General features: G+C 39.4%; 3 protein-coding genes, 1 non-coding gene and 1 pseudogene across 12 annotated transcripts; 2 read left to right on the top strand and 3 right to left on the bottom strand.

Annotated features, from left to right (window-relative positions):
• Window positions 1–5,486: 5,486 nt before the first annotated feature.
• Window positions 5,487–71,905, top strand: DDX4 (DEAD-box helicase 4). Of its 6 annotated transcripts, none has more exons than XM_024981227.2 (22): window positions 5,487–5,605; window positions 6,574–6,724; window positions 13,904–13,964; window positions 29,750–29,827; window positions 35,115–35,192; window positions 37,030–37,080; window positions 40,493–40,552; window positions 43,901–44,002; window positions 44,945–45,025; window positions 46,328–46,375; window positions 48,218–48,265; window positions 48,369–48,416; window positions 48,976–49,118; window positions 49,734–49,886; window positions 51,708–51,862; window positions 54,432–54,561; window positions 55,952–56,118; window positions 60,638–60,783; window positions 67,791–67,890; window positions 68,667–68,937; window positions 70,446–70,556; window positions 71,205–71,905. In XM_024981227.2, exons 2-22 carry the CDS (start codon window positions 6,653–6,655, stop codon window positions 71,289–71,291), a joined length of 2,190 nt encoding a protein of 729 aa, XP_024836995.1. In that variant the 5' UTR covers window positions 5,487–5,605; window positions 6,574–6,652; the 3' UTR covers window positions 71,292–71,905.
• Window positions 71,906–77,590: 5,685 nt separating this feature from the next.
• Window positions 77,591–151,090, top strand: IL31RA (interleukin 31 receptor A). 2 transcript variants are annotated; one of them, XM_005221496.5, is made up of 15 exons: window positions 77,591–77,821; window positions 98,775–98,852; window positions 104,855–104,972; window positions 106,158–106,327; window positions 112,580–112,731; window positions 118,843–119,008; window positions 125,821–125,900; window positions 129,278–129,494; window positions 134,715–134,897; window positions 135,896–135,997; window positions 136,823–136,969; window positions 138,859–138,999; window positions 141,619–141,712; window positions 143,314–143,395; window positions 144,713–151,090. In XM_005221496.5, exons 2-15 carry the CDS (start codon window positions 98,798–98,800, stop codon window positions 145,157–145,159), a joined length of 2,154 nt encoding a protein of 717 aa, XP_005221553.1. In that variant the 5' UTR covers window positions 77,591–77,821; window positions 98,775–98,797; the 3' UTR covers window positions 145,160–151,090. The 2 variants fall into 2 exon arrangements, with proteins under 2 accessions (XP_005221553.1, NP_001179492.2); NM_001192563.2 differs by lacking the exon at window positions 77,591–77,821 and having other exon boundaries at window positions 98,798–98,852; window positions 144,713–145,159.
• A 25,500-nt stretch (window positions 151,091–176,590) lies between these two features.
• Window positions 176,591–238,371, bottom strand: IL6ST (interleukin 6 cytokine family signal transducer). 3 transcript variants are annotated; one of them, XM_002696322.7, is made up of 16 exons: window positions 238,138–238,371; window positions 218,519–218,597; window positions 210,983–211,288; window positions 209,964–210,084; window positions 207,214–207,380; window positions 206,507–206,661; window positions 203,072–203,231; window positions 195,481–195,563; window positions 194,619–194,829; window positions 193,870–194,052; window positions 191,371–191,472; window positions 191,038–191,184; window positions 190,616–190,756; window positions 185,702–185,798; window positions 182,314–182,395; window positions 176,591–181,386 (listed from the first exon to the last, which is right to left on the bottom strand). In XM_002696322.7, the coding sequence occupies exons 2-16, from the start codon at window positions 218,580–218,582 to the stop codon at window positions 180,649–180,651; spliced, it is 2,757 nt and encodes a 918-aa protein (XP_002696368.3). In that variant the 5' UTR covers window positions 218,583–218,597; window positions 238,138–238,371; the 3' UTR covers window positions 176,591–180,648. The 3 variants fall into 3 exon arrangements, with proteins under 3 accessions (XP_002696368.3, XP_010815071.2, XP_059734853.1); XM_010816769.4 differs by lacking the exon at window positions 238,138–238,371 and adding an exon at window positions 234,904–238,043; XM_059878870.1 differs by lacking the exon at window positions 218,519–218,597.
• Window positions 185,805–190,607, bottom strand: LOC104975244 (GTP-binding nuclear protein Ran-like; annotated as a pseudogene).
• Window positions 231,237–231,315, bottom strand: MIR2359 (microRNA mir-2359). The gene has a single exon (NR_030951.1). It is a non-coding gene; the product is annotated as a microRNA mir-2359 (primary transcript).
• Window positions 238,372–243,793: the final 5,422 nt, after the last annotated feature.

The following is a 243,793-nucleotide window of genomic DNA, read 5'->3' as shown; positions in this document are numbered from 1 at the left end:
TTGGTTTTTTTTTTTTTTTTTTCATTTAAATCTTTTTTAGAACATCTTTATTTTTATTTTATAGCATCAGTAATATGTAATCAGGGAGAAGGCAATGGCACCCCACTCCAGCACTGTTGCCTGGAAAATCCCACGGATGGAGGAGCCTGGTAGGCTGCAGTCCATGGGGTCGCACAGAGTCGGACACGACTGAAGCGACTTAGCAGCAGTAGCAGCAGCAATATGTAATCATAATTTTCTGATTTTACAATGCTTCCATTTTTCTTTTTTTTAATTTAAATTTATTTATTTTAATTGGAGGCTAATTACTTTACAATATTGTATTGGTTTTTGCCATACATCATCAACATGAATCCACCATGAGTGTACACGTGTTCCCAATCCTGAACCCCCCTCCCACCTCCCTCCCCATACCATCCCTCTGGGTCATCCCAGTGCACCAGGCCCAAGCATCCTGTATCCTGCATCGAACCTGGACTGGCAATTCGTTTCTTATGTGATATTATACATGTTTCAATGCCATTCTCCCAAATCATCCCACCCTCTTCTTAAAGAGATGGGAATACCAGACCACCTTACCTGTCTCCTGAGAAACCTGTATGCAGGACAAGAAGCAACAGTTAGAACTGGACATGGAACAAAAGACTGGTTCAAAATCAAGTATGTCAATGTCAAGGATGTATATTGTCATCCTGCTTATTTAACTTCTGTGCAGAGTACATCATGCGAAATGCCAGGTTGGATGACTCATAAACTGGAACCAAGATTGCCTGGAGAAATATCAACAACCTCAGATACGCAAATTGTACCGTTCTAATAGCAAAAAGTGAAGAGGAACTAAAGAACTTCTTGAGGAGGGTGAAAGAAGAGAGTGAGAAGGCTGGCTTAAGATGCAACATTCAAAAAACAAAGATCACAGCATCTGTTCCCATCACTTCATGGCAAATAGATGGGGAAAAAATGGAATTAGTGCCAGATTTTTTCTTTGGCTCCAAAATCACTGCAGACAGTGGCTGCAGCCATGAAATCAAAAGACACTTGCTCCTTGGAAGAAAAGCTGTGACCAACCTAGATAGCATATTAAAAAAAGCAGAGACATCAGTTTGCCAACAAAGGTCCATATAGTAAGAAACTATGGTTTTTTCAGTAATCTTGTAGGGATATGAGAGTTGGACCATAAAGAAAGCTGAGCACCGAAGAATTGATGCTTTCAAATTGTGGTGCTAGAGGAGACTATGAGAGTCCCTTGGACTGCAGAGATCAAACCAGTCAATCCTAAAGTTAATAAACCCTGGATATGCACTGGAAGGACATTATATTGATACTGAGCCATCAAGAAAACCCCTGGTCACTTCTTTGAGTCTCATATTTTTGTGTGACTCCTGTATGTATGAAATTAAAGTTGTTTTTCTCCTTTCGTTTAATGTCAGTTTAATTATTGGGCCAGCCAAAAAGCCTACAAAGGAAGAAGGGAAAATTTTTCTGCCCCTTCAACTACATAGGTGGATGTTTCAGTCTGCTATTGAGGGATTTTTGACTTATTTCTGGTTAACTTTTAGTTTTGCAGTTAATAACTTTGTGGAAACAGTGACAGACTTTATTTTGGGGGGCTCCAAGATCACCTAAGATGGTGAATGCAGCCATGAAATTAAAAGATGCTTGCTCCTTGAAATAAAAGTTATGACAAATCTGCTGCTGCTGCTGCTGCTAAGTCGCTTCAGTTGTGTCCAACTCTGTGAGACCCCATAGATGGAAGCCCACCAGGCTCCCCCGTCCCTGGGATTCTCCAGACAAGAACACTGGAGTGGGTTGCCATTTCCTTCTCCAATGCATGAAAGTGAAAAGTGAAAGTGAAGTCGCTCAGTCGTGTCCGACTCTTAGCGACCCCATGGACTACAGCCTACCAGGCTCCTCCGTCCATGGGGTTTTCCAGGCAAGAGTACTAGAGTGGGTTGCCATTGCCTTCTCCATGACAAACCTAGACAGTGTATTAAAAAGCAGACACATTACTTTGCTGACAAAGGTCCGTCTAGTCAAAGCTATGGTTTTTCCAGTAGTCATGTATGGATGTGAGAGTTGGACCATAAAGAAGCTGAATGCCAAAGAATTCATGCTTTTGAATTGTGGTTTTGGAGAAGACTTTTGAGAGTCCTTGGGCTTCAAGGAGATCAAACCAGTCAATCCTAAATGAAATCGATCCTGCATATTCATTAGAAGGACTGATGCTGAACTGAGGGGCCAATACTTTGGCTATTTGACATGAAGAGCTGACTCATTAGAAAAAAACCCTGATGCTGGGAAAGATGGAAGGCAAGAGGAGAAGGAGATGACAGAAGATGTGATGGTTGGATGGCATCATTGATTCAATGGACATGAGTTTGAGCAAGCTCCAGGAGATGGTGAAGGACAGGGAAGCCTGGCGTGCAGCAGTCCATGGGGTTGCAGAGTTGGACACAATTGAGCAACTGAACATGAGATTTGTCCTTTTATATTTTTGTTAGTGTATCTTTGAGATAAATTCTAGAAGTAGGATTACAGGATCCAAGGGTAAATACACATGTGATTTTGCTAGATGTTGTCAAATTCCCTTCCCTCAAGGTTTAGGGCATGGAACATCCCCAACAGTGATATAAGAGGGTGCTTGTTACCTCGAAGCTTCTTGAACAGAGTTCATTATCAACATGTGCACTGAATGTGTCTAATATATACTAAGATATTAAATAAAAACACTAAAATGACTATCAAAATTAAAATTGTCTATGAGTTGCCTAAAATCAGTAGTATGAGTACCACACATTCATAAACACTGCCTTAGCCATTACTTGAAAAATACAGATATTTTGGCCTCTCTGAACCTTGCTTGGTATGCTGAAAACCCTTGTCCAAGTTGCTTTCTTCCTTAGAAGTTTCACTAGTACAAGATGTGCTACCTGTCTGAGACATTATAACCCACTCCACCTCGTTTTTGTGTTGATTTATAGGGCTCCAATCTGCAGTATTTAATTCTTTTTAGCCTATTGTATGGTTATGTACATAATAAAAGATTCTCAAATATTTATAATACTTAAAGATGAACATCTAATTCTCCCCCACATGAGGTAATCCATTTTTGTACTGTTTGTTGTTGTTCAGTCAGTAAGTCGTGTCTGACTCTTTAGTGACCCCATAGACCGTAGCCCACCAGGCTCCTCTGTCCATGGGATTTCCCAGGCAACAGTACTGGAGTGGGTTGTCATTTCTTTCTCCAGAAAGTCTTTGGACCCAGGGATTGAACCCACGTCTCCTGCATTGGCAAGCAGGTTCTTTACCACTGAACCACCAGAGAAGCCCCATGTACTACTGGTAGATTAAAAGAATTTTTAATAGACTTGACATGGCGCAAGGCACAGTACACATCAATTAAAAAATCATAACTTGAATAATGTGGAGAGAATGCTAAGAACATAAAATCTATATCAGTCATATTTATATGCAGTACTTTGAACTAACTACATTGATTCCAAACTGAGAGACAGCTTTGAGGAAACTCTTGCCCTACCTTATTATAAGGGATTTAGGGAATTTGGAGAAACATTACATAAGCTTTCCAGGGAATCTTTTGAGATAAGAATGTTAAGGTTTAAATTTCATTGGTCATTGCCATTCTTGTCACTAGAATGTTGCTTGAGAAGCTAATTTTACCTGGAACATTTAGCATAATACCTGGCATACAGTAGGTGCTCATTTAAAGCCTCTTTAACTTATGAATGAATCTCTGCCTTTTCCATACATTGTGATTTATTACCACCAGTAACTTAGGATCTGTTAGTGAGAATAAGAAAATAGAATATATTTATACTGGCTTGATTTTCTTGGGACACCCATTAAGGAGCAAGTGTTTACTAAACCGTGCTTGTCTTTTTTTCACTGTTTATGTTCAAGTTTTGAATTGCATGATTTTTATCCATTGTTTATCCTTTACTCAATACTGAACTTCAGTTCTCATCAGAATGAACTTTTTCTTAACTAGGAGCTCTCAAGGATTATATTGTTTCATAAAGAACTATTTCATTGCAATACCTGAAAGCACAAAAATTTCTTCTAGAGTTAATAGTGGAGAATGTTTGCCAAGTGTTTTAAAAAAATATGCTCATTTTAGAAAATATTTCCAAGCTTTCCATTCCTAAAATAAAAAAGCTAGTTGGTTATCATTCTATCTACACAATTTCATATTTTATTTTCACTTAATACATATTTTCCTACAACATAAAAATTTTCGAAAGAACATTCAATTCAAAGTGAGTAAAAATACATCAGAGGACCCTGTGTACAAATTCAGAACATCAGAAAGAGTGTTGGTAGCTCTCCCTCATACATATACAGTTGAAAGTATAAGATGCCTCAAGTAAAAATTTTTTAAATAGAAATTTTTAAAATGAAAAAATAAAAATTATAAAAAATATTCTGGTTTCACTTTTGTTAAATGTAATCTTTTAAATTCACCTTGATAATAGTCTGACAAAGTTTGATGCTAACCAAATAAATACTTTTTAAGGATTCAAAGAAAATAAGTATTTTTAATTAAAGAGACCAATAATGATGGTTCTAGAGCTGGAAAGTGTAAAGTGTTCCATAAAGTACTTCAGCCTCTATTGAGTGTCAGACTGTGTTGGGACTTACATTTCTGAACTATTCAGGAATTTATTAAAAGATTCAGAGCATGGAAAATGATGAATATAAAGCCAAAAATAAAAATGGCATTTTTCCAGTGGTGTGTTGTTATGCCTTTTGGAAGGATAGGAAAATATGGAAAGATTTCTCTGACTTTTTGTGGGCCAGAACACTAACTGGTTGATGAGTGTAAGTCTGAACTACCTTCGGACACCCTTAGGTTTGGCCAGTAAGTAGGGCTATAAACAGGTGGGTCACAAATCTAATGAACGACCTTCACCAGCACAATTTATTTTTCCTTTCCGGATCAGAGGGTGCCCAAAGAATTCGACCTCTAGCTCTTTAAGACAAGTTACTGTCTTCACAGCCTCCTAGGTATCAGCGTGACAGTCTCATAACTTCGGTCTGGGAAGAAAAAGAAATACACCACCACCCCCGGCCTCAGCCATACTTTGAGGTACCTGGGAACCCCCTGGATGTGAAGCAAGCGCCTCAGAAATAGAGGCCAACTGCCAGGGACTGCAGTAGGCAAAAAAAGGAGAGAAAACTTAAAGAGGTAGGTAGGAGGACGTTTTAATTCCTCTTCTATTTTAAACTTTGACTTGCAGTGCTTACATAGGAAAATTCTATAGCCTCTCCAGATTGAGGACCCCGCACAAGCATCCAGAGAAAGTGACCCACGATCAACCTTGTACCCCCAGGCCTAACGGGCCACTCCGTCCGGAACGTAATGGGTCAGCCGACAGCGGCCTCGAACGCGAACGCGTAGGGTAGGAGAGGCGGGAGATGGGGGCGGGACGACATGGCTGCCTGACGCTGATTGGCTGATGGAGTTCGTCGCCTGGTGCCATTTGTTGTTGGATAAGCGCACCAGACGCAGTCTGCGTCCTGCACGTGCAGCCGTTTAAGCCGCGTCAGCGCCTGTGAGGACCCCGGGAGAGCAAGCCGCGGAGAGGTGAGTAGGCCGCCGGCTCTTTTCCCAGTACAGGAGTCATCCCAACGCTCTGGCCTTCCTAGTAGTAGCTGGACTTCGGGCCAAGTGAAGAACCGTTGGGGTGGGTAGGGGTTTGAAGCTGTCCTTTGGGGTCTTTCTGCTTCCTGCCGGAGAGTCCAGTAGCACGGTGCGTGTCCGAAGTCTGGAGTTGAGGCCTGCAGGAAAGGCGAAGGAGCATTTTTGACCACCTGGTGCTACACCATCCGTGTTCAGAGAACAAGACTCTCAGAACACGGATGGTTGTAGAACTATTCGTGTATACACTTTCTTTCGCGAAAGTAGTTGTTTGTTGGAGACATTTGGGCCACCTAATCACCCCTTCCTTCCCTGCCAAACTTCAAGGCCTTGATCCCTGGTCAATCTCCCCCTCCCCGCCAAAGAAACTAAATAAACCCCACGCGAAATGTCGTACCCAGTTTTGAAGGGAGAAACCTTGAGTAGTGTCTGAAAAATTTCCCCTCCCCCTTAATATTCAGTAAGACGTACTGGGAACCCTTCGGTGAGAAAATAAATTCTGTCAACAGATTTTGGGGAAAAGCCTAGACTTCACCGGAACATGGTGATTGCTAGAGTGATTAGATAAGTGGTTCAACTAATTTTTTAAGGTAAAAAATTGGAAGCGCTCAGTAGTGTCCGACTCTTTGCGACCCCATGGACTATACAGTCCGTGGAATTCTCCAGGCCAGAATACTGGAGTGGGTAGCCATTCCCTTCTCTAGGGGATCCTCCCAACCCAGGGATCGAATCCAGGTCTCCCACATTGCAGGCGGATTCTTTACCGTCTGAGCCAAAAGGATGAATATAAATGGTCTCTCTCGGTAAGAAACAAAACTTTAATTGCTCTTTTTGCAAAAACTTCTGGGGAGGATCAACAGTTAATTGTGTAGTTTGGAGGTATATGTGTGAAAAGATGGTTTATGCTTTTAAAGGTACAACTGTGATCTCTGATTCTGACTGAGCCTAAATGTGCATGTTTGTATTTTTATAAAAACTGAACTGGAAGCCACCATGGGAGATGAAGATTGGGAAGCAGAAATAATCAAACCTCATATATCTTCCTATGTTCCTGTATTTGAGAAGGTAATAAAATTTAAAGTTTGTAGTTATTGAATGCTACAGATTTTATCAAAGTTGAAAATCTCTGTGGTGAGAAAGTTCATCTGTGGTGAGAAGCATGCTGTGCTTCTCCACCTGATGGTTATTAACTGTCTTATAGGGAATGATGAAGCATGCTAAGCCTCAAATAGAAGAAAACAGTCTGACGTAATGTAATAATTAAAACCTAAAACGGGTATAATATTATTAGCAACTTAATTTAAATCTCAGTGATTTAGAACTTATTGTGGGTGAAAGCAAGCTTGTGTTAATGTGGTTGAATGTCTCAGATATAGTTGTATAGAAAATGGAAAAATAAAATTCGTTTTTGGGTGGCAATTTGAATTCTGAAAATTGGTTTTATACAAGCAGGGGTCTCAAGTTGAAAACATTAGGCTGGTTCAGATGGTAACATCAGTTTGATCTTCAGATGTACAAATCTGCAGATCTTTTTCCTCAATAGCTTTTGAAAAGTTACACTGTAATTTAGGTGAGGGGGTTATGGAGTGGGTTTTTGGAATTTAGTTGTGACTTTAAGATGATGAACAGAGTCTACTTTGGAAAACAGTATATTTAATGGATTGCTTTTACATAAATTTTATCTACTTGAAAATGTCTCCAAAGGTCAAATTGTTTTCCTTTTAGGATTTCCAGTTTGTATTTATGTTAGTCAGTTCTGACACTTTCTATTTCAAGTGATATCTTATAGAAATTCTTAATTTACCCCAAAACATAAAATTTAATTCTTTGTCTGTCTTGAATTTGGTCTGTTTGCATATAAAGTTTAGATTAAAATACCTAAAATGTTAATCTGAATTTATAATGTTTCTTGCTTTGGGACTTGTTTTAGAAATAACATTTTTTTTGTATGTTATCTTTTTATAGTCTTCTTTATGTTACAATATCATAAAAATACTGTAAGACCAAAAGAGGTGAAACATTACCTAACAGTCTCGCTCACTAGCACAAATGCTCTGTTGAGGTTTTAGTAAATTTTCTACTGTATTTCCCAAACACATTTTTATATGGATTGTAATGATTGTACATTATAGTAATTTTTGATTTCAGCTTTTTCACTCTTCAGCACTAGCTATCCCGTATTACTAACTTCCTAAAAATAATTTCTTATGGTTATATAGTATTTAATGGACTAGAACTACCATAACATAATTAATTTTCTGTTGGTAGAAATTAAAGTGTTATCTTTGCACTGTAGTATTGTCATGAATATCTACAGTTTATTATTGGGGAGTATTTTTTTCAAAAATTGAATTACTTGGTCAAATAATTTTTTATGGTTCTTTTTTTCCCAGGTTCTTGGTAGATTTGTTCTAATAACACAGTTTAACTCACAAGTACAGATGTTCTTCCATTTGTACCAAAGTACCGTTTGGACTTGTCTAATTTTTACTTTTTCTTACTCTGAGATTTTGTCTTAACTAAGTATTATTCAAATGGTATACTGCACTGTAGCATGTTGTGCATGGTTATTGCAAAGGGTGTCTGAAATTGAGGATGGTCAACTGTCAGGCTTCCAGATTTACCTTTTGGGAGTCTTTGTGCTATTCAGTAACATACTTTGTTTCTTGATATTGGTCATACTGATTGAATATTAATTATGTTAATATTTCTACCTTACGATTCCTAGTACATATCTGTGTGGGGCCAATTTGTAGTAAATTTTTTACATTTGTCCACAAACTTAACATCTGATGCTAGATGTGCAGTTAGTAATTTGACCTACTTGACTTGAAGGAACATGATGGCTTTGTTTGCTTGTCTTCGTTGAATAAGCTGTGTAGAAGCTAATGAACATATGACATTTTTATGTAGGAGAAATCTGAGGTCTTTTCTTCAGCCTGTTTTCTTTTAAAGGCACCATTTGATTGGTTGGTCTAATTGGGTTTCTGTTTCAAGAAGTGACTGGGTTTCCCTTTTGTTCAATTTGTATTGGCTGTGACATCATCTTGGATTGGTAATAATATCTGTGATCAGCCTTTTCTTAATTTAAAAAATTGGGAGTATATTTGATTTACAATGTTGTGTTTCTGCTGTACAGCAAAATAGGTCAGTTATACATACACATATATTCATTTTTTATTTTGTATTCTTAATATAGGTCTTTAAAAAGTATTGAATAGAATTCCCTGTGCTATGCAGGAGGTTCTTATTATGTGATAAGCCTTTTCTGAGTGCTTCTAAGGATCCTTCTAAGGAGATTTAGTATTAACACAAACTTACATAATTTTGAACTAACAGGTTGCTCTTCTGGTAGATTTTAGAACTTCCCAATGCTAGTTTTTGAAGTGAATGTACCATGCGGGGATAGAATAATAAAAAAATGTGAGGTTGAGAAATATTTGGTAATCTAGCAGTTACAGTAGTCCAGAAATGGTTAGGCATTTGCACATTGTGTGCACACTTGTTGGGATGAGAGATGAAATGGATGAGCGTGATGAGTGTAAAAGTATACTGGGTTTGCTTGCTAGTTGTAATATTTCTTACTAAATGACTGATGAGTCTACACACTCATCTCTTCTGTCTGATCTTTTTGCCATTTTTCTGGTGTATTTCAGAAGGCATATACTCTTGTAATTAAAGTGGAAACTGCTCAAGATAATTAGTCCATCCACAATTATTATTTTGAAATTTATAATGTTTGAAATAATGTTAAGTTTTAAAATTTATAAATTGGTTCACTTGGATGAGTAAAGAGGTTATAAAAGTTTTATAGCTAAGTGTTCTAAAAATAGGTAACGTTAAGACCTAAGACTCATTCAACAAGTTTTTTTGAGCCTTATTAGATGCTGGAGCTAGTGGTGAACATGATAGATAAGGGGCTTGCTGGCATGGATGTTGTATTTTACTGGAGGAGACAGAATAAGCACATTAAAAATCACATACTAATAGTAAAAAGTATTAAATAATAATTTAATAATAATAGTAATAAGAGAATCAGGAAACTCTCTGTGTGAGGGAGAGAGGAAGAGTATTGGTATGGGTAGATTTAGATCATGTGGAGGGGAAAATATTCCTTGAGACTATGACTCATGAGCTGGAGACCTGAAAGAGTCCCAGTAACACATGATGTGCAAAGATCCTGAAGAGGAAACAAACTTGGGGTATCAGGACAACAGGAAGAAGTACAATGTATTAGTTGTCTATAGATGCTGTAACCAATTATCACAAACTAGATAGCTTACAGTAACAGAAAAATTTCTCTTATAGTTCTGGAGGCCAGAAGTTAGAAACCATGGTCTCAGCAGTGCTATTTTCCTTCAGTAGGCTCTTGGAGAGAATCCATGCTTCTTCCAACTTCTGGTGGTTATAGGCAGCCTTGGCTTGTGGCTGCATCTCTTTCTGTTGTCTTCACTTGGCCTTCTCTGTGTTTGTGTTAATACCCTTGGCCTTTCATAAGGACACTTGTGATGACATTTAGGACCCACTTGGATAATCCAGGGTAATCTCTTCATTTCAAAATTCTTAGTTATATTGGCTAGAACTTTTTTTTTCCAAATAATATAACACATATTTCAGAAATTAGGGCTTGATATCATTGAGTGTGATATCATTGAGTGGACATTATTCAATCTCCTATAGCTAGTATAGAGCTATTTGAAATCCTAAAAGATGATGCTGTGAAAGTGCTGCACTCAATATGCCAGCAAATTTGGAAAACTCAGCAGTGGCCATAGGACTGGAAAAGGTCAGTTTTCATTCCATTCCCAAAGAAAGGCAATGACAAAAAACTACCACAGAGTTGCACTCATCTCATGCTCTAGCAGAGTAATGCTCAGAATTTTCAAAGCTAGGCTTCAACATAAACTGAGAACTTCCAGATGTTCAAGCTGGATTTAGAAAAGGCAGAGGAACCAGAGATCAAATTGCCAACATCCGCTGGATCATAGCAAAAGCAAGAGAATTCCAAAAAAACACCTACTTCTGCCTCACTGACTATGCTAAAGCTTTTGACTGTGTGGATCACTTCAAACTGTGTAAAATTCTTAAAGAGATGGAAATACCAGACCACCTGACCTGCCTCCTGAGAAACCTGTATGCAAGGCCAGAAGCAACAGTTAGAACTGGACATGAAACAATGGTTTGGTTCCAAATTGGGAAAGGAGTACGTCAACGCTGTATATTGTCACCCTGCTTATTTAACTTATATGCAGAGTACATCATGTGAAATGCCAGGCTGAATGTAGCACAAGCTGGAATCGAGATTCCCAGGAGAAATATCAATAACCTCAGATATGCAGATGATATCAGCCTTATGGTCGAAAGCTAAGAGGAACTAAAGAGCCTCTTGATGAAAATGAATGAGGAGAGTGAAAAGGCTGGCTTAAAATTTAACATTCAAAAAACGAAGATCATGGTATCTGGTCTCATCACTTTGTGGCAAATAGATGGGGAAACAATGGAAACAGTGAGAGACCATTTTTTTGGGGTTCTAGAATCACTGCAGATGGTGACTGCAGCCATGAAATTAAAAGATGCTTGTTCCTTGGAAGAAAAGCTATGACCATCCTAGACAGTATATTAAAAAGTAGAGACATTACTTTGTCAACAAAGATCCATCTAGACAAAGCTGTGGTTTTTTGAATAGTCATGTATGGGTGTGAAGTTGGACCGTAAAGAAGGCCAAGTGCCAAGGATTGATCCTTTTGAACTGTGATGTTGGAGAAGACTCTTGAGAGTCCCTTGGACTGCTAGGAGATCAAACCTGTCAATCCTAAAGGAAATCAGTCCTGAATATTTTGGCTACCTGATTTGAAGAGCAGACTCATTAGAAAATACCCTGATGCTGGGAAAGACTGATGGCAGGAGGAGACGGGGATGACAGAGGATGAGATGGTTGGATGGCATCATGTGACTCAATGGACATGACTTTGAACAACCTCTGGAAGATGGTAAAGGAGAGGGATGCCTGTTGTGCTGCAGTCCATGGGATCGCAAAGAGTCGGGCATGACTGAGTGAGCAACAACAAATATCGAGTATGGCTAAACTATAGTAAGATGGAAGATTTATAGTAAATGAAATCTGAGAGGGAAAGAGAAAAGGAAGAGAGGGAGAGGACCCTGGAGATAGAGGTGGACATATAGTTGATAGAACTAGATGGGCTGGATATGGGGAATGCAAGAGAGAGTGATGCTAAGTTTTTTTACTGAAGCAAGTAGATAGATGATGGTGCTCTTTATTGAAATGGAGATGATCCAGTTTGGCAGGGAAAAAAATCAAGAATTCTGTATTTGCAGTGTTCAATTTCAGAGGCCTAAGAAAAGGGTACCCTACTCCAGTACTCTGGCCTGGAATATCCCATGGATGGAGGAGCCTGGTGGGCTGCAGTCCATGGGGTCGCTAAGAGTCAGACACGACTGAGCGACTTCACTTTCACTTTCCACTTTCATGCATTGGAGGAGGAAATGGCAACCCACTCCAGTATTCTTGGCTGGAGAATCCCAGGGATGGGGGAGCCTGCTGGGCTACCGTCTAAGGGGTCGCACAGAGTCGGACACGACTCAAGCGACTTAGCAGCAGCAGCAGCAAGAAAAGATTTAAGTAAGGATACTAGTCAGTAGTTGTTGTTTAGGAGAGGGATCAGAGCTGTAGGTACAAATTTGGGATTTATCTATTTTAATAGGATTTAAATCTGTGAAAGTGGGTAAAGTTGGATGGAATAAAACAGAGAGCTCTGCCATGAACTGTGGGACACTTTGACTTTAAAGGTACGTTAGCTGGGGAGCTGGCAAAGGAGACTGTGGAGGGAATGGCTATGGGGCAAGAGGAAAATCTGGGAAGTATGTGTTCCCTAAGCCAGAGAGGGAAGTAGATAGTCTGTTGTTTCAAATGCTGCTGAGAGCTCTGGCAGGATGAAGCTTAAAAGTAGTAATTTTATTACATAATATGCTTACTATAAGCTTTTTGAGTGCAGAGGTGAGGATGGAGGCTAGCAAGAGTAGCTTGAAGGAAATATGGAATGTGAGAAAATAGAGGCAGCAAATGTAGACAAAATTTTTTGCCTACAATGGAGCAGATAAATGCTTATTTCTTATTTATTTCTTATAAAAATTACCTTATTTTTAAGGTAATGAAAAATGTTAAGGATTTTTATGATGAAAGATGAATTCTATTGAAACAAAATTTTTTTTTTTTCCAAAATTTTCCTTAGAATGTATGTGGGATGTTAAATTCCATCTTCTGAAGATTGTTTGGTAATAATAATTTTTCAGTTGTTTGGTACCAGGGTGTTTCATTACTTTTTATCAGTTATATGAAGCTGAATGTTATAACACTTATAAAACTAGCCCCTTTGGGGGCTCTATTCATCCAGTAGTATTTTGGATACTAGAAAAGAGAAAGTCTTCAGTGTTTCACTTTAAATCGGGAAAGCTAGATTACTTTTCTTGTTTGTCTTATTGTCTATGGTAATCATAAATTGGAACTTTTTACTGTAGCAGTTATCAAAATCCCAAGCCATTTCAAGGATTTTATTGTATGTTTTTAGTAAGTTAGAAAAATAGTTGAATGTCTTTTGAGCTTTATAAAGGTAGTTTTTAAAGTCAGTGTCTTTTGTGAAAGAAATTTGGGAGCAAAAGTATTACCTGAAGATGTTAATACCTACCTTGGTGCACTCCCTCCAGCTTTAGGTTTATTTAAAGAAACTTATTTGACAAAAAAATCGTAATTTTTCTAATTCAGTCAGTTAATTGAAGTGTTATCTGTAAACTTTAGGTCACTTTTTGTGCTTAAATTATTGAATTTGATTTTGAAGAATTTCAGAGCTCTGTTCAAAAGTTTTGCATTTAGTATCAGAAACTTGTTTGAGAGGAAGCAGACTGTTACATACCTAGATGAATTGAGGATGGCTTTTTTCCAATAAAACTTTATTTATAAAAACTGGTGGCCCACCAGATTTGGCTTGTGGCTATAGTTTGCTGACCATTGTTTTAAGTGATATATTAGTATGCTATACATACAATTTTAAAGTGAAGGTGTTTTAGAGTAGTTAATAAAGGAACATGCAGTGACCCAGGAAATCTTACATTCTTTAATTGTTTTGTTCTGGACAAAACCCAGTTGTTAAAACTTTCTAGTATTTATGAGATAGATTACTCATTTTTATTATTCAAAGTAGAAAACTAATCTTTTCTTTTTTCTTACAGGATAGGTATTCTTCTGGAGCAAATGGAGACACTTTTAACAGGACTCCGGCTTCATCGTCAGGTATGTGTTAAGGCAAAAATGCAGAACTGTTTTTAGGTTAAGGGCTTCATGCATTGGATGAGAAGCAGACTAGTAGATACCTTGTCAAGGATGTCTTTAAAATTTTCTAGTGAGACATTCCGGAGAAGGCAATGGCAACCCACTGCAGTACTCTTGCCTGGAAAATCCCATGGGCAGAGGAGCCTGGTAGGCTGCCGTCTATGCGGTCACTAAGAGTCGGACATGACTGAGCGACTTCACTTTCACTTTTCACTTCATGCATTGGAGAAGGAAATGGCAACCCATTCCAGTGTTCTTGCCTGGAGAATCCCAGGGATGGGGGAGCCTGCTGGGCTGCCGTCTATGGGGTCGCAGAGTCGGACACGACTGAAGCGACTTAGCAGCAGCAGCAGTGAGACATTCTGGCTTGAATATTTTGGGTTGGGAGCCTCTTAGAATTAAAGGAAGGGAGAGAAGAAAGAGTGTAGTATTACAGAGTGTATCCTTTGATTTAGTGGGTTTGCTGTAAAACCTTTGCCCAGCCTGGAAGTTGCATGTTTGGCTTTCAGGCTGCTATGGGAATTGTCAGGATTCCTGATATGAGGCAGTAGGAGAGTAGACTCAGGTGTTGAAGCAGGTTACAGTGATGGTGACTTGTCAGGATAACAACTATTTAAACCAAACTCATATCAAATTAATATGCATAAATCCCTTGCATTTCTATACACTAACAATGAGAAAATAGATACAGAAATTAAGGAAACAACCCCATTCACCATTATGTCAAAAAGAATAAAATACTTAGGAATAAATTTACCTCAGGAAACAAAAGACCTATATTTAGAAAACTGTAAAACACTGATGACAGAAATCAAAGATGACAGAAATAGATGGAGACATATACCATGTTCATGGATTGGAAGAATCAACATAGTGAAAATGAGTGTACTACCCAAAGCTATCTGTAGATCCAATACAATCCCTATCAAGCCACCAATAGCTTTTTTCACAAAACTAGAACAATTAATTTCACAATTTGTATGGAAACACAAAAAACCTCAAATAGCCAAAGCAATCTTGAGAAAGAAGAATGGAACTGGAGGAATCAACCTGCCTGACTTCAGACTATACTATAAAGCTACAGTTGTCAAGACAGTATGGTACTGGCACAAAAACAGAAATACAGATCAATGGAACAAAATAGAAAGCCCAGAGATAAATCCGTGCACCTGTAGACACCTTATCTTTGACAAAGGAGACAAAAATATACAATGGAGAAAAGACAGTCTCTTTAACAGGTGGTGCTGGGAAAACTGGTCAACCACCTATAAAAGAATGAAACTAGAACACCTAACACCATAAACAAAAATAAACTCAAAATAAATTAAAGATCTAAATATAAAACCAGAAACTAAAACTCCTAGAGGAAAACATAGGCAGAACACTCTCTGACATAAATCACAACATGATCCCTCTGTGACCCACCTCCCAGAGTAATGGAAATAAAAGCAAAAATAAACAAATGGGACCTAATTAAACTTAAAAGCTTTTGTACAACGAAGGAAACTATAAGCAAGTTGAAAAGACAGCCTTCAGAATGGGAGAAAATAATAGCAAACAAAGCAACTGATAATCTCAAAAATATACAAGCAGCTCAATACCAGAAAAATAAATGACCCAATCAAAAAATGGGCCAAAGAACTAAACAGACATTTCTCCAAAGAAGACATACAAATGGCTAACAAAGACATGAAAAGATGCTCAGCATCACTTATCAGAGAAATGCAAATCAAAACCACAATGAGGTACCATCTCACGCTGGTCAGAATGGCTGCTATCAAAAAGTCTACGAACAGTAAATGCTGGAGAAGGTGCGGAGAAAAGGGAACCCTCTTACACTGTTGGTAGGAATGCAAACTAGTACAGCAACTATGGAGAACAGTATGGAGATTCCTTAAAAAACTGGAAATAGAACTGCCATATGACCCAGCAGTCCCACTGCTGGGCATACACACTGAGGAAACCAGAATTGAAAGAGACACGTGTACCCCAATGTTCATTGCAACACTGTTTACAGTAGCTAGGACATGGAGGCAACCTAGATGTCCATCCGCAGATGAATGGATAAGAAAGTTGTGATATGTATGCACAATGGAATATTACTCAGCTATAAAAATAACATACTTGAGTCAGTTCTAATGAGGTGGATGAAACTGGAGCCTATACAGAGTGAAGTAAGTCAGAAGGAAAAACACCAATACAGTATATTAATGCATATATATGGTGGAATTTAGAAAGATGGTAACAGTGACCCTATATGTAAGACAGCAAAAGAGACAGATATAAAGTACAGGCTTTTGGACTCTGTGGGAGAAGGCGAGGGTAGGATGATTTTAGAGAATAGCATTGAAACGTGTATATTACCATATGTGAAATAGATGACCAGTCCAAGTTCAATGCATGAAACAGGGCACTCAAAGCTGGTGCACTGGGACAACCCAGAGGGATGGGATGGGGAGGTAGGTGGGAGGAGGGTTTGGAACAGGGGGACACTTGTACACTCGTGGCTGACTGATGTCAGTGTATGGCAGAACCCACCACAATATTGTACTTAAATTGATGCTTTTGAACTGTGGTGTTGGAGAAGACTCTTGAGAGTACCTTGGACTGCAAGGAGATCCAGCCAGTCCATTCTGAAGGAGATCAGCCCTGGGATTTCTTTGGAAGGAATGATGCTAAAGCTGAAACTCCAGTACTTTGGCCACCTCATGCGAAGAGTTGACTCATTGGAAAAGACTCTGATGCTAGGAGGGATTGGGGGCAGGAGGAGACAGAGGATGAGATGGTTGGATGGCATCATCGACTCGGTGGACGTGAGTTTGAATGAACTCCGGGAGTTGGTAATGGACAGGGAGGCCTGGCTGGCTGCAGTTCATGGGGTTGCAAAGAGTCGGACACGACTGAGCGACTGATCTGATCTGATCCAATTAAATAAATTAATTAAAAAGTAAAATATTTAATTAAAAGATAATATGAGCCTCTTTGGGATCTGAAAACTAACTTAGGGAGGTCCTTGGCAAATAAGAGAAACAAATCAAGATAAGGGAGCTGTTGTTTTTCCCGTCACTTGTCTCCATTTTGTTCACCTACATTTTTTTATAAAGTTGAGAAGATAGCTGTAAGTGGTAGGACCTGGGCTAGAAAATTAAACTCATGACAGTAGTCTTTGATTTTGTTGAAGTTCACAGCAGGCTGATATGCTACTTCTAGTATTTTTTCAGTTAAGAAATACATGTAGCAACGAAATTTACTGTATTAACCATTTTTAAATGTACTGTTCAAGTGATATTATGTACCTTCATGTTGCTGTGCAGCCATGACCACCATCTACCTCTGAAACTTTTTCACCTTCCCAAACTGAAATTTCATACCCAGTAAACAATAACTCAACAATCACTCCTCTCCTCAGCTCTTGGCAACCATTGTTTACTTTCTATGAATTTAAGTTACTATGAATTTTCTGAGTCTCTGTGACCTTGAGTAACTACTTCTTTTAAGTCTTACTCTCATGCAAGAAAGGGGCTTTCTTGGTGGCTCAGTGATACAGAATCCACCTGCCAATGCAGGAGATGTGTGTTTGATTCCAAGTCAGGAAAATCCTCTGGAGAAGGAAATGGCAACCCACTCCAGTATTCTTGCTTGGGGAATCCCATGGACAGAGGAGCCTGGTGGGATATACAGCCCACGGAGTTGCAAAAGAGTCGGACGTGACTTTGGGACTAAAACAACAACTAATGTAAGAAAGAGGGCCTGGTGACACCAGGTAGTTTCATTTCTCTCATCAAAAATTTGTGAATGAAGTAAAACATTTTTATAGTTAAGGGAGCTACTGACTCACTGAAGCCTGTCCTAATGTGAAAAAACCTGTGGAGAGGTAGTTTATAAAATGTAAAAGGTGGTGGGTTGTTGAGAGATTTCGTCAGGTTAAAGCAAATTTAATTCCCATGTTCACCTTAAGTTCAGAGTAATCCTCTTGATAGAAGGAAGTCAAGTTTAGATGAAATATTTTTGTTGTTGTCAAGATACACTTATCTTTTGTAAACTTTTAAATGCAGCAGTTTAATGTAGAATATCCTGATTCTCAAAAGTTTATGAAATTGCTGCCTGCTGAAACCCCAGGAAAAGGCTAATAACCATGTGTAGGTACTTGAAGTATTCAAAGAAGAAAATTGGGTGAAAGTATTCTATACTTAACATATCTATATGCATAGATCATTGTGTAATCAAAAGAAACCTTGTTCTGTGAGGTGTCAAAGATAACTTTCATAAAGGAATGAAAGTTTGAATCTATAGTACATTAAGGTGTAACGTTGTAGTGAAGTCATCAATAAGCTAGATTGAAATGGCCACCAGCTAAAAATGTGGACTTTTCTTAGCATTAGATCTTGAATGTTCAGACTAATGAAGTAAAATCAATAATGAAAAATATAGCTTGCTTATTTACCTTCTGAATAATAAGTACTTTGGTATCTCTATTTTTTTTTTTAGTATATTTCTTTTATTTATTTTTTAAATTTAAATTTATTTATTTTAATTAGAGGCTAATTACTTTACAATATTGTATTGGTTTTGCCATACATCAACATGAATCCGCCACGGGTGTACACATGTTCCCAATCCTGAACCCCCCTCCCTCCTCCCTCCCCATACCATCCATCTGGGTCATCCCAGTGCACCAGCCCCAAGCATCCTGTATCCTGCATCGAACCTGGACTGGCAATTCGTTTCTTATATGATATTATACATGTTTCAATGCCATTCTCCCAAATCATCCCCCCTCCCTCTTTTTTAATTGATTTCTTTTTCATGAAAATAGATTTTCTTATTACAGAAATACATACCAGGGCAATGAATGCTATCCTAAGTTACTATCTAAATATTCTTATTGCAAAAAAACAAAAAAAAAGAAAAAACTTAAATATAGTGGTGAAAAGAAAGAAAATAATCTGAAATCTTGACTTCCAGGTTTAACCACTTTTGTTAAACTCTGTTTTGTTAAAGTCTGTTGACTCTGATATTTTAGATTTCTTTCTTTTTAAAAAAAAAAAAATTTACTTATTTGAGTCTGCTCTGTTGCAGCGTGCGAGCTTCTCTCTAGTTGAGACGTGTAGGCTCAGTAGCTTTTTTGCCCTGTGTCACGTGGGATCTTAATTCCCCAACCAAGGATCGAACCTGTCACCTCCATTGGAAGGCAGATTCTTTTTATTATTATTATTTATTTTAATTGGAATCTAATTACTTTACAGTATTGTGGTTTTTGCCACACAAAATACCAGACCACCAGGTTCATCTGTATTGCCAATTATTGTAGTTCATTTATAATTATACTCTGTTGTGTGGATATACCATATATTTAATACTCTGTAATACAGTATAGAACACAATATATGTAAAACTCTGTTGTGTGACTGTACCACATATTTGAATTCTTTTTTTAATGTACATTTGAGTTGCTTCCTTTTTTGTTGTTATGAGCAAAGCTACCATGAACATCTCTTATTTTCCCTTGTTTGCTAAATATATGGTTTAGGTTATGAATGGTGTTGAATTGTATTATGTACTTTAATCTGTGGAGATATACTTTTTAATCTGTTAATGTTAATTAATTACCTTTTTAGATGTTCTGATGATAAACACCCTTGCATACTGGAGTAAACTCAACTTGGTCATACTGTTGTACCTGTTCAGTTTACTATTGGGATTGATTTGCTAATATGTATTTTTGAGATTTTATATCTGCCTGCTGCTGCCAAGTTGCTTCAGTCGTGTCCGACTCTGTGTGACCCCATGGACTGCAGCCTACCAGGCTTCTCTGTCCATGGGATTCTCCAGGCAAGAACACTGGAGTGGGTTGCCATTTCCTTCTCCATTTTATATCTACTCATGAGTAAAAGAGGTTTAATTTTCTTCTGTCTTGTCATATCATAATTACTATGGCCTTGTGGAATGAATTGGGGAATAATTCCTCTTTCTATTTTCTGGGAGAATTGTATAATGTTGGAATGATTTGTTCTTTGAGAGTTCGCTAGAGCTCACCTGTGAAACTACATTTAAATAGGTTTGATACAGAGATTTGAGTACTGGTTCACTTTCTGTAGGACAGTTTTTGTTTTTGTTTTCTTGAGTCAGTTTTGGTGAATCAGAACTTTGCTGTTTGTCTTTTTTAGATTTCAGATGTAAGTGATATATTTGTCTTCATTTTTCTGACTTGCTTCACTTAGTATGTTATTCTCTGGGTCTGCCTATGTTGCTTCAAATGGCATTATTTGTCTTTTTTTAATGACTGAGCAGTATTCCATTGTGTGTGTGTGTACATATTCTTTGTCCTTTCCTCTGTTGCTGGGCATTTAGATTTCTTCCATATCTTGGTTATTGTAAATAGTGCTTCTGTTAACATTGGGGTACATAGGGGTGTATGTATCTTTTCAAATTAGAGTTTTCTCCAGGTATATGCCCAGGAGTGAGATTGCCAGATCATATAGTAACTTAGTTTTTTAAAGAACCTCTGTAACGTATGGAGGTTTTCCATAGTGGCTGCACCAGTTTACATTCCCACCAACAGTGTAGGAGGGTTCCTTTTTCTCCACACTCTCTTCAGGATTTATAATTTTATGACAAACCCACAGCCAACATAGTGGTTTATTTTCAGGACCTTTTAGTGATAGCCATTCTGACTGATATGAGGTTATGCCTCATTGTAGTTTTGATTTGCATTTCTCTGATAGTTAGCAGTGTTGAGCATCTTTTCATGTGCCTGTTGGCTATCTGCATGTCTTCTTTGCAGAAATGTTTGTTTAGGTGTTCAGCCCATTTTGTAATTGGGCTGTTTGTTTCTTTTGTTATTGAGCTGTTTGTACATTTTTGAAATTAATCCCTTCTTGGTCCTTCTCTCAGTCTGTAGTGTGTCTTTTAATTTTTTTTTTTTTTTATGGTTTCCTTTGGCGTGCAAAAGCCTGTAAGTTTTGATTAGGTCCCATTTGCTAGTTTTTGTTTTTATTTCTGTTGCCTTGGGAGAGTAACCTAGGAGAACATTGGGTAAGATTTATTTCAGAGAATGTTTTGCCTTTCTTCTCTTTTAGGAGTTTTTAATGTGATTTTAAAAAGAATTTTCATTACTTTTCCCTTTCTGATATTTCATTGTACGTGTTAAAAAATGCAACAGATTTCTGTATGGTAATCTTGTATCCTGCTACCTTGCTGATTTTATCAGTTCTAGTAGTTTTTGTGTGGAGTTTTTAGGGTTTTCTATATATATTATCATGCCATCTGCATATAATGACAGTATTACCTCTTCCTTTCCAGTTTGGACATCTTTTATTTTTCTTATCTCATTGCTGTGGCTAGGACTTCCAATACTATGTTGAATGGAAATGGTGAGAGTGGGCATACTTGTTTCAGATTTTAGTAGGAAGGCTTTCAACTTTTTGCTTTTGAGTACTATGTTGGCTGTGGGTTTGTCACAAATAGTTTTTATTATGCTTGGATATGTTCCCTCCATATCCACTTTGGTAAGAATTTTTATCATGAATGGGTGTTGAATTGTAGCAAATGCTTTTTCTGCATCTGTTGAGGTGATATGTGGTTTTTGTCTTTTGTCAATATGGTGTATGTGTTGAACCATTCTTTTGACCCTGTGATGAAACCAGCTTAATCATGGTGTATGACTTTTTATGTGTTGGGTTTGATTTGCTAATACTTCCTTGAGAATTTTTGCATCTATATTCACCAGAGGTACTGGCCTGTAATTTTCTTTTTTGGTAATGTCTTTGCCTGGTATCAGGGTGATGGTGATGTCATAGAATCACTTTGGGAGTGTTCCTTCTCAGTCTTACAGAAAAGTTTGAGAAGGATTGGTTCAAGTTTTTCTTTGTATGTTTGGTAGAATTTTCCATTTAAGCCATCCAGTTCTGAACATTTGTAGGGAACTTTCTTTTTTTTTTTTAGTAATATTTTGGTCCCTATACTTTAAAAAAATTTTAAATTTAGTTTTTAATTGAAGGATATTTGCTTTATAGAATTGTGTTGGTTTCTGCCCAACATCAACATGCATCAGCTATAGGTATACATATATCCACTCCTATTTGAACCTCCCTCCCAATCCCATTCCTCTAGGTAGTTACAGAGCCCCAGTTTGAGTTCCCTGAGTCATACAGCAAATTCCTATTGACTGTCTATTTTACGTAATGGTAATGTAAGTTTCCATGTTACTGTCTCCATACATCCCACCCTCTCCTTCCTCCCCATATCCATGTCCATAAATCTGTTCTCTATGTCTGTGTCTCCATTGCTGCCCCAAATAATTTCATCAGTACCATCTTTCTAGATTCCATGTATATGCATTAGTATAAAATATTTGTTTTTCTCTGTCAAACTTACTTCACACTGTATAATAGACTCTAGGTTCATCCACCTCATTAGAATTGGCTCAAATGTGCTTCTTTCTGTTGCAGGGAGTTTTTAAATTACAGTTTCTATTTCACTTCTAGTGATCAGTCTGTTCAGATTATCTGTTTCTTCTTGCTTCAGTTTTGGTAGGCTGTATGTTTCTAAAAACTTGTCCATTTTTTCTAGATTGTTTAATTTATTGGCATATAATTGTCCATAGTATTCTCTTATGGTTTTTTGTATTTCTGCAGTATTGGTTGGTATATTTCCCCTTTCATTTCTTGTTTTATTTCTGTCCTCTCTCTCTCTTGTTCTTGGTGAGCCTGGCCAGAGATTGTGCACTTTGTCATTTCAAAAAACCAGGTCTCAGTTTTATTGATTTTTTTTTCCTATTTCTTAATATCTATTTTAATTTATTTCCTCTTTGATTTTTATTAAATCTCTCTTCCTTCTGACTTTAGCTTTTGTTTGTTCTTCTGTTTCTAATTCTTTAGGTAATAGGTTAGGTTACTTGTTTGAGAGTTTTTCTTGTTTTGTGAGGAAGGCCTGTATCACTGTAAACTTCCCTCAAAGGACTGCTTTTCCTGTATCCCATAGATTTTGTATATAGTTATGTTTTCATTGTCATTTGTCTCAGGGTATTTTTAAAATTTCCTCTTTGATCTCGTTGATCCATTTTTTTTTTCTTAAGTAGCATGTTGTTTAGTCTCTGAATAATCACTTTTTTTCTTGTTTCTCAGTGGTTGATTTCTGACTTCATGCCATTGTGGTCAGAAGAGATGTTTAAAATAATTTCTGTCCTTTAAAATTTGTTGAGGCTTATTTTGTATCCTTCAGTTCAGTTCAGTCACTCAGTTGTGTCCTGACTCTTTGCAACCCGTGAATTGCAGCACCCCAGGCCTCCCTGTCCATCACCAACTCCTGGAGTTCACTCAAACTCACGTCCATTGAGTCAGTGATGCCATCCAGCCATCTCATCCTCTGTCGTCCCCTTCTCCTCCTGCCCCCAATCCCTCCCAGCATCAGAGTCTTTTCCAATGAGTCAACTCTTCGCATGAGGTGGCCTACTATGGGTCTAACCTAGAGAATGTTTTAATTGAAAAGGATGTGTAATTGAAAAGAATGTGTAGTATGTGTATTTGGGGGATGTAATGTGACTGATTTCAAATCAGGAAAGGAGTACGTCAAGGCTGTATATTGTCACCCTGCTTATTTAACTTACACCCTGCTTATTTAACTTACACCCTGCTTATTTAACTTTTATGCAGAGTACATCATGTGAAATGCCAAGCTGGATGAAGCACAAGCTGGAATCAAGATTGCCAGGAGAAATATCAATAACCTCAGATATGCAGATGACACAACCTTATGGCAGAAAGCAAAGAACTAAAGAGCCTCTTGAAAGTGAAAGAGGAGAGTGAAAAAGTTGGCTTAAAACTCAATATTCAGAAAACGAAGATCATGGCATCCAGTCCCATCACTTCATGGCAAATAGATGGGAAAACAGTGGAAACAGTGAGAGCCTTTATTTTGGGGGGCTCCAAAATCACTGCAGATGGTGACTGAAGCCATGAATTAAAAGAGACGCTTGCTCCTTGGAAGGAAAGTTATGACCAACCTAGACAGCATATTAAAAAGCAGAGACATTACTTTGCCAGCAAAGGTCTGTCTAGTCAGAGCCATGGTTTTTCCAGTAGTCATGTATGGATGTGAGAGTTGGACCATAAAGAAAGCTTAGCGCCAAGGATTGATGCTTTTGAACTGTGGTGTCAGACTCACAAAGAGTCTGAGCATGAATGTCCTGAAAATACCAATTAAGTCTAACTGTTCTAATACGTCATTTAGGACCTCTGTTGCCTTATTGATTTTCTGTCTGGAAGATTTGTCTACTGATGTCAGTGAGGTGTTAAAGTCTCTATTATTGTATTCCGATCCATTTCTCCCTTTAGGTCTGTTAGTATTTGTTTTCTATATTTCGGTTCAGTTCAGTTGCTGCTGAGTTGTGTCCGACTCTTTGTGACCCCATGGACTGCAGCATGCCAGGCTTCCCTGTCCATCACCAACTCCCAGAGCTTACTCAAAGTCATGTCCATCGATCAGTGATCCCATCCAATCATCTCATCCTCTGTCATACCCTTCTCCTCCTGTCTTCAATCTTGCTCAGCATCAGGATCTTTTCAAATGTCAGTTCTTCGCATCAAGTGGCCAAAGTATTGGAGTTTCAGCTTCAGCATCCTTCCAATGAATATTCAGGAATGCTTTCCATTAGGATTGACTGGTTGGATCTCCTTGTAGTCCAAGGGACTCTGAAGAGTCTTCTCCAAAACCCCAGTTCAAAAACATCAATTCTTCGGCACTCAGCTTTCTTTATAGCCCAGCTCTTACATCCATACATGACTGCTGGAAAAACCATAGCTTTGACTAGATGGACTTTTGTTGGCAAATTAATGTCTCTGCTTTTTAATATGCTGTCTAGGTTGGTCATTGGCTTTTCTTCCAAGAAACAAACATTTTTTCATTTCATGGCTGCAGTCACCATCTGCCATGATTTTGGAGCCCCCCAAAATAAAGGCTGTCAGTGTTTCCATTATTTCCCCGTCTATTTGCCATGAAGTGATGGGACTGGATGCCATGGTCTTCGTTTTCTGAATATTGAATTTGAAGCCACTTTTTCCACTGTCCTCTTTGATTCTCATCAAGAGGCTCTTTAGTTCTTCTTTGCTTCCTGCCATAAGCGTGGTGTCATCTGCATATCTTAGGTTATTGATATTTCTCCTGGCAATCTTGATTCCAGCTTGTGCTTCATCCAGCCTGGCATTTCGCATGATGTACTCTGCATATAAGTTAAATAAGCAGGGTGACAATATACAGCCTTGATGTACTCTTTTTCCTATTTGGAACCAGTCTTTTGTTCCATGTCCAGTTCTAATTGTTGCTTCTTGACCTGGAAATAGATTTCTCAGGAGACAGGTCAGGTGGTCTGGTATTCCCATCTCATTAAGAATTTTCCATAGTTTGTTGAGATCTACACAGTCAAAGGCTTTGGCCTAGTCAATAAAGCAGAAGTAGATATTTTTCTTGAACTCACATGCTTTTTCAATGATCTTGAGTTATTGGCAATTTGAATATTGGCAATTTGAATATTGGCAATTTGATCTTGGGTCCCTCTGCCTTTTCTAAATCCAGCTTGAACATCTGTAAGTTCATGGTTCATGTACTGTTGAAGCCTGGCTTGGAGAATTTTGAGCATTACTTTGCTAGCATGTGAGATGAGTGCAGTTGTGCAGTAGTTTGAACATTCTTTGGTATTGCCTTTCTTGTGGATTGGAATGAAAATTGACCTTTTCCAGTCCTGTGGCCACTGCTGAGTCTTCAAAATTTGCTGGCATGTTGAGTGCAACACTTTTCACAGCATCATCTTTTAGGATTTTAAATAGCTCAACTGGAATTCCATCACCTCTACTAGCTTTGTTCATAGTGATGCTTCCTAAGGCCCACTTGACTTCACGTTCCACTCTAGGTGAGTGATTACACCATCGTGATTATCTGGGTCGTGAAGATCTTTTTTGTATATAGTTCTGTGTATTTGCCACCTCTTCTTAATATCTCTGCTTCTTTTAGGTCCATACTATTTCTGTCCTTTATCGAGCCCATCTTTGCATGAACTGTTCCCTTTAGTATCACTCATTTTCTTGAAGAGATCTCTAGTCTTGCCCATTCTGTTGTTTTCCTCTATCTCTTTGCACTGATCACTGAGGAAGGCTTTCTTCTCTCTCTGTGCTATTCTTTGGAACTCTGCATTCAAATGGGTTTATCTTTCCTTTTCTCCTTTTTCTTTCACTTCTCTTCTCAGCTATTTGTAAGGCCTCCTAAGACAACCATTTTGCCTTTTTCCATTTCTTTTTCTTGGAGATGGTCTTGATCACTGCCTTTTGTACTATGTCAGGAACCTCCATCCATAGTTCTTCAGGCACTCCGTTAGATCTAATCCCTTGAATGTATTTCTCACTTCCACTCTATAATCATAAGGGATTTGATTTAGGTCATACCTGAAGGCTCTAGTGGTTTTCCCTGCTTTCTTCAGTTTCAGTCTGAATTTGGCAGTAACAAGTTTATGATCTGAGCCACAGTCAGCTCCTGGTCTTGTTTTTGCTGACTGTATAGAGTTCTCCATGTTTGTCTGCAAAGAGTATAATATTTTTATATACTTATATGTTTTTACATTTATAAGTATTTTAAATATTTAAATATAATTTTAAATATAAAAATTTATATTTATAAATATGTATATATTTATATAAATTTAGATGCTCCTATATTGAGTGCGTATGTGTCATTGAATGTAATATCCTCTTCATGTATTGATTCTTTTATCATTATGTAGTGTCTTTCTTTAGCCTTTTTATGGCTTTTGTTTGGATATCTGTTTTGTTTATATGAGTGTTGCATCCCCCACTTTATTGTCATTTTCATTTGCATGAAATACCTTTTTCCATCTCCGTACTTTCCGTCCTTTGTCCTGGAGTGTCTCATTGGTTTCTTAAAAGAACTAGGTTTTGGCTTTATTGAGCCACTATTATATTTCTGTTTCCTCTTGCATTATTTGTTGTTTTTAACATTTTTTTAAAGATATATTTATTTTTATTTATGTATGGCTGTACTGGGTCTTCATTGCTCTGCACAGGCCTTCTCCACTTGTGGTAAGTGGGGGCTACTCTTGATGCAGTGCATGGGCTTCTCATTCCAGTGGTTTCTCTTGTTGTGGACCACAGGCTGTTGATGCATGGGCTTCAGTAGTTGCAACTCATGGGCTCTAGAGCTGGCTCAGTAGTTGTGGCGCACAGGCTTAGTTGTCCCCCCTCATGTGGGATCTTCCTGAACCAGGGATTGAACCTGTGTCTCCTGCATTAGTGGATTCTTTACCACTGAGCCACCAGGGAGGTCTGCTCTTACCTCTTTTTTTTCTCCTTTATTCTTGTGTGATTTATTTTGTTGTTTTTCTAACGTTCTTACTAGTTGAGATGGATGTTTACCTAATTAATTTTCAGTTCTTATTGTATAAAAATTTAATTTCTGATATATATCATTTTATCATACAATTCTAAGTATTTCTAAAGTTCCATTGTAATTTTTCTTCTTTGAACTGTTTTGTATAGAAGTGTTTTAAAAATATATTTCCAAATGTAAGAGAATTTTAAAATTGTATAATTGAGTTACACTATCATATTAATTTTCAGTATATATAGTGATTTGCTATTTTTATAGACTATACACCATACAGAGTTAGTATAAAATATTGACTATACTCCTTGTGCTGTATATTACATCCCTGTAGTTCCTTGTAACTAGTAGTTTGTACCTCTTACCTCCCCTTCACCTATTTCATACCTTCCTCACCCTTCTCCCATGTGGCAAACCACTACTTCGTTTTCTATATCTGTTCATCTTTTCTGTTTTTGTATATCTGTGGACATGTTTTATTTTTTAGATTCCACATATAAGCAAAAATATACAGTATTTGTCTTCTAGTAACTTTTAATTTGATTGCATTGCAATTACAGAATTTTGTGTATGTGATACTGGTTTTTGAAATTGTTGAATTTACATTTTGGCCTTCCATGTGGTTGGTTTTTATGAACATTCTATTGAAGAATGTCACTTGTTTGGTGTTTTTAGTTCTGTGGATTTTTACAGTGTTCTGTGGATGATTGTAATTTATCTGTTCTCCTTTGACTGTTTTTCTTGGCTGTTATAGACAGTGCTTATCAAAACATTTTTATGTGTATCTGTGTTACCGTGTGAGTATATCCACAGGAAAAATTATACTAGTATATTTTCAAAAAGTATTTTCTTTTAAAATTAGGATCAAGATTGATCTAGTTTATAGTTTCAGTGTTGTATATGATTCTGCTTGTTTCCCTATGTCCTTGACTAGTCTTGGTATTAAAAAAAATATTTATTGGAATATAGTTGCTTTACAATGTTATGTTAGTTTCTACTGTACAGTGAAGTGAACCAGTTATATATATATATATTTCCACTTGTTTGGATTTCCTTTCCATAGAGCAATGAGTTCCCTATGCTATATAGTAGGATTTTCATTAGTTACCTATTTTACACATAGCATCAATAGTATATATACATGAATCCCAGTCTTCAGTTCATCCTTCCCCCCACCCCTGCCTCTTGGTATCCATATATTTGTTTTCTATGTTTGTGTCTCTATTTCTGCTTTGCAAATAGGTTCATCTATACCATTTTTCTAGATTCCACATTTATGCATTAATATATGATATTTGTTTTTATGACTATTCATTCTCTATGACAGTCTCTAGGTACATCCATGTCTCTACAAGTGACCCAATTTCATTCCTTTTTATGGCCGAGTAATATTCTATTGTCTGTGTGTACCACATCTTCTTTATTCATTTCCTCTGTTGATGGAACTTTTGCTTGCTTCCCTGTCCTGGCTTTTGTAAATAGTGCTGCAGTGAACATTGGGGTGCATGTGTCCTTATGAATTATGTTTTTCTCTGGGTGTATGCCCAGTGTTGGGATTGCTGGCTCATATGGTCCTTATGTTTTTAGTAGTTTTTAGGAACCTCCATATTGTTCTCCATAGTGCCTGTATCAATTTACCTTCCCACCAACAGTGTAAGAGGATCTCTTTTCTCCCCACACTCTCCAGTATTTGTTGTTTGTAGACTTTTTGATGTTGGCCATCCTGACTTGTGTGAGATGATACCTCATTGTAGTTTTGATTAGCATTTCTCTAATAATTAGTGATGCTGAGCATCTTTTCATGTGTTTGTTGGCCATCTGTATGTTGTCTTTGGAGAAATGTCTGGTCTTCTGGTGGTGGTTTAGTCACTAAGTCATGTCCAAGTCATGTCCAACTCTTGCAACCCCATGGGCTGTAACCTGTCCATGGTATTCTCCAGGCAAGAATACTGAAATAGGTTGCCATTTATTTCTTCAGAGGATCTTCCCAGCCCAGAGATCTAACCTAGGTCTCCTTCATTGCAGGCAGACTCTTTACCAACATAGCTATGAGGAAAGCCCATTTAGGTCTTCTGCTAGATTTGTATTAGCAAACTGTTCAAGTCAGTCATGGTTGGGAAAAGTACATTCTTCTTTTGATTTTCAGTGTCTTTAATTATGACTGAGAGTCAGCATTTTTTTTCTTTTGGAGGACTACCTATTCTTATAGCCCATTTTTCTACTAGTCTACTCATCTTTCTTATTGCTATGTAAAATTCCTCCTATGCCATGTGCACGGCACATTTAGATGGTTTAAAGCTTACTTACCACCAGGATAGTTTTTTGTTATTTTGACTTGCTTCACATGTTACTTACTTTAGAAATGGGTGATGGATCATCTCGAAGAGATCATTTCATGAGAAGTGGATTTGCCTCTGGGAGGAGTTTGGGAAACAGAGGTAAGTATCTTTCTTTAATCATCTATTATAATAGCTGAATAGTGGAATGAATAGAGGCTTTTATGGTTGTTTCAGTTCAGTTCAGTCACTCAGTCGTGTCCTGACTCTTTGCGACCCCATGAATCGCAGCACGCCAGGCCTTCCTGTCCATCACCAACTCCTGGAGTTTACCCAAACTCATGTCCATCGAGTCGGTGATGCCATCCAGCCATTTCATCCTCTGTCGTCACCTTCTCCTCTTGCCCGCAATCCCTCCCAGCATCAGGGTCTTTGCCAATGAGTCAGCTCTTCGCATGAGGTGGCCAAAGTACTGGAGTTTCAGCTTCAACATCATTCCTTCCAAAGAACACCCAGGGCTGATCTCCTTTAGGATGGACTGGTTGGATCTCCTTGCAGTCCCAGGGACTCTCAAGAGTCTTCTCCAACACCACAGTTCAAAAGCATTAATTCTTTGGCTCTCAGCTTTCTTCACAGTCCAACTCTCACATCCATACATGACCACTGGAAAAACTATAGCCTTGACTAGATGGACCTTTGTTGGCAAAGTAATGTCTCTGCTTTTGAATATGCTATCTAGGTTGGTCATAACTTTCCTTCCAAGGAGTAAGTGTCTTTTAATTTCACAGCTGCAGTCACCATCTGCAGTGATTTTGGAACCCCCAGAAATAAAGTCTGCCACTGTTTCCACTGTTTCCCCATCTATTTCCCATGAAGTGATGGGACCAGATGCCATGATCTTTGTTTTCTGAGTGTTGAGCTTTATGCCAACTTTTCACTCTCCTCTTCCACTTTCATCAAGAGGCTTCACTTTCATCAAGAGGCTTTTGAGTTCCTCTTCACTTTCTGCCATAAGGGTGGTGTCATCTGCATATCTGAGGTTATTGATATTTCTCCCGGCAATCTTGATTCCAGCTTGTGCTTCTTCCAGTCCAGCGTTTCTCATGATGTACTCTGCATATAAGTTAAACAACCAGGTGACGATATACAGCCTTGATGTTCTCCTTTTCCTATTTGGAACCAGTCTGTTGTTCCATGTCCAGTTCTAACTGTTGCTTCCTGACCTGCATATAGGTTTCTCAAGAGGCAGTTTAGTGCAAGGTAAATCTGATATAACTTAGTGTATAGTAGACTTTGTTGGGATGATGAATTTTTTTTTCAATACCAGTATTCTTTTCACTGTTTTACTTTTTAAGATAGTAGAAAATAGTTGAATTGATTAGATGGGTAGATTGATTAAAGAGAGTTGCTTCCTAGAGCAGCTTCCTAGAGCTTCTGCTTAATGTGTTGATGGTTTTTGTTCCCATTTGGCATGGGAGGAATGAGAGAAACTCCAGAGACTAGAATGTGAAGGACCTCTTTCTTAAGTTTTATGTTTCTCATGAAAATGCAGTATGTGAAACAGTTCTGTTAGCTCGCTAGTATTAAGAGGTTGTTTTTTCAAAATTCAAAGTTTTTATTGTCACTTTTAGAACAACCAGCACTAGATTTGACAGAAAATGACCCAGCAAAATACTTTCCTCCATTCCATTTTTAGATTTGTTGTTAAAATGCTGAAAATATTCTCACTGTATTTTAGTATAGTGCAACAAAATATTATTAGAACCTCAAATGGTCATATGAATTTTTAAATAAATTTCTTTTATGGGATGCCGTAAGCTAAGGTTAATAGTTTTAAATATACATGATACTTATTCTTGAATTTATTAAATGTTAGTTTTTGAAAAACTTTGGTATTTCTATATGTTTTTATTCATTGGCAACTGAAAGTTGGTCTATGGTATTTCATTTGCTACTTGGAAAACTTAATTTTTTAAGATAGAGTTAACATAAGTGTGAATTTTATGCTTTGACATATTCTACTAATGAAATTTGTTGAAGATACATATATATTTTTTTTGTTTTTAAGCCTGCATATTAAGTAAGAAGCATTAATGTTTTGGACCATGTAGTTGTACTTAGAGAGTCAAGTGTGTATTTTGTTTGCTACTACTAAGAAGTAACAAATACCTTAATATGACACTCAGGGAACTACTTAATATTTGGATATATTTTAAAATCCTAATTTAGAATGATATTTTTTGATACAGACTTCTAAACATTGTTGAATAGAGCCTTTTTAAATGAGAAAACCATCACTGAGATTTTACTATGAATTGTTATATTGTAGATTTAAATACATTAAATTTCTGATCAAAACTCTCTGTGAACATTGATACTTTAAAAAGTTATTTTTGAAAAATCTGAAAAAGGATGAATATATGTATATGTAAACTGAATCACTTTGTATACCTGAAACTAACACAAAATTGTAAATTAACTGTACTCCGATAATATTTAAGAAAAGAAAAAAGTTATCTTTAATACTGCATATAATCCTGGAAATTTATAGAAGAACCACACCTATCCCAAATGATTCAGTTTAACATTCTAGTTCGTTTCAATCTCTATGGTATTTTTTTTCACAACTTGGATATATCTAGTAACGTGGTTCTAAAATTGACTTTTAATTACCTAACATATATATTGACTAGCTTTTTATCTTCTGTGAAGTATGGCCTGAAAAGCCTTAGCTTTCTGAATCACATGCTTTTTTAGCATCTGATAAAAATACTGATAGTTGCATATACACAGTTTTACATGTGGCATTAGGAGTTTCACAGATCTCTTAGCTCCTCTGTATTAGGATATTACAGATGTAGGGAAGATAATTTGTGAAAGTAACAAGATAATGATAATTATCCCAGTGATAATTTAAAGTGGCTATTTATAATGTTTTGGGTGCTTAAGTTTATGTTTTAAATAACTGTGCTGCTTAGCATAGAAACTCTGCCCTCAAAATTCTTAATTTAGTGGTAGAGAAGCACATGGAAAGAAATATTGCTTAAAAAGAGATACACATAGTATGCTGTGGGAATGTGATTGATGAATTGATTACAGTTGGAGGACTGAAGGAGGACTTCACAGAAGAGGTGGGTTTTGAATCAGGCTTTTGAAGAGTGAAAAGAATTTTGCTAGGAAAAATAGGAAAGCAAGGAATGTCATGCTGAAGGAATAGCATGTAGGAAATAGAATATATTAGAAGTTCACAGTGTGGAGTATGGGAAGTTGTTTTACGAGTTAAAATGTTGGGTGTTCAGAGTTGTATCAGTCAGTTCAGTTCAGTTCAGTCGCTCAGTCGTGTCCGACTCTTTGCGACCCCATGAATCACAGCACACCAGGCCTCCCTGTCCATCACCAGCTCCCGGAGTTCACTGAGACTCACGTCCATCGAGTCAGTGATGCCATCCAGCCATCTCATCCTCTGTCATCCCCTTCTCCTCCTGCCCCCAATATCTCAGAGTTATATAGTGGGATATTGCCGGGGTCCAGCCCCGGTGGATCCAGGGAATTTGAAGCGGGGACGGCGTTGGCGAGGATCAGGAAACAACTGCTTAATTAAACTTTAATTAAGGATATAAAGAGTAATGGAATAAGGATAGCTCAGTGAGGAAATTCAGTGGAGAAAAGAGGCTGAATAATTCAGCCAGAAGGTAAGAGAAAGAACGACATGGTGAGACCAAGTTTCGGTGAACAAGGCCCGCACTTTATTTTCCAAAGTAGTTTTTATAAGTTATGCATAGAGGATAATGGGGGAAGGGGTAGAGTCATGCAGCAAGCCAGGCTTTCTTCCTGCAAACTTATCATATGCAAAAGCTTAGGTGATTTGCATCATCTTCTGGCCCGGAGGCCTGTTAACATTTTAAGACCCTTTCTTCAGAAAACTTATTTTTCTCTAAAGGTGACTGGTCAGGAGCCACCCTCCAAAAGCATTAGATAAAGTTGCATTCCTACAGAGCAAAGGTGTGGTGGGCTATAACAAGAAAAAGAATTAACTCAAGGGTCCCAGGTTACAAACATTAAAGCTACTACTTACACCAATTATATTAATCAATACACTGCCAGGGACACAGCAGGTAAGGGATATGGAAACTTAACAGCAAACATTGGCCCAACAAGTGAAAAACCCTTCACCAATACAATTTCTAATCAATCTTTTAACTACTCAAAGGAATCTGTGTTTAGACAGTTTAGAACATCTCCTGCCTCTCACAGTTGGGAGGCTCTGAACAATCACATGTTGCCGGAAAAAACCTATTCATGCAGGCTAGAGGACTTCCAAAGGAGTTTGTAGGTTAAACACTGTCACACCCAGGAATTATTAACTGGAGCTGTAAGCTAACTCTTTTTTCAGAGAGGTAGTGGGGGACAGCCCCCCGTAAAGTCAGAGGTGTAGGTGAAAGCACAAAGCAGAAAGTAGGCAGACTCTGGTTTTGGGTGTAAATGCTCGAAAATTTCCAGGGGGACCCCTGAGGCTCGATCCCGCCTTTGCGTATGCCGAGCCTCCTTCCTCATGACCTTTGTCATGGGCAGAGTTCCTCACACTGGCTCCCAGCAGTGATAGAATTCCAGTTGAGCTATTCCAGGTCCTGAAAGATGATGCTGTGGAAAGTGCTGCACTCAATATGCAATATGCACTCAATATGCAATATGCTGGCTCCCGGCAGGATATAAAACTAAGAAGGTTGATATAGGGAAATACTATGGAGGAGTGGGAAATAAAAGGAAATGGTATTAGCATTTTTTTGTTATTATATAGCTCTTTCTTAATTCTAATTTTAAAAAGTAGATTGAGAGTGATTTAAGTACTGGAAAAATGAATCGGGACTTCCCTGGTGGTCCAGTGACTTAAGACTCTATGCTGCCAATACCAGGGGCCCTGGTTTGATCCTTGGTCAGGGAACTAGATCCCATATGCTGCAACTAAGAGTTCTCATGATGCAACTAAGACCTGGTGCAGCCAAATAAATAATAAATATATTTTTTTAAATGAATAAATAATAATTAAAGGACAAGAGTATAGAATTTTCATTAGCAGTGACTTTCACATAGAGGTATGTGATCTATCTAAATAGCTGGATCTATCAAGGTGAGGTTTCAATATATAGAAAATCAGAGTTGAATAGAGTTCAATTGTAGAGTTGAATTTCCTGGTTAAAGTTCTCTAGTAAAATAGCAACTAGTTGAGAGCTGTATTTCAGCAATAGTATATTTACATTTTTAGTTTGGTATAATGTAAGAATTTTTAAAAAAGAAGTTGCAGGTATATTTTAATTTTATAAGTTCCTGTAATACTCTCTCCTCATCCTTGTAAGTTCCCTTACCACACAGATTCATTTAATTCCTAGTTATTGATGACACACTTGATTTTATACTTTAAAAAGTTTTAATTTTATCTGAACTTTTTCAGATCCTGGTGAGTCTAATAAAAGAGAGAATACGTCCACAGTGGGTGGTTTTGGAGTTGGAAAGAGTTTTGGAAACAGAGGTAATCTGCTTATGATGTCTTTCAATTGAAACTTAAGTGACACCTTATAGTCTTTGAGTTCTGTTTCCTTTTAAGTGTGTGCCTTTCCCAAGAATTTATGGAGATCACAAGGGAGTGCTTTCACTTTCCTAATCATAGTTTTTAGCAACACTTTATGCTGCTTTGGATGTGTTTGCTATTCTGTTTAGTTCTCTTGTTTTCCTTTTTAATAACCATGCTACTTGCTGCAGCATCTCGTCAAATTGCTTTACCCCACAGGTGAACCCCACGTCTTTTCTCCTGTACTCATGATTTCCTTGCCCTGCTTCTGCAACAAGAGATCTATCTTACACTTCCAGGGGTGAACCTGAGTTTCCATCTGTACTTGAACAAAGAACCAGTGGTGGTGGTTTAGTCGCTAAGTTGTGTCTGACTCTTGCGACCCTGTGGACTGTAGCCTGCCAGGCTCCTCTGTCCATGGGATTCTCCAGGCAAGAATACTGGAATGGGTTGCCATTTCCTTCTCCAAAAGAACCAGTAGAAGTTTTGAATTTGCATTTTGTTTCTAAAAAAATTTAAAAACTATAAAGTAGAACTTACATAGAGTTTAAGATCAAAACCAATAGTACGTAGATGGAAGACTTCTCAAGCATTTTGGAGACTTAGCACTTGACTTTTCTGGGAAAGGTGTATGGAGGGAAAGGGGCAATTGTAGAGGGCAGTAGAATGTAATCCTTTTCTGAACCAACTTCAAAGATTGCAAATATTTAAATGAATAAAATAACCAAAAAATCTGTTTTGTTATATATAATCTTTTTGTAGGGGCTGTCTTTATTTTGAAATTATATATCTGCTTAAGGAAAAAGTGTTATCCATTCATATATAGAGGCCATATGGCCTCTATATATGGATACTTACTTTTTTATATGCTAATTATATATTAAATGTCTCTGAAGTTTAATGCTGGAACATGAGATTTTGTTGAGCCTGAGATGTTAAATGACTTAATATGTAGACACCTTGCATATAAATTTAATGTCTGTCAAAGAGTAATTGATTGGTCTCTGTACTATTGAAGCTGTAATTTAATATATTTTATTTAAATTAGATCATGATTGATAGACATTGCATATTGACATTTAAGTTACATTATCTGAGTAACTTGTAGTTACCTAGGTACCCTGAGTATCACTTCAGTAAAGATCATTTTATTAAGACTAATATTTTTTAAAATGTATGAAATATTACTGATGGATGCTTTTAAAGTGAACTTTAGAGCTACATCTATATGTTCCAGAGATGCATACATCTAGACACAAGGTTTTATTCAATGAGAAATTTGAAAGCAGACTTTGGTGAAAGATTGTTTTTAAAATTTTATTAACAGAAGTTGGCAGAATCTCCTTGATACTGAGAAGGGAAAAATGATATGATATTGGATTGTAATTTAGTTGTCCTCCAGCAGATGAGAGTATAATTCATAAAATTCATAAAAATTTGATATTTTGAATAGAAAGTACATAGTGGTTATAGTGAGATAGGCACACGCATACCCATGTTTCACTCATGTACATATGGAGGAATATGTAACATTTTAGGTTATATAAGATTGGCTGGTATTTTAATCTTAAACTGACACAAGGCAGAAGTTGGCATACAATGCATATGCACTCATCACTATTTATATATATAGTTGTATGTGATTTATACAGTTTTAAAGGGACATCATAACTGTCAGTCCCTGTAAGGTGTGTGTTTCTCTGTTTCTCTTTCTTCTGCAGAAGAAATTGGTTTTTGGTCATTTGATTTAGGTAATTGTTTTCAGAAATTTGCGAGTTTAATTTTATGTTTTGTGTAGGTTTTTCAAATAACAAGTTTGAAGAAGGTGATAGCTCTGGTTTCTGGAGAGGTAAGTTCACTGTTTTTTGTAGTGACTTAAGAATTTAGCGTCTAGAATACATGTTAAGGAGAAAATATAATTAAGTATCTTAATCTGTTCCAGCTCTGATTTATTTAAACACAGTTTTATAAAGCAACTATCAGTCAGTTCAGTCGCTCAGTCGTGTCTGGCTCTTTGTGACCCCATGCACTGCAGCACGCTGGGCTTCCCTGTCCATCACCAACTCCCAGAGCTTGCTAAAACTCATTTCCATCCAGTCAGTGATGCTATCCAACCATCTCATCCTCTGTCGTCCCCTTCTCCTCCTGCCTTCAATCTTTCTCAGCATCAGGGTCTTTTCTAATGAGTCAGTTCTTTGCATCAGGTGGCCAAAGTATTGGAGCTTCAGCATCAGTCCTTCCAATGAACATTCAGAACTGACTTCCTTTAGGATTGACTAGTTTGGTCTCCTTGCAGTCCAAGGGACTTTCAAGAGTCTTCTCCAATACCACAGTTCAAAAGCATCAATTCTTTGGTGCACTCAGCTTTATTTATGGTCCAACTCATATTCATACATGACTAATGGAGAAACCGTAGCTTTGACTAGATGGACCTTTGTCAGCAAGGTAATGTCTCTGCTTTTTAATATGCTGTCTAGCTTGGTCATAGCTTTTCTTCCAAGGAGTAAGTGTCTTTTAATTTCATGGCTGAAGTCACCATCTGCAGTGATTTTAGAGCCCAAGAAAATAAAGTTTGTCACTGTTTCCATTGTTTCCCCATCTATTTGCCATGAAGTGATGGGACCAGATACCATGATCTTCATTTTTTGAAAGTTGAGTTTTAGGCCAGCTTTTTCACTCTCTTTCACTTTCAATAATAGGCTCTTTAGTTCCTCTCGGCTTTCTGCCATAAGGGTGGCTTCATCTGCATAGGCAAGGTTATTGATTTTTCTCGCAGCTGTCTTGATTCCAGCTTGTGCTTCATCCATGAATTCTTCCGGCCAGAATACTGGAGTGGGTAGCCATTCCCTTCTCCATAGGATCTTTCCAACCTAGGTCTCCCTTATTGCAGGCGGATTCTTTACCAGCCGAACCACCACGGAAGCCCCAAAGCAGTATCAGTTCAGTTCAGTTGCTCAATTGTGTCCGACTCTTTGTGACCAAAGCAGTATAGGCAGAGCCTTAACCAAGAATTCAGCCTTCCTAATCTGGGCTGTTGTCATCTATCTTAACTAATCTATGAAGTACAACTTTTGAATGCTGTGTTACCTTAAGAAAAAGAGGATAGTAGAACAAGTCAGGAAACAAAATTTCACTTTATATATAAATACAATTTGGGGCATGTAGGTACTTATTCAGACTCAAATAAGTATTTACAGTGGAAAAGGATTCCTGAGACTGGATCACTGCTAAAATCAAAGACATTTATGTGGTTTGAAGGTACTGACACTCTGGTTTGGAGGAATACAGAAAATGGTGAGAATAGAGTATTGTTAGCAGAAGATAGACTACAATAATTAATAATACTTTCCCAAGAGAACCTGATTGAGGAGATTTGAGTGAGGCCCTGGATCCTGTATTTAAAAGCCTCCCTGCTGACTCTGATGCCTCTTTCATTTGGTAACCACTGATCTATGGAGTCTTTATAACTTCTCTGCACACAGATGTATAGTGTATTTTGTGGTTATTTTTCCCGTATCTTGTGTCCCTTAGCTGGTCCAGTATAGTAATAAGGAGCTCAGATTTTGGAATCAGACACCCGGGATTTGAGACCCAGATCCTTCTCTTCCTGTCAGTTGTATTATTTTAAAAAAGCATGTTTAACTTTGTATTTCTTTTTTTCTGTTTATAAATTGAGGATAATACCCACCTCATAAGGTTTTTGTGAGGATTTAAAAAGTTAAAATAGAATTCATTTAGAAGAGTGTCAGATGGATACTGTTTTATGTGTTATTATTACATTATTTTTCTATAATTAGTAGATTATAACTGATCTTGGGATCATTATCTCATTTTTGTTTGTGCTTAACTTTATTTTTAACTCTACAGAGATTATTTTTTAATAACTTTTTATTTTGAAATCATTTGACTCAAGAAGTTTCAAAAATAGTACAGAAGATTTCCTTCAGCTTGCCTCTAATGTAATTGTACTCCTCACCCAGTTTCTCCTAATGTCATTAGCCTATTTTAATTCCCAGTGTGGTCAAAATAACTGTAAGTTTGTTTGAGGAGAACAGTTGGCCAAAGGTTATGTGAGGTGGGTTTTCTTTCATATATGACAATAAATGTTAGCTACCATCATCATTATTCCAGATGATGATGAATTATTATATCATCAAATAATAATTCCATTATTCCAGATTATTCTAAGAATCTTTGCAGAATTCTTTCTTTCCTCTTCAACCCCCTTGTATGAAATCTTTGCTTCTGAGAAGGTTGTCTTGATGTTAAATGATTCTTTAGGAATATTGTCAATTGTTGATGTCAGCTCAAATAGGAGCCTGCAACAAGAGCTGTGGGTCATTGTTTATTATAAATCAATATTAATTGAGTAGATTAGTACTTTTGTACATAAACAACTGATAGCTTTTAATCTGTCGAGCCACATATGTCATCACTGGGACCTAGTTCTCTGGCACTAAATGTTAGTGATATGTACAAAGATTCCTTGAAACCATCTTGGTATTTTCCAAATATGGGTTTATTGGAATCTTCTAGAAAGCTTAAAGTTATTACTGAAAGTTATATCAATAAGGTATAATTTTTTAATTTAGAAAAATTGTTCATTCCTGGATATCACTCTGCACATTCAAAATGAATCTCTCTAGGGTGGGTTCTGATAATTTATTTTTAACCAACTTTCCTGATAATTTTTAGTCATCCTTCAGTGTAGTGATCCTCATACTACTATGTATAAACTCTGGTAATGTTACTTAATAATGTCACTAAGGACAGAAAGCCGGGATGTCCCCAAATGCTTCCATTAGGATGGATAGGGAAAAGTTTGCATATATTAAAAAAACACTATAATGCCTCAGGTTTATTAAGAAAGACAATTTACAGATTAATGATGACATTATAAATACAATAGTTATGCATTTCTGAGATCCGTTTGACTACTCAACTGTTCAGATATTTCTGAAACTGTTTCGTGACATTTATGAAATTCTTATTTTTTGGCTGTGCTCAGAACTTGACAGATAACATGCTTAACATTTAGTATTTAGGTATATTAGGTGATTTTTAAAAAGAATTGACTGAATAATGTGTTTGTATTTTGTTGTTATGGTGATTTTAAAATTTAAAATTTTGTTCATATGTTAGCTTATGAATATATTTTTTCTCAGTAATTTCTCTTGTGATAGTACTATTTAGATACTACAGTAATATAAATACTGCAATAATTATTTAGATGCTATTCACATGTTAAATTTTTATTCAAGAATCTAGTATTGACTGTGAAGATAATCAAACACGGAACAGAGGGTTTTCCAAGAGAGGCGGTAAGGACCATGTTTTGGAACAACTTGTACTTAAGACAGAAATTAAACTGAAAAATTGATTTTGGAAGAGCTGAAAGAAAAATTCTGGTGGTGAAAACCTTTCAAGAAAAATACTTTGGCATATCCTTTATGCTGTTAATATTTGAGTTAATATTCAGTAGGTGTCTCTCCTTCTGCTTTCTGATGTCACTCGATTTGTCTTTTCCTAAGACCTCCAGAGTGTTCTATGAACTACAAAAGGTGGGACTGTGTGAATCTTGGTCATTCACAGTATAGATAAACTGGGATGTCTTTGTCTCTGAGTAGGAACATTGGAGATATGGGGGAAGGGAGAAGTTGTAGATTAATTACCATACTTGCTAATCCTGCCTCTGCTTGAGGTGAGATGGTATAAAAATTATAGTGCTCAGTTCTGGATTATCTATAGGCAGACATGTTAAAATAGCAACAATATCCACGAAAAACCACAGTGAACTTATAAAATTGCTACAAGTGTGCAAATATATTTATGATAGAACTTTAGTGTTTGGAGCTGCACTAGATACATCATAGTTTTTGCTGCAACTTGGAGATATCGTTTTCCCTTGCCTATTAGATGATTGGCTCATTGAATAGATCATTGAATAGCAGGCCTTCCTAGTGAAGCTGAGACTTGCTGTGGATTTCACTATAGCCTTGGATGAGTTGTGAGGGGCGGTGGGTAGGAATTTGGTGGTGAATCAGTTCAGTCGCTCAGTTGTGTCTGACTCTTTGCGACCCCATGAATTGCAGCATGCCAGGCCTCCCTGTCCATCACCGACTCCTGGAGTTCATTCAAACTCAAGTCCATCGAGTCGGTGATGCCATCCAACCATCTCATCCTCTGTTGTCCCCTTCTCCTCCTGCCCCCAATCCCTCCCAGCATCACAGTCTTTTCCAATGAGTCAGCTCTTCGCATGAGGTGGCCAAAGTACTGGAGTTTCAGCTTTAGCATCATTCCTTCCAAAGAACACCCAGGACTGATCTCCTTTAGAATGGACTAGTTGGATCTCCTTGCAGTCCAAGGGACTCTCAAGAGTCTTTTCCAACACCACAGTTCAAAAGCATCAATTCTTCGGCGCTCAGCTTTCTTCACAGTCCAACTCTCACATCCATATATGACCACTGGAAAAACCATAGCCTTGACTATATGGACCTTTGTTGGCAAAGTAATGTCTCTGCTTTTCAGTATGCTATCTAGGTTGGTCATAACTTTCCTTCCAAGGAGTAAGCGTCTTTTAATTTCACAGCTGCAGTCACCATCTGCAGTGATTTTGGAGCCCAGAAAAATAAAGTCTGCCACTGTTTCCACTGTTTCCCCATCTATTTCCCATGAAGTGATGGGACCAGATGCCATGATCTTTGTTTTCTGAATGTTGAGCTTTAAGCCAACTTTTTCACTCTCCTCTTTCACTTTCATCAAGAGGCTTTTTAGTTCCTCTTCACTTTCTGCATAAGCTGAGTCTTTAATGGCAATTGTAGGGGGCCCTGCAATGATGGGGCGGACATTTAGTTAAGAAATAGACTCGTCTTTTAACATTGCTCTCCTTCCCCCTTTAACAAGGAGTTTTGACACTAATGTTCCTAAAACATAGCTCTTTTGGTTTTCTGCAGAACAGTGGCTATCTTTCTTACTATTCAGTTTTCTTTAAATCATTTTAATTCATATTTAAGTGCAGCAATGAAAAGCCAGTTGCAGCTCTTTGTGCTTGATCCTGACTTATTGACTAGTGTAGGTTGTCTAGTAGGGTGTCCCTGATTGCTATTTTCTTTAGATGTATACATTTGAAGGTAGAAAACTTGTGTGTGACACGGTGGTCACTCAGTAAATACAGATGTGTGTGTAAATAGAACCTTATCTAAGTTTATGTTGAAGTATCATGTCATACAGGAACAGGTTGGTGCATATGTCATAAATGTATACAGCTCAGTGATTTTTCAGTAACTGAAAACACCTGGGTTCTGTGTTTTCCCAAGCACGCAGATCAGGAGTAGAAACTACTAGATCCTCAAAAACCCCTTTCATGCTCATTTTTAGTCATTAGCACTGCCCTTCCAGTTAATCTCTATTCCGACTTCTAGTAGCATAAATTTTAAAAAATTTTGTATTTAATATAAATGAAATCACATAGTATATAATATTTTTGTGGTTAGCTTCTTAATTGTGAGATTGTCTTATTGTTGGTTGCAGTTGAAGATCATTATTGCTATATAGTGTTCTTTTGTTTTCCTGTTCTGCTAATGATGTGTACTTGGATTTTGTACAGTTTTGGACTGTTCTGAAACTACTGCTCTGAACATTCAAGTACATTTCTTTTGGTGACACTTGTTAGTGTTTGTCTTTTTGACTATAGTCATTCTAATGGATATAAAGTGGTATCTCATTATGATTTTTTATAATTGACATATAGTTGATGTATAATATTTTGTAAATTACAGGTATCAAAACATAGTGATTCATACTCCACTTATAGTTATTATGAAATGTTGGCTGTATCCTCTGTATTGCACAACATATCCTTGTATCATTGTGATTTTGATTTGCATTTCCTGATGACTGTGATGTTGAGCAGCTCTCCATGTGTATATTGGTCATTTGTATATACAGATCTTCCAGATAGAAAATCAGTAAGGCAACAGAGATCCTGAATGACGTATTAGAACAGTTAGACTTAACTGATATTTTTAGGACATTCAGTTCAGTTCAGTTGAGTCACTCAGGCTCTCTGCGACCCTGCGGACTGCAGCACACCAGGCTTCCCTGTCCATCACCAACACCCATAGCTTGTTCAAACTCATGTCCATTGAATTGGTGATGCCATCCAACCATCTCATCCTCTGTCGTCCCCTTCTCCTCCCACCTTCAATCTTTCCCAGCATCAGGGTCTTTTCCAACAAATCAGTTCTTCACATCAGGTGGCCAAAGTATTGGAGTTTCAGCTTCAGCATCAGTCCTTCCAATGAATAGTCAGGAGTTATTTGCTTTAGGATTGACTGGTTTGATCTCCTTGCAGTCCAAGGGACTCTAAAGAGTCTTCTCTAACACCACAGTGTTTATAGGTGTCACTTTTTCTTTTTAGTCATTTTTAGGTTTTGTTCGCAAAGCAAATAGTGGATTTAAAAAAAAAAATAATACCTTTTATCTATTTACTGGTAAAGTTGAGCATTTATAGGTCAAATACAGCATTTCTCTTTAGTAACTATCTGTTGATGGCTTAAAATATTAAAGTCATTGAATTATGCAAGGCTTAAATTAACTTGGCCACCGTGTCCCCAAGATTTCTTTGTTGGTTTTTGTGTCGTTTGTGTGTTTGTGTTTTAATATTATAGGTTATCAAGACGGAAATGATTCAGAAGCTTTAGGATCGTCCAGAAGAGGTGGAAGAGGTAGTTTCCGAGGTTGCCGTGGAGGATTTGGTCGAGGAAGTCCAAGTTAGTAGTGGATTGCAAATAGTGTCCTTCATTTATTAAAGAAATGATTAAAAATAATACCTATCACATATAAGATTGTTATGACTATATGGGGATGGTTTAGTATAGTGGCTGGTACATAATCACTTACGCTATGTAAAATATTATTTTGTAGACACATGTAATTCCTTAGAGATTAAATGAGAATATGTGAATCTTTCTAACAGTTTGTGTGATGCAGTTCTTTAATATTACATGCTGTGAAGCATTTCAGAGCTTTGATAAAGATGGCTGACCTTACAAATAAGTGGCATTCTGATGACTCAGCCTCCCATTATACCTTCTTATACCAGTGTGATTTCTACCTAAATTTTTCCAGTCATCTTTCCTTGGTGCTAAGATATTGTCTCCTGAGGTCACTTTTGGAATGCATATCTCTCTTAACAGAGGAGAACAGAATAGTGAAACTAAAAACATAAATGATTTAATAATTTAATAGATGTGTAGCAGATTAGTGAATTGTCACTTTTTTAAAAGTGAAGAGATCCAGAGGGTTGCTGTTTAAGACTGATAAAGTTTGATTTGAGTGCAGTGGGTACCAAGGGATGCTATTCTGGAGAATAAGCAGTAAGATTATGTAATGTGAAATTTTGAGGGACAGTAACAGTGCTGTTTTTCAAAGGTAATTTAATTTGCCTATATCATATTTTGGTGTAGTATTAGCTCTGACTACTTTTATAAGATAATTTTAATAAAATTTTGAGAAAGTAATTTGTAATAGAAGGAAATAATTTATGGAAAAATCCTTCTGTGTGATACTTCAAAAATACTATGATTCCTGTTAAATTATTTTATCTTGCATCTTTTTAATTTCTGGTACCATAAATTGATTTTTCTCTGTTTACTGCATGATTTAAAAGTTTTAAAAGGTAACATAATCTAAATTTTTATCTGGAAATCTAGATAGTGATTATGAACAAGATGAGGGGACCCAGCGCTCTGGTGGCATTTTTGGTTCTAGAAGATCAGCATTAAGTGGTGCAGGTGAGAAATAGAATTTATTACTGAATGTGAATCATTTACATTTGCTTCTAGCTCTAGGATTATTGAACCTAATATATATTTTTAAGTATATTAGATTGGCTCATGATTATCTCTGCTTTTTAGATTTGTAGGGAAAAAGAACGTGGACAGTTTTCCCTCCCTCATAAAATTTGTGCTCTGTGAATTATTCCTTCTTTCTTATCTACCAGTTAATTTGAAATATAAATTATACTTTTGGTTAGAAGAAGGAAAATGAAGTTTCCTTTGGTTTCAAAGAAAGGATTCTGAGGGGATTTGAGGAGAAAGTGAAAAAAAAAAAAGCATTCTGTTAATGAAAATGTTTAAAAGTAGTTAAATGAACTGTAGTATTAAAAAGAAATGAGCTATCAAGCCTGAAAAGACATGGAGGAGCCTTAAATGTGTACTGTGTGCATGCTAAGTCACTTCAGTTGTGTCAGATTCTTTGCAACCCCATGGACTGTAGCTCACCAGGCTCCTCTGTCCATGGGATTCTCTAGGCAGGAATACTATAGTCGGTTGTCATGCCCTCCTCCAGGGGATCTTGCCAACCCAGGGATTGAACCTGCGTCTCCTGTGACTCCTGCATTGCAGGCAGATTCTTTACTGCTGAGCCACTGGGGAAACTCTAAATATGTGCTACTGAGTGAAAGAAGCCAATCTGAAAAGACCATATACTATATGATTCCAGCTCTGTATGACATTCTGGAAAAGGCAAAACAGTAAGAAGAGGGGTGAAAAAAAATGAGTGGTTGCTAGGGGTTCAGGGAAGGGATGAACAGACAGAGCATTGAGAATTTCTAGGGTAGTGAAGTTACTTTGTATGATACTGTAATGATGGAGACATGCCATGATATACTTTTGCAAACATAAAAAACACTGTGCAGTACCATGAATGAGCTGTAATGTAAACCGTGGACTTTGGGTGATTATGTTGTGCCAGTATAGGTTTATCAGCTGTAACAAAATACCTCTCTTGTGGGGAATGTTGATTATGGGGAGGGGGGGAATATGCAGGTGTTAGGACTGGAAATATCTGGGAAGTCTCTGTATTTTCCCTTTAATGTTTCTGTGAACCTGAAATTGCCCTAAAAAATGAAGTGTTTAAACAAAATGTTCAAATGAGAAAAAGATTTTAGTTAAATATAGAATTAGGAGATGGGTGGATTAAGGGTCTAGGAATCCTGAGAAATTACTCAGATTTCTCAGAAATAGCTATATGTTTTATGTGCTTGAAGAGGAGCTGTGTTTTCTCTGAATATTCTGTGAAACAATGCCTTACAGGTAATGGTGACACTTTCCAAAGCAGAAGTGGTGGTGGAAGTGGACGAGGTGAGTTCTTATTTGGTTTACCTGTAAGTGGTTAAAATGACTGTAGTCCAAGTTTAATTTTTGAAGTTAAAGGTAACTGTTGCTGCTTTTATACACACTTCGAGGAGTATACATTTGCACGGCTAGTTTGGAGAAGTTGTTCTTTTGTTGTTTAGTTGCTATGTTGTGTCTGACTCTTGCAACCCTGTGGACTATAGCCCACCATGCTCGTCTGTCCATGGGATTTTCCAAGCAAGAATACTGGAGTGGGTTGCCATTTCCTTCTCCAGGGGAAGCCAGTTGTTTACTACTACTCTTTAATCCAGCAATTCCATTGTATACTGTAGGTATATATGCTTAATACATATAAAAGGATGTTCACTGAAGCTTCATTTATAATAAGTGAAAACTGAAAATCACCTAAAATTCATCAATAAATAACTGTTTAATAAATAGCATAACCATAAAATAGGAGTTACCATGCAAATGTTAAAGATGGAGATGTAATCTGTGTTTACAGATTCTTATATTAAAATAATCTTCCTTATTATGAGATAATTAGCTTGGTATAGGGGGTAAAAAAAATTCAGTATAGATAATTTTATACTATTAAAAAAATCTCAGAGTTAAAAATGCTTAAATTTCATATAAAAGTTAAAATATTTTCCAGACTAGTAAAACAATAAAGCTTGTTTAATATCTCTGAAAAATTCTGAGATCATTATTAGTCTGAGAGCATTCATAGTGGCAATTCCCTTGAACCACTTTTCCCTGCTTCACTCCTTCAAATTCTTGGTTTCTTCGGTGCAGAAAAAGATTATTAATGGCTAAACCATATTTTATACAAATTATTAGATCTTGTTTGAAAAGGGGTTTGAAGACCTATGGACATACAGGATAAGAAAATTAGAGAGTACACATATAAAAATGCTATATGTTAGCCTTTCAAATCTAATGCAGTCCTTATTCTTTTTGTGATAGTATCTGAAAATGGCACAATCAATGACTCCTTGTCTAGAAACCAGAAGGGTAGCATGTGGAAAAGAGTTAACATGATAGGCCTGACTGCTCTTCTTGGAAAGTCCTTCTTACGAGACCCTTCCCTGACTTCTGGGAACTTGGATTTTGGGAGGGGTCTCAACACCCTTAACCCCACAGAGTGGTCCACTGTGCCTAAATGGTTTGTAAAACAATGTGGTTTATAATGAATACCCACTTTTCTTCTGGGAGTTGGGACATTTGGTACATGCCAGGCAGAAGGTGCCTGCCTGCTTTATCAGCCCCTCATAAGAACCCTGGATATTGAATCTCTAATTGATTACTCTGGTAAACATTTTCAGCATGTTGTCACAAGTTGTCCTGTATGACACCAGTGGGAGTGACTCTTGAAATCTTGTACCTTGTCTTCTCTGGCCTTTTCCCCATACCCTTTTTTCCTTTGCTTATTTTGCTCCATATCTTTTCTATGTAATAAGTCACAGCCATAGTTATGACTGTATTCTAAGTCCTAGCAAATCATAGAACCTATAGGTTATAGTGGGGACATCTCAACAGAGATGGTCTTTTAGTTCCTGTTAGAAAATATATTCCTTTGTTGAGGAATATAGGAATAGGAAAGAGACCTAACAGCTTAAAAAAGAAGATACTAATATGTTATAACATTGTAACCTGCATAAAGTCAGCATTTTGAATGCTAAGGGAACTTAAAATATTCAGGATTCTATTTATCTTAATTGTCTCAAATATTATTTGTTTGAAGGGACCATCCATGTTTAGAACTTTTTCTTTTTGAAGACAAGCAACAAAAATAAAGATATACATAGTCTTGTATATTGACTGACTGTCACTGTATTTCTTTAATAGGTGGTTACAAAGGTTTAAATGAAGAAGTAATTACAGGCTCTGGAAAGAGTGAGTTTTACTTTAGATAAGGTATTTAATTTTTATAGTGAGTATTGTTTTACCCCTCAATTTTAAAAAACATTTGTCTTTTTTTGGTTTGATTCTTTTTAAGATTCTTGGAAGTCAGAAGCTGAAGGAGGAGAAAGTGGTGACACTCAAGGTATATTAATTTTTGTGTGATCCACATAAATGTATATTACATTTTAATACAAATGCAGACTATTTAAAGAGATAACTTTAAAAAGTTTGAAGTAAAAACTTTAATGGTAAACATTGGGAATTTTTTTGTAATTTTATTTATTTACTTTTGGCTGTGCTGGGTCTTCGTTGCTACACAGGCTTTTCTGTAGTTGCGGAGAGTGAGGGCTCCTCTCTAGTTGCGGTCTTCTCATTGTGGTGGCTTTTCTTGTTGCAGAGCATGGGCTCTAAGGTGCACGGGCTTCAGTAGTTGTGATACATAGGCTCAGTAGTTACAGCTCCTGGGCTCTAGAGCACAGGTTGCACATGGGCTTAGTTGCTCTATGGCATGTGAGATTTTCCTGGGGCAGGGATTGAACTTGTGTTTCCTGCATTTGGCAGGTGAATTCTTTACCAGTGAGCCACCAGGGAAGCCCAGGAATTTGCATGTTGTTTTAAATTTGAGTCTGTTGGTTTTTGTCTGTTTTCTCTTTAATTTTTATTCTAGTCCTTATAATGTAAATTTTATTTTAAATTCTAAGGACCAAAAGTGACCTACATACCACCTCCTCCACCTGAAGATGAGGACTCCATCTTTGCACATTATCAAACAGGCATAAACTTTGACAAATACGATACTATTCTTGTAGAAGTATCTGGACATGATCCACCACCAGCAATTCTGGTCAGTGCAATAATTGTTTCTGTAATGCCTGTGAGGCAAACTTTGTTTTTTAAAAATTTGGTACATTTCTTTAAGTTGATATTAAAAAATACAAAATTTCATCTTTAGTATTCAATATCTTAGGTTGGAAATTTAGAATCATATCTAACATCTGTATTAGAATTAATTGCTGTGTTGAAAGGGAGGGTACTATATTTCCTCCCCACCTCCTCAAACTAGGATGGAAACTTGATTTAAATTTATTAAAAAGGATACTTTTCCTGAAAATTCAATATTTCTGCTTTCTATGTATGTGAGAAAGTGCATCTTAGGGGAGTGATTTTCTAAGGAGTGAGGAGCCCAGAATCCCCTGTTGGTAATGAACCATTTTTATTGATCAGAGTTATTTGTATCTCACAGGTTTTAAGGGGGCTGAACAAGTTTTTAGAGCCATTGTCTATATGGAATATTCCTTAATTCTATCAAGTAATCGCATAAAGGTTCTAGATATTACTTTTGAATATGTATTATATAAAGTAGAATTAACAACTTGAAACTAATTCAAATGGAATATGTTTATGAAATGACTAGTGTATGATACATGGAATTTAACCACTGCCCCCTGATTTTTTTTAGACTTTTGAAGAAGCTAATCTTTGTCAGACACTGAATAACAACATTGCTAAAGCTGGTTATACTAAGCTTACTCCTGTGCAAAAATACAGTATTCCTATTATACAAGGAGGACGAGATTTGATGGCTTGTGCTCAGACGGGCTCTGGAAAGACTGTAAGTCACTTCCCTACTTATATTTTGCCCAGTATTCAAACTGTCACTTTTTGAACTTTGGTTCTTCCCAAGTAGATGATTTTAGTGAACTGTCATAAATACTCATGTTTTTGCGTCTGGTTTCTGGTTTTATTGAAGTTTGTGTACTTTTGAAGAAAGAATTTTTAACTATTTCTAGAGTAGTGTTTTGCAGTTCATAGATGTTTAATCTCTAAATGTATTCAGCTCCTTCTGTGGGACTTAATATTAAAAACAAAACAACTGAGAGTCAAAGCACCGAAGGTTATAAGACCTTTGATTATAAGAGCAAGGGAAAAAATAATTTATGTAATGTAAAGTTTTCCCCATCATTTCATGGCAAATAGATGGGAAACAAAAAGTGGAAACAGTGACAGATTTTATTTTCTTGGGCTCCAAAATCACTGTGGATGGTGACTGTAGCCACAAAATTAAAAGATACTTCCTCCTTGGAAGAAAAGCTATGACAAACCTAGACAGTGTAATAAAAAGCAGAAATTTACCACTTTGCTTACAAAGGTCCTTATAGTCAAAGCTAAGGTTTTTCCAATAGTCATGTATGGATGTGAGAGCCTTAAAGAAGGCTGAAAGCCAAAGAATTGATGCTTTCAAACTGTGGTGCTGGAGGAAGCTCTTGAGAGTGCCTTGGACAGCACGGAGATCAAAGCAATCAATCCTAGAAGAAATTTGCCCTGAATATTCACTTGAAGGACTGATGCTGAAGCGCCAGTACTTTGGCTGCCTGATGCAAAGAGCCACCTCATTGGAAAAGACCCTGATGCTGGGAAAGATTAAGGCAGGAGGAGAAGGGGGCGACAGAGGAAGAGATGGTTGGATGGCATCACCAACTCAATGGACATGAGTTTGAGCAAACTCCGGGAGATAGTAAAGCAGCCTGACGTACTGTAGTTCATGGGGTCAAAAAGAGTTGGACACAACTTAGTGATTAACAACAACAGTGTGATAGCTATACAGTTTTGGAGTCGAGAATGAGAAATAGCTGTATGTATTGTTGTTGTCTGTGTATAGTACCTGGTCCTTAGTATGAAGTGACCTCTGGTTATGCTAAAAGAACTCTGATGGGACCAAGTTGGTCTTAGGAATAAACTGTGAGATTTGTGAATTAAATAGGGCTCCATGAGATGAACATTAAAGATTGTCATTTCCAGGATCATAGTCTTACCTCATACTATATTAGTCTTAAAAATCCTCCATAGTAGAGGTGAAAGGAAAATAAGTGAAAATAAGCTGTACAATATAGCAGCTAATGTGTGACTTAAATGTGGTTTTGGAGGTAGATTTTAGTGTCTTATTTAATAAGAAAACTGTAGCACAAAGTTTCTCTTGCCATATGTAACTTTTACAAGGGTGATACGTCTAGTAATCCAAATGAATGCTTTCCCAATTTTTGTTCTGCTTTGTGGACCACTTTTGTCATGCATTCTGATTTTATTTCTACCTCAAAAGGAATCATTTAGAATAAATGCTACATTCCTCATTAACCTCTCAAAATAAGTTAATGTTTGTTTATTTAGAATCTTCGGTTGTGTTTTTTTTTTTAAAGCACAAAAGATAGTTTCATAAGATAGATTAACTTTATCAAACATTTTATATTGTATAATATGAACATGATGACCAAAATGTTAGAAACTCATTGAAATAAAAATTATTTCCCTTTGTCATTTTAAATTTATCAAAAAGATGAAAGAAGAAGCTAAAGGATATAAAGACATGAGGAATAGGTTGCCATAGGGAAAAGGATGATGCCCTATAAATTTGTAAGTTATGCAATTTAACTTCTAGGCAGCTTTTCTCTTGCCAATTTTGGCTCATATGATGCGTGATGGAATAACTGCCAGTCGTTTTAAAGAACTGCAGGAACCAGAGTGTATTATTGTAGCACCAACTCGAGAGTTGATCAATCAGATCTATTTGGAAGCCAGAAAATTTTCTTTTGGGTAAGTACATCTGGAATGCCACTCACAAACAAGTTTTTCTTTAGAGAATTATTGTATTTATTTTGGGAAGAACTCAGTACATGAAGAAGAATGCAGTCCTATAATTTAATTTGGTGTTACTTGACTGAAGTTGACTTTTTCATAATCTTATTTATAGAATCTATTTTTAAAAATGCTTATTAAAAATTAGATGATGATAGAAGTAGAATGATAAGACAGTGGACATATTCATGTGTTTTCTGGTAGTTTTTAAGTATATGTTTAAAAATGAGTTTACGGTGTTCCTAATAATTTTCTGTTCCTAATAATTTTCCATGTGTTAATGTTTCTTTAACACATAACTTAGTAAAATGGATAACTGCTTATTTAACAATCAGACCTAATTTTTAATGACTGTAAGATTGTCCATGTGTTTGTATTTTATTTCTCTATTTGGGAGATTTAAGTTGTTTCTAATTTGGGGCTACTATAAATAAAAGCAGTTCTTGCTTTAATGAACAGCTTGCTTATAAACTTTTTCTACTTTTATGTTTTAAGTATTTTATTAGAGTAGATTTAATAGATTTAATGTTAAAGAATATGAAGTTATTTTAAAGCTTGCATTCTACCAGCAGTATTTGAAAATGCTAACTTCACTATACACTTTGCCACTATTTGGTATTATATTAGTTATCTGTTGCTGCTTACCTTAAAACCTAGTTGCTCAAAACAATACATATTATTATCGTACAGTTTCTGAAGGTTAGGAATTGAGGAACAGTTTAGCTGGGTGTTTCTGGCTTGGCATCTCATGAGGTTGCAGACAAGATGTCATTTAGAATTACAGTCATCTGGCTTTATTGGATCTGTCTGTAAGAATGGTCATCTCTAGGAAATGACAGCTGGCTTCACTTAGATTGAAGAGTCAGTGAGAAAGAGCAAGGAGGAGGTTTCTGTGACTTTTTAAGATAGTTGCAGTCACTTTTGCTGTATTCTGTTCATTACTAAGCAGGTCACTAAGTCTAGCTCATACTCAGGACTGTATGATTTGCGAGAACTAGCTCAAAATGAAAATACAAGGTTATTTGTTAAAAAAATTATGATGAATTTTAAAGCAGCAAATAGAATATTAAACCAGGCTCAGGTCTTTTTTAAGCATAGGACTCTGTATGACTGCACAGGTTGTATACCTATGAGGCCAGCCTTGCACACATCTTTGGAGGAGGGGAGTTAGGATCTATATTTAAAGGAAGGTGTATTGAAGATTTTGTGTACGTATTTTAAAATCACTACAACTATCTTCATGTTTTCATTTATTTGGTTATTGAGAGGTTGAACTCCTTTTTGAATGCTTTGTACATTTTTCCTGTGAATTATCCATTTGTTGTCTACCCATTTATCTGTTGGTATATTAGTGTTTTTCTGTACAATTCTTTAGAGCTTTCTATCTAGAACCTTCACCTTTTATTTTGTATAAATCAGTTAATTTGAAATTAGAGGAGAAAAATTAAAATTCTTTTAATGTTAAGCTTGACAGATCTTTTGTAAGAAGTAGATGTACATTGCTTATATCAGTGTTTTATTTCTTAGCCCCATGTACTGTGTTGCTCTTCGAGCTCTTAAATCAAGTAAAAGATAAAAAGTTTTTTTTTTTTTAAACAATAATGATATTTCAGATAATATGTGTACACAAAATTGTATTAGTATGTGGATATTTGTTGGAACATTTTTGTGGCAAAAAACTGAGAAGTATCTAACTATCTTTAATCCTCCTCTTCAAAGTTTGCACACTATTACCAGTTTTATGTGAAATAGTATAGAAAGAGCTGGTGCACATGTATGCACTTTAATTCTCCTCTCAACAAATCTTAGCATACTAAGCTTGGTTGCCACCCTTTTAAAAAAAATGGTATATGTTGGAGCTAACACTTACCATAGAACTGTACTCCTCTTTATAGATGCTCAGTTCTTTTGTAAGGAAGGCCTATAATTCTGTTTTTTATTGTTAGACAATTAGATAGTTTTCAGTCTTTCGATACTAAAAATCATGTTAGCAGTGATTATATTACACAGTCATATTTACCCATTTGTGGGGACATATCTGAGGGAAAATCCTATATATGAATTTATTGGGAAAAATAAGTTTTAAAATTTTAATAGAGACTAAAATTGTGAAAGGGATTGTATCAGTTTATCCCCCTGAGTGCCAGTTTCCCTACACTGGCTTAACATGGCATTATCACACTTGAGGGAAGATTTTGTTAGACTTCATTTGTTTTGCTTTTTTGCTTTTAAAAGTAATATTGAACTTAAAGTGTTTAAAAACCATTTGTATTTTTAATGAACATTTGTTCATGTTGTTGGCCCGTTGTGTGGGTGTTGGTTGTGTTTATCATTGTTTTTGAAGAGCTCTATCAGACAAGTTGCAGATATTTTTTTTACTGCAGCTTTTCAACTTTCGGGGAAGAATTGTAAAAGAAATGTTGAATGTATTAGCTCTTTCTTTATGTATTTCATTTTACATCTCATTAAAAACAAATGACTAATTTTCAAGCAACTAGAAAATGACATTTATGTTTATTGTCAATAGGACTTGTGTAAGAGCAGTTGTCATATATGGGGGAACCCAGTTGGGGCATTCAATTCGACAAATAGTACAAGGCTGTAATATATTATGTGCTACTCCTGGGAGACTGATGGATGTCATAGGCAAAGAAAAGGTAGGCTCTAGACAGATAACAAAGTTGTGAGATTGACTAGTAATTGTTTTGTTTGGGAAAGAGAGAAACTTGTGTAAAGATATGTATGTTCATTACAGTACCATTTGTATATTAGGCTCCCTTCTGATTCCTTGAATGCTTTCTTATATAAATCTTAATACAAATAAGTAAATAGTATTTTCCATTTTATACTTGGGAAAACAAACTTTTAGTGAGATTATGTAATTTATTTTAATCTCTAAATTAGCTCTAGTAAGTGATAGGGTTAGAATCTGGATCTGATTCCAGAATCCATATCCTAGACCCACTACTCTGGGAGGAAAATGAAATCAATGCTTTTTTCTAGTTTCATGTATGTCTTGAGGAACTCATTTTTTTTTCCTGGAAGAAAACCTTTGTGGCATCAGTAATTTTGTCTCCTGTTTTAAGTGTGAGAGTCATATTATCCAGGATTGTTAAGTTTCTGTCTTTGGAGAGAGATTTTAGGGCTATTTATTTTCAATATTCATATACCACATCATTACATCTCTATATCAGTATTTTCAGTTCACTTTCATGACCCTGCTTTGCTTTTTAAAGACTGTTCTCTAAAGGGATTATTAAAAATACGCTCTTTTTGCAGAAAGGAATTTTTCTTTACTTATTAAGAATATCCAGAGAAATTCACCTTGATTCCCTCCTTGTTTCCCATCTTCCATGGGGTAACAAAATCACTTGTTTTCTTTTTGCAAATATGTGCTTCTGTTTTTAGCACTAAGTATTCATGATAGGTAAGAAAAGTTTCCCAGTTGTTCCTGAGTGATTAGAGAATCAGGGATTTATTAAGGGTTTAAAGGAGTTAGAAATAAATTTGTCAGTTATAGGCCATTTGATAATGTCATGCTATTAAGAAATTTTATTTCTTACATTGAAATAGCCTGACTTTATCAGATAATGTAGTCTAGATATGTGTTGTCTAATACAGTAGTCACTAGCTACATGTGGATATTTACATTTTAACTGATATAAAATTAAAAATTTGTTCTTCAGGCATGCTAACTACATTTCAAGTGCTTAATAGCTGCATATGGCTACTGGCTAATAGTGAAGATATAGAATTTTTAAGTAATTACAGAAAGGTCTATTGTGTAATACTGATCTAAATGTTTTGTTTTTTTTTCAGTTTTATGAAATGTTTTATAACATAAGACAAAATTGAGAACTGAAATGAACACTAATACTATTACCTATCCATAACAGTGGTCTCATCATTGTATGCATTGATTTCTAATCTTCATCTTTGAGAATATATTAATAGTTAGACTTGATGAGAATATTTTCATTTAATATATCAACTACTATACTAATTAGTATGCATTCTTTGCTCTAACCCTTGAAAATATCCTAAAAGATTGGTCTCAGACAAGTCAAATACTTAGTTTTGGATGAAGCTGATCGCATGCTGGATATGGGTTTTGGACCAGAGATGAAAAAGTTAATTTCCTGCCCAGGAATGCCATCAAAGGAACAGCGTCAGACCCTTATGTTCAGTGCAACTTTTCCAGAAGAAATTCAAAGGTAAATTTTTTCTTCCTAGAAGTAGCTGCTATGTACTAAAATGCTTTTACAGCAGGAGAACTAATGTGAATATCTTATTCCTGAGAGATTTACTTTTTAAAAAAATTTAGGATTATAACATAGATAGTTTAAAAGTATTTCTAAATTTACTATATTTTACTATATTTTCCCTTGTTTCTTACTTTAATTCCTGGCTTTGCATTAGCATCGCATCTTATTAGAGTGTGTGCGGTTGTGTGAGAGAGAAAATGAGAGCACGTGGCACCTAGCTAGGATTTAGTAAGTGCTTACTAAATAAAAATATTTTTATGGTGGTGCCCCCTCTTCGACCCCAAATTATAGAACTTAGGGGAATTGCACTTGTATTAGGAAATTTATGTACTAATTGTTGGCAGATATTTGAGTATCATAAATACACTGTGTGTTCTGTGAGTTCTGAGGTTAGCATGACATACTCCTGCTAGAATGGTGACTCTTCTTTCTGCCTGCTAATCCCTTGGCAACAGGGAACCTGAAGTACCCATACAGCAGCTCTAGCTTAAACAGTTCAGTAAAACTCCTGTTTTCTCTGGTGGAACTGTTAAGGGAAGTCGCTCAGTCGTGTCTGACTCTTTGCGACCCCATGAATTGTAGCCTACCAGGCTTCTCCGTCCATGGGATTTTCCAGGCAAGGGTACTGTAGTGGGTTGCCATTTCCTTCTCCAGGGGATATTCCTGATCCAGGAATTGAACCCGGGTCTCCTACATTGCAGGCAGACGCTTTACCTTCTGAGCCACCAGGGAAGCCCCTTTGGGAACCAAGACCTCCAGTACTTGTAGTCAGTGCAGTAAGCACAATTTCCTGTGTGGGTCACTGGGAGTCATGGTAAATGGGCCACTCTAGCTTGGATCCCTTGGTTCCCAGACCCATATACTCCATAAAGATCTTTGGTTCCTACTGAATGATTGCTTTACTATCTGCTTTTAAATGTTACAAATTGCCTATTATTCCATCTGAAGTCCATTTTTCGCATTCTGCATATTCCCTGAACCATATCCTTGGCTTGCATTTCTACCTGTATGTTCTCCCAAATTTATTACCTATAATTTTTTGATTGAAGTATAGTTGACTTACAATATTATATTACTTTCAAGTGTACAACTTAGTAATTTAATATTTTATAGAATATATTCCATACAAAGTTATAAAATGTTAAGTATGTTCCTTATGCTGTACATTCTGTCTTTGTAACTCAATTATTTTATACCTAGCAGATTGTAACTCAATCCTCTTCACCTATTTTACTACTCTCCTGGCCCCCTCCCTTTTGGTGACCATTGGTTTATTCTCAATATCTGAGTCTGTTTGTTTTGTTATATTTGTTCCTTTGTTTTATTTTTTAGATTCCACTTATAAGTGAAAATGTACAGTATTCTTTCTGACTTCTTTTACTAAATATAATTACCTCCAGATTCATCCATGTTATTGAAGATGGCAAAATTTCATTATTTTCTATGGCTGAGTAATATTCCATTGTGTGTGTGTGTGTGTGTGTGTGTGTGTACCACATCTTCTTTATCCATTCATTTGTTGATGGAAACTTAGGTTGTTTTCATATCTTGTCTGTTGTAAATAATGCTACTATGAACATTGGGATACATGTATCTTTTCATTTTAGTGATTTCATTTTCTTCAGATATTTACTCAATTGTTTCCTGTGGTAGTTTTATTTTTGAATTTTTTGAAAAATGCCCATTCTGTTTTCTCTAGTGGTTGTACCAGTTTACACTCTCACCATCGGTGCATGTGGATTCTCTTTTCTCCACATCTTGCCAGCCCTTGTTGTTTCTTGTCTTTTTGATAATAGCCATTCTGACAGGTGTGCAGTGATATCTCATAGTAGTTTTGATTTGCCTTTCCCTGATGATTAGTGTTACTGAGCACCTTTTCATGTGCCTATTGGCCATCTGTATGTCTTCTTTGGGAAAATGTCTATTCAGGACCTCTGCCCATTTAAAAAAATTGGGTTGTTTGTCTTACACTATGAAAGAAATCATGAAGAAACCCAAAGACAGTGTACTGATTGGGAGAAGATACTTGTAAACAATATGTTCAATGAGGGGTTAATATTCAAAATACATGAAGAACTTGTATAAGTAAATATCAAAAAACAAACAGCCTGATTATTACCTGTATGTTTAATCTCTCTCCTCAGCGTCAGACTTTTAGATTTAACTCTTCAGGATTATTTTTCCTCTTATATGAATTACCAGTAACTCACGTTCATCAGGTACAAAATTGAACCTCTTCTTCAGCTCCCTCTTTTTTTCTTTCCAGTTTTCCTTGTTGGCTTCAAGGTCTTTCGAAACCAAAGTCGTTTGAAGCATGTTGATTCCTCCCTCATACTCCTTTAACTCTGCCCTTCAAAAGTATTCAACTTGGCAGTTATCTCTATAATATTGCAAATTTGTTAGTTTCTTCTCTGTTTAGCACCTTATTTTAGGTCCTTTTAAGTTCCCCGCTGCTTATTGATAGTAGCTTTCTAATATGTCTGTAGTTTGACTTTTGGGCTGTTAAAATTGCAAAACTAAGTCTCATCTTTATCGCCATTTATTTAAAATAAATTCTCCCATGTCTTTCCATTTCCACAGACTAACCAACTTTTAAATGGTTTTATACATGACAATTTTTGCCTCATTTGCCACTTTATTCCTTGGAATGATTTCTGGCTTATTTAGAGTATTTCCTATTGGCTGCTGCTGCTGCTAAGTCTCTTCAGTTGTGTCCGACTCTGTGCGACGCCATAGACGGCAGCCCACCAGGCCCCACCGTCCCTGGGATTCTCCAGGCAAGAACACTGGAGTGGGTTGCCATTTCCTCCTCAAATGCATGAAAGTGAAAAGTGAAAGTGAAGTCGCTCAGTCATGTCCGACTCTTAGCGACCCCATGGACTGCAGCCTACCAGGCTCCTCCGTCCATGGGATTTTTGGCTACGCAAGCCGAATTCTGTTCCTCTTCATTATTTAATCCTTATTTCTTCTTTCCTTCTGCATAGAGTGCTTTTCCTTAGTCATCACTATTTCATGTTCTTGCTTGCTTCTTCCTTAGATCAAGCTTTAAACTTGAAGACTCTTAATAGACATCATTTCATCCATTTCCTGCCAGTCTTATAAAGGAACCCTCTTTCTTGTGAAAGAAATTATTTAAAACACTTTTCAGTTTTCTTGTAACATAGTAAGGTTCAATCAGTGTTAACTGTTATAGCACTAGCTTACTATAGTAAAGCATTAAATAATTAAAATATGTAAATATTAAACTAAAAATATTTTTAAGTTATAGTAATTGCTTTTTATAGCTATATTTATGCTGAGCAACACAGGCAGAGATCATCATGTTCATCTTTATACACACTACCTTATACCACATAGGCCAGGTACTGTGTGTCTATATTTTAATACATATATATATATATATTTTAATATATATACTTAGTATATATTTTAATGAGTGTAAAGGATGATTGATAAGAATTTTAGATAATGTCAAGGTTTGTGCCTGGATGAAAGGGTTCTTGACTCTAGAAGTAGTATATGAACAAGAAGTTTTTCTTTTATGGTAAGAGAGCAGATGAAGGAAAAGAAGCAACAGTGATTTATTAAGATTCTAGATATGTGGAGTTTGAACTATTTTCTTGATATGCTAGGAAATGACTAGAAAGTAAGAGATTGCTATGTAGGAGAGAGGAGGACTGCTCCATGACCTCCTCTTTTTTCCTCCCAAACTTGCTCTATAATCGGCAGTTCCCCTTCTCCCCACCCCATGTTTCTGTGATCTAAAGCAGGGCTTCTTCATTATATGTTGTCCGTGAGTTGTGTGTGTGTCAGGATGTTGATACCCTCAAACTTTGGGGAGATCATCTGCAGCTTGGTGTGGCCTAGCCCCTAGTCTGTTCACCTGGTCTCATTTTTTTCAACAGTTATGCTCTACAGATATTATCATTTTCTTTGTTTGTCATGATGTGAAAAGCATTGACTTAAGATCTGGTTTGCTCAGAATATTATAGTTCATTTGAAGTACACTAATTTAACAGCTCATATTTTCAGGAACCAACTCTTATAAATAACATATATGAAGGCATTGAATGAAGAACAGAATTTTTGCTGTAGGTTTGCATTTTAATCTTTAATTAAAAAATTCCTGCTTGTTGTAGTCTGATGGTTTAGCATACTTTTGTTGTATACACATTTTATATAGTTTCGTGTGGTCAGGGCTCCACTTGAAATTACTTACCCATCATTTGACACAGACTTTTACATTCGTAATAAGTGTTTTGCAAAATGCTAACATTTTACAATGATACTTGAAAGTAATTCTTGGATGATGTAATATCTACCATCTCTTATTATGACTGTTATAATCTGGTTTATAAATGTTATAATCTGGCTTATAAATGTTGAAGTAACACTTGCAGGAATTCAGTGAATATTATTAGTATTAATGGAAGAGAATAAGTTAAGGAATACTCTTTTGTCTTTCAAGGTTGGCTGGGGAGTTTTTAAAGTCGAATTATTTGTTTGTTGCTGTTGGACAAGTGGGTGGAGCATGTAGAGATGTTCAGCAGACCATTCTTCAAGTTGGCCAGTACTCAAAAAGAGAAAAACTTGTTGAAATTCTACGAAACATAGGTATCTTATGTTGATTATCTTTTGTCATGATTTTGATTTTTACAAAAATTACTTTTAGAAAAGACTTTAAGCATTATTTGGCATGAGTTAAATAAGTTTTCACTGTTTCTTCTTCCTCTAAAATTCTTTTACCAGAAAATCAAATCATAAGAAAATTATATAGCAGTATAGTTGTTTTTCTTCCATAAATGTTAAAAAAAAAAATAGGAAGAGTTTGAGACTTTAACAATGCTTGACCAAAAACTATTCCAGTAGAAATATATATGTTTTTGTTTTAGAAAATAGAAAGGATTAGTAACATATCTTTACCTCAAGCTCTATTTACTCCACTAAAAGTAAGATCTTTGTTGTATTTCTAATTCCCAGTTTTTGCTCTCTAAGGCTTCCTGTATTCATATATTTAAAGAATTTTGGAGCTAGAAGGGACTTTAATGGTCTAATTCTATTCCTTACAATGTTAATGAGAAACTCTATCCCTCCCTTCAAAAAAGCTAGTTTTTATGGAAAGTTGTATTTCTTTGTTTGATTGAGATAGCTTTAGTTTATGCCTGGAAATAAAATTTTATAATATGGCCATTTTAATATTTTTTTTGTTGCCTCACAGGCTAAATGTATCATATGGATCCTTTCTCCTCATCCTCCATTTTAAGTGTCTGTTTCAGTTTGAAGTCAATGTTAGGAATGGGGAATAAAAAGGCAAGAAGCTGTCTTAATTTCCAACAATAAGAAGTTGATTTAGAAATGCTTTTAAAAGGCTTCTAGTCTTCAATTTTTTCTGAGTTTTATATAAAAAAAAACTTTAAAAACCAAATATTCATCTTGAGTTTGAGAAATGTTATTAGTTTTACTTCATGATCTGTTTCATAGCAGGTACTATTGCATGCAAAATAAAAATAATAATTGTTGTGGGCCATATACTATTCTGATTGTTTTACATGTGTCCACTCATTTAATTCTCAAAACAACCTTCTGAGGGTGAGGTTTGTTACCCTCATTTTAAGGTTGAGGGCACTGAAATACAGAGATGTCAAATAACTTGCCCAGTATAAATTGAAGTTCCAAATGCAACAGGAGATAAGTAATACATGGTTTTGCTGAAGTTAGAGCACATTTCTAGTATAGTTATCTTAAGACTTTTTATATATGAATTTATGAAATGAAGTTTGAGAATAATTCTGCTGAAGATAGTGTTTCAAAAGTTCTGGTTTCCCTTTGGGAAACCTTTGAGGTCAGCATATAAGCACTGTTGGTATACTTCTGTATTAATTGAAAGGTTAAATGTTATGTAGTTCATAATTTATTATTCTTGGTTTCTTTTTGCTTTGCATAGAAATGTTATGCTGTATATCATATTTTACGTATTTTTGTTCATATAAATTTATCTCTTTTTCTAATCATTAACTTAAATCTGGTAGCTTTCCTCTTTTGCTTTTAAAATGTATAGGTTTCATTATTTCATAGTAGTATACCAACTGCCTTTTTCATAATTTTAAATGAACAGGTGTCAAAGATTTTATTGAGCTCATTAATTACAAAGGGAACTAGTAAGATGTTATAGCCAGTTCAGAGGAGAATTCAAAGAACACATTTATGTGTAGGATATCAGGAAGACTAAGATGAATTTATAAATAGATGCAAAATTAATCAGTATCCACAAAGCGTAATAATCTGTTACATTTGAGGGAAGATTTTCATTTGTATTTTTATCGATAAGAATCATTTGCATTGCTCTCAGTTGCAGTAGAGGTATAAAACCGAGGTAGTAAAAGGTACAGACAACCTTGAAGGGTATGCTAGTCAGTATCAGCTTTGCTCATTTCAGAGTCTTCAACAGTTTTTTCTGACAACCTGTATTCCCACATAGCCACAATAATCTCAGATTATTCTTGATCACAAGAAAGGCTGATCTCATTATGTTTGGCCTATTTTCATAGGTGCAGCAAGACTGTTCCATAACAAAGGCCTCTTCAAGTTTGTTTCACAAATCTAGAGCTGTACAATATTGAACAACTATGAAAGTCACAAAATTAACTTCTAGATAGTTTTCATAAGAAATCTGAGATTGAAGTTGTAAAGGTCTCTGAAGAATAGGAAACTAAGTCTAAAATACTTTTCATATATCATTTACAGTACCTAGAAATTTAAGTGAATTCCTCTCTTCTAATTTCCCCAGATTTTTAATGTAATTGATTCTTGTTTCATTGAATCTGTCTGCAGATTCCATCTGCTTTTGGACTATAAACAGTTCTAGAAATTATCCTCAATCCAGTGATCTTTGCAAGTTGTCAAAATGTCAGTTTCCAGCCTTCTATCTTGAGGTATCAATAGTTTGAAGTGCCTGAAACAGTCCTTTTCCCACAAGACTTGGAGTCTGTTCTTCTTCACTGATGATAGAAATTCTCTGGTTTATAGAAAGTCTTTGGACAAGCATCAAAACAAAACAGAAACTGTCTGTAGTTGACAGAGAATGGTTGTGGTTATTAGTGATCATTGTTAAATACGAAAGATGTGATGAAGGCTGAAAATAAGAATAAATCTACAAACAAATTTGGTTGTATGGAGCAGTGTACCTCCAAGCCTCTGAAACATACAGAAAACCTGTTTAGAGTTCTTTCATAAGTGTCTTGGTCAGTGTTTCTCCTGAAGTTTAAAAAAAATATTATGAACAGCAAGAGAATTTACATAATTCTAGGGACTTCTCATAAAGTAAACAGTTTTGAAATGTATGAATAACATTTTTACCTATGCATTTCAACCTAGGGAAAGCTTAATGTCTTCTGATACAGCAGTTCTTACCACACAACTCCTGAAAGTAATAACATTCTATACAAGCTTAATTATTTTTAGCCTCTCTTTTATTTTATATGGTAAAATAAAAAGCCTGTCTTTTCCCTGGGGTTCTCTGAGAAATCTCAGAAGTAGTTTAGGTGGATTTCTTCTAAATTTATCAGTTCAGTTCAATCATTCAGTCGTGTCCTACTCTTTGTGACCCCATGAACCACAGCATGCCAGGCCTCCCTGTCCATCACCAACTTCCGTAGTCCACCCAAACCCATGTCCATTGAGTTGGTGATGCCATCCAACCATTTCATCCTCTGTCGTCCCCTTCTCCTCCTGCCCTCAATCTTTCCCAGCATCAGGGTCTTTTCCAGTGACTCAGCTCTTCACATCAGGTGTCCAAAGTATTGGAGTTTCAGCTTCAACATTAGTCCTTCCAGTGAACACCCATGACTGATCTCCTTTAGGATGGACTGGTTGGATCTTCTTGCAGTCCCCGGGACTCTCAAGAGTCTTCTCCAACACCACAGTTCAAAAGCATCAATTCTTCGGCACTCAGCTTTCTTTATAGTCCAACTCTCACATCCATAAATGACCACTGGAAAAACTATAGCCTTGACTAGATGGACCTTTGTTGACAAAGTAATGTCTCTGCTTTTTAATATTCTGTCTAGGTTGGTCATAACTTTCCTTCCAAGGAGTAACCATCTTTTAATTTCATGGCTGCAATCACCATCTGCAGTGATTTTGGAGCCCAGAAAAATAAAGTCAGCCACTGCTTCCACTGTTTCCCCATATATTTGCCACGAAGTGATGGGACCGGATGCCATGATCTTCGTTTTCTGAATGTTGAGCTTTAAGCCAACTTTTTCACTCTCACTTTCATCAAGAGGCTCTTTAGTTCTTCTTCACTTTCTGCCATAAGGGTGGTGTCATCTGCATATCTAAGGTTATTGATATTTCTCCCAGAAATCTTGAACTCAGCTTGTGCTTCCTCTAGCCCAGTGTTTCTCATGATGTACTCTGCATATAAGTTAAATAAACAGGGTGACAATATACAGCCTTGATGTACTCCTTTTCCTATTTGGAACCAGTCTGTTGTTCCATGTCCAGTTCTAACTGTTGCTTCCTGACCTGCATATAGGTTTCTCAAGAGGCAGGTCAGGTGGTCTGGTATTCCCATCTCTTTCAGAATTTTCCACAGTTTATTGTGATGCACACAGTCAAAGGCTTTGGCATAGTCAATAAAGCAGAAATAGATGTTTTTCTGGAACTCTCTTGTTTTTTCCATGATCCAGCAGATGTTGGCAATTTGATCTCTGGTTCCTCTGCCTTTTCTAAAACCAGCTTGAACATCTGGAAGTTCATGGTTCACGTATTGCTGAAGCCTGGCTTGGAGAATTTTGAGCATTACTTTGCTAGCACGTGAGATGAGTGCAATTGTGCGGTAGTTTGAGCATTCTTTGGCATTGCTTTTCTTTGGGATTGGAATGAAAACTGACCCTTTCCAGTCCTGTGGCCACTGCTGAGTTTTCCAAATTTGCTGGCATATTGAGTGCAGCACTTTCACAGCATCATCTTTGAGGATTTGAAATAGCTCAATTGGAATTCTATCACCTCCACTAGCTTTGCTCGTAGTGATGCTTCCTAAGGCTCACTTGACTTCACATTCCAGGATGTCTGGCTCTAGGTGAGTGATCACACTATCGTGATTATCTTGGTCGTGAAGATCTTTTTTGTACAGTTCTTCTTTGTATTCTTGCCACCTCTTCTTAATATCTTCTGCTTCTGTTAGGTCTAAATTTATAGTCTGATCTTAAAAAAACAAAATCAAAAGTTGTCAGAAGAGAGTTGAACATTTTACTAGTGTAAGATTACTTAGTTCTTAGGTAGTAATTTAATTGAAGTGACAAAGCATTTAAAAATTAGAGTAGAAGGTAACGTGGTTATAAAGAACAATAGATCTTTCATAAAGGTCTTTTTCTCTTTAAACAACCAAAGACATGATAAAGTCAAAAGATTCTCTGCTATATAGGCTGATTATAAGGAAGAGAAAGAAGAACCTTTCATATTGTAAGTAAAGGCATTAAACAGTAAATCAGGAAATAGTTCCATGCTAATTGCTTGAATTTGTTAAAATTTTAACACATTTCATCTTTTTTTGTTGGGGGCGTGGGGGGCTTTCCCTGTGGCTCAGTGGTACACAGGATACCTTCAGTGTAGAATACGCAGGAGATGTGGATTTAATCCCTAGGTCAGGTAGATGCCCCCTGGAGGAAGGCATGGCAGCCCACTCCAGTATTCTTGCCTGGAGAATCCCATGGATAGAGGAGCCTGGCGGGATTCACACTGGGGAACCAGGAAAAGATGAGATCAAGGCTTTAAGCTGCATAGTAGTATTATGTACCTGACTATATCAAATGAATCAGTTTTGGCATTGGGCATCTTGATATATGATCTCCAAAACTGTTGAAAGATAATTTTTGACAAAATCATTACTCATTAATAAAATGACTATGTCTCAAGGATATAACTCATTTATTACTGTAGGAATCAGTCATTCTCTTGATTTCCTACCTGGTTTTCTGATATCTGAGATTAAATATCACCTCTAAAACCTTCCTTTTTTGCAGTCCTACTATCTTACTTAGGAAATTCCATTCAGTATCTTGCCGGGAGAATTCCAGGGACAGAGGTGCCTGGTGGGCTATAGTCCATGGGGTCACAAAGAATCAATCGGACATGACTGAGCGACTGACACTCATTCCAGTTGTTCAGACACAAAAATATGAGGCATCTTTGATTTCTTTCTCCAGTGTACATATCTGATCTGTCAGCAGAGTCCTCTTGTTTCTGTCTAGCATCAAACTATATCAGAACCCATCAGTTGCTAAGTTAAAACAAAGATCAGATCTACTTCTTGCCTCCAAACCCAATGGCTTCCCTCCTCAAAGTAAAGATCTTTCAGTGGATTTCAAGGCACTTCATGAAATGGCTTCCATCATCCCTCTCCAAATCCTGCTGCTCTCCATTGCTTACCCTATTCTAGCTGCACTTTGCTCATTACTCATCCCCACACGTACCAGACATGGTTCTACCTCATTGCCTTTGTTCTTGATATTCCCTCTGCCTAGAACGTAAAAACCAGATGGGGACCTCTTTTCTGGTTTGTTTGTTTGTTTGTGAGCACGTAAAGAACACCTATACCTTAGAACCTTTATATTTGTTCTTACCTCTGACCTATAATATTGTTTCTTCAGATATCTGAATAGTTCACTTGTTTAGTAATATCTGTCCTCAGATGTCATCTAATTAGAGAAGGTGCATAAACCCATTTGGCCCTTTATTCTGCTAAATTTTTTTCTTTTTTAGACTTAATGCATCATATTTGTTATTTACCTCTCCACAATGAGTGCAGATGCTTTGTTTTATTTGCTGTGTTTTCAGTATCTAGAATAGATACTGGCATCTACTGGGTGCTAAATGTTTGTTAATAAATGGAGACAGCTGATAGGGACATGGAGGAGTGGGATTACAAAAAGTAACACCCTGTTACTTCTATTCAGGCTATAGATTATTATCTTTCCTCTCTAACATTTTATAGAAAATTTCTTGGTGTGGAAGAGTCTTTGGCTCATGCTTATATTTAAACCAATTAACAAAGCTAACAAGTAAATATTCTTTAATGTGTTAAGACCCTGAGATAATATCTTATATATCTATATATATAAGATACTTTGGGGATTAAGGGGTTTGAATTGAGATAATGTTGAAACATAGAATATTGTAGAGTTTGTCAGCCCTGGGTTGAATGCTATTATTATGAATGCCTCTGGCAGTCAAGGTAAAATAATAGATTCTATAACCATGGGAAGAACAAAGGAATTTATTTATAGAGAGGGAAATGAAGGGCTGGAGCCAAATTTGGAACTGCTAAGAGTTGGCAGGTAGATATCATTTATCTTTCCCTAAGTCTCTACTTATTGGTTGGCCTATGAAGGCAAGGGGCAAGCGGTCGTTTTTCTTTTTTTTTAGTCATAAAGTAGGAAAAAGTCCTTGTCTCTCTATCTTTGACATTTATCCACTCAGGAAATATTTGAATTGCTCTTACCTATCAGGCCTGAGTTTAGGTGCTGGGAATACAGTGGTGAATAAGACAGTTTCCTACTCACCCTATGCTTTTTTTTCTTTTCCTAATTTTGTAGTTTGAATGTTTCATTGTCTTGTAGGTGATGAAAGAACTATGGTCTTTGTTGAAACTAAGAAAAAAGCAGATTTTATTGCCACTTTTCTTTGTCAAGAAAAAATATCAACAACAAGTATTCATGGGTGAGTAGATTATTATGATTTCCTAGTAAGGAGGTAACTTCTATTTGTCATTTGTTAAGAAATGTTGGTATATTTAACTAGTAAAAAATCCTGGAATTAGGATCTCAAGATCTAGCTATTATTCTTCATCTTTAAGTTTTTATAAGAACCAAGTGGCTGGGATGGATGAGTTAGAAGTATCTTAAGTTCCTCATCATGATTATCAAGCAGTCTCACTTAGTCTCTCTAATCCTTAGATCTAGGTGCTTATTCAGCTAATCTATCCAGTGCTTGGTATTTTTTTCACTGGGCCTCAAAAATGTCATAGTAACACAACTTCATTGGCACTTTACTAGGAGATCTAAAATATTAATTGGTGAATATGTAGAATTCCGAGATTATACTTTTAAAAAATCAGGAATTTTTGAGAAAGGATTTGATCAACTAGTTGTGTATTTTTTGTCAAAACTAGAAACAGTTTATTAGTTGGTAAGATTTGATGTTTGTCGCATTTGAGTCTGTATTTTGGCTGTAGGTATTAGCTGTCACCTTCATCTGCAAATGGAGTTAATTGTCCTAACCTCAAAGTATTATTGTGAGAATTAAATGATGACTTACAAGAAATTAGTATAATACTTTGTATGTAAGAAGTAGACATTAATGTTAACTGTTGCTATTTTTGTTTTACTGTTATCCATTGAACTTATCCAAAAAGAAATCTATCCATTGAACTTTAATGGTTGTCTTTAATAGTTTTCTTAAGGGCTATTCTAATACATGCTTTGTTTTCTTTCAAGTGATCGTGAACAGAGAGAAAGAGAGCAAGCTCTTGGAGATTTCCGCTGTGGAAAGTGCCCTGTTCTTGTTGCTACTTCAGTAGCTGCCCGAGGGCTGGATATTGAAAATGTTCAGCATGTTATTAATTTTGATCTTCCTTCTACCATTGATGAATATGTTCATCGAATTGGGCGTACTGGTCGTTGTGGAAATACTGGCAGAGCTATTTCCTTTTTTGATCTGGAATCAGATAGCCAGTTAGCACAGCCTCTAGTGAAAGTGCTATCAGATGTAAGTTTTTAATTTTTAAAACTGAATGGATAGTGTTCTTACCTTGTCATTGAAAGCAGACATTTTATATGTATGGATTTTCAGTTCAGTTCATTTGCTCAGTCGTGTCTGACTCTTTGCAACCCCATGGACTGCAGTATGCCAGGCTTCCCTGTCCATCACCAACTCCCAGAGCTTACTCGAACTCATGTCCATCGAGTTGGTGATGCCATCCAACCGTCTCATCTTCTGTCATCCCCTTCTCCTCCTGCCTTCAATCTTTGCCAGCATCAGGGTCTTTTCCAATGAGTCAGTTCTTTGCATCAGGTGGCCAGAGTATTGGAGCTTCAGCTTCAGCATCAGTCCTTGCGATGAATATTCAGGACTGATTTCCTTTAGGGTTGACTGGTTTGATCTCCTTGTAGTCCAGGAGACTCAAGAGTCTTCTCCAACATCACAGTTCAAAAGCATCAATTCTTCAGCACTCAGTTTTCTTTGAAGTCCACTTCTCACATCCATACATGACTACTGAAGAAACCATAGCTTTGACCAGACAGACCTTTGGTGGCAAAATAATGTCTCTGGTTTTTAATATGCTGTCTAGGTTGGTCATAGCTTTTCTGCTTTTCTTCCAAGGAGCAAGCATCTTTTAATTTCATGGCTGTAGTCACCATCTGTAGTGATTTCGGAGCCCCCAAAAATAAAGTCTCTCACTGTTTCCATTGTTTCTCCATCTGTTTGCCCTGAATTGATGGGACCGGATGCCATGATCTTAGTTTTCTGAATGTTGAGCTTTAAGCCAACTTTTTCACTCTCTTCTTTCACTTTCATCAAGAGGCTCTTTAGTTCTTCGCTTTCTGCCATAAGGGTGGTGTCGTCTGCGTATCTCAGGTTATTGATATTTCTCCAGGCAGTCTTGATTCTACCTTGTGCTTCATCCAGCCCAGCATTTCACATGATGTACTCTAAAATCCCACGGGCGGAGGAGCCTGGTAGGCTGCAGTCCATGGGGTCGCTAAGAGTCGGACACGACTGAGTGACTTCACTTTCACTTTTCACTTTCATGCATTTGAGGAGGAAATGGCAACCCACTCCAGTGTTCTTGCCTGGAGAATCCCAGGGACGGGGGAGCCTGGTGGGCTGCCGTCTATGGGGTTGCACAGAGTCGGACACGACTCAAGCGACTTAGCAGCAGCAGCATATAAATTAAATAAGCAGGGTGACAATATACGGCCTTGACATACTCCTTTCCCTATTTGGAACCAGTCTGTTGTTCCATGTCCAGTTCTAACTGTTGCTTCTTGATCTGCATACAGATTTCTCAGGAGGCAGGTCAGGTGGTCTGGTATTCCCATGTCTTGAAGGATTTTCCAGTTTGTTGTGATCCACACAGTCAAAGGCTTTGGTGTAGTCAATAAAGCAGAAGTAGATGTTTTTCTGGAACTGTCTTGCTTTTTTCGAAGGAAAAGTAAACATGTGAATCTTTTGAGACTTTATGCATGTTGTTTATGAAGTTAATTTTTTTTAAGGCTCAACAGGATGTTCCTGCATGGTTAGAAGAAATTGCCTTTAGTACATATGGTCCTGGCTTCAGTGGTAATGCAAGAGGAAATGTGTTTGCATCAGTCGATACTAGAAAGGTTAGTTGAGGGGGAAAATTTAGAAATTGGCTTTTAGTTATTTGCTCTTTGTAAATGTTGTGCTTAATATTGTGAAGTAACTATAACAATAAGTTAAGCCATTATTTTTCATGCCTGGAAGATTAATGTTTCTCTAAATATTTTATGTACATATATAGTTTTGGTCTTAAAGGGAAGGAATTTAAGATTTATGCTCAAACACCTTCTTTTCACATTTTAAATTCTAATTTGGGATCTTCTGAGATTTTGTAGTAATTATTTTTTGAATTCTGACCACATTATAAGTAAGATAAAATAATAGCAGTGTGGTTGCATATCTTTTCTATTGTGTCAGTTTCTAGGCAACATAATTTTTATACAGAAACAGTGGGCATACTGGTCATTAAGTATTTCTGCTTATTCGTTGAAGTGAAGAGCTTTGTTTTTCCAGTTGCCAAAACTATTGGCTTACATTTTTTCTTTAAAAATTCTGTGCAATTTAAACTTCCTAGGTTGATATGGACCTTTTTTCAAATGGATTGGATTCAGTGAGAATGAAATTTTTTGTTTGGGGAAGAAATGGTAGAAAGCTTGAGTCCTTACTATCAGTCTAAGTAGTGTAACTTTAACGATGCATAAAATTAAATGTTTGTTTGTTTGTTTTTTAAGAATTACCACGGCAAGAGCTCTTTGAACACAGCAGGGTTTTCTTCAACACAAGCTCCTAATCCAGTAGACGATGAGTCATGGGATTAAAACGAAAACAACCTGCAAGTTTGTGGTACAGTTTTGATGCAGAGAAGAAAGTAGTTTTGATTTTTGATTTTTTAAAACAGAAGTATGAAACCTTGCATCTCCTATCCTTCTGTTCTTACTCCCACCCTTAAGAAAATCCTTACTGACTAGTTCTGTGAAATGCTAAAAGTTACAACGTTGCAGTTACTAATACAAATGGTGTTAACCAGAAAGATTAAAGCATTCTAAATGTCTTGCCTATTTCTATTGTATTCTTCAAGATTTTAGACATATTTCATGTCTAAATGCCATGTCTTAGTATAGTGTTTATTGATCCCACAGCAAACAGGATTATAGGGTACACTTTTGGTTAAAAATTATTGGGTTCTATTTTTACTTATAAGGAGCCTTTAAACAATATGTGTCACTGAAATGTAATGACATGATTTTCATGATAGAAACAGTGAAAGACAAGCTTTTAAAAGCAGTTTTGATTTTATATCATCAGATATGTGATGAACATGCTTTAATGTTTGCAACGTGAACTCTGTACTCAATGATACAACTGTTTGTATTATATTTATAATATACAGACTTCTCCTTAAAAATAAAGGATGAAACTCTTTTCCCCCTAAGATTTCCAACAGCACTTTTAATTTTTCTTGTTACAGATTATAATTCTCAACTCTCGTATTTTGAAATTTTATTTGAGTCTTGTGAAACCAATGAAGTGAAAAGCCTTATATAAATTGCATATGTATAATATATATTAATACACAGATGCAGTAATGAAAGTCATTCTTTGAGCTCAAACTATATCAACAGAAACAGTGTTGTTCACTCTTGCCATAATTAACTTTTTGATATTTTAATATTGAGGGTGAAAACTTTTTTTCACTTACCATTACATATCTTAAACTTACTGTGTCTACGTGTACCCTGATGTTCATCGCAGCACTGTTTACAATAGCCAGGACACGGAAGCAACCTAGATGTCCATCGGCAGACGAATGGATAAGAAAGCTATGGTACATGTATACAATGGAATATTACTCAGCTATTAAAAAGAACGCATTTGAATCAGTTCTAATGAGGTGGATGAAACTGGAGCCTATTATACAGAGTGAAGTAAGTCAGAAAAAAAAACCACCAATACAGTATATGAATGCATATATATGGAATTTAGAAAGATGGTAATGATTACCCTATATGCTAGACAGCAAAAGAGACACAGATATAAAGAACAGACTTTTGGACTCTGTGGGAGAAGGCAAGGGTGGGATGATTTGAGAGAATAGCATTGAAACATGTATATTATCATATGTGAAATAGATTGCCAGTCCACGTTCGATGCATGAGACAGGGTTCTCAGGGCTGGTGCACTGGGATGACCCTGAGGGATGGGATGGGGAGGGAGGGTCAGGATGGGGAACACATGTACACCCATGGCTGCTTCATGTGAATGTATGGCAAAAACCACCACGATATTGTAAAGTAATTAGCCTCCAATTAAAATAAAGAATAATAATTTTTATAAAAAAGAGGGAAGAAGGGGAAAAAAAACTTACGTGTCTAGATTGTTAAGAAATTCTTAATAAATCATTAAATAAATGAACCAAAATATTAACATAAAACAAGTTAGACATAAATACAGGGGGACAAAACTAATCAGTTTCAAGTGTTTGTTATTATTCACTTAAAATATCCAAAGCAGCATTTCCTGAACATGTATGTCTTGTTATAGGAATTTGGTTAATAAATGAGGCATCACAAATTAAAAGAGGAATGGAACATTCAACAGATTCTGCTGGGATAACTAGATGCCTACCCCCATGCCATATGAAAAATCAGCCCTGTGTGACATGTAAAAATTACAACTACAAAAAAATACAGTTAAAGATTAAACCTTTGACTTGGGAATGAGAGTTGACATTAAGCTCAAAGGACAGAAATCATGAGGGAAACAATGAATAGATTTGATCACAATAAAATTAGTTGCTTATATAAAAAGGGTAGACAGACAAGGAAAAATATCACTAAGGTAAGCAAATTGCTCTAAGAGTTTATCCAAAGTTAAAGCAAATTGGTCTGTGGAATATTTATAGTAATTGTCCCTAGAAACACAGAGGTGACAAAATTGGAAAAACAGTAAAGGAAAGATAATTAGACTATGTTAACTGGTCCATGCAGAGAACAAATTATATAATGTACACCCTATTGATTTTCAGTTTTAGAACCAACTTGTAGAAAAAACAAGAGGGCTTTGTTACAGAATGCAGATGTTAACTTTGGAAATGGAAATGTATAGTTTACAGATGTTGCGATGTAAAAACAGAAGTAGGGTGCCTTTATCATCTCACAAAGTGTGAAAGCGAAAGCGAAGTCGCTCAGTTGTGTCTGACTCTTAGCGACCCTATGGACTGCAGCCTACCAGGCTCCTCCATCCATGGGATTTTCCAGGCAGGAGTACTGGAGTGGGGTGCCGTTGCCTTCTCTGACAGCCAGGGACTAGACCCCCTTTTAATTTTCTTCCAGTCCGTGTGGTAATGGCCTTGAGATGAACAATACAGAGGGACTATCACTTTTACATGGACATTTCTGGATGCACGTTTAGAAGCAGCACATTACACTAGTTGGCTGCAGTTCTCCTCTCCCTACAAATCAGTGTTTCTGCACCAGTTACGGACCCAGTGGTATTACAACAAGTTATACTAATCAGGGAACATGGCTCTCTGCAGACCTGGGGAAGATTTCCCTCCACAGTAATGAAACACCCTGGAATATGTCCGTTTAGTAAGGAAAAAAAAATGTTATGCTTAGAAGCATTTGAGATTCTCACATCTACCTGCTTCTCAGTGTCACCTGTGAGACTCCTAAAACAAAGCCTCCAGGCTTCAAGTGAAAACCAGAAATCCCTGCAGTCTTTTCTAGGAAACCGCAGCTGCAAGGCAGACCTGGTCATAACTGGCAAACTATCGTCAACATACCGTCCCCCCTCAGACAGAAACTTTGAGACCCCTAAAAGCTGTTCTCCCCTTTCTGCTTACACAGCACAAATCTGTGAACTACCTGCACAGTAAAGTTACCAATTTTTTTCTTTTCTCTTTTTATCTACTATAAGATGATGGATGCTAACTAAACTTACTACAGTATTCATTTTACAATACAGTATAAGCAAAACCATATGCTATATGCCCTCTGCTTACACAGTGGTATATATTAACTGCATCTCAATAGAACTGGAAAAAAGTTACCAAGGAAGGGAGAATGAGGTGAGTGGTCTTTACCACAGTCAGTAGACTGTGGGATGTGGAATAGCAATTTAGAAAGGGAGAGGCAGCAATATTGCTCTATTATATAATCCTTCTACAGAATTTTATTTTCTAGTCATATGTGTATCTGTCACTTTGATATTTTTTAAAGAAAATTTTCAAATCTATACTCAGAAATAAGTAAATGAACACTTGGATATTTATAGTTGGTTTGTTATGATGGTAGGATTATGTGTGACTTTCTCTTTACATTTGTTTCAGTAATGCTCTGATGGTAAATTTGATAAATCAAGCATGACTCAAAAAAGTTGTAAGGCAATCAGGCTATGACCAAGAAGCTCTTTGAGGAAATAAAAAAAGAAATGACCTATAAATTCACTTTGTAAACAAAACTGGAAGAAACAAGACATACAGACAAAACAACTAACGATGCAAACACTTTCATTTAGCCTTTCCCAGAAGTGAGATAATAATATTGTTAAATACATCCTATTTACTTTTTTGTTTGCAGGATCTTAGTTCCCCCAGTGAAGGATCAAACCCAGGTCCTTGGCAGTGAAAGCACGGAATCCTAACCACTGGATTCCTAGGGAATTTCTGTTGCTTATTCTTTTTAACTAAACTCATTTTGACTTGTCTGTACTTTGTGTATTTGTCTAATGGTATCTAATAGTATTAATAACTAATACTGCTGCTGCTGCTGCTAAGTCGCTTCAGTTGTGTCCGACTCTGTGTGACCCCATAGACAGCAGCCCACCAGGCTCCTCCGTCCCTAGGATTCTCCAGGCAAGAACACTGGAGTGGGTTGCCATTTCCTTCTCCAATGCATGAAGTGAAAGGTGAAAGTGAAGTCGCTCAGTCGTGTCTGACTCTTAGCGACCCCATGGACTTCAGCCTACCAGGCTCCTCCGTCCATGGGATTTTCCAGGCAAGAGTACTGGAGTGGGGTGCCATTGCCTTCTCCGAATATCTAATACTATCTAGTACTAATATCTAATACTATCTAATAAAATCTAATTAGATACTAATAGTATCTAATAGTATTACTACATACCCAGATATATAAATAACTATACACTGATAATCCATAGTTCGATTGTCTTTTCTCTTTTTGGGAGAAGAAATATGTGCTTTTCATCATATTATTTTCTGTGTTCAAAGTTAGTGTCTGGAAGCTAGATCCCTAAAGATGTTAATGTTCTTAAATTTTATAATGAGTGGACCTTTAAATTCTAGAGTATTTGGTGTGCTTTGCAGATCATACTTTTCTGACTCTGGGAGTGTATTGTATTTCTTTGATAATTTTTCCTAGATTTTCTTTGTTCTTTATGGAACTCCTGTTGATATTAATCAGATGCTAGAACTACAAAATTAATCTCTAAGTCTTCTGTATTTCATGTTTTTTCATCTTTTTGCTTATGTTTTGGTAGAATACTGTCTTTAAATCTTTTTATTTTTTAGCAATTATATTTTATTTCCAATAGCTGTCTTATTTTCTTTTGTTCTTCCAAATGTTTCTTAGTAGTGAATTTTCTACTTCACTAAAGCTTGTTTAATCCCTGGAATTTAACCTGAGAAATCATTTTTCTTTTTTTACATTAAGCATGTGTTTTCCTGCTGCTTGACATCAGAAATCTTTAGCCTTTATCAACTTTAATTTTTTATGGTATATAGAATGCTGCTGCTGCTAAGTTGCTTCAGTCGTGTCCAACTCTGTGTGACCCCATAGACGGCAGCCTACCAGGCTCCCCTCTCCCTGGGATTCTCCAGGCAAGAACACTGGAGTGGGTTGCCATTTCCTTCTCCAATGCATCAAAGTGAAAAGTGAAAGTGAAGTCTCTGAGTTGTGTCCAACTCTTCATGATCCCATGGGACTGCAGCCTACCAGGCTCCTTCGCCCATAGGATTTTCCAGGCAAGAGTACTGGAGTGGGTAGCCATTGCCTTCTCCGATACAGAATGCTGGCTTTAGTCAGATTCAGTAATCTGTTCGTTTTTGTGCCTTTCCTGCCAACCACTAGAGTCTAGTGACCTCTCCTCTATCTGTTCATTGAGGCCTTCTCTCAAGTGAGTGCCTAGTCACTTTTCTCAGTTGTGTCCAACTCTCTGCGTCTCCATGGACTGTGTATCCTGTCAGGCTCCTCTGTCCAGGTAATTTTCCAGGCAAGAATACTGGAGTGGGTTGCCATTTCCTATTCTGGGGATCTTCCTGACTGGAATTGAATCTGTGTTTCTCCAGTCTCCTGCATTGAGAGGTGGATTGTTAACCACTAGTGCCACCTGAAAAGGCATAGGTTAAGATGTGAATAATAAAGCTTAGATTTTCTTCCCTTGAATTCTTTGCATTTTAAAGCTTTGCAGAGTCAAAGGTTGTGGCCCAAACTAAAGAAGCTCAAAATGTAGAATGTCAGGCATCAGCTGTACAAATAAAGGTTTGGGAATAGTGGTGATGTTAGAGAGTAAAGATGAAGAGTGGTCCTGATTTCATACTGGGTACATGACCCGTCCAGCCCATCTGTCCGTTAGGGTCTTGGGTAGAGTAGTGATTGTTTTCTGATTTAATTTTTCATCATTGATAATACAGGGCAGCAGCACTGGACAGAAGTTCACCCCTTCTTTACACTTTACACCCCTGGCTTTACATTTTGTGCTGTATAATCTCTTTACTAGTCCCCTAACTGGGGAGAAGAGAGCATTTCATTTTGTTTTGTGTACTCTATTGATTTTAAACTATGTTTAAAATGGCTATGTTAAAAATTTCAGTCACACACCAGTGTGCGTGATGCTGTGGTCAGCACTTAACGTTCAGTGTCAGCTTTAGATTTCCCTGCCATGCCTCATGCAGAACCGGGAACCTAGTACCTCCTTAGGAAAAGCCCACAATAGACTTGTATTATGTCCCACGATGCTGGTGGTGAGGAAAAGTGCTCTTTTACTATCCGACCAGCAGAGAGCTCAGCCTCGGGGTCAGACAAATGTGAACAATCAGACAGCTGTGTGTGGCTGTGGTCACCTTGAAACTGCTGGTGCTGGGAAGCAGCTTTGCCTGCATCCCGGCTTGGTCCCCGAGGCAGCTCTGAGCTGGTGGTCCTTCCTTTCCCGAACCAGGGCAGTGCTTTGCTCTGCCCGCTGCCGGGAATGACAGCTACTGAGGGTGTGGGGGCGGCGGGAACCGTCCCCTGGGGCGGAGCCGGAGGTTGGCTTCCTGGGATCCCAGGGACTGGGATAAGCAGATAGGACAGCGTCCTTGCTGCTGAGAACTTGCGCTGATCGCATCCAAGTGAGTGTGGGGCGTGCCTGCGTGGTGGGCTGGCGCTGCTGTACTCTTAGGGTTCTCCCTTTAGAATCGCGGTTCCTAATCACTTTAAATCACGTTGGTTTCTGACTCAAGTTTTTACTTGAAGTTTCAGGGGATTTATCTGTGCTGTGCTTAGGCGTGTGCTTAGATTTCTCTACCTGTGTAAAATCCATCCATAGACACAGCAAAAAGGCCAGGGAACCAAAGATTAAATGACTCCTGCTTTAGAGACAGTTGGTGGTTCCCTGAGGAATTTCTTGTAAGGAGAGGACTTCGGGGGATGGGGGCGGGCAATAAGGTGAATGTGTGCTGGAACACTACGGATGCTTGAAATTGAAGTGAGCAAATGATTTGTCCTAGAGTTTGGGGTTTGGCAATTTAGGTTAATCCTTTAAGTGCTTCATTAATTGTTTGGCTATAATTTAGGAATTGCCAAATTGTCATAGTAGGGCATTGAAATCTACTTCTCTGTGGGGGATTTTGCATGTAAGAATTCCTTGGAATTCTTAAAAGGAATTCTTAAAAAAGGTTTTGTTTTTCGTTTTTTCCCTTTTATCAGTGTTTTCTGGATTTGGAATCGTGTTTTTGTAGAATTCTTTTTCAGCATTCAAGAACAAAGCCCAATTTTTTTCTTTCCTGTGTATATGAATTTATTATCCCAAAGTCTTGGCTATCTCTATTTAACCTGATTTTCTTCTTAGTTTTGGCAGAGGTTCACCATGTGAGGGATATATTCTCAACAGATACAAAAACAGTTTAAAATACTCAAAAACTTTTATGTATAGGAAGAGACATGCCTGTATAACAAGGTGGGTATGCTGCTTCATATTAAAGAACTAGTTGGAGTAGCCTTAACATTGGTCTTATTTGATGACTAGGGTGGTACCTAGCACTATCAGTGATCTGGTTTATCCTTCAGTTTGCTTTTACATAAAAGACAATAGCTGGAGGTTTCTTCATCCAGTGTGCATCCAGTGAAGATGCTACAGTCAGTGCATGCAGTTACAGTAAAATACTTTTAAAAGAGGCAGCTCCGTGAAAGAATGCAGAGTATCATAGCCATATGCTGGTGCCCTTATATTTTAATGTTCATTTTACTCTAATACAAAAAATCCCCTACATACAAAGAAATTCTATTCCAAGAGCACATTTTTAAGTCTGATTTGCTTATAAATCCAACAGAGTTAGCCTAGGTACCCAAGCAGAACAATCGGCTACAGAGGACTGTACTGTATTGGTTTATAATACTTATCACACAAATAATACATTAAAAAACAAAAAACATTTTTAGTCTTACAGTGCAGTACCTTGAAGAGTATAGTAGTACAGTGCAGAAGCTAGCATACAGGAGCTGGCACTGAGTGAACAGGCAAGAAGAGTTACTGACTGGAAGAGGGAAGGGAGATGGGAAATGAGAGACCTGAAGGATCGTCAGCAATAGGAAACAGAGGGCAAGCTGCAGTTTCACTCATGCCTAATGTTGATGGAACGCATGTTTGCATCCTTCAGAGTTAACAATGTGAAGGTTTGTATTAGGGGACATACTGTATTGAATTAGCTGATATATCAATGATCAAGAAGTTTTTTCCTGAGAAGCAGGGATCACATTTGCAACTACAGTGTTTTAGTTGCTTATAAATATCACAGGGATATGAGTGACACTTGTTAATTGACCATTTATCATCTCACTATATCTTCATCTATTAATTGTTTCATCAGTTTTAGGATATTCTGCCACTTGAGATTTTTCATTATAATCTACAGATGCTAATCAGCTAATGTATTTGTGTTAGTTAAATGGCAGGTTCTGACAGTTTTATCTTACCATGTTTGTTCTTCAAGTGGATTATCTTACTATGTTACCAGTTGTATGGGATGATTGAAAGTTTGATTTCAATAATTTATTTCAGTTCTATAGACAGAATTGTTACTGCTGTAGTGCCACAAATTAAAACCATCATTTGAAGTATAGAATGTTTTGGTGCCAAAATCAGTACAGTTCAGTTCAGTCACTCAGTTGTGTCTGACTCTTTGCAACCTCATGGACTATAGCATGCCAGGCTTCCATGTCCATCACCACCGCCCAGAGCTTACTCAAACTCATGTCCGTTGAGTCAGTGATTTCATCCAACCATCTCAACCTCTGTCATCCCCTTCTCCTCCTGCCTTCTATCTTTGCCAGCATCAGAGTCTTTTCAGATGAGTCAGTCCTTTGAGTCAGGTGGCCAGAGTATTGGAGTTTCAGTTACAGTATCAGTCCTTCCAATGAATCAGGACTGATTTCCTTTAGGATGGACTGGTTGGATCTCCTTGCAGTCCAAGGGACTCTCAAGAGTCTTCTCCAACACCACAGTTCAAAAGCATCAATTCTTCAGCACTCAGCTTTCTTTGTGGTCCAACTCTCACATCCATACATGACAACTGGAAAAACCATAGCTTTGACTAGGCAGACTTTTGTTGGCAAAGTAATATCTCTGCTTTTTAATATGCTGTTTAGGTTGATCATAGCTTTTCTTCCAAGGAGCAACTGTCTTTTAATTTCATGGCTGCATTTGCCATCTGCAGTGATTTTGGAGCCCAAGAAAATAAAGTCTCTCACTGTTTCCATTGTTTCTCCATCTATTTGCCATGAAGTGATGGGACCAGATGCCGTGATCTTAGTTTTCTGAATGTTGAGTTTTAAGCCAACTTTTCCATTCTCCTCTTTCACTTTCATCAAAAGGTCTTTAGTTCTTCGCTTTCTGACATAAGGGTGGTGTCATCTGCATATCTGAAGTTACTGATATTTCTCCTGGCAATGTTGATTTCACCATGTGCTTCATCCAGCCCAGCATTTCACATGATGTACTCTGCATGTAAGTTAAATAAGCAGGGTGACAAACTACATCCTTAACATACTCCCTTCCTGATTTGGAACAAGTCTGTTGTTCCATGTCCAGTTCTAAATGTTGCTTCTTGACCTGCATACAGATTTCTCAGGAGGTAAGTCAGATGGTCTGGTATTCCCATCTCTTTCAGAATTTTCCACAGTTTGTTTTGATCCACACAGTCAAAGGCTTTGGCATAGTCAATAAAGCAGAAGTAGTTGTTTTTCTGAAACTCTCTTGGTTTTTTGATAATCCAATGGATGTTGAGAATTTGATCTCTGGTTCCTCTGCCTTTTCTAAATCCAGCTTGAACATCTGGAAGTTCACGGTTCACGTACTGTTGAAGCCTGCCTTGAAAAATCAGTACAGTTGATCATAATACAGATACCATGGATAAATTATGTAGCGAGAGTGATGTTACTGACATATTTAAGCTAAGTAACAACAGTCTTCTTGTAGTTTTCTCATTTCTTTATGTATTGGATAGGAAAGTGAACCCTACTCAAGTCAGAAGACTAAGATTAACCTAAGTTTGAACCTGAGCTCAACATCTTATATTTGTGTGCTTTGGGACAAGTTAACTTTTTAATCATTTTATTAGAAATACGATTTACATATTTTAAAATGCACAAACCTTTAGTATATGGCTTAAATTTTTATTTACATATACTTAAAACCATTGCGTGAATCAAAATGGGTAACATTTCTATTACCCTCTTGCCCCTTTACATTCGACCCCTTTACCCAGAGGTAACCACTATTATGATATTTATAACCATAAATTTATGTTTGTTCCTGAACTCTATATAAATGGAATCATAAGCTCTCTTTTTTGTTGGTTTTTTCAACATAGTATTCGTGAGATTTCTCCATGTTGTGTATCAGTTCTCTCTTATTGTGTGGTGTTCTGTCATATGAATATACTATAAATTGTTTTTCTAATTTCTTGTTGATGGGCATTTGAGTTGTTCCCCGTTTTTTACTATTGTAAATAAAGCTCCTAAGTATATTCTGTAAGTCTTTGGTGAACACAGCTCTCAGTTCTCACAGGTGTGTACGTAGGAGTGAAATTGCTGGATCACAGGGTAGGTATGCGTTTAGCTTTCTTAGTAACAGCAAGAGTTTTCCAAAGTAGTTGAATTATTATTATTATAGCTACCAGCATTGTAGGAAGATTGTTCAATTTGCTTCACATCCTCACCATTATTTGTTATTGCCAGATTAAAAATTTTGGCCATTTACTGTGGTTTTAATTTACGTTTACCTGATGGTTAGTGATGTTGAGCACCTTTTCATGTGCCTGTTGGTCATTTGTTTTATTGTTTCTTCATCTGTTTACATGTCTACCCAATCACAGTCTTGGCAGCAATACACCTGGGAGTCATACAAGGGGGTGGAGAAGAGATGGAATCAAGGGTTGGGGTGTTATCTTACTGCTTCATGATGGCACCAAGAGTTGTGAACTGGTATATTGTTAGCCTTTTGAGTCACTGATTTTATCTACTAGGATGACACTAGCTGCTTTTTAGAAACCCCCAGAACTTCAGTGACTTAACAAGATGGAGATAGGTTTTTGCTCGCCTAACTGTCCAGGGAGGGTGCTCCTGCAAGGTAGGTATTTAGGACTCCAGGCTGCTTCTGTCGTGTGCCTCTACTATCTTTGGTACATGGTTTCCAAGGACTTTATGCTTCTCTTCATCAAGCCAGGAAAAGGGAAGGAGTGGGGCCAGGGGAGGGCAGAGGTGGACAAGAGGAAGATGTTTATGAATTAGGCAAAGAAATGGCATATAGGTCTCCTTTCCTATTCCGCCGTTGAGAACTTAGTCACATCTAACTGTAAGGAGGCTAGCAAGTGGCAGAGTGGGGCTTTGAACCCAGATATTCTGGCCCAAAAGTCTGTTTGCTGAAACTCCAGTCTAGCCCATCTCCAGCTGCTGTGTGTATGCTCAGTTGCTCAGTCGTGTCTAACTGCGATCCCGTGGACTGTAGCCCACCAGGTTCTTCTGTCCATGGAATTTTCCAGGCAAGAATACTGGAGTGGGGTGCTGTTTTCTACTTCAGGGGGTCTTCCTAACCAAGGGATCAAAACCACGTCTCTTGAGTCTCCTGCATTTGCAGGGTATTCTTTACTGCTGCCTCGCTGGTACGGGAGAGACATATGTGATCAATATATCCCAAATATGATTTCAGTATATAATCAGTATAAAAATTAAGGTATTTAAAATTTTTGTACTGAATGTTTGAAATCCAATATGTATTTTTATAATTGCTTCATATCTCAATTTGGAAGCTGTTTTCATTGGAAATACTTAGTGTTTAGATTTTATAAACTATGATTTTTCCTGTGGTCATGTATGGATGTGAGAGTTGGACTGTGAAGAAGGCTGAGCGCCGAAGAATTGACGCTTTTGAACTGTGGTGTTGGAGACAACTCTTGAGAGTCCCTTGGACTGCAAGGAGATCCAACCAGTCCATTCTGAAGGAGATCAGCCCTGGGATTTCTTTGGAAGGAATGATGCTAAAGCTGAAACTCCAGTACTTTGGCCACCTCATGCGAAGAGTTGACTCATTGGAAAAGACTCTGATGCTGGGAGGGATTGGGGGCAAGAGGAGAAGGGGATGACAGAGGATGAGATGGCTGGATGGCATGGCTGACTTGATGGACGTGAGTCTGAGTGAACTCCGGGAGTCGATGATGGACAGGGAGGCCTGGCGTGCTGCGATTCATGGGGTCGCAAAGAGTCGGACACGACTGAGCGACTGATCTGATCTGATCTGACTGAATATAGTAAATTATGATTTACATACCCAATATAGATTCACATACTCAAGTTGTTTCGGATATACTTAAGTTTCCCAATAGCTAAATCAAGTCTCAAGCTTTAGATTGAGTAAAATAAAATTTTAAAAATTCAATTTCTCAGTTGTACTAACTGTGTTTCAAGTGCTCAGTAGCCACATGTGGTTAGTGGCTAAAACTCTCTTAGCAACAGTGCAATTCTAAAGTCTAGACTAAATTCAGACTGTAAGCTCTAGGAAGGCAGAGACTTTAGCCTGGCACTGAGAAAGTGCTAAAGAAATATTTATGGTTTGAAAATAATGTCATCCTATTCTGAAGTTGGTAAGAGTTGAAAGTGAGGTTTAATAAATAATTTAATTGAGTAGCTGGGAGGAAGCCAGACTTCCAAAGCCAAGTTTTGTCTCAAAAATTTAATTATTCTTAATAAGCATTTAGTGTATGCTTATTATATATAAATATAGCATTTATTTTTATTTATATATTCATTATATAATATACATGTTTTTAAATATATATTTTATATATAATATATTTTAATTATATATAATATATAAATATATATTCCCTTCTGGAGAAGGGAATGGCAATCCACTCCAGTATTCTTGCCTGGAGAATTCCATAGACAGAGAAGCCTGGTGGGCTACAGTCAGTGGGGTCTCAAAGAGTCAGACATGACTGAGTGACTAACATAAATACAGCATTTATTTATATATAGCATTTATTATTATTAAATATAGCATTTATGCATGCAGTGATTTAGGCTACAATGGCTATACATTTTTGGAGGATGTCTTTTTCTACTCCACTGGCTGGCAGCTCTGGTCAAATTGCATGTTAATAGGCACATAGTGGATTAGCTAAACAACTATGGAGGAAAATGTTCAAAGTTGATTTTTCTGCGATTCATTGGTTTGAATTTGGGGAATAGAAACTAAAGGAAAATGAGGTTAAAACAAGGTTCAAATTCTGAAAAATCATACGTCCTATTTCATGTTGCTCTGCAGAGGAAACTATTTTGTTGTGTTACAGAGGCATACACATGTAATTTAACAACAACAACAAAAAATGTTTTTTGAAAAAAAAACATGAAAAAAGAACTATATTCTTTGAGAATAGGAGTTTTATATATTAACATCCATATGTTTTTCCCACTAATTATCCAGACTTTACTAGTTCAGTGCTCTACTCAAGTCACACTTCTTTTGCAAAATCTTCCTTGGTTACTGTACTTAATAGTGCTTCCTCCCATCCCATAACTCATAGACTCAAATATTTTGTTATCCAAATATATATATACAGTGTTGGGAATTGTTTCTCATTTGACTCACGTCATGTCATGTCTAGCCATCTCAACTCAGTCATCTCAGTATTTAACAAGTAACAGTTGCTCAACATGTGCTTGAGTACACCCAAAAATGACAAATGGAAATCCTGACTGACAGACTTCTTAAGGACCTCTGACTGTTCTCAGGCTTTGAGTTCAAATTGCTTTTCTGCATTCTGCTTGACTTGAATAGTGAGAACAGTTCAGCTGAGCTGGAGAGAGCTAACTGCCCAGTGTTGGAGTACTGCATTAAACAGGTCAAAATGAAAGTGAGTCAAGTCTTTAACCACTTATGGCATTTGTATAGACAGGGGTCTGAACTAAAAGACTCCCTCTGTTCCACTTCTTCCTGTGGAATGGCCTCCTTGTTGAGGGTCGGATGGATCAGCACAGATGTTGGGGGTTGTCTCACTGTTTAGGGAGCCCTGAACAAAAGGCAACTGCAGACTTATGGACCCAGAGGCTGGGAAAAGGAAGAAGGAAAGGCTAGGAGTGGGAAAGTACAGAGTCAGGGTCTAGGAAATTGTCTTCTAGTTTTTTCCCATAAGAAGACTTCCAAATAGAGGTGCCTGGGCCAGAAATGCAGATGTGTATAACAGCACCACCATCCAGGGGGACCTGAATCCTTGTCTGCAACAACTTTCAGAGATGGTAATGCATTGTGTTTTGATTTTGTATCAAATCTGATATGGGGAGGAAACCTTTGATGTGAAGTCCACCAAGGAAAGTCTTTGTAATTGCTTATGGTCAGGCCTAAAAAATTGGTGTTTTCTTGGCTGGGACATGGACTTCTTATTTATGAAATCTGTCCTCAGGACCTCAAACTACCCTTATCTCTCTAGGGTGGACATTTCCCAACATTTTAATATCTTTGAAATCAAGATGTATTTTATAATTGATGTCATCCAGATAACAGTTGTGATCTAATTGATGCTTTGGGATAAAAATCCAAAAAGTACCAGCATACTCAGCCCTAAAAAGGAATGAATTTGAGTCAGTTGTAGTGAAGTGGGTGAAATTAGAGTGAAGTCAGAAAAACAAATGTCATTTATTAGTTCATGGAATCTAGAAAAAAGGCACGGAAGAACTTATTTGCAGGGAAGGAATGGAGCACAGAGCTAGAGAATGGACTGTGGCCATGGGGAAAGTAAGGGTGGGAAGAATTGAGAAAGTAGTGTTGACATATATACACTATCAAATAGTGAGAAGTTACTGGATAGCACAGAAAGCCCAGCCTGGCCCTCTGTGATGACCTAGAGGAGTGAGATGCGGGAAGGGAGGGAAATATATATGTGTGTGTATGGTTTGTGTATGTGGTTTAGTCACTAAGTTGTGCCTGACTCTTGTGACCCCATGGACTGTAGGCTCCTCTGTCAATGGGATTTTTCAGTCAAGAATACTGGAGTGGGTTGCCATTTCCTTCTCCAGGGGATCTTTCCAACCTAGGGATCGAACCCGAGTTTCCTGTGTTGCAGGTGGTCTCCTGCATTGCAGGCAGATTCTTTATCGACTGAGCCACCAGGGAAGCCCATGTATTTGTGTGTGTGTGTGTGTGTGTGTGTGTGTATCAGTTCAGTTCAGTCGCTCAGTTGTGTCCGACTCTTTGTGACCCCGTGAATCGCAGCACGCCAGGCCTCCCTGTCCATCACAAACTCCTGGAGTTCACTCAAACTCATGTCCATCGAGTCAGTGATGCCATCAGCCATCTCATCCTCTGTCGTCCCCTTCTCCTCTTGCCCCCAATCCCTCCCAGCATCAGAGTCTTTTCCAATGAGTCAACTCTTCATATGAGGTGGCCAAAGTACTGGAGTTTCAGCTTTAGCATCATTCCTTCCAAAGAAATCCCAGGGCTGATTTCCTTCAGAATGACCTTTTCACATCATTGTTTGGCAGAAACCAGCACAACATTGTAGAGCAATTTTCTTCCAATTAAAAAATAAAAGTACTAGCAGATGGAGAGCAAGAAAGCCAAGTAGGAGAATGTGGAGCTCACCTCCCCTGATGAACACATAAAAATACATCTACAGGTGAAGCAATTCTCACAGAAAAACTGGAGACTGGCAGACATATAACCAAGGCTGTTAGATCCAAACTGAGTTGCATAGGAAGGGAAGAGAAGTGGTCAGGTCAGGACCTTTGCCCCTGGGAGAAAGCACAAAAGAGGAGCAGGATTCTGTGGGCTTGGAGAGCCTCCCTGATGAGGAAACAGTTTGAACCATACATTGGGTGTCTCAATCCTGGGGTCTGATACTGAAAAGACAAGTCCCTTTAGTTGGTGTGAAAATCAGTGAAACTAACAACTGTTAGGAACCTAGGCTTCATTCATGGAGAACATGCACATGCTTGCTTACTCCTGAAACAAGGCAGAGGATGCAGATTGAGGCTGCCTGGAACTTAGTCTGGTTTCCCTCAACCACCCCAGTGCATGCCTCAGTCCATGCCAAGCACCCAAGCACCAAAGAATCCAGAACATTAGTAATAAGAATGCTGACTGAACTAAGGAAAAGAATAGATGGACACAATTTTAATAAGGAACTAGAAAATGAATAAAAGAGCCAGTCAGAACTGAAGAATACAGTAGCAAATGAAAAACACACTTGAAGGAGTAAACAGCAGACCAAGGATACAGAAGAACACAAGTGATCCAGAAGACAGAATAAGGGAAATCATGCAATCAGAACAGGAAAAAAACGGGTGGTTCAGGTGGTGAAGAGTCCACCCACAGTGCAGGAGACTCAGGTTCGATCCCTGGGGAAGGAAATAGCTACCGACTCCAGTATTCTTGCCTAGAGAATTCCACAGACAGAGGAGCCTGGGGGGCTACAGTCCATGGGGTTGCATAGACTCGGGCACGACTGAACAACACACACACACATACAAGAAAACAGAAGAACACAAGTGATCTGGAAGACAGCATAAGGGAAATCACCAAGCAGAACAGGAAAAAGAAAAAAAAGGGAACAATTAGGGGACCTGTTGGAAAATAGCAAGTATACTAATATTCACATTATGGGCATCCTAGAAGAAGAGAGAGAAAAATGTGTTGAAAATGTAATTTGACTCAATTGTGGCTTAAAAATGTCTGAATCTGGAGAAGGAAACAGATATCTAGGTATGAGAGTCACAGTGAGTTCCCTAAAATTTATGAACTCAAAGAGACCCATACCAAGATAAAATAGCAAAATTTAGAATTTTAAAGGCAGCAAGAACAGACTCATGTAAAAGGGAATTCCCATGGTCATCAGCTGATTCTTCTGCAGAAACTTTGTAAGCCAGAATGAAGTGGCATGGTTTATTTAAAGTATTAAAAGGGGAAAAACCTACAATTTAGGATAATCTGCCTGGCAAGATTATAATTCAGAGTTGGAGGAGAAATAACTTCTCAGACAAGTAAAAGTGAAAAGAATTCATCAATGCCACACCAACCCTAAAAGAAATGTTAAAGGATTTTCTATAGGTGGAAAGAAAAGGCTGCAAGAAGAACTTATAGGCAAGGAAAAATCCAATTAATAAAGGCAAATATATAGTAAAGATTGTGAATCAACCACTTAAGTAAGCTTGTGTAAAGATTAAAGATTTAATTAAAGAATTAAATTCTAAAATCAACCATAACTATAATAAACAGTTAAGGGATAAACATGAAGATGTAAAATATGACATCAGAAATACAAAAATGCAGGGGAGAGGAGTAAAAAAATGTAAATCTTTTAGAATGTGTATGAACTAAATGACTACCAGTTTAAAACAATAGATACAGGCCAACATATGTGAACCCCATGGAAACTACAAATCAAAAACCTACAATAGATATGCAAAAAAGAGAGAGAAAAGGACGTAAGCATACCACTGAAGCAATCAAACCATGAGAAAAGAATCTAAAGGAAGAAGAAAACAGAATAACTGCAAAAACAACCAGAAAACAAGTAACAAAGTCGCAGTAAGTGTATTTAAATGTCAATAGACCAAATGCTCCAATCAAAAGACAGGGTGTCTAATTGGATAAAAAATAAGACCCCAAAGCTAAAGACACACATGGAATGAAAGTGAGGTGATGGAAAAGAATACTTCCTGAAAATAAAAATAGCAAGAAAGCTGGGGTAGCAATACTCATATAAAACAAAATAGGCTTTAAAACAAAGACTGTAACAAAAGACAAGGCCATTATATAATAATAAAAGGATCAATACAATAAGAGGATATAACATTTGTTAATGTGTGTGTACCTTATATAGGAGCATCTAAATATATAAAGCAAATATTAACAGACATAAAGGGAGAAATTGACATTGATAATAGGTGACTTTAACACCCCCATTTACACTGGTGGACAGATCATCTAGACAGAAAATAAGGAAACAGTAGTATTAAATGATACATTAGATCAGTTGTGCTGAATAGATATGTATAGGACATTCCATCCAAAACCAGCAGAATACACATTCTTTTCAAGTGTATATAGAACATTCTCTAGGGTAGATCATATGCTAGGCCACAAGTTTCAACAAATTTAAGAGGATAGAAATTACATCAAGCATCATTTTTGACCACAATAGTATGAAACTAGAAATCAACTGCATTTTAAAAAATGGGGGAAAAAACCCGAACACATAGAGACTAAACAATAAGCTACTAAAAAACCAGTAGCTTAAAAAACCAGAGTCAACAAAGAAATAAAAAAGGAAATCAGAAATTACCTTGAGACAAAAATACAACTTTCCAAAATCTATGAAAGTGAAAGTGTTAGTCGCTCAGTCACTTCCCACTCTTTGCAACCCCATGGACTGTAGCCCACCAGGCTCCTCTGTCCATACAGTTCTCCAGGCAAGAATACTGGAATGGGTAACCATTCCCTTCTGAAGGGATCTTCCCAACCCAGGGACCGAACCCAAGTCTCTTGAATTGCAGGCAGATTCTTTACCACCTGAGTCACCAGAGAAGCCCAAAATCTATGGGACACAGCAAAAACATATCCAGAAGAGAAGTTTAGAGCAATGCAGACCAACCTCAGGAGACATGAAAAGTCTCAAACAACCTAACCTACTATCGATAGGAATTAGAAGAACAAAGCCTGAAGTCAGTAGAAGGAAGAAATAGTAAAGATCAATCAGGAAATGAAATAGAGCCCCCCTAAAGGAAAAAACCAATAGAAAAGATTGATGAAGGTATGAATTGTTTTTTGAAGAAATGAAAAACAGAATTGATTAGGCTTTAGCCAGTTGCCATGTCAGGCTCTTAAACATCTCTACCAGAAATATGTTATTTTTATAATTTTTCCATTTACTTTCAATGTACTGCTAAAACGTTCCTTTCTCTTACTTTCTGGGATCCATTTCCCTTAGGGCACAATTAATGGCTCCTCTTTCCCATTTCCTGTAGCACTTTATACACACCTTTAACAGCACTTGCCACTTTGTTTTACAGTGCCTTGTTTATTCTTGCCTGGAGAATCACATGGACAGACGAGCCTGGTGGGCTACAGTCCACAGGGTCACACGGAGTCGGACACGACTGGAGCGACTTGGCACAGCACAGCACACAGCACCTTTGTTTATGAGTCTGTTTTCCCACCTAAGTTGTGAATTTTTCCTAGCTGGGACCTCTGCTTTCCTCACCTTTGTTTCCACACTCTCAAGCATAAGATCTGACACTGACTTTTGTTTGCGGAGTTGAGTTGAAAGGCTGGAATGTGTAGATTTCATCTCTCCTCCTCCAAACTCAATGTTACTTTCTCCCAGTGTATTAATTAGCCATTCTAGCCAGCACTGTCTCCTACTGTGCTCTGTCCCATGCTTTCTGTCATATGCTCAGATTGACTTTAGCCCCTATCAGTAAACTCCTGCTGCCATAGCTTCAGTGGTCCCTAAAAGTCCAAGTTGCCCTCTTCCTTCAGTTGACATTTATCTTCTCTGTTGCATGTGTTACTTGTGGTAATCATGTTTTATAAAGGCACCGTGGACACAGAGTTAGTGAACACTGAACACCTCTCCCTCATGGAAACGCAGGGTTCAGTTCCTGTGAACCTCTGCTCACGACATTCGTGCCAGATATTCAGCACATAACCAGGTTGTATATGTGTTTCCGTCTAAAGGCACCTAGTTCAGTGTATATTGTTGGTGCATCAACCTCGAAGTCACAGCCAACAGCAGTGTAACTCACACCTGAACAAAGCTTGTCTAACACACGTATGACCTTCTGCTTAGGACCACTAGACAGCACTTGAGCACTATGCTTGAGGGCCATTTTAAATGGCAAAATCGCCATCAGAAAGCACACGAAAATGTGAAAACGGTGGCACTGAACAGATCATGAAAAGAATGTTTGTATAGTACAAGAGCAGTGTTACTTATTCAACCTCCGCATGGAATGTATGCTTCTTGCCACTGCTCACGTCTGTGAATGACCATGACATAGCTCAAGTACTGATTTTGGGGACACAGTGAATTTTAGAGAGTTGGTGAATTTGCAAATATGAATCTATGGGTAATGAGGATGGATTGTGCCCCCGTAGTGTCTCATCTTCTGAAATTATGAGATTCACGCCACACATCTTGCTTCTTGGTGGCCTCCCTTTTAGGTGTTTTTAGGTTTCAACTCTCTCATGTTTCTTAATTCAGCTGCCACTTGACTCACTTCTCATACTCCAAAACTTTTTGACCTCTCTTATTGCCATGTTTTGTTGTCTCTTCTCCCATTTGTTATGTTTTGTGTGACTTTGTAGCTTTCCTCTACATTTACCATAATTTTCATGGAGTTATCTGATAGAGCAGAGAGAAATGTATATATCCGATCAACCATGGAGTCAGAATTTTATTGTATAGCATCATTAGTCAGGTGTTATATGTATAATAAGTTTACTAAGTATTTGTTGAATAAATTAAAGAACTGCTATTTTTATGCAAAAATTTACCTGTCTTAGAGAGTACATTAAAATGGGATTTTTTAGTACCTCATAGTTTACTAGGTAAAAAAAAAAACAAAAAACTTTCTCCTCCTTACTTTTGCTAAACTTTCCTACTTAGTAGAACATTGCCTAAGGAAGATGGGAAATAAATTTAAATTAAGACATATATGGGGACATCCCTGGTGGCACAGTGGATAGGAACACCACCAATGCAAGGACATGGGTTCGATCCATGGTCCAGAAAGATTCCACATACCTCAGAGCAATTTAGCCCATAAGCTGCAACTCCTGAGCCTGCCTGCTTCAACTACTGAAGCCCAAGCGCCTTTGCTCTGCAATAAGAGAAGCCACTGCAATGAGAAGGAGTAGCCCTGCAACAAGGAGTAGCCCCTTCTCATCACAACTGCAGAAAGCCCGTGCAGCAACAAAGTGCCAGCACAGCCATAAATGAATAAATAATATGTTTAAAAATTATTAAATAAAAAAACATTCAGCTGGAGAGCGTATCTTATTTTAAAGCTTAGGTTGAGTTTCTTTCCTTTTGCATAATAATTTTTTTCCATATAGAAGAGATTTCTTTATGATTTTGTCAATTACAAAAAGTTATAAAATTGTAATGCCTAAAGTGATCCCAGAAACCATCAGATTTAACCTTTGATTTATCGGATACTGAGAGTCAGGCTGTCTTGGTTCAGTTCCTGGCTCTACTATTTGCTTTGGACAAGTGTCTTTTTCTGGCCTCTGTGTCCTCATCTATAAGATGAGAGGAAAAATATTACTGATGTCATAGAATTGTTGTGAAGCTTGAGATAATTTCAAGTTCGTCGTACTGTGACTGACACGTGGTAAGATCTCCATATATATTTAATTATCATATTAAGCCTCTTAATTAGTAATTTAGCTGGCTTCCAGCTCCCCAGTTTAGTATACTTAATATTGGGTTGGTCAAAACGTTTGTTTTTCTGCAATACTGGATGAAAAACCCAAATGAACTTTTTGGCCACCCCAACACATGCTTAGGAATTATAAATCTCTTTCCAAGTTAGCGACCATTATTTTCTCTCCATCTCCTTCTTTTAAAGATAATTGCATGATGATGTATTTCTGAAGCTAAACATACTCTTCGCATTTCACCCATTACAAATGCAGGTGGCATCTGTAAGGACTTCCTGTATAGAACATTTTAAGTTTAGTCATTCCTTTTAGTTGTTCATGGCACTTTCAGATGGCACTTTTTCCTGTAAAGTTGAGTGGTCGCACAGAAGCAGATTTTTTTAAAGTTACAATAATGCACTCCACTTCCCAGCATAAGTGGGTTAAGTGCCACCCTGGCTTGGGCTGGGCTTAAAAGCAAAGGAAAAGCCCTTGGACCAGAGAGGAAACACTTGCATAACTGTGTTGATAAATTACAAACCACGCTCCTTACTCTCACTTGTGCTGTGGAAGACAGAGCACCTTTGATGTGGATCTTTTTAAACAGCAGAACCTCTGTGGGATAGCACCCCACACAGGAAGGTGAGTATCAGGCCACAAAACCTGATAATGCAAAAACTTGCGATTTGGTCCCTTCTTCTATTATATGAGGGTTTATTTCTGCTTTCTTCAATAAAGTTGTTGGTCAGAACTCGCTGCATGACTTACTCTGTAGTTAGACTGGTTATTGATGGTACAAGGAATCTAATTTTCTGGCAGTAAATCTTTTTAAAATGCTGGCTCTAGGGTGGGAGATGGTGGAGGACAACGATCAGGGGCTGGGGAAAATATAGGAACGTTAAAGGTTTATCTTTCTGGGAACTTGAGGCTGTAGAAAATTAGACCTAGGAGATTCAGAAGAAAATCCCTGTGTGTAATGGCATTTTGTGGCAGGAGAACTGAGAGAGAGTAAATCACTAATAACTACTGATTGATTTTGATGGAAAGAATCTAGGCTTCAGAATAAGACAAGCATAGGTTTGAATCCGGCTATGGGGTCGCAATGAGTCGGACACAACTGAGCGACTGAATGGAAAAGGAAAGTGAAGTCACTTACAAACTATGGGAGTTTCGGACTGATTACGTGATACTGTGAGCCACAACATCCGTATCTGTAAAGCAGGGGTAATAATACCAACTCTGCAGGGATTTTAGGAAATACAGATGTAATTTATGTAATGCAATTAGGACTTTGTAGACTCTTACTATTGCATCATACTTGTGTTTTTACCAGTCTTGCTGCTGGCAGTCTCAAAGTATTCATTGTGTGAAAGCAGCCTGAACCTCAAATGGGTTTATACTCTGAAACTGAATGCAGTTTCCTGAGAACCCTTTTTAAAAATAATTGAGATATAATTAACTTACTAGCTTCAGGTATACAACATACTGATTGAATATCTGTATGTAGTGTGACATGATCACCACATTAAGTCTAGTTAAGGTAACATATATGGTGGCACTAATGGTAAAGAACATGCCAGCCAGTGCAGGAGACATAAGAGATGTGGGTTCTATCCCTAGGTTGGGAAGATCCCCTGGAGGAGAGTGTGGCAACCCAATATTCTTGCCTGGAGAATCCCCATGGATAGAGGAGCCTGACAGGCCCCAGTCCACAGAGTTGCAAAGAGTTGGCCACGACCGAGGTGGCTTAGCATGCACACATATCACTATACATAGACAAAACTTTTCTCTTGTGATGAGAGCTTTTAAGGTCTACTGCCATGAAAGTGAAAGTTGCTCAGTCGTCTCCAACTCTTAGATACACCATGGACTACAGAGTCCATGGAATTCTCCAGGCCAGAATACTGGAGTGGGTAGCTGTTCCCGTCTCCAGGGGATCTTCCCAACCTAGGGATCGAACCCAGGTTTTCCACATTGCAGGCGGATTCTTTACCAGCTGAGCCACAAGGGAAGTCCATACATAGTTACAAAACTTTTCTCTTGTGATGAGAGCTTTTAAGGTCTACTGGCCATAGCAACTTTCAAATACACAGTACAGTATTATTAACTAATATTAATATATTAGTCACCATGCTGATAGCTCTTAATCTCATCTTGGATAAGGTACATAAGCATTTCCTCACCCAAAAAGAAAAGATACAGTTAGTTTACTAGGCTGAAATTGCCAATATTTGACTGTTTTAGACTTATGAAAATAGCAGTTTTGTATAATTCAACCTAAAAGTATGTTGCTATCCCTAGAATTTACTTATTTGTCCATCCTTTAAAAACCCAATCCCATACTCTGCAAAGTTTGTGGCACAGAATGGGTATCAACACACATTAACTGAGTAAATGTATGAATGAATGAATGAATGAAAGCAGGGTCATATAGCAATATATTTGTGTGCACGCGAAATCAGGTAAAACAGCCTCCAGGACACAGCCTTGAGTGGGAACTGAAGCTCCAAAGGACAGCCTGTGTGTGGGGTGGTGGAGGTGTTTGTGTGTGTGTAATGGGAGATTTCTAGAGAGTAAAACAGCCGTGCTATTGCTTCTGCTTGGGTGATAGGAGACAGAATGTGGAGAGGAAGGGATAGTTTAACATCAGCTGGCAAGAGCCGTGTCTCTTCCTTTGTGTTCTTGTCTCCAGCTGCTGCTGTAGCCAGCAATAATTGGTTGGTTTCACTTCCAGTCATTGTACTCCTAACAGTAGCTACTACTTTAAAGATAAGACACTAAAAATTACTCAAGTGGCATCACTTTATGTTCTGAGTCCTTTGGTTGAGCATGGAATATTCATAGTGTTGTTTGAGAATTCCAGAGCTCCTGTTGTATTCAAATCAGGCACCACTAATGAGAAGGTGTATATTTCTAGGAAGTGCCCCCTTAGTGGGGACAGTTATTCAAAGCTGCTGCATTTTAAAAGTTAGCGCTGATGAGTCAGGCAATGAAGGTAATAGTTGAATGGTTCTCCTGAAGAGCACAGGATAATCTTCGTGAATTTTCTATAGCCCCCAGTCTTGCTGCACCCAGAATTGCTCAGATTTGGGGAGGCTGATTACCTCGTGTAAGACTTCATGAGGCTGGTATGTTAAACAAAGGAGGGTAGTCTTTTCTAATTACTAGAAGGCTTACATCCTTTGTTCAGGATCTGAGCTTCTGCTAAATTATTAATAATCAGAAACAGCTTCACAGAATCAGAGCGATCATGGAAATTTTGGGTTTTGAGATATCTTGCATCAAGGCTGTGGTGAAGTCTAATGATTGTCCTGGTATAGAGTACAGCTGACCCTTGAACAACATGGATTTTAACTGTGTGGGTCCACTTGTAAGTGGTCTTGTTTTCAATAGTAGATACTGTCGTACTCCACTGTTCATGATTGGTTGACTCCAAGGTTGTAGAACCTCAGATGGGGAGGAACTGTGTGTATGGACAGAAGGTATGTGAGTGGATTTCTGACTGTGTAGAGAGCCTATGCTCCTAACTTCGGCATTGCTCAAGGTCAGCTGTATGTCACTCCAGCAATGGAAAACTTCATAATTTCCTTCCATGGATGCTTAGTCACTCAGTTGTGTCCGACTCTTTGTGACCCCATGGACTGTAGCCCGCCAGGCTCCTCTGTCCATGGGATTCTCCAGGCAAGAATAGTGGAGTGGGTTGCCATTTCCTCCTCCAGGGGATCTTCCTGACCCAGGGATCGAAACTGCATCTCCCGTGTGGCTGGCAGATTCTTTACCATTGAGCCATCAGAGAAGCCCAATGAACACAGATGAACACTGCCAACTTTTTTTTCTGTGACCTCTCCTTTTGTTCCCATAGTCTCCTTCCATTTAGGATACATTTAGTTGAATAAATTCCTGCAACTAAATGACAGTGTTAATTTTTCAGATCCAACTCTCTTGAGTTTACACCCAGGCTTCCTTGGAAGAAGTTTGGAGTAAACTCAAGTTCTTCAAACATTCTTGATTTACTCCCACAGTTAACTAGGGTCACCTCTGTGCACACATTTTGCTAGTTGAACTCTCAGTTGAACTTATTTCTAAGTTCCTGGGAGGTACCTCACATTTGTTCACTTTTACTACCAATAAGCAGTGATGAGTGGTGGTTCTCTGGTGTGTGAGGGGAAGTGGAAAAGGCACTGGAGGACAAACAGGTGTTAGGGCATTGTCATTCAACAAAGCTTATTGACTTTCCCCAGTCATGAGCTCTTTCCTCTCTTTGGACATTCTGTGCTCTCTCTGCACTATTGTAATTACAGCACTTACCAGGTGATATTTGCTATTACTATCCATGCTGTGTTGCTGCAAGTAGATTAGTGGTTCTCAACCCTTTGTTCTTCTACAGCTTTGTCCCTGGGTATAATTTAGTACTGTTAGTACTGCTGTTTTTTTGTTAAGGCTTTAAAAATTCACAAATAATAGGTGAGTATTCTCACTGTAAAGTAAAGAAGCAATAATTACAATTGATTAAAATATTTTAAGTTCAAAATATTCAATATTTAATATTGATAAGATTTTAAAATGCAAAACCCTGTATTGGAATAACAATATGAGCTTTAGCACCTATAATTGTTTATTTATTTAATCATTGAGACTGTCAGCATCATGTCTTTAATAATGTCTTCATGACTGGGCCTCCCTCCCTTTCCAGTATGCTTTTAAAACTTGTAAAGGCATGTTTTTTGGCTAAGAACTGGAGAAAATTAAGACAACATTGTGAATAGTTGGATGCTAAAAAGTGCTATTACTGGGAATTCCCTGGTGGTCCAGTGGTTAGGACTCCGAGCTTCCATTGCAGAGGGCATGGATTCTATCTCTGGTCAGAGGACTAAGATCCCACATGCTTCAAGGCCAAAAACTAAATAAATAAATAAAATTCTATTCAAGGCCAAAAAAAAAAAAATTCTTTTGCTGTTATAATTAATTTTCAAAGAACACATTTATTCTTCATTGAAAAATTTTAAAACTTCCTAAGTTTTATACTCATTTAAATCAAAATGGTTGTTTTGGGAGAGATTAGCCACAGCTCTTGAGTAACAGGCATTAACTATTGCTGTTATGTAACTAGTCTTTTATTGTTTCATAATGGTATTTCTATGGATCCAAGTTCTCACTCAGCTTTATTTTGCCTTAGGCACTTTCAGTTCGTTAGGTGTTTCAACTGGTTTGTGTGTGAGAAAATGTTATCCCTGTGGTTTTTGTCCAGAAATGCGGCATTCAACTTTCCCTAAAATGATTCATTTTGCTGAAAACTCTCCTTTTCCCCCCATAATGATATGTCAGCTGAAAATGTAGCATCATTTATTTCTTTCTGAAAGCGAGGTATTGCCTTTACATTTGCTTTAATCCTTAGACTATCTCACCATCTCATCTGGGATGACGTGAGGAGCCAGCAGCCTTGTTATTCTAATTATTCCACAAACAATAGTGAATGTCTACCAGGTACCAGGCACTGCCTTCAACACTCAGGCTTCTCAGAGAGAGAAGCTGCACTCTTCAGAAGCTCCCTATCTGTAGAGAAGCCAGCGGGTAAACTACTAAAGACCATTCTGAGTGCTGTGTGCACAGTACAGATGGCATGGAGGGTGGGTGGGGCACAGAGGCCGACTGGCGGGCTGAGTCCATCTGGGAGTTCAGGGAAGGTGCTTGGAGAAGGCTAGCTTTGAACTGAGTCTGGAAAGATGGATCACTTTGTCAGGAATAGGGAAGAAAGGACATTCTAGACAGAAGGAACCACATGGACAAAGCATGGAGATGTGAAATTGCATGGTGCTTTTGGGAAATTACGAGATGTCTTGTTTAGCTGGAGTGCTCAGGAACTGAGGCAGAGACTGGAGGACAGTACTGTTTTTCTGGAGTGTATTCTTGCTGGCTGGTGTACTTTTTGTATTATATAGTAGAATTAACTGTGGACAAAAAATTGACTGGGGTAATGGAATAATCACAGAGGGATCTATGTGATGCTAACCAAATAAATATAACAAAATAGAATGTAATTCAAAATGTATAAAATAAAATACCTTTCCTCAAAATTCCCAGAATCTGTTTATCACTAGAAACAGAGATGTTGAGGAGAGACAGGAAGCAAACTAACTCTTGACTGATGATATTTTCTGTTCTCTTTCCAGCCTCCCTGCATTATTTGGGAACAATGTGGGCCTGGACACTGTGGATGCTCCCTCTACTCTGCAGATTTGGCCTGGCAGGTAGGTCAGCCTGTGCCCTTTTATGGATTATGCGATTCTATTTGCCTTTTTTGGATAAGAGTTGTTAACTTGAGAACAAAGGGGCAGCTGGACATGGGCATTCATGGATGAACGGGGGGATTTGTGAGCTCCCTAAATTTGTGTGGGGTTGTATGTGTGTGTTGATGTATACTTATGCATGTGCAAGTTTGGCAAGATGATCTATCATATTTTCAAAGGGAGATATGACCCTTTGAAAGTCAAGATTCACTGTTTTAGAGTAATAGTAGGTGATTATCTTGGTGATTCCTGTGTGAAGTGTGCATTGGTTCATATAGGATGCACACATAGAAACATATATACATTTTCACACTATTTGCCATAAATTCCAAGGGTATAAAGGGAAATGAAACAACATCACTACAATGATCCAACTCAAAACTATGGGCCTAATGGCCATATAATACCTTGTAGATCTAAGATGTTTTACTTAGATCACATATTATGTTAAAGAAGATAAGACCAGATTAAAAGAAATGGTGATTGAGCACTGGGAATGTAGACAAGGCATATAGTATAAATATCGGTCTGGTCAGGCTGCTATATAACAAAATACCACAGATTGGATAGCCTAAACAACAGAAGTTTATTTTCTCACAGTTTTGGAGACTGAAAGTCCAAGGTCGAAGTGTCTGCAGAGTTGATTTTCTCTGACACCTCTCTCCTTGACTTGTTGATGACCATCATCTTGCTGCCTCTTCATGTGGTCATCCCTCTGTGTATCTTAATCTCCTTTTATAAGGACACCAGTGAGATTGAATTAGGACACATTGTAAAGGCCCCATTTTAGTTAATACATCCTTATATGCCCTGTTTCCAAATGCAGTCACCTTCTGAGGCACAGCAGAGAGAGGTAGGGCTTAAACATATGAGATTTGTGGGGAGGGACACAATTCAGCCCATAACGTCTCATAATCGGAGGTCACCCAGAAGGCAGTTGTGATCCAGAGATAATGAGAATGTCTTCCAGACCTCTGGCATGGCCTGGCCCACCTTGCAGGTCCCTGGGGTTATACTTGTGACACTCCAGAGCTTTGTAGGCATTATAGGCAGGGAGGGCCGTGCGTCTCTGTCTCATTCAGTCTCTTTTGGCCATCTCAGAAATCCCCAATTGCTTCCAATTGTCCAATTTAAAGTTCTGCTTATAAGCATCATAACACCTTTCCCCTCAACTTGTCTTTTTCAGTCTTGTATCTCTGTCTTCTCTTACTACCTTTCATTACTACCTACCATTTCCTGTATAACTGACTCTAGTTTCCATACTACTTCCCTTCTAGACAATTTTCCCCTTGGTCTCAGCCTTGCCCTTCTTTTACTTCAAGACACCGTTCACAACAAAATTTAACTTTGCAATGACACCAAAGTGTTATGAGCGTAGAGAGGAAGAAGGGAGATTGAGAAGATCTTTTTAATTTTGAAAAATGTTCTTTTTGCATATAGGAAATTCGCTGATAAGCAAGAACATTCTCCTGGTCCTTCTTAGAGAAAAGTTCTGAATATTGCTGCTTATTTCTAAAAATAGGGGAAATAGTTATTTCTAGAAATGTGGCAATATGTTTATATGCTTTTTCTTAACATGTGGAAGGATACATATGTGTGAGGGGCAAACGTAGCCTTTAGTCATCCACGTGCAAAAAAACATTCTGTTATAGTTTTAAATTTATATAAAAATTGTGAAGATAGTACAGAGAATTTTATATACCCTTTATCCAGTTTCCCTTATTGCTAATATTTTATAATAGCATCATATGCTTGCTGAAATAAAGAAACTGGTATTAACACATGACTATTAAGCACATTCCAGACTTTACTTGATTTCACCAGTTTTTCCTTAATGTTTTCTTTCTATTCTGGGATCCAATTCAGGGTAGCATATTGCACTGAATTGTCCTGTCTCCTTAGTCTCTTCTGGTGGATGACAACTCTTTAGTCTTCCCTTTTTTCTCATGACTGTGGCAGTCTTGAAGAGTTCTGTGAGTATTCTTGGGGTTTTATGAAAAATAGAACAGAGGTAAAATGCCCTCCATTGCTCTATCACAATTACGTAATGTTTGTGACAGTCTTTTGATGAAGAGTTTATATTCTAATTAGAGGTAAGTTGAAGAAGACTTAAAATAGGCACACAAGTTGCCAGCAGGTAGGCAGGACAACAGATGTATAAGCCTTGCTACTCACTGGCAGTTCTTTACATAAGTCAGGGCAGTTCAGATGTATGGGATCCACAAGAAAGCAAAACTGAAGCTATTTGTTGATCTGGCTTTCCTTTTTTATTCCAGTTCCCCTTGGCACCCTCATTTGTGATCAAACAAATCTACAATGCCCTGAGATCATATGCAGAGTTAGGATGTCATGAGAACATAACAAAGAGAAGAGGGAAAATTACTCTTAAATGAATTCTTCTCCCGAGTCCTAAAATCTTGGATTTTCAGACACGCTATTTTTCACATGAGGCAGGGAAAGTTGTTTATGCAGTGAAAATAAACAAGCCCAAAATCTTAGTGCTTAAGACAGCAAAGTCTATATGTCCATCACAGATAAGCAGGACCTAGGCTGATGGAGGCTGTACCAGCCTAAGACTCATTATCTCAACATGGATTTGCAGGGTGTGCAGGGTAGAGGGAGGAGAAAAAGGATAATAATGTAGCAGCCCTTTAGTCTCCTTTCATGTCAGGGGCCAAAGAAGTCACATTGCTATGCCCAATTTCAAGGAAGAAAGGAAATATAATCTTCCCCTATGCCCAGGAAGGGGGAATACTGATGAGCACTGGAAATGTTCCTGGGCATTCATTTTATTTATCATAAATCTCTTCCATAACACCAACATAGGGGATCAGAATATGCCACCCCAAAATATACCACTTTCGCATAAGGATTTATTTTGGAGTCAATTTATTATTTGGAGTCAAAAGAGAATCAACAGATGCAGAAGTGAAGTCTTTGTGGAACTTCTTTTATTTGTTTAAAAGAAGAAACTTCTGAAAAGTGAGGACTGCTATAAATCTCCTCTCCTGGAGGAGTTTTATGACCATGAGGAAGACAGAAAATCAGTGCCAGGATGGATCTGCACATGTAAACCCTGCTCCATTAGTGTCTCCCATATATTTACCTTTTCACAGTCTGCTACCCTTGAAAACCTAAGTTCATTTTCCTTTGTCCTGTCAGTTCTCTACAGATTTATTGGTTTTGTCTTAAGATGCTTTACCAGCCCAAGTTCTAACCACCCCTTTAAATGACTCTTTATTGAGTTTTTGCCTGTGTAATTTCACTGCATGCATTAATATAATGTTTTTCTCTTGTGAATCTGTCTTTTGTCAGTCTGATTTTACAGGGCCCTGGCTGGAGAGCCTAGGAGAGTGAAAGGAAACAGAATTTTTTCCTTCTCTATACCAATATCAAGTGGCCTGTCCAAGAATATTTCTGTCTTGCCGTGTACCAAACAGTGAGAGTAAAACAAATGTAACTCCTTAAAAAAAGCTCAGGTGAAGAGGAAAATCATTTTTAGAACTACTTTCTCTTCTGATATCTGATAACACTGATGGTTCTTGTAACCAGAGGTTGGATTCCCCTCTGACTTATGGTTTTTATAGGTATTAATCAAAGCTTCTGAAAGAGCTGAAGAGAGATATTCAAGGAAGAATAGTAAAGACCAGAGTTCACCATGGTTCGATGGGGATATGTTTAGATCCACAAGGATCTATTCCTGTGCTGTGCTATGCTAAGTCACCTCAGTCGTGTCCGAGGCTCCTCTGTCCATCTATTTCTACGCTGGTTTTTTGGGTGGCTGTCTTTGGAGTCAGCCTGTGCAAGGCAGACCGAGAATGAAGGTGGAAATAAAATGTGACTGTAGGGGGCCATAATGAGAAGAGTACAAAACTAAAGACTATTCTGAGTAGACAGGGAAAGACATCTTATTTCTTTGTTTTCCAGCCAATGATCAACTTTGATATCCTGCTAAGAGCTCATGTGCTGGTATGAGTGAAATGGAGGTGGAGGGCAGGCTAGCTTTGGATGACTATTTGTAAGGAAATTGGCCAGAGGACTAAAGACAGACCCACATGTATGCACAAACACACACAGCCAAGATCTCTGAGCCAGAGAGTGAGTCAGTCAGTGTAAAAGCAATGTCCCTGGGGACATTGTTGGCTAACCGTTTGCTCACCCTCTTAGAGGATTTTGCCTGTCCCACTGACAGTTGTGAAGTGTGTATCTGTTAGTATTCTGCTTGCTGTCCTGAGGAATCCTGAGGGAGTGTTTTCAAGCTGTGTGGGCTCTGAGGAATTACTGGGCTAATTGGCCTACCTTCTGATCTCCACTTACCATGTAGTAGTATTTGGTTCAGGTCAGTTAACTTTGGTCCTTTAAGCAGTTGGACTTGGAGATCACCAGCTTTTTCATGGTTTTCAACATGCAAGTAGCATAGATAGCAAGTCATTGACTTAACTGCTGACTAGTGGGTCTTGTCGGGATCAGGCTCATCTGAAGGACTCAGAGGAAGGCTTCTCAGAAAAGAGCTGGAAATGTGGCCATGACATGAAGGCCCCCTTGCTCTGCTTCACTCTTGTTTGTCTCTCCCAGGGGCTGCTTTACCTATGTGGACAATTCTCATTTCTTAGACCACAGTCTCCCACGTTGCAGGCAGGTTCTTTACCATCTGAATCACCAGGGAAACCCATGAGTGAATATACAAATCCCGAAACTCCCAAATCTAAGCAGTGAATACAACCCATTCTGAAACTGTTTGTTACTGACTTCCTATTAGAAGGTGTTACCTCTGGAAGAGTTGAAATGTATGCATTAGTCAGATATGCAGATATATTTTATAACATGCTTATTTTCTAGGAATAAGCTAATCAGTTTTCAAAAAGTCCCTGCTCCCCTGGAAAGCCAGGCAGGGCTGAGGAAGGGGACAGCACAGGCAGCACTTACATTTGTTAGCATTGTCTCTGTTTCTTCTGATTTATAGTGTTTTTCAGCTGATTCAGCCTCTCTGGGGTAACGGTGCACAGTTCCATAGTTTCTGCCTGTCCCCCTACTCCTGCCTAGGGTGGTGTCTGGGTATATGAGTGGGTTTACGTAACTTCAGAGTCCTGGTCTCCTAAATCTGTGTGAGCAAGTCTTTGTTTCCCTCTGGACGTTCTGCTGGGGTCTTATCCCTTCTCTGCTATCTGCTGCTGGGCAGCCAGCTTTGCATGGGCTTTGGGGTATCATTGCCAAACCCACTCCTGAAGTTCATGCCCCAGCTGTTTGCCTGTGGTTGACATCCCCCTGTGCACAGAAGCCTCTTCATCTGAATCCCAGCCCTGATTTACAGCTATATCACCCTGAACGTGCCTGATCTCTTCTGAATCCCAGGCCTGGACCAACCCCACACATCTACACCCGCCCAGAGTTCCTCACCCTGAGATACTGGGGACTTCTGAATCCCTGCCTGCTACTCTCACCTGTTCAGAGCTTATGTGAAGATCTTCCCCAGCCCTCTCTCTGCAGTGCTAGGACTTCCATATCATGCTGGAGTTGGTGCTGAGTGGTACATGAGGCTCCGACTAGACTTGCTATGCCTGGTGAAATAGGCCACCAGCCCAAACGACCTTGGTTCTTCAGACTCATGCGTGTTTGTACTGTTGCACCAAGAACTGACATCCGAGTTCTTTGCTCCGTCTTATTTTCACTACCCTGCTCCAATATTTTACTTGCTACAAGTCATGGACTTCTTACTTCTTATCTGGTAGGAACTTCCTTGAATAAAAATATAAGAAGTGTTTTTTAAGTCAAAATCTAGCTGTTTAAAGGGAGTAACTGCAGAGATGGAGTTAGATTCTTTCCATGGCCCTGATAAGGAGAACCTATTATACCTAGTAACTTACCAAGAAATTCAGCTTTCGATTAATCTGTTTTCATCAAACTCATTAATGCTGGCAATGTTTATCATGCACTAAAATTATTGTGTTTGTGTATTTTTCTAGACCTGCCAGCTAAGCCTGAGAACATTTCTTGCGTCTTCTACTATACGAAAAATTTTACTTGCACCTGGAGTCCAGAGAAAGAAGCTAATTCTATATCATACACAGTCAGGAGAACTTTGTGAGTACGGGAGCTTGTGTGTCGTCAGGGAGAGTAAGGGGAGGAGGCAGAGGCTCCCACTTTAACTCATGACTCAAGTCACTTAGACAGTAAAATGTTTTCTCAATTATAGCTTCTAGATAACCATTATTTGTATCCAGTGGCTGGGGTGATACTTGGTTATTTGCAACCATACTGATAGGATCTACAGCTAAGAGGGTGGGAGGATGCTTGTATAACCATGACACAACATTACCCTGTAGGCCATTTTTGCACTCTATGATAACCATGGAAAATGCTGAGATCCTTTCTGCTTTCAAAATTCCATGATTCTATATTTCTCTATGTTCAGTCTCTGCTCCCTCACCCCTGCCTTTGCAAATCCTTACACAGTGGGCCCCCTCTTCTGGTCTCAGCCTGTTTCATCTCCCACATAGTCCCCAGAGGACTCTAGCAATACCCACCTACTTGATTCCTACCAATATGTGTAGCTGTTTTCATTAAGTTACAGCTTGATAGGGTTTAAGTTATCTATCTAAGAAAATAATTGTAATGAGTTTTCTGAAAACATTGTACACCAATGGCAAAAAATTAAATCTGAAAAATATGAAGAATATAAAAAATCACCCCAAATCCCACCACCAAAGGTAACAATTTTTAATATTTTGATGAAGACCTTTCTAGACACCTTTAAGAAGAGTTATATAAATATGTAATTTCATATTAATGTAATCATTATTTACATAATATGCATCTTGCTTTTTTTCACCATTAATAGAGTACCAGGCATCTTTCCATATCAATAAATATAGTTGTATTAAAAACTATCATTTTAAATTCTATTTATGTATCTACTGTAATTTATTTAACAAATTCTTTTTATTTTTTTCTTTTAAGAATAAGTTCTCAAGGTTAGAATCTGAGATTTTCAAGAGCCTATTCATTATTTCTTACCAATAGGAAATGCATTATATGAGTGTAACTTCTGATGGACTTACAGGGTTCCCAGGGAGGTCTCCATGGTAACTTTTCCCTCTCCTTGAAGGTGAGGAAGGAATCTGGAGAGATAAACATCAATTTCTGGACTATACAGTTCTCAAGAGAGACCCAGAAGGAAGCTACCAAATACATGCTTAACATATTAAATATGCTTATGTTTCTAAACTGCTGTACTAAACTCATGCTGAATCATTTTTTCCTTCAAAGGTGTTATGTACGTGAAAATGATACTTGTAATTCTACAAGTAAAGCTGGTTCTTCATGCTCTTTTTATTCAAGTTTAACACCACCAGATATTTACATTATTCAAGTGGAGGCTAAAAATGCATATGGCATAATTAAATCTGATATAACATATTGGGACTTAACTACCATAAGTAAGTGTCACTTTATATTCTTATGAACTTTTTAATTAAAATATACCCTCTTCTTCTGTTTTTTAAAAGAGATATCTGTAAACTCAAAAGTAGATTCACATCTCAAGCACATAGGTGTATGTTATAGATATATGGAAAATTTGTCTTCTTTTGAAGAAGGAAAAGAGAGGTAGGGCCAGAGGGAAGAAGAAAGGAAGGAAGGAGGGACCTGACCAAAAAAAAAAAAAAATGAATGAGAAGAGACATTTTGCTGGTCCTTGATTTTCTCTTGCAGTTTGTACTATCAATTATATTAGAAGAAACAGTATATTATTGCTCCTGTAGGAGAAAGTAAAACTCTTATTTTTAAAAATATCTCACTGATTGTTGCTTTCAAATTCTTTTTCAAAGAGTCATTTTTACTATTTAATTTTAAAATAACATCGTTTGTGAGATAATTCACATGTTATAAGATTCACCTTTTTTGTTAATTTATTTATTTTTAACTGGAGGATAATTGCTTTACAATATAGTTTTTGTTTCTGTTTGTCTCTTGAACCTCCATCCCATCTCCCACCCCATAGATTCACCTTTTAAAAATGACAATTCACCAGTTTTTAAAAATCATATTCACAAAGTTATACAAATATCACCAGGATCTAGTTCCAGAAACTTTTCATCACCCCTCAAAGAAACTTCATGCCCATTAGCAGAAATCCTTAATTCTACCTTCCCCTTGGTCTCTGGCAGTCACTAATCTATTTTTCTGTCTTTATGGATTTACTTATTTCTGAAAATTCATATAAATGTAATGATACAGTATAGTCCTTGTATCTTATTTCTTTCACAACATAATGTTTTCAAGGTTCAATCCATCTTGTAGCATTTATTCCTTTTTATAGCTGAATAATAATCCATCATAGGGACATATCACATTCTATTTAACCACACATTGGTTGATAGACATTTTAGTTGTTTCCACTTTTTGGTTATGAATGCTGCAATTATGAATATTTGTGTACAAATTTTTGCTTGGATATAGGCTTCAATTCTCTTAGATGTATACCTAATGAAATTGCTGGGTCATATAACTTAGTCTTTAACTTTTTGAGGAACTGCTGAATTTTACCAAAATGGCTATACCATTTTACATCCCACCAGCAATTTATAAAGTTACCAGCTTCTCCATATCCTCTTCAACACTAGTTATTGCACTTTTTTTTTTTTATTATAACCATCCTAATGGGTATTAGGGGACTTCCCTGGTGGGTATTACATCATACTTCACTGTTCTGATTTGCACTTACCAAATGATTAATGGTATTGAGCATCTTTTCATGTGCTAACTGGCCATTTGTACATCTTCTCTGGAAAAATGTTAATCCATAACCTTTGCCGATTTTACAAATATGTTGTCTTTTTATTATTCAATTTTAAGAGTTCTTTTTGTGAGGGGCTGTAGGGATCAAACCTAAGCCCCTTGCAGTGGAAGAGTGAGTCTTAATCACTTGATTGCCAGGGAAGTTCGAGTTCTTTATATATTCTGGGTATCAGCTCCTTATAAGATATGTTTTGCACATGTTTTCTTTCTTCCTGTGGGTTATGTTTTCAATTTCTTAATGATATCCTTTGAAACTAAAACATAATTTAATTTTGATGATTTTATTATAATTTATCTATTTTTTCCTTTATTGCTTGTGCTCAGGAGTCAGAACTAATAATCTAGTGCCAAACCTGAGGTCACAAAGATTTTACTCTGTTTTCTTTTAAAGACCTTTATAGCTTTAGCTCTTACATTTAGTTCTATGATCCTTTCTGAGTTAATTTTTGAACAAAATAACAAACTTTGTATTCCTGAAATAAATCTCACATGGTTGTAAGTGTATAATCCTTTCTATATGTTGCTGAATTTGGATTGATAGTTTTTTTGTTGAGGAGTTTTTCTTCTATCTTCCTAGGGGATATTGGTCTCTTGCTTTCTTTTCTTGTGATATCTTTGTATATTTTTGGCATCATGGAAATATTGGCCTCACAGAATGAGTTGGAAAGTGTTTCCTGGTCCTGTTTTTTGAAAGGGTTACAGGAATCAAGACCATCCCCAAGAAAAAGAAATGCAAAAAAGCAAAATGGCTGTCTGAGGAGGTCTTACAAATAGCTGTGAAAAGAAGAGAAGTGAAAAGCAAAGAAGAAAAGGAAAGATATACTCATTTGAATACAGAGTTCCAAAGAATAGCTAGGAGAGATAAGAAAGCCTTCCTCAGTGATCAATTCAAAGAAATAGAGGAAAACAATAGAATGGGAAAGTCTAGAGATCTCTTCAAGAAAATTAGGGCTATCAAGGGAACATTTCATGCAAAGATGGGCTCAATAAAGGACAGAAATGGTATGGACCTAATAGAAGCAGAAGATATTAAGAAGAGGTGGCAAGAATACACAGAAGAATTATACAAAAAAGATCTTCATGACCCAGATAATCATGATGGTGTGATCACTCACCTAGAGCCAGACATTCTGGAATGTGAAGTCAAGTGAGCCTTAGAAAACATGACTATGAACAAAGCTAGTGGAGGTGATGGAATTCCAGTTTAACTATTTCAAATCCTAAAAGATGATACTGTGAAAGTGCTGCACTCAACATGCCAGCAAATTTTGAAGACTCAGCAGTGGCCACAGGACTGGAAAAGGTCAGTTTTCATTCCAATCCCAAAGAAAGGTAATACCAAAGAATGCTCAAACTACTGCACAATTGCATTCATCTCACATGCTAGTAAAGTAATGCTCAAAATTCTCCAAGCCAGGCTTCAGCAATACGTGAACTGCGAACTTTCAGATGTTCAAGCTGGTTTTAGAAAAGGCAGAGGAACCAGAGATCAAATTGCTAACATCCGCTGGGTCATCGAAGAAGCAAGAGAGTTACAGAAAAACATCTATTTCTGCTTTATTGACTATGCCAAAGCCTTTGACTGTGTGGATCACAATAAACTGTGGAAAATTCTGAAAGAGATGGTAATACCAGACCACCTGACCTGCCTCTTGAGAAACCATATGCAGGTCAGGAAGCAACAGTTAGAACTGGACATGGAACAACAGACTGGTTCCAAATAGGAAAAGGAGTTCGTCAAGGCTGTATATTGTCACTCTGCTTATTTAACTTACATGCAGAGTACATCATGAGAAACACTGGGCTGGATGAAGCACAAGCTGGAATCAAGATTGCCGGGAGATATATCAATAACCTCAGGTATGCAGATGACACCACCCTTATGGCAGAAAGTGAAGAAGAACTAAAGAGCCTCTTGATGAAAGTGAAAGAGGAGCGTGAAAAAGGTGGCTTAAAGCTCAACACTCAGAAAACGAAGATCATGGCATCCCGTCCCATCACTTCATGCCAAATAGATGGGGGAACAGTGGAAACAGTGGCTGACTTTATTTTTTGGGCTTCAAAATCACTGCAGATGGTGATTGCTGCCAGGAAATTAAAAGATGCTTACTCCTTGGAAGGAAAGTTATAACCAACCTAGACAGATAGTAAAAAGCAGAGACATTACTTTGTCAACAAAGGTCCATCTAGTCAAGGCTATGGTTTTTCCAGTGGTCATGTATGGATGTGAGAGTTGGACTATAAAGAAAGCTGAGCACTGAAGAATTGATGCTTATGAACTGTGGTGTTGGAGAAGACTCTTGAGAGTCCCTTGGACTGCAAGGAGATCCAACCAATCCATCCTAAAGGAGATCAGTCCTGGGTGTTCATTGGAAGGACTGATGTTGAAGCTGAAACTCCAATACTTTGGTCACCTGATGCGAAGAGCTGACTCATTGGAAAAGACCCTGATGATGGGAAAGTTTGAGGGCAGGAGGAGAAGGGGACTACAGAGAATGAGATGGTTGGATGGCATCACCGATTCAATGGACATGAATTTGGGTAAACTCCAGGAGTTGGTGATGGATATGGAGGCCTGGCATGCTGCGGTTCATGGGGTTGCAAAGAGTCAGACACGACTGAGCGACTGAACTGAACTGAAAGATCAGTGGTAATTGGTCTTTAAACCTTTGGTACATCTCACCAGTGTAGGTATCTGGGCCTCAGATTTTCTTTTTATGAAGTGTTTTGACTTGGGTTTCTTTTTAAAACATTTTTAGGAACTCCCTTTGAAAGGCTTACATTACAATGCTAACATTGGCTCTGCCTCTTGTCGATGGGCCTAAAAGGGGCAAGGTTTTTCACTTTGTAAACACAAACTTTTATTTTATTTTTATCTTTTGGAGAAGGCAATGGCACCCCACTCCAGTACTCTTGCCTGGAAAATCCCATGAACGGAAGAGCCTGGTAGGCTGCAGTCCATGGGGTCGCTAAGAGTCGGACACGACTGAGTGACTTCACTTTCACTTTTCACTTTGATGCATTGGAGAAGGAGATGGCAACCCACTCCAGTGTTCTTGCCTGGAGAATCCCAGGACAGTGGAGCCTGGTGGGCTGCTGTCTATGGGGTCGCACAGAGTCGGACACGACTGAAGCAACTTAGCAGCAGCAGCAGCAGGATCTTAAGGAGATACTTGCATTTCCATGTTCATTACAATATTATTCACAATAGCCAAGATATAGAAACAACCCAAATACCCACCAACAGAGGCATGAATAAATAAATTGTGCTATACACATACACTGCAATTACTGTAGCTATTTTGGAAAGCAAAATGACATTTTGTGGAAAGTAGCCCTAAAAATGTTTATGTTGTTTGTTGTTTAGTCACTAAGTCATGTCCAACTCTTTTGGAACCCAATGGACTCTAGCCTGCCATGCTCCTCTGTCCTTGGGATTCTCCAGGCAAGAATACTGGAGTGGGTTGCCCTTTCCTTCTGCAAGGGATCTTTCCAACCCAGGGATCAAACCCACATCTCCTGCACTGGCAGGTGGATTCTTTACCACTGAACCACCTGGGAAGCCCCAAAATGGTTATACTTTTTAATTTAATCCTTCTGTCCTAGGGGATCTAAGGAAGCCATGAGAGATACACACAAAGATACAACTATTATCCACTTACTTGTTCACTTAACAAATATCTGAAATTTGCTAAGTACCAAGTGTTAATCAAAGGCCTTGTGATTGAGACTCAGCTTCTGTTTTCAGGGGGGCTTTAAAACGAGAAATTGGAAACACTATGTACAGTACACTAATAGAGAAAGTGTCAAATTCTGTTTCTCTATAAGAGAATATTATGAAGCTTTGAAAACATGTTTTGAAAAATTTCAATGCAAAGGGATGTTCGCTGATTCCGTAATGTTTTTCATAAAGACAAAAGATTTATTTAGCATAACATCAATTTTCTTTTAAAAAGTACAAATTTTTGTATAGGTAAAAGCCTGGAAATACACCAAAATGCTAATAATGATGATCTCTGGTTGATGGCAAGGAGGGCATGGTAACCCACTGCAGTATTCTTGCCTGGGGAATCCCATGGACAGAGGAGCCTTGTGGGCTATAGTCCATGGGATCACAAAGAATCCAATATGACTGAAGTGACTTAGCATGCATGCTGGTTGATAGAATTATGATTGACTTAAAGTTTTTCTTTGTAGTTTTTCTATATTTAAAAAATTGGGGAGGGGGGCACTTCCCTAATGGTCCAGTGGTCAAGACTCTGCCTTCCAATGCATCGGGTGTGGGTTCAATCCCTGGCCAGGGAACTAGATCCTACAAGCTACAACTATGAATTCTTATGCTGCAACTTAGACCTGGCACAACCAAATAAATAAATTTAAATAAATAATTTTTGAAATGAGCCTATGTTACTTTTATAACACCCCCCCCCCACCTTTTTCAAGGAGAGATTTAGGGTGAGAATGTTTGTAGTGTTCAGGGGAAATGAAGGTGCTTTCTACTGAGCACTTCTTCATCCTGGGGGTCAAAGACAGAGAGATGGGGAGAATAGACAAGAGGAACCACCCATTCTCTGGTCATGAAGTTTCTTTCTTTTTACCTCCCTTCTGTTTGACAAAAGATCTGACCCAGTCGGTAAAAGGCTGATTTGTTAAAAAAAAAAAAAAAAAAAAGAAAGAAAGAAACCCACAGAAATATAGCCTCTCCTCACTGTACATTCTTTTTTGAAGGGGTGGGAGGTAGCAGCATTCTTTATGCCCTGCTTTCCTACTGCCTTTTGCGTACACTAAATCATAGAATATGCACTATGATTTCCTTTGCAATTCTGGGTGGATGTTATTAGCACTTTCTGGTCTTTGTGCAAATACAAAAACTGTATGATTTTTATTTTCAGCTAAAATCGAGCCACCTAAGATTTCCAGTGTGAAACCAGTTTTGGGCCTCAAACAAATGGTTCAAATAAAATGGACACAGCCCGTGTTGGCACCTAAGTCATCTACTTTAAATTATACACTTCGATTCAGAGCAGTAAATAGTACCCACTGGGTAAGTTATGCCATTATAATGTTTCTAAGAGAATTGTTGACATTTGTTGCCTGGAATCATTTTTTCCATTTTCTACATTTAAGAGAGACAATAGTGAATACTTTTCTCCCCAGTTTCCTATTTGGGCCTTTTAGATTGGAAAAGTGTTTTACTATATGCATCTTTATTTTTGCATTTCATTCTGTTTTGTGTCTAGCTACATTGGTTCTTGAAAGTCTATAGCTTGGGAATTTCCTTTTAAATTGTTCTAAGCTTTGTGATCTATAGCACATATTTAGAAAGTGAACAAAACATAAATATTGCATTTAACAGATTAAGTCAGTGTGCATGTAAAAACCACTGATATAAAAAATAGCATGCTGTAGCCCCCTGCCTACCTTTTTCTGATGACACACTCCTCCTGCCTTTAGAACTCATGATTATCCTAGTTTTCATAGTAATTACTTCTTTGCTTTTTATTATGGTATTACCATGTAAGCCTGCATCCCTAAGCAATGTAGTTGGAGACAGTATATAAATGGAATCTATATATTTTGTATTTTCTTTATGTTTGACTCCTCTCTCTCAATATTGTGCTTCTAAGATCCATTCATGTTTTACAGTGCTGGAGTTTATACATTTTTATCCCAGTGTAGTCTTCTGTTGCATGTACACAATGGAATCATGGCTTTAATTTTCACTTACCTGACTTTTAATGAGATTATATGTCTTTTCATGTATTTATTGGCCACTTGGAATTCTTCTTTGTGAAATATTGATTTAAGCCTTTTGCACACTTTTTTCTGTTGGATGATCTGATTTTTTAATTGACTTACAGGAGTTACTTACATATTCTGTTTATGAGTCTTTCATTTTTTATGTGTCTTGTAAACATCTCTCACTATGCATCATGCCTTTTCACTTTCTTAATGGTAACTTTAGAGGAACAGAACTTCTTAATATGAATAGTGTCAAATTTTATCAACCTTTTCCTTTATATTTATTGTCTTTTGCATCTTGAGAAATATTTTCTTACCACAAAATTCAGAAATAATTATCATATTTCCATAATGCAGTTTGATCTTATATCAACTTTCTATTTCTAACCAACTTACATTATTCACTCTTAGCTTCCAGCCAATTAAATCACTTAAATCTTTGACTTTCCCCTCAACACACAAAAGATTTTCTAGTAAGAACATTTCCACTGTCTTATAACTTATCCCTTTTTAACCTAAAATGCTGATGTTTTATTTCTTCCTATTGAATTTATTCAGGTTGGACTTATCCATCATTTTGGCCTATTGAGAATCTTTATTCTATTACCCAAAGCCTGTAGGTAACTTTCTACTTTATAACTTTTCAATAAACCTTAGAGTTAACTTTTTACTTTTTAATTTTTTTAATATCTTCAGATATGATAACACTTTTATACCTTCATCTAATCATTGATCAAAAAGAATGACTATATCAGAGCCCATCCAAAGATATCAGCCTCTACTTTGAGCTAAAAGAAGCTCATTTACTCAGGCTTCTTTGAATATAGAAGGCCACCACAGTCATTCAGCCTCCTCTTTTCATCTTGGCCATGAGGCCATCACTAGACTGTTTCCTTTAGTGAAGCCCACCGTACTATATCTATTGCATCCTCCACTAGACTAGGACTCTTTCAGAAAAGAAAATTGGTTAAGTTTCACTTGTCTTATATTCAAGTCAAGAGAAATAATGAGTTCACTCTTCCTCTCAGCTTCTTTTCTGTGCCAACTCTGGATCCATTCTACTAGAACTGACTATAAGAACATAAGACTCACTGATTGGTAGTTTCTGGAACCCAGAAAGGAACCCCTAAGTAGGACACTCCCCAGCACAACATAAGCTCATCTTCATACCACATATCATGGGCTCAGTGAATCTGAGGAACTTCTGTGTGATCTACTGTCTAGCAACCCTTGGTTTCTTTTGTCTGATCCCAGAGTCCTGTGACTACTTTATAAAATCCAACAAGAAAAATAAGCCAGGATCTATATTCCCCTGGAAAATTACTAAACCATTTACAATACGAAGTGAGGGCAACACATGCAAGCTACTTCAATCCCTAGCATCCTGTACCCCACCTCTTTGATAAACTTACCTGCATCTGTACTTATCTTTGCCTCCCTCCTTCCAATCCCCTGGAAGGAAGAGGTCCTTCCTCCTGCTAACCTGGAGAAAGTGGGAAGGAGAGTGGAATGTGCAACCAGAATCTCTCTCCTTTCAGTTCTCAACCACAACCAAGTCTAATCAGTTCTAAATCCAACTAAACCAATCCAGTCTTGTCTGGATGGTTCTCATCCCATTGTCAATGGAAAAGGTCTAAATTCTTAACCCTCCAAGGCCTGGCCCCTCTCAACCCCTCCAAACTCATCTTCCATCTTGCTCTCGCTTCTCTAGTGATTCTGAATTGCTAGTTTCCCTTGCGTCATGTCATTTCATTATTCTGTGCTTCTGCCTAGAACAGCTCTCTGCTTTGTACATCTCCTCTTGGCCTAAACCTTGCTAGATCCACTCGTCTCTCAGAACTCTGGTCTGACGTATTTTCTTCTGGGAGTCTGAGAGAGGTGCTCCTCCTCTGTCATTGCACTTAACATAGTCACTTAAACTCATCTCTCCCCATATTTGATGATAAGTTCCTCAAACACAGAGACCTTGATTTTCATCTTAGTTTTCTCATTGCCTGCCACATATGCTCAATAAATGTTTAATTAAACTAAACCACATAAAAACTAATTTCAAAATCCCAATATGTTCATATAACAAAACTCATATTTGTGTGATGCTAATATATGGGTTTGCTTCCCAGGTGGCTCAATGATAAAGAATCCTACTTGCCAATGTAGGAACTGCAGGACACTTGTTTTCAATTCCTGTGTTGGAAAGATGCCCTGGAGGAGTAATGGCAACCCACTCCAATATTCTTGCTATGATAATCCCATGGACAGAGGAGTTTGGTGGGCTACAGTCCATGGGATCGCAAAGAGTCTAAGACTGAGCACCCATGCACACAATATATGGGTTACAGAGTGCTTTTTTATACTCTAAGCTACTCAATCCTTGCAAATATCCTATAAATTGTTGTTGTTTAGCTAATAAGTTGTGTCTGATTCTTTGAAATCCCATGGACCATAGTCTGCTTGGCTTCTCTTTCCATGTGATTTCCCAGGCAAGAATGTTGTTGTTCAGTTGCTCGGTCGTGTCCGACTCTCTGCAACTCCCTGTGAATGCAGCACACCAGGGTTCCTGGTCCTCCACTATCTCCCAGAGTTTGTTCAAACACATGTCCATGGAGTTGATGATGCCATCCAACCATCTCATCCTCTGTCACCCTCTTCTCCTCCTGTCCTCAGTCTTTCCCAGCATCAGGATTTTTTCCAGTGAGTAGGCTTTTCACATCAGGTGGCCAAAGTACTGGAGCTTCAGCTTCAACATCATTCCTTCTAATGAATATTCAGGGTTGATTTTCTTTCAGATTGACTGGTTTGATCTCCTTGCTGTCCAAGGGACTCTCAAGAGTCTTCTCCAACTCCAGAGTTCAAAAGCATCAATTCTTCGGTGCTCAGCCTTCTTTATGGTCCAACTCTCACATCCATATGTGACTACTGGGAAAACATAAGCAAGAATACCAGTGTGGGTTACCAATTCCTTCTTCAGGAGATGTTCCCAACTCAGGGATTGAAACTGTGTCTCCTCCATTGGAAGGTTGATTCTTTACCACTGAGCCACCTGGGAAACCCCTCCTATAAATAAGATATCACTATTCTTCTTATTGTGGTTGTTGTTTAGTCAGTAAGTTGTGTCTGACTCTTTGTGACCCCGTGGACTGTAGCCCACCAGGCTCCTCCTCCATGGGATTTCCCAGGCAAGAATACTGGAATGAGTTGCTATTTCCTTCTTCTAGGGATCTTCCTGACACAGGGATCAAACCCACATCTCCTGCATTTGCAGGTGAATTCTTAATCACTGAGCCACCAGGGAAGCCCCATTATTATTACAGATTAGTAAATTGCAATGTAGAGTGCTTTGGTCATCTGTCCAAGATTTGTAAGTTACAGAGTTGAGCTCAGGTTTTGTGAGGCCAAGTTCAGTCATTCATTTGCCCATACTTTAACCTCCAAACCACCTTCCCATGGCCGTAGTGTAAAGGGTTTCTACTTTTATAAAAGGGAACCATGTAAACACTCTACCAAAGGATTTCAAGACAGTTTTAAGAATTTGATTTAGGCTTTGCTCCAAAACTTCTGACTCATCTCTTAACACATAAACGCTTGGAATAAGCTAGGACTTGGCACAAAATACAGGTTGTTAGAAACAAAACTGGTGAAGTTAATTAGTGTTTTGGTAGGAGTCCATTGCTTGTACTGAGTTCAGGAAATTTTAGATTTAAGCCTGTATATAGAGGATCAATTGATCTTGGACCCAGTGAGGACCAAAGCCATATAGCCTGGAAAAAAGTCACAGTAAAGAAGCCGTAGAGGAGCACTCTTTGGAAATTTAATTGCATTTTTTACTGCCCTGAGGCTAGGGCTTGAAAGAACAGGTTTGCATAGGTACTGTGAAGAGAGCTTTCTGATTGTGAGGAGAACCAGCAAGAGACCAAGCATGTGCTGAGAATACTAGCAAAGCAGAAGGAAAATTTTGAGAAATTAAAAACAGAAGAAGAATATTATGTATTTTAAAAAGCATGAAAAGTAAAATAGAATATCATTAGACTCCCTTGCATGTGTTTTATGGCTTAACACTGTTTTTATTTTGATTTACGCCTGGAGAGTACCATGTGGTTGACCTTCTCTCAAAGGTCTTAATCTGGTTTTAACTGAGTCCCATAACTGAGGTCAGTTGGGGAGGGTACTTCCCCAGAGATGATGAATTGTCCCAAGATATGTTCCCAACAGCCCTGTTCTACCACTGCAACGTCTCCAGGGGCTTTTGCAGGAAGGTGCTCAGGGAACCTGGGGTTCAGCAGCAAAATTGCCCTCAGGCCTGCATGCTGCTTCCTTGCTCTGATGCCATCTCACTAGACTGGGAGTTCAGAACCGTCCATCTGCAGCTGGGATGCTCAGCTGTTGGCCACATAGGCACATCCTCATTTTGCCCCAGTTTCCTTTAGGCCCAGCACCTATAATTGTGTACCTATTTTCACAGCTGTTGTTGTACACGTAAGCGATATCCGGACTTCCTATTCTTGCCAGATTCTATGGGCTGGTGTGCATCCTCACAAAGTAGTCATGTCTGTAATTATAGTTTATTTTCATTAATAAGCTCAATATAAATATATATAAACCTACAGCTTAAAGTTCATGCTGTAGCAACAATGATCATTCTCAGTAAGACATAGCTGAATTTCTAGTTTCTTGTGGAGAGTTAAGTCCAGAGGGACTTTTATAGAAAGCAACACGCTCATTTACTAACAAGGAAACTGAGGTCTAGAAAGGGGAGGTGGTTTATTTGCCTCTCCCTGTTCTTCACATTGAGAGAGTGTCAAAATGAATTTATTTATCTAGGATACTGAGATCTTTAGCAACTTGAGTGATCACCCAAAGACCAATCATTTGAAATGGGAAGTTTGAATAAAAGGAAAGAGTCTGAGAGTGAGGGGAATCTGTGCTCCGATCCTAGTTCTGCTGATTATAAATGCTGAGGTAGTCCATAATCACTTAACTTGTCTGGGTTTCATTCATGACATGAGTTTGAATTTAATACTCTCAAGGTGTCTTTTACATGCTGTTCCTTGAGATCTTATCTCTACATATTATTGTCACCTCCAGAAATTAAACTGAGGCCCGTATTGGGTGCCAGGACTCCACTCTGCATCTTCCAGAACAGCAAGATTCACTCACATCCAGTCCAGAGGCAGGAATCTCTACCTCACAAGCTTAGAAACAAGAAAGGGGAGGGGTGGTGGTTCTTGGGGTAACTCACCTCTATTTGATGCTAACAGTCTCCAGGCATGTGTAGAAGTTTATTTATGAAAATTAAAAAAGTTGAAATATAATGCTGCTAGCTCAGAAAGGTAAGAGAAGGTTGGGAAGTAAAGAAGAAAAATGGAAAGATAACATGTGGTCTCCCATCCAGCTCAAGGCTGTCTTTGTCTTTTAGATGGAAGTCAACTTCACCAGAAGCGGTAAGAATGAAGAAGAAGCATACAACCTCACAGGGCTGCAGGCTTTTACAGAGTACGTTGTAGCTCTGCAGTGTGTGGTTCACAAGTCAAGGTTCTGGAGTGGCTGGAGTCAAGAAAAGATGGGAGTCACTGTGGAAGAAGGCAAGTTGGTCCCTTGTGGTTTCTTTTTTGCCTGCTCTGGTTTAGGGCAAACTGAACTGAGCCTTTGTGGATTTTGTCAAGTACTTTGCCGTACTTGGGAATCATGGAATCCCACAATCCCAGAGCCAGAGAGTCTGTACAGTGCCCCTCCACAGGGCATGCATGGCACATGCTTGAGCCTACAGGATAAGCTGGCCCTCCCCCGATGATGTTAGTGACATTAGCAGCTTTTGCCTTGAAGGCAAAGGACCATATCTTGAATACTTGTATAAAGTTCTTATACTATGCTTGAAGTAGTATAATATTATTTAAAGATGTCCTATGATAAAGATTGATGTTGCAAACCCTGAGCTACTGCTATAAAATAAAGGTATAACTAATGAGAAAAAAGGTCACATCTTTAATTATAGTGAAGGAAGGAAGGAGAAGAGGATTGTACCTTGATTGAATGGTTACCATGAGTCAGGAATGGTAATTAAGAATACTATTGGGTTAGCCAAAATGTTCATTTGAGTTTTTCTATAACCTCTTAGGGAAAAACTGGAATGAACTTTTTGGCCAACCCAATTCTTCAAATCTGTGGGCCTCATATAAAATCCAGCCTGGCTGCGGAGTAACTTTGGGCAAGATACACAAACTCTAAGACTCAGTCTCCTTACTAATTTTTCCCCTTTTCCATAATGAACTATAATTTATAAACTTGAGTTAATAGTGGTACCTATTTTTTAGTATTATTTTAAAGATTAAATGAGATAATGTGTTTAGCCCATAATCAACATTCAGTAATTGATAGATTTCCTATTAGTGTTATTAATTCTCCAAAAAGCCCTATGAAATATGTAGAATCACCTCCATTTGCAAGTGAGATAGATGAGATGTTAATTTGTTCAGGGTCATTCAGCATGTTACCATGCTCTATAAATCAGGAGCCTTGCCCAGAGCCTGACCCCAGTAGATGTTCAATAAGTGTTTGATGAATGTGTTAGTTTCCTGTGGCCACTGTAACAAATTGTGGGTGTGTGTGTGTGCTCAGTTGTTCAGTCATGTCCGACTCTTTGTGACCCCAGGGACTATAGCATGCCAGCCTCCTCTGTCCATGTAATTTTCCAGGCGAGAATACTGGAGCAGGTTACCATTTCCTACTCCACGGGATCCTCCCAACTCAGAGATTGAACTCCCCTCTCTTGTGTCTCCTGCATTGGCAGGTGGATTCTTTGCCACTGCGCCACCTGGAAAGCCCACATTTTTTATTTTTCTCTTCTAGTTCTAGAATTCAAAGGTCCAAAATCAGTTTCACTGGACTAAGGTCAAAATGTTGTCACAGTTGGAGATTTTGAAGGGAGAATATATTTTCTTGCCTTTTCTACCTTCTAGTAGCTCCCTGTATTCCTTGGTTTGTGGCCCCTTCCTATGAACAAAGCATATTACTCCAGACTCTGCTTCTGTTATCACATTACCTTTTTCTCCTCTTCTGTGTCAAATCTGTCTGCTTCCTTCTTGTAATGACCATCGTGATAACATTTAGGGCCCACTGGGATAATCCAAGATAATCTCCCCATCTCAAAATCCTAACCCAATCACATGTACAAAGTCCCTTTGGCCATATAAGGTAATGTTTATAGGTGATAGAGATTTGTACTTAGATCTTTGGTGTTTGTTTTTCAACCTACTACAATGAATGAATGACTGATTAAATGAATACCTATCAAGGGCCACACATCTTCTGAAATATGTCAAAGAAACAGAAAAATGCTGATCATTCTAACCTTCTGAGGCTTTAACTTTGTTTGAGACATGTTGGTTCTAGACCATGGATTTGCCCCCACCCCACCTCTGGGCATGATTTCAGGCCCTTCTTAATCAATCTTACAACAAGTCCCTCACTGGTCTTAGGCAACATGTGGGGTCAGCTCCTGTGTTCCCTGGTCTATATGGCAAAAATGTATTCCCCTGGATCCTGGTTGAGTTTCCCATGACAACCAAATTAGTGTTAACAGATATTTGGCATGTTTGCCCATATGATCATATGTCTGGGAATAATCTGATGCCTTCTGAATTTCGTATCTCCCACTGGAGATGTTCATGCTTAGTCTGGACTACTCACTGGTGGATGTAGTTACAACAAAGATTCATGTGACACACATAAAGGATTGGGCTGGATGGCCTCTGAAGTCCCTTCGTACTCTGAGATTCTATTAATCTATGGCATTCAGGCATCCAAGCTTCCATGCTCAACTGTAGGAATACAGAGAAAAGTAATAAAAAATTTATAATCATTATGTGTTTATATGCTTAGAACAGTGCCTTACAAATGGTAAGTGCTATATAAATTTTAAATAAATAAAAACACGTGCATGATTAAAACAAAACTAGTCAAGTTGTGGACCTAATGTGAATTTTTGATTAAAATTTATGCCGTATTTGGGAGCACTCTATAGACATCATCTCAAATAATCCAATCTTAAAACAAATATACTAATACTTAAAACAAATACCAAACAGCACATAAATTGTACAATATAAAATGGTCCAATGGTTATAATCTGTTGGAGTGCTCAGTTATTGCTGTCTGTGGCTTGGCTGATCCCTATCTTTTAAAATATTAGGACGAAATGCAAGCAATATCCTTGTGCAAGTTGCCCTCTCCCTCTGCTACACCTTTTAGCAGGCAATCTTGGAGAGTGAGTTCTACCCTGGGATTGACCTTGTTTTGTACAGTTCTCCTCCCTGTAGCTGTCATTCTGCTTAGAGACCTAGCATCATTATGGTTCAGTGTCTTAAGTTCATCACAGTCCAACCACTTGCTAATGTCAATTTAATACACTTCTTTCATTGCTATAAATTAGATTTACCATTTCAACTGATTTATTATTTCAGCTTGCTTGGCTAAGATTGACCACCAAACACTAGATCCTAGTGTTCTCTGTGCCCTGTGCTAATTAAATAAAATGAACATCTGTTAACATTACCACTGGACAATTTTTGCTTTTCTTAATTTTTTCAGAATCCCAGAAGAAACTAATGAAAATGTACCCACCCCAAGCAAATCCTAATTTATCCTCTTCTAATTCATAAAATTTTTCCCTGTTTCACAATGAAATGCCAGCTGTTTTACACACACCACCTCAAACCTTTTCTAATTTGAAAATTTCTGTTTTAAGTAGAATATGAGGTACTCTTCTCTTTTACATTTCAATATATTGATTATTAGGATTATTTACTCACATTTAAGCATGTAAATATATGCTACATGAAACATGCATACTACATGAAACAGCCAATTCATTAAAAAAGACCCTGTTACTAGGGAAGATTTAAGGCAAAAGGAGAAGAGGGCAGCAGGGGATGAGATGGCTGGATCACATCACCAACTCAGTGGACATGAACTTGGGCACACCTCGGGAGACAGTGAAGGACAGGGAGGCTTGGAGTGCTGCAATCCTTGGGATCACAAAGAGCTGGACATGACTTAGTGACTGAACAGCAACAGGAAACAGATATAATAATATTCAATTCCTGGCTCTGTTACTTAAAAGTTATATTGGGCAATTGTCTCACTTCTTAACACCTCAGAAGAGGAAATAGTAATATTGATGTACCTAATTATAAGCCTGTGGAGGTTAGATGAGATGATTCAGGTAAAATGCTTAGTATGTGACACTTGCTAAAAGTGAGCGATTCTTAGTGTTATCTTCAGCAAAGGCAGTAGAATGTGTCTAAAGTACTGATTGATGGTGACTGTGGGTATTTCCAGATTGTAACTGGAACAACAGAGCAGCAAATTCTTACTACATCTGTCCAAACAGTTGATGCCTTGGAATATGTAAACTCCAATATGTAATTAGAGAAGGAAACGGCAACCCAGTCCAGTATTCCTTGCCTGGAGAATCCCATGGACAGAGGAACCTGGAGAGCTACAGTCCATGGGGTCGCAAGAGTCAGACATGACTTAGTGACTAGACCACCACCACAAATATGTGAATATTTTGGCAAATTTGTAAAAGCTTAGTATTATTCTTTCACAAATACAGAATTATTACTTTTCCCCATTTGGTTAAACTGCATTATTAATTTATTCATTATCAATTTATGATCATGGAAAATTGACTGTAATACTTGTAGAAGAGGGTTTTTCAGATGGCTCAAATGGTAAAGAATCCACCTATGAATGCAGGAGATGCAGGTTTAATCCCTAGGTCGGGAAGATCTCCTGGAGGAGGAAATGGCAACCCACTCCAGTATTCTTGCATGAAAAATTCCATAGACAGAGGAACCTGATGGGCTACAATCCATGGGGTTGCAAAGAGTTGGACACAATTGAGCATGCACACATAATGGTAGAAAATGTAAAAGCTAGCCATTTGTTCTACTAAAAGTTGCATCTGTAGGAAGTCTACATCAGGAAGACTGTTTCTCTTTGGAACACATCTGCAGGAAATAGTGACCACAATGAAAGGAGAAAATACCTGATTAAATTCATTCATCAGCACTGTCTACCACCTACTAGAACTAAGTGGCTGCCTATGGGGTAAATCTAAGTAGAATTTTACTCTTTCTAATCAATGACTGGAATGATTAATTATTTAATAATCAGTTTATTTTTGTTTCTGTCTATGCTTCAGATGAGTATTTGGAACTGGCTTGTAATGAAAACTTTGCCTTTAGGTTTCTTCTTTCTTATTTTCAATATTATTATCCCAGAGTCTGACTTCCATGTAACTGGAACAGAGAGACTCTGCAAGTAAGAGATGGATTGAGAGTCTTTCCAGTTCTGTGGGTCACCTATGAAGGTCTCATGACTTCGTAGCTTTGTGCTGAGAAGAATGTCTTCTGGGAAGAACGCTGTCTTTACTTACAGCTCAGGCTGTAACCTGTTGACAGGCTGAAACCTGTTACTCTGTGTCTGAGAAAGTTGAGTCCTGACTGTCCAGTCTCTTGATTTGGTAATGACCTTTGGGAAAACTCCTGGCAGAGCTTGTATAACAACATTTCAATGGAATGCAGATTGAGTCATATAGAAAGTTTAAATAGTTTCAATTTCCTTGTATGGAACTTACATGGAATTATAGTAGGTCTCATTGGGAGACTTGGAACCTGGCAGTTAGACTGTTACCCACACTTTGGCTTCTGCAGGCGTAGTTGTAGAAATGTCACCCTTCATTGATGACAAGACAGGTCATTGACTTAATTGCCCTTTAGTGCACATTTCTACATTATGAAGTTGTCTTTAATTAGGGTTCAGTATGTAATTTCACTTTAAACACTCAATTACCTGAATTAAGAACAAAAAAGTCCCTAAAAATAGTCTCTCAATACTAAAATAGTTTAGATCTTGGCCTGAGTGGCAGACCCCATTTTTTGGAGACTGAATTACATTCTTTTCATCCATGTGATTTCCTCAAAAAAAGATTTAGTGTTCATCAACTGCAGCTTCAGAGACATTTCCTCAATTTCATAAATTACAGGCCAATAGCCTTCTGAACAGTTCTTTAGAACCTTGCTTTCCTCTCTTGACTAAAGTGTATGTGTCATTCTTTAGTCAGTAGCTCAGCATTTTGAAATTTCAGGCACATGTCAGAAGGTTCAACTATAAATTACCAGTGGCCCACTTTGTGCCAAAACTCCTTGAGACAAGATATTTGGGAGATACAGTGCAGAGGTCAAGTGTAATAGAAGTTGCTCTCTCTCCTTTTTTTCTTATTTTAAGCTTTGTCCCTGAATAGGTAGATCATCAGAAGCTGACACACTTGAACTGTGCTGTCTTCAGGTCTTGTTTTTCCCTGGAGAAATGCATGGACCTAGCTTTCACATTATGATCTTGCATTTCATAGAAGACAACCATGAGAAGTGTACACCTGCCATATTTTTGTACTTTTGTTCAACTGTGATTGCAGACATCAGGTTTTAGGTTATCTTTTGTCTTTTTTGACTGGATCTACAAGATAATTCCATTTATGAATTTAATGCCCATAGCCTGAAAAAACTTGCCTCTTCACAATGATTTCTATGTGTTCTTTATTTCAGTCCATAAGGAATACACAACTAAATTTTATCTTTTTTACTCTTCTTGCCTGGAAGATTAGCATTAAATTTAGAGCTAACAGAGGGGCTTAGGAAAGATTATTTCTCTGCTTCTTTCTTCTTTGATTTTTTTGTTGTGCTTTATAACATTGTAAGTGTGTGGTTTCATCTCTTTGGGGAGTAGATATGGCATAAATTATATATAAAATCTCTTTAGCAGTTATCTATGTTATTCCTAGCTTTCATGTATGTGAATGGTAGAGGGCAGGAGATGTCATATATCAATCCAGATTTGAGTGATAAATTATATTACAGTTGGATCTATTGTCGTTTTATTTTAGCTTACCTTAAGTCATCAGATCCAAGAGCAGTTTTATTTTATTTTTTTAATTTTTGCCCTACATGATTATGGTTTTATTTTTTTCACAAAATACAAAGCTTTTCACCACATTATAGTAGTGTTCTAATACAAGAAAATCCCAACATTTTCATTGCAGGGGAGGAGTGATTTATATATAGGATATTAATGTTATTTTGATCTTAATTTATTTTGATATTAATGTTATAATGATCTTTTGTTATTTTTGACTTTTGGTTGATTCTAGTCCTTCAACCACAGCATGAAGACATCATTGCAACGAAGTCTTCCACTCTCCACATTACTCCTGCTGGCCCCCTCAAGCAAATCCTCCCCAACGGCATTTTCTAAACAGACAGCCTCACTAATCTCACCATATTCTGCTACAGCTCCCTTCTGTCTCTGCTGAACACCTCACTCTTATTCTTTACAGCTCCACATGGCCTGGATCTATGGAGAGTCCTGAGATCAGACAAAGTGGATGGAAAAAGGCCAGTGCAGCTGTTGTTGAAGGTGACCTCTCTCTGGGTTATTTATTTATAATTCTGTGTAAAAGCCTTGGTCTCTTATACCTCTAAGAAATGTGATCGTGGACATTTTACCTCCTTAATTTCCTTCCCTAGAGGCTTTGATGCCCCAAATCTCACAATGATTTCCTATCTCAGAAAAGCCCTGTATGTCATTTTGTAGATGTCCTGAATGTGCAATGCAGACCCTGAGCCTTCTTCTTTGATCTGAAATGTTAACACTTGGAAATGTTAACACCTGAGACAGGTACAAAGTGTAAGTGTCAGTGCAGGAGGCACCTTGACCTTCTGGAGAAAACCGTCGCTGGCTGGCCTTCACTCCAAGGCAATGTAAAATTATATAGCCCCCACCCCCACACTGGAGAAGAGCACTGGCTTGGGGGTGAGCTTACTAGTGTTCCTGAGGTCATTGCACAGGTGCCCCCCAGGGCACTGGGATAGTGGGGTGCAAGGATAGAACAGGGGCCAAGTGGGCCTTTGTAGGATGGAGGCCTCGGAATGAGGAACAAAGGAGGAGCCAGGTTAGTACAGAGGACACGAAAGAGGGGATGAGAGGTGATGGTAGAAAAAAGGATAAAAAAGGAGGGGAAGAAGGAATCAGTAGGAAAGGAAAAGGGCAAACAGAGGGGAAAAAAACAGCCAGAAAATAGGAGAGAGGAGGTGGGGGAAAGAAGAGAGGGAGGAGAGCAGTGAGATGCCCTGATTCTTTGGTGTGTCTCCAGATTTCTCAGGAAATACTCATTGGGTTAGCTCATACTCAAGTCTGGGCAAGTTTCAAACGCTCTTGAAAATGGGGAAATCACCCTGCTTTTTCCAAATGACATTCCATTCCCAGTTACCTCAGGGTTGGAGCATCCTTCTACCTTTCTCCTCTCCCCACCCCGGGGACAAGAAGGACACCCTCAGTGGCAGCAGACAGGGGAGAACACAGCCTGTGGTGTTGGGAAATCTCCAAGAATTGATCCCAGATGTTGTCGAGTTCTTTCTCAGTCAAGTGAGGAAACGAATTACTCTGTCAACATAGTTCTGAGAAGGAAAGTGAACCAGGGCACATCCTGTGTGTGGCCAGACCCACACAGGTCAAGTGGGCCAACCTGGGAAGTAGGTGAGATGGACTTTGATGCCCTTCTTCTTCTCCCCCTCGCCTGGGGACTGGTCTTCCTTTTGCTTCTGTAGAGTTTTCCAAGAACTAGAGCTGCTTAAAAAAGAATGAGCTAAAATCAGATCGTGGTGATGACTGCACAACTCTTGACTATACTAAAAGCCAGTGAGTTGCACACTAAGTGAATTTTCTGGTATGTGAATTATATCTCAATAAACTATGATTTTATTATAAAAAGAGAATGAGTTATCATGAATTATAAATGCCTCCCAGTCATTAGGAAGATTTTTAACTGACTTCTTACGTCATGGGAGGTGTAAAGGAAATTCTCAAACCAGATAGACAGTGGGAAAAAGTGACTTCTGAAGTCCTTCTGACCTTATAATCAGTCATTCTGCTCATCTCTGTGTGTTATCAGTAACAGAAAGAGAAAAACAGGAAAGCCCTCTAATTCCTGAGAAATATTCAACATACTGATCTCTAGCAAAACATGGACTCAGGTTCAAGGCTGAAAAAAAGAGGTTGGCCTGGAGCCCCTGGGGTCACCTTCATTTCTCACCAAGGATTTGGTCTGGTAGGGTAACCTTGAATGTTCTAGTCCTCTTAGCTGGAATGTCTGGTTGGGGAGGCTAGCTCTCTCCTTGGAGAGGGTGGTATGGAGATAAAAGGACAGGGTACTCTCCAATCCCTGGACATTTCCAGGAAAGAAATGACCCAGGGCCAGAACAGACTTGGGATTGGCTCAGAGGAAATGCCTCAACTTTTAAGTTTTTGCTTCTCTGTCCATTACCAATATCCACTGAATCATAGAAAAAGCAAAAGAATTCCAGAAAAATGTCTGTATCTGTTTCTAGACTACACTAAAGCCTTTGAGTATTTGGATAACAACAAACGATGGAAAATTCTTCAAGAGATGGGAATATTAGACCACCTTACCTGCCTCCTGAGAAACCTGTATGAAGGTCAAGAAGCAACAGTTAGAACTGGACATGGAACAATAGACTGGTTCCAAATTGGGAAAAGAGTGTGTCAAGGCTGTATATTGTCACCCTGCTTATTTAACTGATAGGCAGAGCACATCATGTGAAATGACAGGCTGAATGAAGCACAAGCTGGAATCAAGATTGCCAGAAGAAACATCAGTGAACTCAGATACGCAGATGACACCACCCTTATGGCAGAAAGTGAAGAGGAACTAAAGAGCCTCTCGATGGAAGTGAAAGAGGAGAGTGAAAAAGTTGGTTTAAAACTCAACATTCAGAAAACTAAGATCATGGCATCTGGTCCCATCACTTCATGGCAAATAGATGAGGAAACAATGGAAACAGTGAGAGACTTTATTTTCTTGGGCTCCAAAGAGCCCACTGTGGATGGTGACTGCAGCTATGAAATTAAAAGATGCTTGCTCCTTGGAAGAAAAGCTATGACAAACCTAGACAGTGTATTAAAAAGCAGAGACATTACCTTGCCTACAAATGTCCAGGTAGTCAAAGCTATATTTTTTCCATTAGTTGTGTATGTATGTGAGAGCTAGACAATAAAAAAAGCTGAGCACCGAAAAATTTATGCCTTCGAACTGTGGTGCTGGAGAAGACCCTTGAGAGTCCCTTGGACAGCAAAGAGATCAAACCAGTCCATCCTAAAGAAAATCAACCCTGAATATTCATTGGAAGGACTGATGCTGAAGCTGAAGCTCCAATCCTTTGGCCACCTGATGTGAAGAGCTGACTCACTGGAAAAGACCCTGATGCTGGGAAAGATTGAGGGCAGGAGGAGAAGGGGATGACAGAGGATAAGGTGGTTGAATGGCATCACCGACTCAGTGGATCTGAGTCTGAGCAAACTCTGGGAAGGAGTGGAGGACAGGGAAGCCTGGCGTGCTGCAGTCCGTGGGGTCGCAAAGAGTTGGACATGACTGAGCGACTGAACAACAACCTCTCCCATTTAAGACAGAGAGAAAGATGCTGCCTAAAGGAATAAGGACTTATTTGCTTGCATTGGTTTGGGCATCATGCTAGTTTAGCTTTGTGGAATTAGACTTCTATCAAGGGTTGATACCAAGAGACCATTTATAAATCACCTCTTATGGCATTTGGAGGGTTGACATGGCACAGGTATGTTACTCATCCCAGAGGGATCATCACAGGGTTATAGTGTAGCACCTAATATTGCCTCCCTTCTCTGATTCCCACCATTCATTACTGTCTCAGTGACTTTCTTTCTTTGCTGTTAGCAGTAAATTTTGTTTCCTTTGTGTTCAGAAGGCAAAAGGAGCCCCAGTCCTGGAGAAAGTTCTTGGTTACAAAATACAGTATTTTCCAGAAAACAATAGTAACCTCACAGAGACAATGAACACTACTAACCAGCAGCCTGAACTGTACCTGGGAAACCAGACCTACTGGGTCCATGTGAGTTCTTATAATTCTCTTGGGGAATCTCCAGAGGCCACCTTGAGGATCCCAGCTATTGATGAAAAGTGTGAGTATGACATAAACTTCTTATTTAGATGCCTAACCCCATCTGATATGCCAAGGAGTTGTCCCTGTCCTCTCAATGGTTGCTGTTTTTTTAGCATCAAAATGAAAATGAAGTAAGGACATTTTAGGTTAAGGTGGGGTGATCATAATCTTCAATGAATTAATGAGCCTCTTGAAATACTTTTCTTTTGGAATAAAGCCTGTGTTGAAAATCAGAGATTTCGTAAATCATACGAGACACAGTCATGAGCCTAGAAGTTCTATGTGCAGCGTGTATTTGTTTTATTCTGAGTGAATATAAGCTGGATTGAGCATTATAAAACTGTCAGATCTGCCATGTTTATCCTCAGTGGCTAAAAGATGTCTTTCGAGATCTTCCCTTCACGTTGCTGACCATATCCCAGTCTTGATCTGTTCCCTCTCCTGTTTTCTTCCTTTTCTCCCTCCCATTTGACTACCTAGTTAGGGATATTTCTGATGTTAATTGTTGTTGTTGTTCAGTTTCTAAGTAGTGTCTGACTCTTTGCGACCCCATGGACTGCCCCATGCCATAGGCTTCCCTGTCCTTCACTTTCTCCCTGGAGTTTGTTTGGATTTGTGTTCATTGAGTTGGTGATGCTATCCAACCGTCTCATCCTCTGCCACCCTCTTCTTTTGCCTTCAATCTTTCCCAGCACCAAGGTCTTTTCTAATGAGTTGGCTGTAATGTTTATTCTTGCCAATAATTGCTCATTACACCTTTAATTAAGTAATTTTAAAAACGTTACTTCCATGCAAACTTATATTTTATATCCTGTTTTGGAATAAAAGAGCTTCTTTGAGTCTTATTCAAGGAATTGCAGGCAATCTATTTCCTCTTCCTGGCTTTATTTTCTCTATAGATCTTATTGCTATTGTTCAGTTGATAAGTCATGTCTGACTCTTTTGCGACTCCATGGGCTGTAGCCCACCAAGTTCCTATATCCATGGGATTTCCCACTCAAGAATACTGGGGTGGGTTGCCATTTCCTTCTCCAGGGGATCTTCCTGACCCAGGGATCGAACCCTCGTCTCCTGTGTCTCTGCAACAATGTGCAGGAATGACAGTGTTGGTTGCAACAGAGGCCTGCAAAACCTAAAATGTTTACTATTTGACCCTTTACAGACCTCTTTGCAGTTCCCAGTCTAAGACATCTAAGAATGTGATGTTTTACAGAATTTTGTTTAACAGAGTCACCTGGAGAATAGTTATAATAATAATTGTAAGCTTAACAATCATTAGGTGTAATCATCCAGCATTGTCCATTAGGATATGTCAGACATTGTGCTAAAATGATATGGTTCAATCTAATTTTAGCCTCAAATGACCCATGGGATAGGTGCCATCAGGTTTTCTTTTTAGTTGATGAAGCTGTGATTCAGGAAAGCTTAGTAATTTGCCCAAAGATCTCTCAGGTGGACTCTAAGCACAGGTCTACATGATTCCAAACTTGTCCAATATATTTTATCCAGAACCGTGGACTTAGTAAAGTGACTTAGAAATCTGATCACAGCTGCTGTGTGACACTGAACGATTATTTTCCTCTGTGGACCCCTATTTTCCTATCTTTCAAATAAAGAATTGGAATAGAAACACCTTCAGGTTCCTTTTGGCCCCAAGACAAGAAGCTCTGCTTGTAGGAGACCTTAGCCAGTAGACAGCTGTGGAGTGCTCTGAGGCAGGACATGGCAAAACATGACCAACTGTCTGAGGAGGAGGTTGGTACTGAGTTGAGGTAGGGTTCAAGTTGGGCTGGGATGGTGGGCAAAGATGAAGCACTTCTAGCATCTGAGAATGGTATTTGATGGACCCAGAGTGACTGACTTCATGCAAATCATAAGAAATTAACGGCTTTTGCAGTCTAAGTCCCTTTCCTCTTTTCTCAAGAGGAATCTATTTCCTACCACATCTGGGGGTGTATTGTGTTTGGAGAAATTGCCCAAAAAGTGACTATTGAGTGATGGAGGCAATTAGTCGACATTCAGTAGAACAATGACTTGGAAACTTCTTTCAACAACCCTTAATGCTGCCAGGCCCTTTCCTCTTGCTAGGCTGACTTATGGCTTATTCCACATCCTCTGTGGTCCAGAATCTGTGCTTATTTCTTAACTCTTTAGACCTGACTTCTGCTCCTCAGAGTTCCAATGCTGCTAAAGAGAAAGAATGTGTGGTTAGCAACCAACACGCACGTCCATCTTCAAATTGGGATGTTTGTGCAAGTGGTTTATTAATCAGAAAAGGAAGGAAGGCCAGGAAAGAGGAGGAAGAGGAGGCTGAGCCAAAGATGCTGATTGATTTTCCCAGATATTCCCAAGAAAGCACCATAGACTAGGTGACTTCAAACAACAGAAACTCAACTGCCTCATTGTTCTGCAGGCTAGAAGTCTAAAAATCAGGCATTGGCAAGACTGTGCTCCCTCAAAAACTTCCAAGGGAGGATCCTTCCTTTTTATTCCAGCTTCTGGAAGCCCCAGGCTTTTCTTGGCTCGTAGCAGTATAATTCTAATCCAACTCATTCCTCACATGACCAGCTTCCTGTGTGTGTCTGTCTCTGCATTCAAATTCCACTTTTAAGGAGACCAGTCATACTGGGCTAAGGACTCTCATCTTATTTTAGCTACTTACACCTGCTTTCCAAATGAGGTTACATTCTGCAATACCAAGAATATCTTCTGCAGGCACACAATTCAACCCATAATGGTTCGATCTGAGTTGACAGTCCTGGGGAGGGTGGTTCCAGCCTGACCCTGCACAGGAACTCTGAAGTTTGTTACAGCTCAAAGTTATCCTAAGCAGGCAACATATAAAGACAGCAAAAAGGCATCAGAGGGGATCGGTTGGCAGTTTATTCTCTAAGTCGTGTCCAACTCTTGTGACCCCATGGACTATAGCCTGCAGGCCCCTCTGCCCATGGGATTCTCCAGGCAAGAGTACTGGAGTGGGTTGCCATTTCCTTCTCCAGGGGCTCTTCCCAACCCAGGAATTGAACCCGGGTCTCCTGTATTGCAGGCAGATTCTTTACCAACTGAGGCGATCAGGGAACACTAATGTTACCTGCTTCAAGAGGCTGAGTAAGTTTCCAAATGCTCCAATAATGACTTTCAGCTTGACTGAAACAGTGACTAAGGATGCTTAGAGGCTATGAGCAGAGAAGGGCAGGGAGGAGAGAGCTGGGACGCTAGGGCTTCGGTGGGGTTGATTTCCTGGCTCTGTGCTGCTTGCCCCACTCTAGCTTCACAATTTCCCCACGTCTCAGTTGCCCTTCCTCAGAGCTGCCCTTTCAAGTTGACAGATTTCTCCGGCCTAGCTTCTAGACCAGATGCTGGAGTCTCTCATAAAGGCCCAGTATGGGGAAAGGACTCCTTCCCATCAACTGTGAGCTTCAAGAACAGAGGCTCCTAAATACATACACAACCCTCTGGGGCTTGTTGTTGTTGTTTTCCTTTTATTTTAAATTAATTTTTATTGGAGTATAGTTGATTTTGGAGAGGGGAGCTTCCTTGGTGGCTCAGATGGTAAAGAATCTGACTGCAATGCAGGAGACCTGTGTTCAATCCCTGGGTCAGGAAGATTCCCCTGGAGAAGGAAGTGTCTACCCATTCCAGTGTTGTTGTCAAGGAAAGCCCATGAACAGAGGAGCCTGGGGGGCTACAGTCCATGGAGTCGCAAAGAGTTGGACACGACTTAATGACTAATCTACACACAGCTGCTTTACAGTGTTGTGTTAGTTTCTGCTGTACAGCAAAATGAATCCATTATACATATTCACATGTCCCCTCATTTTTAGATTTCCTTCCCATTTCTTTGGCTTCCCTGATAGCTCAGTTGGTAAAGAATCCACCTGCAATGCAGGAGACCCTGGTTTGATTCCTGGGTCGGGAAGATTCCCTGGAGGAGGGATAGGCTACCCACTCTAGTATTCTTGGGCTTCCCTTGTGGCTCAGCTGGTAAAGAATCCACCTGCAATGTAGGAGACCTGGGTTCAATCCCTGGGTTGGGAAGATCCCCTGGAGAAGGGAGCGGCAACCCACTCCAGTATTCTGGTCTGGAGAATTCCATGGCTACAGTCCATTGGGTCCCAAAGAGTTCCCATGTAGGTCACCACAGAGCACTGAATAAAGTTCCTTTTGCCATAGAGTAGGTTCTCATTAGTTATCTATTTTATTTCATAGTAATGTATTTGTTGCATAGGCATAGCAGAATTTAGTACCCACTGGACTCTTATGCCAAATCTCTATACTTGCCTAAGTTTCCAACTTCAAGATGCATTTTGGCTTTTTTGAGGGACTCCATCTCCCCTTCTGCCCTCATCCAGGACCATCTTTGATGTTTATTTAAACATGCTTCCTGTGGATTCCAATTCTAGAGGCTCAGGGTTGTTGCAGGTGGTGAGGAGTAGAGGAGGGGAAAGCCACATGCTGTGGTCTTCTGAGCCCCACTCCTTCATGCCCTCCTTCTCCTCCTTCCCTTCCCACATCTCCAGTAGTCCTCTCTTCTGCATGTCCAGAACACTTTCAATAAGGGAACTCTCTGATTCTGATTAGATCCCAGGTACTAGGTTTGAAGCCACATGTTCAGCTTTTCTACTAAAGAACACTGTAGGCTGTTTCCTCACCTGTCCTTTTGCTAGGTCTGCGGGGAATAGAGTCATTTACCTATTGGCCCACATCTAGGTGCTTCAGCTGAGCGTGTCTATCTCCTTCTGCAGCAGATACAATTCTTCCTACCTGAAGATGGGACTGCATAGACAGGTCATATATAGCACCAGTTTAGATGGTCAAAATTTGAAGCCATCACCCTGGTATGATTTCAGGGTCACCAGCTTCCAGCTTCCCAGTCACAAAATTATAGATGCCTGAAATTCTACCTTTAGAGATCATTCTTTGTCTCAGGCTTACTTTCCTTTTGACTTGCACAGACCCCAGAGCTGCCCAGTAATTCTTAGTCATCAACTGTCTAGTAAGATTCTCTGCTGGCAACAGGCAAATATGGGGAAGATAACAAAAGGCACTTCATCAAATATTAAGAGTAAGGAAAAGGGATACAATAAAAACATTAAAAACAGCATCCTAGTGGAAGGTGGCAGTGGAGATCCTGAACTTTGACCTTCTTTACACTTTGGGCAGTGAACAGATGTAAATGTGGTTGGTGCATCTGGAGGATGAGTTCGGTGTTGTGAAGCAGTCTTTCCTCTCCTTTCAGTGTTCCACTGCATCGAGGCCATGCGCACCTGCCTCACTCAGGACCAGCTGGTGGTGGAGTGGCAAAGCTCTGCTCTGGAGGTCGATACATGGATGGTGGAGTGGGTCCCAGACTTGGACTCAAAGCCCTTGGCCATTTCCTGGGAGTCTGTGTCTCACGCCAGGAACTGGACAATCCAGCAAGGTAGCCAGTGCGGACCCCACAGGTTCTTGCTGTGTAGGATTCACTTTTGTTTTCACCAGTTTTAAAATCCTTAATTTTTGGCTTCATACCTGTAAATTGTGAGTAATAGAATTTGACAGGCTAGGGCAAGCTTAGTGACGTGTGCTTCTTGGCATTTCCCAGCAGTGCTGAAATAAGAAGCCGTGAGCATCAGACTAGGCAGCTGACGTGTTTCCAGGCGGAAAGCACCATCTTTGGTGGTGGACACCCACCATCAGAGAGCTCTTCCCAGATACCATGATCATGTGGATGCAATGTGGAAATCATGTGATTGCGTGGAAACACCAGACTTTGTATCCCATCTGTCCTACTCAGGGTTCCTCCTTCAGTTCTGGCTATATGTTTAGGTTCTAGGGCCCTTCCACAAGTGACTGATACAGAGAATAGCCTTCTTTTCAAGAAAGTCCCTGCTCCATATAAGACACATAAGTGAGGCTTCACTCTCCCAGTCCTATCACTCTGACCATTTTTTAATACTTAGAAGCATCTATATGAAGAATTATACTTATGTAGGGAGGCAGACAGACAGAAGAGCTAGAATTTATGGTAGCTGAGTTCTCTAGGGTGATATGCTATTGAAAGAAGAATTAAGTTTATTCTGTGGTGCACCCCAAATGATGTAACAAAATCAGTGATGAAGGAGAGCCTGGATCTCTTACTTCTCCTTTCCTGGGTGGCTCAACCATTTTGTCAGAGTGGTGCAGGTTTGGTTCTAAGAATTGGTTTCAAAATGTTAGAACCAACATAGATATTAGAGACCATCCAACCTAAGTCCCTTATTTTCCAGATGTGGAGACGATAGGGAAATAAAAGATCTTCCATAAGTCATAGGTCATAAGTCAGTCTAGCATTCCTTCTTCTATGCCGTGCTCTGCACCTAACGCTTCTTTCTCCCTCCCTCCTTCTCTCTCTTTCCCTCCCGCTGCCCCACTCCCTGTCTACCTCCCCTTTTTCTACAGATGAACTGGAACCTTTCTGGTGCTATAATATCTCTGTGTATCCAATGTTGCAAAACCGAGTGGGCGAGCCATATTCCATCCAGGCTTATGTCAAAGAAGGTGGTATGTATGGACAGGGTTCCACTGGGCAAAGGCAACTCTGGGGCCTGTCCATCCTTTACCCAAGGCTGCGAAGGCCTGCAGCTTGTTCACAGTTGCTTTCGTGCTCATCCGTGCTGCACATTTAGCTTGTAGTAAGCTATGTATACTTATTACCGTTTGTAGGAGTTGACACAGTTGTGGTCAAAGTATGGAGTCACTGAATTTTGAAGCTGTGGTGGACATTAGAGATCATCAAGTCCAAGTCCCTCATCTCACAAAAGCAAGGTTCAGAGAGGTGAACCAACTTGCCCAAAGTCACAAAGAAACAGCACTAACAGCTCTATAACCAGAAAAGACCAAGCTAGGGACCCTAAGAGTTAACTGTAACTTGGAGACGCTAAAAAATTATAGTTGATTGTATAGCAATAAGCAAAGGTTTTATTGGTGAACCACTCAGACTTTACTTCTACCTTTTTGGAAGTTAACATCTTCCAGATTCAACCTTAGGAAATATATCCTGTCACTCAAAGATAGCTCACGGAGGCATAATCTTCAACTGTTTGATAATAGCTATTACACGTATGGATGAGAGAGCTGGGTGCCAAATAGTGAGAGGTCTATGAGCAAGTACTCTTTCTCTGGTCTTTGACTCTGCTTCTCTTCCTGTTTGAGAGGTATGATTCCAGACAACAGTTTTCTCAAGACAAGTTGATTCATCATTTCCCTACTCTGCCCCGCCTCCCACCCCCAGCACTGATTACAGTTTGAGGACTGGGCAGAGACTTCGTAGGGGAAGGACCTGCTGGGGTGTGATTCGGTATTCATTTGTCTCCCCGTCCTATAAAGTTCCATCAGAAGGTCCCGAGACGAAGGTGGAGAACATTGGTGTGAGGACAGTCACAATTACATGGAAGGAGATTCCCAAGCGTCACAGAAATGGTTTCATCAACAATTACACCATATTTTACCAAGCTGAAGATGGAAAGGAATTCTGTAAGTGAGCTTATAGTCAAGCTGAAAGAACCCTGAGCCCCAGATGGATGCTGCAGTAGACCTGCTCTCGGGGTAGATCCTGTGGTGGGTGCCCTTCCATTTTGCAGGAATCACGTAACTTCCTTGAGATTCTCTGAAAACAGAGTCAAGGGTGTCCATCTCTTGAGTTTTTAAGAGTCAAATGAGATTGAAATGACTGTACCTGAGAGTCCTGTAGGCACCAGAGAAATTGATACCTTTTGTGCCCGTCAGGCTGTGAACAGTGGGCCTCCAGGGAGCTTCTTGACCTTTCCTCCAGAATGGGACATGCCTAGATAAAGGCTAGAGGGGACAGACCCTGTTTGGTGGCATTTGCTTCAGTGAAGGACCCTTTACAATGGCTCCTACCGTCCACTGCCTTTTCTTGCATCTACAATATTGCCTGACGTCCTCAATTGTGGGCTAGGCCTGGGTTTTTGTTTCGGCTAATTTTTTTTGCTGTTATGGTAAAATACATATAATGTAAATTCTACCACTTCAAACATGTGAAAGTATACAATTTAGTGGCACTAAATATTAAGCATCCATAATGTTGTAACCATAACACTACTTATTTCCACTCCAAACAGAAACCGCGTACCCATCAATTAGTCACTTCCTTACCCTTTTCCCACAGTCCGTGGCAACCAGAAAACTCCTTTCTGTTTCTATGGGTTTACCTATTCTGGATACTTCATATAAACAGAATCATACAATATGTGACTTTTTTTTTTTTTTTTTTGGCCTGGCTTCTCTCACTTGGCATAATGTGTTTAAAGTTCATCAATGTTGTAGCATGTATTAGCACCTCATTCCTTTTTATGGCTGAATAATATTTTATTATATCAAGAAACATTTTTTTGTAATCCATTCATCAGTTGATAAAACATTTTAGCCACTGTGATTAATGCTGCTGTGAACATTGGTGTATAAATATCTGTTTGAATCTCTGCTTTTAGTTCTTTGGGGGTATATACTAGGATTAGAATTGCTGGGTCATTTGGGAATTCTAAGTTAACTTACCGAGGAGCCATCAAACTGTTTTCCATAGCAGCTACACCAATTTACATTTCCACCAGCAATAAATTAGAGTTCTAATTTCTCTACATCCTTATCAACACTTGTTATTTTCCATTTTTAAAAAGTGTCGCTGTCCTAGTGGGTATGAAATGCTATCTCAATGTGGTTTTTAAAAAATGTATTTATGTTTAACTGAAGGATAATCGCTTTACAACATTGTGTTGGTTTCTGTCAAATGTCAACATGAACCAGCCATATCACTGTGGCTTTGATTTGCACTTCCGTAATAACTAACGATGTGGAGCATCTTTGATATGTGTTTTTGGCCATTTGTATATCTTCTTTAGAAAAAGTCTTTGAATCTCTTTGCTCATTTTTAAATTGGGCTGTTTGTCTTTCAGTTGTTGAGTTGTTAGGGGTTTTTTTTTTTTTTTTAAACATTCTGGATACAAATTCCTTATCAAATGTATGATTTGCAAATATTTTTTCCCATTCTGTGAGTTTTTCACTCTCTTGATAGTGTCTTTTGATGCACAAAAACTTTTAATTTTGATGAAGTCCAGTTTAATCTTTCTGCTGCTTCTGTGCTGGTATCATATTTAAGAAGTCTTTGTCATATTCAAGTCCATATAGATCTACCCTATGTGGTTTTCTAAGCATTTTATGGTTTTAACTCTTATATTTAGGTCTTTGATCCATCTTAATAAGCTAATTTTAATGGATAGAGAGATAGGAGTGTGAGATCGCCAAGCTTGGAAGCACAGGTTCCAGTGCTCTTATTTGAGCTCCAATAAAGCACAGTTTTCACTTGGGTTTGGCTGTGGTGTTTGACTTCTGTATTTTTCCTTTAGCCAAGACAGTCAACTCCAGCATCCTGCAGTACGACCTGGAGTCCCTGACACGAAAGACCTCTTACACTGTTCAGGTCATGGCCAGCACCAGTGCTGGGGGAATTAATGGCACCGGGATAAACTTCAAGACATTGTCAATTAGTGAGTACTCCTTTAGTCCCTGGGAATATCTCCTTGGTATTTCCTTTAGGCCAGTCACAGATGGTGTTTGCCAGGGGCAGGAGGAAGCCAAGTGAAAGGGCGATGTAAGAAGAACCATTTGTTCTCTGACTCACTGGCCTTCCAGGAAAGCATATGAGTGATGGGAGGGAGAGCTGAATTTGGAAAGATGGTTCGTTTTGCTTCTTCCTCAGGGGTGGCCCCAGATCTTCATAGAGAGGAGGGATCAAGTTAATGCCAACTTTACTGACACTTCAAACCAGCCCCACCTGAAGACTGTCCCCAGTTCACAGTCAATCCCTGTGTGTCAAACAAGGAAAAACCTTGCACCATTGACCCACTTAATGTCACATTTGTGGAGTCTTTTGAGTAAGAAAGTGCATAATATGTTCTAGTAATCAGATTTTATATTAAAAATGGGAGCAAGAAAAATTTAATAAATACAACAATAATGTAAAATATAATATGATTCATATGATGCTTGTGGGGCTATTCAAGAGGGAAAGAAGATGGGCTGAGAAGGGAGATGAAGGAGAAAGAAGGAAGGAAGATGAGAGAAACAGGTTAATTTTTCCAAGTCTTTGAATGACAGGTTTGATTGTAAGGATATACTAACACTGTTCTTACAAATGAAACTTAAAAGTGAAGGAATATTGCAAAATTTCAATAAAAGCTAGAAATAGTCTAAGTATTCTTGGAAGTCCCTTATTTATCATGTTTCCAAGAGAAGAAAAGCAGTTTATGGTTCTAGAAAATGTGGGTACAGTATGTGTTTCTACACAGAAAACACGTTCGTTTTTTATTGACTGAAACATTGTCTTTAGGGACTTCTTTTTTGATATTGCTCTTTAAAATTTTAAAAAATCATGTTATATTTTTACAACACTAGGCACAAATTGCATTATCTGGTGGAATTTCTCTAGGGGTCAACTTGAAGGCAAAAGTCTACCTTGGAGCCTAGAAGTTTCTTACCTTTGGTTCTTATAGATCTCCCTGCTTCTATCTTTGATCCTCTACCATCTGTTTTCCACACAGCAGCCAGAGTTTAAAATCCTAGACGCCCTGCTTAATCCAAACTCCTTCCTATAGCTTTTAGGACCCTTCCTAATCTGTCCCTTCCTGATCTCACCTCCCACCACTTACCATTTATGTTCCCATTTATGCTCCTGAATCTGCTCTTTTTTCTGCCTGGAATGCTTTCCCCAAAATGAACATGGCTCATTCCTTCTCATTATTCACATTACCTCAAATTTCACTTCTCCCAAAAGCCTTCCTTTGCTACCCTATCTAAAGGTGCTAACTCCTATCCTACTTTACCCTAGTTTTTCTCTAATAACAAAAATAATTTTAAAAACACCCATTTTATCTGAAATAATCTTACATTATTTATTGTCTGAATTCTTGTACCAGAATGTAAACTCCATGAAAGTAGGGATTCCTGTGTTTCTTGCTGTTTATTTTATTACTCAGAATAGGGTTTGCCAAATTATAAGTGCTCATAAAATGTTTATTAAATGAATGAAATTGGAGGATGAACCTGGGGAACATAATTTGTCAGTATTATTCATGGAGAGGAGAAATGAAATGAATTTGAATTAAATTGAAAGAAAATTGACAAGGAATATGTTGCTAAAACTATTGGTTCATTTCAGTTCCATTCAGTCGCTCAGTCGTGTCTGACTCTTTGCGACCCCATGAATCACAGCACGCCAGGCCTCCCTGTCCATCACCAACTCCCGGAGTCAACCCAAACCCGTGTCCATTGAGTTGGTGATGCCATCCAACCATCTCATCCTCTGTCGTCCCCTTCTCCTCCCGTCCTCAATCTTTCCCAGCAGCAGGGTCTTTCCAATGAGTCAGCTCTTTGCATCAGGAGGCCAAAGTATTGGAGTTTCAGCTTCAAAATCAGTCCTACCAATGAACACTCAGGACTGATCTCCTTTAGGATGGACTGGTTGGATCTCCTTGCAGTCCAAGGGACTCTCAAGAGTTTTCTCCAACACCACAGTTCAAAAGCATTAATTCTTTGGTGCTCAGCTTTCTTTATAGTCCAACTCTCACATCCATACATGACCACTGGAAAAGCCATAGCCTTGACTAGACGAACCTTTGTTGGCAAAGTAATGTCTCTGCTTTTTAATATTCTGTCTAGTCATAACTTTCCTTCCAAGGAGTAAGCATCTTTTAATTTCATGGCTGCAATCACTATCTGCAGTGATTTTGAAGCCCAGAAAAATAAAGTCAGCCACTGTTTCCCCTGTTCCCCCATCTATTTGTCATGAAGTAATGGGACTGGATGCCATGATCTTAGTTTTCTGAATGTTGAGCTTTAAGCCAACTTTTTCACTCTTCTCTTTCACATTCATCAAGAGGCTCTTTAGTTTTTCTTCACTTTCTGCCATAAGGGTGGTGTCATCTGTATATCTGAGGTTATTGATATTTCTCCCAGCAATCTTGATTCCAGCTTGTGCTTCCTCCAGCCCAGCATTTCTCATGATGTACTCTGCATAAAACTACTAGAAGGAAATATTAATCTTTGATTTTTGTCAAGAAAGTAAGGAGCTCAGCCTACTATTGACTTTTGTTCTCCTTTTCCCAAAGGTGTCTTTGAGATTTTTCTTGTAACTTCTCTGGTTGGAGGGGGCCTTCTTATTCTCATCATCCTGACGGTGGTATATGGCATCAAAAAACCCAAGTGAGTTTGGAGACAACAATGTGGGCCCTCAAAATCAGGGATGGAAATGGGGTAGAAGGCACAATGGGTGGAAGAGGGCACTCTGCCATTTAGGCATGTTCATTCATTTTTTGGTTTTTCACATAGCTACTGAATTTATCCTGTGCCTTACACTGTGGCACATTGGAATTCTAACTGGAGCAGAGGACCTCCACCCCCACAGTCCCATGCACCAGGCCTAGGACTTTTTGAAGCCAGGGAAGTGCCAGCTGCCTCACAGGCTTTATCTGCTATGTTCTGCAATTAAGACTAGAGCTGGGGAGAAGATCCTCTCTCTCAGTGTCTAGTGGGGACCACTGGCAGCAGCAAAGGGTCTCCAGGTGGCCAGCTTCTCTTCTAGGTAGAGTGGGGAGTTGGGGCACTGGCTAGCACATGGCCAGCATAGACTGGTCCTTGCTAGTTACACAGTGTTGGAGGGCTGGCTGAAGGCCCTTTGTCCTGCCTGCTCTGGCCACTGTAGGGAAGGAAGCCTGTCTTCAGGGTCTTGTGCTTTCTCTGCCGGGGGGTCTCATTCTGCCCTGAGGGTCACGGGCTCCCTGTCTGGTAGACCTCTCTCTCCAGAACTGCACAATTGTGAGCCTTCTCTGCCAAGCTGCGCTCACGTGTGCATGTGTGCTAAGTCACTTCCGTTGTGTCTGACTCTTTGTGACCCTAGAGACCTAACTAGGGACCATAGCCTGCCAGACTCCACTGTCTATGGGATTCTCCAGGTAAGAATACTGGAGTGGGTTGCCATGCCCACCTCCAGGGGATCTTCCCAGCCCAGGGATTGAACCCACATCTCTAATGACTCCTGCATTGGCAGGTGGGTTCTTTACCACTGACCTCACCTGGGAAGCCCAAGCTGTGCTTAGATATGGTCAAACTAAGTCAACCTCAGTTCCTGTGGATTGTAACTGAATCTTCAGCACAAATTCTTGGACATTTTGCATACCTAAAAGCTCCCAGGTGGTGACGATGCTGCTGGTTGGGAACCACACTTTGAGAATCACTGCTCTAAAATATGGGTATCTTTTATAAGACTTAGAGTGTTACCTTTCTTGGGGAATAAATCTCAAACAAATGGCTCTGTGATAGTGTGATTCCCTGCACCAGGACCAGGGTGTGGAGACACAGTGGCAGGAGAGTGGGAAAGAATAGCTTTGGGGAATAGTCTGGGGAAAGGTCTCCCTCCATCACGTCCCACAAATGACTTGCAGTTTCACCCCCCTCCCCCAACAAAGTATTTTGTTTTCTCAGTTTCCCTCAGGAGGCTGTGAGCTTGCCATTATTCAATAGGGAGCCGCACAGTTCCCCACGTGTGTATGCGGGCTCAGTCGTGTCTGATTCTTTGTGACCCCCATGGACTGTAGCCCACTAGGCTGCTTTGTCCATGGAATTTTCCAGGCAAGAATATTGATGTGGGATGCCATTTCCTTCTCCAGGGGATCTTCCCAACTTGAACCTGGGTCTTGCGTCTCCTCCACTGGAAGGCGGGTTAACACTCTTTTGGCTTGGCCATGCAGTACAAGTAAAATGCTTCTTGGACTCACTTCCTGTTTTAAAATCTTCTCTCTTATTAGCAAACTGAAGCACCTATGTTGGCCTGATGTTCCCAACCCTGCTGAAAGCAGTATAGCCACGTGGTGTGGAGATGATTTCAAGGTAAATGCTCCTGTTTCTATTAAGGAGATTGTGAGCAGGCTGGTTATGGGAGGTGGACAGGATGATGCGGGTGGGGAGCAGTCCTGGGCTGAGATTTGCACAGGGTTCACACAAGGGGAACTCGAGGTTTAAACATCCCAGGGGATGGCTGGCAGGACAAGTGGAATCAGCCTTCCTGGAACAACTTTGACCTCAATCTTTGGACAAGAGGAAAGGGCTTCACCAGGCTCATAGAACCTGGTGTTTGCTGGGCATAGAACTGGTCCTATAAAGGATGCCATAGAAGAAAGACACTGGCCTTGCCTTTAAGGACCTGACTGTCCAGTTAGAAAGCAGGAGAGCTGAGCTATAAGGTTGGAGGCTGTTGAAAGAGCAGCCAAGAGCAAATTAATCCAGAAACCACCTGGGGACTGCTTATGTGAGTTTCCATCCAAAGGCTGGGGCAGGGTGCGTCAAATTGTTCTTCTCAGATTGGAGAAGTTGGCAATGGGTATTCTCGTGAGTTATTCATAATAGAAAGTTTCCTTTCACATACATTTTGAAAGTGAAAACTGTTCTGAAATGTTTAAGGTTTAATTTCTTGGTTAAGTAGAAATAAGCCCAATCAAGCATAACCTTTAAATCCTTATTATTGAAGGACTATTTTCAGTATCCCTTGATGCAGGAATTTTTAGTATTAGCCCTTATTTCCACTCAGAAGACTTTTTTTCTTAACATGGACATTAAAATTATATTATTATTTAATTAAATTTTTGTTATTTCTATTTTCTTCTCTCATCATTCATATATTGTCCTATTTCATTTTCCACTGATCAAAAGTTATTAAGAGAGTAAATTAATTCATCGGAAGTATTGTCTGATGTCTAAAATGTTTTTTGAATTATCTGAGCACCCACTTAATCACTCAATATATGCCAGGCATTGAACTAGGCTCTGGGAATGCAAAGAGGTCTGACCCTGCCCCTGCCAGGAAGCCATCTTTGATTTTTCTGGTGACATTGGGGAAGTCATTTGTCTTTATGACTGTGGTTTTTCCATCTGTAAGAGTTTTAATTTTGATGCCTCCATCTCCACTGGGATTTTGTGAACCCATGATTATATGAAAAATAGCTTTGGGCTCCCTAGAAGAAGAAATTATTTGAATATAGTGTGTTCTTCTCAGGAAACGGGCCACTCTTGCCAAGCTCCCGTGGAGGGGACCACTTAGCAGCAGCAGTGCAGAGGTGGGCTTTGGGTGTCCCAAGCCCAGTAGCTTTTGTCTACATCATGTGTGGCCCCCAAATGAATACTGGGGGCGTGTCTCTCTCATTTTCCCAGGGTAAGCTAAATCTGAAGGAGTTTGACGACTCTGTGAACAGAGAAGACGGGATTCTAAAACCATGTTATTCACCCAATGACTTTATTGACAAGCTGGTGGTGAACTTCGAGAATTTTCTGGAAGTGGTTTCCACTGAGAATCCTGGAAAGGGTTGCGAAAATATCTTGGGAGGAGAAAAGAATGAGTACGTGGCCTCCCCAAACAGGCCTTACTGTCCCACTGTTTCAACCGAGATTCCACCCAGAGGGCCCCAGTGCCTGAGCTCTGGGATGCTAGAGGGGACCTGCCCAGAAACCAGAGAGCGGCTTCTCCCTCCCACCCAGGGCTGTGGGCCAGACCATCTCTGTGAGGAAGGAGCACCAAACCCATACTTGAAAAATTCAGTGACAACCAGAGAATTTCTCGTGTCTGAAAAACTTCCAGAGCAAATCCACAGAGAAGTCTGAGAGCTGCCGTGGCTTGAATCCCGCTGTGTCTCAGTGTGGGTGACACACAGAGGGGGAAGGTACGGCTACAAGAGCTTTCTTGGCATCGTCCCATCCTGCTTGTGTTAGAGAAAGCCTTGCACACCCCCAAACTTGGTTGGTACAGATGTGGAATTTGCTTGAGAAGAAAGGATGCTGATCAGCCTGAGCGCTGCAGATGAAGAACAATTTTGTTGTTGTTGTTGTTCAGCTAACAAGCTGTCACTGAGGCCCCTGGCAGATGGACTTAGAGGGACAGTAGACACTGGAGGCAGACGTATGTGGCCTTCCCGAGGAATTGGACCTTGGGCACGGCCTGTGCTGGGGCTGCTCCTCACAGCTCCAGGAGAGACTTTCCCCGTTGCCAGAAGACTGTTGTTTAGTTGGCACTTGGGTGACCTGCTGGGAGGCGAGGGGCTCTCCCATCACCTTGACTTCCCTGGCTCTAGGTTCCACTCTGAGGCAGCCATGGCGTCGCTTTAGGTCGCTTTAAATCTCTCTTTCAACACAGAGGCAGCAAGTGGGGTGGCCTTCCAGATGAAGTGCCTGAAACGCCTCATTACCCTCATTAAATCTTAAGTGTCTGCAGCAACAACCAACCCAGGACTCTTGCCCTTGGTCCACTCCACGCCTGCAGTGGAGGATGGAGGAACAAGGAAGGGCCTCAGCAGGGCGCTGGGGAAGGGACGCTCGCCTGGGCCAGCAGGTCCGCCCCGCTGTCCAGGTCATAGCCCAGCCCCGCCAACAGTTTCCAGGGGCCCCTGCTGCCCCTCTGTCTGTACCCAAGCCTGGGAGTTGAAAGGCACTGTAGATGGAAGTGGCTTTTTGACAGGGACTCTGGTCCCTCATGCTGGCCCGGAGCCCAGGAATGCTTACGGAACACATCCTGCAAAGGCCTCTCCCCAGAAGCAGCCAGGCAGGGCCTGGGCACGTGTAATGCTTAGTAACCATGCTGCTCCCACACCGGGCTCCTCTGCCTTCACCCGGCAAAGCCGGGAGCCCACAACCTTGACTGGAACCTCTAGCCCAAGGGCTGATGGCAGACCCCTGGGAACTTGCGGCTGGCCCTGGGCTCACACCCTGCACACAGTGGCTTGCTGGTGTTGGCGATGGCTCGTCTGGCCATTGCGGGAGGTTGCTGAGAGCCTGGTGAGGTGGGGGCAGTGGGGCCTGGTGAGCCCAGCATTTGCCAGATAGAAAGGTTGACGGTATTTTCTCCAAGAGAAGTCTATGCTTGTGCTCCACAAGCAGTGTCACAGACTTCACAAGCCACTGACTCAGGTGTGCAAAAACATTGCTTTACTTTCCTATAGCCAAGATTAATTTCCAGTGCCAGCCCCTGACCTTTAGAAGAAACCACCCAAGTTAGAGATTTTGAGTTGCCTCGGGTTTGGAGCTCGGGCTCACCTGGGATTTCAATGCCCCGTCCATCCTGGGACTGGCTCTGAGTGCCAGCAGATATTCAGGGGAATGTGAGGTCTGCTGCCTGACCCCAGGCAGGGACGTGCCCTCTTCCCTATCCCTTGCCACTTTCCTCTAATCACTGCGTCCTTATCATGGGCACAAACAAGCATGCTTTCCCAAAGCTGCCTCCTCATTAAGTCTCCAGTGTCTACAGCACCCCCAAATTCCTCAGTCCTGGTTCAGAGAACGGTGACCACTGACAAATCTAGGAATAAAGGATGCCTGGGGCAGGCGCTGGGAGCCTATGGTCCGGGAGCAGAAAGGGACCAAATGAAAGGGATTCTCAGCTGTGGAGGGCGCTCTCTGCCCTGACGCCTCCCTCCCCAACCCTGTTGTTATGTGGGCATTCCTGTGAACTCCCTGTCTCCCAGAACCCCAGACTGGCCCTTTCCACCCACCTCTGATCTCTGGGCTCACAGGAGGCCCTAGCCTGGTACCCCGCATTCCTCTCTCTTCTGAAAAACCCTCTGCTGCCTCCAGCTGAGGGGCAGGGAGTGCCAGTGAGTCCCTCTAGTCTTTTTCTCACACCCTTTTGAACCTAAAGTCCAAGAGTTTGATGGTGAGGAGAGAGAAAAGGTCACAAATCAAAGTGGGTTTCAGGGATGAAGCCATTACCCTTGCTCTCCCTCCCTTAACCATTCGTTAACACCTGAAGCTTCTGATGAATAGCTGGCAAATACCACGCCCTGGAGCTTCCCAGGTGGCAATACGGGTAAAGAACCTGCGTGCCAATGCAGGAGACATAAGAGATGCGGGTTCAATCCCTGGGTCAGGAAGATCCCCTGGAGGAGGGCACAGCAATCCACTCCAGTATTCTTGCCTAGAAAATTCCATGGACAGAAGAGCCTGTCCGGCTTCAGTGCAGTGGGTCGCAAAGAGCTGGGCACGACTGAAGTGACTTTAGCACGCATGCACCACACCCTTGGCCCTTCCTCTGTTTCATTCCCTTTCTCACTTTCCTTCTTGCTGCCTGTCTTCTGCTCCTTTTTTCCCCACCATTCCCAGCAGCTTTGCATCTTTTTAAATGCTTCCTTTTTTTCCCCTCTCCCATTTCTTATTTCTTTTCTTTTTATACCTTTCTCCCCTTTCCATTAGCCCCCTTATAACATCTCCAGATTTACTTCTGCTAGCTTTGAGGGCTAGGAAATTTAGAGCCCTCTGTTTTGTTCTAGATGGCCCAGGGTGGTTTCGCAGGAGTCAGTGTTTCCTGCGAGGAAAGGGGGCAAGTTTCCCAGGAAGGCCAGCAAGCATGCTGAGCAGCACAGCTCTGCAGAGCAGGTCACGGGCCTGGCCTGGGAGAAGCCGGCGGGGGCCATCCTCTCCTGGAATCTGGTCCCGAACTGTCCCTGCTCTAGGGTCCTGCCCTGCCTCTGTGGCTGCAGATGGAGAGGGCCATCTGCGTTTTTTCCTGTTGCTGTCAGAGAGATACTGAGAAGACACAAACAGGACAACTTGTTTTATCAAGCTCATTAAAAACTGATAAAATTCTCCTTAGAGTTTTCTAGGGCTCTGGGAACCATGCAAACAGCTACATTAGTGCCGTTACTAGCCTTTCTTTTACAGTAATATCAGAAAAAAAGTTTAAAGACTGGCAGAGAAGCGGTTAGTGGTTCAAAAAAGAGAGATGGTACCTTCATTCTTTCTCTGCAATAAAACACAGAGTAACACCATGTGAGGTGGGGTCCTGGTGGGGATCCTGGTGGGGGTGGGACTTTGAAAGAGGCAGAAGATGGGCAGGTCCCACCACCCTCAGGGCTGCTCCTGCCTCGTGTGGGGAAAGCCTGTGCTGGTCTGCCCAACACCTGCCAGTTACCCCCCACACCCCCAGTCCCTTCCCCAGGTCTCCAGTGGCTCTTAGCTATTGCTGCTGCAGCAGGCATGCTTCAGCCCAGGTGCCTGCCAACTGGCCCTCGAGCCCAGTCTGGGCTCTGTTTTTGAAGGGCCCATGAGCCAAAAATTATTCTTACATTTTCAAAGACTAGAAAACAAAAATTAAATGAAGAATAACATTGAATGATATGTGAAAATTCTACAGAATTCAGTGTCTACTGATGAAACTTAGTTGGGACGCGGTCACACTCATCTTTTATGTATCATCTCCAGCTGCTTTCTGCACACAGAGACAGAACTGAGTAGTTGTGACAGAGTTTCTTCCATAGAGCCTTAAATAGTCACCATCTGGTCCTTTATAGAAAAAGTTTGCTGACCCACCCCTGTGAAGCCGACAGACACAGGGCTCAGACTGCACAAAGCGTTTTAACTTTGAAGTATCCGCTAAGGAAAAACAAAATCAGGCTGTGTCATTCTGGAGGCACATTCTGTGTCATCCTAATTGGATCAGGACAGACCTCTTAAAAGGGCACATACTCCCTGGCTCCCCGCGGCCCTCATGATCTCTGCCTGCCTCTGCCTGTGGCTAAGCTGGAGAGTTGTGGCTTTTTAGCGGGCACTCCAGTGGTTCTCAAGCCAGGTCATTTTGTCTCCCATCCTCGACTGTCAGACATTTGGCAATGCCTGAGGGTGCTGCTGGCATCAAGTGGGTAAGAGCCAGCAAAGACAGTGGTCACCCTACAATGCACAGAACAGCCCCCGCAACACAGAATCATGTGTCTCAAGGCATCAGTGGTGCCGAGGCGAGAAATCCTGACTGAGCTAGCCTCTGCCCTGCATCCATAGCACTGGCCACAGGGCCGCTCAGTGCCCACACAGAGCTCTAGGGGTCTCCCTTTTTTATTTTTTTATAAATTAAATTTTGTTTTGGACTCAACTTTACAACAGCAACAAGAACAAAAACCTCAATGGCAATTATTTATTTCATTCTTAATTCATTTCTGGTATGATCTGTGTCCCTTAAATGAAATACGTTTTCATTTAATTACAAGTGATATATTGATTCAGTTGGAGTCTTCCTTTACTGTCACTTATTATTTCATGTGTAAAATCTCATGTATGAATGCAGTTCATAGTGGCCACGCTGAACCTCTCAGTGTACCTGCATATCGTGGTTTGCTAAGGATTGTTTTAAATGTCCTCCTCTTATAGGGAGAAACTTCAGTGAACACTGTTGCACAAAATTTTCACACCTTTGTCTTCACTCCTTGGGTAGAATTGCTGGGTCAAAGTATTATGGTTATTGCATGACTGTCCCCCCCAAAAAAGCTACACTGATTTGTAATAGTGCCAGACACTGCTGTACACTGGATTTTGTCGATTTACTGGGTATAGTCAATGAAACTTCATAGTTATTTGTCTTGCTTAAATCATTGTGAAGCTAAACTTTTCCCGTTTATATTTTACAGCCCACAGACATGTGGGACCCTATCCACATGTCTGATAGCACCCACATGGGGGCTTATGGTTGAAATGGCTCATTATGTTGACCTCACAAACAAAGAATAAAATCACAGTGATCCTTGAGACTGACCAAATTGCCCAAATGACATTCTATTTTCCTGCTGGCCCCTACTTTCTCAAGGCTACGAGACCACTGGATTTCAGACCTCCAGCTACATGTCAGCAGGACTCAGCTACAGGCTAAAAATTCCTTCAGAGAATTTTTCATTGGCAGGGTATAAGAAAGACCCCATCAGGGGAGGACACTGATTCTCCTTAAAAGAAAGACCCCATCAGAAAGGGAGGACACTGATTCTCCTTAAGGGCCAGTCATCCTCTTGTTTTCCCTCTAATAAATTTCTTTTTATTGCCTGACTGCCCAGCTTGCTCTCTTCTTCTCCACACTTTCCTTACAATGTCCATCTGTTGACATTAAAAAAATTTTCTAAGCTCCCGAGGGCATTGAGAGACCAGCTGAGCTTCTACCAACTAGAGGCGCTCAGCAGGAGTTTAGAACAATTGATGGACTTTATCCTTCAGTTGACTATTTAAAAATATGGGTTGTGTGGGGCATTTTAAAAGAGAAATTTCACGCTAATGTATTTTGCTAATTGTTTTATGTAGATGCTAATTAGCAACAAGGCCTAATTGTAATCAAAGTATGTGGCATTACCATGCCGTGTGCTCTTGTTGGGGATGCCCCCTTGCTGCTGAGAAAGGGGAGTGACTCCTGCAGGAGAGCAGACAGCCAGCCCATAGGGAGCCACGTGGTGGTGGGGGCGGGGGCAGGTCCAGGTCCTGCCAAGCTTGGGGGGTGAAATGCCAGCAAGATATCCCGAGGCCTGGACTTAGAGGAAGAAATCAAGACGTGCATACCGGAATGCTGATGTCAGGGAGGAACGCTGACCCCCTGAACCAGAGAAGCGCTCTTTGTGGGCTCTGCCTGTCGTCTTTTCCATGGATTATTCGTATGTCGATGTAACACGTAATGCATGTGCATGAAAGTTCATGTGTGTGAAAACACGGTTATTGTAATGAGAATAGCCTTCAGATGCTTTATTGTAAGTGCGTTTATATTTTGATTTTTCAAATAATAAAGCAGTAACACCATTTTTAGGTTATGTGTATACGTTCATTTTAAAGTTTTACCCACTCAGATGTTTAAAATAAGACTTCAAAATGTAAAAGACCGCCTTTGTTAGACATGAGGGTGACTGTGGGAAACTCTAGAGCTCAGGTGACCAGGAAGCAGAGGTGGGCAGTTACCCCTGTATGCACACCTCCCACTGTGGAGCCAGCCGGGCCTCAGGCGCAAGCCCTGGCTGTCCTCCGACCTGATTCCTCCTCGTGGCAGTGTTTCAAACTCCTTCCAGCTCCTCAAGCTCCCTGGGATCTCCCCTCACTGCTCCCCTCACATCAGCAGGTGATGTGGCCCCCACGCATGGAGGCCCGTCTCTCCTGTGACGGTCAGAGGCGGAGGGGACCCCTCGCATCCATCCCTTCCTTGGCCTCTCCTGTACTGTCACCTTCTCCCTCTCCAGCAATTCCTCCCCCTAGGCCTCTGAACAGGCTTCCAAAAGAGGACAACAAACGTGCCTCCATCTCCCCCTCTGCTGTCTGTGACCCCACGGCTCCACTGAACATCAAGGTAGAAAGAGCCTCACCCCAGCAGCAGCTTCTCCAAGTGGCTCAACTTCTTCTTTATTTTTATTTTCAATAATGAGAAGATGGAACTGATAAAATGTTCTAGAGGAATAGAAAGAAAGTGCTCTAGGAGCAGACAATTTGGAAACAAAGGCTTCAGACTGGCTTCTTAAGTGTTTAAATATAAGGCACACATCTGCCCACTGTTGTTGGAGAAGCCCTGGGGTGGGGGGGTTACCTCAGGTTTTGTTCTGTTCATCACTAAGGTCACTCCTATCTGATGCTTAATGGCACTTACTAAGAGCTTTCTGTGCACTATCCAGCAATTCTCACAATTCTGTGTGGTACTGTTATCCAGCTTGCAGAAAGGTGGGTACAATCAATAGGGTAGTGTTATTGTTCAGTCGCTAAGTCGTGTCTGACTCTTTGCAGCCCCAGGGACTGCAGCACGCCAGGCTTCCCTGTCCTTCACCATCTCTTGGAGTTTGCTCAGACTCATGTCCATTGAGTTGGTGATACTATCTAACCATCTCATCCTGTGCCGCCACCTTCTCCTTTTACCTTCAATCTTTCCCAACAGCAGAGTCTTCTCCAGTGAGTCCTCTCTTCGCATCAGGTGTCCAATGCTGGTGCTTCACCTTCAGCATTGGTCTTTCCAATGAATATCCAGGGTTGATTTCCTTTAGGATTGACTGGTTTGATCTTGTAGTCCAAGGGACACACAGGCTGTGATTCGTGAAGGGGTGAAAGGGTAGTGAAAAAAGTGAAAGTGTTAGTTGCTCGTGACTTTTTGTGACCGAATGGACTATAGCTCGCCAGATTCCTTTGTCCATGGAACTCTTCAGGTAAGAATACTAGAGTGGGTTGCCATGCCTTCCTCCAGGAGGTTTTCCCAACCCAGGGATCAAACTCCCCACATTGCAGGCAGATTCTTTACTATCTGAGCCACCAGGGAAGCCCAATAGAGTAGTACCATTATCCAATTTACAGACAAGGAAATTGAGCTCAGAGAGGCTTCAGGGACTTGGCCAAGATTCTGCAACTGAGGAATGGTGGGTTGGAACTGGGCCACTAATTCCCCTGAGCTTCCCTGCCTCTCTGGCCAATAACAAGTTGGCTCCTGAGGTCAGAGAGAGTTCAAGAGGATTGGATTCTTCAAGGTGCAAAGGGCCCTTGAGACTCTTTTCCTGGTTGGGTCGGGAGACTCTTCCTCTCTCTTTCTCAGTGCCTGCCAGGACCCCTGAGATTGGTTTTTTGATCCAGGAGTGAGTGGAGGTGGAGGCAGGCACTATGTCTCCGTTCTCAGAACAGGAAATGACGAGAAGAGAGAAGACCCAAGGGAGCCTGAGCTTCCGGATGGGCTTGGGATGCTGCAGAAGCAAGACAAGATGCCGCAACAGAGTGATAGACTCTGTGAACACCCTGGGCCCTCAAGCAGGACACAGGGAAGTCTGGTGGAAGAGGGGAGTTGGAACAGGGCCCTGCATGTAACTTTCCCTTCCGACTAATTTGCTCTTTCCACTCCTCCCTAATCATTCTTCTGCTCTTTGTTTCTCAGACTCCTCTTAGTTGACTTGCCATTTGAACCTCACAGATCCCGGGGATTGAGTCCCTGGTGGACTGCTTGCTCCACATGCTCTTTGTCATTCACACCAAGCCTTCAGCTGCATCTGTGTCATCCCCAAATTTCCATCTGCACTGAGCCCAGGATCTGCATTTCCAATTGCTCATTGAACATCTCTACTTGAAAAGAACATGTCCAAGGCAAAGAATGTTTATCACCAACCCACCCCTCCTCTTTCAAACCTTGTTTCTCCATTCTCCTACTTGGACAACCTGAAGTCATTGAAGCTCCTTCCTTCCTTGCCATCAGCACCCAGTAGGTCACCGAATCCTTACCCTTTTCTCTACAAAACTCCTCTCCCCTATAAGCCTCTCTACTCTATACACCCAAATCCCATGCCAACCCCTAGCTTGGTCATCTTTGGTCTGGGTCTTTGAGCAGCCTCCTCCCTGGTTTCCCTTGCTGTGGCCCTATTTTCTACACTCAAATCCACCTTCCACGTTACCTCTAGAATGATTTCTGTGCACAGGTCTGGTTCCATCTCTGGCCTACTTCCTAATCCCCAGTTGAATGGTCCACAGGTAACATCCAAACCCCATAGCATAGTAATGGGTAAGGTTCCATTTAAATTATTTGCTCATGTACTACACTTTTAAAGAGTTAACAAATATTATGGCAAATCCTGAAAGATCATGCTGTGAAAGTGCTGCACTCAATATGCCAGCAAATTTGGAAAACCCAGCAGTGGCCACAGGACTGGAAAAGGTCAGTTTTCATTCCAATCCCAAAGAAAGGCAATGCCAAAGAATGCTCAAACTACCACACAATTGCACTTATCCCACATGCTAGTAAAGTAATGCTCAAAATTCTCCAAGCCAGGCTTCAGCAATATGTGAACTGTGAACTTCCAGACGTTCAAGCTGGTTTTAGAAAAGGCAGAGGAACCAGAGATCAAATTGCCAACATCCGCTGGATCATGGAAAAAGCAAGAGAGTTCCAGAAAAACATCTATTTCTGCTTTATTGACTATGCCAAAGCCTTTGACTGTGTGCATCACAATAAACTGTGGAAAATTCTGAAAGAGATGGGAATACCAGAACACCTGATCTGCCTCTGGAGAAATTTGTATGCAGGTCAGGAAGCAACAGTTAGAACTGGACATGGAACAACAGACTGGTTCCAAATAGGAAAAGGAGTATGTCAAGGCTGTATATTGTCACCCTGTTTATTTAACTTATATGCAGAGTACATCATGAGAAACGCTGGGCTGCAGGAAGCACAAGCTGAGTTCAAGATTGCCGGGAGAAATATCAATAACCTCAGATATGCAGATGACACCACCCTTATGGCAGAAAGTGAAGAGGAACTAAAAAGCCTCTTGATGAAAGTGAAAGAGGAGAGTGAAAAAGTTGGCTTAAAGCTCAACATTCAGAAAACGAAGATCATGGCATCTGGTCCCACCACTTCATGGGAAATAGATGGGGAAACAGTGGAAACAGTGTCAGACTTTATTTTTCTGGGCTCCAAAATCACTACAGATGGTGACTGCAGCCATGAAATTAAAAGACGCTTACTCCTTGGAAGGAAAGTTATGACCAACCTAGATAGCATATTCAAAAGCAGAGACATTACTTTGCCAACAAAGGTTTGTCTAGTCAAGACTATGATTTTTCCTGTGGTCATATGTGGATGTGAGAGTTGGACTGTGAAGAAGGCTGAGTGCCGAAGAATTGATGCTTTTGAACTGTGGTGTTGGAGAAGACTCTTGAGAGTCCCTTGGACTGCAAGGAGATCCAACCAGTGCATTCTGAAGGAGATCAGCCCTGGGATTTCTTTGGAAGGAATGATGCTAAAGCTGAAACTCCAGTACTTTGGCCACCTCATGCGAAGAGTTGACTCATTGGAAAAGACTCTGATGCTGGGAGGGATTGGGGGCAGGAGGAGAAGGGGACGATAGAGGATGAGATGGCTGGATGTCATCACTGACTCAATGGACATGAGTCTGAGTGAACTCCGGGAGTCAATGATGGACAGGGAGGCCTGGCGTGCTGCGATTCATGGGGTCGCAAAGAGTTGGACATGACTGAGCGACTGATCTGATCTGATCTCATCTGACGGCACCCCACTCCAGTACTCTTGCCTGGAAAATCCCATGGACGGAGGAGCCTGGTAGGCTGTAGTCCATGGGGTCGCTAAGAGTCAGACACGACTGAACGACTTCCCTTTCACTTTTCACTTTCATGCATTGGAGGAGGAAATGGCAACCCACTCCAGTACTCTTGTCTGGAGAATCCCATGGACAGAGGATCCTGGTGGGCTGCCATCTATGGGGTCGCACAGAGTCGGACACGACTGAAGCGACTTAGCAGCAGCTGCAGCAGTTTTTTATGGCTTCTGTAACAAATTACCACAAACTTTGTTGTTCAGTTGCTTAGTCGTGTCCGACTCTTTGTGGCCCCATGGACACCAGGCTTCCCTGTCCTTCACCATCTCCTGGAGCTTGCTCAAACTCATGTCCATCAAGTCAGTGATGCCATCCAGCCATCTCATTCTCTGTCATCCCCTTCTCCTTCTGCCTTCAATCTTTCCCAGCATCAAGGTCTTTTCCAATGAGTTGACTCTTCTTATCAGGTGGCCAAGGTATTGGAGCTTCAGCTTCAGCAACAGTCCTCCCAATGAATATTCAGGACTGACTTCCTTTAGGATTGACTGGTTTGATCTTCTTGCAGTCCAAGGGACTCGCAAGAGTCTTCTCCAGCACCATGGTTTGAAGGCATCAATTCTTCAGCACTTAGCTTTTTTTTTTATTGTCCAGCTCTCACATCCATACATGACTACTGGAAAAACCATCACCTTGATTAGATGGATGTTTGTTGGCAAAGTAACGTCTCTGCTTTTTAATGTGCTGTCTAGGTTGGTCACCACAAACTTAGTGCCTTTAGTGACATGAACTTATCTTACAGTTCTGTAGGTTAGAAGTTCAATGTCATCTCACAGGGCTAAAATAAAGGTGCCATCGGGGTTGTGCTCCTTCTGTTTCAATGCTTTTTCCAGCTTCTAGAGGCAGCCTTTACTCCTTGGCTTGTGGCCCCCTCTTCCATCTACAAAGCCAGCACCATTGTATCGCTTCGATGGTTCTTCTGGAGTCCTGTCTCCCTCTGCTCCCTGGGGCTGAGCTCAGTCTGAGGTCTGAAGCACATCACTAAAGGCCCAGCCAAAGCTTCACTCTGTGTCTGATTAACTTTGTCTACTTCTTAGTGTTACTGACCCAGGGACCGGCCTTGTCTGAGACCAGAGTCCCATGGAAGCTAGATACGGACCATGCCTGGTCAGAGACCTGAATAATCTTATTGCCAGCAAAGCTGCCTAGAGTTCCTGGCCTAGATCTGTGAACCAGAGGACTTACTAATGGTCACCCCAGAATTAGACACACTGGGTTATGAGCCCATCTGGACTCCACAGGGCTCACTCTGCAGGGACAGGCCCCTTTTCTATGGGGCAGAGAGCTGACCAGGGTGCATAGTCCTCTGGATGGGCTGGCTCCCAGAAAGATGTACCAAGAAACCAGACTGTGGGCTGCCCCTCGGGGCCCTTGAGAGTCTTGGCCCATCAGAACTGCAAAGACAAGGCCCTGGGAGAGGAGCAAGGGGAGCCCATGCTGGGTCTAAATAAACTTCCACTCAGTTCAGAATTCCAAGTACTAACTTGATGTTTAGGACACAGCAGGGTTCTGTACTCCAAGGAAGCACATCCCAACTAGTGGAAAACCTCTGGTGCTGGGGGGATGAAACCATGGTGTGATATATACACATCTCAGAGTTTCTTTATTCCAGATTTTCCTTCATAGAGATCAACCTAAAGGATGGAAAGAACTCCCCCTTTGCCCTTGCAAATAAATCACAAATATCTACTTAGAAGCTAAGTTGAACATTTTCTCTAGAGGAGTCAGCATGTGTCTGTAACTCAAGCCCCTCCCAAGACATATTTGATCAGCTAGCCTTTGTTGTCTTCTAGGAAAAAAAAAAAGAGTTCCAGGAAAAATCTTCTAGGATTGTTAATGCAGATTTTCTGATGGTAAGATAACTGACAATTCCATGAAATCTCAGGGCTGATGCCAGAGAACACATAATACTTCAAACCAGAGAACGTGCCGTACAAAGGCAGTGTCTCTTGGACCCAAAGCAATATTTTCCACCTCTCCCTGCCAAAACAAGACAAAAACAAAATAAAAAAATACCCCCAAAACAGGCACACAAAAACCAGAAACAAGAAACAAACAAACAACAACAACAACAAAACAAACCCAAAGGAAAAACTTCAAAAGGGAACAATCCTAAGAGAAAACAACAAAATGAAACCCAGGGCTCCTATTATCTGCATCTTGTCCTATGGGACCCTCTGCCCTTCTTGGCTGGGAGACCCTCATGCAAATGAACTTGGGAGGGTCCCTCCAAGGTCTGCAGTCCCAGGTGATGACAGGGTGGTCCTGGGGACCCATGGCTGTGCTGCCCATGGAGAGTGGATGTGCAGGCCCACAGATGGACACATTCCTGACTTCACGCGCCAGGCAGGCAGTGAGGCTCTGTGAGAGCCTGGGGATAGCAGATGGTGGCATCTGGCATCAGAACCACTACATGTGAGTTGGGACCAAACTTGGGAGATGGGGCAGGGGGCTGCCACCCTCAGGTCTTGTGAATGGTCATGCCAGCTTCCTCCCATTCCTTTCTGGGCAGGGTGCCTGGTAGCTTTCACTGGTCAGGGGCAGTAGGGGGAAGCGACTGATGGTAGTCTCTGGGTGTTTGCATCCCTGTTTCAGTTCAGTTCAGTTCAGTCACTCAGTCGTGTCTGACACTTTGTGACCCCATGGACTGCCATGCTTCCTTGTCATGCCACGCTTCCCTGTCCATCACCAACTCCCAGAGCTTACTCAAACTCATGTCCATCGAGTTGGTGATGCCATCCAACCATCTGATCCTCTGTCGTCCCCTTCTCCTCCTGCCTTCAATCTGTCCCAGCATTGGGGTCTTTTCAAATGAGTCAGTTCATTGCATCAGGTGGCCAAAGTATTGAAGTTTCAGCTTCAGCATCAGTCCTTCCAATGAATATTCAAGACCTTTAGGATGGACTGGTTGGATCCCCTTGCAGTCCAAGGGACTCTTAAGAGTCTTCTCCAACACCACAGTTCAAAAGCATCAATTCTTTGGCTCTCAGTTTTCTTTATAGTCCAACTCTCACATCCATACATGACCACTGAAAAAACCGTAGCCTTGACTAGATGAACCTTTATTGGCAAAGTAATGTCTCTGCTTTTTAATATGCTGTCTAGGTTGGTCATAACTTTCCTTCCAAGGAGCAAGCATCTTTTAACTTCATGGCTGCAGTCACCATCCACAGTGATTTTGGAGTCCAGAAAAATAAAGTCTTCCACTGTTTCCCCCTCTATTTGCCATGAAATGATGGGATTGGATGCCATGATCTTAGTTTTCTGAATGTTGAGTTTTAAGCCAACTTTTTCACTCTCCTCTTTCACTTTCATCAAGAGGCTCTTTAGTTCTTCTTCACTATCTGCCATAAGGGTGGTGTCATCTGCATATCTGAAATTATTGATATTTCTCCTGGCAATTTTGATTCCAGCTTGTGCTTCATCCAGCCCAGCATTTCTCATGATGTACTCTGCATATAAGTTAAATAAGCAGGGTGACAATATACAGCCTTGATGTACTCCTTTCCCGACTTGGGACCAGTCTGTTGTTCCATGTCCAGTTCTGACTGTTGCTTCTTGACCTGCATACAGATTTCTCAGGAGGCAGGTCAGGTGGTCTGGTATTCCCATCTCTTTCAGAATTTTCCACACTTTGTTGTGATCCACACAGTCAAAGGCTTTGGCATAGTCAATAAAGCAGAAATAGATGTTTTTCTGGAACTCTCTTGCTTTTTCCATGATCCAGCGGATGTTGGCAATTTGATCTCTGGTTCCTCTGCCTTTTCTAAAACCAGCTTGAACGTCTGGAAGTTCATGGTTCACATACTGTTGAAGCCTGGCTTGGAGAATTTTGAGCGTTACTTTGCTATCGTGTGAGATGAGTACAATTGTGCGGTAGTTTGAACATTCTTTGGCATTGCCTTTCTTTGGGATTGGAATGAAAACAGAGTTTTTCCAGTCCTGTGGCCACTGCCGAGGCCAAATTTGCTGGCATATTGAGTGCAGCACTTTCACAGCACCATCTTTTAGGATTTGAAATAGCTCAACTGGAATTCCATCACCTCCACTATCTTTGTTCATAGTGATGCTTCCTAAAGCCCACCTGACTTCACATTCCAGGATGTCTGGCTCTAGGTGAGTGATCACACCATCATAGTTATCTGGGTCATGAAGATATTTTTTGCATAATTCTTCTGTGTATTCTTAATATCTTCTGCTTCTGTTAGGTCCACACCATTTCTGTCCTTTATCGAGCCCATCTTTGCATGAAATGTTCCCTTGGTATCCTAATTTTCTTGAAAAGAGCTCTAGTCTTCCCCATTTTATTGTTTTCTCTATTTCTTTGCACTGATCACTGCGGAAGGCTTCCTTACCTCTCCTTGCTATTCTTTGGAACTCTGTATTCAAATGGGTATTTCTTTCCTTTTCTCCTTTGCCTTTTGCATCTTTTCTTTTCTAAGCTATTTGTAAGGCCTTTGCAGACAACCATTTTACCTTTTTGCATTTCTTTTTCTTGGGGATGGTCTTGATCAATGTCTCCTGTACAATGTCATGAACCTCAGTCTATAGTTCTTCAGGCACTCTATCAGATCTAATCCCTTGAATCTATTTGTCACTTCCACTGTGTAATCATAAGGAATTTGTTTTAGGTAATACCTGAATGGTCTAGTGGTTTTCCATACTTTGGAATGTATGAATTTGGCAATAAGGAGTTCATAATCTGAGCCACAGTCAACTCCAGGTCTTGTTTTTGCTGACTGATTAGAGCTTCTCCATCTTTGGCTGCAAAGAATCTGATTTAGGTATTGACCATCTGGCGATGTCCATGTGTAGAGTCTTTTCTTGTGTTGTTGGAATAAGGTGTTTGCTATGACCAGTGTGTTCTCTTGACAGAACTCTACTAGCCTTTGACCTGTTTCATTTTGTATTCCAAGGCCAAATTTGCCTGTTACTCCAGGTATCTCTTGATTTCCTATTTTGCATTCCAGTCCCCTATAATGAAAAGGACATCTCTTTTGGGTGTTAGTTCTAGAAGATCTCATAGGTCTGCATCGAACCATTAAACTTCAGCATCTTCAGCATTACTGGTTGGGACATGGACTTGGATTATTGTGATATTGAATGGTTTGCCTTGGAAACGAACAGAGCTCATTCTGTCATTTTTGAGATTGCATCCAAGTACTGCATTTTAGACTCTTTTGTTGACTATGAGGGCTACTCCATTTCTTCTAAGGGATTCTTGCCCACAGTCATAGATATAATGGTCATCTGAGTTAAATTCACCCATTCCAGTCCATTTTAGTTTGTTGATTCCTAAAATGTCAATGTTCACTCTTGCCATCTCCTGTTTGACCACTTCCAATTTACCTTGATTCATGGACCTAACATTCTAGGTTCCTATGCAATATTGTTCTTCACAGCATCAGACTTTACTTCCATCACCAGTCACATCCACAACTGGGTGTTGTCTTTGCTTTGGCTCCATCTCTTCATTCTTTCTAGAGTTATTTCTCCACTGTTCTCCAGTAGTATACTGGGCACCTACTGGGGAGTTCATCTTTCAGTGTCCTAACTTTTTGCTTTTTCATACTGTTCATGGGGTTCTCAAGGCAAGAATACTGAAGTGGTTTGCCATTCCCTTCTCCAGTGGAACATGTTTTGTCTCTCTCTCTCCACCATGATTCATCCATTTTGGGTGACCCTACACAGCATGGCTCATAGTTTCATCGAGTAAGATAAGGCTGTGATCCATGTGATCAGATTGGTTAGTTTTCTGTGATTGTGGTTTTCATTCTGTCTGCCCTCTAATGGAGAAGGATAAGAGGCTCATGGAAACTTCCTGATGGTAGAGACTGATGGAGGGAGAAACTGGGTGTTGTTCTGATGGGCAGGGCAATGCTCGGTAAATCTTTAATCCAATTTTCTGTTGTTGGATGGGGCTGTATTCCCTCCCTGTTGTTTGACTTGAGACCAAAATGGTGGAGGTAATGAAGATAATGGTGACCTCCTTCAAAAGGTCCCATGAATGCACTGCTGCACATAGTGTCCCCAACCCTGAAGCAGGCCACTGCCGATCCATACCTCTGCCAGAGACTCCTGGATACTCATGGGCAAGCCTGGGTCAGTCTCTTGTGGGGTCACTGCTCTCCTTTCTCCTGGGTCCTGGCACACACAAGCTTTTGTTTGTGCCCTCCAAGAGTCTGTTTCCCAGTCTGGTGTCAGTTCTGGCAGCTCTATGAGTGGGGTTAATGGTGATCTCCTCAAGAGGGCTTATGCCATACCCAGGTCTACTGCACCCAGAGCCCCTGCCCCTGTAGCAGTCCGCTGCTGACCTGTACCAATGTAGAAGAAACTCAAACACAGTTCTGGCTCAGTCTCTGTGGGGTCTCTGGGTCCTGGTGCACATAAGGTTTTGTTTGAGCCCTCCGAGCATCTCTGGTGTGTATGGGGTTTGATTCTAAATGCAATTTCACCCCTCCTACCATCTTGCTGGGGCTTCTCCTTTGCCCTTGGATGTGGGGTATCTTTTTTTGGTTGGATCCAACATTCTCCTGTCTATGGTTGTTCTTAGCAGTCCAAGATGGTGGAGTAGGATATGCTCTCATCTTCTGTGAGAACTCCAAAATTACAGCTCACATTCCTGTTTATTGATGCCCAAAACTCAGCCTCTGTGTACCGGTGCCGAATCCAATCTCAGAGACAGAGTTTTGGGTGAAGTTGAAAAGAACAGCTTTATTGCTTTGCCAGGCAAAGAGGGAGACAGTCGGCTCCTGGCCTCAAAAACTGTGTGTCCCGACCTGGGAAGATTTGGTGAGGAGTTTTGTAGCAATAGTTCAAGGGTATGGCTGCTGACAAGATTATGGTGTGTGTACTCCTTTAATCCAGTCTTAGGTGATTTTCTCTGATATGAAAAATGCTGACATCTTTCATTGGCAGGTGGGGGGTGGGGTTAGTTCTATAAAGGGCTCAGAGATACTGTTATGTGTATTCCTTGTGCTAAGTCACTTCAGTCATGTCTGACTCTTTGTGACTATGGACTATAGCCCACCAGTCTCCTCTGTCCAAGGGATTCTCCAGGCAAAAATACTGGAGTGGGTTGCCATGCCCTCCTCCAGGGTTTCTTCAGAGCCCAGGGGTCAAAACCACATTTCTAGTCTCCTGCATTGGCAGGCAGATTCTTTACCATTAAGCCACCTGGGAAGCCCCAGGCAAGCTGATATTGGCCCCCTTTTACAGAACTATTAACTTATTAATGAAGAAAGAAAAGTTAGGTGGTCCATGGTGAGTCTGCAGTATTGCTGAGAATGCCTTAAACATCCTCGGGAACAGTTGGCTGTGATAAAGAGTATGTGTTGTGATAAAGAGAATGTGTTTTATTAAAGAGAATAAAAGCTTTATTACAAAGTACAATGAATATTTCAGGACTACTCAATGCTTTTCAGCTGTGACAGAAGTACTGTACACAGCGGAATGCGTGGGATCTGAGAGATGGCTGTGCCAGCTATTTCAAGCCAAAAATATCTAAGTGCATGCGAATTACAATGTTTTAAAAAAATTTTTTTTTTGTATATTTGGGTTTTGCAGAGGTATCTTTAATACTGCTGATTCAAAATTTAAGAGAGAAAACATTATCTGTTTGTTTGTCCCCCAAGTGCCTTGCGTGCTCAGTCAAAAGCGACTCTTGTGATCCCAGAGACTGTAGCCCACCAGGCTCCTACTGGAGTGGGTTGCCATCTCTTTCTCCAGGAGATCCTCCTGGTCCAGGGATCGAATCTGCGTCTCCAGAGTTTCCTACTTTAGCAGGCAGATGTTTTTTCTTTTTTTAACCTCTGAGCCACCTGGGAAGCCCTAGGGCAGAGGGTGCCTTAGGTTAATTTCCCCAAAGAACATTCTGAGACTCCAGTTCAGGTGTAACAGATCTATTATCAGTGCATTCCCAGGAGGCACTGGGAAAGGTGTGAGGGAAGTTTGATGGGAAAGAGGAAGAAGCCGAGGAGGGTGGGATTTCAGGCACAGTCCCGAGGACAGCAGCCCTCACCTGACCCCAAAGAGGACGCTGGAGATAAGTGGCTGGGTCCCCAGTGTGTGCTTCCCTACTGGATGTGCAACTTTCCAGGCATATTTGACTGTGTGTGGAGGCCAAGGACACCAGCTGCCCACCTAAGAGGAGGCACAGAAACAGGGGCAGGAAGCAACGCTTGGGACCTTGACCGATGGGGAGATACACTGGCATCCCCGCAGGGCGGCCACATTTAGCAACTAAAAATACAGAGCATGTGTTTATTTAACAAGAACCAGGTATAGGGCTTCCCAGGTGGCGATAGTGGTAAAGAACCTGCTTGCCAATGCAGATAGATTTAAGAGAGATGGGTTCGATCCCTGGGTTAGGAAGATCCCCTAGCGGAGGTTATGGCAACCCACTCTAGTATTCTTGCTGGGAGAATCCTATGGGAAGAGGAGACTGGCGGGCTACAGTCCATGGGGTTGCAAAGAGTCAGACATGACTGAAGTGACTTAGCACGCGCCCAGGTTCTATGCCATGTGTGTTGGTCAAAGATGATGTCATTTTAATGTTCCCCTGGCGGCCTGGGCCTGTGAGGGGACACCCACAGTACTGAGGCTAGAGCTGAGTGTTTGGAGCAGGATCATTGCAGAGGACCTGCTTCGAGCCCGAGCCTTGCTTCTTGCTCACCTGTGGCCTTGCCTGAGTTCCTTGGCCTCAGTTTCTTTATTAAAAAAATGGGTGGGGAGAATAGTATCACTGTATTTAATTAAGTGGAGATTAAATGAAGTGAGGATGGTTCTGAGCTGAATTCACTATTTGGCATGTACTAAGTGCCCAGTGAGTAAAAGATATGCTTATTACTTGCCTTAAAAATTTTTTAAAAACAGTATTTTGAATGTGAGACAGGAAAGTAAATAGTGATAGAAGTTTGAGGAGTGAAGGAAAGGTAAGAAATAGTTCTTGCAGTGGTGAAAGAGTAATTTTATATTTGCAGTTGGGTGGACCTCGTGCTGGTCCGCCCCAAAATATTTTGCACTAGGAGGAGAGGCAGGCAAGTAGGTGTATCCTGGGTGTGGCCCTCTGGATGAGTTTCAGGGAGGGAGAGGCCCCGGTAGGGTCCTGGTGATCCTGGTGTGGGGGAAGGCGGCAACCCTGATAGAAACAGTGGGTGGGGCGTGTGTGTTGTTGAAATGGAGCTTTTCCAGTGGGAATGTTGGAGCAAGTAGGCAGGGGAGGGGAGGCTGTTTGGCTGAAGGGAAGGAGAGGAGAGGAATTGCTCTAGAGATTTTGAGGTTGGGAAACGCGAGAGCCAGCTGGGTTGTCTGCTTCCGGCCTGCAGGCCCTGCCTCAATCCTTCCTCCTGTCTTCCTCTCACTCAGGATTCATCAGATGTTGGGAAACAATTACTGATACCTTTTTTTTGGTTAAAAAATTGGAAAAAAAAAATAACAACTGCATCACCTGTTGACTGAAAAAGGAAAACAAAAACTCAACCGAAGAGTTGAAAATGATGTTTTATTCACTGGTCTTACTGAAGACAGTAGCCCAGGAGACAGGCTCTCAGTTAGCTCTGAGGAACTGCTCCAAGGAGGTAAAGAGGGAACCAGGATATACAGAAATTTTTGCCTCAAAAGCCAAAAAACACCTACATAGTTGAACATCAAAAGATTATTGTGAATCACAAAAACCAGACATCTCAAGTTAATGAATCTAAGGCTTTTCTATCTATGCAGTTCGAAATTCTGGGCTTTGTATAATCAGTCCTTCGGTATGCATCTTGATTATCTAGGGCCAGTATCCCGTTTTTCTGTTCTGAATTCCCCTCAGGTAGGGAGTGGCGTAATGGCTGATGGCTTTATGGGCATTCTGTTTACTGAAATGACAGGTGACATTCTTACATTCTCAAGCCTGTCCTCTAGCCCAATCTCTTCAGCCTCAATCTTCTCTTTTTACCATGCTGCATATGCAGTTTTGAAGCCAAAATGCATATTTATTTTTAAAATCTCTCCAGTGCGTTCTCTCCCCACTTGACCTCTCCCATATTTGGTGAAGTACCTACAGTGCCCACTCCATTACCTATCTATATTACCATAATATAGGGGATGTGGGTTCTATCCCTGGTCAGAGAACTAAGATCCCATATGCCTCAGAGCAACTAAGCCTGCATGCCACAACTGGGGAGTCTGTGTGCTGCAATGAAAGATCCTACAGGACCCAACCAAGATCCTCTGTGACAACAAAGACCTGATGCAGCCAAAAATAAATAAAAAAAAAATGACTTTTTAAAAAGATACCTTGCGTGTGTGTTAGTCGCTCAGTCATGTCTGACTCTTTGTGACCTCATGGACTGTAGCCCACCAGGCTTCTCTGTCCATAGAATTCCCAGGGAAAAATACTGGAGTGGGTTACCATTCCCTTCTCTAGGGGTTCTTCCCAACCCAGGGATCTAAACCATGTCTCCCGCATTTGCAGATAGATTCTTTCCTGTCTGAGCCACCAGGGAAGCCCTTTAAGATACTAGATTTTCTTTAAAAAAAAAATATGGACTGCAAGTAGATATCTGACTACCTAAGTAACACCTCTGAAGTTTAAACATTCAAACTGTTCACATTATTTTCTTCAAGATCTCACTGAGAAATCGGGAGATCATTCTCTATTTGGAGCTGTCCTATTGTTTAGCCTGGAGATAACTCAGAGGCTGGTGTGTGGCTTGGACTTATTTGCCTTTTCTGATGTGTTCCTTTTTAAGGCTAATCCTGCTGCTGCTGCTAAGTCACTTCAGTCATGTCCAACTCTGTGCGACCCCATAGATGGCAGCCCACCAGGCCCCGTCGTCCCTGGGATTCTCCAGGCAAGAACACTGGAGTGGGTTGCCATTTCCTTCTCCAATGCATGAAAGCAAAAAGTGAAAGTGAAGTCGTTCAGTCGTGTCCGACTCCTAGCGACCCCATGGACTGCAGCCTACCAGGCTCCTCCGTCCATGGGATTTTCCAGGCAAGAGTACTGGAGTGGGGTGCCATTGCCTTCTCCCAAGTCTAATCCTAAGCCTGTCTATTTTATCTTCCATCCCAGACAATGACCTCTGAGAGCAAGCCTGTCCTCTTTTCTATTAGAACCCTCCTGATTGAGTTTTTCACTCCTGTTTCACTTCATTCGTTCATTTTCTCATTTTCTTTGTCTGCAAGGGTAAGACTGAATAAAATAGTCTGTAAGGATCCATACTGGCTTTCCTTTTTTTTCTCGAATTTTTGTTTTTTGACTTGCTGAATGTATGTGCTGCTTTTAAACAGCTTTTGCCCTTGGGTAGGGGTGGAAGGGAGTTGGGGATGGAAATCGGCAGAAGCTTTCACATTGGAGGTGGAGAAGTGGGCAGGTTTCTAACTTCCCATGGTTATGCAACTCTGGGTAAAACAGAATCTGAGACACACACTAAAAATTAAAAGAAATTCACTAACGAATTAAAAAGTCTGTTCTGTCTATACATTCATCCAGCTCTTTTTATAAACAAGATTTTTCAAGCACCTATAAATATCAAACACTACGCTAGGTGCCAGAGACTGAGAGACAAGTAAGACAGGGACCCTGCCTCCAGGGGTTCAGCTCCCTAGTCAGAGAGAGAGATAAACACTGGCATCGATCTGGTCTCAGGACACAGGAGGCCCTTAACTCCATGGGGAAAGAGAGAGGAAGAGAATGGAAAAGGCTCACCCAGGAAGATATGTGTGAGGCTTTTATTGGTGAGTAGGTAAGAATTTTCCAGTTGAGCTACTTCAAATCCTAAAAGATGATGTTGTGAAAGTCCTGCACTCAATATGCCAGCACATTTGGAAAGCTCAGCAGTGACCACAGGACTGGAAAAGGTCAGTTTTCATTCCAATCCCAAAGAAAGGCAATGCCAAAGAATGCTCAGACTACCGCACAATTGCACTCATCTCACACACTAGCAAAGTAATGCTCAAAATTCTCCAAGCCAGGCTTCAACAGTATGTGAACCATGAATTTACAGGTTTTCAAGCCGGTTTTAGAAAAGACAGAAGAACCAGAGATCAAATTGCAAACATCTGCTGGATCATCAAAAAAGCAAGAGAGTTCCAGAAAAACATCTATTTCTGCTTTATTGACTATGCCAAAGCCTTTGACTGTGTGGATCACAACAAACTGTGGAAAATTCTGAAAGAGATGGGAATACCAGACCACCTGATCTGCCTTTTGAGAACTCTGTATGCAGGTCAGGAAGCAACAGTCAGAACTGGACATGGAACAACAGACTGGTTCCAAATAGGAAAAGGAGTATGTCAAGGCTGTATATTGTCACCCTACTTATATACAGAGTATATCATGAGAAATGCTGGGCTGGATGAAGTACAAGCTGGAATCAAGATTGCCGGGAGAAATATCAATAACCTCAGATGTGCAGATGACACCACCCTTATGACAGAAAGTGAAGAACTAAAGAGCCTCTTGATGAAAGTAAAGAGGAGAGTGAAAAAGTTGGCTTAAAACTCAACATTCAGAAAACTAAGATCATGGCATCTGATCCTATGGCAAATAGATGGGGAAACAGTGTCAGACTTTATTTTTTGGGCTCCAAAATCACTGCAGATGGTGATTGCAGCCATGAAATTAAAAGACATTTGCTGCTTGGAAAGAAAATTATGACTAATCTGGACAGCATATTAAAAAGCAGAGACATTACTTTGCCAACAAAGGTCCGTCTAGTCAAGGCTATGGTTTTTCCAGTAGTCATGTATGGATGTGAGAGTTGGACCAAAAAGAAAGCTGAGCGCCGAAGAATTGATGCTTTTGAACTGTGGTGTTGGAAGACTCGAGAGTCCCTTGGACTGCAAGGAGATCCAATCAGTCCATCCTAAAGGAGATCAGTCCTGAATATTCATTGGAAGGACTGAAGCTGAAGCTGAAACTCCAATACTTTGGCCACCTGATGTGAAAAGCAGACTCATTTGAAAAGACCCTGATGCTGGGAAAGATTGAAGGTGGGAGGAGAAGGGGATGACGACAGAGGATGAAGTGGTTGGATGGCATCACCAACTCCATGGACATGAGTTTGAGTGAACTCTGGAAATTGGTGATGGACAGGGAGGCCTGGCATGCTTTAGTCCCTGGGGTCACAAAGAGTCGGACACGACTGAGTGACTGAACTGAAATGAGGTAAGAATTTTCCAGCTGAGCTATGGATTGTGGCCAGGAGACCATTTTAGAAGAAATTATATGCATGGGCCAGGAGATAGGAAGAAACACAATAAGGTCTGGTAACTAGCGAGTGTATACCTGGAGAGGAGGCTGTCTGAAGCTGGAAAAACAGGATCAGAAGATGAAGCCTGGAAAGCAAATGTCGACCTTTTGGTTGGAGCAGCAGTACTCTTGCCTGGCGAATCCCATGGGCGGAGGAGTCTGGTAGGCTGCAGTCCATGGGGTTGCTAGGAGTTGGGCACGACTGAGCGATTTCACTTTCACTTTTCACTTTCATGCATTGGAGAAGGAAATGGCAACCCACTCCAGTGTTCTTGCCTGGAGCATCCCAGGGATGGGGGAGCCTGGTGGGCTGCCGTCTATGGGGTCGCACAGAGTCGGACACGACTGAAGCGACTTAGCAGCAGCAGCAGCAGCAGCAGGACCTCAGTGGGCCCTTCCTGCTGCCAATGCTGCCCTCTAGTGGATTAGCTGCAGTTGGGCAGGTACAGCTGGAAAACCACTTTGCAAAAAAGGCCTCTGAAGAGGTTAGGCTGGGAGGTGGTACCTGTGCTTAGCAGCAGACATGTGAAGTTCATGGCAGAACCAACCAGCACAGGAGTGTGATCCGAGCACTCAGGAAAAATGCCCTCCCCTAGATCTTTTGGTCACTGGCTGCAGTTGTCAGGCTCCACCGTTGTTTTTTTAATACAGTAATGAGACTGCATGGGCTTCGCTGGTGGCTCAGATGGTAAAGAATCTACCTGCAATGTGGGAGACCTGGTTTTGATCCCTGGGTTGTGAAGATCTCCTGAAGGAAGGCATGGCAACCCCCTCCAGTATTCTTGACTGCAGAATCCTTATGGACAGACGAGCCTGGTGGGCTACAGTCCATGCGGTCACAAAAAGTCGGACATGACTGAGAGACTAAGCATGCACAGTGAGAATGCAGAAGCTGTGTTAACAGGCATCATGCTTGGGAAGGAGGGACGCCTTTACTTCTCTCTTAGGTCTTTCTACATGTGGCTAGAGCAAATGCGTGTGCTGAGGGTGATCTCCACAAGGCAGCCGTGAGCAGTGGTGTGAAGTGAGATCTTAATTCCCTGACCAGGAATTGAACTGAGGCAGCCTGAACATGAAAACCACAATCAGAGAAAGTGAACCAACATGATCACATGGATCACAGCCTTGTGTAGCTCAGTGAAGCTATGAGCCATGCCATGCAGGGCCACTGAAGATGGATGGGTCATGGTGGGGAGTTCTGACAAAACGTGGTCCTCCGGAGAAAGGAATGGCAAGTGACTTCAGTATCCTTGCCTTGAGAACCCCATGAATAGTGCTAGGCTTCTCAGGCAGCTCTAGTGGTAAAGAACCCACCTTGCCAATTCAGGAGACTTAAGACAACGCAGGTCGGGGAATTAAGAGGATCCGTGGGTCGGGAAGATCCCCTGGAGAAGGAAATGGCAACCCACCCCAATATCTTGCCTGGAGAATCCCATGGAATGAAGAGCACTGTGGGCTCTTCCATAGTATCGCACAGAGTCAGACACGACTGAAGTGACTTAGCACAGCACAGCTCATCCTTGGCTCAAGAACCCCATGAACAGTATGAAAAAGCAAAAAGATTTGACGCCAGAAGATGAGCTCCCCCAGCTTGGTAGTTGTCCAATATGCTACTGGGCAAGAGCAGAGAGATAGCTCCAGAAAGAAAGAAGAGGCTGGTCCAAAGCAGAAATGACACCCAGCTCTGGATGTGTCTGATAGTGGAAGTCCAATGCTGTACAGAACAGTACTGCATAGGAACCTGGAATGTCAGGTCCATAAATCAAGGTAAATCAGAGGTTATCAAGCAGGAGATGGCAAGAGTGAACATTGACATTTTAGGAATCAGCAAACTAAAACGGACTGGAAATGGGTAAATTTAAATCAGATGGCCATTATATCTACTACTGTGGGCAAGAATCCCTTAGAAGAAATGGAATAGTCCTCATAGTCAAGAAGAGTCTGAAATGCAGTACTTGGGTGAAGTCTCAAAAATGACAGAATGATCTCGGTTCATTTCCAAGGCAAACCATTCAACATCACAGTAATCCAAGTCTATGCTCCAACCACTAATGCTAAAGAAGCTGAAGTTGAACAGTTCTATGAAGACCTCCAAGACCTTCTAGAACTAACACCAAAAAAAAAAAAAAAAAAGTCCTTTTTATCATAGGGGATTGGAATGCAAATGTAGGAAGTCAAGAGATACCTGGAGTAATAGGTAAGTTTGGCCTTGGAGTACAAAGTGAGGCAGGGTAACGACTAACAGAGTTTTGCCAAGAGGACACACAGTCATAGCAAACACCCTCTTCCAACAATACAAGAGAAGACTCTACACATGGACATCACCAGATGGTCAACACTGAAATCAGATTGATTATATTCTTTGCAGTCAAAGATGGAGAAGCTCTATGCAGTCAGCAAAAACAAGACCTGGAGCCGACTGTGGCTCTGATCATGAACCCCTTATTACAAAATTCAGGCTTAAATTGAATTAAGTAGTGTAAACCATAGGCCATTCAGGTATGACCTAAATCGAATCCTTTATCATTATTCAGTGGAGGTGATAAACAGATTCAAGGATTAGATGTGGTAGACAGAACACCTGAAGAATTATGGAAGAAGGCTCACAACACAGTACAGGAGGCAGTACCAAAACCATCAAAGAAATTCAAGAAGGCAAAAGGGGTCTGAAGAGGCCTTTGAGAAGATAAATAGCCGAGAAAAGAAGAGAAGTGAAAGGCAAAGGAGAAAGGTAAATATATACCCAACTGAATGCAGAGTTCCAGAGAACAGTCAAGAGAGATAAGAAACCCTTCTTAAGTGAACAATGCAAAGAAAGAGGAAAATAGTAGAATAGGAAGGACTAGAGATCTCTTCAAGAAAACTCGAGATACCACAGAACATTTCATGCAAAGACATACACAATAAAGGACAAGAATAGCAAGGACCTAGCAGAACCAGAAAATATTAAGAAGCGGTGGCAAGAATCCACAGAACTGTACAAAAAAGGTCTTCACAACCTGGATAACTATGATGGTGCGACCAATCGCCTAGAGTCAGACAACCTGGAGTGTGAAGTCAAGTGGGCATTATGAAGCATTACTATGAACAAGTGCTTCCCTGGTGGCTCAGTTGGTAACGAATCCGCCTGCAATGCAGAATACCTGGGTTCAATCCCTTGGCTGGGAACATCCCCATTCCAGTATGCTTGCCTAGAGAATCCCCATGGACAGAGGAGCCTGGTGGGCTACAGTCCACGGGGTCACAAAGAGTCAGACATGACTGAGCAACAAAGTAGCTAGTGGAGGTGATGGAATCCCAGCTGAGCTATTTCAAATCCTAAAAGATGATGCTGTGAAAGTGCTGCACTCAAAATGTCAGCAAATTTGGAAAACTCAGCAGTGGCCACAGGACTGGAAAAGGACAGTTTTCATTCCAATCCCAAAGAAAGGCTATGCCAAAGAATGTTCAAACTACCACACAATTGCACTAGTTTCACATGCTAGCAAGGTAATGCTCAAAATCTTTCAAGCTAGGGTTTAATAGTATGTGAACCAAGAACTTCCAGATGGAAGCTCTGGACTTAGAAAAACAGAGGAACCAGAGATCAAATTGGCAACATCTGATGGATCATAGTAAAAGCAAGGGAATTCCAGAAAAACATCTACTTCTGCTTCATTGACTACACTAAAGTCTTTGTGTGGATCACAACAAACTGAGGAAAATTCTTAGAGATGGGAATAGCGCTGTGGACAGTGACTGCAGTCAAGAAATTCAGACACTTGCGCCTTGAAAGAAAAGTCATGACAAAGCTAGACAGCATATTTAAAAGCACGGACATCACTTTGCCGACAAAAGTTCGTATAATTGGAACTATGGTTTTTCCAGTAGTCACGTAGGGATGTGAGATTTGGATTCTAAAGAAGGCTAAAGAGCGTCAGAATTGATGCTTTCAAACTGTGGTGCTGGAGTAGACTCTTGAGTATTCCTTGGACAGCAAGGGACAAACCAGTCAATTTGTTGATCAAACCAGTCAATCCTGAAGGAAATCAATGCTGAATATTCATTGGAAGGACTAATGCTAAAGCTGAAGCTCCAATACTTTGGCCACTGATGTGAAGGGTCGACTCATTGGAAATAACCCTGATGCTGGGAAAGATTGAGGGCAAGAAAAGACGGGGGTGACAGTGAGATGGTTGTGTTAGGTAGTTAGAATAGGAAAAAGGAGTCCAAAATAGTGGTGTCTAAAAGAAGCAGAAAAGCCCTCGAAAAGGGAACAAAGGAAAAATCCACAGACCGGAGTGAGAACCTCAGATGAAACAAACATGCCCACTTCCTGGCTAGCCCTCATTTGCATAGCATGTGCGGGGGCAAAGGGGTTGGGGAGGAGAAAAAAACGTATAAAAAAATGGGGAGCCAAGATGGGTTGAGACCTCTCCTTTGGGGTCGGCCTGCCCTCATGCCTCAAGAGTGTACTATCCTTTGTTTATTGAATGAACTCTGAGGTGTAACTGAGCTGTCACACTGGTTCACCATTTCAAATCTTCGTTGAGGCAAGACAGAACCGAGGAAATTATACACTATTCCAACAGTTGGATGGCATCACTGACTCAATGGATCTAAGTTTGAGCAAACTCTGGGAGACAGTGAAGGACAGAGAAGCCTGGTGTGCTGTGGTCCATGACATTGTAAAGAGTTGGACACGACTTAAGAGACTGAATAACAACAAAGCCAGGAATCCTAGCCATCAGACCAACAAAAGCTAGAGGCCAGAAGCTAGTTTTCCCTGGATCTTTGCCCCAGTGAAAAATGCATTTACCACTGAGGCAAACTGTAAATGCAGATATTATACAAAGTTTACTTTTAGAAACATAGCACAACAAGTGGGAGGGCACACAGAGAAATTAAGACAGGTAACGCAGAGATGCACACCCAGAGGGAAAGCGTGTGGGTGTCCCCTCTGGTGAGGAGGAGCACAGAAAAGAGGCTGTGCTGTGCTGTCTCTCAGTCCTGTCCGACTCTCCAACTCCATGGACTTGCAGCCCTCAAGGCTCCTCTGTCCATGGGCATTCTCCAGGCAAGAACACTGGAGTGGGTTGCTATGCCCTCCTCCAGGGGATCTTCCCAACCCAGGGACTGAACCCAGGTCTTCTGCATTGCAGGTGAATTCTTTACTGTCTGAGCCCCCAGGGAAGCCCATTGACCTGGAATCACTACATGCTTCCCTTTGCTTCTCCACTTCCTTCTCTAACTCAGGTCTCCTTGCCGCCTTCTCTTCTATACTCTATTGAGTAGCCAGACCATGTTTATCTAGACTTAAACGTGGAAATCTGGAAAACTCAGCAGTGGCCACAGGACTGGAAAATGTCAGTTTTCATTCCAATCCCAAAGAAAGGTAATACCAAAGAACGCTCAAACTACCGCACAACTGCACTCATCTCACACGCTAGTTAAGTAATGCTCAAAATTCTCCAAGCCAGGCTTCAGTAATATGTGAACCGTGAACATCCAGATGTTCAAGCTGGTTTTAGAAAAGGCAGAGGAACCAGAGATTAAAATTGCCAACATCCACTGGATCTTGGACAAAGCAAGAGAGTTTCAGAAGAACACATTTTTCTGCTTTATTGACTATACCAAAGCCTTTGACTGTGTGGATCACAATAAACTGTGGAAAATTCTGAAAGAGATGGGAATACCAGACCACCTGACCTGCCTCTTGAGAAACCTGTATACAGGTCAGGAAGCAACAGTTAGAACTGGACATGGAACAAGAGACTGGTTCCAAATGGGAAAAGGAGTACGTCAAGGCTGTATATTGTCACCCTGCTTATTTAACTTATATGCAGAGTACATCATGAGAAATGCTGGGCTGGAAGAAGCAAAAGCTGCAATCAAGACTGCCGGGAGAAATATCAATAACCTCAGATATGCAGATGACACCACCCTTATGGCAGAAAGTGAAGAACTAAAGAGCCTCTATGAAAGTGAAAGAAGAGAGTGAAAAAGTTGGCTTGAAGCTCAACATTCAGAAAACTAAGATCATGGCATCCAATCCCATTACTTCATGGCAAATAGATGGGCAACAGTGGAAACAGTGGCTGACTATTTTTCTGAACTCCAAAATCACTGTGGATGGTGACTGCAGCCATGAAATTAAAAGACGCTTGCTCCTTGGAAGGAAAGTTTTGACCAACCTAGACAGCATGTTAAAAAGCAGAGACATGACTTTGCCAACAGAGGTCCGTCTAGTCAAGGGTATGGTTTTTCCAGTGGTCATGTATGGATGTGACAATTGGACTGTGAAGAAAGCTGAGCGCCAAAGAATTGATGCTTTTGAACTGTGGTGTGTTAGAAGACTCTTGAGAGTCCCTTGGACTGCAAGATCCAACCAATCCATCCTAAAGGATGGATCAGTCCTGGGTGTTCATTGGAGGGACTCATGCTGAAGCTGAAACTCCAATACTTTGGCCACCTGATGTGAAGAGCTGACTCATTTGAAAAGACCCCGATGCTGGGAAAGATTGAGGGCAGGAGGAGAAGGGGAAGATAGAGGATGAGGTGGTTGGATGGCATTGCCGACACAACGGACATGGGTTTGGGTGGACTCCGGGAGTTGGTGATGGACAGGGAGGCCTGGCGTACCGCGATTCATGGGGTCGCAGAGTCGGACACGACTGAGCGACTGAACTGAACTGAAACATGGAAAAGACCCTAATGCTGGAAAAGACTGATGGCAGAAGCGGGTGACAAAGGATGAGATGGTTGGATGGCATCACCGACTCAATGAACTTGAGTTTAAGCAAACTCTAGGAGATGTAAAGGACAGGGAAGCCTGGTGTGCTGCAGTACATGGGGTTGCAGAGGTGGAAACGACTTAGCGACTCATCAATGGAACATGTATGTGGGCTTCCCAGGAGGCTCACTTGGTTAAAGAATCTGCCAACAACGCAGGAGACATGGGTTCGACCTCTGGGTTAGGAAGATGCCCTGGAAAAGGGAATGGATACCCACTCTCGTATTCTCGTCTAGAGAATCCCCATGGACAGAGGAGCCCCGAGGGCTACAGTCCACAGGGTCGCAAAGTATTGGACATGACTGAGCACACGTGCAATGCAAACATGTATTTAAGAGCACAGTTTGTACTATTCTTGTTTGTATTTTGAAAGCACTGAAGGAAGATTGTATATTAAGAAGAATAAAATTTAAACCAGAAGTTAAAATTGTCTCTGGGCCAGGAAAACTGAATGCCTTTTTGGCAGTAGGATGGACTGGACCCGTAATATAAATTAGGATAAGACAAGCAGTATCACAAAGAAGTCATGCTGTAAGAGCCTGTAAGAGACCTAACCAAAGATTTACACAAACACATAGCCCCAGGCTGAGATGCTATTTCTACAACCTCTAGTATATGTATGAAAGGATGAAGTTAATTTGTGTGTGGATTTTTCACTCCCTGCATATTTAGATAAAACCACAATGTGAAGTTACAGAAATCTAGTAGTTCAGATTTCCTTCTAGGTGGAAGTAGTACTTTTATACACTATACCCAACAAGCTCAGGGGAGCGGTGGTGGGGCTGGATCAATCGGCTTCACGCCTCAGTGACAAGACTCCAGGAGGGTGTGGGTACACGCAGGCCACAAGGCAGCACAGCACCTGTACTTTCCACGGGCAACCCGCTGAAAAATATCCAACGAGGGGTGAGATGCTGGGATTCTAGAAATCATCTTGTAAATCCAGAAAACTCATAAATGAATTTGCCATCTCCAAGTCTATTCTGTATTTATTAAGGCTGAGGTAGGGTATTGATTTTCTTCTAAATCCTGACCCATTATGTTAAATGAGGAATTCAGAAGCCACAGAACTCTCCAAAAGCACCAAGCTTACACAAAGCCTCAAGACCAATAATGATAAAATTACCTTAAATATTATGTGTAATGACGTCAAATGGTAGTGACCACACCCAGAAAACATTTGAGGAAGAATTTATTACATTTACTTAAAGGATTAGAGCTGATATATGAGAGAACATTTAGTTATGTCAACATAAAAACAATAGCTGTGGTTACGATTTGCACATGCAATTCATTCTGCAAAAGTAAAAATACACACTACTCTTTCTAGACAAGCCTTCTATATGAAGTTAGAGTAGGTCAAGGTAAAAGAGCAAGTGAACTTGAAAGGATTGCACTTATAATTAAATGGGACATAGCCAGGTATAAAGAGGAGACATACCTAATGCTAACCACTGTACTGCAGTACTAGCAAATTGCACACTTATTTTTAGAGTATACTATTCAACATATATATATATACTAAGACTAAAGAAATGTCAAATATCCACCTTTAAATTATCCCTTTATTTCTGACATGTCACATTTTGATATTCATGTAATAGCATTTGAAATATGTAGTTATCATTGTCAAAGCTTATGTTTAAGGGATAAAAGGTCTGTAACATCTACCACTATTGGCCTCAAATGCACTTTCATCATGATCTATGAAGTGTAAAGAACTGGGTAATTAAGTTAAACTAACCTGCTTTAACTACAAAAAGCCTTTAAAAATTTAGGAACAAATATGTAACAAATGGGCTCATCCAGAGCCACCTTTTCATTTTTAATGCAATGTATATTAGAATATCATGTGAATACACATACAAGTAGAATATACAATGAAAAAAAAATAGATTAACTCCAAAGATCAGTATTTGGATTTGGAAAGTTTTGACTTGCATCTAAATTCTGCTTATAAATAGCCTGAAAGGAACTGCTATCAAGGACCAGTCTAAAGAACTAGGCTGTTAAGTTTGCTGGTTTAAAACTTCTTAAACCTAATATATTGCCATTGTATGGCTTCATATTCTTTTAGTTTACAAAAAAAGTGCAAAAAACTTTTTAAAGTAATCTTAGAGGGCAACAGAATCAAACACAACCTACAACAAAGTTATCCCAATATTTTTAAACAACTGAACTTTTAAGTTTTATGTAGCTTATTATGTTGACATTTTACCCATCTCAACAAACAGAAGTGTAAGGTACAGAAATTTGTTCTTGACACCAGAGGAAGAGATTGATGTGGAATATAATGGAATAGAGGAAGAGCTTTCCTACTTGATTTATAGTTAGTCAATACATGCCAGTTAACAGAAATATTTTAGGGAATGCTACTATATAATTATTCTACTTCTAAATTTATGTCATGATTATTTAACTACTTAACTATGTGAGCAGAAAAAAGACATCTTTTTAAAACTTGTTTGATTGATATTTATAGAGCTATTTTAGATGTTCTACTTCCAATGTGAATTTTCATAAATAAATGTTTTCACAATAAACTAGGGTCACTGGATGACTTCACATGTTAAAAAAAAAATCTCTCATCAAAGAAAAAGGCTGAACTTGAACAACTAGGTGAAGAGCACACGTGAACACAACACACGTGAATGACTCTGCCTTTTCCCTGTTTCTGCTCATGTGTTGGGTATATTCCCCAGCGATGAATGATCCATGTTAAAAAAAGGATTAAACTGTAAGGTTTTAGTAGGTTTGAAATCTGATAGTTTTCCAAGAGTTATTTAGCATCGTGCCTTTATGAAGGATGAGGGTAAGATATCAAAGACACCAGTAATGAATAATCAAATTACAGTAACAACAAATGTAACATATTCTTGATTATTATTTTAATCTTACAAGAGGGTAACTGCATCAAACTTTTGGATACTAGATATTTAATGAGTAATAAACCCACTATCTTAAACACAGTCTAATTTTCACATAAATTAACCTAATTTCTCTGCCGACCTAAAGTATAATTCACATGTATCAAAACAGATTCTTCTACAACATGCCTTATGAAAGTAATTTTGTACTTAGATCAAGTTTCATGACTGCTTTTCTCTTTTGGGGCAAAGACGTATATAAATATTTCCTGAATGAATTTTTGCACAGTATCCAAACATCCATTTAATATGCCTAAAGTGCTTTTGTGGTTAGAGGGCATTCACTCACTGCACCATGTTGTATGTTAAGTTTCAACATCAAATCTACTTATAATGATGTCCTTTCTTAAATAACTGTTCTCATTCCTTTAGATCGTGAGTTCACATTTTATAACTTCCCTCCCGCTATGTATAATCATTACACTAAAATGTTCTTCACAACACTGCTATTTGTTAGGAGGAAGGTCAGAGCTAAACATGGTTATAACAACATGACTACTTATTTTGAGGAAATAAAAAAAATGTAGTAGATATAAATTTGTTGACATTTAGCAAGACCAATCCTTTCCTGATAGGGACCAGCCTTTGATGGCCAACTTAAATGGTGGTGGTGCTATTACCTTGTAGAGTGTGAGTTTGGGGTCTGTCCCTACTTTTCCTCATAATTCTGACAGTCTACCAATCTCTTGTTGGTTTTGCCTAAAGAAGAACTGGATATATCAGAATATAGCATCTGCTCTGTCTCACAAAGAGCATATATGTGAAAGAACTCTGTGAAGTGTTAGGCAAGAATACAAAGGATAAAGCATAACAGGAAATCCACTGTGAACAATACTGATGAGAGAGTAATGAGTAGACTCACATCTCATCTGTAAATGTGCACTAAATTTCCTCAACCTTTTATTCTTCAATAACCTCTGCAAATATTTTCAGTTGCCCTGGCTTCTGTATCTTAAATATGGCAGAGAAACAAACTTACTTGATAGCAGTAGTCAATACATGATCTATTTCTTCTTACTCAGCCCCTGGTTTTAGCCCTGCCTCCTTGTCAAAGGTGGTGGGTAGAGGATAACATGAATGTGAAAGTGAGTTTAGCACTAAACTCTGGAGGCTCAATCACTTTCCCCCTGAAGAACAGAACATATGGGAAGAGGTTTAAAATATTCCTAAATCATCGTGTGGAACTAAGTTCCACCTACCTCAGGACTGGCAGACATTAAATACTATCTCTTCATTAAGTGCCTCTACAATAAGGGTATTTGCTAACTGTGATACTTACTAAGATCAATATGTACATTTTGGGGGTGGTGTTTTGTTTTGGTGAGTATCGCCCAAGTCCTATAACTTATTAGTCTGCTTTAGATACCTACTAGGGAAAAAAACAAACTCAATCTTGGCCTACTGAAAAACAGTGTATTAAGTCAAAACACATTTTAAGGTGAAGATATATTGTATAAAGTGCTTAATCAACCAAATTCTCTGATGTCTTAAAAAGAAGGGTCAATAAAGTTTATATACAGGTATAGAATGTTTGAGATAGTTTGTCATATTCATTCCTAGCTCTTATCCAGACACTCTGCTGAGTTTGTGATGTGTATCTTCAAAGGCTGTCAATAACAATAGAAAGCAAATGTTTGAAAACTTCCTTAATTATTGATTGTCTAATATTCAAAAATTGATATTTTTAGTTTGCTGTGTTAAAACAGAATTCCTTTTCTCCAGCAACTGGCAGTGTCACTACCAATGGAAGAGGACTAATATTTTACTTGTTGGTATGATTATAAATGACCTGAATTTTTTCTGGCAGACAACAAAAGCTGGGCTCGTATTAGCTGCATCATCTGGATTCTTTTTAAATTATGTTGTCAGCTAAAGTAGAGAGTCTAAGACCTTGCTCCTCTAATTTTTGTTAATTCTCTCCCTAAGATTTGATATTCAATGACTATTCTCATTAAAATCAGTATAGCTGTTTATGACTAGCTTTAATTTAAATACCCTCTGTTTTCTAGACAGCAAAACAAAAAGTTTCACTTTATAAATTTTAGATAAGCTTTGTTTTTCTTCAGTGCAAACATCCTGAAACAGCACAAAGTCAGTCAGCTATTCAGAGGATGAAGTCAGTTTATGTAGTGCTTAAAATTGAATCCCAGATATACTGGGATGGAAAAAGCCCATGTGGCAGGACAGTACATTCTTGTCCTTAAGGGCAAATGACCATCTTCAGCGAGTGAAGATCTGAAATCACAGATAAAGTATTTTTAGCTTTACTTTACAGGTACTTCTGAAGATGTAACAGGAACTGTCTTTCACTGAGGCATGTAGCCACCTCGTCTCACAGTCTGTGGTAAGTAACTTTTAGGCATTCCTTCATCAACTGCATCCTCCATCCCAACTGTTTCAAATCTCTCTACTTGTCCCTCAATGCCTGGACCAAAAGCATCCACTGCAGGAACTTCCTGAAACATTTTCATTTTCCCAGATCCATAGGGTTGTGAAATATGATCTGAAATCTGCTGCTGTTTAAGTCTAACAAAATCTTCTTCATTGACTGAGGAAACTTGCTGTGACCTTTCAAAATGCGAAATATCTGGACTGGTTTCATGTTGACTGCAGTTTTGCTTGAAATACCGCTGCCTGGGCAGAATGCCATCACTGCCATCTACATTATCTACCAGCTGTAAATCTTCTGGCCGTTCTTCAGAATCTAACAAGGGCTGGGTGGACTCAGATCTTGAGAAGACTTGGACTGATGGTACCTGGTGTCTATAGCCACTGTGAACCACTGTGGAATATTGGACAGTGCTTGAAGTGTTCTGTGCAGATTCATTTTCATCACTGCTGGAAATGCTTGGCCTAGAAGATGACATGCATGAAGACCCTCCAATACCACTACTGTGTCCTTCAGTATTAACTTTTTCTTTCTTGAATAGGTCCAAAGACTTTAGATCCTCTGGGAAAGGCTTTTTGTCATTTGCTTCTATTTCCACAACACTTACATCAGTGAAATTGCCATCTGGATACATTTGATCTTTTGAATTAAAATGCTAAGAAAGACAGAAAATGAATTATTACCTATGGTACACATTCATTTAGAAAATCTGAAATAATTATATCTAACATATTAGTTAAAGTCACAAAATGCATCTCTGAAACTTCTCAGTAACTTAATAGTGCAAAGATAATCTATATCACTAAGTCACTGCTAACTACTTGAATCATGGATTTTGTGAAATTTGTCTAGAAGGTAAGAATTAGACTGTATTTCCTCAGAATTCCAAATCAATATTGTTGGGGTGTTACGTTTTTATGAACTAACCAACTCAATGGACATAAATTTGAGCAAACCCCAGGAGATAGTGAAGGACAGGGAAGCCTAGTGTGCTGCAGTCCATGGGGTCGCAGAGAGTCGGATACGACTTAGGGACTGAACAACAGTAACAAAAGTCCAGAAGTAATATTTCATTCCTAGTCTAGGCAGCCTAGGATTAACTGGATAGAAGAATGAAGAAAACGTTAAGAAAAATCAAACTCAAGTTTCATAGGTTATGAAGGACTGTCAGAAGTAAAAAATACAAATAATCTTCCCTTTAAGGAAATTTAAGAAATTTATTATAGGCTTCCAGAAGTCATTTAATCATATTAAAATCACAGCCTTTAAATTTGATTTTAATATACAATCTAAAATGCTTAACATAGCTGTATTAAAACACTAGGCTTTCAACTTACAAGTTCAGTCAAATATTTTTAATGTATACTAAATAGAATTAGGAATATAAAGACAAATATGCTATGGTGATAATAAACTCCTAGAATATGCAAGTACTATTTTTAATTTTGACTAAAATTCTAATTTATGTACTATTTTATTTTCATTTACTTTTCAATTCAGCCCGATTATTTTTTGCTTAAACTCTACAAATATATCCCAATATGTGCGTGTATTCTAAGTAGTCAGAAACATTTTATCTTACCCTTGGAGGTGTGTGAGGTGACCACTGGGCAATATGACTCTTTGAAGGATCTGGAACATTAGGCCAGATGTGTTTTTTAATTCTGGAGAGGAAAGAAATACTGCTTATGGAGAACCGCTTGTAATAAACGTGATCATTTAAATCTTAAGAATAAAACCAACTAAACAAAAAATACCTACTGTACTCCAAAGCTAACAAAAACATTTTTCTTGTAACCAATAGAATAAAATACTATTTAAAAATGCATAAGGATCTGAATCTTTATCCTTAAAGAAAAACTGTTTATGACTAAAGCTGGTAATCAGTATTCAATTTTTTAAAATCTCTGAAATCAAATTCTGCAATAAAAACCACTTAAAAACTTTAGCCAGGGGTACAAAACATTGTGGCACACCTTCTCTGCAAAACAAAACCCCCAAAATGTTCAATTTCCAACCAAAATAATTCCGACAATGATAAATTATCACACCGGTATAAGATAAAATAATATGATTTTTCACAAGGAAGAAAAGGCTAACAGAAAAATAATTAATTCAAGATATCCTTCATCAAAAACCTATTTAAATATGTTTAATATAGTCCCGAGCACAACATTAGACGTTCACAAGTGTATATAAGTACACAGGAAATGAGTCATCTTGAGAATAAGTTCAAATAAAAAATAAAGATGGGTAGTAAGATCCTAACAGATTGTCCAGCAGGAACAACTATGAAATCTGGACATAACAGAAAAAGCAATAGAGTTAACAACCTAAATAAATTGACTAACCAAAAAAAAAGAATTCCTTGAAAGTCACCAATTACTGAAACAGACTGGAAAAGAAAACGTCAATAGCCCTATACTTATAAGAAATTCAATTTGTAATTAAAAATCTCCCTACAAAGAAAAGAGCAGCCCCAGACAGCTTCACTTGTGAATTCCATTAGACATTTAAAGAGGAAATAATACAAACCCTACACAAACTCTCCCAGAAAATTGAGGTAATATGTACTAATTAAGAGGGCATTCATTTGATGAGATAATCAGTATTACCCTGAATCCAAAATTAAACAATGACACCACAAAAAAAGGACAAGTCAATGCCACTTTTTAACATAAAAATACAAAAACTGTTAACACACCGAATCCGGCAAATTCCAAGGAATGCAAGATATAACATCTGAAAATCAATGATAAAATTCACCATATTTATAAAAGGAAAAAAAAAATCATAAGCTCATCTCGACAGATGCAGAAAAAGCATTTGACAGAATTAAATACCCATTCATGACAAAAACTCTTAGCAAAACAGAAATATAAGAACTTCCTCAACTTAGAGCTAATATAACATGCAATAGTGTTAAGAGTGAATGCTCTTTCCCCTAAGATTGGGAAGAATGGGAATATGCTGGCTCTTAACACTTCTATTCAACATTGTACTTACTGAAGGTCTTAGCCAGTAGAATAAGAAAAATAACTAAAAGTATAAAGACTGGAATAACCATCTTTACTTGCAGGCAGCATGACTGTATATGCAGAAAGTCCTATGGAATCTAAAAAGTGACTACAATAAATTAATTTATCAAGATCTCAGTATATAAGATTAATATGCTTAAAAGGATCAATTTTCAATATACCAGCAATGAACAACTAGAAAATAAAAACATGTAAATTCCATTTATAATAGCATAAAAAAAAGTTAGGAAGGAATAAATTTAACACAGCCTGAAGACTGAGAAACATTGCAAAAGGAAACAAGAAATGTACCATGTTCACGTACTGAAAGATGTATGTGACTCATGAACATTTGAACTCATGTTCACACTGCATTTCCCCCTAAACTGATGTAGAGATTCAATAAAATTCCACTAAAAATTCTAACAGATTTTTAAAGGAAATTTATAAGCTGATAATTTTATATGAAAAGGCAAAGAAGCTAGAAAAAAATAATTTTGGGAAAAAAAAAAAAACTGGAGGAATTCTGCCACCCAGTCTTATTGCAGAGCTATAATAAATCAAGACCATGTGGTATCAGCACCAACAGACATATAGACATATATAACAAAGGAACAGGGTTAAGAGTCCACAAATAGATCTAGACTTATAAGAATAATTGATTTTGGTACAGGCTGAAGACAATTCAACAGGAAAAGACAGTCTTTTTAATAAATAATGCTGGAATGATTAGATATCCATGGAAAAAATTCTTTGACTCTGACTTCACACCGTGCACAGAAATTTATTCTAAAAAGATCACAGCATAGGGTTAAAATCATTAAATTTCTAGAGGAAAACATAGGAGAACATATTTGTGACACTTGGTTAAGCAAAGATTTCATAAAAAGGACATAAAATCAACAACCATTAAAAAATAAAAACCCTAACAAAATGGACTTGATCAAAATTAAACACTTTTGCTTTTCTGAAGTCACAGTTAAGAAACCAAAAAGGCAAGCCACAGTCCAGAATTTGCAAAACATTTGTGACAAAAAGTTTGTAACAAGATATATAAAGAACTCTTAAAGCACAATATGAACAAATCACCCAATTTAAAAATGGACAGAAGATTTCAAGACATATCACAAAAGAAGATGTAAGGTAGCACATGAAAATATCTATTACTAGTCCTCAGGGAAACAGAAGTTACAGTCACACTGAGATAGCACTATAAACCCCTGAGAAAGAATGGTTAAAATTAAAAACCTTGACAGTACCAAGAACTGGGGATGATATCGAGCAAATGGAACTTTTCACATTGCTGGTGGGAATACAAGATGATATGGCCACTTTGAAAAACAGTTTGACAGTTTCTTATAAAGTTAAATATGCATCCAGTAATCCTGGATTATATGATCCAGCAATCCCACTGCTAAATATTGACTCAAGATAAATGATAATCTATGCCTACACAAAGATATGTATGTGAATGCTCATAACAGCCAAAAATCAAAGAAACAACTTAAATTTTCATAACAGATGTATGGGTTAACAAATTTTGATCTTTCCATACTATAGAATACTATTCAGGAATAAAAAGAAGAAAAATATTAGTATATGCAACAATATGGATAAATCTCAAAAAAGTCAAGTGAAAGACATCATACACAAAAAATTACATGCTACTTGATTCCTATATATGTGAAATCCTAGAAAAGGCAAAAATACGACCACACATGGTTGACTGCTGGGGCCAGGGGCTAAGGGAGAGGACAGACTACAAAACAGAAAGAGGAAGTTTCCAGGGTGATGGAAATGTTCTCCATCCTAAGTGTGGTGGTAGTTAAATATCTACATACAGCTACAAAAATTCATCAAACTGTTCACTTCAAATGGATGAATTTCACTTAATGTAAATTATAGGTCAACAGAAGTGGGGGAAAATGCAAAAATATGAACAAGGGTACTTACAGGTCTCGCTTATTAAAGCAGAATAAAACTCCCAAAAGGGTTGTCAATAGGAATGCTAAGCAAACAGGTACAACAATAGCTTCAATTTCTCCTTGAGCTAAAAAACAAAAAGTGGAAAGAAGGAAAATAATTGTTGACACATATGCTACGGACAAATAATGCAACTTTCCAACCAGATTACTGTTGAAAAGATGAAATACCATCCTTTTTTTTTCTTTTTACAACCTTTTCAAACTTACAGGTGTTTCTCTCTCCCCACCCCTCTCCCTTGGTAAATCATACCCTAGTTGCTTATGCCTTAGGTCATGGTAACCTGACCACAAAGTATACATAAAATAGAAGTTGGCTGGGGGAATAAATGGATTAGTTCAGTTTATTGGATAAATAATATACCTGGTAAGAGTTTTCAAACCTAACTATTTATTACATTTATCATCTGCACTCAGCAGAATCTTAGCAAAACTTACTTTTGAGTTCTAGGAGCAAAATTGGAAAAGCTCTAAATGATTTCAACAACTGAACTACAAATGTAACTTTCTATAAGGAATAAAAATGTAAAATTCAGGTAAAATTTTTAATTGTTATTTACTGATATAGGGTAAGAATTTTAGGAGAACCTTAACAGGCACAAGGAGTGGCAGAAGTAAGAATATCATCATCTAAAAAGCAGCAAGCCTCAGATTCCTAAATACCCTCTTTGGATCTGAAAGAGAGCTTAGTAATCAAATGAACCGCTAATTGGGAGAATTTATATTAGAGATTTTTTAATGATTTGGTTGTTTCTGGTAAACTCCTCCAACCCTCCTTCAATTAGTCTTTTACAGGAGAAATGTATCCAAGTAGTACGACAGCTACACATTACTCAGTCTTACGTTCCCACCACACATATCCCTTTGTAAGTAACTTTACATTCTGTGAAGCATAACAGGAACTGAGCAATCAGAGGAATAAACTATAGGTTGGAGAATATTAATTCCTGAATGTGAAGATTCTCATGCACACGACACATCAAATCCAGGCAGACCTGTCCTTTACTGGTGCTGAACTTCCTTCTCAGCTGCCACGCCTTGGGCCTTTCGCTCACGGTGCTCCAGGATGCCTCCTTCTTCCTATCTGTCCACATCTTAACTTCAAAGCTCAAGTGCTGTCTTCTCCACAAAAATCTTTGAAGGTGAAACTTCCAACTACCAGTATCTTTAAATTCTTGCTCTATTTACTAGCAGCATGGCTCAAATGGCTCTCTGTATTGTTTACTTATACTTTATTTCTTCAACTAAGCTATATGGTCCTTGAGGGCAAAGTCAAAGCCATGTGAAGTAGGTATAATGGATCCATAAAACAATAGGTCAGAGGGAAAAGTGGATGAAGCAATATTAAGTATGATCTCAGTTTTGGGAAAAAATGTATGCATAGAAAAGACTAGGAGGATATATAAATATGTTAAAAGATTATTTTGGATGAGGGATTAGGAGTGATTTTTCTTCGTCTTTGTATTTTACTTTATTGTCTAAATTCCTTATAATGAACACTACTTTTGTTAACAGCATACATTTTTAAAGTTAATTACTTTTATTTTTCTAAAGATCATGGCACAAAGTTTTATTTCAAATATTACAGGTATGCCCCCACTTTAAGAAAGTTCCCATTTTACCACTTCACTTTCACAAAAGACTTACACTAATATACTAAAAAGCGTTTTTCATAAATTACATTGTTTTTGCTAACAAAAATAAATTTATAAAAAAAGCTTGTTACTGTATTTAATGTAGGTCTTTCATGAAAATGAAGTGGCATAATGCAAACTTGCAAAAGGTGAGAGATACTCTGCTCTAAACCATTTTGGCTTATAAAAGGTTTCAGAGGAATGCTCAACTTCTGGTTAGAGGTGGAAACCTATATTTGTTACATATATATTCTACAACCATGTCACCACAAATCTTATCCCATAGACTATATTCATTATTGGCCATCACAGAAAAGCTCAGGATCTTTCAATATCTATCTTATGTAGTAGTCACTTATCCACTTACCTGCTCATGCAGCAAACATTCAACCAACAAGGAATATGGAGCTTACTATTTATCATTCACTGTGTTGGTGCTTGGATATGACAAAAACAATTACAATAAAATAAGGTAATTTAATAATGATTCAAAATGTAGTAGTTACAGGAAAGAATGCATTTTAAGTCTGCTGTAGGAGGCCACTGCTGCTGCTGCTAAGTCACTTCAGTCGTGTCCGACTCTGTGCAACCCCATAGACGGCAGCCCACCAGGCTCCGCCATCCCTGGGATTCGCCAAGCAAGAACACTGGAGTGGGTTGCCATTTCCTTCTCCAATGCATGAAAGTGAAAAGTGAAAGGGAAGTTGCTCAGTCGTGTCTGATTCTAAGTGACCCCATGGACTGCAGTCCACCAGGCTCTTCCGTCCATAGGATTTTCCAGGCAAGAGTACTGGAGTGGGGTGCCATTGCTTTCTCCGAGGGAGGCCACAGGAATAGCCAGAACAAGAAAAGGTATAGGGGAATGTACTGGGAAAAGACATAAAGGCGGGGAAAATGAAGTTTAGGGTCAAAGAAAGAGATTATAAAAGGGCATGCACAAGCAGTATTTGAAAGCATGAGCAACTGAACTTTAGTTTATGTAAGTGAAAAAAAGAGATGAAGACATTTACTACAACTAACCCTAAACTTCTGGGTTTGGCAAAGAGCTGTAACATGGAACAAAGAAACCTGTTTGGGAAGAGCAGAGAGGGTGGCTGAAGTCTTAAACAGGGACTCTGAAATGGAAGATAAGAAAACAGTGCCAAGAACAGAGCTGTGGAGAATACAGAACATTTAAAAGAGCAGAAAAGGAGACCAAGAAAAAAGTACCACACGAGGAGGAGACTCAGGAGAGTGCTATTAGAAAAATAAACCAAGGGAAGAGACTGTTTCAAGGATGAACAGGCCAATAGGAAGGATCAAATGTTGGCAAGTGTAGGGAAAGAAGATGACTAAAAAGCATGCACTGGACAGGACGAATAAGAGGTCTTCCACGTGTGACAGCAGAGAGGCTTCAGTGGAGTGGTAGGTGGGTGGGAATCTGGTTTCAGCAGGTTAAAAACTGAGCTGGAGGTACGGAAATGAGACTGCAAGCATGGATTAGTCTTTACAGCCTGTGTGTTAGGTGCTCAGTCGTGTCCAACTCTTTGCCATGGACTGTAGCCCGCCAGGCTCCTCTGTCCATGGAATTCTCCAGGCAACCTGCCCATTAAAGGAAGAACAAGAGAAGAGACTATACCCAAGTTTTTTAAAATAGTTGAAATACAACTTTATCCTGATTCTAAATAAAAAGGAGTGGGAATGACAGTAACAAACAAGATTCCACCTCTCAATATAGTCACGTGACTACAGCAGTCTTATATTTGAAACTCAAGGAGGAAACAACTGTGTTCCAAAACGCCTAAATACGCAGGTCCAAAAAATGAAGCTTTTTTTTTAAACAGCCACATTCATTCCAAAGCCCATCCATCTCCTTCAGCAACAAAGATTAAGCACATGTTCTGCTTAGCTACGTAATAAAGTGGCAAACACGCTGCACCAGTGACGTTACAGGACAGCTGCCTATATAACTAGACTTCCGACGCTGGGCCCAGCTTCACTTTCTCACAGGTCAGCACTTTCATCTGGGAGAGCAGTCGCGTGAGCAACCTCTAAATCGCGCTTGTACTGTGCTGCCAAGGCTGGGTCCATGACCACCGCTGGCGGGGCAAGAGCAGGCATGGTGACAAACTCCAAGTTGGTGTCTCCGATCAATTATCTAGCAAGCCAGAGGAAGGGCTTTTCAAAGTTGTAGTTACTTTTGGCAGAAATGTCATAGTACTGAAGATTCTTCTTTCGGTGGAAGACAACTGACTTTGCCTTAACCTTCTGTCCTTAATATCCAGTTTGTTGCCACACACACAACTGGGATGTTCTCACACACACATACCAGATCTCTATGCCAGCTAGGCACATTCTTGTAAGTAACTCTTGATGTTACATCAAACATTATAATGGCACACTGACCCTGTATATAATAGCCATCTCTCAGTCCACCAAATTTCTCCTGACCAGCTATATCCCATACACTGAACTTAATCAGTCCTCTGTTGGTATGGAACACAAGATGATGGACCTCAACACCCAAGGTAGCTATATACGTCTCAAATTCACCAGTCAGATGACGTTTCACGAATGTAGTTTTTCCAGTACCACCATCACCAACCAATACAGGTTTGAACTTGGGGTTCTCCTTGGGCAGCCAACGCGATGCTACTTCCAGAAGCGTCTCCATGCCTGTCTGACTAAGTGAGACCATACCCAAGTTTTGCCAGTGAAAAAAATGAACCCATTTAGAAAGATAAACAAATTATTTTGGGATTTATAGAGTACAGGTGAAATTAGAAGCAGTTGAAGGAACAACAGCAAAGTATGGAAAAAATTTTCTGTAGTTTAAAGAAATAACCAAACAACAAAACAAAAATTTTATGAACACATCATTTATATGAATCCAAAGAGAAGGCGATGGCACCCCACTCCAGTACTCTTGCCTGGAAAATCCCATGGGCGGAGGAGCCTGGTAGGCTGCAGTCCATGGGGTCGCTGAGGGTCAGACACAACTGAGCGACTTCCCTTTCACTTTTCACTTTCATGCACTGGAGAAGGAAATGGCAACCCACTCCAGTGTTCTTGCCTGGAGAATCCCAGGGACAGGGGAGCCTGGTGGGCTGCCGACTATGGGGTTGCACAGAGTCGGACATGACTCAAGTGACTTAGCAGCAAAGATGCACTTTAAACAAAATTTTAGCATGTAAGTTAAGCCCATTTTTAGTGTTATTAAATTTTTAAAAGAAAAGAGAAAAAAGGAAAACTCAAGCATGATTATTCCTTACCAAACTTTGGTGTAGTAAAAGTGAATTCTGGACCATCCTTTCCACCTTCATCTGTGTAGGCTGCCATTCGTACCATGTACAGAGTGTCACTAGTCAAAGAGGACAATGTGTATTCTGTGTGGGAAGAATCCACATTCACAGCTGGAAGAAAGCAGTAAGTGCACTTTAACCAACTACTCTTGCATGGTTTGGCCTATATTTGACATTGGGAGAGTACGAAAAAGGAATCAAACCATATTTCACTAGAAAACAATGTATTTTTAGTAGGATCATGAAGGCAACCATAAAGAATATTTTCACGTATCTCTTTTCTGAGCATAAAATGCTACATTAAGATGTAAAAAACACAAGACGACTTAAATTAGTATTTAAAAGCCTAAGAAAAAACACCTGATTCTTAATAACTGATATAGCTTTATTACCGATTTCATTTCCAATGACGGTTCTATAAAATATAGTATAATTTCTGATAAATCCATTCTGAACATCAATAGGAAGGTGGTCCCACTCTAAGACAGCTTCATTTTTCCCCACTTTTTTTGTCCGAACAGTAGGTCCTCTGGAAGGTGCTGAAACAGAATAAGGTATTTACTAACTGAAAAGCATAAGAATTTAGTAAACCATTAGAACTTGGTAAAATTTCATTATCATGGAATTATTTGAACATAATGAGACATACCCTTATTTAAAAAGCAAAAATGTCTTTGTCAGTACAAAATGCAATGGTTTTTCAAAGAAAGTAGGGCCGGACTTACCAGCTTGTTTAAGGTATGCCTTTATATGCTTGGGGCTTCCTGGTCCATCATCATATACTGGAGTAACTGTTATCAAGTAACATTTGCTCTCTACTAGGTTTCCTAAAGTAAGAATAGTAGATTAAGTAGATTAAGATTTTCTTCCTTATAATGAAAAAAAAAATAACTCTATTGCTTAGTTTTACATTATAGTTTCATGACCACTGAATTTTCTTTTATTTATTCATTTATGTTTTTAAAATTGAAGTACAGTTGATATACAATGTTAATTTCAGGTATACTAAATAATAATTTGACATCTGCTTACATTATGAAATGATTACCACTGAACTTTCTTTTAAAACTACAACTTTTTAAGTAAACATTGCCTTTTGTGTACTAGATTCAAGTTTAACAGAGTAAATATTTATGAAAATAAAAGGTTATTTTTATTCACTTACTGGCAATAAATATTTATACTGTCAATAAAAGTAACAAATGACTGCATTTATATTCAGGATTTATCAAATGGGTCTTTCTTATAGTTTGACAATTGTTGTACATTTTACCTAATTGAGAACTGCCTATGAGCAAGATGTCACTAATCAGAGCTAGGGAAAGCACAAATGGCTGTGGTTGGACTGGTGACTGGGGAAAAAGAGAATTAAGTATTATTTCCCACAACAACAGAATTTTAAAAGAAAAAATTATCTTAAATACTTCCTTTCTTTATAATCTTTCCAAATTTACAAAGTAATCTGTCTTTAGCACACAACAACAAAAAAATGTATTTTTGTTTATAAACTGCAGTTTACACCTTCAACAGGAACTTACATTTCCTTAACTGTTTATTCATGAAGTTATATATGCTTCTTTGTCTTCATAAACAGAGTCATTTTCTTAATGATTCAATATTATCAGGAAGATAATTTTTATATTCTGCTTATACAGTGATGTTTTACCAGGCCTACTGAGCTCTGTGGGAATACATGCACAAACTGAAGGTCTCCAGAGCCTTTGCTCTATTGTCCAGCTACTGTCCAGCTAGGGCTTCCCAGGTGGCACCAGTGGTAAAGAATCTGCCTGCCAGTGCAGGAGATGCAAGAGATGGGGGTTCAGTCCCAGGGTGGGGAAGAGCTGGAGGAGGAAATGGCAACCCACCCTGGAGAATTCCATGGATAGAGGAGCCTGGTGTGCTACAGTCCAGGAGGTCGCAGAGTCCGACATGACTGAGCATGTATGCCATCCATGGTCCAGTTATTAGCAATCTATTTCCTCTCTAGCTCTACTTTGCTTTTACTTGGACAAGACTGATAAACTAGACAAGTGGGATTAGTAAAATTATACGTTAAATAATGGGTTGCTGCTGCTGCTGCTAAGTCGCTTCAGTCGTGTCCGACTCTGTGCGACCCCACAGATGGAAGCCCACCAGGCTCCCCCGTCCCTGGGATTCTCCAGGCAAGAACACTGGAGTGGGTTGCCATTTCCTTCTCCAATGCGTGAAAGTGAAAAGTGAAAGGGAAGTCGCTCAGTTGTGTCCGGCTCTTAGCGACCCCATGGACTGCAGCCTACCAGGCTCCGCCGTTTCATGGGATTTTCCAGGCAAGAGTACTGGAGTGGGGTGCCATTGCCTTCTTCAAAATAATGGGTTAATGAGGGCCAAACAGCCTATGTTATGAATAAAGCTGTTTATGGCTATATATAAACAGTATATTTTTAACACCTTTCCTGTGACTAAATGCAAATGGTAGCTAAATTCTAATGGTTATCCTCTTTACACACATACAAACTGAGTGCTTTGTTTTCTTTTTAAAGTTGTTCTATCACTTTAAAGCTACTTGAAAAGTAGTAACTTGCAATGAGAGCAATCCATACTGGAGCGCTTACTTTCTGTCCTTCATCAGTACTTCCAGTTTAAAAGACAAGAAAATCTAAGTTCTGATTCTGCTTCCCTTGTTCAACAGCTATAAAAAGTTAACAAGCCATCCATATGCTCAGGGAAATTTTTCTCATTAAAGGATGAAGTTAAATCAGGTATAGAGAACATACTAGTTAGGAGCAGAGATTGGATTACCTTGTGTTTTTCTTACTTTACAGTTTTGTGAGAATTCCTTTGATGATCAAAACAACAGGAGAGTATTGCAAGAAGATAGTATTAACCCCGCTTAGCATTGGAGAAGGAAATGGCAACCCACTCCAGTATTCTTGCCTGGAGAATCCCAGGGATGGGGAGCCTGGTGGGCTTACGTCTATGGGGTCGCACAGAGTCGGACACGACTGAAGAGACTTAGCAGCAGTAGCAGTCCATAGACAGACCCTGCAGTTTAGTGAGGTTAATAAGTGTGACTTGCTGAGAGTCTCAAATCTAGTAAACAAGAGTTAACTAGTAAGTAACAATGATAAACTGGAAGTCTTTTCAGTGGACCACAAAGCCTACAAAGCAGAAAAGAATAAGTACAAGAAAAATCTGTCTAAAGAACTAGAGAAGACATCGACTTAAGTGTTTCTAGCAAGATATACCTCTTAAATAGGTGCGATGTACAGTACCATCTTCTTGTTGCCAGTCTGGGATACAGGGCGATTTATCAGATAACACACACCACTCAAGTATGTATCTGTTTACAGATTCGTTTGGAGCAGTCCATTCTACCCAAAGCACGTTATCTTTGGGAAATGCTTTAAGATCGGTTATGGGGTGAGTAGCTTTAAAAAAAAACAAAGTATGAATACTGATATGATAAATGAACATTTAAAACTCTGAAGTTCCAACATTTTACATTCATTTTTATAACCATGTGATCTATCTTGCTATCACGTTTTCGTAGCACATAAGATTAAACTGTATTTACATGAATAAAAGCACTAATTTATAAACAGTCAATTTATTTTCAAACGTTAATTCCTTTCCCAAAATTCTGCAAGTATTTTGTGTATATAAGTTGCATTTTCTTCTTCTTTGAAAGCTCCAGATAAAGTTACAGAAAAACAATATATTTAAGTTAAATGTATATAATAGGTACCTCAAACCTAAAAAATATATTTTTTTAAAAAGACAATCATAAAATGCTTAAACGAACTAAGTAGCTTAGTGCAAAGTTTAAGTGAACCACAAAATGATGGAACAGTTTGGCTGCTGATTGATTTCTAAAAATTTAACCACCATAGATACTGAGAACATAGTCTTAGGATACTGATGTTTTTACAGGAGTCCTGTCCATACCTAACTACCCTTTACCATTCGTAAGTGAGGCTCCATCTTAGGGACAAACCTTGAAAATCCCAGGCAGGGATAGTTAAAACAGACGCGTCTGATTTGCCAACAAGATTTCTTGCTGTCAGAGTTGCTACGTAGCGATCATTTGTGAGGTTTACTGTCAGTTTTGTGTCTTTAACTGTGTAATTTTGTGAATGTGATTTCCACTTTGTGAGAGTCACTTCATAATCCAAAATTTTTCCATTAGCTTCAAAAGGAGGCAATGTCTGTAATAAAACAATTTACTTTTAAAACATATTTCATAAATCTTGAATAAAGGTAATGTTTTTCTTCATGTTCACAAATTCTATTATGTCAAATCTCTGAATATTTAATTGCAAGGGGCTGGCAACCTTACTTTGAACTCACTACTAAAGGGAAACTACTTCACATCGAATGAAGAGTAAAAGCATGGCTTCAGCGAAGAGGGAAAGTAGCACCATTCTGTTAGCTATTAGTTCTTGATACAATTCTTCACTGATGGTATGCTGGCCTAAACTATTTTAAGTCTGAATATTTTTCTTTCTACCTTATTTTAGCATGATCCACTCATGACCATTTATGGAGTGCACAACAACTTTATTTCCTATTACCAGCATACATTCTGACTACCCCAAATGTTAATTATTTTTTATGAGGCACTGAGGAAAGTTCGATAAAACACAGGCCCCTTATAGAACTTTCACAGAATGATGCTGAAATATCTATGAGGTATCACTGGCAGTTTATGAACCTTTTTTTTTTAGTATACATAAAGCTTTGCATTTTTATTAAAGTTATCAAATACTATTTGATACCAAAAATTAAGCCCCATCCATGATACCATATAAAATATATTTATATGAGATAAAAGGATACAGTCAATATTTTTTTCTTACCTTCCATTTGAGTTGTATAGATCTAGTGCCGTGAGCATGAGACGGCTCTATCTTATACCAGAAATTTGGTGCCTTGGATGGTCCTAAAGAAATGATATAAAATTTTTAAAATAAAAGTTTCTATTATAACAAGATAAGCTAAAATCCTAGAAATTATTCTCTTACTTTATTTTTAATATTCTTGCCCTTCAATGATATGGTGTCTTTATTTCTTTCTTTACACCAGCATTTTCCCACCTCAGCATATGTCTTGGACTTCACACCTTTAATCAGGGTGATAGCTTGACAATTTAGATTATATTGCAATTCTTTAGTAATCTTAAAACTGTGAAGGTACAAATATATCCTAAGCAATAACCAAAGATGCATCACTTTCTTATTGCTAAAAGTCAAACTGAAATATATTTAAATACATGTGTACGATCCCTAAATGAATATATTTAAGGATATAAGACAAAATAAATGGAGTAAGCATAGTATTAAGTTTATTACCTTATAGTGGGAGTCAATGTAATGGAATATAATATAAATAAATTCACAGAATTGTTGTAATAATCACCAACCATGTGAAAAAGCACTTTACAAAACATCAAATCTGATTGCTAATTAGGTTTTAAAAATTCAAAAATTTTATAATTGCAAAATATGGCATTAAATAGAATAAAAAACAATCTGAGTAAAATATAAGCAGTGTTGTGCTGACCATGAAGAAGTTAACTACAGTTGGACAAAACAAAGAGGAAAGGCACACCAGGAAGGCTGGGGGAAAACCTGCTGGTACAGGGGCTTTGAACAGATACATACATGAGTACAGTGCAGTATCCCGGAAGAATAAAGAACACAAAGCTATACAGGAAATTTTAGAGGCTAGAAATGGTCAAAAAACTGTGATGTTTTTTAATATCAGATGTTAAAAAAAAACTCTTGCTTCTTTCACTAATTTGAAGAAATGCATAATCCAATTGTTCATAGCTTTTTGGACACCAGGAAATCTCTTTTGATTTGACAAAGGTTATGTGCCATCTCTTCAGAAAATGCACACAAGTAGGAACCCCAATATTTTGTCTACATCTTAAAGTAGTTTAGGAACTCCCCCAAACTGATCAACGTACTTTTAAACTCTTCAAGAATACCAGTTTCAAAATACCTAGCCAAGACAAAGGTATCTGACTCCCAAACCAGCAAGAGTAGATTACTTTCTTTCTTGGCATTTTTCAGAATAAGAGAAAATTTGTGGTGGAGAATGGTACTTTAATTTTCTGCCTTTGACATTCTCAATTCACATAACTTTCATGAAACCTTTGGCAGAGCTCTGTGGAAGTGAAGGGATTTAGGAGATAGGGAAGGTTTCAAAGTCATAGCCGCTGCCACTGACACCTCAAGAGGGTGACCGTGACAAGAAAATGTTTAGAAAAAAATCTGTATTCCATAGGATTATTTCAATTAAAGGCTAACTGCTTTATAATATTGTGTTGGTTTCTGCCATGTATCAATCTGTATAAATCAGCCATAAGTACACACGTCCTTTCCCTCTGGTACCTTGCTCCCACCTCCCACCCCATCCCACTCCTCTGGATTGTCACAGAGCACTGGTTTAAACTCCCTAAGTCATTCAGCCAATCCCCACTGGTGATCTGTTTTCTACATGGTAGCATATATATTTCCATGCTACTCTCTCCATTCGTCCAGCCCTCTCCTTCTCCCTGGTGGCCACAAGTCTGTTCTCTTATGTCTGCATCTCCATTGCTGCCCTGCAGATAGATTCATCAGTACCATCTTTCTAGATTCCATATGTATGTGTTAATATACAACATTTTTCTCTTTCTGACTTATTTCATTCTGTATAATAGGCTCTAGGTTCATTCACCTCATTAGAACGGACTCAAATGTGTTCCTTTTTATGGCCGAGTAATATTCCATTGCATACATGTACCACAGCTTCTTTATCCATTCATCGATGGACATCTAGGTTGCTTCCATGTCCTTGCTACTGTAAATCATGCTGCAATGAACACTGGGGTACATGTGTCTTTTTCAATAATAGTCTTCTCAGGGTATATGCCAGTAATGGGATTGTTGGGTCATACGGTAGTTTTATTCCTAGTTTTTAAAGGAATCCCCATATTGTCCTCCATAGTGGGCTGTATCAATTTGCATTCCCATCAACAGTGCAAGAGGGTTCCCTTTTCTCCACACCCTCTCCAGCATTTACTGTTTGTAGATTTTTTTGATGATGGCGATTCTGACTGGTATGAGGTGACTTCTCATTGTAATTTTAAATTTTGACTTGCATTCCTCTAATAATGAGTGATGTTAAGCATCTTTGCATGTATTTATCAGCCATCTGTACGTCTTTGGTGAAATGTCTGCTTAGGTCTTCTGCCCACTTTCTGATTGGGTTGTTTTCCTGGTATTGAGTTGCATGAGCTGCTTGGTTATTTTTGAGATTAATCCTTTGTCAGTTGTTTCATTTGCTATTATTTTCCCCCATTCTGAGGGCTGCCTTTTCGCCGTGTTTTTAGTTTCTTTTGCTGTACAAAAACTTTTAATTAGGTCCCACTTGTTTTTATTTCCATTATTTAAGGAAGTAGGTCATAGAGGATCTTGCTTTGATTTATGTTAAAAGAGTGTTTTGCCTATGTTTTCCTCTAAGAGTTTCATAGTTTCTGGTCTTACATTTAGGTCTTTAATTCATTCTGAGTTTATTTTTCTGTATGGTGTTAGGAAGTGTTCCAATTTCATTCTTTTTCAGGTAGTTGTCTAGTTTTCCCAGCACCACTTATTGAAGAGACTATCTTTTCTCCATTGTACATCTTTGCCTCCTTTGTCAAAGATAAGGTGCCCATAGGTGCGTGTGTTTATCTCTAGGCTTTTTATCTTCTTTCATCAGTCTGTATTTCTGTTTTTGTGCCAGTACCATACCGTCATGACAACTGTGTTTGAGTCTCCTTTTCCCAGCCTTTAGGGTTGTATTCCTTCTTCCTTTTGGTTTCTGCCCTTTGTGGGTGAGGTTGTTCCAGTGGTATGCTTTATGTTGGGAAGGACTTGTGCCTGCCTTCTGAGGGGAGGAGGTGAATTTTTTTTCCTCTGATGGGCAGGGCTGTGTAAGGTGGTATTCTCGGGTATCTGTGGGAAGCTGGTCTGCTGATGACTGGGTTTGTTTTTGTTTTGCTTGTTCTTTGGGTGAAGAATCCTGTACTGGGTGCTGCTGGGTCCTGGATACAGGTGGAAGTCTTCATGGGAATTCTCACGGATTAATACTTCGTGGGGTCAGGAGTTCTTTGGCAGTCTAGGGTCCTGGATGCAACCCTCTCACTCCAAAGGCTCAGGGCCTGATATCTGGCCAGGGAATCAAGACTCCATAAGCCATTTATTATGGCATTAAAGAGGACTGAAACAAACACAGGGCTTCCCAGGTGGCTCAGATGGTAAAGAATTTGCCTTCAATGTAGGAGACCCAGGTTCTATCCCTGGGTCGGGAAGATCCCCTGGAGAAGAGCATGGCAACCCACTCCAGTATTCTTTCCTGGAGAATCCTATGGACACAAGACTCTGGCAGGCTACAGTTTCATGGGGTCACACAGAGTCGGACATGACTGAGTGACTTTCACTTTCACAACACACACACAAAACAGAAAACAAAACAAGAAACAAAAAATGAATCCCAAACAGTAAATACAAAATCAGACAAATGTCAAAGACAAAGGTGCGTGCACACACGCACACGCAGAACAGTCCAAAGAAAAGAAAATATAAAGAGAGTGACCTGGTGGTGAACAAAGGAAAGCAACAATGGTATCGACCAATTAAAAACAAAACACAAATCAGAAAACAAGACGAAGCAGACTGCCAACTGGGGAATAAAGCAAAAAAAGAAAACCAAAACAGACTAATGAACAGGGTGAAAGAAAAGGAAGGCAAAAGATAGAAAAGCAAAGTTAAATAGAAGTATGTTTTTAAAAAGGTTTATATATATTAAAGAATATACCAGGAAAAGAACAACAAGAAAAATAAACAAGCAAAACAATTTTTAAAAGAAAAAAACCCATAAAACTGCAAAAAGACAACACAGACGTAGAAGTATATAAAGGAAATATAAAGTGTGATTAAAAAAAAAGTTCTCCAAAGCTTAGAGTTAATAAAATGGACCACCACAGCAATAGGGGAAAAAAAAAAATCCAGAACCAACTACAGAATGAATCAGAATAATAAAAAATGTTTTTCTCTGATCTCAACTGTCAGCATCCTTTCCCTCACTATGAATCACCTCTGCCTCCCTAGGATGCCCTCCAATATCCGGCTGGTCTCTGGACCTGCTGTGGGGACAGCTCAGACTCTATAATCTGGCCCTATTCCTGAATGTTCTTGCCTCCAATGTCCACAGCTGCCAGAGTGAGGCATTTTCTTTTGTGGGAGTTCTCATTCTCCTTTTATATATTCCGTACACACAGAGTCTGCCTACTTGACTGTGTAGGTTTAATCTGCAGCTTGTACAGCTGGTGGAAAGGTGAAAGGTTTTCAATCCTCTTCCTTAGCCACACTGCCCCCACAGTTCAACTGTGGTTTTATCCCTTCCTCTGAATATGAGTCGTCCACAGGAGTCTGCTCCTGAGGCTGCCTTGGAGGACTTGGGTCTGCCTCAGTGAGGACCGGGTGTAGAGGTGCTTCGATTATGGGGACCCTGGCAGTGCCAGGAACGTAGGGGAGCTGGTAGTCACAGGTACAGGAGATATAGTGCTCTTAGGGTTTTTCTAGCCTCTGGCCACTCTGCCCCAGAGAGGATAAAGCATGGAGGTGGTGAGGCTACTTGGATTATGGGGACCTTGGCAGCACAGGGGAGCCTGTGGCCATGGACACAGGAGGTATGTTAGGGTTTTTTCAAGCCTCTGGCAGCTCTGCCCCAGTAGGGATCAAGTGTGCAGGTAGCACAGTTGCTTGGATTGTGAGGACCCTTGAAAGGTTGTTGCTGAGCCATGAAAGACGCAAGGATTCTTGGCCTCCAGAGGAGAGGAATTCAATCCAGGGCCAGTAATGAGGCTTGATCACTCAGAGCTTTTGTATAATAAAGTTTTATTAAAGTATAAAAGAGACAGAAGACTTCTGACATAGACATCAGAAGGGGGCAGAAACAGTGCTCCCTTGCTGGTCTTTAGCAGGAAGTTCTATATATATACCTACTAGCAGGCTACTAATTAGAGAAAGGAAATGTCTCAAAACTTGAGAGAATGGCACCAGACCCCTCACCCACAACATTCATTCTGAGATAACACTGGCACAAGGTGAGTCATCCTGGGCCTTAAAATGATTGACACGAGTCTTGAAGAAACGCAGGTTTCCAAACAAATACATAGTCTCATTAACATAGATTAGGAGAACAATTGTATGAGTAAAACATACCGGTTTGTTGAGCCATTATCGTGCGCGCGCGCGCGCGTGTGTGTGTGTGTGTGTGTGCGCGTGTGTGTGTGTGTGTGTGTGTGTGTGTGCGCGTGCGTGCGCGCACGCGCGCATGCGTGCTTAGTCGCTCAGTCATTTCCGACTCTTGCAACCCATTGACTAGCCTGCGGGCTTCTCCGGGCAATACTGGAGTGCGTTGCCATTTCCTTCTCCAGGTGATCTTCCCAACCCAGGAATCGAACCCAAGTCTCCTGCATTGCAGGTAGATTCTCTACCAACTAAGCTGTGAGGGAAGCCATATATATATATATATATATATATATATATATATATATATATATATACATACACAAAATGTATAATTTTGTATAGAGAAGGGAAAAAAAATCCTGTCACTTGTAGTTTGTTTCCTCCTGCCACTTGAGAGGAAAAATGTCTGACTCGTGCAGCCTATTTCCTCCGTCTGGAGACCCCCAGCCTTCCTGCGTGTTACCCTCTCACCCTGGAGGCACAAAGTGCGCAGAGATGCCAGGTGCCTCAGGTGCAGGAGCTGTGGCACTATTACGAGTTTTTTTCTAACCTCTCACGGCCTGTAGCCTCAAAGGGCCTCCCTGGCTGGTCCTTTCCTTGTTTCTTGGCAAAGAAGGCACTCAGAGGTCCCCCCAGGGTGGTGATGAAGTGTGAAAGTATTAGTCGCTCAATCATGTCTGACTCTGCAATCCATGGACAGTAGCCCACTGTGTTCCTCTATCCATGGAATTCTCCAGGCAAGCATACTGGAGGGGCTTGTCATTCCCTTCTTCAGGCAATCTTCCCAACCCAGGAATTGAACCCGGGTCTCCAGCATAACAGGCAGATACTTTACTGTCTGAGCCACCAGGGAAGCTGGCTGGGGTGCTTCTCTGTTGCTTAGTGTGTCAGGCACTCAAAGGGCCACCCTCTCTGGGTTCTTTCTCTGTTGTTCAGCTGACATGTGGAGACAGAGACACTACAGTGATGGCTCCATCCCCTGCATGTGACTCAGCAGTGTCACCTTACCTCCATGACTACCTGACTTTCCTCCAAAGGCAATCCCCTCTGCAATCTCCTCCCTCACATCCCCAGGGGCCATCTGCAATCAACAGCAGACCTCACCCTGGGATTGCTCCCCAATCCCTACATTTCAGCTCCCAGCCACCACGCATTCCAGAGGACTTGCACTCCTGTCTGGGATACATATGGATGTGGCAAGGATCGTCTGTGTGGTTCTCACTCCATTCAGACTGTCACAGATCAACTGCTGCACTCTCTAACAGCCTCAAATGCTTCCCTGCATCCCAAACAATGCCCCAAATGTGGTGATCTGACCCCTGCTTCAGTTCCCTCACCCTCCAAGTACAGGTCCAGCCTGCTTACTCTCCTCTCTCTCACTTCCTTCTTTGGTCTTGCCAAGTTTTGTGTGGATCTATACATTCGTTTCCAGGGATCAGGGACTCCTGCCTGCTCTCAGCTGGTGTTCTAAAAGATCTTCTGAATCTGAAGATGTATTCCTGAAACATTTGTGAAGGTGTCCACTACTCCTCTGCCATCTTGTCTTCCCCCCTCCATAGGATTATTTCTTGATGGTTATAGATGAAATTAGTAACATCAGATGCTTTGGGGAAGGAATCTTACTTCATATTGTATATCCTTTTATGCCTTTTGGATTCTACCTATATGCCTTGTATTATCGTGAAAAACAAAGGGAAAATGAAAATAAACCAACTGATTAAAATGCAATGATACTTTTTCAGGGGCTTATTAAGTACTGATAAAAAAATGAATAAAAACTACAGTACAGCTATCTTTTTGATAGTGAAGGTCTAACGCACATTTTGGTAGGTAATATGATTTTAAAGACTCAGGATATGATCCTCTAGTTAGAGATATTTCGAGACTACTCTCCTTTAATAAAATGTTCTGGATTTACCAACTATTAATGGTTTTCTCATTGTAGCTAAGATACCATTCCACAATTTCCTTTAATTATATTAAATAGATTTGTACTATCAATAATGTATATTAAATTTTATATCTTGAGGTCCTTTAAAAAGTATAAAATATCAGTTTGAATAAAATGATCACAAAAGATGTAATGAAGTCTATATTATTAAAAGTAGATAAAATTTATAGTCAAAATTCAAAAATTTTTTTCTTTATATATTTATTTACTTACTATCTTCATATGTGATACCACTTGCTTCTTCACTCCAGTCACTCCAATATCCTTTACCATCTTCCTTCATACAACGAATCCTAAACACATATTCTGTAAAAGGTTTAAGGTCCTGAACAGTGAATGAAGATCGGGTAGATGATGTATCTTCAGGAGGAACCTGAAAACAAAGCAAATTGACCAACAAAAAAATCCAGAGGTATTTATTACAGATCTTCTAAGTTGCCTAATATTTAGAAGCTAATATATGAAACAAGCCTAATAACTAATGAAAAAAGACTAATTTGACTCAAGCTCTGCAGAGAAATAAATTCAAGTGAAAAAAGCAGTCAAAATTAGTAAAACTTAATAGGTTTGGGAAATATGGAAACAAGTATTATTAATCTTCTCATCCTTTTTTTATTTCTTTCTTCTATGCTCCTATAACACTCATGGTCTTAACAGGAAAAAGAGAAATTCCAATTAAAATTTAATTCAAGGAGGGTTTAATAAAGGAAATATGAGCAGAGTGTAGGAAACCTTATTAGATAGTACAGGCAGTACTCTGGGGCTTAGTGGTGTTACCACCTTTAGAATCAAAGGGAAGAGGGGTGGTACCAGAACCTGGAAGAACAGGGTCACAAAGGGTTAACTTGAGAGAAATAGTGACTTTAGGTTGAGACAGGAAAGCTTTAGGGAGGAAGCAGCGCAAAAAATATGATCTCACTTCTCTCTCTCCTCCCTCTTGCCAAGACCCCTCCACAACCAACAAATAAAATCCATACAGGTCTGCATCCCAAGACAAACAGTAGGTGAAGAAAGGTAGAATATAAATCTAGATGGGCAAAAGGAAGATATTCAGCCCAATTATGAAAAACAAAAGCTATCTTTGTAGATAAACTTGATTTTCAGAAAAAAAGAGTAGACTAAACACAGATTTAGTGATTTCCCTGGTGGCTCAGGCAGTAAAGCGTCTGCCTACAATACAGGAGACCGAGGTTCGATCCCTAGGTCAGGAGGATCCCCTGGAGAAGGAAATGGCAACCTACTTCAGTATTCTTGCCTGGAGAATTTCATGGACAGAGGATCCTGGCAGGCCCCAGTCCATGGGATCGCAAAGAGTAGGACACAACTGAGCAACTTCACTTCACTTCACTTCAAACATAAATAACAGGTTCCTTCTACCACTCTGAGATTTCAATATTGAATACAAAATGTGTCAGTCTTTTTTATACAAGTGAATTAAGATTCTATGATATTGAAAAAATTTTGAAGAACTTCTGGTATATATCTTCTCTGTACAATCCTCATGTACAACATGAAGCTAATCCACTTTAGTTTGTTGCTTTTTCTGATTGTATTCTGAGTCCATGTGGAATGGAGGACAGAAGCAGGAAGGTCACGGGCTCAATTCCCTTCGGAGCTCAATTCCCTTCGGAGCTCATTATTGCAACCAGAGAAACAAAGCAAAGGCATACTGTTAATGATAAATGGAGTTACAACAGAGAGTAGTATGCAGATCTCAATGCTATGATGATAACCTTTTAAATTAAAAGCTCCTAGTATTTCTTCTGCTTATAACATCATCTGTTATAAGATGGGTGGTGGTGGTGGTATTCAGTCACTAAGTCGGATCCGACTCTTTGCAACCCCATGGGCTATAGTATACCAGGCTTCCCTGTCCTTCACTATCTCCTGAAGTTTGCTCAAATTCATGTCCACTAAGTCAATGATGCCATCCAATCATCTCATCCTCTGTTACCGCCTTCTCTTCCTGCTTTCAATCTTTCCTAGCATCAGGGTCTTTTCCAGTTGAGTTGGCTCTTCACATCAAGGTGGCCAAAATACTGGAGCTTCAGCTTCAGCATCAGTCCTTCCAATGAATATTCAGGGTTGATTTCCTTTAGGATTGACTGGTTTGATCTCCTTGCAGTTCAAGGGACTCTCAAGAGTCTTCTCCAGCACCACAGTTTGAAAGGATCAATACTTTGGTGCTCAGCCTTCTTTTATGGTCCAACTCTTACATCTGTATGTGACTAGTGGAAAAACTATAGCTTTGACTAGATGGACCTTTGTTAGCAAAATGATGTCTGCTTTTTAATATACTGTCTAGGTTTGTGATAGCTTTTCTTCCAAAGAGCAAGTGTCTTCTAATTTCATGGCTGCAGTCACCATCCACAGTGATTCTGGAGCCTAAGAAAATAAAATCTGCTACTGTTTCCATTTTTTCCCTGTCTATTTGCCATGAAGTGACATGACCAGATGCCATGATCTTAGGTTTATGAATGCTGAGTTTTAAGCCAGCTTGTTCACTCTTCTTTTTCACCTTCATCAACAGGTTCTTAAGTTCCTCTATCTGCATATCTGAGGTGGTTGTTATTTCTCCCAGCAATCTTGATTTCAGTTGGTGACACATCCAGTCCAGCATTTCACATGATGTGAAAGAAAGTTAAAAGTAAAGTGGTAGTTGCCCAGTCGTGTCCAGCTTTGCGACCCCACGGACTGTAGCCTATCAGGCTCTTCTGTCTATGGAATTCTCCAGGCAAGAATAATGGAGTGGGTTGCCATTCCCTTCTCCAAGGGATCTTCCCAACCCAGGGACTGAACCTGAGTCTGCCATACTGCAAGCAGATTCTTTACCATCTGAGCCACCAGGGAAGCTCAAACGATGTACTCTGCATGTAAGTTAAATAAGCAGGGTGACAATATATAGTCTTGACGTAGTCCTTTCCCAATTTTGAACCAGTCCATTATTCCATGTCCAGTTCTAACTGCTGCTTCTTGACCTGCATATAGGCTTCTCAGGAGGCAGGTAAGGTATTCCCATTTCTTTTAAGAATTTTCCACAGTTTGTTGTAATTTTGGGTATACAGTCCTTTTATTTTTCAATCTTACAATCCCTCTATTTCATGGGTTGGCAAACTTTCTATAAAGGGCTAGACTGTAAATACTTTAGGCTGTGGGCCAGATGGTCTCTGTTGCAGTTATTCAACTCTTTCTATGTAGCACAAAAATCATCAGAAAGAATATGTAAACAAATGTTTGTGGCTGTGTTCCAATAAAACTTTATTTACAAAAACAGATGACAGGCTGAATTTGGCCTGCAGATGTAGTTTGTTAATGCCTGCTCTACCTTACCCATATAATCTCTTCATTCTTACTCCTCTACCTAATCTGCTTCCTCTTATCTGTGGCCCTTTCACCTCTCACTAGAAATGCTATTCCCTCTCATTCTGCATCACTTCCATACTTCACTTAAAATCTACTGTGCTGAGCAAAATTGTATTCTCTGTCTGGATGTCTTCCTATTGGTCCTTGCTTGAAATACAGCTCTAGAAGTGTCAAGCAAACTACTTCACATAACCAGAAATTTAAGACATTCAGAAAATGACTGAGACTTTTAGGTTAGTGGGTTAAAGAAAAGACTACTTGAATAAACAGTAACTTTCAATTTACCTGGTTCCAAGTTGAGGCATCTTTGGTCCTATATTGAATGTCATATTTCAGTGTTATAAAACTCTTAAAACGTGAATCAGTCCATGTCAATTTTAAAATACTAGACAGTTCCTTTGAACTGTTGACTGATAAAATATGTGGTGGATTGAGCTTCACTGAAAAATAAAAAAGATCCTAATGTTTACCATGGTTTACTTTTACAACTTCTTACAAAGTCCAATATGCTCTTTATATTTTATTTCATAATATGCTATGCATTTATTCTCACCAAATGAACAAATTTGTCTAAAAAAATGCTATACCATACTACTATAATGGAAGGAAAAGGTTCCTAAAGAAATTCTAGTTCTTTTCCTTGTCAATTTATTACATTTGTTAATATTTTCAGGTTCAGACATTAAGTTAAATAGTGATGACATATGGAATTTATAAAAAGTATAAAAATGAAGCATATACACTATGACTATAATGCTGTAAGATGTTTGATATCTGAATAGATATCAGAGATAATATTAAAAATAAAAACAGCTGTCAGTGTGGTTGGATTATGGATATTTTTCTTTTCCCAAAGTATTTTTAATGTTGATAAAGTTAGTTTGTAGAAGTCACTAAGAAAATAAAAGCTTATTATTTATATATTGAACTCAAAACTAATTTATAAGACACTGTATATTCTAATAAATTCTCAAATTTAGGTTTATAAATACCTTTATCTACAGGATCAAAATTGATATGATCTGAGGTAACCTTCCCAAGGGCATTCTCTGCTTCTACCCAGACTTCAATGTTGACAAAATACACAGGAGGATAATCAACAGTGCATGAGGTGGGGGTGTCACGTTTTGCTTTACAATCATCAAACTTCTCTGTTGCCCTAAATACAAAAATGGTAAAATCAGTCATTAAAAATGGATTTGAATAAATTAGAGTGAAAAAGGTTACTTGAAAAGAGTTTGATGAGACCCAGATTATCATAGCTTAGAATAAATAAGTTAATTTCAATACATTTAAAACAAACTATTGAACACTAGAAACAAAATCTGTTAAAAATTCACCTGTTTTTCTTTAAAACTGAGTTTGATCTATATCTTAAAACACAAGATTATTTTCAAAATTTTACTCCAAGAATATCATATTTAGAATCTTATGCTCTAACCCAATGACCCTTCTTCAAAACTTATTAGTGATATTAGTCCAGTTTTTTTCCTTTCCTTGAACAGAATCTTTACAGTATCAGCAATGTGTTTCTTTAAGCACAGTATGCTTTTTCAAAACACAATATGCTAGGAGGTGATAGAGCAGGGATAGAATTTCTATCCTTCCAGAAAATTCCCTCAGCCCCTTTCCAACCACTCAACCACTTTCTAATTTTCTATTACCATAGAAAGTTTCAAGTGATATGACTAAATTTACTCACATACGTTTAAATCATGCATCAATTAAGAATATATATGCATATGTATGCATATATATATTAAATCAAAACCAAACCAAAACAGGTAACCTTTGGAAGGAGTGGGGAAATAAGGAAAAGGAACAGGGTACGGAGACTTCTATAAACATACTTTGTCTTAGAAATCTGTGTGGATTAATTTATTACTTTATACAATGAAGAAAATTCTTAAAAACCACAAGCAAAATGAAACAGCTCGAAGAAAGGAGATATAGATGTTAGATAGATGAATTAACTAAAAACCTATAGTCTGGATTTTAAATTGGAAATACCAGTACGAGTTCATGATGTATTTTATCTTAAAAACATTTTTGGTTCTTTCCACTAAAAAAAGCCTAGAAACAACAACCCAGTAATTAATTGTATTCCACACTAAGTGGAACCATGACTACTTGGGAATTGGTTGATTCTAGGTCTGGAACAGAAAACATATTAAGATGAACCTGGAACACCTTGTCACTTCAGAAATCAGGAAGGTATCAAAGAACTCATGAAGTTGTGTTAAAAGGATAAGCCAATCTGAAAAGTTCCCACTAACCAAAGATGGGACAATTTAAGTATTAAGAAGAATGACTGTAATGGATTAAAACACATCAAATCAGGAATTCCCAATGGTCCAGTAGCTAAGACTCTGCGCTCCCAATGCAGGTGGTCAGGGTTCCACCCCTGATCTGGGAACTAAATCCCACATGCCGCAACTAAGAGTTCACATGTTGCAACTAAAGAACCTGAATGATGCAAAGAAGATCAAAGATCCTGCATGCTGCAATTAAGACCTGGCGCAGCCAATAAATAACAAGACATCAAATGTTTAAATATGAATTCATAATGAGGAGAAAAATCCCTTACATCTACCTTTGGAATTTGGAAGATGCTGCTGCTGCTACTGCTAAGTCGCTTCAGTCATGTCCGACTCTGTGCGACCCCATAGACGGCAGCCCACCAGGCTCCCCCGGTCCCTGGGATTCTCCAGGCAAGAACACTGGAGTGGGGTGCCATTTCCTTCTCCAATGCGTGAAAGTGAAAAGTGAAAGGGAAGTCGCTCAGTCGTGTAGGGATTAATTAATCTAATTAATGATGTAAATGCTCAAGTGATTAAGGGTGGAAGTATATGGATGTCTAACTCACTCTGAAATTCATTAAAACAAGATGGGTTGGTAGATGGAGACAAGCACAGTAAAATGTTAACTGTAGAATCTAGGTAATGAGTATGTATAAATGTTCACTGTAAAATTCTTTCAACTTTTCTTTATATTTGAAGAAAAAAAACTAAAGGGAAATTCTGTAATACCTGAAACCATTGCTCAAATTTTGATATAAGAAAAACAAAAACAAACATTATATGGTAGTTCCTAATGAAAATATATATAACTACTATGAATTATTTTTTGGGGGGAAAAACTGATTAAATGTCTAGATCTAATGGAAAGTTTTAGTAAATAAAGGGACAGAAGAATGTGTTAAATAATGTAAACCATTATTTTAACAACTGAACTGCAAAGAAAGAAGGTAGAACCTATGGTTAAGACAGACAAGATGTATGAATTGGCAATATGTGGTGATTACTTAAATCTTGATTTGACAAGTATAAAAATATATACATACATTCATGAGACAACTGGGAAAATTTGAACACTAATTAAAAATGTAACAATATGAGAGTATTTTCAATTATATTTGGATTTTTTTTAAGTGTCCTTATCTTTTCCATAAAAGTACTAAAATATTTATGGATGAGATGATGTTTATTTCTTTAAAACAATCTAAGTGTGGGGTATATATAAAGTAAGACTGGTAATGGGCTGATAACTACTGAAGCTCGGTGATGAGCGTGAGGATTTCTTACACTATTCTTTCTACTTTCATATTTCAGGTGTTCTAAAATAAAAAGTTAAGTAAAACATTTAAAACTTTGCATTTAATAATACTACCTCACAAGATAAAAATTCTACCACAAAGGCAAACTTAATAAATTCAATGTACAACAAATTTAAAATAACTTGCCACTCAGATTTTAAAGTGTAGTTTGTTTCCAGGTATGTTTCCCTTCCAGGATCCCACTGACACATCATTTTCTTTCCTTCATTCACAATGCAACTCAAATTTTTAGGTTTTTCAGGAGGCACTAAAAGGGAAAAATTAGCAATTTTCAAAAAGCTTCATATTCACAAAAAGCATGCAATTTATATACTCCTCTAGACATTTAAGATAACCAAAATCAGACAGAAAAAAACAAAACCAAGAAAAGACATAATGAAAAACTGGTGACTAAAAAACTAATTTCTTTTCTAAGTAAATTCAAACATTTTAGATAGTAACATACATTTTCTATCATACTTGTCATTAATAGGTATGTTTCAAGTTAACTTTCTACACAAAGTCAACTTTCATTTATAGCTGGAAAGCATTATCAACTGACTTCTCAAGTGTATTTTAGAAACTAATACTTAAATCTTAGTAAGAGGCAAGTAAATAGAAGCAAAAATGACTCATTTATATCTCTCCCTTCCCAAACTCTGCTGGAGAGAAAGCAAATGCTAAAATTATAGTGTTAGACGATCCACAAATTTGGCAATCCATTCTTGGATCATAGTAAATTTATTTGTCTACTTCAACATAAAAGCATTCTCCAGTATTGATTCACTTTCTTCAGATAATTGCTTTACACTGTATTTTCTCCACAACTAAGGGATATTGAAAGTTACTATGAGCTCAGTCACAGATTTCAACTCAACATTTTTGGTGGGTATATCTTGTCAAAGTATTTTTCTGGAAAGCTGACAGATGCTTGACTTTCAGGAAAAATATTAAACTTGTGTTACTCCTTAGGCTTTTATATATTTGTAATGCAAATGCAGTTCTACTTCTAAGCTTATTTTTTTTTAAACATTAAAAAGAAAAAACAGTTCAAAACTCACTGAGCTGACAGTTACTGCATTTCAAAAAGACCAAAAGACAATGGACATTAAAGATATAATTCAACAGTCATGACAAAGTCTGAAAGAAAGTAAAACAAAACTTACAGCCTGAAATGATTCTGATTCCATAAACACTCCGATTAATCTGTCCAAACATACGAATGTTGCAAGTGAGCAGAGCATTTATTAAAGTTATATTTGGAAATGTGACACTAGATGCTGTTCTGTTTATGACACTATATTGTTCATAAGGAACAGGTACACGGCCTGTTTTCCAGAAAATGTCATTAGCAGTCACATGATAATCATCCATACATTTTTCCTTTAGCACACAAACTGCCGTGAAATTCGAACCAAGTTGTACAACTGAAGATTCAGGGTGGATATGAGCACATGGAACTATAAGTTCACCTGGAAAGGAATAATAACAGAAAATGTAAGAACAGACTGAATTTTTCTGGTACAAAATGACATTCTATATCAGTACAGTTCCTCAATCATCATTAAAATATCTCTAAAGACACAGAAAAAGAAGAAACACAGTGAAAGTTAGTATCACCAGAATTTAATGTCTAAATTTGAAAAGAATTATATCAATTACATGGCAAATGGAACTGGATTTTACCAAAATAAAAAAGACCTATGCAAATTTCAGCCCTTTTTATAACATTCTACCTTGCCTTAGGAAATAGTTTGCCTGCAGGGTGATTCATATTTGCTCTGCCACCAATTCTGTTTCTCAACTCACACTCCGTGTCTAAATAGACCCACCAGAAGACAGGCGATGGTCTCTGCTTCTCGCCAGTCCTGAATGCCTTTGAGGGTGCAGATGGGGACATGCAAAGACAGTATATGTTGTTCATACATCAAAATCAGACAAAAAGTAAAGAGCAAGGGTGTAGCAAAATAAACACAGGAAGAGTAAAATAATACAACCAAATACACTGGTTTTAACAATAAGTAATGGGATATAATCTCATATTAAAAAACAAAGAACCAAATTATATAAAAAAATAAATTCCTATGACCTACTCCATGTTGATGACATATAAACCCCTCTTTCTGACTCTAATTTCCTGTTTTCAGTGGCTTACAAGATATTTCATAAGTACTTTAAAATGAACATGTCTAAAATTATATGTATCATAGTTCAATTCAGTCACTCAGTCATGTCCAACTCTTTGTGACCCCATGGACTGCACCATGCCAGGCTTCCCTGTCCATCACCAATTCCTGGAGTTTACTCAAACTCATGTCCATTGAGTTGGTGATGCCACCCAACCATCACATCCTCTATTGTCCCCTTCTCCTCTCATCTTCAATCTTTCCCAGCATCAGGGTCTTTTCAAATGAGTCAGTTCTTGGCATCAGGTGGCCAAAATACTGGAGTTTCAGCTTCAGCATCATTCCTTCCAATGAATATTGAGGCCTGATTTCCTTTTGGATGGACTGGTTGGGATCTCCTTGCAGTTCATGGGACTCTCAAGAGTCTTCTCCAACACGCACAGTTCAAAAGCATCAATTCTTTGGCACTCAGCTTTCTTTATAGTCCAACTCTCACATCCATACATGACTACTGGAAAAACCACAGCTTTGACTAGATGGATCTTTGCTGGCAAAGTAACGTCTCTGCTTCTCAATAAGCTGTCTAGGTTGGTCATAGCTTTTCTTCCAAGGAGCAAGCATCTTTTAATTTCATGGCTGCAGTCACCATTGTAGTGATTTTGGAGCCCCCGAAAACAAAGTCTGTCACTGTTTCCACTGTTTCCCCATCTATTTGCCCTGAAGTGATGGGACTGGATGCCATGATCTTAGTTTTCTGAATGTTGAGCTTTAAGCCAACTTCTTCACTCTCCTCTTTCACTTTCATCAAGAGGCTCTTTGTTTCCTCTTCACTTTCTGCAGTATCTGAGATTATTGGTATTTCTCCTGGCAATCTTGATTCCAGCTTGTGCTTCATCCAGCCTAAGCAGGGTGACAGTATACAGCCTTGACGTACTCCTTTCCCGATCTGTAACCAGTCTGTCGTCCATGTCCAGTTCTAACTGTTGCTTCTTGACCTGCATACAGATTGGTCAGGAGGCAGGTCAGGTGGTTTGGTATACCCTTCTCTTGAAGAATTTTTCACAATTTGTTGTGATCCACACAGTCAAAGGCTTTGACATAGTCAATAAAGCAGAAATAAATGTTTTTCTGGAACTCTCTTGCTTTTTCGATGATCCAGCGGTGTTGGCAATTTGATCTCTGGTTCCTCTGCCTTTTCTAAATCCAGCTTGAACATTTGGAAGTTCTCAGTTCACGTACTGGTGAAGCCTGGCTTGGAGAATTTTGAGCATTACTTTGCTAACATGTGAGATGAGTGCAATTGTGCAGTAGTTTGAGCATTCTTTGGCATTGCCTTTCTTTGGGATTGGAATGAAAACTGACCTTTTCCAGTCCTGTGGCCACTGCTGAGTTTTCCAAATTTGCTGGCATATAGAGTGCAGCACTTTAACAGCATCATCTTTCAGGATTTGAAATAGCTCAACTGGAATTCTGTCACCTCCACTAGCTTTGTTTGTAGTGATGCTTCCTAAGGCCCACTTGACTTTGCATTTCAGGATGTCTGGCTCTAGGTGAGTGATCACATCATCATGATTATCTGGGTCATGAAGATCTTTTTTGTACAGTTCTTCTGTGTATTCTTGCCACCTCTTCTTAATATCTTCTGCTTCTGTTAGGTCCATACCATTTCTGTCCTTTATTGTGCCCATCTTTGCCTGAAAATTCCCTTAGTATCTCTAATTTTCTTGAGGAAATCTCTAGTCTTTTTCATTCTATTGTTTTCCTCTATTTCTTTGCATTGATCACTGAGGAAGGCTTTCTTATCTCTCCTTGATATTCTTTGAAACTCTGCATTCAAATGGGTGTATCTTTCCTTTCCTCCTTTGCCTTTCACTTCTCTTCTTTTCATACCTGTTTGTAAGGCCTCTTCAGACAACCATTTTGCCTTTTTGCATTTCTTTTTCTTGGGGATAGTCTTGATCAATGCCTCCTGTACTGTGTCATGAACCTCCATCCATAGTTCATCAGGCACTCTATCAGATCTAATCTCTTGAATCTATTTGTCACTTCCACTGTATAATCTTAAGGGATTTGATTTAGGTCATATCTGAAGGGTCTAGTGGTGTTCCATACTTTCTTCAATTTAAGTCTGAATTTGACAATAAGGAGTGTGCATGATCTTAGCCACAGTCAGCTTCCAGTTTTGTTTTTGCTGACTGTATAGAGCTTCTCCATGTTTGGCTGCAAAGAATATAATCAATCTGATTTCACTACTGACCATCTGGTGATGTCCATGTGTAGAGTCTTCTCTTGTGTTGTTGGAAGACGGTGTTTGCTATGACCAGGGTGTACTCTTGGCAAAACTCTGTTAGCCTTTGCCCTGCTTCATTCTGTACTGCAAGGCCAAATTTGCCTGTTACTCCAGGTGTTTCTTGACTTCCTCCTTTTGCATTCTAGTCCCCTATAATGAAAAGGGCATCTTTTTTTGGTGTTAGTTCTAGAAGGTCTTGTAGGTCTTCATAGAACTGTTCAGCTTCTTCAGTATTACTGGTTGGGCATAGACTATGTATCACAGTCCCTTCCAAACTTATTTTTTCTTCTTCTCACTTCCCTATTGCTGCTGAGACACTACTCCCATCCGGTCGCCTAGGCCAGATAACCTTGCAGTCCTTACTCTCTAATTAGCCTCCTTCCACACTCCCTCGGTCTTTTTGTTTCTATATTCTTAGTACGTATAGCAACCTCTTCTCATCAACCCTATTTTGGCTGCTGGCACTCAGGCTATCGTATTATACCACAATCTGACCTCCTTCTAGTTTATCTTAAACATACAGCTCCCAAAGTTACTGTTCAAAAATGATTATGCCATTTACCTATTTTAAATTATTTAGTGCCTACCTATTACCATCAAGATAAAATGCTCAATACTTGACATGATTCTATCCTCCTTCTCTATTCTCACTATCTAGAAACTTAAGGCAGCTTTCTTGAGTGAATCCCATTTATCAATGGAATTTGAAATTCTAACAGCTTTAATTTATTCACTTGGAAAATGAAGATAATAATGGCTATCTTGAAAGTTTATTGAGATCAGATATTATTAATGGAAAGAATCTACTACAATGCCTGGTCTTCAAAAGGCCTCCAATAAATGGTAGCCTGTCACCACTGCTTGGCTTCCCTGGTGTCTCAGTGGTGAAGAATCTACCTGCCAGTGCAGGAGATGCAGCTTTGCTCCCTGGGTCGAGAGGATCCCCTGGAGAAGGAAATGGCAACCCAGTTTAGTATTCTTGCCCAGGAAATCCCATGGACAGAAGAGCCTGGTGGGCTACCGTCCCTGGCATTGCAAAAGAGTCGGATATGACTTAGTGACTAAACAACAACAAATCATCATTACTACTGCTATCCAGAGACAAGTAATCTAGTCACACTGACTCTGGAAAGGTCTCTCAGAGGTGACTGGTTCTAGCAGTTAAGGTAAAAGATGTATAGAACCAGAGAATCAAAAAACTGACAAAAACCTTGGAGAGAATTTACTTCAATCGTTTATTTTATAAAGAACGCTGAGATACTTTTATGGAGTAAATCTCAAATATCAGACAGATTCTTCCAATTCTCAACTTGGTCCCAGGCTAGACTGCACAAAGGATAAAAGTACTTTTAAAAACTAAACAATTAACTTCTTATTCCATATCTGTCATTAAGCTCATAAGGCCCAGAGTCAAAATGTTTGTTTCAAAGCTTATGCAGCAGCCTGTTTGAGTGGCCTTCCATTACTGATGCATGGCTGTGGCAAGTCCTAGCGCACAAGCTCCTGTCAATGTCCATCCTGTGACAGACTAGTAAGTTACCCTGTGACAATGAGCAAGTCCTTAAAACTCCTCCAATCGCACTTTGTTCCTTGGTAAAATCATTCCTGTTTGACTTTCTCTTTAATAATGAAAAGGAACCTTACCTAGGAAATATACTTCAGAGTACTAAAGAACATGAGATATAGCCAGAGACTAACAATTTTTTATCACACAGAATAAGAAATGCTAGAAACAGGCAAATGTTCCAGTTTTCGAAATGAAGCACAGGCTCACTGAAACCATCCTGTGCCAAATGAAACCTACTTTTACAGGGTTACTAGACTGATTTAAATGGCAACCCACTCCAGTATTCTTGTTTGGAGAATCCCAGGGACGGGGGAGCCTGGTGGGCTGCCGTCTATGGGGTCGCACAGAGTTGGACTCGACTGAAGCGACTTAGCAGCAGCAGCAGGCTGATTTTTTACTACTCTTGATCTATAAAAACAGATATTTTGTAACTTCAAACTAAAACATTTTCACTTGATTGATTACCTACACATAAAAAAAATCACTGACTAAAAAGAGTCAATGAGAGGGAGGCTAAAGGAGTATGCTGAAGTGCCTCCCCTCAAACCTTGGGGTAGACTGTACTTTCCAAAGAAGGTCATACTTATAAATGTATCCCATTCAACATGCTCATCTTACAAAGTGACTAATACTCCTCCAAAGAAATGAGATCTATGTTTCCCTTTTGCTCTTAGATCTTTAAGGGTGCTTATGCCTGCCCCAGCCAACAGAGTGTGCTAAGTGACTTCCAAAGCTAGATCATAAAAAAATACAACTTCTGACTAGCTCTCTTTTTCTCTTGCGACATTTGCCATGGAACCCAGCCACATGTAAGGAAGCCAAGGCCGCAAGGACAGACCACATGTGGTGGTGTAGCCAAGAGCCCCAAAGCCCTGAATCTACAGCCAGCATCAACACCAGACATAATAAGTGAATGAGACTTCAGATGATTCCAGCTACTCATCTCTGAATATTCTAGCTGAGGCCCAGATATCACAGAGAAAAGAAGAATCTGTGTGTCTGACTGAGCCTGTCACACATAAACCATGAGAAATAATAAGTAATGCCATTTTAAGGCATGAAGCTTTAGAGTAATCTGTCTGGCAGCAACAGATAATATAGTCCTGTTATTTTCAACCTTTTTATCAACAACTTAGGGGGAAAACAGACACACACACTTAACAAATCAGCAAAAGATTATAATGGATTGCCCACAATTTGGATAATGTCAGGATTCAAAATTATGCTTAAGGACTAGACTGATAGGCTAATAAATTTGGCAAAAACATCTTCTATTTAGGTTGATAAACAAATATAGAGTGAAGGGGAAATGGCTTAAAAGTAATTGATGTGAAAACAATCTGAGAATTTTCAGTGACTGGTAGATGGCTTAACATAAAACTACAGTGTATCTTAACTGGCAAAAAATTATGCTGCTTTAATAAAAATGATCCTTCAAAAGTAAATAATAAAATCACTATACTTAGAATATGTCAAGTTCTGATATATTTTTTCCTTAAGTGCATTTTATTCAAACCTTAATAATAAATACATTATTACATTCCTTTTTATAAAGCATACTATGGGCCAGGTACTGCTCAAATGCCTTGTGTGTATTAACTCATTTAAATCTCACAATAACCCTAGAAGTTAGAGACATTACTATCCCCATCTTACAGATCATGAAACCGAGACACAGATTAAGTGATGGCTAAAGTTTCATTGTTGTTAACTAGAATTAAGTGGGATGGTATTATATGTTAAATATGATATGGAAAATCAAGGGAAGAGTCAGGAGAGTAATCAGTGCATACAGATTGGAAGTCAAGTCCTACAAAGAATAATTAGGATAACTAGGTAAATTTAATTTGGGCAAGAGAGGGGTTAAAAAGCATTTCTTCAATACTTGAAGACTTGAACAGTGGAAAAGGAAAGTGGACCTACAACAGAAGCATTTTTAAGATTAATGAGAAAAGTTACAAGGAAGAAAATTTGGGTTTAAGACTAAGGAAAGACTTTTAAATGAGAAAAAATTTCAGCTTAAGGTTTGTATCATTTCCAGTGTTTAAAAAGAGGCTGTGTTCTTGAATTTGAAGAGGGTTTGACTTAGAGCAATGCTTCTCAAATTATCTGGGGTGAAGGATCAGTTTAGATTTTCTTCACCCAATCCTTTACAGACATATACTTTTGTTTTACATTTGATGAGGCAAATCCATTGATCACATAGCCATAGATATCATGGCTATGTCAAATTGTTAAAAGCGTTTCTAAACATTTATTCTTAATTTCTGTACTCAACTCATTATGGACCAATAATAACCAGTTCTCAGGCTGTGGACCAGTTGGAGCAGTACTGCTCTAAGTGATCTTTCTTCTGGTATCACAATCTCACTGCTGCTCAGTGACATCTTTGGCTATTAAGGAGTGAAGTGCTAAAAGTTAACAAACCTGATTCTGTTTCTTTATTTAAAAAAATTAACAAAATTCCCTTTTTTCCTTCTCAATATTAAACTTACTGTTAGTACAGCTGAACAAGATTTAGGATTACTGAGTGCTTCAACTCAAATTATACAAATTATACTTTGTCAAGAGCATTTTAACTTGAGTCCATTTTTAAGGCAACATCGTTGTTTCAATAATGATCCTAAAGAATAAATATGTAAGCATAATTATATAATTATTCAGCAATACACAAACCTAATTTGTGGGATCGGGAAGTAGGATATCTCATGAACCTTACCTATAGATTCAGTGGTGAGGAAAATAAACAAGGCTTGCACTATCCAAGTTTGCAATGTGAACATCTTGCATAGATATTTCTGTAAAAGACACATGCAATATTATTTTAAATATTTTTACTCTTACTATGCATAATAAAGACACAAGTTCTAAAGCTCTTTTGTTTCCATTGTATAGTTGTTTTCTAAAAGGTGGTAAAATTCTTGTGAGAATGCAGAAAACAAACTGAACTCTTCAGAATATTTTTCTTTATTCCCCCTAATGTTATGGCTACGTAAAATACAGCTGGGAAACATACTTTATACTTTGGTGTTTTTAGTTACTAAGTCATGTCCAACTCTTGTGACCCCATGGACTGGAGCCACTAGGCTCCTGTGTCCATGAGATTTCCCAGGCAAGAATACTGGAGTAGGTTGCCATTTCCTTCTCCAGGGGATCTTCTGGCGCCAGGGATTAAACCCAGGTCTGCATTGCATGCAGATTCTTTACTGACTAAGCCACCAGGGAAGCCCAATTTATACTTTAAGGTCAATTAAAAGAGCAATCCTGTTTCTATATTATGAAGTCTTACATTGCTAGTAAATATTCTGTGAGACTGAAGAGTTCAGAGAGACAAATTTCTACATGGCAAAACCTCTCCATTGGCAAGTTCAAAAGATAATAGCCAAACAGGAAAAAATAAGCTTGTAATTCATAGCCTGACCAAAATTATCCCAATATATGAAGAATGCCTACAAATCATTACAAAAATTCCAACAACTCACCTTCCCTGTTTAGAAGAAAACATGCAAGATGAGCCAAACAGGCAATTTATAGAGAAGGAAACACAAGTAACTCAAACATATGAAATGATACTTTCAACCTCACTCATAATGAGATACAAATTAAAACAAGCCAGACAACAAGGGATTCAATGCAATCCCTATCAAGCTACCAACGGTATTCTTCACAGAGCTAGAACAAATAATTTCACAATTTGTATGGAAATACAAAAAACCTCGAATAGCCAAAGCTATCTTGAGAAAGAAGAATGGAACTGGAGGAATCAACCTACCTGACTTCAGGCTCTATTACAAAGCCACAGTTATCAAGACAGTATGGTACTGGCACAAAGACAGAAATATAGATCAATGGAACAAAATAGAAAGCCCAGAGATAAATCCACGCACATATGGACACCTCATCTTTGACAAAGGAGGCAAGAATATACAATGGATTAAAGACAATCTCTTTAACAAGTGGTGCTGGGAACTCTGGTCAACCACTTGTAGAAGAATGAAACTAGAACACTTTCTAACACCTTACACAAAAATAAACTCAAAATGGATTAAAGATCTAAACGTAAGACCAGAAACTATAAAACTCCTAGAGGAGAACATAGGCAAAACACTCTCCGACATACATCACAGCAGGATCCTCTATGACCCACCTCCCAGAATATTGGAAATAAAAGCAAAAATAAACAAATGGGACCTAATTAAACTTAAAAGCTTCTGCACAACAAAGGAAACTCTAAGCAAGGTGAAAAGACAGCCTTCAGAATGGGAGAAAATAATAGCAAATGAAGCAACTGACAAACAACTAATCTCAAAAATATACAAGCAACTCCTACAGCTCAACTCCAGAAAAATAAATGACCCAATCAAAAAATGGGCCAAAGAACTAAACGACATTTCTCCAAAGAAGACATACAGATGGCTAACAAACACATGAAAAGATGCTCAACATCACTCATTATCAGAGAAATGCAAATCAAAACCACTATGAGGTACCATTTCACACCAGTCAGAATGGCTGCAATCCAAAAGTCTACAAGCAATAAATGCTGGAGAGGGTGTGAAGAAAAGGGAACTCTCTTACACTGTTGGTGGGAATGCAAACTAGTACAGCCACTATGGAGAACAGTGTGGAGATTCCTTAAAAAACTGGAAATAGAACTGCCTTATGATCCAGCAATCCCACTGCTGGGCATACACACTGAGGAAACCAGAAGGGAAAGAGACACGTGTACCCCAATGTTCATCGCAGCACTGTTTATAATAGCCAGGACATGGAAGCAACCTAGATGCCCATCAGCAGATGAATGGATAAGAAAGCTGTGGTACATATACACAATGGAGTATTACTCAGCCATTAAAAAGAATACATTTGAATCAGTTCTAATGAGATGGATGAAACTGGAACCTATTATACAGAGTGAAGTAAGCCAGAAAGAAAAACACCAATACAGTATACTAACACATATATATGGAATTTAGAAAGATGGTAACAATAACCCTGTGTTTAAAAAAAAAAAAAAAAAAAACAAGCCAGACGGGAATGTAAGATGATACAAACACTTTGGAAAACAATTTGGCAGTTCTTTACGAATTAAAAGCACATCATAAGACTTAGCATTTCCACTCCTAATAATGTATCCAAGAGAAATAAAAATAAATGTCCACATGAAGACTTATATCCAAACCTACAGCAGTTTTGCTTATAATAGCCCCAAACTAGAAACAATCTAAATGTCAATCAACTGGTGAAAGGATAAACAAATATTCAAACAGTAGTATATCCATACAATAGAATACTACTCAGCAATAAAAGGGGACGAACTAGTGATACAGGCAAGAGCATGAACAAATCTCAAAAGCACTATGTTGAATGAAACAAGCCATACAAAACAGGCTATATTCCAAATAGGGAAAGGAGTACATCAAGGCTATATATTGTCACCCTGCTTATTTAACTTATATGCAGAGTACATCATGAGAAACGCTGGGCTGGATAAAGTACAAGCTGGGATCAAGATTGCCAGGAAAAATATCAACAACTTCAGATATACAGATGACACCACCTTTATGATAGAAAGCAAAGAAGAACTAAAGAGCCTCTTGATGAAAGTGGAAAAGGAGAGTGAAAAAGTTGGCTTAAAGCTCAACATTCAGAAAACTTAAGATCATGGCATCCAGTCCCATCACTTCATGGCAAATAGATGTGGAAACAGTGACAGATGTTTATTTTGGGGGGCTCCAAAATCACTGCAGATGGTGACTGCAGCCATGAAATTAAAAGACGCTTGCTCCTTGGAAGAAAAGCTATGACAAACATAGATGGCATAGTAAAAAGCAGAGACATTACTTTGCCAACAAAGGTCCATCTAGTCAAGACTATGGTTTTTCCAGTAGTCATGTATGGATGTGTGAGTTGGACTACAAAGAAAGCTGAGTGCCAAAGAAGTAATGCTTTTGAACTGTGGTGTTGAAGAAGAGTCTTCGGAGTCCCTTGGACTGCAAGGAAATCAAACCAGCCCATCCTACAGGAAATAAGTACTGAATATTCATTGAAAGGACTGATGCTGAAGCTGAAACTCCAATACTTTGGCCACCTGACGCGAAGAACTGACTCATTTGAAAAGACCCTGATGCTGAGAAAGATTGAGGACAGAAGGGGATGACAGAGGATCAGATGGTTGGATGGCATCACCGACACAACTGACATGAGTTTGAGTCAACTCCGGAAGTTGGTGATGCACAGGGAGGCCTGGCGTGCTGCAGTCCATGGGGTCACAAAGAGTTGGACATGAGTAAGCAAGTGAACTGAACTGATACAATGTAAAATTCTATGTATGAGAAATTCAACAAATGGCAAAACTAGAGAAAGGGGAATAGATATACAGGGGCACAAAGGAGCTTGTGGGGACAGAAATGTGCTATGAATTGACTATGGTGGTGATAAGATTTTATACATTTGTCAAAATTTACCAAATTGTGTCAAGAATTGTGAAGGCTCTGAGATTTGATCCTGCTTACAAGTTAACCTGCTAGTTCCATGGATACTGGCAGAAGACACGAGACTCTTGAGTCAGCTACATATGATTTTATTACTCATACCAGGAACACCAGTCAGAATTAACAGCATTTTCCTGTGCCAGTTGCCCAAACCCGAATTCACAGAACACTGTGAAAAGTGTCATGGAACACCTGTACACACAGAGGGTTGTGTTCCAGGAGAGGAAGACTAAGCTTATTGGAAACCTGAATCTTTTAAAATGGCAGGAAGCACACCTGCTGGAGAAGGAAATAGCAACCCACTCCAGTATTCTTGCATGGAAAATCCCATGGATGGAGAAGCCTGGCAGGCTATAGTCCATGGGGTTGCCAAGAGTCAGACACGGCTGAGCAACTAACACACACACACACACACACACACACACACACACACACACACACACAAGTACACTTGCCCTCTACTTTGGAGGGAAACATGGCATCTGTTTTCCACGGCTGTCAGAAACCTGCTCTTTGCTTTATGAAGAGATACCATTTCTGTCTTTCAATATCCTTGAAAAGACAGTCTGGAAGAAAAGGCAGTTAGAGCTATTGCTCATAAGACATGCAGAAATGCAAGAGACCCAAGGGAAATTGCTTTCTAAATAACTGTACACTAAAAGTTGGTGAATTTTATTGTTTATAAATTGACCTCAATTAAAAACAAACAAAACCTATCCAGATAACACGTCCAGGCAAAAGAAATGAGTGCTAAATTTCTTCAAGAAATGTACAAGAATTTTCACAGAAGTTGTATTCATAAAAGTTGAAAAGTAGAAGCAACCAAACCAAAAATCCACAAGCAGTAGAATAAATTGCAGTATATTCAACTAACTAAATCACAGCAATGAAAAAGGATAAATTAAAGGTACTCACAGCAACATAACTAAATTTCACATATAATACAGAAGAATCCAAATGCAATAAAAGTAGGGTCTATATGATTTCCTTTATATTAAGTTCAAAAACAGGCTAACTTAAATCTATGGGGCTAGGTCCTGACAGTGGTTACTTTTGTGGGGAGGGCAGTGCAAGGACAGAGAGAACGTGCTGGGTTAGTGACCGTGAGCTCTATACTATGATTTGTGGACTTCACTGAATGTAAGTTGTATTTTGTAAAAATAGTAAACAAACAAAATTACTGCAATATTCTCACCTTCAGCACTGGCAAAAAAATTAAAAACTAAATTTGTGAAATAGGACATAAAAGCATTCTTCTACACTGATAGTTACAGTGTAAACTAGCATAGCCTTCCCCTCATTCTACACCTAAAATTATGAATTTCATTGTTTGTACATTAGACCTCAGTTAAAAACAAAAACCCTACCTACACAAGGTGTATGGCCAGTGTCGCTCTATCAATCAAAATTAAAGTACACATGTTTGAATCTAATTATTCTACTTGTACTACAGTATCCTATGGATATAAGCAAAACAACACATATACAAAGTTATTCACTATAGCATTCAATTTAATAGGAAAAGGCAGGAGCAACCTAAATGTTTGTGAATAAGGGACTAGTACACTCTGACATATACAAATATAGTATACTGTAGTCATAAAAAATGTACAGATATAGAAGTGTACAGATAGAAATGTATCTAAAATACACTGCTAAAGTATAAACAGTGTATTTATTATTCATGGGCAAAGACACAGCAAAAAAGACAAAACACATATTAATTTAAATATGTGCATAACATATCTCAGGAAGGATAAAAATTCAAATACTAGCTGCCACGGGCTGTTTGAGACACTAGACTGGGAGAGAACCTCTATACAGTACAGTCTTTGTACCTTTCCAACTTAGTACCCTGTGGCTTCAGTACTAGAAAGTAAATAAAATTTAAATTAAAAACCACTTAATGTGTTTTTTAAAACTGGGAAGTTTTATCTCTCCCAGATAAAATTACTAACTTCTTGATGAGAACTTCACAGTACTACACATGAAACAGTATTATTTCATGAAATATTAATACTAACTGCACTTTTATAATCCCTAACCAGGTAATAGTCAATCTATAACAAAGCAATTTCATAGTGAATTCTTTAGACTGTCTCAGGTAAAGCTATAAAAAAGAACTAGTTGCAGGATCCCTTTTTTCTACCTGTTTTACTCCTTCACTTCCCAACTTTGAATAGTCCTAGAATAGAAAAATCTACCATGTCATTGAACTGTTCATCAAAGCAACAGAACAAAAAATACATATATATGAGCATGTTGGTAGAGTACTACAAGGGGATTCCCAGGTGGCTCAGTGGTAAAGAATCTGCCTGCCAATGCGGGAGACGTGGGTTCAATCCCTGGGCTGGGAAGATGCTCTGGAGGAGGAAATGGCAACCCACTCCAGTATTCTTGCCTGGATAATCCCATGGACAGAGAAGCCTCTGGGCTATAATACACAGGGTCACAAAGAGTCAGACACCACAGCAACTGAGTTTGCATGCAGAGTACTATGTGGTCATGTCATCCTGACCCACTACCCTAGCAAGTACCTTGTTCACACTGTACAGAGGTTCTATTCTGAAAAAGGGCAATCTTTCTATTTACGCACTATAGTCTCATAACAAAACTCTGAAACAAGAAGTCCCAGTTCATTGTTCTGTGTCCGGTTCTAACTACTGCTTCTTGACCTACATACAGATTTCTCAGGAGGAAGGTAAGTGGTCTCGTATTCCCATCTCTTGAAGAATTTTCCACAGTTTGTTGTGATCCACAGAGTTAAAGGCTTCAGCTTAATCAATAAAGCACAAGTAGATGTTTTTCTCGAATTCTCTTGCTTTTTTGATTTGAGGGATTATCCTGTTTTAAAACTGACAGAATGGTTCAGTTTAGTTGTCGCTCAGTCACATCTGACTCTTTCTGACCCCATGGACTGCAGCAAGCCAGGTTTCCCTGTCCATCACCAACTCTCAGAGCTTACTCAAACTCATGTCCATCGAGTTGGTGATGCCATCCAACCATCTCATCATCTGTCATCCCCTTCTCCTCCTTCCTTCAATCTTTCCCAGCATGAGGGTCTTTTCCAGTGAGTCAGTTCTTCACACCAGGCGGCCAAATTATTGGAGCTTCAGCTTCAGCATCAGTCCTTTCAATGAATATTTAGGATTGATTTCCTTTAGGATTGACTGGTTGGATCTCCTTGCTGTCCAAAGGACACTGAAGAGTCCTCCAACACCACAGTTTAAAAGCCATCAATCCTTCGGCACTCAGCTTTCTTTATGGTCCAACTCTCACATCCATACATGACTACTGGAAAAACCATGACTAGACCTTTGTCGGTAAAGTAATGTCTCTACTTTCTAATATGCTGTCTAGGTTTGTCATAGCTTTTCTTCCTAGGAGTAAGCGTCTTAATTTCATGGCTGAGGCCACCATATGTAGTGATTTTGGAGCTCAAGAAAATAACTGTTTCCATTGTTTTCACATCTATTTGCCATGAAGTGATGGCACTGGATGCCATGATCTTCATTTTTTGATGCTGAGCTTTCTTTAAGCCAACTTTTTCACTCTCTTCTTTCACTTTCATAAAGAGGCTCTTTAGTTCTTCTTTGCTTTCTGCCATAAGGGGTGGTGTCATCTGCATATCTGAGGTTATTGATATTTCTCCTGGCAATCTTGATTCCAGCTGGTGCTTCATCCAGTCCAGAATTTTGCATGAAGTACTCTGCATATAAGTTAAATAAGCAGGGTGACAATATACAGCCTGGATGTACTCCCATCACAATTTGGAAACTGTTCGTTGTTCCATGTCTGGTTCTAACTGTTGCTTCTTAACCTGCAAACAGATTTCTCAAGAGGCAGGTAAGGTGGTCCAGTATTCCCATCTCTTGAAGAGTTTTCCAGTTTGTTGTGATCCACACGGTCAAAGGCTTTAGCATAGTCAATGAAGCAGAAGATGTTTAGTCATTAAGCCGTGTCCAACTCTGCCACCCCATCAGGCTCCTCTGTCCATGGGATTTCCCAGGCAAGAATACTGGAATGGGTTGCCATTCCCTTCTCCAGGGGATCTTCCTGACCCAGGGATCAAAACCATGTCTCCTGCATTAGCAGGAGGATTCTTGTACCACTGAGCCACCAGGGAAGCCCCGAATTAAAGCATATGTATATTATTACAGCAGTATATGTTATGTACCTGCTTCAAAAATGAACTCAGTTTATTCATTCAACAAATAAATGATGGACAGGGAGGCTTGGCATGCTGTGATTCATGGGGTCGCAAAGAGTTGGACACAACTGAGCGACTGAACTGAACTGATGCTGAGTATGATTCCAGATACTAGGAATATAGAATGGAGCAAAACATACAAGATCCTGCCTCATTTGCTTACACTCTATTTTGCGGACACAAAGAAAGTATTGGTTTCCTAGGGCAGTTGTAACAAAGTACCACAAACTTAAAAAAAAACTTATTCTCTTAAAATTCTGGAGATCAAAAGTCCTTCTGAGACTCTAGATAGATTTCTTCTTCACCTATTCAAAACTTCCGGTGGCAGCTGATAGTTCTTGACATATCTCAGCTTTTTACCTACAGCGCCACAGAGTAAATATTTTGGCTTTTTGGGCACTATTGATAGATGTCTCTTTCCCCATCCTTTATGTTTAGACTGTTTATCTCTTCATATTTAGAGTACTATCTTCTTTGTTGCTGGTGCTTGTTTTGCTTTGGTTTTGTAAGCAGCATGTATTTGTTTCCTGGGTTTTGTTCTCTCTCTTTTTTTTTTTTTTTTTTTGCTGCAGGGTGCAGTATGCAGGATCTTAATTCCCTGACCAGGGATGGAAGCTGTACTTCCTGCAGTGGAAGCACAGAGTCTTAACCACTGGACTGCCAAGGAAGTCCCGTCCTTATTTTTGTTAACTGAGCTTTTCTGTGTGTTTTTCACTTGTCACCTTTGGTTGACTTATAATCTATAATTTTTGTTTTGTTATTTTAGAGGTTGCTTCATGGTTTATAATATACATTGTTCCACGGGATCACAGAGACAGACTGAGCGATTAACATTTTCATTTTCATACATCTTAAACGTATCACAATCTTCCAGCATATGATACTGTTATCACCTCATGTAAAGTAAACTCTTAAGAGTAAACATACATTTCTCTTCTCTTGACTTTGTGCTATTTTGGAATGTACAAGCTCCCCAGTCCATGGAATTTTTCAGGAAAGAATACTGGAGTGGGATGCCATTTACTTCTCCAGGGGATCTCAAACCTGCATGTCTTGCATCTCCTGCATTGGCAAGCGGATTATTTACCACTGCACCACCAGAGAAGCCCTCTTAAGGTGGTAAGCTAGTTCAATCACAGGCTCACTTGTTTCCCATCTTGCAAGATCATTGCTTTTCACCACCAAGTGTTGAGTCTCTCGATTATGACTATTCTTTGTATGCTAACAATTACAGAAAACTAACCAAACTGATCACTTGGACCACAGCCTTGTCTAACAATGAAACTATGAGCCATGCCGTGTGGGGCCACCCAAGACAGATGGGTCACGATGGATAGTTCTGACAAAATGTGGTCCACTGGAGAAGGGAATGGCAAACCACTTAAGCATTCTTGCCTTGAGAACCCCATGAACAGTATGAAAAGGCAAAAAGATAGGACACTGAAAGATGAATGCCCCAGGTCAATAGATGCCCAATATGCTACTGCAGAAGAGAGGAAAAATAACTCCAGAAAGAATGAAGAGACGGAGCCAAAGCAAAAACAATGCCCAACTGTGAATGCGACTGGTGATGGAAGGAAAGTCCGATGCTGTGAAGAACAATATTACATAGGAACCTGGAATCTTCGGTTCATGAATCAAAGTACACTGATAGTGGTCAAACAGGAGATGGCAAGAGTGAACATCGACATTTTAGGAATCAGTGAACAAAAATGGTCTGAAATGGGTGAATTTAATTCAGATGGCCATTGTATCTACTACTGTGGGCAAGAATCCCTTAGAAGAAATGGAGTAGCCCTCAGAGTCAACAAAAGAGTCTGAAATGCAGCAGTTGGATGCAATCTCAAAAATGACAGAATGATCTCGGTTCATTTCCAAGGCAAACCATTCAACATCACAGTAATCCAAGTCTATGCCTCAACCACTAATGCCGAAGAAACAAGTTAAACAGTTCTGCTGCTGCTGCTGCTGCTGCTAAGTCACTTCAGTCGTGTCCGACTCTGTGCGACCCCATAGATGGCAGCCTGCCAGGCTCTGCCATCCCTGGGATTCTCCAGGCAAGAACACTGGAGTGGGTTGCCATTTCCTTCTCCAATGCAGGAAAGTGAAAAGTGGAAGTGAAGTCGCTCAGTCGTGTCCGACTCTTCGTGACCCCATGGACTGCAGCCTACCAGGCTCCTCCGTCCATGGGATTTTCCAGGCAAGAGTACTGGAGTGGGGTGCCATTGCCTTCCATGAAGACCTAAAAGACCTTCTTAGAACTAACACCAAAAAAAGATGTCTTTTTCACCATAGTGGACTGGAATGCAAAAGTAGAAAATCAAGAAAAACCTGGAATAACAGGCAAATTTGGCCTTGGAGTACAAAATGAAGCAGGGCAAACACTAACAGAGTTCTGTCAAGAGAAGACACAGGTCATAGCAAACACTCTCTTCCAACAACACAAGAAACAACTCTACATATGGACATCACCAGGTGGTCAATACCGAAATCAGACTGATTATATTCTTTGCAGCCAAAGATGGAGAAGCTCTATACAGTCAGCAAAGACAAGGCCAGGAGCTGACTGTAGCTCAGATCATGAACCCCTTATTGCCAAATTCAGACTTAAATTGAAGAAAGTAGGGAAAACCACTACACCATTCACATATGACTTATATCATATCCCTTACTATTATACAGTGAAAGTGACAAATAGATTCAAGGGATTAGGTCTGATAGAGCACCTGAAGAACTATGGACGGAGGTTCATGACATTTGTATAGGAAGTGTTGATCAAAACCATCCCCAAGAAGAATAAATGCAAAAAGGCAAAATGGTTGCCTGAGGAGGCCTTACAAAAAGATGAGTAAAGAAGAGAAGTGAAAGGCAAAGGAGAAAAGGAAAGGTATACCCATTTGAATGCAGAGTTCCAAAGCAAGGAGAGATAAGAAAGACTTCCTTAGTGATCAATGCAAAGAAATAGAGGAAAACAACAGAATGGGAAAGACCAGAGATCCCCTTCAAAAGAATTAGAGATACCAAGGGAACATTTCATGCAAAGATGGGCATAATAAAGGACAGAAATGGTATGGACCTAACAGAAGCAGAAGATATTAAGAAGAGATGGCGAGAATACACAGAACTATACAAAAAAAATCTTAATGACCTAGAAACCACGATGGTGTGATCACTCACCTCACCTAGAGCCAGACATCCTGGAATGCAAAGTCAAGTGGGCCTTACAACGCATCACTATGAATAAAGCTAGTGGAAGTGATGCAATTCCAGTTGAGCTATTTCAAGTCCTAAAAAATGATGCTGTGAAAGTGCCGTACTCAATATGCCAGCAAATCTGGAAAAATCAGCAGTGGCCACAGGCCGGGAAAAGCTCAGTTTTCATTCCAGTCCCAAAAAAGGCAATGCCAAAGAATGTTCAAACTACCACTCAATTGCACTCATCTCACATGCTAGCAAAGTAATGCTCAAAATTCTCCAAGCCAGGCTTCACCAGTACGTGAACTGAGAACTTCCAGATGTTAAAGCTGGATTTAGAAAAGGCAGAGGAACCAGAGATCAAATTGCTAACATCCGCTGGATCATATAAAAAGTAAGAGAATTCCAGGAAAACAGCTATTTTTGCTTCATTGACTACACTAAAGCCTTTGTCTGTGTGGATCACAACAAATTGTGAAAAATTCTTCAAGAGATGGGAATACCAGACCACCTTATCTGCCTCCTGAACAATCTGTATGTGGGTCAAGCCAAGAGGCAATAGTTAGAACCGGACATAGAACAACAAATTGGTTCCAAATTGAGAAAGGAGTACGTCAAGCCTGTATACTTTCACCCTGGTCATTTAACTTATATGCGGATTACATCATGCAAAATGCCACACAAATGAAGCACCGGCTGGAATCAAGATTGCTGGAAGAAATATCAGTAACCTCAGATAAGCAGATGACACCACCTTTATGGCAGAAAGCAAAGAGGAACTTAAGAGCCTCTTGAGGAAAGTGAAAGAGAAGAGTGAAAAGCTGGTTTAAAACCCAACATTCAAAAAAAAGATCATATCTGGTCCCTTCACTTAATGGCCAACAGATGTGGAAACAATGGAAACAGTGACAGATTTTATTTTGTTGGGCTCCAAAATCACTGTTGATGGTGACCTCAGCTGTGAAATTCAAGGATGCTTGCTCCTTGGAAGAAAAGCTATGACAAATCTAAACAGCATACTAAAAAGCAGAAACATTAGCTTACTGACAAAGGTCTCTCTAGTCATGGTTTTTCCAATAGTCATGTATGGATGTAAGAGTCAGACAATAAAGAAAACTGAGCAGCAAAGGATTGATGCTTTTGAACTGTGGTGTTGGAGAAGACTCTATGAGTTCCTCGGACAGCAAGGAGATCAAACCAGTCCATCCTAAAGGAAATCAATCCTGAATATTTATTGGAAGGACTGATGCTAAAGCCAAAGCTCAAATACTCTGGCCATCTGATATGAAGAACTAACTCACTGGAAAAGACCCTGATGCTGGGAAAGATTGAAGGGAGGAGGAGAAGGAGACGACAGATGATGAGATGGTTGGATGGCATCACCAACTCCATGGACATAAGTTTGTGCAAGCTCTGGGAGCTGGTGATGGACAGGGAAACTTGGCATGCTGCAGTCCATGGGGTCACAAAGAGTTGGACATGACTGAGTGACTGAACTGAAGAAGTATTCTGCCTAAACAACACAAGTATCTTTCAGCACAAGAAAATACACCAATGCTATCCCCTAGATTTATTAAAAGATTAAAAAGAAAACAACACAATCATTGCACTAGATGCCTGAAAAGCAACTCATACTATTCAACAACTATTCACTTAAAATTTTTAAATAACAACAAAGTATTGAAACCTAAAACTGAAAGAGATGGATATTTATCTTGATGAAATAGGTAAGAGGATGGACTCTATAATCAGACTGCCTGTATTAAAATTCTAGATCCTCTATTTTTTGTAAAACATCTTAAGCAAGTTATTTATTAGCTCTAAATTTCATTTTCCCTACCTATAAAAATGAGGATAATACCACCTACTGAAATGTCAGGAGTAAATAAGTCAGCACACACGGACTGTTTAGAATCCATTTGCCTCATACTCAATAAACAGTAACAGCTGTTAGCAGTGTTGCTCTTGCTGTTTCTGCCACAGTACCTTATCAGAAACCTATAGTAAACATCATATTTAAAGATAAAAAGAAGCATTCCTATTAAGGTCAGGCTTCAAACAAGATGCTTTGAGTCATCATTTATTCAACATTGTTATAGCAGCCTTAAAAAATTATAAACTGATAAGATATAAAAATGGAAAAAGAAAAACTTGTAGATGATATGAAAACAAAGGGAATCAATTAACAAACTACTAGGACCACTGAGAGCATAACAGAACAGTTGAACAAAAAGATGATGAAAAAAATACCTCTCCCATACACCGGCAATATCCAGTTAGAAAATGTAATAGAAAACAAAAATCCTATTAACAAGAGCATTTAAAATAATAAAATATATCTAGACAAAACAGTAAAATCAGAGCAATGCAAGAAGTTTATGGAGAAAACTACAAAACTTTACTAAAAATTGTTCATTAGTAAGACCTAAACACCATGGAAAGAAAAATTATATATACACACATATAGACACATCAGTTCTTCACAAACATATTAATACAATTTTAACTTGCAATGTGGTTTACTTTACAAACCAACTTAAAATTTTACATAAAATATTAGAGAACAGCCAGAAGCCAATTTTCAAAAAGAAGAAACAGAAACTTGATGTTACATCTATTAAGACATACTATAAAGTTATAGTAAGTAAAACATGGCATTGGCATAGAAACAAAAAGTCCAGAAACAGACACAAGTGTGTATGTGTCTGTCTCTGTGTATATAAGAATTTAATATTTTATGGGAAAAAACTACTGATATCACTGGGGAAATAGAGGAATATTCAATAAATAGCATTGAGACAACTGGTTCCACAAGTGAAAAAATAAAGAGCATATATCCCAGATTGATTAAGGATCTAAATGCAAAACCAAAATTGTAGGACTACTGAAGAAAATACAGAGTATATTTTTGACCTTAGAGTTGGAGAAAGCCTTTTACAAGTTATTACTATAGGGGAACACATGCCACAGAGCATCCAAACAAAAACGGACTGCTAAGAAGACCAATATGAAATGCATTATTCAGAAGTAATGATAAAACCAATCTATCTTAGAGCAAATGGTGAAACTAGTTAATTTGGGTCAAAAGCAAATGAGAATTTACAAGCAGAACTGTCAAATTTTCACAGGGCAATAGATTCATTGTGCTGAAAGGAATGAAGCTCCTTCTATGGATATACATACATTCAGCTTTAAAACAATAATCCATAATATACCACATTTCAAGGGATGGAGCTCTCTTACTCATGTCAACTGGCTAATATTTCTTATGAAATTGCACTAAGATATGATAAATTCAATAAAAAATAAACTATAGCCATTTTAACAATATCACAAACATTCTGAAGCATTTCACATTATCTCCGCTTCCTGCATTTTCATATCTCTCAGTTTCTATGTAACCATATCAGTGGTTGAATTCTTTCCTTTATTCACTTTACTGTCTCATTCACAGCATTCTCTGCTAGGTCTTATTTTCTGGCTATGAATGTACCCAAAAGTATTTGACATCTATTCTTCTTTTAAAATACCAACTTCTTTGAAAATGTATGACTTCACCTGCTATCTTCACACAAAATAATTTCAAATATTCTGAGATCTTCCTTCTAAGTTCAGTTATATATCATCATCTTGGATATTCTGCCTGTTAACTCAAATAAGCTTAATATGTCTAAAAATACATACTCAACACACACATAAATATATAAATGCACCCACTTAAAAAAGAAAAATTATAATGCTTTCTGAAAGTCACTCAGTCCTGTCCGACTCTTTGCAACCCCATGGACTATACAGTCCATGGAATTCTCCAGGCCAGAATACTGGAGTGGGTAGCCTTTCCCTTCTCCAGGGGATCCTTCCAACCCAGGGATCGAACCCAGGTCTCCCGCATCACAGGCGGATTCTTTACCAGCTGAGCCACAAGGGAAGCCCAAGAATACTGGAGTGGGTAGCCTATCCCTTCTCCAAGGTATCTTCCCGACTCAGGAATCAAACCGGGGTCTCCAATATTGCAAGTGGATTCTTTACCAACTGAGCTATCAGGGAATCCTCATCTAAAAACACATCCTTCTTGAATTTTCTACAGTGGGGTCCCTCATTGTCTCTTGCCTATCCATTACATTCTAGCTATTCTCAGTTACAAATCTTATTCAATCTTCTTTCATAATCTTTCCCACTTGTTTTTTCTTTTCTACCCTCTACCATGACCAACTAATTCAGGCACTGATCACCTCAGTTCTTACAAACTGCCTTCTTCCTTCTGGTCTCTTTCTTCCCTCCAACTCATTCTGAATATTATTACTGATGGGTGAAATATCTCTAAACATATTTCAAACTTGTCACTCTTTTCCTCATAGATTTTTAAAGGGTGAATAATAATGCCCAATATTTTAGCTATTTAAGAACTTGAAAATTTGGTTCCAGTGTGCTTGTCCAATTTCTCTTTTTTAATATTTAAATCTATTCTTCAGTTCAGTTCAGTTGCTCAGTCGTGTCCGACTCTTTGCGACCCCATGAATCGCAGCACTCCAGGCCTCCCTGTCCATCACCATCTCCCGGAATTCACCCAAACTCACGTCCATCTTAAGAAAAACCAAAACCCTCTACTCAGATTTTGCCCTCAAGCTCTATGTTTTTCAGAGTGTGCTTCCACAAATGCTATTCCTTGACTCCAGAAATGTCTTTCCCCAAACTCTGCTTTGTATTGTTTATAACTCAGAAGAAACATTATCTCTTCTGTGGAATTCCTCCCCACTCCCATAAACATCTTTACTCCCAAAGCACTTGTATACAGTTCCCTAACAGGATCCACAGCATTTGCATTGTAATTTTTGTTTATATTTTTTACATCCTGAGAATCTAACATACTTTAAAGCACAGACTGTTGCTGTTTAGCTGCTAAGTCATGTATGATTCTTTTGCAACCTCATGGACTGCAGCCTGCCAGGTTCCTCTGTCCATGGGATATTCCAGATAAGCAGACTGGAGTGGGTTGCCATTTCCTTCTCCAGCAGATCTTCAAGACCCAGGGATTGAACTCACATCTCCTGCATTGGCAAGTGGATTCTTCACCACTGAACCAAGAGGGAAGCCCTCTGAAGCACACGGTGGACAATTAAGAGTGGGTTTTAAAAGACCTCCTGGAATGGCCATATTATTCCAGCTGTCACTCAAGTATACTATATGAAGAGGCAGTATACTTACCAGTTTTAGGAGCTCAGATTCTGAAGTCAGGATGTCTAGGTATAAATTCTGGATATACCTCAGAAGATACCACTTCAATGGCAGAAAGCGAAGAGGAACTAAAGAGCCTCCTGATGAAGGTGAGAGTGAAAAAGCTGGCTTAAAACTCAACATTCAAAAACTAAGACCATGGCATCCAGTCCCATCACTTCATGGCAAATAGATGGGGAAAAAGTGGAAACGGTGACAGATTTTATTTTCTTGGGCTCCAAAATCACTACAGACAGTGACTGAAGACATGAAATTAAACGACACTGGCTCCTTGGAAGAAAAGCCATGACAAACCTCAGCAGTGTATTAAAAAGCAAAGACTTCACTTTGTTAACAAAGGTCCATCTAGTCAAAGCCATGGTTTTTCCAGAAGTCATATATGGATGTGAGAGTTGGACCATAAAGAAGGCTGAGCACTGAAGAATTGATCCTTTCAAACTGTGGTGTTGGAGAAGACTCTTGAGAGTCTCTTGGACAGTAAGGAGATTAAACCAGTCCATCCTAAAGGAAATTAACCCTTAATATTCACTGGAAGGACTGATGCTGAAGCAGAAGCTCCAATACTTAGGCCACCTGATGTGAAGAGCTGACTCACTGGAAAAGACCCTGCTGCTAGGAAAGATTGAAGGCAAGAGGAGAAAGAAGTGACAGGGGATGAGATGGTTGGATGGCATCATTGACTCAATGGATATGAGTTTGAGCAAACTCTAGAAGATAGTGAAGGACAGGGAAGCCTGGCTTGCTGCAGTTCACGAGTCTGCAAAGAGTCGGAACCGACTTAGCGAATGAACAATAACAACCACCACTTAATAGCCCTGTGGCACCGGGTGAGTTAATTAAACTCTCTATGCCTTGGCTTCTTTCTTTATTAAAGGGAAATAATAAGATCTACTTTATAAGGTTATGAAGATTAAATGAATTAATATAAGCAAAGTGTTCAAAACAGTGACTGACACAAAATAAGGATTACACACACATTGTACTACTATGATTACTATACCTTGATTATTTTTGACCCTTTCCACATTGACCCCTCTTTGGAATGGGCTCCTTTCATTTTTCCCTTTATCTAAATCTTACCTAGGTTTCACCCACTCCAGTATTCTTGTCTGGAAAATCCCTTGGACAAGAGCCTGGCAAACTACAGTTCACGGGGTCGAAAGAGTCGGACTTAGCAACTAAACCACCACCTACCCAGGTTTCAAGGTTGATGACCTCTGGTAAATCCTTTGATCATTTCAACCCATAAAAGATTACTTCCTAATCTGGATATTTATAGCATCTTCTGTATCACTGTGCATTTAATTAAAACTACCTTGCATCCTTGTTGTTTTTCACAAAATGTCTACCCAATTGCTGTAAACTCTTTGAAGGTCCTAAGGACAATTCATGCACCTTTCTGAGTTCCTACAGTAACTAAGTGCTTAGTACTTGTTATGCAAAATAATAAAGCTCAGTAGAAACTTCAACTCTGATCAAAATGTCTTTGCAATCAAAGAAATGGAGAAGACTGGGAGAACATTCCATGCTTCTCTAAGAGCCAAACTGCAAATGTATTAGCGCCAGGGAATTCTGACTCCCATTAAAATAAGCTGCTCTCAAATAGCTTCTGGGAGGAAAAAAACCCTCCCTGCAGAGGAATTTTGGGGAGTTCTTCCCAAACCAAATTGTAGCAGTGGACCCTCCATGAGAAACATGTTAGTATGACAAAATGACTGATTGCGAGTGCAGGATTTGGAATTACAGATCTAGGTTTCAAAGGGACACTGAGCTTTAGTTTCCTTCTTTATAAAGTGTGTGTACTGTAACATCAATTTCACGGGTATAAGACAATCGACATCCACCCTAACATTTAACTGAAATGTAAATTCCCTTGGAAAAATTTTAAATAAATTGAAAACATGGTAATTCATAAATAACTGAACACATTTTTCAGTACATAAGAAAATGTATTAAATTAGCCATGTATATTCTAAATTACCTATGAGAAAATTAAACATGTAGAGTCAATAACACAGAATTGGGATGAAGGAAAAATTCTACCACAAAATTCATCTTTTATGACACTTTCTCCATCCAGTAATTTTTTCTTCCACTTGTGATTAAAAACAAGTATTCAAAATTGTCCCCAAAGAGAAATATTTGGAAAGCACAATTTAACCTAATAGCAAGTTGGTTCTATAATTGTAGTATTCCAGTTTACAGTTCAAAAATACTTCAAATAGGAATTAACATGAATTTAAGAAATTATGATAATGGTGAATAGCTCATATGATGATCTGAGTCAGTAATTTCAAATTAAGAGTTGTTCCAACTTGAAGCTGGCAGTCGCACAGTCTAAAGGGTTTGTTTACAGTACTGACTAAACCAAACACTCCAATCTTTTAGAATTTCATCCTGGCATCCTAACAATTATTTCAAAGCAGTATAATCGCTGAAATGCCCAATACTACACAAATTAAACCGAAATGGGAAGAAGAAAAGAACAAAAGTGGCAGGTCTTATCTTTAAGCTGAGATTTTGTTCTTTTTCAGTTCGAAAAAATACTGAAAAACAGAACTCTGCTGCTTGGAATGATCTTTAAACTTGGGGGAGGGGTGATAGAATTTTTTTTAAATCCGGCGCCTTTAGGATACAGTGATATGTGGGGTTCATTAGGGCCTGGCTCTGTAAGCAATCAAAAGATGAAAAGAGGCATTAGTGAGGAATTTGAGTACACGGTGTAACTTTCAGCAATGTTGAGGCGTTACAATGATGAAAAGGAAATTAATCTCCGAGATGAAAATGAAGGGTCAAGTGCGGGGCTAATGGAATTTAAGGGAGACAGAAGAGGAACCGAGGGAAACCGGGGACTTGGTAGCCAAAAGGGGTAGAGTCAAGAAAGGCGTTGGAAACTAGAGGCTTAAGAAGGGGGTGTGTGTGTGTGTGTGTGTGTGTGTGTTTGTGTGTAAGTGAGGCTTTTTTTAGCGTTGGGAAATCTAGGTGATAAACTTGTGGAGATCAAATTCGGAGATGTGGGAACAGGGAGAGAAAGGAATGTGGGGATTTCCAGGCTGGGGTAACAAGAAGTTTGGGGCGCGCGCTGTCGGGGCGCCCCTCTCCCGGAGAAGTATGGCCCCCTCAAGTCCCCCGACCCGGCCGCCCCCACGCAGCCCTCACCCTCCGGCTACACGGCCCTTCAACCCGGCCAAGGCCCCTCCTCACCTCAGGCCGCGGTGACTCGCTCCTCCGCGTCTCCACAGAACACGTCCCACTCGGCGCCTGGCCCGGCCGAGTCCGTCGGCCAGCAGCCGCGGCCCCAAGCTCAGATGCGCCCGGGCCTTCCCCGCGCGGCTCCGCGGGCCTGTCGGCTCCTTGCCCCAGCTCCGGCTAGCTCCCCAGACCTTCCAGCAGACGCGGCACGCGTCCCTCCTCCCGCTGCGGGGCAAGGCGCCCCCTGACCCCGCCCCGCGGCGCCCCGTAACGCCCCGCCCCCGGACTTGGTCCTGGACTCTGTAAGCTGATTGGCCTCTGTGATACCCGGCGCGCTACGGCATTGGCTCAGCTGTAGCCCGAAGGCGAGGAGGCGGTACTCCGAGTGGCTGCTATTCCCGTAACGCGGTTCCTGGCGTCCCGGATTCCGGTGGCTGCGCCCGCGTCGCCTCTCCCAGACTAGATCGAAGGGTTCCCCCACCTCCCCTCTGCGGGCGGAAGGAGCGGAATGTTCCATTTTTCCGTGGAATAACGGGGTCGTGAACTAAAGCTCGGGTGCTACCCGCGCCGTCCGTCCTCACTTCTTGCCGCGGCTCTTTTGGCCTGCGTTCAGTGCCTTCCCCAGGGACCTCGGAGCCGCGAGGGACCGCCGGCTGTCCTTGGGGACTGGGGAAGCGTGGGAGTTCCTCAGGGAACGTGAAGGGCTCAGTGACAATAATTCCATGTGAGGTTACCGCAGATTGTGGCGGCTTCGGTCCAAGTCTTACATAAAAGAACCTTGCCATGATATATATTTTTAAGTTAATAAATATGTTTGGGTGTGATCGATCAGAGAACCTCAGAGTTGGTGACACGCTAAAAAACTAGTTTTTCTTGCAATTTGTACCTCCCAATCTGTGACAAAAATACCAAATAAAAACAAATTTCATTACAGCCTTTCTCTTTCACACTAGTGGTCTGGAAAATGAACCTTTAGGCTCACTTTGATATATATTTTTTCAAAGTAAGATGAGAAGCTTAAAATATAAATGGTGTGTGTGTGTATCAAGAAACATACCCAAGGCCAGCGCCTTTTGTGAAAGAATGGCAGGCTATTGGAGGGCAATAATGATTTAATAGACTTGAACAAATTATACCCATAAATTAACAATTGTAACGTTCTTCATTATATTGAGGATTCAGATACAGTAAAACACAAAGCAAATTATGATCTCCTAGTTGATCAGATAATTTTTAAAACACAGGAAAGTGGGCCTGTTTTGTGTCTAGCTAAGGGAGTGAGTCTCAGGCCAGCTCAGGGGTTGTGCTGCAGAAGAGACAAAGCTCCATTGTGTGTTTGGTTCTTGCTGCTTCCTGTCATCCTATATCTAACCTCCAGAGAGTGACTGGATTGTATTCTAGTTCAGCCTTTTATGGGTGTATTTATTTTAAAACAAACTTATAAAATGTTAAATGAGGGGGGATAAATTAGGAGTTTTATATGCACACTGCTATATATAAATCAGATAACCAAGGACCTACTGTATAGCACAGGGAACTACAGTCAATATCAACAACCTCAGATATGCAGATGATACCACCCTGAAGGCAGAAAGTTAAGAGGAACTAAAGAGTCTCTTGATGAAAGTGAAAGAGGAGAGTGAAAAAAGCTGGCTTAAAACTCAACATTCAAAAACTAAGATCATGAAAAAAAAAAAACACTAAAATCATGGCACCCTGTTTCATCACTCCATGGCAAATAAATGGGGAAAAAGTGGAAACAGTGACAGATTTTATTTTCTTGGGGTCCAAAATCACTGTAGATGGTGACTGCAGCCATGAAATTAAAAGACACTTGCTCCTTGGAAGAAAAGCTATGACCAACCTAGACAACATATTAAAAAGCAGAGACATTACTTTGCAAACAAAGGTCCGTCTAGTCAAAGCTATGTTTTTTCCAGTACTCATGTATGGATGTAAGAGGTGGACTATAAAGAAGGCTGAGCGCCAAACTGATGCTGTCAAACTGTGGTGCTGGAGAAGACTCTTCAGAGTCCCTTGGACTGCAAGGAGATCAAACCAGTCAATTCAAAAGGAAATCAGTCCTGAATATTCATTGGAAGGGCTGAAGCTGAAGCTCCGATACTTTGACCACATGATTTGAAGAGCCAACTCATTGGAAAAGACTTTCATGCTGGGAAAGATTGAGGGCAAGAGAAGAGCGGGCGACAGAGGATGAGATGGTTGGATGGCATTACTGACTCAACAGACATGAGTTTGAGCAAACTCAGGGAGATAGTGGAGGACAGGGAAGCCTGGTGTGCTTCTGACCATGGGGTTTCAAAGAGTTGGACACAAGTTAGTGACTGAACACCAACAATAAGGGAAAATAATCTGAAAAAAATAGTATATGTAACTGAATCACTTTGCTATACTCTTGAATCTAACACAACATTGTAAATAAAGTATTATTCAATTAAAAAATTAAAATTAAAAAAAATATTTGGGGCTTAATGGCAACCCACTCCAGTACTCTTGCCTGGAAAATCCCATGGATCAAGGAGCCTGATAGGCTGCCGTCCATGGGGTCTCAAAGAGTTGGACACAACTGAGCGACTTCACTTTCACTTTCCACTTTCATGCATTGGAGAAGGAAATGGCAACCCACTTCAGTGTTCTTTCCTGGAGAATCCCAGGGATGGGGAAGCCTGGTGGGCTGCTGTCCATGGAGTTGCACAGAGTCAGACACGACTGAAGCGACTTAGCAGCAGCAGCACCAGCTGGTGGGTCAGTGGTAAAGAATTCGCCTGCCAATGCAGGAGATACAGGTTTGATCCCTAATCTGGGATCATTCCACGTACTGCAGAGCAACTGAGTCCGTGTGCCACAACTATTGAGCCTGTGCTCTAGAGCTGGGGAGCCACAATTACTGAGCTCATGTGCTGCAACTAAACTTAAAAATTTCATTTAGATCTAATGGACATTTATTTAGGGGCAATATATACCAGTTAAGTGTATTTTCTGTTTTCAAATTGCATGGGTTTGAATACTGGTGCTACTACCTTCCATGCCTATGAACTTGGGCAGATCTTCTCAGATTCTTCAATCAAATGAGAAGAAAACAGTACTGTCAACTTTAAAAAAGTGTAAAATGTGAGAGTTGCAAGTTAAGTTTAATTTGGGGCAAAATGAAGACAATTGCGCCGGAGAAGGCAATGGCAACCCACTCCAGTACTCTTGCCTGGAAAATCCCATGGATGGAGGAACCTGGTGGGCTGCCGTTTATAGGGTCACACAGAGTCGGACACGACTCTGCAGCAGCAGAAGACAATAGCGCAGGAGACAGCACCTCAGATACCTCCGAGAAACTGCTTCAAAGAGGTAGGGGAAAGATCCATATATCCGGGATTTTGGTGAAAGGGGAGTATGTGCACTAAAGCACTTTATTTTTTTTTAATTTTTTTGTAGGTTTCTGCTAGTCACAAGGAGCAGTCATCACCAGGAAGGATTTTAGTGCTTTTCTAGATATGAAGAGATACAAGAATTGGGCTCTTGAAATCAGCTCCTGAAAATACCTAACCATCTGAAGACCTGTCCTGCTAGTTTTTCCCAGAGCACAGAATGCCTCATTTCTGCTCTGACCTCCTGAACTCCTTTCAGGAGGCGTTGAAAATCAGCAGCTGCAGCCGTAAATGATTTAATCTGTGTAGAGATAGATGGCAAATGCCAATTTGTAGTTGACAGTACCAACCTAACAGAATTGCTACCAAGGTTAAATGAACTAAAATACATGAAATGTTTGGCACATAGTAGATGCTCAATAAACATCTGCTGTTATCTTTCTTGAATGTCTACTATGAAAGTGCTTCCTCAACCTTTTTGTTTGTATTGCAGTGTATACTGAAAATGACAGTACTTCTCTGGCATAGAAGTAGATAGAGGGAATCAATATCTCACAGCACACTAGCCTGTATTGTACACTAGGCAGGAAAGCAAAGAGCTGAGTTAGTTCTTTTGTGGATATCTTTATATTGGCTAACACTAACCCATAAAAAAACTCACATTTTGTGGGGGAATGGTTAATTTGTGCGCTTCACTCCATGGTGTCTGACTCTGCAACCCCACAGACTATAGCCCGCCAGGCTCTTCTGTCCATGGAGTTTTCCAGGCAAGAATACTGGAGTGGGTTGCCATTTCCTCCTCTGGGGGATCTTCCTGACCCAGGGGTCAAACCGCATCTCCTGCATTGCAGTAGAATTCTTTACTGCCAAGCCATCGTGGAAGCCCTGGGAATGGTTAAAGTCCTTGGCTAAAACAATAAATCAATATTGGAGATAGATTTTTCAGCACAGCAAGAGCTCATCTCCCCTGGGCTGGAATGACATGACTTTGCAAAACCTCTGTAAGGTACTGGTCCTGAAACAACCACTTTCAGGATAAGGATTTGTCATTAGAATGCCCTGTAAAATGCAAAGAAAAGTGGGAAAAAGTGATATAACAATTGAGAACTTTCCATTTGTGCTTTGAGACTTATTCAGGATTTTACATATATCAGAAGCAGAAGGGGAACCTGTACAGTGAGAGGACAACACGAGAACTTGGAGGCTACTTGAGAGTAAATGAACAAAACTAATGGATAATGCTACAGAACAAACAAAGGTGATAAATTTCAAAGACCAACTGCCTGCCTTGCTATTTGCATAAATCTGGCCCTGCCCAGGTTGGCCATCCACTTCCCTGCCTGTGCCCAACTGTGTTTCTGAAACTCTGTGTCAGCCTTGAACTATCCCCAAGTCCTTCATCGACCCAACGATTTCAGCATCCACGAAAATGACTCATTAGCACCCTGACCTCACAATTTCTCATCTTTCTTTTTTTTCAGTCATCTTCAACTTCACTCTATATCAGGAACCCACACATGTAGCCACACCTTGAGGCCAGTCATCAGATGAAAGTACACTACCTGCAAAATTTTGGATTGTGAGTTTCCCTCTCTACCCACAGCCACCCACCTTCTGCCTCTCTTACTTACTCCCACTGAGTCTGTCATTTGTCCTTAGTGTGACCTCCAATCTTTTTTCTCATAGTTAATCAGTTACTTCCCACCTTCTCTTATCCTCCTAAACTCTGAGAACCCTTTTATCAACCATTTTAGTTGCACTCTCACTAGTATCTTTAATTCCCTTGACCTTCAGCCATGGCACCTTTTCAGTGTTATATCCTAGTTCCCTGAACTGGCAGCTCTATCCCAACACTACTGCAGAGCCTTGTTTCATTATTCCCTGGAAAAACCAGGACTATCATTTTTGAGTATCTTTTGCCTGTCTTCTGAATGCCCAAGAAGAACAATCTTATTCTTTTAAAAGTTTCCCCCCTTCTAAGTTTTTGGTCTTGCTTTTACTAGGTTCAGTCCCCTCAGTTCAGTTCAGTCACTCAGTCGTGTCTGACTCTTTGCGACCCCATGAATTGCAGCACACAAGGCCTCCCTGTCTATCACCAACTCCCAGAGTTCACCTAGACTCACGTCCATCGAGTCGGTGATGCCATCCAGCCATCTCATCCTCTGTTGTCCCTTTCTTCTCCTGCCCTCAATCCCTCCCAGCATCAGGGTCTTTTCCAATGAATCAACTCTTTGCAAGAGGTAGCCCAAGTATTGGAGCTTCAGCATCAGTGCTTCTAGTGAACACCC

This window comes from Bos taurus, chromosome 20 (assembly GCF_002263795.3).
Source record: "Bos taurus isolate L1 Dominette 01449 registration number 42190680 breed Hereford chromosome 20, ARS-UCD2.0, whole genome shotgun sequence".
In the NCBI taxonomy this organism is placed as follows: domain Eukaryota; kingdom Metazoa; phylum Chordata; class Mammalia; order Artiodactyla; family Bovidae; genus Bos; species Bos taurus.
The sequence above is the reverse complement of the archived record's forward strand: the minus strand, read 5'-3'. Positions and strand labels throughout refer to the sequence as shown.

Bases quoted from the DNA above. Each gene is read 5' to 3' on its own strand.
- DDX4 (XM_024981227.2), top strand. From the start codon at position 6,653: ATGGGAGATGAAGATTGGGAAGCAGAAATAATCAAACCTCATATATCT. The intron at 45,026-46,327 runs GTGAGAAATAGA...AATGCCTTACAG, and splicing joins ATCAGCATTAAGTGGTGCAG to GTAATGGTGACACTTTCCAA. The intron at 68,938-70,445 runs GTAAGTTTTTAA...ATTTTTTTTAAG, and splicing joins TAGTGAAAGTGCTATCAGAT to GCTCAACAGGATGTTCCTGC.
- IL31RA (XM_005221496.5), top strand. From the start codon at position 98,798: ATGTGGGCCTGGACACTGTGGATGCTCCCTCTACTCTGCAGATTTGGC. The intron at 119,009-125,820 runs GCAAGTTGGTCC...TATTCTTTACAG, and splicing joins GGGAGTCACTGTGGAAGAAG to CTCCACATGGCCTGGATCTA. The intron at 134,898-135,895 runs GTAGCCAGTGCG...CTTTTTCTACAG, and splicing joins GAACTGGACAATCCAGCAAG to ATGAACTGGAACCTTTCTGG.
- IL6ST (XM_010816769.4), bottom strand. From the start codon at position 235,056: ATGTTGAGTTTTAAGCCAGCTTTTTCACTCTCACCTTCATCAGGAGGC. The intron at 194,830-195,480 runs GTAAGAAAAAAA...GTTTTATTACAG, and splicing joins CTATACAACTCAAATGGAAG to ACATTGCCTCCTTTTGAAGC. The intron at 191,185-191,370 runs GTAAGTCCGGCC...ATTCTGTTTCAG, and splicing joins GGCATACCTTAAACAAGCTG to CACCTTCCAGAGGACCTACT.